The following is a 288,358-nucleotide window of genomic DNA, read 5'->3' as shown; positions in this document are numbered from 1 at the left end:
AGAGGCAGTGTCCTTAACCATTTGAGTAACCTGGTTCATATACTGTATGAAAATAATGGCTGGTTTGATTTTGGTGTAATTCATTGTATGAACCCAGCCACTGGGCTTTGTAAAACCATGGTTTGCAGCTTAGCACATTGTGTGGATTCAGTCAACTGTGCTGCATTCAATCTACCATGATAAATAAATATAGCTTAAGAGTAATCTGTGAACAATGGAGGTTTATTTAATAAATATGATTAAAGAAACTACAGGTTGCATAGTGTGTCAACCTAATCAATGTAAGCTAAGTCCTATTTGTGTATGGATTGTAAGTCACCATGAATACCAACACTCACTTTCTGCACCACCTGTTATAACTTGGTGGTAACCTACTGAATTCAGATGTAATTGAGTTTGAAGGAAAATGTAGCTTTCAGCAAAACCTTTTTTAAATGACCTTCTTATAATGGGAGAGAGGCATGGTGATCTGGTACAGCTCTTGCTTGTACAAAAGCAGCAGTAGCAGCTGATGAGAAAATAGGGGTCTGACAGAGCATTTTCTTTGTGCAGGAAGACCTACACTACAAGAAACATGCAAAATTGTTCTCTTCTTTGTTTGATGTCCCTGAATTGTCTCTCCTCTTTTAGCTGTAACACTTGGGGAATTATCACCACTAAGACCAGATGATTTAACAATAGCCAATAATTCTCCCAGTAGATACATATCAGTTTTATAAAGCCATTTTTTTCAAGATGGAGAAAAATAATAATTGTTATTGTATCTGTTATATCTGAATGGAGGAGCTAATAGACTGAACAATTATTCAGTTTTACTGCTTAATCATTAAAAAAATCTGTTCAGTTCTGTTTAAATTGAGTGGGAGACAAACTTCAGAGTGAATGTCAGGGTTTCATCTGGGGAAAAAAAATCAATCTTGAGAGAAAGAAGGGAGTGGGATGGGTGATACAATGGAATACACACACACACACAATGCATGTGATAATTACAGGCTAATTTATTCCTGGAAAGGAAAAGAATTAAACACTATGATAAATATTGCTGTCCAATTATTTAGCCAGTATTTTTTTTTTTTTTTTTTTTGGTAACTCTGAATAGTTCAGAAATTCAGAAATTAAAATCAAGCTTCAAAAACAGAAAAGACTTCAAATTCAAATTCTACTTTTCTACCCCTTGGCAGACTGGACTCATGTCACAATAAGATATTGTTGGTTCAACCATGATTTGCTAGCTAGATGAATGGATTTGCACTATACACCAAGTGATAAACTATCATATAGAAAGCACAGTGGCTGGGCTCACTTAGACAAAATCAAGGAAGCCACATCATGGTTTATACCAGGCTTGAGATTGCATTTGCTTCATTGCTCTCTCTTACTTAGAGGAAAGGCTTAATGTTTGCATATTACTCTTCTGTGAGGGATCCAGGAACATAATAACAATTGCAAACAATGAAAACTGGCACAATAGAGCAGGTCACATTTATAATCACCTCTGCTCATCTGTATGCCCAGTGTCCTCTTAATATTTATTTATTTATTTATGCATACTTATATTCATATTTACATAACATTGACATTCTGCCATTTACATTCAAGGCAGTTTGAGACTGACATGGAGCACAATTATTTAAGTCTGCAATCTGAAAAGCTCTACAACAAGTGTTACAGTATGAACTGAGAAGATCCAGAGATCCAAGTGGTTATATGGGCTTAGTTTCCTTTAGCAGAAGATGACTGAAGACATATAAAATCCTCTAGTAGTTGATTATATTTCCACATATAGAGGTTGGTTTGCCTGTTTACATTACTTGTAAACTGCTCTAATTGCTAAGAGTCTAGGCAATGTACAGCAAAGCAAGAATAGACATAAAGGAGACAAGACAATTAATCAGACACCCCAGATAAGCACTCCCAATCAGTTCAGCTGCAGGACCTGAAAACATGTTGGGCAGTGCCCTGAGAGGGCTACATCCCCACTGCTACCCAGCTATGTCTCAGTATACACACTAGGTCTGGGTGTTTGTCCAACAAAATTTCATAGATAGATATGGTCTCATTCCACACAGACCTGGCATTAACAAGCAACAGTGGAAATGAACAATTTGTCCATCTGGGTTCAGGACCGGGGCATCTGGCAGAGGGATATACATCCATATGTGCCCCCCCCCCCCCCACTTTCCAACTAATACTGGAACTAATTAACTGACAACAAGTTTGGGCACCATTTTAAAAAAAGAGGTCAGCTGAACGGAAAAGCTAAATAGTCCCAACTCTGACTGCATTCACATAACATGCTAAGCTGAAATCAACCAACCAACCACATGATGACTTAGCATTATGCACGAACCAGACTTGCATGTTCATACTAAAGAATCACTTGAAATAAGGAAGAGTTGCTGCTGGAAGACACTGACCCTTCCCAACCCCCTTGAAAAGTGACATGAAAAATGAAGAATGAAAAGTGACACAAAAAGTGACATGAAAAGTACAGCAGCAAGTCTTTGCCTTTCTGACATTTAGGTTGATATTGCTCCTGAGAAAGGGGAATTGTCATGCCCGATGGTGCTGAGCTGCAATTCACTGAAAAAAAAAGGATTAGTAGCTTCCAAACACAATGCAGTAAGCACTTTAGTTATCTGGGTGGATTCCCCCCCTCCAGTTGCTTCCCCTCCAAGGAAACATACATAGCAGTCCCTCCTCCAGTTTTCTCCACAGCAATAATCCTCAGATAGAGTGGCTGTTCTAAGTCACCTATTGAACTTCCATAGATGAAAGCAGTCTTCACCTTGGGTTCCGTGGTGCACATCAAGATTAGCTGTATGAAGGTGAAAAAGTCAAATCCAAGGGCCCCTTCGGCTTGATGCAAGTAATTGAAAAGTTCTCTGGAGCTTGGCTACAGATGAGGATGCATTACTGTGCTTCTGGGGGGGGGGGGGGGGCAGCGTGCCAGAAAGCAACGTCTCAGCACTTACCCATGGCAGTTAACTTTTAATTAAAAGGGAATGAGACATATTAATGATCAGTTAACCATTTTCAATTTCCATGCCCACGAGAGAATTAACATGTACAGGAAAATCCTCCACCATTATTTCTTTAAATTTCAAAAGGATGAAGCTAAAAGTACACCCTTTCTCCAGCTATCTGCAGTTGACACTTGGAGAAGTCAAGGCAGAGAACAAGTTTCATTCAATGTCTCTCTCTCTATGTGTTGGTTTTGTTTTTTTTTTTAATCCATTCAATTGTGTCTGATTCTCAGAGACTGCTTGGGCAGTCCCTGTAGTTTTCTTGGCAAGGTTTTTCAGAAGTGGTTTGCCCTTTGCCTCCTTCCTAGGGCTGAGAGAGACTGGCCCAAGGTCACCCAGCTGGCTTCATGCCTAAGGCAGGACTAGAACTCCCGGTCTCCCAGTTTCTGTCCTGATGCCTTAACCACTACACCAAACTGGTTTGTATGTCTTGTTTGTTTAGTCGTTAAGTCGTGTCCGACTCTTCGTGACCCCATGAACCATATTGCGCCAGGCCTTCCTGTCCTTCACTGCCTCCCTGAGTTTGCTCAGTTTCATGCTCATTGCTTCAGTGATGCTATCTAACCATCTCATCCTCTGCCGTCCTCTTCTCCTTTTGCCTTCAATCTTTCCCAGCATCAGGGTCTTCTCCAAAGAGATCTCTCTTCGCATTAGGTGACCAAAATATCTGAGCTTGAGCTTCATTATCGATCCTTCCAATGAGCAATCAGGGTTGATTTCCTTTAAGATTGACTGGTTTGACCTCCTAGCAGTCCAGGGGACTCTCAAGAGTCTTCTCCAGCACCACAGTTCAAAGGCATCAATTCTTCGGCGCTCGGCCTTTTTTATGGTCCAGCTCTCACAGCCATACATTACTACTGGAAAAACCATAGCTTTGACTATGCGGATCTTTGTCGGCAAGGTGACGTCTCTGCTTTTTAATATGCTATCTAGGCTTGCCATAGCTTTCCTCCCAAGGAGCAAGCGTCTTTTAATTTCATGGCTGCTGTCTCCATCTGCAGTGATCTTGGAGCCCAAATAAATGAAGTCTGTTACTGCTTCCATTTCTACCCCTTCTATTTGCCAGGAATTGATGGGTCCAGATGCCATGATCTTAGTTTTTTAATGTTGAGTTTCAAGCCAGCTTTTGCACTCTCCTCTTTCACCCTCATCAAGAGGCTCTTTAGTTCTTCTTCACTTTCTGCCATTAGGGTGGTATCGTCCGCATATCTGAGGTTGTTGATGATTCTCCCTGCAATCTTAATTCCGGCTTGTGATTCTTCCAGCCTGGCATTTCTCATGATGTACTCTGCATATAGGTTAAATAAGCAGGGTGACAGTATACAGCCTTGTCGTACACCTTTCCCTATTTTGAACCAATCGGTTGTTCCATGACCGGTTCTAACTGTTGCTTCTTGGCCCGCATACAGATTTCTCAGGAGACAGGTAAGGTGGTCTGGTACTCCCATCTCTTTAAGAATTTGCCACAGTTTGTTGTGATCCACACAATCAAAGGCTTTTGCATAGTCAATGAAGCAGAAGTAGATATTTTTCTGGAACTCTCGTGCTTTCTCCATGATCCAGCGAATGTTGGCGATTTGATCTCTAGTTCCTCTGCCTCTTCGAAACCCAGCTTGTACATCCGGTAGTTCTCGGTTCATGTATTGCTGAAGCCTAGCTTGTAGGATTTTGAGCATAACCTTGCTAGCATGTGAATGTCTTGTTTAGCATTGTGGAATTCTAAAACAAAGCTTCTTGTAACAAGTAAAAGAACTGTCTTCCACATTATCAAAAATAGGCGTTGAGAAAATATAATTCTTCATTTGATAATCATTAAGGTAAGATCTATGTGAATACAGGGCCTATATACCCATACCTAATTACTATATAAAATCTCCAAGTGAGAGAGCTGTGTGAGATAGCTGTCTCGCTTCTAATGGGATGGTAGGCTGGTGGCTAAGTAACATTTGAACTGGAGTCAGAACTTGTGAATCAAGTGACAAACACTGAGAACCGACATATGTTGCCATGCCTCGTCCATATACAGTTCCCATTCTTTACCTATATGGAGTCAGAAGATTTTGTGGACAGAAAGTGCAAACAATGTGCTCCAGATGTATTATTTAAGAACTTTAAAAAAACAGAGTCTAAGCTATCATGCTTTGTTTGGCTGTGTGTATCATTTGTTCATATACTGCAGGTTCCACCTACATGCTTTGATTTTAGATGTCATGCTGTACAAATGCAGGGCTGCTGTGCTTCAGATAAAGCAGCATTCATGCCTGGATTTGTCTACTCATGATGCCAGTCAGACTGTAGCATGCTGAAAGCTACATCTTCAGATATCTGCAACTGAGGCAAAGTTGAACAGAAAGCAGCAACAGTTATCTTAACCCTGGAATGCTAAAACCTGGGCACCTAGTTTCTAAATATATTCTGAATTGATATGAACTTATCCACTTCATAATATGACTTTATATTCACAAGGAGAGAATAATTTAACAACATTTGATACACAAGGAAAAGTTTTCAACAGATTGAAGGTGAGAAGTATACATTTCATTATTAACATTTATCTTTCTATTTTGTTATACAAATGAACTTAGCACATTTTTAAAATAAATGCATTTTCCAAAATAGTCTTGCAGAATGCTTAGCAGCATAGTCCTATGCAGGTCAACTAAAAAATAAATAGTATTGAGTTGAATGGAATACAGAAAAAAATGTGACTGCAATTTAAGTCTTTATGTATAGCTGTCTGCTGTGAATTTTAAAAAATATCCTTTTTTCACATAGTTTCTTAGGAATTTCTATAAATGTGCTCAATATGAGGATGAGATATAAAAGCCTTTCTGCACTAGTGATTTACTGTGGCCCCAGGAGCTTCAATATGCTCGTCCTCTCCCTCAAATTGCACATCATCTGCATGACAAAACTCCCTAAGTAAGGTCATACCTAACCTATAAACATGAGGAACTGGTAATAAAGCCTTCATTTGCACCATTATTCTCTTTTCCTAGAAGGTGTCCTTCTGAGTGAGGTCCAATGAAGTCATTTTTTTCAGAGATATTTTTTCCACACATCTATCTCCACAACTTTGAAATGTCTTCCACTTCATTTCCATCCTTTGTGCCAGTGTTTCTCAACCTTGGGAACTTTAAGATGCGTGGACCAACTCCCAGCCATCCTTTGAAAAAAACTTGGGATGTGAGTAAGGAGAATAAATGTATCTACATAGTCATCCCTCTCTCCACATAAAATTAGTTTCCTCCCCATTCCACCTTCAATCTGTTTATTTGCTATAAACATAATATCAACTCTGCTGTCAGAGTAAACAGGATGAAGGAGAGAGAGAGAAGAAGCGAGTGCATAGTTCTTGGAATCCAGCTCAATATTTTAGAATCAATCTTTGAAAGCAGTGGAAGTAGAGGTAGAATAACACTTGTGTAGAGCCTTTCCAGAAGAGCTTTACTGGGATTCAGCAACTGGTCCAAATGAAATATAGGAACCTGCAATTCAAAATATTAATTATTACACAAATCAATCACCTCTTGCTCCTTAAACTGCTACAGCAAAGCCTGAATTGTGTTTGCAGAATGTGCTGTAGGAATAAAAGTATCATTAGGTGGCTTCTACTCTGAATGTAAGCATTTTGCAGCTGAATAGATTTTTTGAAAATAGGAAAAAATATAATATTTTCTTACACTAAACCAACTCCTTTTAGCTAGGAAAAAGTGTTTCCCATTCCCATAAAGTGTAATGCCCACAAGTGACACCTCCCTCCACAACTTTAAGCAATTCGATGTTTGCGGGAGACAGTGCTCTCCTCCTCCTATCCATTTTCCTTCATTCCCCCCTTCTCAGTGGATACCCTGGTATTCTGTGCCTTTGCTGTTTTCAACTTTAGACTTACCTGAAAAGATTCACAATCTATATGACTTTCATATATTTATATTCTGTATCTAGAAATATTTTGTAAATCCAGGATCTCAGGTGTTTTTGAGGCCACTGAGAGAATTAGAATTTCTTTTAATTCACAGATGTAGACTTTAGTATGCCTAGAGAGTATTCCAAGTACATCAAAAAGCACTCTTTTACATTTGGATGTCCTTGTTTTGTTTCTTAAATTAGGTATTCAATGACTCTAGTTTACTATTAGATGGCATAACAGACTGGAACACAGCAAATTGAGTGTGTTGTCCATTCTCTTTCATGATCACCATTCTGCCATCTGCATGCAAATAAACAAAGCAGGGAAATGTGGGTTTTGCTGAATAAATACTAATTTCCCTCAATGTCATGCAGACACTGTTTAATTCAGCAATAGTTTTAGTAAGACTTTCCCAATGGAGAGGCAATGTACACACTGCAAAACAAGATCACACAGATTTGAAAGCCAAGAATTGGATGCAAATCATCCAGTATCAGGATGTCTCCCAATATTTTAACTATTTTTGTTAATTACTTTAAAGCACACATGAGGATGCTGATTCTTTTTGAAGTAATGGGGGTGGAAATTGAAATCTTTTCCTACACACTATTTTTCTGATCTAAATCTCCTCACTGGGAGATAGACTCAGAATATAGCATAATAAAACAATTCTTATGTTCTTTTTCCTCTGAGGACTAACTGTAACTTTGTAGATGTGGGAGTTTGGATTCACAACATGTTAATGAAGGTAGTTAACAACCTATTACTCCAAGCAAAATTTCAGTTACTTGGAAGTAGGTGATTCTGGTTCTATTTTTTTTTTTAATTTAAATTTTATTTTGCAAATATATATGGCCACCCATCTCACATAACATGACTATGAATGGCATACAAACCCAGCAACAATTAAAACAACATAACCAATCTTAAAACACTGAACATAAATCAAAATGAAAAAGCCAAGTTCACTGGAGAATAACAGTCACCTTACTACATGGGATCCCCAAGGTTGCTGTAAAAACCACGTTTTAAAGGTTTTCCAGAAGGGTTGCAAGGATGGGACCAACCTCACCTATACCTTTGTTGTATATGTTTAATCCCATTAAAGCAGCAATGTTGAAAGGAACACCCAAAGATAGACATGGAATCATGAAAGGAGTCACTGAGTTGAAGCCTCCGTGACAGATAGTATTCTTTGCTAATCTGAAAGATTGTTGATGGGTGTTCAAACTACGGTAACTACGGGAAAATAGCTCTAGCAAATAAGAAATACTAAGAAGTGCAAATGTTCATTAAGGACAAATGTCCTTGACTTGATTACTTTGGACTCCAGAGATAGGTTTGTAAGTTCAGATATCCAGGACTAGGAGAACAATAAAAGAAGCAAAAAGAGATGCAGTTGAATTAAAAAAAAAATACTGCAAGCTTATTAGTAGACGCCGTCTTGAGATATTATTATCATCATCATCATCATCATCATCATCTTCCACATACCTGAAAAAATTGATGTGGCCATTGATGACAAACTGCTGTAAAGAATGTAGACAGGTATTGTCATTATTAATAGAAGCTCTATGCCAAAATCCACTGAAGTAAGTAGAAAGAACTCCAGTTGTACAAAAGGCTTTGATGGCAAAGTATTTTATTCATTGGTACAATTCTTGCTAAGTTTCTTAATAAACTGAGGATGTTATGCTGCACTGTGTAGCACTCCAATGAGACTGAACTGAAATTTCAGTCCTTTGGATTCTGGATTCAAGTTGGGAGATCCATCTTTAAAGACGTTCAGTTTATGCAAAGGTTTATTGTGTGAAAATATTTATACATCATGTATATATCCAAATGCTATATGTGCAGACTTTTGAGTCTGAGTAGGATTCAATTGCAAGAAAAGCCCTGGAAACTAGTAAATATTAGATGTATTATGGTATATCCTTGCACATGCACACACAAATACACACACACATACACACACACATACACAAGCATATGTTTACAGTATTAACTTTCTAAAGATCCTTGCTGTTGATCAAGTTTCTAGAGGGAACTTAAATATGCAGAAATTGTACAATAAGATTTTAAGTCAACATTTTCAGGGGGAGAAAGGATATTGTGAAGTAATGTTTTGAGATCCACTGAATCTGTAACAATTCTGCACATGAATGCAAGGCAGTACAAATTTTTGTTAGAAAGTATCCAATTCCTTGCACGGAATCTTCTTATCAGTGTATAAACCCATGATCCCTGATTCTCAAGAGAAATTGAAAGATGCACTATCCGTCAAAAGGTAAAAAAATACGTTATAGAAATTATTAGAGCAAAGTGGAGCCATATGATTTGAATCACATTTTTAGAGATGTTCACCATTAGGTTAGTTGAATTACTAAGTATTACTTTGAAATGAAATTAAACTGCATTATCTATAATTGATTTGGTGCCATATCAAAATATGTTTTCAGGAATACAGAGTCAGGTCAACTTTTTCTGACATGAAGATTTGATTGGTAAAAAGTTGCTCCTTGCAAAGATTTTGCTGAGAAGTTATATTTAACTAAAACCTTGTGCACAGATCCATGACAATTTATCTCTCAAGGGTTTATGATTATGGCCAATTCTTAATTTAGAATGGTTATCAAGCAAACATTCATTGAGATACTGATTTATTTGGATATTGATGTCCAAAAATACACAATGAGTTTTGTTTTGTTTTAGTCCCCTAACTTCACTGCAATGAGCAAAGACAGGAAATTATATGTTGTTTCCATATGTATAGTGTGTGTGTGAGTGTGTGTACAAGAGTGTGTGTCCATATATATATATAGGTGTGTGCATTACAAATTATGTAATTTCCTATGGAGAAATGAAATCACAAACATAATATTGTATTTGTACTGATGAAATGCATGTTACTTTCCTTCATGGCTTTCACTTCACCATCATGAATTTTCAGCCTTTGGAATGAGGTTAATCTTTAAACTGCAGTCACAATACACTGAAACTCTTTGTATATGGAATCGGTGGTAATTAATATTCAAACTGCATGTGTTTTGCAAAACGTCTTGGTACTCAAATGTTACTGAAACTGCACACTTCATCATTGTTCAAAATTCCCTGTATTGCCCAATCACTTCATTTATATTTGAAATGAGGTATGAATAGAGGCTCTGTCCCATAAAATGTGCCATTATATTATACTATCAATATTGTGAGCAGCAATCAGCAGCAAGTTTGAAATTATATGTTAGTTAGTTTAGTGGCCCACTCAAGTTCAAGATGCTTTCAGCTGTCAAGAAAAAAACTCGGTGGAAAGCTATAAGCTATTTTTAAGTATGTGTGACTCAATGGATTCAGGTAACTTATTCTATGTGAAATTCAAAACTGAAAAGGAAAACGTGAGGAAAGTTTAGACAGGTCTGAAATCCTATATGTTTGCGTAACATTTGTTTCTAGAAACCTGAACCACAAGTTAAGTTTAGAATACTACTGGTTTTTCAGTATTTTGTAACAATAGAATAGAATAGAATAGAAATCTTTATTGTCATTGTACAACTTGTACAATGAAATTAATGCCACCCCAGTGCAGCTTTAAAAATATAAAAACCATAAAACACTATTTTGAACAAGGAAAATGAAAAAATAGTGCCAGAACATGAAGAGTATAAATACTCCTGCATGATTTGTGACCTATCAGCTGATTGGAGCCCATTAGATGACAGGTATCTCATCAAGGCTCATCTGAAACAACAGAAACAAGCTTTTGGTAAGGTTACCCAAAGGTTGTATTATAAAACTGATGGGTATACACTCTTGTGTGTGCACCAAACAGAAAACCGCAGCATTTTTGGTATCTCAGGAATGGTGAAACATATCATATATTTGATAAAATCAAACAAACTTGTTATATTATACCTGCATCATTTCTAGATTATAGATAATTTAGATTAATTTGGTTCATTGTAATGAATGTGTGTGGTGTGTGTTTATGTTTGTGTGTGTGTGCGTGTGCGCGTGCATGTATCTGTATCTGCATGTTTGTGTGTGTGTGTATACACACATATACATATACACACACACACACACTTTCTGCAGTTAGGAAGATATTTTTCTTTTTTTGTGTGTGTCTCTTATTGCTAGATAGCAATATTCACCACAATTTTGTGTGATATTTCACAACCACTGTAGCTCAAAATGAAAAAAGATCTTTCAAACCAGGAGGAAGTACACTCGAAATTTCCTGCCAAGACTGAATGAACATGAAGAAGTGACACTATCTATATTTTATGATGGTCACTCTAATATTTCTCTCACTTCAAAATTATACTAGTTCACCTATTGATTGGCAATGTAGGATCTTGAGATTTCAAGTGTCCTTTACAAGAAATATTTCAAACTCCATATAAAGCTTTGTGGTATAGGAACAATCATTAATGCAATAAATGTATGTGTTTGTTTAAAAAACATATATGACTGCCTATTCCAAGAACCACACTATTCTTTGTTTTTTCCTGGCTCTAGAAGTCTCTTCTGCATCTTCCATGGTCTTCTTGTATTTCCTCATTATCCCTCAAGTGTAACCTTTATTAAATGTTGAGGCAAGCATGCTTTTGGACATCCCAGAAAGAAGTGCTGCTTTGTTAAACACAAAGCTTGGTTCTGAGTACCTTTTTTCCTCACTTCTATTTTCAGTAATCACAATCTAGTGAAGCCATGTGGTAGTTAATAAAAATTCCTCCCTTTCCCCTTTTTGATTCAGATGTATGAGGTAAAGAGGTCCATATTCTTCCCTGTGTGGGGACAGATCATAAAGGAAGAAAAAATGCCTAACTCTCTTCTGCTACCTCTTGCCTTTATTTCAGTTTTCAATGTAATTCTTCCTCCTGTTCCTTTCTTTGAAGCCAAATAGCCACTGTTTATCATCCACAGACGACAGCCTCAGTCACGCACACCCTGTCTTGCTTCCATTTTGAGGAGAGCCTGTGCTAAGCATCATAAAATATATGTGCAGGGAAGTGGGGAAGACAGGAAGAAGGAGGTGATGAAATCACTTACATCATTTCTGGTTAGTTAACAAAAAATGAAAGCTAAGAATTTTACAAAGGTTAACCAGAGGTCCCTATAGAAATTACTTTTATGAAAAAACTAAATATTTGCATCTTTATATTTACAGACTGAATGAAGAATAAGATCTCAATGAGCAAGGCAGGGCAGTTTACCAAGCATAATTACATTATTCTAGTAAAGTAACTATTTTAGTCCTTTGCAGAAGAAACAATTTTGTATATGTTCAAAGAGCAGGAAAGTTACTGTGGTTTTAAAAGAGATTGAACAACTTTAATAAAGAAGATTCCAGTGCACAAAAGTGCCAAAATAAATGTGTTATTCTTTAAGATGACACAGACTTTCTAGCTTAGAAAGTGTTTAATTAGAAAGAAAATGGTGAAAATTAGGTACATTTTATTTGGGTAGTATAATCATGTAAAATGCATTTGTAATAATCATAGATACTTTATGCAAAGATTTTGAAAAAAATGACACATTTTTCAAGGAAAAAGTGGTTTGAGAAATGTCATTCAACTTATTGAAGGAGACATGCCCAATTAAATTTCAATAACTCCTACTTCCAACTATGCTCTTAAATGACAGGTGTATAACACAGAGAAAATCAGCATTACTGTATGTAAACTAAGTAATAAAAAATATAATTAAATGGACAATATACCTCAAAGCAATAGCAAGTGAAACCTGAGGGAGTTAAGTTGCTTGGCACAATAATATCTGAAATATTAATAGCAAAACTTTTGTGTTGACAATTTATCATTTTTTCTTTTGTAGAAATGTAAATTATTTAAAAAACATAAACTCTCATTTCATGATTATACTATCTATCTACCAGTCCAATTATGATTGCAGATGTTCAGTTCAATATAAAAGTTTTATTTTACTGCCCGCCTTAAGAGAAGATTCCAGTTTCAGTGGATGTTTAACAAAATAATCATTAAAAACATCTGTTCTGATTTGTTACAATTTTACTCAACATGGAATTCTATATGCAATTTCCCCTAATAAACATAGTTTATGTACATACTTATATGTGTAACAAAGCTTTCCAACATACATATTTCATATAAGTTTTCGCAAAATATATTGGAAATATATTGCTATATATATTTTCCTGCATAAGCATTTTAATTTAATTGTTTGGATGTAATTTCTTTTAAAAATTACCCAAATAGTTAACCCTTTAAAATGTAAATCACTCTAATTTATACTTTTTAATGCAAATTTCAGGTATATGCACTATTTTACATGCATCTTTTACAAACAAATGGTGCCATGTTTGTACTTTTTGACTGGAGAAGGATCAATACTATTGAATCTATTCAATGCCATGTCACAGTGGATTCCATTTCATTTAAGCTTTCCTACCTGCTCCCATAGAAATCCATGTTGGATTTATTTTAAATCTGAATTGTACATATCCTTGCATGTGTTCCTGTTGCCATGTCAGCACTATCTGATGTATGCAATCAGAAATATATTTGCTTTTTTAATATGCAATAAGATTATTAATCTTGAATCATAAGTGCTTACATTTTAAAAATAAAATTAATCATTGATCTCATGATTTAGAATATGACTGATATACAAAAAGAGATGTTTAATTAAACAAAATCTTATTTTGAATTAACAGATCAAAGGTGTTAGTGAAACTTGCACCATTTTACAGTAAAAATTTACAGTAAATTTTACAGTAGTCAGAAAATAAATATTCAAAGGGAAATTTGTTCTGTTTTTATTCTAAATTGCCATGGGGGGAAGGGGGACAGCAGTGGCTTCTTCACTAAAGTTCCTCAGAGATTATTACTTACTGATTCTGATTCTCAGGTAAAACATATGAAGAAACTGTAAGAAATGATATTGGTGTTTTGAGTGCTTTCCTATATTAGTGTCACATTTCTGATTTTGCGTGGATTAACTGGGTAAACAGTAGTTCTTGAAGGAAGTTCTTCAGTTTGAAGTCCATTGTTAGGCACCTAGTAGATTAAATAAATCACAATCTATTAACAAAGTATTTCTAAACTTTATCTACTCACTGTAAGTGGCAAAGTTTTAAAAATCAGAAGCTTGAGCAGGTAAACTGATAAAACCTTGGCTAAGTAATAATACATTGGTCCATACAATACTTGTTTTTGGCTTAATTTGAAGTTTGAATCCATCTATTCTAGCTTAATATTGTATATAAACCAGGCCAATAAATCTAACACACTCAGAGGAATTAACCCCAGAATCTACACACTTAGGACTGACTGTGTTTAAGTCTTATTGGAACCCAAATAAAAAGTATTTTGTAGCTAACATAGTCATGACTAACTGTAGCTTGATCAGAGTCCAATAAATTAAGTGACCAAATGTCTTTCTTTCAGTAATATGACTCCTGAAAGGTGATAATAGAGTTATCATTCTTCAACTGATTTGTTTGCCACATAAAATGACTGTTCTATATTCATGAGTTGGCATTTACCATGGGATCAAATGTTTATCTCTTGCCAAATAATTTTCAAAAGTAGGTACTATATGTTCAGTAATAATAAGGGGGTCATGTGAGAGAGAAGTACACTTTTTTGCATGTAGAATTTTAGGCTTCCTATTTTATTGCTACTAGAAAAATATTAAATAAAATACCAGTGGAAATTAAGATCAATGCTTGGAAAATGACCAAAAATCACAGTGGAAAATTTAGTAAAAACTGTCATCCTATCTTAAAACTATTTCTATATCACTCTAATTTCTTCATATACATTATATTAATCAGCTGATAGTGGATTTGATTGATTGCATTATGGTGCAATTTTTTTATTTAATACATTTATATTTCATCTGTATAGGAATCTACATGCTTCCTAAATGGATTCACATTTTGGTGATCTGAAAATTTTATCAAGAAGCCCATCACAGTTGTCCATTTTTGTATGCTTTGCTATACACTTGATATACAACATGAATTATTAACTAAAGACACATGCGCTCTCTATCTTTGACCTCTTCTCACTGACACACAGCAGAGATCAGGATGCAAGACACTGGGACAACTGAGGCGGTTGGTAGGCTATCATGAAGGTCAGCTGGAAGACAAGAGAAAGCATTTTCCTTGGCTTCTAGAAGGCAGTGTGGCCCAGGGAATGGATATGAGTAAGTTGAGACTGCAGGAAATATCTTGAGAGGTTATAGCCCTTTTTACATGTAGTTGTCTGGCTTCTAAGGTAAGTAGGTATGAACTGCCAACTTATTCTTTTACTTGCAAGTCTCAGAACGTTGGCCATGAAGAAAAAGTCAACTCTATGACGTATGTTATAATCTCAGAAAGATTTTCCCAGTTACCTTTGATGAAGAACTCACATATGGATCTTGCTTTGTGTTATAAAAGTTTTGTTTAACTGGGAAGGAAGTGTGATCTCCTGCAAAACAGAAGATAACATACAGGATAATGGTGCTAATGAGTACCCAAAATGGCAGGAACTATACATTGTTTCAGAAAGCAAAAAACAGATGAAAATTTCCTGAAAAAAGAACAGATAGCTTATCATGAAACAAAATAATCTGTACATAGATTCAGTTGATATTTTCTTAAAATGCTAGTAAGAAACTGAAAAAAATTTTTTTAAATGACTCATACCTGTCAATATCACAATGTTTTCTGTGAATCAATAAAGGTGACAACATTTTGTATTTTATTATGCTTAGGGGAGAAATGATAAAAAGGTGGTAATATATCTGGAAGCCATAACTCATCTGTTTTCTGGGCAGGGAGCAACTGGGTGTGAAAAGATCATTATTACTGGAGAAAATTAGAAGCTGAGGAAAAAGCAGTTTAGCTTGAGGAACAGTATCTTTTTCAGCTGCTCTTCCCTCTCATCTTCTTGGAATGACAAGAAACCTATGTGGAACCCAGAACCAAATAAGAATAAGACAAGATTCCAAATTTAGACATAAACCAGTTAGAAAATAACTCAGGATTCATACACTAAATTCTAGTTACAGTTTCCAATGGTGGTTTGTTCCTTGAAAAACAATGATTTTTCCACTGGAATAGTTCAGCCATTAAAACAAATTGGGCAAAACAAATCTTGGCTTAGTGTTGTGTGGCCATAGAAGAAACTGCTAGAACCAAGCAATTAAAATTACTCAGCTTGCATGCAACTCTCATCGCATTCATGCATACCCAGCAAAATGTATAAAATGAAACCTGTATAGGTATGTCTGCAGGCCCTTTGATCATACAACCCAGCATCCACTCCTTTTTCAAGATACTGGCATGTACTATGGGTTTGTCAGTCCAGATTATATTCTAGATGGGGAACCTGATACAAACTTGAAGCTGGCTTCTGTGCTTCTCTCTGCATAAGACCTGGATCCTGGGGCCACGTCCTGATTGATATATATTCTCAATTAGTTTCCTCTGCAACAAATTTGGCTGGAAATATCCTTTTAAAGAGAATATTAATCATTAGTTTTAATCAGTCTAGTCATGGAAATGAAATTTCCATGAAACTTCTTCAGGAAGTAATTCAGAGACTTCACCTGTTTGCTACTCGTTAAAATATACTGTAAAAAAACAGGACGCATATCTTCATTTTATTTTAACTTCTCAAGTCACTCTATTAAAGATTTCACTGTTCTAGGGTTATTATATCTGCATTGTAAAAATCCATGCCTGCTAGACGGCAGGAAGGACATATATCAAAATGGCAGATACAAATGTGCAATTGAAGCACCAGCCCTTTTTATATGGGTGATGCATACAATGCACATTAAAGAGATGGGGCTTCAACTGCTGCATGCCTGCAATCTTGACATCTTTGTGCATGCACACACACACACACTTGGATCCCCTGATGGTAGCAAAGCTAGGAATAATATTAATATTTGCCTACTTTCTGACCATCAAAGTACAACAGGGCTGAATTTAAAATGCATATATGAGGTAAGTGCTACAGTATATGGAACATTTTTTTTCATTTAAAGGTTACTTACGTGCTATTTGGTCTTCACTGTAGCCATAGTTTTCCTTCCCACTGTGACTTACAGTCTCCAAATTTCTATCTCTTTCTTTCTTCCCTGAAATCTTTCTAGAAAATAAAAATGGCTGACATTGGCAACCAAATCATTTAAGACGTATGTATGAATAGAAGTTACTCTCCTCAGGCTTTGAACCTCACAGCTTATAGAACATTTTATTAGATATGTGATTAAACCAGCCAACACCACTGCTTGGTGGCTGTTACCAGTAATCTGGTGGGTGTGCATTATCCTTGGCCAGTGAATGACCACATGGGTCCTGGGTACTTATAGGACCATCTTCTCCACATAGAAGCGACCCATCCATCCCACCCAGTATGTGTACGTCCAGGAAATCTTTTCATGGCCTCCTAGTTTCGTGAAGGAGGCAGGGACTCATGGACCGGGGGGCCCCAGTGCTTTGCCATAGCCTCCTCCTAGAAGCTAGGATAGCTCCCTCCGGAAGAGAATTGTTCCAGAGGGCATTTGGGGACTCAGGAGCGGTTGTCATCTATCTTTCTATTTCCTGGCCATTATTCTAGTTCTTTTTTGTATTTTAATGCTACGTATAAGGGTGTAGTGCTTTATTTGGATTGAATGTATTTTATAAGTTTAGATTTGATGGATGTAAACTACCAGGAATCCATGCAGATTTTTGCAGTGTATAAATTCAACAAACAAACAAACAAACAAGCCATAGGGACAACTAGGAACTTGACACTTCTGTGAGATTAATGCTAAACCCTCTTGAAGCGTGTGTGATATTATGACACACATGGAAAAAGGACAACACTTGTGGAGCGACGCTGAAACATTGCTGACATCCTGATTTCCCCCCACCATTGCTCCTGCCTGCAGATGCCATTGCTCCCACAATTCCTTCTACCCTTTTCTTACCACACAAAATCTATTAGGAACAGAAAGATGGAAGAGTTGCACAATGTCTTTTGATTGGTGGTGCCAGGAGCTGGCTATCTGGAACCATGAATACCTCCATTTGGTCTAACTGAGCTGACTGTTGGCTTCATTTCCCATCTGCTTCCCTGAAATCTCTGAGTTAATCAGCTTTCAGTTTAAGTCCAACTTGTAAAAGTAATTCATCAGGATCTTTTGGTAAGGTTTATTTGCAGCACCAGACTTTTCAGAAAAAAAAGTTATTAATAAGCTAAGGAACAGTCTGATTCATCATTCTTACACTAATGTATTAGGATTAAGGCTGTTTTGCAGGAACACTTCATAGATCAGCTACTATAACAAAAGCACTATCAGGAATCTGGCAAGCAGAAATACATCACTGGGGTCTATTTTATATTGTTGTACCTCCTCTCCTGAATATTTACCGTGAGAAAAAGCATTCCAAGCTTTTAGATGTCTGTATTCTGCTGTAACAGAGAACTGTTTGAAATTCTTCCCTCCCAAGGAAAACCCCAATGGATTTGTTCCAATAAGCAATCACAGGTGCTTCTGTGAAATAAACCATTTACTTCAGATGCCAGCATTATTGGAGGCAAAACATTTGTTGGTTCTACAGCAGTGACTCCTTTCCCCCCTTTTCTGGAATGCTGGACTAAAGCCCTTATACTTAAGTAATTGTTCTAATTTGGAAGAGAACCCTTCTGAATTAGTGATTCCATGTTCTTGAGGTTGAGGTTTGTACAAAACAAATATTGGTCAATTTCAGACCTGACACATAGATCTGGCTTTGTTAAATAAAAGGTAGCAAAATTTTTTCCTTTCCTGGAAAAGATTAGCTTTATTGAAGTCTAAGGAAACAACCAGTGAATCTGCTAGAATGGGAGATGTATTTGTCAGGATTTTGCCAGGAGTTTAAAGAACTTTGTCTTTAAAAAAGTTGGCAGACATTTCAGGAAAGGCTTAGCTGAATTTGAGTTGTATAACTTTAGGGAGGTTACTGTGTCCCTCCCTCTAGAAATCTGATGGGGAATCAACCCACTTTGACCGTTGGAGTTACTACTGTGAACTTTCACCTAACGTCCAATGTTCATATTTGTAAATAAATGCAAATGTTACAAAATAGAACCACAAGTACATGCTGAAATCTCAGAAATACTGCCATTGGAAAACTATGGTGCATATCATAACATTTGTATTTTGCCAGAGCTATAAATAAGGAACTTAAACACCACCCATATCCAGCACCTGCAGTCAATCAACTGTAGCAGAAAAGTCTTTGCAAAACTAGATCTAGCTCAATGGTATCATCATTTAACAACTAATGATGCTACAGCAGATGTCCAGACTGTCATCACCCATCATGGGATATTCTGAAGTGAGTTTCTCCAATTTGGATTCTCTGTAACCCCTGTAATATTCCAATATTTCATAGAGATTCTACTACCTTCTGGAATCCTGGGTATTCTGCCACACTTTGATGATGCCCTGATTATGGGATCAACAGTGGAACTTCAGGACATTCTGCACCACTTTGACAAATCTGGTATTAATACCAACCAAGAGACATTCTTCAGAGTGAGTTGTCAGCCAGAATCATTGTTTTCAAATATAGCCTGCTACATTTACTGAAGAATTACTAGACCAAATTGGAGATGACACTGATCATTGTTCTTGGCCTTGAATGTCCATCAGTTCAAACTAAAGGCGTTTCCATGGAAGCGTTCTCCCTAACCACATAGACTAAGGGAGTAGGTATATTATGTATGCTGGGTGCAGGTTAGGCTTACTGCAACTCATCTAGTTATGAAAAAGCTTTAGAAGTTAGATAGGGTTTTTTCAGCAGTCTTAGCAGTTCATTCATGAAGTACAATTGTGTTGGGGTCTGTGTGTGTTACTGAAGTTCTTCCATTACAATACTCTATAAACACAGAGGGGTTTGGTTTTTTGATTTTTGTTTTAGTTTTTGCTTTTGTTCTTTGTTAATTTTTTAAAACTTTGTATTTTCACAGTTTTGTTTCAGTGAAAAAAAAACAATGAAAATTAAGGAAATTGTACTATTAACCATAATTCTGGGCTAAGCTTCTTCTTTCCTTTGAGGAAAAAAGAAAGGTTTCAATGCACATACTTTTAAAAATGAACAAAAACCGAAGACCTTAAAAATCTTCCACAAATGTGTTAAATATTCAGGAATATTATTTGTGGTGTCTTAATTAATAGCAATAAAAATCTCTTTCATTTTTAAATTTGGAAAGCCCAGAGCATTCTAACATAACATTTAGCTTGCATCTCTGCAAGTGATTAAAACTCATTTTGCTAATTTGGAAACAATTTGTTATCAAGCATTGCCTTTCAAGAGGTTGTTTTCAAAGTTCTTAGAAAAGTAGAAGAAGTAATCTAATTTGCCTGGCAGTTGCACTCTGTGAACCACCTCAACCTGTCTCAGTTTCAGATCTCTTTCTGTAGCAGACATCCTATACTAAGAGCCTGTGGAATAGAAGCACCAATGCAGTGAGCTATTTTGGTACACAGTGACCTCCTGTGGTATATGTTTCAAGTACTAAATATGAAAGCTTCTAAAAGGAAGGCTGGCTACAAAACAGATATTTTCTGAAGCCCTGCACTGAAGTTTCCATTTGGGGCATTTCTGGCCTGAACACTGTGTTCCTTTTCACCTTTTTTGAAGAGCGCAAAGTCTTAACTAGGATTATGTAAGGAACCATAGCTATCATCAAAAGTTTTATAATCAGCCAAATGAGGAGTGGTAATCCTTCAGCGATCAGAGGTTGCATTTACATTTTGGGTTGGGGATGAGAACCCCAAGATGCATACCATTTTGTGAGTTGTCCTATTAAAAGAGCTACCTACTTTATGGGGTTCCTGAAGCCATTTTATGTGGTCTCAGCATCTGCTTTGAGGTTGGAAACACATAGAAACTGTCATACAGGACCTCTTCATCATACAAAATAGTAAAATAAAACAGAATGGTTTGGAGACTTGGGAAGAAAGAAAATGACTGTTGTGTAACCAAGAATCTGTATTTAGTTCAACCAGGGAAGATGGGAGGGGTAGGCAGCAAACCCACAAACTGGTTTATAGAGTGTGCTGAGATTACCCAAAATCATATAAACCTCCTGTTTTAAATTTGTTTGATATATGCCTGGAGGCTGCATCAGCTTAAAGAAGCCGACAGAAGCTGGTCTATTCTAAACCTTAGGAGTCATCTGACCACATCAGCAGTAGAATGGTTGCTGATGCATGCAAGCTTATATGCATGGCAAAAATTTGTGTCAGGATAAGAGGCAAAACACTGTTTTAAAACTGGAACAGCTAAGGACAACTAAGTCTGTCTCAATTTGGTTAGTAACCAGGTGAAGGCAACATCATGAGAACAAAGCATGAAAAAGGTTGCTAAGGCATGTTTGTGCTGTAGTGAGAAAAGGTTTACAGACTCAAAGGATGGAGGGCCATCTGAGAGATCATACAGATTTTATTTCATTACAATTTAGTGACATTATCACTTTTCTATGTTTGCCTTTCTTTTGTTTGTATTAATGTCACTTATGATCTTAAGCAAATACAATATATGTTTTAGCACAAATAAGGGAACTAAAAGTGATAATCATCTTACCTTATCTCATTTTGATAGTTGGACTCTGGAAAAGTAAAAGGACAGGTTTTAGAATATAGCAAACAAGCATGGCAACTTACTAGGAAAGAAAAATCTAACTTTTTCATAATGCTGATTTGCTTTAAAAGAGAAGGTTGATCCAACATCCAATGAAATGTTTTGCAGACACAAGCATTCTTAATCATTTGAACAGAAATAGGTGTGTGCGTGTGTATGTGTGGACCTATACCCTCACTGAAATTAAAAAGAACAGTGTTACTGTGCAGGAACCAAGAACATTCCATTCATAAATCATGAATCTAGCATCAAATTATGAATTCTGTGAATTACTGACAAAAAATCTCCTCTCTAATGAATTGCAAACACGAGCTGCAATCTGACTCCCTCTGCACATGGAATGCAGGATTTGGAGGACTCAGTACCCTGCTATCTCTCCTTCTTCCCGTATACCTACTACTGCTACTCCAATTATTGCTGTAGATGCCAGACTGTGGTACAAGCTGACTCTTGACTTCAAGCCCAGCCGCTCAACTTTGGCTATCTGGAAGCTCACTCTTCCTCACTGGCAAGCCCTAATGATGCCCTTAGCAGAATTATGAGAGGCACAAAATATGAGATTGTGTGAAAGGACAGATCCCTGAAAACCTCACATTCAGCATTGCAGGAGAACCTCTGCTTGAAATGAATACAGTGGCCACATTGCAGGATTCCTAGCTCTTAATGGTGGTTTGTTTGTTTGTTTCTTCAGATTTTGTTCCTATGCCAGTGTAGTATACTAGCTAGAAGCTGAACTAGGACTGAGAAGGTTTAGTTTTCTTTCTGTCTTCAGTCATGGAAGCTTGGTATCTCTTAACTCAACCTATTTCACAGGGATGTTACTTTAGAGAAAAACTGAAGGACAGAATGTTATTGAGACTGCCTTGAACTGTTGGAGAAATGATGGGCTTTATATCAAATGAACAAGCAAAGAAATAACAAATCTGAAATAATTAATTCCAAATTTTTGAAGGTTTGACATGTAAACAATTACAGTGCATTATAAAGAGGCAAAGTGTATTGTTTTGTGAATGCTAATGTATTTTTTTTCTTTACAAGTTATTCATAGCCAGATTTTATCCTGCAGAAAAAATAATAGCAGAGAAACCATTTTTAATATATACAAGCGGGGATTCTGTTTCTGGCACAAAACTAACAGTTTTAGATTTGTCTATTATATTTAAAATTAAGGTTTAAGATGCAAAGCTAGTTCCAGAAGGCCCACATACCTTTCTTTCTTTTGCAGCAACATATAATAAGGAGAATAATAAGGATCAGAAGGAGTAAAAGAACAACTGACAATACAACCGCTAAAATTATAGTTCGGATTCGCCAATCTTCATTATCACATCCTACTAAATAAAAATTAAGAAATGTTAAACAGTACAATTAATGAGCATGAACATTTTAAAATGCTCTTATGGGTTTTAATGAGTTCCTATGAACTCATTCTTACTTATTTTAATTTTTAATTAGTAATGTTTCCTAGTAGAGATTTCTGGGAATCCCAGATTATTTATTTTACCAATTTATTTTCTTTTTTATTACTTTTATTTTTCTTATACCAGTTTCCAGTTATGATTTGTAGTGAACAAATTAATAATAACTCCTAGTTTTGGCATCCCAAGAAACTGAACTGCATAATGTAACAAAGGTCAGTGGGGCTGGACGAAGCATTTGGACACGCTTTGATTTTACAAGTGTTTGTTTGCAGCACGTCCATATGCCTGATTTCTCAGACTTAAGTACCAATGAATTCACTGAGGCTTCCCTCGTATAAATGCCTGCATAATTGCTGCTGAATCATTAAATGCACTCCCACCCATATTGCATAAAAGAACTGCAAAATATAATGTAACGCAGCATACAAGACCCGCCAAAGAATCCATTGACACTATTGGACATTATACACTGTAACTGTTTACGCAGCAAATCCTCAACTTTTCCAAGCTTTCCCCTTCCCCCTACTTTCATTTGAAGGGAGATGTTAGTGATGTTAGACTTTATTCTGCTTCTGCCATGGTTTAAATTATAAGTTTGGCCTCAAATATTTTATTTATTTTATTTGAAAGCAATGCATACCTGCATACCCAGAATATTTAATTCTCAGTGAAAGTAAAGCTGCTGTCTCATATGGGATTTAGGATAATCAGTCATATTTTTAAGCTAATGATTTATGGGAATGCTTTGGAACATTTCTCAAAAATTCAGTTGAGGTTTGTGCCAATTAAGTTCTTAGTGGATCGTGCAGACTTCAGGGTCTGATATGCAGCTTCAGATTCACTTTTCAGTAAAGAAATGCAAATAGACTAAGAACTAAGTTTGGAGTCAGATCCAAAGGGATATATTCAAGACTGAAAGCAATGGCAGAGATCTGAATTTTTCTTCCTCAAGGCTTCCTCTTATGGAAAGGCTTGTAAAGCTGCTGGCAGAAGTGAAGCCAAGACACTTTCATCCATTTGTTATTTTCTCCTACTGAACCATCATCACTATAGAGCTGATGCGGTGGGAGGGGGGGGGTGCCTTCAAATCAATGTTGATTCCTGGTGACTACCTGGACAGGTCCCTGCAGTTTTCTTGGCAAGATTTTCGGAAGTGGTTTGCCCTTGCCTCCTTCCTAGGGCTGAGAGACAGTGACTGGCCCAAAGTCACCCAGCTGGCTTCATGCCTCAGGCAGGACTAGAACTCATGGTCTCCCAGTTTCTGTCCTGATGCCTTAACCACTACACTAAACTGGCTCTCCTTCTTTCCTGTTCCTTTCCTGCAGGGTAGCAGGAGTTGAAGAAAGCAGGTAGAAAGAGTGAAGACACTTCCATTCTTCCATTTGTGGGAATACTCCAAAAGTGTTATTCTATTTAGAAGAACCTCCATAACACTGAATAATTCTGCAATCTATTTCAATCATCTTAGGCAGTACTTTTGAAAGTACAATTTGTAGAAGGTGCAGAATTTTAAATCCTTCTTTATACCCAAGCAACCATAGATTGTCTTGCCAGTCTACTATAAATCCTAGGGTGATCTATTTGTAGTTTGACCCAAACTTTCTGCAGTCATGGCCTGGATCCAGGAATGAATCTAGTACAAATGTTATATGCCCCACAAGGCAACACACAATTATACTTCTTGGGATTTTGATTTATCGGAGCTCAACTGTTGGAAAAAGTGGAGATGCGAAGGAGGTTTACTTGGTGGCTACTGCAATGTAATTTCAGCAGCAGGTCAATGACTATCTTTTTATTTTCTAAGACATTTAAAGCTATTCTGCGTTTTAATTTAAATTTGAACTATTTCCATTAAGTGGTGCTATGTTGCTCATACCTTTTATTGCTGTTTTATTATTTCAACAGTGTTAACTGCCTCAGAAGTATATTGAAATGTGGGATCAAAGTAGATTTGATGAACATATAATTTTGCAAAATGTAGATTGCCGAAGCAAACAAAGAAAGAAGGCAAATAATAATAACAAATATTCTTTTAATTGTTTTTATTCCCTTCCCCTACCCTTTGTTTCAGGTGTTGCTAAGCTGTGGATCTTGCCTTTCTTAAAATAAAAATCCCTTTCTTCCTGAAATTAAGCTGGACCAATATGGGCCAATTCCACTCATTAATGGATGTATTGACAAAGCTCAAATAGGCAAAGTGATAGTCCCTTACACGTATGTCAAGCTGCCTGCTCCCACCTCAATTTTTTTTTTTTAAGATACTCATATTTTTTATTAATTAAATGGAAGACTGGCATGCTATGCTTCATGGGTGCCTGCAGATGGGTGGCAGGAGAAGCACATGACAAAACATATTTTGCAATATCATGGGGCAAACTCCATCCCTTTTGTTCTTGCAACACATCATTGGATGCAAGTATGTAAGAGGCAACGTTTTTGTTGTGACATCACAGTTTATGTAATTGTGGCATCATTGTGACTAGCTGCAGATAACTCTTCTTGATTTACTCAATTTTGGCTTAATGTGATTTGCAAATTTTAATATTACTAATTAATTTTATGTATACTTCAGAACATTATATATTTTCAGCAAACTATAATTTTGAAAAACTTGGCTTAACAAATGTATAATTACAGTCATTAGCAAGGTTTGGATATATCCTGTCCCTTGGAAATAACTACATTTTATACTATCCATCATGGTATCCTCCTGCATAAATTTTCTAAGGTAGGTGCTTGGTGATTATTCTACTTAGATTTCGAAGGACAATTAACATTCTGCTTGCTGAATGATCCCATGGCAACTCTGCTTTGGCTCTCACAATATTCAGTTCTTATCTGTTTAAAACATGTGTATACCATTTCCCAGTCTTTTACCTTTTTATACTATTACATGATCAAGCCAGGTTTAAAGTGCTGGTCTTAACCAGCACAGCTCTTAGTGTGAGATCAGGCCGTGTCATAGATTGCAAAGTGTTTGTTTTTTTTAAAGAAACTGTAAGATCTTATTTCAAGGGCTTGTTCTATGTGAATAAGATAAGATGGGTGGTTACTAATGTCTGTTAATGGTAACCTACGGAATAGCTTGCCTAAAACTTTTTTTTTTTATGCTTTTTACAGTGGTAACTTTTTATCAGGCGTAAAAAGTTATGTTTGAACCTTGGGCTTTTGTCCTTTTTAGTGTGCATGTGTTTTCACGTGAGCTAATTCATCTTTCTCTGTTTTAAAAAAATGCTGCATCTATATTGTTTCTTGGGTTTAATTACTGTACATGATTTTTTAGTGTTTTATTTGTTTTGCTTGGGCTTGGCAAATCACCCAGAAAATGTGTTGATAGCAGCCATATCGATTTGATAAATAAATACTGACAGCATGTGAATTTTCTGCATTGGAGCTGACATGCCTCCATTTCAGCTTAATCATTAGAAAGACTGTATATTTTCCAGCCTTCATTATATACATGACTTTGGAACAAAACAGCCTGTCATTGAAAAATGAATAATCTTCCTCCGTACTCAGTTAAGCATGCCATCATTATGCTTAGTGGCATTTGCTGTTCTTCCATTTGGAGCTTCAGGACACAAAAGGGAGAGTCAAAAAGGTCAAGAGGGCAGCTTCAGCTCCACAGTCAAAGCTCTGTCCCTTAATTTACATGTGTCATACATGTGCCATGTGTAAAAAAGGGGTGGTGCTTCAGTTGTATTAGCCATCTTGACTTTTTGACACACACACACAAGCACACACTCTGTGGTCACTTCTGATTCTGAGTTGTGTCATGTAACTATGGCAAACTGAAAAATATACAAGACAATTTATCATCCCCCACAAAACCACTGTAATTATAAATATGGTTTATTTAGTAAACATGCCACTTTATTTCTTAAACCACATGTGGGGGGGAAATAATATTCTACCTGTTTGTTATGGTTTCTGAAGTGTATATTAGACAGAGCTGAGAAACTGAAACAGCTTGATGACTTTGGAGGGGAAAGAGACAGATAACAGAAACCAGATTGTTGCCTTTTCCCTGGTATGAAAGAGATTCTATATGGCAGTGTTGGCAACTTGAAGACCTGTAGACTTCAACTCCCAGAATTCCCCAGTTAGCAATTGTTTATGCTGAGGGCACTAGTACAACTGGAAGCAGTGGGCTTGGAGCCTTTTAGGAATGTAGAATTTAAGGAACTGGGTCAGACTATAGTAAGGTCACTGCATGTTGTATCAGATGTTACATTTGGGCTGTAAAGGTCACAGTAGGATTTACATTACTTTCCTAATCATTCCAATGTAACATTTCTGAGGATTTAGAACCTATAACCTTGCTTAGATTTGGGGCTGTTTTGCATTCTTTTGGCCAGGAGACCAGTGATCACTGTAGTTGCGCATGTCAATAAAAGATCCTTTGTTGCATCTATCTCCAAATGCTTTGGTTCTTTATTTAAAGGGAGAATTTTTTTCCCACAATACACACTATCCAAAAAGAAAAATGGTTCTTATTCCATGATGAAGAAACCTGGTGAAAAAAGTCTTTTAACTCTATAGTTAAAAGACAAAATGTAAATGAAACAATCTATTGGAGTGGCTTTTACTCTGAATAACACATTTCTCAACAAATTGTGGATAGTATTTAAAAACATGGGTCTAACAGCCTACCTTGTCTGCCTGCTGAAGAATTTGGCTGCTAGGAAGCAAGAGTTAGGAATATGAAGCAAATGGTTCAAAATTGGGAAAGGAGTGTGAGGCTGTATACTATCACCTTATTTATTTAACTTATATTTAACTTATATGAAGAATATATAATGAGAATGCTAGACTAGAAGAAACAAAAAGTGTACTTAAAATTATTGGGAGAAACTTCAGCAATCCTTGTTATGCTGATGATATTAGTCTGATGAATAGAAATGAGGAAGACTTATGGAATCTTTTTGTTGAAGGTGAAAGAGTACAAAAGCCAGTCTGTTGCTCAATCTTAAAGCAACTAACTTTGTGTCAGGTGGATAAGAAGTTGAGGTAGTACTAAAGTTTATTTTCCTCATTTTAAACATTCATGGGAACGGTAACCCTAACCATGAAATAGACTTCTGCTACTTGGGAGAAAAGACTGTGAGATTCAAACAAAATATTAATGCTCAGAGGCAACATCACACCAACAAAGGTAAATTTTGTATACATAATATTATCAAGACCATGGTTTTCCCAGTTGTAACATGACTGTGAAAGCTGGACAATCAGAAAAGCTGAATGAAGAAAAATGGATGCCTTTGAATTTTGGGCCTGGAAAAAATTACTGGACTATGAGAAGAATAAATGATTCAATACTTGAGGAAGTAAAACCAGACTGCTCAATTGAAATACCAGTACTGAAGCTAAAGTTTGGACATGTGGTGCAAGGGCAAGAGTCCTGAGAAGAGACCCCATTGCTTGGAAAAACTAAAGGCAACTGGAAAAGAGCTTGACAGAAGACAAGTCATGAGATACTGTCACTAATGACAAGCATGAAGAATGCAATGAAGCAAATAATCCTAGCAAATGACAGATAATCCTGACAAAGTGTTGTCCACTGCACCATGAAGAATCAGAAGTAACTGAATGGCAGCAACAATAACCACATACCTCTGTATAATATGGCACTGCAAGCCCATTTCCCTCAGACAGCTTCTTGAATGATATAACAAAAGCTGCCTAAAACAATAAGTGTCTATTACTTTTCATGAGAACATTTCCTCATGACTTCTATTTTCCAGTTAGACTAGTGTAAGAGTCTTTCTTATATCTTATTCAAAGGATGCCCCTGCACCATGATCAAAAATGAAGATGAAGGCTGCCATGGACAACCCCATACAAATAGACTTCTCTCTTCCCTTATCCTTTTTACCACTGAACTTTCCTTTGTATGGTGGCATTTTATTACTTTGACCCAAACCTGTTATTAGTATATATCGCCAAAATGGTAATGGGAGCATCTTCAAGATCAATCTATTGAATTGGTACCCTCCAGATGTTAGATAAAAATTTTCACCAACCCCAATTGTACCTATGCTGATTGGAGATGATGAGAATTATTGTCCCACAAATCTAGGAGGCAACAGGTTGGAGAAGACAATTCCAGGGTTAATTTCATAGCATACATAGACAAATTGAAGCATATCTGATGAAACTCATCAGAATCCACTAACCTGACAGCACTGAGTAAACCAAATTCTATACTTTTTATTGGTACATATTAGAGTGCTTTAAAAAAAATTATTTCGACAAACATGAATTGCACCGATAAGATACTCACTTATTGGGGAAGTTTCACCTATGTTCACAGTCACAGTTGCAGACTGAGGTTTAGAGAGTGCATCTATGGCAGCTAAGCAAGCCAAAGCATTATTGGTCTCTAGGGTCAGAGTTAAGATGCTCTCTTCATTGTATAAGCCATTCGATACCTGACTGTAGTTGGACACATACATGGAATGATCTAATAAATGGTTATCTCTCATCCAGGAAATGTGGGGAGCAGGAGACCATCCAAGGGCTTCACAGACTATTTCAATTGTTTGGTTCTTTTTCATTATGAAGTTGATATTTTTGATATTCAAAGATCCATTAACTGTTCAGGGAAAAAAATGATTTTCTTCATTCTTCTTACCATTTTATGGTCCCAAATTTAGCTTATTATTCTCAAATACATTGATGCATGGTAAAGCCAGATAAGAAAGCCCTCTTTTTTTTAAAAAAAAAAGTGGAATTTGATTTAATTTCAATATTGGAAAAAGTAACCCTAGAAGGACAGGATTGCTTTCTGATGCTTTAAAGTAAAGATGCTGTTTCCCATATTATTGTAATGATAATTATTGATGATTTCTTCTCATACAGATACATCCTTCCAGTCTATAGAACTGAAAAGTATAGTATATGGATTTTCTTTTTTTAGCACTTTTAAATAATTATCTTTTAAATTTATCAAAAATCTTATTAAGGTAAGATGGAAGCATTTTCAGAATATTTCAGAAATATTTTCTTTGGGGAGAATAGATGAGGCTTTCATACTGGAGATGTGTTCCCTAACTATGGATGGACAACTTGAAACCCATAGTGGATTTCCAAGGTCCCTTGCGAGCTAGCCACCTGTGTCTTCCATTTCTCCTCCACACTGCTCCATCATTCCCAGCAGCCAACCAATCAGCTCCTTGTCTAGCACGATATCAGTCTTTTGTTTTTCCCTCATATGATTTTGAACAGCCAATAATGTACATATATATGTTAAAAACAGAATATATGTTACAAATATGTGCTTCCATCCATAAGCCCTCCCTTAGTAACAAGTGTCAGTTTTCCTAGACTTCATGGCCTTTTGGCTCCCTTTTTTGATTTTTTCCTTCTATATCTATGTGTATATCATACATGCTAACTGTGAACAGGATACTATATCCACCAGAGTCAGTAGAGTTCACAGAATCTTATGCTACCTCTCCCCTCACCAAAATGTTGTGCTTAAAGATGGCACAAAATCTTTAGTTTTTACAAAAGAAAACACAGAAACAAATAGAAAATGTCCAATGTAAAATGATTAATGAACAATTTTTACAATAAGCCTATTATAATATTTATAAAAAATTTTTAAAAAATTAATTAAAAAAAATTATTAAAAAAACCCAAGCTATATGAATAATCATGGAAAGACATACTTACTTTGCACAGAAAGAAATGCACTTCTATTATCATCATTATACTGGATGCTACATCTGATTTGTCCAGAATCGTTCAGCTGAACATCATGGATCATCAGCTCTGAAGTAAACCCACTATCCGTGTTATAACCTTTCTGCGTGTATCGATTGTCTGTTACAATAGGGTCTCCAACACTCGGTACAGACAGCTTAGGATCTCCATTCAAAAGCCATATCAAAATTTTCCACCCATTCGATACTGTACAGTTAAATCGGGCCATAGAACCCACAACAACTGTTAAATTTTGGGGGCCTTCTATGATGGCATAGCCAAATCCATGATCTGTAAAGCAAAACAAACAGAAATTAAAACTATACCAACGCCAATGCCAGTAAAAGTGTTTCTACAGTAACCTATCTTGCATATAGGACTTGATAACATTTATGAAATGAAGGTATAATAGACTAAAGTGTGCATGAAAGGTAAAGCATAGTTACAGTCCTGTGTGAACAAAGAAGATGAAAGAGGGTTTGACTTGGTAATACATTGATGATAGAAACTGAAGCCGGATGATGTACATGAAATCTGAAGGGCTTTCTTGTCCATGTTAGTAACAAAAGCAAGCAATCATTTTGCATTATAAGTTTGCCCTGTGCTTCAAGATAATAAAATCTGGTTCTAGTATGATTAACTAAGGCTGAACTTTTATAGGGCAAAGTACATACTGCATAGTAATATGATGTCACTTGCATAAAAAAGGCAAAGTTATTTTGGTTCTGAAACCCTGGTGTTATTTTTTACAGACACACGCACACAAACATATACAGTATATGGTTTTGAAACAGTTTAATTTTAAGGAAAAATATTATTGGCAAAGGTATACATCAAAGTGTACTGTCTTATCTGCTAAGGTCTTCCCATCTTGGAAGCATTTTGCTGGCTGCTGCCAGGATATTTAGTTTACTTCTTCATATTCTTAGTTTTATTAAATACAAGGTTGGATGCGCCCTACCCATTATACTGTTTGATCCCACCTACAAACCAAATTGCAATGACCTTGATCCACCCTGCTGACCATAAGCAAGAGAAGGTATCAGGGTCATACACTTCCCCTTTGCTTTCATTCTTGTGTAGCTGGGATGAAATCAGATTTCATTCTGCTTTTAGATGCATCAAAGCTGCTTGTTACTTTCAGGGAAGTCATTTGTTTATTAATGGATTATAAACAAGCCACAATTATTTCTGAATATTCATTCAATAAAAATATCTTCAAAGGCAAGCATGGGATGCTACCACTTTATAGTTAAACAACATAGAAGCCTCCAAAGGAGGGGATTCTTCTACAGGGTCACTATGGGGTGGACATGCCATGTCCATAATTAGTTAATTTAAAACTAGGACCCATGTTTGTTCCCCTACTATGATCAGGATGATTCTGAGATGAAGTATAAAATCAGGGAGGCATCTATAGGAGAAAGTATTTTAATAATAAGTAAATACCCTCAACTGACTGGAGAAATTTGTGCCTTATAAAGAGAGAAAAATAGATATGACCACATATTAGCAAGGTGCTAACTGAGGGTACTTCCACACAATCTTTCTACTCCCCAATCTCTCTCAAAATACTTTGAAGCAACTCTGTGATCATCTCAGTTTCAGGGGACTTCAAAACACTGAGAACACAGTGAACTCGCACCAGTCAGTGCTGACCCTCCAGCTAAAGAATGTCATCAATCAATGGCCTAATCTGATATAAGCTACTGAAGAAATTCATTGTTCCAGAATGAAAGAGAAATAAAATAAATTCCTAGTATTCCCCCCACTTCTCCCAATGTTTTCAGTTAACAGCACATAAGTTTAGTCATTTGCCCCCCCCCAAAAAATCTATTGGTGGCTACAAAGACCCCATTTTTCTGTTGCATTTTAAAGCTTTTGCAAATTGTGCTAGGGAATTATTTTAATTTTTGGAAGCAGGCATTTTTCTTAATACCTCTAACCATCACTGCATACTGCTAGGTAGCTAGACAGGGCAGATGTATTTCAAACATCTGCAGACAAGTACCAGAAACAGGATATTGAAGCTCTATGTCGGTGGGAAGAAAGAGAAAGAATGATTGTTAGAGACCAGGAGCCAGAGATGGCATGCAGTAAGAGTTCCAACAAATGGGAAATGAGTCCACCCATATGCTCTGTACACTAGCAACATTGTTTCCCAAACCAGAAGTTGTCAACTCAGTGCCCGTTGTGAGACTGGATGAGTCTGCAGCTGCTTCAAAAGCTCTGAAGAGCTCTTTTAAACCTCCTGTTTATCCTTACAGAAGCCAAGATACTATAATATGAAAGGCTTCTCTTGAGCAAATTCATGTTCTTCTTTCAGGTCAGTGATCAGTTACCATAAAACATACCTGCTAATGTAAAGTTTTAAATGTAGAGTTGATAAATAAGAGAAGTGCATGTATCATAATAACCTGAGAACATAAGATAATGCTCCACCATTGGCTCAAATTCAGCATTTTAAAAAATACTTAAATATTTGAATGTTTTAAATTTATATTTTAAAATTTGTATATTTTAAAATTTCGTATTTACTTTTGGTGTCTATGACATCATACAAAATTACCCAATATTGTCAGCCATTCAAGGTAGACCACACTAGGAAACCAATGCCATGTAAGTCAGTACTATTTTTATTGTAAAGCTATATAACAGAGTCTTGCAAGTCTGAATGTGCTTCCCTCCTCCCTCCCTTTATCTTTGTGCGAACTAGGGAGGAACTTGTCTGAGACACTTACTCACATTACTTTCTTTTATCCAACTATTGTGTTATTAGTGGCTCTTCCTCCTGTCATTCAAGGCCATTCCTCCTTTCCTCTACAGTAATGTCCATTGTCCACTACTTGAAAGGGCTTTTGATCCATGCCAGTTTTAGCACTATCTTAATAATTCTTCTCACTTTGAAGGTATGGAGGGCATGGAGGAAGCTGAACTGTTATTTGAAACTCAAGGCACAACATAAAATTGTACCTTTAATGTGTCTCTTAGTGTCTGTGATGTTGGTGTTTCAATGTGCTATGGAATTACAGTAGATAATCAGGCCCAAATCAAAGATGTATTATGACAGGTATTATGAGAGGCCTTACTTTGTTCAGTCAATCAGGAGAGGCATATTCTGGGTCATGTCTGCTAAGGAGTGTCAGCTGTGGGGTCCAGGAGAAGAGCCTTTTCTGCTGTGGCATCTTCCCTCTGGAATATCATCCCTCTGGAGATTAGATTGGCCCATCCCTGGCCTTCCATAAGGCCTTGAAGACTTGGCTCTGTGCTTGAGATGCCAAGTATCTGACAGAGCCCATTTCTTGGTTGTGTTGAGTGACTGACTGATGTTTTTGTAATTTTTCGCAGCTGCTATGCACTTTATGGGGTTTTTTTCTTTTTGTATATGTGTTCATCATTTTTAATATTGTTAGCTGCCCAGAGTCGTGTATTTGAGATGGATGGCCATATAAATCTAATACATAAATACATAAAGGATATTACCTGTTAGGTAGACCATAAGACTGATAATCAGCCCAATCCATCCCTGAAGTCTATCCATTGATCAAGCTGTTCCCTTGAATCTGAAAAATGACAGCCATACAACACTGTATATTATAAATTTTATATTAGTAGCCACTTGAAGCTAACACATTAAAAAACAAAAGAAACAAAACAATATTCAAATATTCTGAACAAGAAAGTGGTACATATAAATAGAAAAATAATAAGCAGAGTATAAAGAAAAATACAGTAACTAGATGATGTACTTCATTTCTTTCCAGAATATCATGAGAGACTGAGCACAAAGTTGCATGCCTGGTCTCCTGTGTGAGATCAGTCCAAGTGCCTAAGAGGTCCAGAGTCCAGTTCTCCCAGTGGCCTTCTACATTCACAGAGGAAGACTGTAAATAGGATGTGAGCTCAATCAAATCCTCACATGACACAATAAAGAACAGAACTGCTGTGTGCATCTGTTCAGGAGAGTCAACCCACAAAGTCTTTGATATCGTTGTTAAACTAGAAAATATGGATTTTTCCAGAAGTTACATATCTGTAACCTAGCTGATAGTTAGCATTATAGGAGTTGTTATAAAAATGACAGTTCTTATTGTTTTAAAAATGAATCAGACTGCCATTCAGGATCTGGACGTGAGAGATCAAGGCTATCAGGGAGGAGGGGGTGCATTCCAGGAAGGGAAAGGAGACAAAAGACAGTTCGTAGGGGGAGCATGGGAAGTGAAAGAAGTTCAGGATAGCCACTCCCTAGAATCTCCCAGGGTATATCCTCTTGTTGCAGTAGTATAAATTTAGTCAGGCAAGATTCTGTCTATAAGATCTAAGCAAATAAAGGAAGGCTGGTGTGGGTCTTCCGGGCTGTGTGGCCGTGGTCTTGAAGTCTTGTTTCCTAACATTTTGCCAGCACCTGTGACTGGCATCTTCAGAGTGCAGGAGCACAGACAGGAGCAGTTCTCTCTGTGCCCAGGGTGAAGTGACCCTTCTGTGGGTATTTATAGAGATCTGGGGTGGGGGGGTTACTGAGTGGCTGCTTGTTTTGGAGTCAGCATCTGTGTGTATTTTCCTGGGGATTAGGCAGGGTTTTTCTTCTACTGAATTGTTAACGAGGGGCTGCTGGGGGTGATTAGCAAGTTCATTGTGTGAACTGTTCACATGTCCTGGTGGTTGAGCTGAGTTCGTTGACCTTTTGCAGGCTGTATTTTTCAGGATTGGTAGCCAGGTTTTGTTGATTTTTAGACTCTCCTCTTTTTTATTGAAACTGTGCTGGTGTTTGTGAATCTCAATGGCTTCCCGGTATAGCCTGGTATAGTGGCTGTTGGTGTTGTCCAGTATCTCTGTGTTTTCAAATAGGATTTTGTGTCCAGTGTGCTTGAGAGCATGTTCAGCTACTGCAGATTTTTCTGGTTGCTGTAGTCTGCAGTGTCTTTCGTGTTCTTTTATCCTGGTATGGATGCTGCGTTTTGTGGTCCCGATGTATACTTGTCCGCAACTGCATGGTATGCGGTATACTCCTGCAGCGGTGAGGGGAGCCCTTTTGTCTTTTGCTGATTTTAGCACTTCTTGTACTTTTCTGGTGGGTCTGAAGATTGTTTGGAAGTTGTGTTTTTCCATCAGTTTTCCCATGCGGTCTGTGACCCCTTTGATATAGGGCAGAAATACTTTGTTGGTGGGTGGCTGTTTTTCTTCTTCAGTCGCATGTTGCTTTCTTGGTTTGATGGCTCTTTTTATTTCATTCTTGGAGTAGCCATTCGCTTGTAGGACCCAATTAAGGTGGTTAAGTTCAGAGTTTAGGAATTGGGTTTCACAGATCCGATTGGCACGATCCATGAGGGTTTTGATAATGCCTCTTTTCTGACGTGGGTGGTGGTTGGAGTTTTTGTGTAGGTACCGGTCTGTGTGGGTGGGTTTTCTGTAGACTTTGTGTCCTAATTTGAGGTCTGGTTTGCGTATGACCAACGTGTCTAGAAATGGAATTTGGCCATCCACTTCTTTTCCATGGTGAATTGTATATTGGGGTGGATGCTGTTTAGGTGGTTCAGGAACTTCTGTAGGTCTTCTTCATCCTGACTCCAAATTGCGAAGGTGTCATCCACAAATCGGAACCAGACTGTTGGGGTAACAGGCGCGGTTTCTAAAGCCCGTTTTTCAAAATGTTCCATGTAGAAATTTGCTACGACTGGGCTCAGGGGGCTTCCCATGGCGACACCGTCCATCTGTTCATAGTACTCATTGTCCCATAGGAAGTAACTGGTTGTTAGGCAGTGCTGAAATAAGGCTGTGATGTCTTCTGGAAAGATCTGGAAAGATCTGGAAAGATCAACAAAACCTGGCTACCAATCCTGAAAAATACAGCCTGCAAAAGGTCAACGAACTCAGCTCAACCACCAGGACATGTGAACAGTTCACACAATGAACTTGCTAATCACCCCCAGCAGCCCCTCGTTAACAATTCAGTAGAAGAAAAAACCCTGCCTAATCCCCAGGAAAATACACACAGATGCTGACTCCAAAACAAGCAGCCACTCAGTAACCCAACACCCCCCCCCCAGATCTCTATAAATACCCACAGAAGGGTCACTTCACCCTGGGCACAGAGAGAACTGCTCCTGTCTGTGCTCCTGCACTCTGAAGATGCCAGTCACAGGTGCTGGCGAAATGTTAGGAAACAAGACTTCAAGACCATGGCCACACAGCCCAGAAGACCCACACCAGCCATCATATGCCGGCCGTGAAAGCCTTCGACAATACAAATGAAGGAACTTTACTCAACTGATCTGTTTCGCCATTGTTCTCAGGCTGGGCCTGACACTGGGTTTTTTAAAGTCTTAAATTTCATAAAATATTTTAAAGGACTGGCATATCAGTACACGAAGCAGACAGCATCATCTATTACACACCTGTTTATATGGAAGTCTCATTAGCTCTATCAGAAATACTGGTCACTTGAATGCTATTTTCGGGCTCTGATTCTAAGCAGCTGTTACAGCCTGAAAATGGCATTCAGATTATTAGTATTTTTGACAATCTGTGACAGAGGTGAATAGCAAAACAACTGAGTGTGGTGCTTGGAAGATCTCCTAAGATCTGTAAACACTACTTAGATAACTATTGGCAACCAATAATTATGTACAGGTGAATATGCAACCTGCAGATGAGAGACAAAGTGTTTTGGTCCAACTCCATGCCTGCTATTCTATACTGTATATAGAAATACTATTTTCTTTGTCCCTTTCCGAGCACACTAGGAAAACCTTTTGTAGGGGAACAATTTGTCAGAGTGTATTTACAGAGCTGTTCTATGGGCCAACAAAATAATCCTAGAACAATTACTCTAAATAATTTTGTTCATTAAATTAGGAGTCAGTAGAGTCAACCCAAACTGCCCAAAGTCACCCCACAGTGAGATGGGTGGTGACAAATTTGAAATATAAATAAATAAAAAATAAAAACCCCACTGAACACACAAAGATTTTCTTTGAGCAAACGTGCATAAAATTGTGGTGTGCATATGGCTTGCAAAAAAAAAAAAACCAATCTAATTGAACTAGATATCTTGCTTCTTTTAATTTTGATTTTTTAATTTCTGTTGGCTGAATATATAATTGGTGATCATAGATCTTTTCCCCAGGAAATACATTTTGACACCATTCATCCACATTTCATGTATTAATACAAAGAATTGTCTTACCTTTTTAGTTGAAGATCATTGTTTATAAAAGTTTGACTGTCTCTAACATCATGTTTGAAATCCTTTCCATACAAATAGCTGCACCAACAGATACACAATCAAATATTCTGAACAACTCTCAGTTTCTCTTCATAGTTTAACAGGAAGGTCCTAACAAAATATTTCAGCTTGTGGTTCCTGATTGTGTCCTGTATGACTGCTGCAGTCACCTTTTATCTCATTGTAAGATAAAGCCTGGGCCTGCAACCAATGTGTGCCTCTTGGTTTTTAATAATTAACAAGTATTGACAAAGTGTGAGATAAAATGCAGCAATGAAACTATTTCTAATGAAATCTCTTAAGCAGTTAAAGCAACAATGACACCTGTTGTCATAAGTAAGTAATATTCTGCTCTTGTTAGTAAGTAAAAAACTGAAACAGAATGATTGAGCTTTACTGTCTGGAATTTTCATGATTGCCATAAGATGCAGAACATTTCTTTTACAATATTTCTATGTGAAAACAAGCTCCAACTGCTGAATTGAATAGAAGAATCCCTGGTAGAAACAAGAAAGTGGTAATTTTGGTAGGAAAATGCAGCTTTCTTTAGTGTTGCTTTCCACAGTTTCAGAACCCTTCTATGTTATGTAATGCAAATGAGCAACAATATAGTATAAGTCTAAAATTATATTTGTGCACTCAAGAGCTCCCAGATCTGAGTTTCTAAAATCTAGGTGACCACTAGGTGGCAGGAAAAAGTTTCATTTTTCTATATCTCTGTGCTGCCACCCAGTGGTCATCGAGAGATTGGAGATTGGAGATTGGAATCTAGGAGCCGTAATATATTTAAAACATTTACCATCAAGTTATTCGGTAATTTATTCTAGGCCAGGTTTAAGTCTTCTTTTGTATCATGCTTCCTACACTCTTAGGTTATTATACAGTAACACGTTCTCCTCAAGTCCCTGTAGGCATACTTTAAGTCCATCTCATTACTTAGCCCTATTCTGCCTTAGCAACAAGGCTAAAAACTGGTATAATCCTCACAGATTTAATGTAGGACAACTAAATTAAGGCAATTGGTGGATTCTTCTGTACCACATACAGATGAAAAAAACTATTACCAATTAATTTCCCAAAGAGAGGAGGCAAGTTTTGACAAATGGCCAGAACAGCTGTCAAAGCCTAGTTCCCAAGTAAGAAAATGATACACATATACGTATACGTATACACACACATAGTAAATTTGTGCATTTCCCATCTTTTCAGGAATAATGTCCATTGCAGGATTCTATTACAGCAGGTCTTTCTCAATAGGACACTTGTCTATACATGTCCCTAGTTTGCAATTTAGGTGAAACATTTTCTGACTGGGCTTTTTTTTTTTTAATAAGCCTACCAGTGTTCCGTTTCATGTTTCTGCAAAGTATCCAATCAAAGGGCAGGTGGGAGTTGGCCTGTAAGAAAGTGAAGCAGAGCAGGCAAATCAGACAGCAATGCTGGATCTAACAGAAACAAGAAAACTCTACCTTTGAAAGTGAACCCAGAGGTCACATTTACAGTGGACGAGCAAAGGGTAACATTGCCAGTTCCTGGATGTTGGGCTGTATTGGCAAGCAAGCAATTTTTGGAGGTTCCTGATTTCTAGTTTGTTATATTATACTAATGTAGAAGCAAGAACTAATAAAAATAGAGAAAAAAATCCATCTCCCAGTCCCAAAAGAAAAAGTCAAGAGTTTTTAATAAACAAATGTGGATATAAATATTCACTACTGGCTACTTGTTATTAACTGTACAGCTTATTTTTCATAAATGAAACTCTGGTGGACTGTACTTTATATATTCTATTTCTACCTTGCCTTTTTCAATAATGCGTGCAGAAGGAGCTCCCATGACCTTAACACTCTTCCTTAGAGAATTAGTTCAGGTGGACTTGGGTTGTGTCCTTTTGGGTTGCATATTTCCCTGCATCAGAAATAATCTAGTGTTGTTCACTGGATTATTGAAAAGCTTGCTGACCATTTTAGTTGATTTTAGTAATGACATTGCTTTATGGGAATCTATTCTGACAGAACACCCAACACAAAAGCTTTAGGATGCAATTACTGTAATTGAAGTTAAGTCCATTTAACATCTTGTTTCAGGCTATGGAAGTTGTCAGCATCACTATAAAAGATGGATTTAAAATTGTCAGTAGGTCTGGCACCTATATGGTCCCATCTTCCCTATTGGTAACTTCAGCATACAAATTTCATGCTGGTACTGCAGTTGGTAACACATTGGCTTGGTATGAATTCTGCAAGTGTAACTGAATGTTTAAACCCCAAAGGATTACCCTCTGTGACAAGTTTTCTAAATCTTGTGATTGTTTTTTTTAATTTGCTCTACTTTAATTTGCTTGTTTGGAGTATCAGCTCCTTTTTTTTCCTTCCGAAATTACTAGATACATTTTTTATTTTCCTCTTGATAGACTGATTATTTTTTCTTCTTACAATAGCATTACGATCTTTAATGGGAACTAGCTAGATGTAATGAAGTCTCAAAGTTTAGATGATGCATACATCTTATTAATAGTGCTGTGTGCAGCTAAAAACAAATGGAAATGCAAGTTTGGATTAAGTGGAAAATAGTATTCTACAGTCTTCATACAATGCAACTTTAATCATATTTAAATAATTTAATCCCTGCTTTGGGATTGTTTTTAATGATAAAGCAGGATAGACATTTTATAAATAAACGAATAGTTGCATTTTAAAATTAATGCATTATTCATTTTCTAAAATAAGCACAGCATTGCATATGATGATCACTCATCTGTTGCCTAATCCTATTGTAGAAACTTTATGCTATTACTGGAACGATCTTGAAAAACTAAGCAAGATGAACCTGGTTAGCATTTGGATGGGAGACCCCCCCAAAAAAATACCTGAGTTGTATGCAAAACTGAGAAGTTAAAAAATCATCCCAAAAGAAGATAATGGCAAACCGCTTCCATATAGTTGTCAGTAAAACAGTGTTTGACATATCCATAACATCACTAAGAATTGAGTTTTACTCAAGGAAGATTTTATTTTTTTGACCATGCCCTCTGTGTATGTTTGTACATGCACTTTTACATATAGAATCACAATATTTATTTAATATGCAGCTTGTGAGTTGAACAAATAAATAACTAAATAAAAAGGATAAGGCTGCCCATACTAGGAAGAGAAAGTGTGAATAAATTACAGTAGATGTAACTTTAAAGACAGATTATAGAGAGATCCTTCTGGAATGAGTTACATTAACATTCATTGGAAGTTAAGAAGTATTAACATGCTTAAATTTAATAATGTGCTTGAAGATAAAGACCTAGAAGGAAAATAACAGTCTGACATTTGGACAGCATCACACAGTATAAATGAAGGTATACTGTACATCCTCTTAAGGGGAGCTTTGTTGGGTTTGGGGAAGAGAAACTTTGGGAAAATTGATTTGGTTTTGGCATTCCCGAGGATGCAGATTATGTATTGACTGTTAATTGACTGGGGGGAAAAAAGTAACCATCACATATAATTTTGGGGGGGAGGGGATTCATTGATTTTATCTCTCCTATTTCATCATAAAGCAGTAGCATCATATGAATGTGGGTTGGAACTTGGGAGTAGTAGTTGTGGGAGATTAGGCACAGCAGGTGAATTCAGGCTTTATGTTCCTTAAATTTTTTTGCTAGCTAATACCCCTGCTCTTGTTATGCTACAAAGCAATACTTGACCAGTGAAGCCATGTCAAAAGCATAACACTCTGTTTTGTCTCAGAAACATAAAACCCCCCATTCCATTTGCCCCATTCCCATATCTATCAGATTTTGCAGCTGAGCTAATACAAAAGGCTGAAGAAGTTGATATAAGATGCTGATGCAAATGAAGAAGTTGGGAAAAGAGGACAAGGTCATCCCATTTACAGAAATGTAGAGTAAAGAATCAATGGGAGCGATGAGCCAATAGGATGTTGAAGAAAAAAGATCCTGCACTTCACTGGGTCAGGCTATCCTGGTGCTTTCCGCTTTCCTCAGCATCCTTCTCTTACCTGCTCCTGTCTCTGTGAGATTAAGGAAGCATTAAAGAATTCTACAATAGATGGTATGACACGCTTAAATATGAAAGATTTTTAAAAGACTTCCTTTCCTTCCCCTTTCCACTCTCTACCCTTTTTTCCTTAGTTGGTAACAGCTTGTCAAACTTTTAATGTTTAATCCTCTAATCAATTATCAGACTTTATACTTAAGATTTTTAAAGATTTTTTTATCTCACCTTTGTTATTTTTATAAATGACTCAAAGTGGCGAACATACCTAAAACTCCTTCCTCTTCCCACTAGACCAAGCTGGCTCTTATACTTCAATTCTGTAACCAATTCTAAGCCATAAGAACAAGATCTGACCTTGTTTGTTTGTTTGTCTGACAAATCATCCACCAACATTATAGTACAGTAAACAGCAAACCTTGTATGGTTTTTCCTCATGCCATAGGTTGCAGTGGCAAATGCTCACCATACCTTACATCCCACAGGATTGCAAGTGAACAGGTTGCAGAACTTAGAGGAGCACTACTTGAACATTGTGGCTTGGCCATGTCAAATTGAGTGAAGTATATGAATAAGAAAGATAGTTTTAAAATATCTCAGGGCAGAATCTTAGTAAAGATAGCCTGGGAATTTTGGGGGGCAAGTTTAGTAGAGATACTTCTGTTAAAATCAACTTAAATATCTAGAAGTAAAATCTGGTAGAGATATTTCTGTGACACCTTAGAGCTGGATTTGGTAGAGATATTCCGAGTGAGTTTAACAAATACAGTGTCTGGAGGAGTTTCTGGGATGTTTGGAAGCCACATATGATAGAGATATTCCTAAGATATCTTAGGTCAATGTCCTAATCACATCTTAGGTTTGATAGAGACATCACAGAAGGGTGGGCCAGTTGATAGTCTTAGGCTATCAAAAGCAGGAAACTCAGAAGAGTGTACTTGGATACTGGGTTAATTGCTAGACCTCAGTCCAGGAAAAAAGTGAGTTGTGTGAAGGGAAGAAGAAAGTGTGCTGATACAACCCTTGCTTGAGCTAACACTCTTATGGTTTAAGTATTAATAACTATATAGAACTGTTTGCTCCCAAAAGGCTTGAGAAAATTGTATGCAAAAGCTTTACTCACAGTGAATGGAAGGTAAAGGTTTGTTTTTCAACATATTAATGTTTTTCTTGCAAGAACAGGAGACCTCAGTCTAGTGAACATCTGCTACTCAAGACCTCTGATTTTGACAAACAGATAAATGGATGGTTATGTAAATTTTAATTTTGAAGAAAGGTAGGTTAGTTCCAGAAATAAAGAGCACAACCACATCATATGAAAAAGCTACAAATTTTGATATACAAAGCAAAGATTTATTTGTAAGTTTTGCAGGAGTACATTTTAATAACGCAAAAACGTAGAACTTGACAAATATGTAATAGCAGTGCTTCTATGAAATATTGCTTGTGATCTTTTGAGCAATGTTTCTTGGCCATTGCAAAGCCAAAATTCTGGAACAGATGGTGGTTTGATGCAAAATACTAATTTTCATTTTCTGTATCACCTTATACAACTTCTGCATCAATTTGCTTTGTGCTAAAATGATGGTAACCTCTACTTCTGCTGATCCACTTGAATCAACAATATCTATCACAATCACATTGTTCTTCAGAAGCTTCAGTGAAAAAAAGTATCTTTTTACAGGGAAATGTCAAAATGCGTATAAAAGGGAAAACTTTTATGTGTACACAGTGATGGTGCTATTTAAATAAAGAACACTGTTTATAATCATTGTAGTAAATGAAACTATGTAACATGCAGAAAAATTGCAAAACTATAGACTCTTAAGCAGCTGGAGGTCCAAATGAACTCAGTGGGATTGATTTCTAAACAGACACTAACAGAACTGTGTTGCAAGTCAGTTACAGTATGCTTCTAATCAAGTTTGCCCAAGTTTACCTGCCAATGTAGTCCGGCACTCTACTTAGAAATCAGTCCCACTAACTTTAATAGAGTTTATTCATAAATAAGTGGGCACAGATCTGCAACAATAGATTTGTGAGTTCTGTAATAATGATGGTTAGAGTGCTTGTAATTAAGTATTTTTAGGACAAAAACTTGAAAGTTATTTTTTTTAAAATAAGGTAACTATTTCAAAAATATGTATATATTGTGCTTTTCTCTCATTGTATCTATATTTTAATCTCATTGCTTGAATAAATGCTGAGAAATTTATTGTTTACAGTAATATAAGCTTGGTCTAAATTTGTAAACTTCTTTGTTCATTTGGACATTTTTCATCCATAAATCTTTCTAGTGCATTCCAATAAATAAGGATTTGGTTAGGAGTGATATGATGGCTTGTAACAATTTTCCTGTAGTGGCAAGGAGAAAAAAAAATTTCGCTTGAAAAAAAGACAGGTTCTGTATGAAGTTTTTCAGGTTGGATTTTGAGTTTCTCAACACAGATACCTACAAACACATCTTCCAGCTTAATAACAGTGATCTGTTTTGAAACTATATAAACTTGACTAGCAACATCGGAGGAGAGAACATAACCAGTTCCTGAACAAAAGGGAGGGTAAAATTTCTCTGGATATTCCTCTTCACTTATATACCATTTTATGTCTGGATCCCTTATTGGTTTTTCACCCATTTTTACAGAACCTGTATATAACCGGGTAGTATTCTTTCGTTTCCAAAGAAGTTCTGTCAGATAATAGACATTCACAAACATATCAGAATCAGTTTTCATCACAAAAGTAGCTTGTGGACAGAATTTGTGAATCCATTCAAAGCCCATTAAAGTCTTTAAAGTTAAATTATTGTATGAATCCATAAAATTCTTTTGGATGATATCTTTATAATGTAAGCTTTCCATAGTCACATTAAATTGTCTATATGGCCAGAAATGATTTCCCAAGAGAAAAAATGTCACAATGAGTTTGTCAGCTATTACTCTTTCCTTTCCCCATGTTTTACGAATTATCATTCGGGCCTTTCTTTCACCAAGTTCTGATGATACCAATATTACTAGGAATGGAGGATTCTTACGGCAATCTATATCCGGCAATTCCAAAAAACTTTTCCTCATAATAAATGTGACAATGTAATTCAAGAGGATGATTGTGATCAAACAAGCCAGGACCAATAAAAGAAGATAAATAAGGAACTGTCTCTTGAAAGAAATCTGAAAAAGAAGAAAATTTACACACACACACATATAGATATATGATGCTATTAATTAATTAAAACCCCTTTAATTGCCACTCTTCAAAACCATTTTCTTAGGCTGGCTTACAGCACTAAAACCACAGTTAAATTAAAAAGAAAATGAAATGGTGAATAACATGCAAAGATAAACAATAAAAACATGGACTGTAGGTACAGATTGGTTAACAATTTCTATTGCAGTATGGTCATTTGAAATATAAACATATCAACATATTAACAGGATTATGAGAATAAAAATATATTTTCTGGGCAAAAAAAAAAGTAACAAAATATGGTGCTAGACACACATTACTGGAGAAATTTCAGAGAATGGGACAGGGGTAGGGATGAGGGACAGAGAAACCCCACTCCTGGGTAGCATGGGAAGGTACCTAGAAAAGAGCTTCTATGGGCAATTTTAGAGTACAGGTAGGAACGTATGTGAAAATACAAAATCTTATGTGTGGAAGATGTTTGAATGCATATGTGTAAGATACTGAGGTGCTTTTACATCTGTACCACAAATATAATGTGATAGGCTGGCTTTAAAAAAATGTATGGAAGGAAAAATAAGAAATGAGAGGCTCAGAAATGCAGTGAATAGGAGGAAAAAGAGTGAGAACGGAAAGGGTAACAGAATTAATAGTAGTTGGGGAAGACAGAGAAAAGTATAAACTAGAACTGAGAGTAAATGTCATATCACATATTGTATTATTGGTAGGGTAGGTAATATGGTATCTGCTGGCTGCAATGAACCATCAAACACTTTACCTGTTGGTGGCTGATTGGTTTTTAATAAAAATAATAAATAGAAAGCTGCTGGCATTCTACAAAAGAAAAGGCCATATTTCACGCAAGCATGATATTTTGCAGCAATGACTCTGCACCACCTGGACTATAGAAGCATCCAAGGGAGACTAATTTGACTTCTGATAAATGGATATTTTGTAACTTGCCTTGCTCACCTTGGCAACCATTTTGTGAATAGGTCTCATACGGCAGCCATTTTATGATAGCATTTACTATACACTCTCACTTCCCATTTGGACTATTGCAACTTGCTCTATATGGGGCTGGCACCGAAGACCATCTGGAAACTTTACCTGGTCCAGAATACAGCTACTTATGTAGTGATGGGAGTTCCAAAGTTCTACTTCAAGAGCTGCACTAGTTATTAGTCAGCTTCCAAGTGCAATTCAAGGTGCTGGCTGTCATCTTTAAAGCCCTATATGGCTCCTCTGCTGTAATGTATTTGCCTATATGCATGTGTGTATTTAATTTGTTTAAAAAATAAATTAAAAAAAAAAAGCCTATATGGCTCAGGACATGGAGATCTATGGGATCATCCAGTTCCAGTGGCTTCTGCCTGTCATATAAGATCAAACAGAATAGGCTCACTCCAGGTCCCTTCCCTTAGGGACTGCCATCTACAGGGCCCAAGGAATGGAATCTTTTCTATTGCAGCCCCACTTCTTTGGAATAGCTTACTGCCCAAGATCAGACTTGCCTCTACCTTGTTGTGTTTTAGGATACTTGTTAAAACCTGGCTTTTTAAGAAAGCCCTAAAAGGTGTTCTAGTATAATCCAGGTTTTGTTGAATGCTTTTGTTCTCAATGGCCTTAGTTTCTTTCTTATCAATGTTTATTGTTTTTCTTTTGTACCCCAGGTTGTTATTTTATTATATCACGTTTGTATTTTAACATTTTTACTGTAAGAAGGAAATGTAAGCTACTCTTGAGTCCTGCTAGATTCGAGCAGCACATAAGCATATTAAATACTGTAAATCAATACATTCTGTATGGTTCGTTGACCTCAAAAAGTTGCTTATCCCAATAGTGAGAGCTGTATTCAGACTTAATTCCTGTCAAGTGTAGAGTAAAACAATTGAAGTGAAAGGGCTTTTAAGCTGGGGCTGTATTTAAATGTGTGTACTCTGGTTATGTTTGTATACAACTGTATGATCTTAGATTATCTACTCACAGCAATTATCAGATTCAGAGGAGGAATATTTTTCATATCTATGAGAAAGGAAAAAACCATACCTGCAAGAATCCCTATTAATGTCACCCTTCCCACCCTGAAACTATCTGCATATTTAAAACTTGCACCTTAAATGCAAATATGAATTCCTCATCAACCTCCTTGATAAACAGTTGTAAAAATGCACTGAAGAAACTGAAGTTTTCTTCAGTTTTAGTAGTTTTCAGTTGTATCTTCAGCCATATCTGGTTGACAAGATACAACTGGCTTTAAAATGAAACCAACTACCCCAAAAAGAAAAAAAAATCAGAAAGGAATATGCTTGTGAACATTGAAACAAAATAGACTATTTTTATAGTTTTATCATCTCTGATATAGGAGATGCTGGCCACAATTGCAAAAAGCACTCCTGCTTTCCCTTGTGGCTGTCTGCAAATAAATCCCATATAAAATTCTCCAAGGAGATTGGCTCCATAACACATCTTTTCCATCAGGCCTAGTTACAACAGGCCCCACCTCTGACACCCACCAAGCCCTTCACCTCCACCCGTGGCCCACCCTTCCTTCTCAGAACCCGTCCCTCCACTTTAATGCTTTGCTAGTTGACTTTCAGATAGTGAAACACCCACTTTCTTTGTAGCCACTTGAAGCCTCTTCAGGGCAGAGGCAGCCATCTTCCTTCTCACCCAGGAAGAGTCTCCTGATGGGAAACCTGAGCCTAAAGGGGATGGTAGAAGCCTGGGTCAGCCCAAAACTGTAACAATTTCCCCAAGTCAGGGCACAGTAATGTTCTTGTTTTTTAAAGAGCGTTAACAGAATAAGGAGGGAAAAAGAAGGTCAAATATCATGAGTGGGCAAAAATATTCTTACTGAATGTCAAAGAAAAATAAATCTTTATACGGTATCTCAGCTGTTCATTCACAAATCTGTTTAAAATATGGCCAACTTATACTATGTAGGCCTTGCACAGCGCCTAATTTCAGACAATTTTAGCACTTTGGCTTATAGTAATACAATATATTTAGGACTTACAAGAGTGTTGAATACTTAAAAGACAAAAAACACTTTTGGACCATGTTAAATTAACGTCTTCTCTAACCTGCTACCTTCCACCCTAGTCAGCAGTTACAGACTTTTCCACTATTATTCCCCCAAAGCTGGCAGTTTACATCAGAATCATATACATATTTACTCAAAAATAAATGCTGTATGTTTCAGAGAACTTGCTATCAGATAACTGGGAACAGGATTGGAGCAGAATCAAAAAAAGCCAAAATTGAGCCCTGACTGGGTGATCAAAGCCCCACCCGTTTTTTGCTTGTGTTGCCTGCAGCACATGTAAAAAAGGGGCTGGGTTTCTATCAAAAAGTCATGGCCACCATCTTGACTTTTTTGACCCCCATTCTCTCATGAAAGCCCATAAATAGGATTATAGCCCTAACATCATAATAAGGTTCATAGATACAAACACTTTATATTTGATCCATTCAACATACAGTAAAGACTCCCTTGACCTGAAGTCAGTTTCTGATAACTTCATCGATACATATATGTAGGTTTTTGGTTTTTTGTAATAGTAGTTTGCCATTGTCTTCTGAGATGTTTCTTTAATTTTCTTAATCTACAGACCAGGTAATTTCATGGTATTCTCCCCTTCAAATAATTTCTAAGTCCGATCCTACTGAATATCACATCACAGATCGTCCCCGGTTAACAATGGTAATTGGGGCTGTAAAGCATATTGTCATATGACCACATCGCGATGGCAATCCCAGCTGTCCCCGTTGCCATCATTAAGCAAGAATCACGGGTCGTTAAGGAAGGACCTCCTTGCAACTTCCTGCTGGCTCCCAACAAAGTCAATGGTGTTGTGTCTGGGGGGGGGGGGGGTTGTGTGTGTGTGTGTGTGTGTGTGTGTTTCTAGTTTATTTAAGCATTTTATTTATTTAAAACTGGTACAAAGCTAATACTGTACAGGTTTTGATTAAAAACTAATTTGGGAAGATTGTAATTAATAAAACTGTAAGAAATTATGGGTTGAATGGTATGTCTTTCTGTTCACTGGTTTGGTTTTGGTAGCCCCTCCTACTGCTACCATGCAATCTGCTTATTTGAAACTAATTTGCATTGGACCAAAACATTATCACACTTAGTTTACATTTTTAATATACATTTAGTTCTATTTTTATTGCTATAATTTGTAGCTATAAATTGCCCCCCCAAAAAAAGAAGAAAAAATACTACACAGGCATACCTTGTTTTATCATGCTTCGCTTTATTGCACTTCACAGATACTGCATTTTTTTTACAAATTGAAAGTTTGTGGCAAACCTGTGTCAAGCAAGACTATCAGATGATGATTAGTATTTTTTAGCAATAAAGTATTTTTTAATTAAGATATGTACATTGTTTTTTAGACATAATGCCGTTACATACTTAATAGACTACAGTATAGTGAAAACATAACTTTTATATGCACTGGGAAACAAAAAAATTGTGTGACTCACTTTATTGCGATATTCGCTTTATTGTGGTAATCTGGAACTGAACCTGCAATATCTCCAAGGTATGCCTGTACCTATAATCTTGTTTCTTGTTTTTCATTTTTCGTTTTTCGATTCTTTTTTTTGTTTTGTTTCTTTTCATTTCTTTTTGGGAGGGGGAATATATAGAGAGGCCCAAACAAAAATGAAGTGCATGCTTTCTTTTAAACAACTTGGAATGGTTGTTCTTAGAAAAATATAAATTTGTTGATTTATATATTTCAAACTGTTTAGCTCAGATTAATATTGATAAACTTCATGGGGAAGAATAAATAAAAAAAACACTTCTAGACTAATGTATACTCAAAGAAGGATTCTTTTGCAAATTTCTCTTTTAATAGATGATAAATTATTAAGAGAGCTTTTATGGGTTTCCTCCATCTAAATGGAGACTTCCCTATGAAGATGCAGGCTTTAATTTTCCAGCTTTCAACTCTACCACTGTGCTTATCTTTTGACTTCTGTTTTATTGTGGCATCCAAGTGATATGTTTCAAAAACTATTATGGGCACAGCTATAAAGTTATTACCTGATCATTCCAATATCTTGGCTGGATTTTCCTTCTTCTTTCATCCAAACTTCAGTTGTTTTTCCAACATTAAAGAGTGAAAGCATATTTGGAAGATTGGGGGATGGAAATTTAACTTCAAACTCTGTTCACATGAAAAACTAACACCTTGGGATAAACCTAATTTAAAAATCACTGGTAAAATTTTTGGCAAAGTGTGGGAACAGAAAATTACATTAATCCCTAAACCAGCTTATCATTAATTACTCCTTGAAAATATTTGCTGTATTACAAGAATAATTTGAATTTTCTAAAACCTCTTAATGGCAACATATTCTTTTGACTTCCTAGTTTGGATGTGGCTTGTATCACTTTTTGTATTGGAAAGTGTTTTGGAAGAATTTGAACTTACTGTTTATTTCTATAGCTGAAGAGAGGGAGATACTGATAATCCGCAAATTTGAAATATCTTATTTTAACAAATCAATGTTCTTGTGTTTAAAAAAGTGTTAAATGTATTTCCTGAAATGAGACTGATTCATTAAAATATTGTTTTTCACATTTATTGGACATCTGAGAGGGCTAGATGTCAACTTTCTTTATGCTAGAGATATATATTTGAGGAAACTCTAATATATACTGTACAATTTGAGCATATCTATCTATCTATCTATCTATCTATCTATCTATCTATCTATCTATCTATCTATCTATCTGTCATTGGTCTAATGTTCACATTATTCTTAGTATGAGTTGGAGATGAGAAATAAGAATTAAAGATGATAACATAATGTTGAATTATATACTAAAAATTTGAAATTCACTGATTTCTGAAAATCTTTGGACGTATTGAGCTCAAAGAATAGCTAAAAAGATAATTTTGTTTGGTTGGAAAGAAATTACTACTCCAGGCCTAAAATCCTAGATTGAAGAAATGTGCTCACTCCAAGCCTTTGAATTGTCTCCCTCAATTTAATGGAAAGACTGACCAGTATGCTTCCTTATCTATCTATCTATCTATCTATCTATCTATCTATCTATCTATCTATCTATCTATCTGTCTGTCTGTCTGTCTGTCTGTCTGTCTGTCTGTCTGTCTGTCTGTCTGTCTGTCTGTCTGTCTGTCTGTCTGTCAAATTTATATGGTTGCCTGTCTCACACGAAGTGACTCTGGGTCACATACAATAAAACCAACAGCTAAAAACATTCTACAAAACCAGTTAAAAACAACTCAAACAATAAACACAGATAATTCAGTGGTTCCTGGGGATTTTCCATCTCTAACCTTGGATGGGACAGCACTTCTCCATGCAAGAGTGATGTCAGTCTAGAGGTCTTCTTGGACTCACAGCTGCTCCTTGAAGAGCAGGTGGCATCTGTGGCCAGAAGGCTTTTGCTCAGCTCTATCTACTGCATCAGTTATGCCCCTTTCTGGATCGAGAAGCCTTCAGACAGTCACTCATGCCTGAGTCACCTCACAGCTCAATTACTGCAATGCAATCTATATGGGGCTGCCCTTGAAGACCACTTGGAAGATCCAACTGGTCCAGAATGCAGAGGTGCAGGCAGTGATGGGCATGCCTCAGTATGACCACATGACACCTCTCCTTCATAAGCTGAACCAGTTACTGGTGTGTTCCAGGTGCAATTCAAGGTACTGGTTATTACCTACATAGGATACAGCCAGGTTACTTGAGGAATCTCCTATCTCCCATGGTTTCTCCCATGGTTTCTGCCTACCTTGGTATGGGGGGACAGTTGATGTGCTCTGGGTCCTTTTGATTAAACAGTGCCATCTTATGTGACCCAGAAAGTGTGCCTTTTCTGTCGTGGGATCTGTCCTTTGGAATGAGGTCTGCTTTGAGAGTGGCTGTAATACTTTGCTTGTATGTATGTGTGTGTGTCTTCGAGTCAGTGTTGACTCCTGGTGACTGCCTGGAAAAGTCCCTGCAGTTTTCTTGGCAAGATTTCAAAAGTGGTTTGCCCTTGCCTCCTTCCTAGGGCTGAGAGAGGATGACTGGCCCAAGGTCACCCAGCTGGCTTCTTGCCTAAGGCAGGACTAGAACTCACAGTCTCCTAGTTTCTAGCCTATGCCTTAACCACTACACCAAACTGGCTCTCTTTTCTACTTTGCCTAAGGGCATGACTTTGGGGCAGAATCCAACAAATTACAAAGGAATTTACTATCTAGAGGGTACTTTTTGTCTGCTGTACAACAGTACCAGACATGATAGTCAATAATGAGAACTATTATTAAAAAAGAAATCTATGTCTGATATTTGCAATAAAGTAATCTGCACTTTACATTTAATCATATAGCCACAAGGTTCACTGAGGTTATTTTTTAGTTATAGAGTTGAAATTAAACCTATGATAGATTTTAGTTGAGTAAAGAATATCTCCAGTAAGCTTGATAAAAGTGATACTTCCCTCCCCATTTCTGTTTCAGGATGTATCCCGCACAAGGTCATTTTCCTTGTGTTTATTATCACTACCCTACTTAAAGAATTGATTAACCCTGCAGTTAATAGGACATATCTTTTTCATTACATTATATATGATTTAACATTAGTAATCCATGTTATTAAGTGCCCATGTCATTTATTTTATGTAGGTAAAAACACCAGAAAAGTTAGAGAGTTGATGAACATTTATGGAATAATATCAGACATAAGAATACAAAAGTCCCATTAGCTATAGCAGCAAGGTACCATTTTGGATTTTTCTTCTGGGGCTTTAGAACACAAACGTACAGACGAGGTGCTCCTTTGTAACTGCATACAAACTAGATGGACTGTAAGATTAAAATCTTTGCCCCCTAAAAATCTCAGTGAGAGTCTTCGTTTCACTTCTTTATTGTAATAAATTTGTCATTCTGTGCTTTTGTGAATAGAGTGTTATTGAGTCTTAAATTATGCGTTCATTTTCAGTATTTCATGTTTGGTGTTCAAGTTTTTAAGTACACTATTATTTACAGAATTAAGGCTTTGAATGTTCTTAAACATGCAAGTTTCTAATAAACATGCATGTGCTCCACCTGTCCCCCCCCCCATAATTAATGGACTTTTTAAACTATAATTAAAAGTTGGAGTATAGTCATACTTTGAATGTCATCTTTACAGGAACCACTGAACTATCTTTTTTGATTATTGGTTTTTCTTAATGATTAATTTTAGCAAGTGAAATGTACTTTTTAACTTTAGCCCAGAGTTGTGTGTTTGCATACTTTGTGCAATTGGGAACAATGGTACAAAAGTTTAGTTGTGATATGTATTATTGCTTTTTATTTTTTTAAAGTATAATTCATTGTTCTCTGCCCACTGACATATTTTGGCATAATTTTATTTTAATTTGTTAATATTTTTTTTCTTTTCTTAATAGCTTCTAACATTTTACCATATATTCCTTTGAATTATTCTTTACAGTATTCCATGTATTTAGGTACAGACCACACTGTTTCACAATGGTTAATACTGTATACTATTTATGTGGGTTTTATTGTATTTGTAGTTAGAATTTTGATGTATGAATTATAAATATGTCATTTCTATCATTTATAATCTCCTGAAAAAGATATTTTCCTTGAAACATACTAGGATGGAGATGTAGTAATAAAGCATAATTACTTTCTTTCTTTTAATTAAAAAAATCTTAAAAATAAAATTAGATTGAGGCATCTGCTGTCACTCCCTGCCCTAGGCACCATATTTAAGACCCAGGTACATCATTAGTGGTTTTCAAGAATTTTATAATGAGGCTGAGAATGCTATAAAAAACATAGCATTAATGTAAATGGTTGGATGTCAAAAGGAACATGCAATACAAAGCATTAATTGAATGCTCAAGGAAAAAAAATAAGCAGCCCAAAGTAACACACAGAAACATCCAGCAATAGAAAAAGCATTTTATTTAATATAATACCTTGAACATTACAGCTTCTATGTTTACATAATAGAATGTATGTTTTTCAAAAACAATGTGATATCAGCTTCTGACATTAATATTTGCAAATGATGTTTTTATTTGTATAAACATTATAAATATAGCCCTTCTACTCAAACTGTTAGTTTACTTTACATATCCAAAAATTTTATGGCTAGTCAATCCTTGTGCTCTTAGAATACAGTTACCTGTTGTTAAAATTAAAGTTTCTTCTTCATGAGTTCTTAGAAATATGACCTAGATGCCTGCAACAAGGTATGGTCAAGAGCCACATCAAACCTTTTAAAATATAGAGCTTCTTAAAATATTTATTACATTTCCCACTAACATGGAGGCTTTGGACTTTAGTTCCTATAAATCAGCATTGACTCTGGATGGCACCAGGCTGGTGAAAACTTTGTGGCTGCCTTGAACTTTTTAAATCAAATCAGCTTGAAAGCCAATGCTGAAACATGTTAATAGCAACTACTTACATGTCTGAGAATGTTCAAGGCCATTCTGATCCACATAAACTTCCTTCTTTGTTTCAGTAAACAGACTGGCCCACTTAAACAAAGAAATATTTTGTACATTGGATTTCTTTGCAGATATCTGCACTCTAATTCTATCCAAGTGCCATTTGGAAGTAAGTTTGGTGGAAGTTACAAGTATGTAATTTTCAGCCATGCATTTTGTTTTGTTTTAATAAACTAGACATTACAGTACTTCATTGGATGAAAATTGAAAAGAAATTGAATGTTTGCCAGTTAACAATGTAATTTATTTAGCATCTCATTGGAATCAACAGAAACGTTCAATTATGTGCAATGACTGGAGAACTTTAGCATCTGAATTCTAAATGCACTGTTTCAATTGTCCCAGGTGGCTGGGACATTTTTTAAAAAATTAAAATTCTCTTTGCTTTTACTTATGTTTCTCCATATTCATTTATTTATTCAAAAGATTTATATGGCCACCCATCTCATGAAACACAATCCTGAGCAGCTCACAATGACGACAATAATAATAATTTAAAAAAAACACAGTGAAACCAAAAATCTGGTACCTCAACCAACATTCTCTGATATATCCAATGATACAATCCCTGGGCTCCAACCTCACCCTCCCCCAATCTTTGGGGGAAGAATGGGCTTCCCTCCTCTTCTCATCTCCCAGCAGCAGCCTGGGCTACCTTTTCCTACTGGAACATTTTCTCCCATCCTCCACAGGAGTCTGATGATATGTGGGGGGTGAGGGCAGACTGAAGGGGAAAGAAGTATCTTCCCCTTCCTGATTCTGCTAATAGAAACTTCCATCACTGGAAAACTGCATTGGATTTCACCCTTAACTTAGAATGGTTACCCGGTTAATAAGTTCAAATATTATTTATATAAAATAAATATTAAATTAAATTTTAAAACAAACTACAAATGCAGTTAACATAAATGAGAATTTTACAGCATCCTGGATTTGTGTTAACATTAGTAGTAACAGTGGTGAAAAAAGTTTCTTTTCCAGTGCTTGATAAAAACAACAACAAAATGTTGATAAATGAAAAAGGATAATGTTATTAGGGGAAATGAAATTTTCAATCTGCAACCTTAAAGGCACATTTAAGATAATAATGTTATGCAATTTAATTAGGGAGTAAGCCCATTAAATACAACAAGACTTAGTTCTTACACAGGATTGGTGTGTAAAACAGTATTGCAAGAACCCTTTAGCTAAATCAGTGTTTCCCAGCTACAACAACTTTAAGATGTGTGGACTTCAATTCCCCAAATTCCCCAGCCAGCAGAGCCATTGCTAAGTATTCTGGGAATTAAAAGTCCATACATTCTACATTTGCAGACACTGGGAAACATTGAGCTAAATGAACTTAGAAACTTCTAAGGAAAGATCTGAGTATTTAAGATTTTTGCCTTTTGCTGGCCTAGCTGAAGATTATTTTGACAGTTTCCCCACCAGCACCATCTGCCCCCAGTTCAGTAGGGCTTCAGCCACCGGGGCATTTTTCATCCATTGATCTCTCCAGTGCATTCCAATAGATCAGCAGCTCATGAGGTCTCACAAAATGGCTTGTCACAATTTTCTTAAAGCGGCAAGGTGAAAATTCAAGCCCTTCAGGGAAGAAGGTTTGCTTGGAATTGAGATTTTCCAGTTTAATATTGAGTTCAGCAAGGCACAAGCCTATGAACACATCCTCCAGCTTAACAAAGGGGATATTGTCAGAAATGTTATACACCAGACTAGCAACATCAGTTGAGAAAACATAGCCAGTCCCTGAACAAAAAGGAGGATATGTATTTCTTGGATATTCATTTTTACTCACATACCACTTACTGGACATTTGCCGTATTGGATGCTCATTTAGTTTTAAAAAGCCAGTGAAGAATCTGGTATTCTGGTTTCTTTTTAGAAGGAGTTCAGTCAGGTAATAAGTATTAACAAACACATCTGAGTCTGTTTTCATTACAAAGCTAGACTGTGGGCAGAATTTGTGAATCCATTCAATGCCCATCATAGTCTTTAGTGTTAAATTATAATAGGCATCTATAAAATTCTTCTGGATAATATCTCCATATTTCAGACTCTCATTAATCACAGCAACCTGGGCTTCAGGATTCAAGGTAGTTCCCAAAAGAAAATAGGTTACAATTAGTTTGTTCGCTATTATTTTTTTTTTGCCCCAGGTCTTGCGGATCACTACCCGAACCTTTAATTGTGTAGGAGAGGAAGTTACAAGAGCGACCAGAAATGGAGGGTTCTGACTGCAATCCAAATGAGGTAGCAACAAAAAATGTCCGCTGTCTCGTTTTAAAAATATGTCCTCACTTTTTGTCTGACAGAAGAGGCATATTCCAACTGAAGTCCACTTGATCAAAAAACATAACCCAGCAAAGACCAGTGCTGTTGTCAAAAAAATCTTCTTTCTGAGTCTCTTGGAAGCCATCTAGGAAAAAAAGAAAAGAAAAAAGATTCCATGGAAAAGATTAATCCCTTTTATTGACATAAAAGAAGGATGAGAGAAGCTGATGCTGAGCTACAATTCCATATACAACCAGGCAGGTAACCAACAATGAAGGATGCTGAGAACTATATGTTTAGGAACTCCAGGAACTGGAGACTCACTGATTATCATCCTTGCGTTAGATCCCTCAGTGAATAAGAATGTGTGTCTTCTTTATATGAACCATTTTTTTTCCCTGCAGGGTTGGGTGTAAAGTAAACTGAGGACTGATTTCAGCAAATATGGAGCAACAAGCAAAGAATTTACACAGGAGCAAATTGGAGGAAAAACAAACATGCCCTACGAAGAAAAGAGATGGTGCTACATAAGCAAAAGAAATAAAAGAAACTCTAAATGGGACAAGCAGATACAGTGCTTGAATATTCAGACCTTCAATGTCAACCTTATAAAAAAAAACAATTTCTGTTTCTTATTAGTTGCCTGGGCCATGATATTCTATATCAGCTTTAGCTTCTGGATGTTCTTCAAGGGCAGCTTCATGTAGAGTACATTACAGTAATCCAACCAAGACATGAGTGAGTAAGGTCTCCCTATCCAACCCAAAAATAGTTGCAATGGCACACCACTATTCCATGACCACTGTGCCTGAAAATCAAATGGTATTTCCGAGATTAGAGGAAGCATGATTTTGAGTAACAGTTTTGTTGTTTTGTGGAACATATTCAGGAGAGGCCAATAGTTTCATACTCTTCTAGGTGGTTTCATATGCATCTGGTTAGTCACTATAGAAATTAAGAATGCAAAGCTAGAAAGGCCTTTGGTTTGAGCCAGCAAGACTTTTATTGAGAACTAATAAGGTTGTTAGGATCATGGGCTTCCACCAAGAAATGCAAGGGGGACCTTTGTCATCTCCTGGATGAACCATACATCCTAGGTTCCCTGCTTTATTTTTTTTCTTTATTTTTTTAGCTAGTTTCTTAGTCCTTCTAGAAGAAGAGATATAAAGCAAAATATAGTCACTCTTCTGTCAATTTGTAAAGAAAAGCCTGTTTCATTTCTGCATTTTTTGTCAATGAATGAAAACTCCTAACAGTGCCTGACATACTGTCTGAAGCATGTTTTTCCCCATCCCATTTTTTTGGTAAGAAGTGTTTGTTGCTTCCTAAAAATCAAGTTCAGAAATTCAGGGTTTTAGTATACATAGTTGCGACTGGACAGTAGTCGGTCTAAAAGACTTTTTTTTTTACCCTGAGTTTCTAAATGTTGTACAAAATTAAACTGCCAGTAAATGCCATTACTGTTACATACATGTTGCAAAAAGCAAATACTTGAAAGCCTGTAAATTCTGCCAACTGTGCAAGGGGAATCCAGTACTGATATTCCTATTTGCATTGTAGACCAGTATTTGCTATCCATTTTTCTACTGTATTGTGCTTTTAGGGAAAATATAGTATGGGAGGGGTACTGAAGTTGATTGCAATAGAAATGCAATTTATTAAGGACTATGGGCTTCTAGCATATGTATATACAACATTAAGTGAAAGAAAAACTTGCCATATTTCATCTCCTGGGTGGAACTTCTCTTCTCTCTTAGAGCAATGCTGGTACCAATTTTGTACTTGGTTGTTCAAAACTTAGTGTTTAAAATATGTGCTACAGACTTTTCTTACCTTGAATGGTTGTTTGAATGTACTGATGAGAATGAATGTTTGTCTTCCAAGTCAGCATCTGAGAAAATCCAGACCAAGAAATTATTTGAATGAACGCCAGATATAATTCTATTCTTATAACAGAAGAAATGCATACTTTCTTATTGTGAATTTACATACTCTTCAAACACATTAGTGGAGGTGCTTTTTATGTTTTTCCCTGCATCTTTTTGTTTGTTTGTTGTTTTTGTCTTTGTTTATCTATAAAGCAAAACTGGCTAGATAAACATTTTTATTAGATTTTCATTTTTGGTTTGCTTGTTCATCTTTCCCATCCTGTAATTCTATACAAGAGTTTTCAGCTGGATATAGGGAAATAAGAGAAATGTGTTTGGTTCACACTGTACAGTAATGCAAACTTCTCTGATTTGTACTTCCCAAAACTACATACAAACAGAACACAGTTTTGGTCTAAAATCTACAATTTTCTGAATCATGTGATGCAGTTTGCAATTCAAAAAACACATACAATAATATATGTTAAGAAAAACTGCATACAAAAAATCTTACTATAATAAAACACCTAAAAAATATAGCAGGAAAAATATATTTATTAGGAGAAAGTGTGTGCTAAAATTGGATAAAGTTTTTGGTCCAGATCTTCTTTAATATCAGACTGGTAAAGAAATAGCCTAATACTTAACAATTTAAAAGAGAGAGAAGCTTAGCAAAATTGATACTGACAGATTCATTCATTCCTATTTGAGGAACAAAGAAGTAATTACAACTCTTCAGACTATATTGCACTCTAAATTGCCGCCTAATACTTTGCCCAAAGCCAAATTAGACCCACACATTTTTTGCTACGTAAAAAGCAGTCCAGAAAGCCTGAGGAAGTTTAGGACAGTGGAACTTTGGGGACAGATAATTTTTGTTGCTTTTGTCCTGATCTCAAAGAATCAAATCTTGAAAGCTCCTATTTGTGGTTTAAGAGAAGATCCCTTTGGTGCAGCTTCAGAAAGCAATTTCCATAAAGATAACGGCAAGAAGAGAAATAATTAAATATTCTATCTACCTTGGTTGCTCAGAATTGTCTGATTTTTTTTTATGTGCCTCTTAATTAAATTCATCCCATTAGTATCATGTATACTTTGACCTTTTTTGTTCTACTTTGCGGTATACTAGGCCTGCCAAATTTGTGATTCATCAAACCAAATTCATCCCCTAGCCATGATGTGTGATCTTGCCAGATGTTTGACAACTGGTCCATCTAGTTGTCACTAAGGAAACAAAAATCAAATGCACAGATATAAGATAGAGATACCTGTCTTTGTAATACTATTTGGAGAGGCCTCTTGAATAATTGAATATACTTTATGCTACCTTGGTTAGCTTCATCACACTTTAAGAAAGATTCAGGGAAACTGGGTCAGGTTCACAGAAGGGCAAGAGTGATGAACAGGGGATGAGAAACCAAGCCTAGTGAACCAAAATTGAAGAAGGAGGTTTAACCTTGAGGGAAGACTGAATGGGTATGATAGCCTTCTTCAAATACCTGAAGCTGAAAGAATGGCACACAGAATGCCAAGACCTGTTCCCAATTCTTCCAGGCTGCAAGAAATAAAATAATCAACTAAAGTTTTAGGAAGGCAAATTCCAATTGAATGTTTTAAAGATTAGCTTAACAATGGAACTAATTACCCAGAGAGGTGGTGGGTTTCTCTTCACTGGATTTATTTATTTATTTATCAAATTTATATGGCCGCCCATCTCATGCAAGGTGACTCTGATCAGCGCATATGATTCAAGCAGATATTAGCCATCAGTTAGGCATTCTTTAATTTGGATTCCTACACTGAGTACAAATTGGACATGATGGCATAAATGGCACCTTCCAATTTTATGATTCTTAGAATATTAAATGTGGGAGACCATTAGGTCATATGAAATCCCCATAATCTGATATAAAATATATGGAAAATATTGATTGCTCTCATGTGTTTGAGATACATCAATGTTCTGAAATCTGCAGCACTTGCAGCCTACACATTACTAGTTCATAAATCATGGAAGGCCCTCTCCGGTGGTGCCAGTTACATGCCAATTTCACTTAATAACACTTCAAGGACTCAGACTTCAATTTGGCAAAAAAATGGCCAAAGTTTCATCCATCCATTGACCCACAGAGAGTGAGTTTCATAAGGCATTCATAGAGATAGAGAGAGGTAGCTATTTTTGCATATCTAATTCCTTCTTGACTTTATTTATTAATGTGTATACTGCTGAATCAACTTGGGGTATTGAACCTGGGGTCCTATATGCTAACTTGGAGATATGTGTTGCAAGTGTAGTGTCTTTAGGAAAGCCTTACTGTAACCTGCTAGTAGAAGATAGTGATAAGAACACTGCCTGGATGTATCTATTAAGTCACCCAGAGTCAAACTTGACATGAGTGCGTCATTACTTCCCCACCTAAACTGGTTCCTTCCTGATCTCCTGGACTCTAATCCCAACTGTTGCTAAACAGCCTGGTTCTTCTGAACGGGGCTTATGTGGGCACCAAGACATCAGATGGGCACCAGGATAGTGAAGGCAGCAACACCTGATTCCGGCAAAATTAATTTCTTTATATATATTTAACAAATCTTATGTCTCTATAACTCTAGAGGGGAATTGATCAGAAGCACCTTACCTGACATAGAGTCGATTTGGTTACTGGTACTATGTTGTTTTTTGATCATCCAGGTGCTTATCCAGAACTCAAACTCTACCACACTGTTCACACATACACATTGTTCACACATACTCATTCACTAAGCATCAGACTGAATTCTTGATTATATTTTGCTAAGCACTATATCTGTCAGAAGAATGTATATATGACAAAAACATTACAAAGATTATTCAGGACAAGAATACACCCACTTCCCTTTTTTCTTAACATTTACAAATATCTTAGATGTTTCTATTCCGTTTGTTTAGTACAATTAGCTGAAATTCAGCAAACCATTTCTAAATCTATGCCCTTCCTGAGCAAAAAAGCAACCATAGTTGATTCACTCAGAAAAACGTGGTGAAGGTAGGATTAATATGCACCCAGGAACACTAAAACCTTAGCCTTTCTTCAGTTTATTGCAGGAGATTCTGCTCCTTTCTTACTAGGTAATTAGGAACATGCCCATTGAGCAGGATCAACTCTGATCAGAAAATGTGAGAAGCGATGCATGGGGGAGGAGAGCTCTTCAGATTCAGGTATTTCTTAGGAAGACAGAAGAAGACAAAGCCCTTGTGCCTTTGTATAACTTACAGAAGAGAGAATGTTTCCCAGGCTCAGCTTTTCTGAACTCTCCAATAATAATCCAGAAACTGCAGCATTCTATGGACAAAAAATGCTCTCCTCTCCTGCATGGTTCATTACTCGTTTTCCCATTTTCAATTAGAGCGTTTCAGCCGTTTCTTCTGAAGAAAGCTGATATACTAATTCCTTTTTTTTTTTTTTTCAGCAAATAAAAAAAAAAGGTCTGTGTGCATCAGGTTTGCTTGGAATCAAAGCATGATTCAGCTTTCTACATTCGTGAAAATAGAAGAGCTCAGATCACTTACTTTGAAATATTCCACCGCCCCCAAAAACACAACCCGGGCAGGCAGGCACCGATTGGAGCAAATTCCCGAGGTTCCTTCCCTTCCCCTTCTGCAATGCGCCCCCCAATCCCAGCCCCGGTTCCTCTAGTTACGTTGCATAAAATCTCTTGTGAGTAGTCTTGGATCTTTCCTCGAACAAAAAACAAACAAACAAAAAAACAAAAAACAAAACCCAGAAAATCACGTCTCTGGCATTCAGTTCCTGGAGCTCCTGGTGCCATCCCGGGGGCCAATTCCGTCAGGAACAGCCCTCTAAAGCTGAATGGATTCGGAAGGATAAATAAGGTCCGTCCAGACAATGAAATCGACGCTATGAATCCCGCGCAGTCTCTCGCCCCAGGTAGCAGCTCCTGCCATCGCAATGTCTGATCGGCAGCCAAGGGGAGTTAGGAACTGTCTACAAATATTCTCACTTCATATCCAAGAAAAAGAGAGAGGGAGATTAAGCCAACCCACCTTTAGCTATTACCAGGCAATATTTCATGATTCGAGAGGCTTCTCAAATTGCGATGCCTTCCTTTCAATTCCCCAGCGGATGCATTCGGTATTAACCTTCTCTGTGCCTTCATCTTTCCTTGAGAGCATCTTGTCTAGAAGTCGAGATTACAGAAAATAGGCATCGGGTTACTTTGTAAACCACTTTTTGTGCATCTTCTTACCTCATCTGCAATCTTAATGACTTCCCTCTGGCAATATACTAAATCACAACCCCATCGACCACCTTTTAAAGGACGCAGCCCATGAGGTCATCATTTATGACTAACTGAGCCATAAATAAAACGAGGAAAATTTGAGCTTCTGTTGACAGTTGTCTAGGCAAGAATCATAAGAGGGACATTTTGAGCAAAGAAAAATGCTTGATCACAGCAAATGTAACTTATTTCAAAGGAGGCTGAGACATTTTTAAAACTCCTGAATATTGAATCTTGTTTAGTGGGAAACAAATTGCAATTCCCTCCCCCCTGAACCAACCCACAAACAAGGCATGTTCTAAAATCCTGAGTTTGGTTCCTGGATGAATAAAAGGTTGTTTTTTGGGGTGGGGAACTCCTGGTCACTATAACTGAATTAGGGGATAGCAGATTAACTAGTGTCCATAGAACAAGGAGTCCCATAGAAGAAATGCCCATCAAGACTTTAGATTGGTCAGTTTAAGTTGGCCTTCCAGGGGCTTTTTTGGGGAGGGGGGGAGACCTGTATATGAGAAAGTTTGTATTTGCTGATTCTTCAGAGGGCAACTCATATTAATTTTACTGGAGCAGAAGAAATACAAGTCATGAACTCTAAATCAGCATCATCAGTTATGCCAATTACAACTTGTCCTGTTTCTCTTATGTAGTCTTCTAGAACCAAATGGATTCTTTAGTCAAGATACCACCACCACCACCCCCCATAGGCCCACACTAGGTATGGCTGAGCTTCACAATAATGCCATATGCTTACACATACAGAGGGTGATCTAGATTTAATGTCTAGGTTAACAGCCAGCATGGTGCAGTAATAAGGAGTTCACAAGGGGGAAGGAGAAGAGGTCCAAGTCCCCATCCAACAATGCAAAGTTCTCTGGGTATCTCTGTGCCAGTTACTGTAATTTCTCTCATCCTAGCCCACCTCACTGAATTCTTGTGAGGATAAAATGAGAGGATTCTCTCTCTCCCCCCCCCCCCCCCGTCCCCCCAGACCATTACCTTTGGCTCCTAGAGGAATGGTGGAGAGAGAGAGGGAGGGGGAGAGAGAGAGAGAGAGAGAGAGAGAGAGAGAGAGAGAGAGAAAATTACATCATGTGTGAAAATACCCTACAGCAGTAATGAAAATACTTCTCCAGGAGACACAGAGCACTGCTCTTACAGTACTATATTTGAAGAAATATTCATGTAAAGCATTTCTTTTTCTTTTCTTTTTTTGCTTTCACTTTAATCTCTTACATCCACAAGTCAGCATATTTCTGTGCATCATAGATTCGACAGCAAAATTCCAGTAACAAGAAACATGGGATAAAAGGATGGTAGGGAGATGTGAGGCTTGCTTCTAATGCAAGTAGATTTACTTACTTTAATTTACTTTACTTTTACTGTGCCCTTTTGCAAACCACTGACGTTGAGTGGAAGCATCTACCACGCCAATTTTATTTAAGCTAACCTATAGGAGTTGGGAAGGAGCCAGTGTAGTCCTTGGAACAAACCAGCCCTGATTCAAGAGGCATCAGTTTAGCAGAGGACTGCATGATGATAAGTCTTTCCATGAAGTCAGGCTGATAAAACTTCTGAAGAAGTTTTGTCCAGAGAACCTCATTTCTTGCAAACAGCCTGTATCTCATGGCTTATATTGGTCAGGAGATAATAATTTCTTTTTGCTTTCTTTTTTTCTGAGAACTACAGTTGGAATTGCATAAACAATTTGCTTCAGTTCTATCACTTCAACAAAATGGGAGCAGTTTATAATTTTGCAAGAATGCAGTCCAAGTTCACCGAGTTCACAGGTTTTCCATTCTATTGCCGGGAATGTGCATTTTCCAGCATTTGGATAGCAACATTTTTTTCCGCCCAGAGTCCCCCACTGGGGGAAGATGGGTGGGGATAAGTTTGATAAATAAATAAATAAATAAATAAATAAATAAATAAAAATAAAACATTTTTTTCTTGCAATATTTCATGTCCTAGTCATTATTGTTTTACGTTGCCCATTCTCCAGTGTAGGTATCAACCCCCCCCACCTGTCAATTTGCAAGCCTATTTTTGGAGGCTATGTGCTCCTTCTCTAGACTGGGCTAAACTTTTGTTCATTTAAGAAAACGAAAACAGCAGTTTACTTCCCAATTCTTTTGAAGCAAAGAAGTCGACAAACCTTTGTTACACATAATTTCCATTACTAATGGGAAACGTGGCAAGCTAAAGCATCAAGAATTTCCATAAGTAAGAGAGGGATGAACCCACAGAGATTTGAGGATTCATAAGGAATTTAGTCCTAATAAAGAGGTTTAGCTCTAGCCAAATAGATTTCATTGTTAGGATGCAAAGTTAACTGAAATAGCACAGAAGAGATAAATGGTCACTATGCTTATGTGGGTGCAAAGGGGCAGTTCAGGTGTAGTGGAACTGCACACCAGGCTGTTAAACAGCCGTGGTAGATAATGGGGGAAACCCTATAACAGATTACTATAGAAATGCCACTATTATGGTATAGATTGGCAAAGGTAAACTTTTGGGGGATTTTCCACTTCCAAATATGGATTAGCCAATGCAATTGCACCATTTGAAGTCCCTCCTGTGAAACTATTATATAAGCTTGCTTGTATGTATATTCAGGATCTTTCACTTGGGAACGTTAACGTATCCTTGCGAGTCTGACCAAGACTCTGGAGACTCTTAATCAAGTCTTGGAGACTTTTAATCCATGTACTGACAGTAGAGGAATGGACCTGAACCTCACCACCCAGGTGGCAGAGAAGGGAGAAGGGCAGTGGGGGGTTTCTTGAGGTATTTCTCCAACACATTTTAATGCTGACTAAAAGCGTGGGGCTGATTGTTCACCAAAATACATAAAAGGGAGTCTTATTATATTTGCAGTTATTTCAGTCCACTTTGTTTTGTCTCTGCTTGGGTAGATAGACCAGCTGGATTCCAAAGCACTAAATATATTAAGGGCTTGCTCTTTGCAGCATATCAGAATTCCGATATAATTCATTTTTAGTTCAAATTGAAAACCAAATTAAAGGCAATTGAAATAGGGGTCCTTGGGGACACTAAGAAAAATGTCAACAGGTGTACCAATCCCTTTGGATACAGTGTTGCCCCTGTCTAATACAGATACATACATATGAAAGAACAAGTGAATCTGACTAGGAACGTGACCTCAGGCTTGAGCCTATACTATAGAGCTAGGAGTACTGAAGGGGGACGCGGTGGCGCAGCGGCTTAATGACACTGAAAGTTGCCGGCTAGAAATGGCTGACGCTTCGGCGGTTCGAGTCCAGCCTTCGCGCTAAACAGGGTGAGCTCCTGTTTCCTCCCAGCTCCTGTCAACCCAACAGGTCGAAAACGCACGTGAGTAGATAAATGGGGACTCTCACTCCGGTGGGAGGAAAAATGCTGGCGGCGCCTTGCACGGGAGATGGGAGCAGTTGCCGGTAAGCGCGAAACCACGCTCACCCGAAAAAAAAAAGGGCACGAAGCAACGGAAACCCTGCCTCCTGTGCTCGCCAGCTGGGCTCTGCTCTAGAAAGGAGGCTCTGGCAAACCACTTCCGAAAACAATTGCCTTGAAAACTGCAAAGGACTCATCCAAAGCAGTCACTTCAGAGTCAGTAACGACTGAGCGCAGACAAAAAAAAAAAAAAAAAAGGAGTACTGAGGTGCTTGTACTTCTCTGCCCATATTGCATTGATGGACTGTCCAGTGGTAATGTTTAGGGTGACCTGCTCTCAATTTGGGTGATGTGGGTGGGAAGGCCTGCCCACAGGCCTCTGTGGCCTTTTGGCCTATAAGTCATGTTTGCTGAAGTCTTAACTCTTCAGGGATGGAGTCTAAAGTGGTGACAGGAACAAAGTCTTGCAATATTATCTGGGACTCCTTTCAGCCTGTGGACTCCAATGAAGTGGAGAAGCCACTTTTTCACATCAGCACCTAGAAAGCAAGACTGCCAAAAGCACAGCTTGAACAGATGGAAGATCCACAAGAATGGGTGGAAAAATAAACAGTCAATGGCCGGTTAGTACTTATTTGATGGCAATCCTGCTAGACAATTGACTGAATACTTGTAGAGCTTTATGGTGCTCATAAACTGAAACCATATACAATAGAATTTAGAAACAAAGAATCAGAATTTTTCCTTTGGTGATTCTATACATTTGGGATTTAGTGTTTTAAAATAATATAATTGAAAAGCCTTAAATAATATGGTGGAAAATGGAAAGTTTACTGGGTTGACTTAAGCTGATAAGGGAAGGCCTACGGGAAATGCATCCGTGACATGAAAAAAGGGCCAGGCTCAGTCTTTTCCCAGTAGGACTGATAATGTCTCTCACGCAGAATTTTGAAAATTCTCACCAGTTTGTCCACATCAGTTTTTTAATTGGGGGGGGGGGGGGAATCTGAAAAACATATTTTTAAAAAAGAGATAATGTCCTATCTTTCTTTGTAATTTCCACTATCTGAAACTTAGGATATATGGTAAGTTTGGTCAAGGATTCTGTATACTTCATCAAAGTTTTCTATTTGATATTGACAGCTCTGAGTTTTAGAAGTTGTGGTTTTCTGCCTCATTCCAAATTCTAGTACTTTATTTGCCATCTGTTTTACACTGCCTATGTTTATTTAGCGTTACTGTAAGTTTGGTTCCAGAGACTTTAGTAATTCAACCTGTTTCCTTTCATAATAATTATTTAGTTTTGTTTGCAATCTCTTGTATCACTGCCAGAATTTCTTTTGTGTTTATCAGAGGTGTTTTTAAGAGAATTATTAGGCTTTTGTTCTTCTCTATTAAGCACAACTTTCTAGATCTGTTGTGTCCAAAATATCATCTTAACCTTCAGTTTTTGGATAGGCACATCTTTGTCAATACTTTCTTGTTTGTCTTCTTTCCGCTTGGAAATTGTTCATTTTCCACAATTTTTAATAGAGCAGCATGTAGATATAGGTTTTTGGTCATTCTGTTACACCATGCAGGTAACATTAGTAGCAAGGATTTACTCTGTAGAAGTCCCAGTCTCTCTATAAATGCAGAGTTGTATATAGCATAGCAACTCATTTCACACTTTCTGTGTGGGTCAAGGTTAATATTCATATGTCTTCTCCCTGCTGTATATATTCTGTGTGCATTCAGAGAAAAATTATAGAGAGGGTTCTTGACCTTTTCTTGAGAATTACAATGAGGCTAGATATCAACATGCAATATTTAAATAAATAAAAAAATATGAAAATGTGAAGGCTTCACAAAAAAAAAAATATTAAGGAACCTGATGATAAACAGTGAATATGAGAAGCTGCCTCAAACCACTGTCTTCCCCACTGGTAATGTAGGAGGAACACAGGCATATGCCTTAGATGAGTCAGATCACTGTTCCATCCAGAAAACACTGTTAAGAACGAGCAGCTCTTCCAGCAGAAGTTTTTCAAGCCCTGTTAGAGTGATGGCTGGATGGATCTAAAAGTCAAAGGTGGCCTTGGGATCTCAAGTTCCCACTCTTAACTTAGATTGTTAAACAGGAATAAAGGAACCCTGGTTTCAAATTTCACTTCAAATTCTGAATAAATAAAATTGATAACAGTATAACCACCAGAGGTGTCCTAAAATATCTTGCATAGAAAATAAGATAAAATCTCCTTTATCAAGCTCAACTCTTGGTCACTTCATAGGTATGTTCATGTAGTTTTCTTGGCAACAATATCAAAGTGATTTGGCAAAGCCTTTTTCCAGGATTTTGGAATGCATTCTGGTACTCAGTATCATAGAGATGTTGAAGAAGGATCTCTTTTGCTACTTTCCCTTCTAAACTGAGTAGTTGAGATGAGCAGAGTCCTATTGTTTACAGCTGTCAGCCAAAAGTTAGGAAAGAGTTAGTTCATCTAAAGTGCAAAGGTCCATGAGTTCAATTCCCAGTAGAGGGCTTGAACCCCATAAAATAACATCTAGCTACCCACATCTGAGGAATGATCCCTGCAAAATGAAATTGGTCAAGTGGGGCTTTCCAGTGTTTCATTACTTTGGAGGTAGGTAGGTAACCAAAACAGAGGCAACAGTGGCAGGACAGGAGTCAGGAAAGTGGACTGCAGATTTTAAGTTGGTAAAGTTTCCTGCTGATTCAAGGATGAGTAGATAGCAGTTCAATTCAGGAGTGGGGAAAAGTCCTCTGAGGAGTTCATGAGCAACATATCCACCACCAAATTGTTCTGAAAGTGTTTTGAGGTACAGAAAGAAATCTGTGTGTCATGGACAAGAGCAATAGAATAATAAGTAATTTCAGTGACTCTTACTTAGATTAAATAATGCATGTTTTGTTCGTAACAAAGATACAACATTTTTTGATATCCTGATTATGCCTTAGAATGATTGATCAGGGGGCCAACCTCAGGAGAAGTTTCTTGGACCTATATCTACATAGAACCCATAATTTGTTGGAAGGTGAAATTGTTGCTGAACTGATTGGAAACAATGACAATTCTTCTACTCAGTTCAACATGAACACAAGTAAAAAGTTCCAAAAAGCTTTAATATAATCACATTGGACTTTAGAACTGTGGAAATTCTTTGAGATTGTCAACCAAAGATTTTTGATTGAATACAATAGTTATGGGAGAGTTATTACTATGAATTACTAATCGATTAAAGCAATCAATTATTTCTATATAATTCCAGATTTTGCAATGGAGATATGTAAAAAGTAGGATTCCACCAAGGATGTATAGCGAGATAGGTTTTTAACTGTTTTCCTGAGTTAGGATGAGTAACAAAGTAGGATTTATTGTAATTAAATGAGGACAACAAAAAACTCTAACCAAGTCTCTGCAAACTGGCAAAATTGGCATTAAATAGCAAATGAGGTTCACCATAAATAAGTATAAAATAATACAAACTGGATTTTTGGTGTAAAGAACCATGTTTGAACTGGAACATTTTACTGGGAAAAATATTTTGGGATTATGATAGGTAACACAGTGAATATGTTAAGTCAGTATGTAACAACTGCAAATAGTGAACTTCATGTGACAAATACAGTAATAGGAAAGCAATTGGAAAATAAAACTGCCAGTATTGGTGCAGCTGTGTTTAAATGCCATGTACCAACATCTCAAGAAGGAAAAAAAGTGTTTAAAGGTTTGGTCAAAATGATCTAAAAAGTTAAAATCAATGCAGATTGATTTAGATCAAACAGCAAGGATCAAAAGTCTTAAGCAACTGAATCTGAGCTTCCTTGGATCTTTGGTAAATAATCATCCAGGGATGTAGACAGAGTATTGTCCTCACAAATTTCAAACAGGTTTTCTTCAGGGGCATTCTTAAAGACAACCAATTCCAGTTTTGCAGCTACTTGGAGAGGAAGAAAATGGTTCTGCTTAAGGTCAGATGTAAGGTCTCAGTAACTTGCTGGACTAAATAAAATACAGGTAGTCCTTGAGTTATGACAGTTCATTCAGCAACTGTTTGAAGTTATGATGGTGCTGAATGAAGGGACTTATGACTGGTCCTCAAAGTTCTGGCTGTTGCAGTGCCCCCATGGTCACATGAACAAAATTCTCCCTGGCAACAGCTCGCACTTGCGACCAGTTGCAGTGTCCTAGTCACATGATCACCTTCTGTGCCTTTTCCTGCTGGCTTCCCCCAAGGAAAGTCAATGGGAAGCCAGCAAAGAAGGTCACAAGTCACTTGGGTAAGTCTCTCCACACAGCCTTTCTTCACCTGCATGCACCACTCTCTCCTTCCCCCTTCACACACACACACCCCGCGCCGTTTCCACAGCCTCCCTGCAATTGCATGCACACCATGCTGTCATCACCTAGCCTTTCTGAGCTCATGCCACACCAAGTACCCCCTTACTCACTTGTGGCCTGTGGCAGGCCTCCTGGGGCCTCCCCCACACCCCTGTAGCACCCCCACACTCCTTACTTAATGACCTTCGTGTCTTAGATTATGACAACAACCGGTACTGCCTGGATTGCTATTGCTAAGTGATGCAGTCATGTGACATCATGCTTTATGACTACATCACTTAGCGATGGCAATCCTGGTCCCAATCACACTCATAACTCAAGGACTACCTGTATTCCCATGAGAATTGAAATTTCTATTTCTGTTCCCACCACCCTTTGATTTGATTGATTTATTCTAGCTTTTTATTTCATTCTTTGATTCTTTTCTAAAACAAATAACATCTGATTTCTTCCTAGACTGTCATATCTTCACTTGCATCAGAATAAGACTCTTCAGGATTTTCTTCATGATTGGTCTACAAGGTTTGTGCTTGCTTCTAATTTTGTGTACAACTGAACACTTAACTGAACACCCCTTAGCTTTCTTAAGTTATTCAAGGTACAAATTGGAATACTGAATATTTGGGAAAATAATGCACCTTAAGTAGGGTTCAGATTTCTTTGTCTAGTGAGACTGCATAAATGTCACAGCTCCTTACTGAATTGTGTCTTGTGAAGATGGCTTAGCTCCTACTCCTCTGTGCTCACCATTGCCTTTAAATGAATAAAGTTGTATTTTGAAGACTGTGTACTCTAGACACGGTACCATACCAAAATGTAAGCCCTTATGGAATCATTTTTAAAAGAGGGGGTGAAACAATAACAAGGATACTACTTTTGGAACTACAGTGGCTTCAGCATGCAATTTTTGGAACTACATTGGTGAATGCTCCTGTTGAAGCAGGATTCTCAAAAATGCCACACAACATGACCAAAGTAGTTCTTTAGATCTTGTCTATACTTAATATCTTTGAAAGCTATGCATTTACCTTTCTCCAGTTCCTGTTCACGCATCTAGCCACATGGCTTTAATCATTCAAATAGCAAGCATGCTAACAGTAACCTCACAGCAAGGTTATTTTGCTCTTCCTTCATTTATTATGTCATGATAAACTTATTTCACTGAAGTTACAAAACATTGATGAATATGGGGATAAAGGAGCCTGGACATAGATTTCAAAAAAAGAAGAAAGCGCACTGTTACTATTATACTATTGAGACAATTCTATTTCTAAAAGAGTCTTCCCCCAGCTTGGCGCTCTCCTCACATCTTGGGAATAGAATTCCAGAATTCTGTAGTTGGGAATTTTAGGAAGTTCATTCCCAACATTCTGAAGGCATGAGGGTGAGGAAGAAGGTTCACATATGTATTTGCTTTCCTCTTTTGTGTACTCCAGCAACATGGGCATTCTTTTATTTTTAAAAACCCACATAGCTTATAAAAGGCATAGTCACTGAAGTAACAACAGAATATTTGAGCTTATTATAGTTTTCAAATGGTTATATTCTTAAACTTCCTCGAAGCGTGAATAAATGTACTGCTTCCCATTAGAAAGAATTCCCTTAATATTTTTCTTCCATAATATCTTAATATTTTTTCTTTGTCATTTGAAATAAATAGAAACACAGACAGATGGATAGAAAAGTTGTTTTTTTTAAGTACACTGAGATTTCTAGCAGCTTTTACATGATACAAAGGCACTGGGGGAGGGGATAAATAAATAACACAAGGTGTAGTCATTACAGGTAATGGGGTTGCTGATTAAACCTTCACTCAAAAAAAGGCTAGTACACATCCCTCCAAAAGGAGACTAGTCTAGAAGCTGGTGGGTGGGTGGGTGGTGGATTTCAAGTTTAATAGGTAAAATCCTAACACTGTGTCTCTAGCAGAGGTGGAAACCTATAGGCCTCCAGATGTTGAAGAACTACAATTCCCAGAAGCCCCAGCCAGCATGGCTAGTGACAGCTATAGTTCAGCAACTTCGGGGCAGCCACAGTTCCTGCACCTTAATTTATATAAGCAATCCTACAGCAATTTCAATGTTCCTTCACATTTTCAGCAATTTATGTAGCTAATTATAGGGAGTGTACAGATGTTAGAACAGTTGTGCTGATCCATCTCCTGCTATAAACAGCAGCAGTTCTGATTATTTTCACCCAAATAGGATTCTTCTGCTTGGGAAGTTATACATTGTGGGTGCGTCCTGAGGACTACAATGACTCCCAATGGCTAAAAGAGAAACTACATGTAGAATTAATTACAGTATGTTGCTGCTGTGCTTCTTTTCACTTATTCTCAAGTCAGCAGGCAAGATCAAGATAAGTAGTGCAGCACACAGGTTAAGGAGGGTTACATCTTCCTTTTTCACTGCTTCATTTTCAACTTCCTCTCTCCCATATCACTTCCAAATTACAAAAGCTCAGTTCAGATAGAACCACTATATGGGAAATAATATTTCTGACCCTTTTCTCTCTCATTCCCAATTAACCTTCATCCAAAGGAGCACCCCAAGTACTTTGTAAAGAGTTGTGATGAGTCTTAAAGATTTAACTAGGCTCGCCTAATTTGATCCTTGCAATAACCTTGTGAGAAAATCCTAGCCTGAGAGATAGGCTTAACAGGAACTCAAACCTGAGTCTCCCTGGTCTAATTCCAACACTTTAACCACCACCCTGCTGGAGCAAGTGGCAATGCCATGGTGACCTGGGCTGATCTTAGAAGGCAAGGGGGTTGGTCCTAGCTAGCACCTGAGCAGCTACATAAGGCGATTTCAGAGGATAGGCCAGACTGGAAAGTTGAAAAACCTTCCTGGAAGAAAGCAGTGGTAAATTATATCCATAGCACCATCAAGAAAACGATATAGGTGCAGTCAGCAGGAGATAAGCTCAACTTAAAGGTCTCTTTAGCTATGACACTATGCTGATTAATAGCGTATTACTAAAAGTGACAAGAGCCTATGGCTGTCCAGCATACTTTCTATTTTGATCCTCCCTGTGCCCCATCTGCTGTGACTAAAGTCATTAAATTGCAAAAATCAAATGAGATATTTGATTGCTTTTCCTATGCACACCCTTATTGTAATCACATCATGCTTTTGGGGGGGGGGGCATAGTTGCAGTTAATTTCTTTATGGTGATTTTATTAGTTTATTTGCCAGTGGGTAAGAGTTCTCCATTAACCTCCACAGCTTCCCACAAAGCACAACAAGGATTGCAAGAGAATAGGTTAGAAGATTTTGCCCTCCATCAATTTTCTTCAGATATTTTTGGCCTTATATAATGTTTCATTAGCAGAAGGGAAACCTAATATTTCAACTTATTCATTTACATTGATACAGTGACTAGTATCTTTTGAAAAGGCCTGTCTCTATTAAAAATGGAATTATGACAAGAAAATGTAAATTAGTGTAAAACTGGCACAAAAATAGAGGGGGGAAGGGGAGATTACCACAAAGAACTTTTTGTAATGAAAGAAATAATACATAATTTTTAGCTTTCTAATTTTATCACTTAGGTTGACAAATTAATGCTTGTATGGCACAAGCAGGCAGTTGGCATGAAATGTGTTTATTTCAATTGCTGTACATTATAAGACTACTTTAGGGATAAGCAGGTTTTGGCACATACATTGAGAGCTTCCTTGGAGGTTTCCAGTTCAGAATGGCCTGGCCATCACTTCCGAACATTGCTAGTGTGGACCTGTCAGGACACCAATATGGAGTCTAAACCAATCCCTGCCCCTCTCCTAAAATCAGTCTCATAATGCTTGTTGATCATCAAGATCTGAAGCCCCACTGGACTCAAAGGCAGAATAGCACAAATAATTGTACACACACAACACAACATTTATATAGAAAGTTCACATGTGGAGCTGCTTATTGTCTCAAATCCTATCTGTGCTGATATCTGGAGTTGCATAGAAAGGCAGCAGTGTGTTCGTGGAGGGAAAGTGATTGTTTTCCTCTTCACTCTGCAGTGATGCCATCAGTTCCCAGTTCCTGCAGTGAAAATACATTCAAAAGATTACACAGAACAACACGATTCACAGATATTATTTAGAATGTGTTGTGCCTAATTGTTGCTCCTTTGCTCTTTTCAATGTATGATTCCAGTTTAAGCAACAAGCCATGTTTTTGTTAGCGATAAGCTCCAACTGGAAGCCATACTTTGACAATGTGAATTCTGACCTTTTAAACTATGATTTGTTATCCTGGTTTATCCTTGGTTTCTTTTTGTGCTCTACCTAAGCTTGTTAGCAATCCACAAAGATGTAAAGAAATAGTTGTGAAAAGGCTGTCCTCTTGTGCTAAATTGAACTCTCTCGCTTTTTCCACAAACTCCCAGTTTTCCTTTTCAATAGTATTTTTCTCAATAGTACTTTCAATAATATTTAAACAAACCATAATGATGTTTTCATATATAGCTAAATTGTAATCCATGATTTAAAAATCACAGTAACTGGGTTCCTGTATTAAGCCAAAATCACATTAAGCCAAAATCAAGTATAGCACCATTTGTGAACTAAGCATTATGTATGGCTTAATTATTAAAAATCAAATGCCAAGAAATACAGTATCTCCCATTTTTAATTTGGAAAAAAAATTTCTTTAAGTGGTTATATTAGAATAACAATGATGGCAATTATTCAGATTGTACATGTATTTTTGTTTGTTTTAAATAAAAAAAACTAGAGTAATTAGGGAATCACAGTAACAGGAATCAGTTATCAGCATATTTACCTGAAACATCTTTTGAAGAAAAAAATAGCAAACAAATGTACTAAGATTCCTCCTCTTCTTCTTCCTCTTCTCCCTTCTCCTCCTCTTCCTCCTGTGCTTCTTTTACTTCCTTTTTTTACACAAAATAATGGAAGAACAGTCAAACAATAGAACTAAAAGAAGCAGCTATTAGTTCTAAAAATAGAACTAAAAGAAGCAGCTATTAAATCAGATGTGCATATTTCCCCACGGAAGGAAAAAAAGGAGGCCTATGCTGCAATGCAAAATTCATACTGATTTTAAAAGTAATCATCTCCACTCTTCTTGACATCCCTCATATAAATTGGCTTCTAATTCTGACATAAGTTGTGTCTAAGAAGGAATCTCTTCATCTGAAGACAACATATACTATCTGCAATTATAATACATGGCTAGCAAATTACATTTTGATAACTTAATCTTTAAGAAAAATGCTTTGTGTATTTTTATGAATGTTAAGTTTCTTTACATAAGCACATACAGAGATAAGTCATCACTTCTACCGATTAAATGAGAACACAAAGATTTCTTATTAGTACAAAAAGTCAACCAAGTTATTATTCAACAGTAGTCTATACATACACATATGTACACTTAAGTACAAACAATTATTTATAATAAGCCCTTTGACTTGCATGTCTTACTGTTTAACGAAGCAATCATTATATCACAAGAAATCTCACTGGAATATGGTTGTGTTTACTTTTTTGGTATGGTGGAGGAGCATCTCATTATATTTCAGATAATGTGTTTTCGGATTAAGGGGTTACTGCTTATATAGTTTCCAAGCAGTACATGTTCATAATCTCTCTCTGCCTTTGCGTCTAACTCCTTCGATTGTTACTTCAGACAGATTGCTTTCCATTAGTCTTTTCCATGAGTTGGGCTAGCACATGGTAGACCCCAAAGTCAACTGCAATGCTGGAAACCTTAAGCCCTTAAGCCAAATATTCATGCATAGAAATGCTCCTATCCCTATTTTCATTTGCAATATCAGGAAAGATATATGAATATTCTCTTAGGGAGTCTCTCTTAGGCAGCCACAGATCACAATGGACCACAGAAGTCTCAACTTTACATGCCACTTGTGCAGCCAGACTCGAAGGAGCTGTAATAGGAAGCCTGTCCCTGCAGCTTTTCCACCCTCGAGCCACAGTGAGATCGTCAGACACAACACTCTTCAAGAGGCATTTATAAAGCAAGGGGCTCATGCATCTCAGGGCTTGCTTCCTAGCATTGGCAAAGCACAAGGGGGAAGCTGAATGAAACACTACCAGGAGCTATGAGAGGATGGCCATTCTTCAGAAACTAAAAGGAGCCTGAATAGAGTCATCTGGACCAAGAGGCACACAAGCTGAGCTCCAGAACACATTGGCGCAAGTCATCTGCATAGAACTATAATTGAACTGTAACTGTAAACTTAACATTGGTTGCCTAATCACCCACAGATATTCACAAGTCTGTGGATTCCTTACCTCTGACCAGGATAGGACCCTAGGTTTGTGTACATGCCTAAGTTCAACATGCTTATTAATGTGTAGCTCATAGCTTAAAAGCAAGTAATTGGACTAGGACAGTAGTAGGAGAATGAATTCTTTGTGGTCAAGGATGACGAGATTTGAATGCAAATGTTGCTTATTAGATTTCAGCCCTAACAGTTATATCCCCAAAGCTAACTTGGAAGAAAAAATAGTTGTCCAGACATATTTTAAATATATTTATAAGCAATGAACACAGTGGAAAAATGTGTGTGAAATAAGACATTCAAACTTGTTACTATACTTCTGTTGCTGGCTGTTCTTTATCTTCTTTCTGCAACAGAACATTAAAGACTATTCTTAAAAGAGATTTTAAAAGAAAGCCAAAAAATGACAACAATACTATCATTAAGATAAATCAGTGTTATTCTCATTACCACAGTGAAAACCATTAGCATCACCTGTATTTATTGACTCTCCAATTGCATAGCATGGGATGGGTTGCTGGCTACAGAATTCAGCATTCTGTGAACATTAGATTTAAAAAAACAACAACAACAAAAGTTTGTTGGAAAGACAGGTTTGAAAATCAACCATCTAGTGGAGAGGATATCAGAAGGTATGAGGACAGGTCCTTATCCTTCTCCACTGCTTGTTGGAAGATATTAATATATGAAAGAAGTTCAAACATTTATTCCACCTGCATGTAGAGGTTACAGAAGTTGGGTTATATTGGCACAGCTTTGGTTAACCGGGTGTCAAATATTGCCAATTCTGGCCCTTCTATTTCTTCTTGCTTTGTTCTGCTTCTTCTATGCTGGATTCCACTACTACTCCTGGGGAAGAGGATCAAGGGCAGCAGGTCTTCTGTTGTTTATTTACTTGCCCAGCTTTCCATAAGGGTTTAGAGAGGTGTGCTGGTAGGGACTAGCATGTGAAAGAGGCAAGAAGAACAGCAACCGTGTTGGTATTTGCAGTGCAACTCTGCCAAGCCAATTCTTGACGACAGTCCTGCTAAATGTCATGTAATGTTTAATTCTGGTTAAAGCTGGAAATGAATTTAAACATAAGGAAAGAAGGGACAGACGGTGTGTAATTCATTTTAAAAATGTTATTCCTGCAGCAGTGCTGAGAACACTATTGTTTTGGTTTCGACATCCTCCTTGCACTGCAACCAATTCCAACTTGGAATTGCAGATAAAAGGGCTTATTTTTGTTCTTCCAGAAAGAAGAGTTACTCATCAGCCCTCATCAGTTATTTGCCTGGACGTATGAGGCTTGAAATGATGTAGGGAATGGGACTGCATGTGCTGCTTTCATTCCTTATTCTTCCCAACCTTCATATATTCAGCTGCGAGGTCTGAATAAGAGATATACAAGTATTTGCTTGACCATCAATGCAAGGCTCTGCACAATTCATGCTAATCCTTATTTGGATTCCTAGTAGTGTGGAGAGCTGTATGTGCAAGGCAAAGCAGGTACAGTTTCATATCGTATCTCCCAGCTGCATGTGTGGAGGTCACGAACAGCAAAGTTCAGGACTACCCTTGATTTTGGGGGGGAGGGCTGAGGGACACTAGGTGAATGGGACCCCATCACAACTGTGGATGAAGTAAGCTTCTTTTTAACAATGGTACACCTATTTTAGGGCTTACACTTCAAAACTGCAGGACATTATGCTGTCAGTTTTTAGCAAATATGTTCAAAGAGGATTCCAAGGGCCACAAAAAGGTGAGTTTGGTGCACATACAACCTGAGGGCTGTCTCAAATTCTCATGCATTCAGGTGAATCCAAACAAGGGTACCTAACTGTGGTTTGGTAGCAATGAAAATTGGGCAAAATTATGTTTTTTTTTTTTCATTTTCTGAGGTGTTTAGAAAGAAGATATGACATTACCTCTAGCCATGAACTGATATCCTTTTCTAAATGTATAGAAAAGTTCCAATGCGTGGGGTCTTTGTATAATAGCTTATGCAGTCAAAGTAACACCACCCCTGCAGAACCACCAGGTATCAGCAGTTTTAGGGGAAACCCAACGTTTGGAGAGTATCTATTTAGGAAAAAGGGGAGCTGAACCACCAAAATCAGTCTGTGGTCCATGAGTATGGAATGCTGAGTAGCATCGGGGGGGGGGGCGCAAATCAGTGGGGAGAGGATATGGAAGGGGACAGGCTGAATTCTGCAGCAACCACTTTGTTGTAGGTCACATTTCTTCATTCAAAGACTCCATTCTTGCACAAAACGTAGAGAAGTAAAATTGAATGAGAAAAATTTTGAATAAAACTGGCAAGAGAAAGAAAATAACCTGTTCTTCAGTAGCCTCAGCCTTGGCCTCAGCCTCATCTTCTGCTTGTATCTCATTTTCTTCAGTAACTGAAGATTTTTCAGTCTCCTGGCAACATGAGTAACGTTAGAGAGTTAGAGAAAGAGATTAAATAAGCAAGGAATTGCTCAATTCTTAAACATATCTAACAAGTCTTATGGAACTGACTCAGTGATGAGGATTATCATGATTTTAAATAATCTGATTTGGTTAATTGAATTTTTAAAGGCATAGTTGAGTGATACCTGCCCTAACCTTCTGAGCTTGCATACTCTTTTGTGTTATATTGGTTAGACACACATTCATAGATTAATATGGCTATTTTTTTATTCAATCAGGCATGCTATTTCAAGTTTAAAATGGTTAGGCCTGCAAGGACATATTTTTCTCTCCACAGAATGGGAGCACATTATATTTCAAGCAGCATTCTGACTCACCCTGAAGAGCTGTCATGCTCAAACAGAAGCCTTATGCATGTCTTACTCATGCATAGGCCACACACATATACTGGAAGATCTGGGAGCATGCTCTTGACCCACCCTTGATATTGCACTCATGAACTAGCTGTGTTTCCTAACCAACCACGCTGAGCATGAAAGCCTGAGTAGGAAATTCTACTTGTGAGTTGGATCTCCACACAATCTGAACATCCAATTGGAGGTATCTGACCTGCCTAGAACTGCTCATCAGTAGAACTTCTTATTCAAAGCTCTGTGCTTGATCTGAGAAGTTTAGAACACCACCCCACTTCTGCAATACACATAAGCATCCTATACCTTGGCATGCACAATAGGAGAGTTTCACTGGCAATCCAGATTCTCTTGCATCTTTGCGGCCACAGTGGCCTTTTGTAGATAACAGGCAGCTAAAACCTATTATTTAAGAACTCTGTTTTTTCTCTTGAAACTAAATTCAACACAGACGTGTGCATGCATACACACACAGAGATTTAAATGATTCTTGCTATATAGAAAAGAAATGTATTGCCTCTGCAATTTTGTGCTCTTCTCCAGAAATATCCCCATTTGGCACAGTCGGTACCTCCTCTGTAATCCTCCCTTCCTGTGCAAAGGGATACAAATGATATTTGAGATCTTCTCGAAACTATGTACAAGCAAGTGAGCCAGGCAGTTTCGTGGCCTGAAACACTGCAGTGATAGACTCAGCATACATAGTTATACTCTTAGGCCTTAAAAAAATGCAGCAGGAACCAGGACAGTCACTGGTTCTCTCACCCACTCCTTTCCTGTTTATTGTCTGACTCCCTGGAATACACAGCATCCAAAGGAATAGAAGGCATAGAATAACTTAGAGAAAGCACTGAAGTATTACCTCATCCTTCACTGATAGGTAATGAGCTTTTTTGGTTATGATAACCCTTATAGAGACTGCATTGGACAGAATTAGGCTATTGCCTCAGGCAACAGATGCTAAAAACAGAGTGGCTGGATTCATGCATTGCACTAAGCTATGAATAATGGTTTACAAACCACAATGGTTCAGTTTACACATCACCCTAATCCAAACCCAAACAGGCTACATTATTGCTTAGTGCAATATGTGAACCCAGCCAGTCCATGGATGCGGTTTTTATTTTTTTTTTTGTGGCGGGGGGGTGGTCAAGGCCAGTCCCTCACCTTTGAATGGAAATGGGGATATTGACTTTGGACCAACTGATAGATGATGAAGATGAATTTTTAACATACTCTGTGTTAAGAATAAATATCATCTATCAGATGCAACCCAATGGCAATATTTACAGCTACAACATTTATCAGCATTGTTTGGACCAGCAGCATTTTCAGCTTCTGAGATGCCTGAGATATTAGAACAACTTGTTCAACCCTTTAAAACTACAAAACCTACTATTAGTATGTATAGGTATTTGTTATCAATAAATCAATTTGATATGCAGATGTTAAGGGATGAGTGGAATAAAGAATTAGAGGTCTCTGTATTGTGTAGACAATGGGAGAGTGTCTTAACTTCTATAGCAAGAGTGTCAATAGACCTTAAACTGGGACTTATACAACAAAAAATAATAATTTAGTATTTATTGGACTCCACTATGTCTGTATAGAAAAAAGATTGTCAAAAACAACATTTTGTTGGAGATGTAAAAAGGACAATGCCTCTTTAAAACATATGTCTTTACAATGTTCTATACTTACTAAGTTTTGGGAGAAAGTAGTGGACCTTATAAGTTTATACTTTCAGAGGATAATATTCTCTTGAATTATATACTATGGCTAAAAGACTGATATTGCAGCATTGGAAAGATAAATATATGGCCCCATTTATTCAATGGATTGAAGACCTGATTGCACTTGCCAGTTATGAGTGGACTGTCTAGACGTAGACTTTATATGGACAAGTACAGTGAAATATGGGACTCATTTATACAAAATACAGTAGGTTAAAAAGAAAACTTCATAGTCACATAAACCTATTAGAAATATATATGTACTTGAATAATATTTGCATTAGATAAGCATATATAGAATTGTAATTGTCTATTGTTATAATGACATTAACACTTTTTTCTCTTTGTTGTATTTCACTTTTTTGTTAAAGCACTTTTTATATGCTTTTTTCCTCTTTTTGTAATTAAAAATTTAAATAAATACATAAATACATAAATAGGCCAGTCCCTCATCTCTTCCCATCTTTTGAAAGACTGCGAGTATGTTGCAGTCTACCTGTGCCCCTTGTTGTTGTTGTTTAGTCGTTAAGTCGTGTCCGACTCTTCGTGACCCCATGAACCATATTGCGCCAGGCCTTCCTGTCCTTCACTGCCTCCCTGAGTTTGCTCAGTTTCATGCTCATTGCTTCAATGATGCTATCTAACCATCTCATCCTCTGCCGTCCTCTTCTCCTTTTGCCTTCAATCTTTCCCAGCATCAGGGTCTTCTCCAAAGAGATCTCTCTTCGCATTAGGTGACCAAAGTATCTGAGCTTGAGCTTCATTATCAGTCCTTCCAATGAACAATCAAGGTTAATTTCCTTTAAGATTGACTGGTTTGACCTCCTAGCAGTCCAGGGGACTCTCAAGAGTCTTCTCCAGCACCACAGTTCAAAGGCATCAATTCTTCGGCGCTCGGCCTTTTTTATGGTCCAGCTCTCACAGCCATACATTACTACTGGAAAAACCATAGCTTTCACTATGCGGATCTTTGTTGGCAAGGTGACGTCTCTGCTTTTTAATATGCTGTCTAGGTTTGCCATAGCTTTCCTCCCAAGGAGCAAGCGTCTTTTAATTTCATGGCTGCAGTCTCCGTCTGCGGTGATCTTGGAGCCCAAATAAATGAAGTCTGTTACTGCTTCCATTTCTACCCCTTCTATTTTCCAGGAATTGATGGGTCCAGATGCCATGATCTTAGTTTTTTTAATGTTGAGTTTCAAGCCAGCTTTTGCACTCTCCTCTTTCACCCTCATCAAGAGGCTCTTTAGTTCTTCTTCACTTTCTGCCATTAGGGTGGTATCATCTGCATATCTGAGGTTGTTGATGATTCTCCCTGCAATCTTGATTCCAGCTTGTGATTCTTCCAGCCTGGCATTTCTCATGATGTACTCTGCATATAGGTTAAATAAGCAGGGTGACAGTATACAGCCTTGTCGTACACCTTTCCCTATTTTGAACCAATCAGTTGTTCCATGACCGGTTCTGACTGTTGCTTCTTGGCCCGCATACAGATTTCTCAGGAGACAGGTAAGGTGGTCTGGTACCCCCATCTCTTTAAGAATTTGCCACAGTTTGTTGTGATCCACACAATCAAAGGCTTTTGCATAGTCAATGAAGCAGAAGTAGATATTTTTCTGGAACTCTCGTGCTTTCTCCATTATCCAGCGAATGTTGGCGATTTGATCTCTAGTTCCTCTGCCTCTTCGAAACCCAGCTTGTACATCCGGTAGTTCTCGGTTCATGTATTGCTGAAGCCTAGCTTGTAGGATTTTGAGCATAACCTTGCTAGCATGTGAAATGAGTGCAATTGTGCGATAGTTTGAGCATTCTTTGGCATTGCCCTTCTTTGGAATTGGAACGTAAACTGACCTTTTCCAATCCCGTGGCCACTGTTGCGTTTTCCAAACTTGCTGGCATATTGAGTGCAGCACTTTAACACCATCATCTTTTAGTATTTTAAATAACTCAGCTGGAATACTGTCATCTCCACTAGCTTTGTTGTTAGCAATGCTTCCTAAGGCCCACTTGACTTCACTCTCTAGGATGTCTGGCTCAAGGTCAGTGATCACACCAGCGTGGACATCAGGGACATTAAGATCTTTCTTGTATAGTCCTTCTGTGTATTCTTGCCACCTCTTCTTAATCTCTTCTGCTTCTGTTAGGTCCCTGCCTTTTTTGTCCTTTATCATGCCCATCTTTGCACTAAACGTTCCTTTCATATCTCCAATTTTCTTGTAGAGATCTCTAGTCTTCCCCATTCTATTGTTTTCTTCAATTTCTTTGCATTGTTCATTTAAGAAGGCCTTCTTATCTCTCCTTGCTATTCTCTGGAAATCTGCATTCAGTTGCTTATATCTTTCCCTTTCACCCTTGCTTTTCGCATTCCTTCTTTCCACAGCTATTTGTAAAGCCTCATCAGACAGCCATTTTGCTTTCTTGCATTTCCTTTCTTTGGGATGGTTTTAGTTGCTGCCTCCTGTACAATGTTACGGACCTCCGTCCATAGTTCTTCAGGCGCTCTGTCTACCAAATCTAATCCTCTAAATCTATTCATCACCTTCACTGTGTACTCACAAGGAATATGATCTAAGTCATACCTGAGTGGTCTAGTGGTTTTCCCTACATTCTTCAATTTAAGCCTAAATTTTGCAGTAAGAAGCTCATGATCTGAGCCACAGTCAGCTCCTGGTCTTGTTTTTGCTGTCTGTATAGAGCTTCTCCATCTTTGGCTGCAAAGTATATAATCAATCTGGTTTCGGTATTGACCATCTGGTGATGTCCATGTGTAGAGTCGTCTCTTGTGTTGTTGGAAAAGAGTGTTTGCTATGACTAGCTTGTTCTCTTGACAGAACTCTATTAGCCTTTGCCCTGCTTCATTTTGTACTCCAAGGCCAAACTTGCCTGTTATTCCGATTACTCCTTGACTTCCTACTTTAGCATTCCAATCCCCTATGATGAAAAGGACATCTTTTTGGTGCTAGTTCTAGAAGGTGTTGTAGGTCTTCATAGAAGCGGTCAACTTCAGCTTCTTCAGCATCAGTGGTTGGGGCATAGACTTGGATGACTGTGATATTGAATGGTTTGCCTTGGATACGCACTGAGATCATTCTGTCGTTTTTGAGGTTGTACCCCATTACTGCCTTTCCCACTCTCTTATTCACTATGAGTGCAACTCCATTTCTTCTAAGGGTTTCTTGCCCACAGTAGTAGATATAATGGTCACCCGAATTAAATTCACCCATTCCCGTCCATTTCAGTTCGCTGATTCCCAAGATGTCGATGTTCAGTCTTGTCATCTCATGTTTGACCACATCCAGCTTGCCTTGGTTCATAGATCTTACATTCCAGGTACCTATACAATATTGTTCTTTACAGCATCGGACCTTCTTTTCGCTTCCAGATACATCCACAGCTGAACGTCCTTTCGGCTTTGGCCCAGCCGCTTCACTCTTTCTGGAGCTACTTGGAATTGCCCTCTGCTCTTCCCCAGTAGCATATTGGACACCTTCCGACCTGAGGGGCTCATCTTCCGGCGTCATATCTTTTAGCCTTTTAACATTGTTCATGGGGTTTTCTTGGCAAGGATACTGGAGTGGGTTGCCATTTCCTTCTCCAGTGGACCACATTTTGTCAGAACTCTCTGTCATGACCTGTCCGTCTTGGGTGGCCCTGCACGGTATAGCTCATGGCTTCACTGAGTTACGCAAGCCCCTTCGCCACGACAAGGCAGTGATCCATGAAGGGGCCTGTGCCCCTTAAACTAAACTAATCTCAGTGGATGATTTGTCCCATGAGTAGCACTGAAATATAATGCTGTATTGCAACTTCTCGTGTAGAATGTACATTTGTATAGAAAAAATGCCATCATAACCCTGCTGGTAAAACATCTTGAGTTGGCACATCATTTTTAAAAGGAATACTATATTGCAATACTGTATCTCCACTTTTGACCAGGCAGAGAAATTTGAAGTCCAGATTAGTGCAGAAACCTACACACATTAGGATTAAGAGGGAACCTAAATTAGCATTAATCAAACTGAATACTGGTGCTGGATACAGGCTTTTGAGAGACAAGCTGCATTTTTACATGAAAAACACTTTCTTTTTCAAAAGTAGGAGAGTAATTTGTCCTGTGCAGAATTTAAGTATTTGTTTGGAGGTTGAGTCATGGCAACTGGACTTCTTTTCTTTTTGGATTGATAGCTTGTCAGTCTAGAAAGTTGGTTGGGGGGACCCCATAAATGTTTTCCAGGGTGTTTCTCAATGACATGATGGGCTTGTTGAAGGGACAATAGGAGAGTGATTAGTAGTGTCATTGGGATGTGGATGTCTTACTCCTAATCCCTCACTCATCCCCAAGTGGGTTGTTAAGTGCTGCCTCCCTGGTGATCTTGTGAAGTGGTCTTAATCTTCCTGGGAACTGATGAAAGAGCAGCATGAAAAATGGGAGACAAGTTGTGTCTGAGGCCTCCACCTCTACTGAGGGAAGGATTTTCCACTTTGGCATAAATGGATTCCTTTACTCCTCTCTCAAACCACCTATTCACATTTTGGACAGAGATCCAAATTCCACCTGGATGACAGAGAATCTTCATCAACTTAAGTATTTGTTATAACTGCATGAGTATTTATTAAAAAATGACCGATCTATTTTCAATAGTAAAGACTTATGCATTCTTATGATTCCTGCTTCTTTTGATTTAAAGGAAAAGTAGTCTTGTTTTCCCTTTAATTTATTCATCCCCCTTATTATGACATAGAAGTGTAGAATTGCACCTGTGTGATTTAATAGTCCTTAAGAAAGGATCCTGACAGCAGAAATGTCAGTCTATCCTTGCAGGACACCCAGCTGTCCCATATAATCACTGTGTTTCAAATTACACAATGCATTATAAGGGCGGAGAGGAAATTCTCAGGAAGACATTGCTTTTTAACTTAGCACTCCAGTGTGGTGATGTAAGATTACCAAGAAATATAGCACATTCCAACCAGCAATTCTCTTCTCTTCTCTTCCCCCTTCAGACATCCTGCAACATGTGTCAGTGCTACTTTCCTTTAAAGTACTGGGAGAGAGGGAGCAGTCTGTTATGGAAAGGGACAATTATTTGGCTTTTCATGAATTTCTTGATATTTTTCTAGCTTCTTGATCTTAATTTACAGTCTCAGCCTTCATACCTGTTGATCATTCAATTTAGGGTTCAACAATATCGGAAGGACTTATAGGGTGCTTACACCTGGTCTAATGGTTACATTTTAAAAGAGAGAGACCTGCGAGATGTCGGGCTCACTGGGCTATGCAGTGGTTCTCACGGGTTCTCAGTGGTTCTCACCTACCTCAGACTGCAGCTTCAATTTTTTGAAAACAGCATAGCAATTTTACAAGACAAATCAAAAGAAAAGTAAGATCCATAAGATAAATTCATACCATTGAGCCTGGTGGAGGAGCAAGTCCTAGGAATGAATAAATATAATTTTCTTCTTTTGCACAGAAAAATGAATCAAAATCCTAAAAAGGAAACAAAAATGCATAAATATGGTCTTAGCGTTTCAAATTAAGCCAATCCAATAAAGAGAAATAACTATGAAGCAAGATTGTGAGGTGTCACCTGTTGATTATCCATCCAACTGACATACAGTATTAGCATTCAGTACTATAACTCAGCTCATGGTTTTTGAGGAACAATTTTACTTCCTTCAGGCAGTGGTGGGCACTCCTGATCCACAAACAGTTTTTTTTAACATCCTGGGAACCAATTGCTACAAAATTGTAGCAGAATTTTCCACCAACTCAATTACGAAAGATATATTTCATAGATATAAATATATATACACGTACATACACACACACACACAAACACAAACCCCCACACATACACATACTTACCTCTTAACATTAATCCCCCTCCCCAAACTGGGAAAATTCCAGCCCTGCCCTCACTGGAGATGTGTATAGATAGCATCACTGCTAACTTCGCTGAAGGTCACCAAAAATATAATAATTTTAAAAAGCCCTCCAGGTTAGTTATTTTTCAGCCAAGGAACTGGAGAAAGTGAAATGGCAGAGAGGCTAATGACTGGTTACCTTTCTAAAAGCTCACTGCAGTATCCCAATCCTAGAGTAACAGTTTTCCTGCTATCACTGAAAATGAATGTCTCAGAGAAACAGGAACTGAGAATACAAGAGAGAAGATAATTTAGAAGAGACCTATTTCTAGTCTCAGAATAGGTCTCCATAAGAAAAGAAGAGATCCTCTTACTGTGCAATTTGATCATTATAGATAGCTGGATTTGTGATAGTAGTTTCTAGGTACCATCTTCTGATGCTCCGGTATTAGGCATTAATATGACTTTGAGAATTTCCTTCATCTGATTGTGTGAAATGTGTGAAGATTCACATTTTTAATTTGGATAAACAGCCTTATCAAAATGCAAAGCCATGTGTTTCAACAGAATAGAGCACTGGGATCCCCCTGCATATTTTAAAGTCTTTGTTTTTAAATCTGGACATTGTAATACCCATTTGAGCTGCTGGTATATTGCATTTCCAAATCAATGCAGCCCCTCTGAAATGTGTGCAAGTTAAAAATTTGAGGTAGTTACATAGAAAACACTCTATGTCACTATCTTTTGTTACTGATAGAAGACACAAGTGCAATCAATCTAGTACCCTCTAGATCTTTTGAATTGCATCTCCCATCTTCTTCAGTGAGAATGTGATCTAAGGATGATGGGAATAATGGTTGAACCTTAGAATAATGGTTTCAGTTGAAAGCATATACAAGAAATCACTTCTTTCACAATAGTGGCTTCTTGCTTTGCAAACCATTTTTGTCTGCCTCAGTTCTCTTCTCAAGCACACATTCCACAGAAAGCAGATACTCTTTATGTTTTGGGCTATCTTGGCTCCATTACATGGAAATGCTATATCATGCTAGTGATAACATCCTAGTGAGAATAAAGTGCTGTTGTTTTTAATCATCTGGAACGGCCCTAGATATTTAGCTGTGCTATGTCAACTGCTTGGTGCCCAAAATAACATCTTAAAGAGTCACAGATACTGTATATATCTAATTTGCTGGCTATGCGGATATTCTATAGCAGCTGTTCTTATATACAATAATTATATAGCTGTTCCCAAGGGTTATACTGGTTGAAGATTATGGGAGTGGAAATAATATTCAGTATATGGAGAGCTACAAGGTTGAAGGCTGTACATTATTTTAACTGTTGCTTAAATTAGGGCCACAAAAAATCAGACAGCAACTAGTTGATACCAGAGAAATACAATTATGTTTCAGTGCTGCCACCAAATGTTCATCTGGAGTTTTGCAGCCCATATCTGGTAGCCCTAAAACAAAGGGAATATTTCAGAGTATTGTTTCTGTATATGCACCTTCCTTAAAGTGCCATCTTCTGCTTGCCTATTGAGAAATGAATCTCAGTGTGTTCAGTGGGATTTATTCCATGGTAAATTTGCTTAGATTGCAGCAATAATTTTTTACAGGTATCTATAACATTGAATTAGAAAACTACTGAGAGAGGCTTAACTAACTAATTTCTTAACTAAGGATTCATACCAATAGATGATAATCTTAAGCAAATATACTCAGAAGCATGCTGTACTAAATTCAGTAAAATTTACACCTAGGTTTATTTATATCCCACCTTTTCTCTGAAAGTTCAAAGTGATGGACATGAGAGTTCTTCCATAATTTTATTCCCCACAAGTGTCCAATCCCTATCGTACTCTAGTCTCCCCATGATGCCCATAATAATATTTACAGTAACCAGTGTGCCATCATTCAGTCTGTACCATAAGGTAATCCAATTATGCCATCCACAGAAAATTAACTTGAATCTAACCATTATGCTCATTTTTAACACTAAATTTGTGGAAGTTTAACCCTAACCTTCCCATGATGCCCATAACAATATTTATGCTAACCACTGTCCTAGCATTCAATGTCTACCATTAGATCAACTTAATACTTACTCTACCCATAAAAAATTACCCTGAATCCAACCGTCAGGCTCATTTTTAGTACTGATTTCATGGCAGCTTAATCCTAACCCTAATTTGCCCACGATGCCATTAATAATATTTCAATAACCATTTTCCTAGCATTCAGTGTCTACCATAAGATTAATCTTACTTATTCTATCCATAGAAAATCACCTGGAATCCAACTGTCATCCTTATTTTTAGCATAGATTTCATGGAAGCTTAACCCTAATTCTAACCCTAACTCTAACCAAACTATGATTCCCATAATAATGTTTACTTTAAATATTGTCCCAACATTCAATCTCTACCATGAGATGAACCTAATACTTCCTGTAGCAATAAAAAAAAATCAACCTGAATCCAGCTGTCATGCTCTTTTTTAGTATAGATTTCAAAGAAGGTTAATACTAACCTTATTCACACCCTAATCTCTCTGTGATACCTGAATAATATTTAAAATAACTAGGGTTCTAATATTCAATCCATACTGTAAGATGAAGCTAACCCTTGTTCTATACATAAAGAATCATGTGACTCTAAGGTCATGATTATATTTAGCATAGATTTCCAGGAAGCACAAGCCTAAAACTGACCTTACCCTAACAACCATGAAAATACTGGCCAGAACCCTGAAGGTATTCTAAACCTAATACAACACTTTCCATAAAGATATCACCTTGATTCTAACCACAATACTTAGCTTTAGCATACATTTCAAGGAAGCTTCACCTCAAATCTAACCTCCTCATTATTATACTAACCATTGTCCCAGCATTAAATCTATACTGTTAGATTAAGCTTACACTTACTCTAGTGGGGGAAAAAAACGTTATGTTTAATTGTTACATTCATTTTTAGCATAGATTTTAAGGAAGATTAACCCAAACTCTAATCTTATCCTAGCAATACTGTAATGAGTGTACTTCACAGAAACCTTGGGCGAGCACTAAAATGGAATGTATTATAATCTGAAGACTAACACTTTCCATAAAATTCACCCTGATATTTGTCATGCTTATGTTTAGCAGTCAATCTCTAATATGAAATGAACCTAACACTTACTCTATCCATAAAATATCACCTGATTGAAACTATCATACTTATTTTTAGCATGGACTGGTGGGAATGTGGCTGTGCAGATATGAATGGACAATCTGGGTAAGCTTTCAAAGTACTTCCCAACATTTTCAGAGAAAGTGGCTAACTCAGAATGTCAACCTGCTTTGTGAAACACCTCAAATGCTTTGCACAGCCCTATTTCTTTTCCTCTATGAACTTGCTTAATTTGTATTGTTCATGAGTAAGATGACATTTATAAGAGGAACAATAGCATTCTCACCAGGATTTACTTTAGAGTCCATGTATTATCATTATTCAATAAACTACATTAGCTGTGTTCACACAGCATGTTTAACCATTATTAATTAAATCATGGTTTATTCAATCAATCCAGTTTTCTGAATTTATATGACACCCTGAACCATAAACTAGCCACATAGACTGCATTTGCACAACACAATAGGCTAAAATGTTGTTTCCGCTTTTATTCTGTTGAATTTTTAGAACTGGATCAGTCATGAGAAACCTGAAATAATGTAAAACTGATCTTTTTAGGAATAGTTGAGGTCCAGAATCTGAAATTTATCTATTTACAAGGAACTTTAGACATAGCATGTCTGGACTGTCCCTGAAGATCAGATTATGCAATCTAGAAAGAACCTTAATCAGTAATTAAGATCTACTCCTTCCTCTGTAGGAAAGAAGAAATTAAAGGCTATTCCTCAATAAGAACAAAAAGCAAAGAGAAGGCTTTCAATTAACATGCAAAATGATATTTTATGACCAGAACATACTTGTGAATACAGGTAGTCCCAGTTTAAGAATGAGTTCCGTTCCCAAGATCTGCCCTTAAGTCAAATTTGTATGTAGGCCAGAACAATATTATTGTATAATACTGTATAAGTAGTATTGTGTAATTAACTTGAACCATTGTGTATTTCACTCAAATCATGGTGTATTTAACTCGAATTCTGCTACAATAGGCTCCTTAACTATGGGTCGTCCGTAAATCAGACATTCTTAACCCGGGGACTACTTGTAAATAGACTAGAATGGAGTGGAAAGCCTTCCTTTTGGGGGAAGATGGTTATAGGCTATATTGCTGCCAGCCAAAACCAAGAATAGACAGATCGCAAACAGTGAAACTTATTTTCTCTTCCATGTTCATCCATCCATCTTTCCCCATTCCCTCTCATGCCATAGCCTTCTTCCTCCCAGCAGTTCAACAGGGAATCTACTGGGCAGCAAATTCACCATGTGTAAAAAAGTGGTTTTTGCCTGCCCTGGAATTAATAGGGGCTGGGTAAGGAAGGTTTGCAAATTTAATTATAAATTACTACATGCTCATTTTAGCATACTCTCATTCTATGAAACTATATGACAGTATATGAGAGAGTTCTGTGAACTCTCATTCTATGAAGATCCAGTTTGGTGTACTGTAATGCTTAAGGCATCAGGCTAGAAACTGGGAGACCCTGGGTTCTAGTCCCACCTTAGATACAAAGCCAGCTGGGTGACTCTGAGCCAGTCACTCTCTCTCAGCCCTAGGAAGGAGGCAAAGGCAAACCACTTCTGAAAAACCTTGCCAAGAAAACTGCAGGGATTAGTCCAGGCAGTCGCCAGAAGTCAACACTGACTCAAAGGTGCGCGCGCGCACACACACACTCTATGAAATTCTTTTTCAGCAGTGCATAGGTGGCAATCCCACTCTGGCAGTGCCATGTTTTTATTGTGGACTTTTTTGGAGCAGTCATGAGTTTGTGAGTAAGAACACAAGATCTTGTTCAGTTCACTTCTAAAATATATAAGTTTATAGAAATGTTTCTATACTGTTTTTCAACTCATTACAGAGAGTTATTATCTCACATGCCTGAAATGTCTTTTGGGAATCAAATCCAAAGCACTGCATGACTTCCTTTGGAAGGATAGGGCTAAACTGGCTGTAGATGGCAGAACTAAGAAAGACTGTGTATTTAATCCTTAAGTGTGTGGGATGCAAAAAAGGACTTCCACATACAAATTTAATGGAGAATCAGGTATGGGAGAAAAATTAAACTTTCAGTCATCCTGGTCCCAAATCATTTAGGATGTTATGGAATTCAGGAAAACAATTAAACCTGGTTGTTCCAGAAAGCCTTCAGAGTGAAATGTAGATGGCTCCTCTGCAGGTGGTGCTTGTTTTGGAGAGAGAGAGTTTTCATTGTACATCAAATGGTTCATTTTTTAATATATTGTTTAACCTTTGTTAGGAAGGTAGAGCATTCGCTGCTAGAGTTAGCTGTGATTGAAGCAGCCTGTGTGTCAAACTGAAATACATACACACCAAGCACACTGAACTGGGCTGAAAAGAAACTGAAAGCCACAACAAGATGAACTAAACCAGAGAACAAAGCACTCCGTTACAGGAATCTAGAAAGCAATACTGCAACTGTATTTTGCTGTAGCCAGTTTCTAGACAGCACTGAATAATCTAAACTAGGCACATGGGTAACTACAGGCAAACCCCCTTCCTCCTGTAAAATCCTCTGATGCATCAGCATAAAGGCGCCTGAGCTGCAGTAATCACTCAATCAGCCAGAAGCAACAGAAAGTCAAAGAGCAATCCTGAGCTATAAACCTTATCCTTCAAGGGGAGTTTGACCTGCCTGCACTAAAGCTTAGAGCCTAAAAAATCCTGAGAGAATTGGAACCAGCTGGCAAGGAACTTTTGGTTACTTACACGAGGGGTAATTTCTTTTAACTCCTGCTCACTCAACTGTGTATCTGCTCCAATTCTCTCTCTGCTTGCTCAGGCTGCCTACAGATTGCTGAATGCTATCTTGAGAATGCAGATCTCAGCTTCATGTAAATTGTTACAATTAAACAATTCCCTCAAATCTTTCCTTTGTTCTTATTAAAATAAGAATCCTTCTTTTCCTCATGACTCCAGTGCATAGTCCTCATTTAGTGACCACCTCATTTAGCAACCATTTGCAGTTAGGATAATAAAAAAGTAACTTTGTGGCCAATCCTTGCATTTACAACCTACACAGATCTGTAAAGCAAAGGAAAGCTGAAGTAAGATCATAAGCACAGTTGTGGTTTCACTTAGCAACTGCTTCACTTAACAACCAAGTTACTGGTACCAGGTGTGGTCACTAACAAGGGCTACCTGTATTGGGTTTCTTACCTAGCACCATGTGCTTCAAAACAGTTTGGGCCTAGGAGCTCTGGGAAAAAGAGCCATCTGTTTAAAAGTTTCTTTCTGGGAAAGGAGATTTTTTGTTTTATCCTGTCGAGATTACAGATGAGGAGGCATTGCCCTAATTGAGAACAGCAGGTGGCAGCATGTAGTTACTTGCGCAGGTGGAGCTGTTTCTACCTGGGGTAATAGCTTGGATCACAGGGAGAGGGTGGAAACCCCAGGATTGCTGTGGGCATTTGTACAGACAATACTATTCTATTTGTTTCTGGATTGTCTCTTCTACTGACAGTACCACTGTCTTGTTTAGCTTAAGTTTGTTAGTTTGCAAAACAAGCCCATAATTACATCTCAACAATGCTCAGAACCTTCACAGTTTGCCTGCAATCAGTTGGAAAGGAAAAGCGGGAGAGCCGTGGGTCTTATTAGCATATTGGTAGCACTCAACCTCAAAGCCCTCAGTCATTTTTCCAAGTAATGTAGAAAAGGATTATAGTCATGAAAAGCAGCAGTAGGGAATTTCATGCCCGTGGATACCACTGTGCCTGTGGACTCCTCTCTTGCCAGACATCCCAATTTAACTTTCTGATTATTTTAGTTTTAAAAATGGGAAGCTGACAAAGCAAAGCATCGCTCCTAGCACAACTTCATTACACAATTATTTCAAGTATCATGTGAATTCTTAAAAAATAAAATTGGTGGGAGGCTGCAGTAAAATGTTATATTTGGAAATATGCCCATATGCTCTGCAAAGAACAACAAAAGACAATATCAAGAATATCCTGGGATGAGAACAAGTATGATAGGTGCGACAGTGACCATAATGGAAGGTTAAAAAAGTGAAAATGATTGTGACTGCATAATTGAAAGCCCATCTCTCTGTATGTATGAGATGGGGCTTTGACCACGCAGACACAATTTCTATTTTGACTTTTTTTTTTTTGAACCTGCCCTCCATGGATGCCTCTGGATGTGTAGCAACCTCACTTTTACTTTTGATAAATTGGTGTTTTGTGATTGTCCACACTGTAGAAGAGTATGAAGATGGCCTTGAAGAAGGTATTCAACAGTTGTTATGTAAACATCTTATCAGCCTAGCCCTGATAGGGAGGGATGAGTGGAAAGAAATTTAAGATTGCCATGCTGTTGTCCTAGGAAACTTCTGAGTTCATGGACCTAGCGTGCCACGCCCAATTAAACACACAAGGTGGAAATCTCTTTAATAACTTTATTCTGCAGAGTAAAGGGCACTTGCAAATTAGTTTCCAAGGCAAGCACTGCACTCCATGCAAATCATCAGGTTTTTAAACAGCTACAGTCAGATAATCATTACATCATAGGTTCATGAAAGTTTATTGGTATACACAGTTAAAACACTCCTAAAAAGGTGGATACTAATACCCAGAGGGTGGGCACTGGTTGTTGCTAAGGGAAATATGAGCTGACCTTATCTAAGTTACAAGAGCTTCCCGCTGCATTCCATTCTCCAAGAGCTTTTACTTCTCTCTCTAGCTGATACTGGGCACAATATACAAGGGGAAGGCAATTCGAACACAGTTTGCAACTTAATGATCTGCTCAGCAACTAGTGAAGGACAATTCTGGGGCCATAGGTAATGTTCTGCTGTCTTCTTCAAATTAACCCTAAAAGTCACCATTCCATCACTGCCTTGATTTCTTTTGTATGAAAGTGGGGAGAGAGAATCTGTCAGGTTTTCAAGATTCTGTTATTACAGCCTGCAACAACAGAGTTCTAGTAGTCCTTGTGGAGCCTGTTTCCGGGTGTGGCCTACCTCAAGGCTGACACTGGCATGGTAACCATCTTATGAATAGCAAGCCCCCTCTAGGACAACTATTTCATGAGACCACCATGAACCCTCTGGTCAATAAAAGTACCTCTCCAGCTTTCTATGTCCATACATCTAGCAGCTGATTCTCAAAACTATGTACCATACTTTTTGTATGGTCTTTCCCTTTTAGCATCTTCCTGCTTTGTAGTGGTGGTGGGGGCTTAAATTAATTTGGACCAAGAAATCTTTTTTTCACAAACTTTATGAAGCATATATGTACATCTTCTAAAACACATTACCCCTTAACCACATTATTATTTTTTCCTTACCCCACAATACTGTTCCTCATTGAATATCTGGGGAGGGAGAGGGATTCCATTCTGCGGCTTCTTTTCACCTGGAACATTTTCTCTCATCCATTTCCGGTTGTCTTCATCACAGGCTATGTCCATTTCCTTAAAATCAATTTTGTTGGCCTCTAAAAAGCCTACTACTTCTTGTTGCTTTTTTTTAATCTGGTCAGATAAGAGAGAGAAAATGAATTGGTTATTTTCATGTTTCAATTTAATGGAGACATAACATGCACAATCCTTTATTCAAACTATAGCTGCGGTTGAGTGTTTCAAATAGGAACTCAAAAAAGAAAAACTACTAGCTGAGGGCAGAGCAGATGCTAATATGAGGAAGTAAGAGTGACTGTTAAAAATGGACGATACTGGTGCAAAGCAAGCACAAGCATGATTAAATATAATAAAGTCTCACTGAATTTAAGCTTATTGCCAATTTCTGTTTAGAACTGTACTATTACTTGGTAAGTCTACAGCAGGTAGCATCATCTAGCCAACCTTGGCTGATCTCAGAAAAACTAAGCAAGATTAGACATGATCAGTACTCATGTAGGAGACTGCCAGGATGATGCTAAGTTCTGACTGAGTTCTGACTAAGCTGGTACTACCACTGATGGTTTATTTTTTTCCTAATGGTCTCCAACATCGAATTTGCCTTTCAAAGTAGGTAAACATTGGGTCAATGCTTTAATTGGCTTCCCACAATAACTGGATCTCAAAATTTAAATACATATCTGTGAGACAAGAAAAGATCTTAAATTTAAGTATTTTAGTCTCAAATCATTAAGCTGTTTGTATGTAGCTACAGCTGGGCATAGAACTAAGCATTTTTTTAAACACAATACTGCAAAACAGCAAAAGGTAACTGAAAATTGCTGTCATTAGACGACAAGCCCTAAATGGGCAGGAAGCAATGACCAAGGTCTTTAACATTACCCAGAGAAAATAGAGGCACAGACAGCTACATTGCTGGATGTGGAAGAGGCAGGAATGACAGCTGAGAGATGGACTGGTTAGCAGGGATATGAGGCATGCTCAGCATTTCATCCATATTAACTCTTCAGGCAGCACCCATTTTTCAAAAAGCTAAATAGGATATTAATTGCATTAACCAAACAAATCTACATGTTTTTGGTAGGTAAATGGACTATTGCAATGTGATCTACATGGGGCTACCCTTCAAAAGTATCCGGAAGCTGCAGCTGGTGCAGAATGCCGTGGCACGAGCAGTTATGGGTACCCTTAGGGCTGCAAATGTAACACCTCTCCTGCATGAGCTGCACTGGGTACCAGTTTGCTTCCAGGTCCAATTCAAGGTGTTGGTTATGACCTTTAAAGCCCCTCATGGCATGGCCCAGGTTATCTGAGGAACCACCTCATCCTGGTTATATCAGTCCATCCCACCCAGTCCAGCAGGAAGAGCATGTTAAGAAGCCCATTGGCAAAAGAATTTCAACTGGCAGGGTCTAGGAGGAGAGCCTTTTCTACCATTGCCCCTGCCCTGTGGAATATCCTGCCCCCTGAGGTTAAGACCTGGCTCTGCCAACTAGCATGGGGATCCAATGGGGGCTTCCAGCACTGGGGGTGTCTGGTGACTTGAGGATGCTCTCTCCATCTTTTAACTTTGTTTTGTAAGGTTTTTTTTTTTTTTTTACTGTTTTTATAGTTTTTATTTGTGAGTCACCTAGAGTCACCTATATGGGTGTGTGTGTGTGTGTGTGTGTATAAATTTGATTTATAAATAAACTAAAATAAATAACAGCTGCATGGAAGTCAGAAACCTGTTTATGATAGTAGTAAAAACATTTTTTGATTTTTGTTGTTTGTCTGGCCCTGACCTGACAGAAATCTAATCTCTTCAGTATGTCATTTGAGGGTTTTCTGTAAGTGTCCTGTTTTTAATTGTAAAATCAACGATATGATCTGCAGCCTCCTTGGCTTCCCACCCATCCCAGGTTCTCCTGGTGGAAAAAGGTTTTTTTGTGAATCTGCCCAGAAAAGAGCTTACACATTCTTTGATAAATTGATTGCAGTCATTGGCATTGTGCAAATGTATGATGGAGCTATACTTTAACCATACATACACAAATTATGCCTAGCAACATGCACTTCATTCCAAAACTGTGTCAGTTTTCTTGCCGATTCTATAGTAATATAAATGGCATGATCAATTGTGTTGAATAATATCTCAAAGATAGTTATAACTTGGGACTCCATTGTGTGAAATAATTGTTTTCCTCCAAAATGATGTGTGAAGCAGAAAATCCATGATGGGTGGAACCAAATACAAAGTTGCTTCTTAATGTATTAATTTTTGTGTTATTGCTATTCTTCAGTGAATCTTATCACTAAGATTCACTATTATTAATCTCCATTACTGTTATTTTTATTGGGAATCTCTGGTGAGTTTCAAAGAAAATTGAATGTTCTCCATAGCAGATTTTGAAAACCATTGTTCTGTAAGAAAGAAGATCACAAGTGGAGTAAAGCTACCTCCTCAGGAGGCAGATATTGATGGAAAAACTAGTAACTCCAGCTGTTCCATCTGATCCCCAACATCATTATTCTCTCTTGGAGATAGAATTGTATGTGCCTTAGAATGGATGGTCTTGGAAATGACCAGAATGGAGGCAACTTTAGATTTAAACTGAATTGGTGACTGTAATCTGGTGGAAGATATAAGTATTATAGAACCAATAGAAAAAGTAATCACAATGGTCTTACATTTAGTGCATGTGTAAGTGGGAAACTACCAGCAGGGTCTAACCCAGTCGCGTTTAATTACAAAAGGGGAGACTTCTTAAAAATGAGGAGACTAATGGAAAAGACACTGAAAGGAAAAGTAAAAAAGGCTAAATATTTCCATAATACTTGAGATTATTTAAAATCACAATAATTGAGCATTAGCTGGAATATATTCCACGATATAAAAAAGAGTCAGCCAAATGCAGGAAGAGGCCAGCATGGCTCTCTAGTAATGTCTAGGAAGCTGCACATACACCGGCAGAAAAACTGTTAAGGTGATAATAAGGAATGCAAAAAACAAACAACAAAACAAAAGAATTTGAGGAATGTAGGATAAAAAGAATTAAGGAGAACAATAAAAATTTATTTAAATATAGTTGAAGCAGAAAACCATCTAGGGAAGCACTTGGGCTATTAGGTGACAAAGAAGTGAAAGAGATGCTGAAGAATATGAAGATATAGAGAAGACATAGGACCTGAGCCTGCACTGACTTTCTCAAGGAGGACATCAGAACGAGTAAAACAAATTGAGGTAATAAGAGAAGTTATTTTAGGACTTCTTCAGAAACTGCACAGTAACAGTCACTGGGTCCCAGTGGTGACTACACAAGAGTTCTTGAAAAACTCAAATGTGAAATTGCTGGCATTTTGGTAAAAATATGTAACTTGTCACTCAAATCAGGCTCATTACTGTAACCAATGTGGCACCAATTTTTAAAAAGTGGTCCAGTGAAGCTCCAGGATATTACAGACTGGTCATCTTAATTCAAATTGCAAAAACAGTCATCAAAGAAAAAAATCACTAAGCATATAGAGGTACAAGCATCGCTGAAAAAAATCAGCATGGAATCTGCAAAGGTAAATCATGCCTCACAAAACTTCTAGAATTTTTGGAAGTGCCAACAGGCACATGGATGGAGGTAAACCTGTTGAGTTGTATATTAGACTGTCAAAAAGTCTTTGACAATGTTCACCATCAAATGCTCCAGCATAAACATAGCAGTCATGGAATAAGATATATGGCAACTGTGAAAAAAGCAAATTCCGTGCTAGGGATGAGAAGGAAAAGGACTGAAAATAAAAAGTGCCAACATTATAATGCCCTCATACAAATTTATGGTAAGTCCAGATCTGAAATACTTATATAGTTCTGGTCACTATGTTTGATAAAGGATATAACAGAGTTGGAAAAGCATTGAAAAGGGTAACCAAAATGATCAGAGGACTTGAACATCTCCTTGTAAGAAAACAGTAGAATTTTTGGGACTCTTTTGTTCTGGAAAAAAAAAGGGTGATCAGGAGGACACGAACAAAGTGCATAAAATCATGCATGGCATGACAGAATTGGCCAGAGAGAAGTTTGCTCCCTTTCTCAAAACGCTAGGACCAGTGATCACCCAATGAAACTGATCTGAAGATTTAAAACAGGCTAAATAAATAAATTGACTTCTTTCATATAACACGTAACCTGTGCAATTCATTATCATAAGATATGGTGATGGCCACTACTTGGATGGCTTTAAAAGGCTTTAAAATTTAAAACAGATTCATGGAGGACAAGTCTATCAAAGACTATCTTGAAAGCTCAATCTTACTTCTGTGTTGAGAGACAATATGCCTCCAAATACCAGTTAGACAGAGGAACAATGGCAGGAGAGCGGTATGTCTCCACCTCCGGCTTATGAGCAACCTAAAGGCATCTGATTGGCCACGGTGAGAAACAAAATGCTGGACTAAAATAAGTCTTGGCCTGATTTACCACGGTTCTTGTCAAGCTCTTCCCAATGAGAACCAAAGCCTCACAGGCACTGATTCAAGAACACATTTTGGAGAAACCAGTTTAATTGAAATAATTAATGAAGAAATCCAGCAACTGCAGAGTGTAAGATGCAAGCCATATACATAGCAGAACTAAAGTTCAAATCCCATGTCTCTCTCTCCCAATCCAGCCCTCACAACTATTCCTTTGTTCTTATATCACATCAACTGTCCTTCCCAAAGCCAGTCTGCTGCTTTCAGGTGTGAGGGGAAATTCTATCCCATTGCCAGCGCCAAAGTAAAGTTCAACTTTTAGTCCAAATGATTTCTAGGATTACTAGAATATAGAATGCTTTGCAAGCTACTTCTTGCAAGTAGAATTTACTTGATTATGTGGGATGTGGTCAGGATATGCAGCTGATCTTACAATATCAGGTAGGTCAAAAGAACAGAGAGAAAATGCCTCTATATTGTTGTTCCTGTGGAAGATAAAGTCACCAATTCTTGGAATGTGTATGTGTAATTTTCCTGTCACAGAATAATTTGTTGGCACAACAGGCAGAGAGTTGTTTTTAGCCACCCTGGTCAGCACCCACTTAACAATGTTCATTTATAAGGACATGGAGGAATGTCCCACATTTACAGGGCTTAAACATGTTTGTTTTGCAGTAATTTTTCCTGATGATTTCTAAGAGCAGAGCACACATCAGGAATGAGGATCACAGGGTATTGATCATAGCCTCCACATTTGTCCTCTACTTCTTTGGTGTTGTCTCCTTCAGTGGTTTTGTATATTTGGACTCAATGGGAGTGTGCAACCAAATTGGAATAAGTAAGAAAGAGATGAGTCTCCTGAGAAGGGGAGCTCAATTAAGGGCACCTTTCCCCTGTTCTCTAACCCCAGAACTGGCACTGGTACTGGATGCAAGCAGTTTCAAAGTAGCAACTGGAAATTATAAGTAATAATGAATAAATAAAACAGCAGGAGGGAAATAAAACAACAACATTAGCCTGTGAACAAACTCCAAAGGCAAATGCTCAGGTAAATAAAAAATATTAATATGTCTGCAGTATTGCATTTATAGTGCAATCTTATCCATGTCTACTTAAAAGTTAATCCCAGGAAAGTCAGTGTGTCATACTTCCAGGTATTTACAAATGCAACCTGAAAGAAACACATGCACTTCACCACAAGACAAGACTCAAATCCAGTCCTTAATCCTAATCAAGCCTTCTATACATTTCTTACGTCTTTCTTTTATAAATCTAGCTCAGAAGCTGTCCTGAGTATCAGGCAGATTTTAAATCAACCCAAAATGCTGACAGTATATCCAACAGAAAAAAAAATCAACAAGCCCAAATCCTAAGTAATAAAGTAGCATTCATTTATTGTAAATTAATCTGAAGACTCAGCACAGAGATTTAGCAGTAATCAAGTCTCTAGTGGCATGGCTAAGCCTATTAGATGAAAGACTGGAGATTTCAAACCTCCTTTTCCCCTGGCACCCTCCCCTTAACTCCAGGGTTCCACATCTTGTGTTACTTTCTGGCAATTTCAAAGGACAAAAAGAGAGGGAGAGGGGGAGGGGGAGGGGGAGAGAGAGAGAGAATGAGAATGAAAATGAAAATGAAATAAATTCTACTGGGCCATCTTGTAGCCTTGCGGTTTTGTGGAGTGTGACTAGGGAAATCAGCCCGTCCTTTTCTTTTTCCATTGTGGAGAGGTAGACCAATCTCACTGAGATAAACAGAATAAAACTGGATTTAAAAGAGAAAAAAGTGTACAAATTTCTTCGTAGCTTTAAAGAGTTACGTGTAAAGCAAAAGAGTTAACAATACAGAGGTGTTCAAAATACAACAGTAATTGAAAACAGTTATCAACAGAAAAATCTATTGAAGGTTCTGGGTAGATTACAAGATCCTACTTATCTGTTACTAATATAGAAGCAACCTCAGTGTAAAGAGGTGCCAATTTGCATAAAGCATACAAGGATAGAGCTTGTATAAGAGACAATAATCACTGGTGACAATGAATAAGAATACTTTCAGTCAAAGTCAAAGTCATCTTATGCAATATTTCTAGCTCAACATTTTTTACCTATTCATTCAAAAGCCACTGTTTTTCCTGAAACATATTTCCCTCTAACTTAGTTCTTCCTGGACTCCCTTCCAGATCCTTGAGGATTCCAGTCAGTTAATCCTGAGGTTACTGGGAGTGGAAGGTTCCCCTTCTCAGCCTCTGTTCCCAATTTCTGCCTTTGTTTTAAAAAGACAAACTGTTTTATTCCTCAACAGAAAGGGAGCAGGTTGGTTAAACTGACTCTGTATACAACTCAGGACATGCAACTGTCCCTCACGCAGTTGGAGATTTCATGCCTGAGATGAGTGAAAGTTGACTGAAACTCAGACATGTCTGGTTGCCAGTGAATGATGAGTGGGAGCTCGCTGGCCCATTTACCAAAGGTCATGTTCCTAAAGCAAGTATCTTTCCACTGAAAAGGACTGACAGTAGGCAAGAAGCCTGAAATGCATAAAAAACAGTTTAATGGAAACTGGAAACAAAGCCCAGAAAAGACAGTCAAAGCTTTTCACATTAACTATTCTTCAGGACAGTCTGTATGTATGAGGTGGAGGTGAGATTGTCAGTTGAAGGTACAATGGCAGCCGTACACTTGGGAATTTGGGGAAGAGAGGCAGCCCTTTGAGTACATGAATGGTGAATGGGTGGAAATTTTAAGACAGCCAAAAAGAGATTGGGAGAATGCTAAAAGCAAAAGCTACAGGTGTGAAGAACAATAGCAAGAATAATCAAAGAGGATGGCTATTTCTTAACTGCACTTTTCAGGGGAGGGGTCAGTGAGCACAAGCAGGTACATTTCTTAATCAGTTAAGCTTATGGTTTATTCTAGTTTTCCTACTAGAGTGCAGGAAAGCATACTGTATGTATGTTGGGAATGCCTTGTGCAGGAAAGGAGGTATATTTCTTCCATCCCCAGTCACGACTTCAGGGACACGGACAGCTGCCTTACACCAGGTCAGATCTTTGGTCCATCTAATCCAGATTTATCAATATGCAGAGGCAGTTGCTGTCCAGACTGCAAGAAGCATTTCTTGCAGGCCTACCTTAAGGCACCTGGGATTGAACCTGGACCTTTTAAAATGCAAGTCATGTTCCTTAGCACTGAATTTGAGTTCACCACATGGGTACACATGAGAACTTATTTCTGTTCATCGTTGCAATAGGATGTGCTATGTGGGGAGGAGACATGTTCATTCTGTGACCCAGAAGAGCAGACCTAGGCTTCCCTTTCTCATTTGCTACATTCCACGTAAAAACAGAAGCAACTAAACAAAAGAAACAAACGAGGCATTATATGTCAATAAGCAATAACAAGTGGTTTGGTGTGAAAGCTCAGTAAATTTACAGAATATTATATATACAAATTTCACTTCTTGATTGCTGCCTCAGATGCTTGGATAGTGCCAGGAAGAAAGATAATAGGTAAATATTTAAAATTAACTTGTAGTTGAAGCTGTTCCAGAGAGACTGCTCACTGAATTACCTTGGCTGCAGATTTGGTCTTCACAACAAATTGTTTCATTGTACAATGAGTGAGGTATCTAGAATTAAGTTTTGTATCAGCAGGACTATTAATACCGTCACTGTAAAGTTGATGTGAGTCTTTGCTGTTTTTCATAGCCCCAAATCAATCTGTTCTTCATATGTAATGACAAATAGTTATTGATGGTAATTATATTATGGCTTCAGTTGTAGCTCTGCATGGGAAATTATTCTTTTTTACTTTTTGAATTATGAGCTCAAACTCAAAAATAGCCAGTTTTATCTTTTACCTTAGTCTGAAGGAATCCAGTGCTTTTCTAACATAAACAGTAAAAAATGTGGCATATTATTATTTCATCAAATTTCTACTGAATAACAATCAAAGTAAAGCCAAAGAGCTCAGACTAGAGTAAGCTAATGATATGGTGAACTGAGAACATGAAGCAAAATAGAGTTTCATAGGATTATAGAATTGGACAAGTCATCTGGTTCAACCCTCTCCCCAAAGGCTCGGATGAAGCTATAGTATATCATCTAGATCATGGTGTGCTTCAGAAAGAGAAGGAAACCTCTACAGAAATACACTGGCAAAGCACGTGGCTTTTCTGTTTTCTTTCAGACTGCTGTGAAACAAGATATTCTCTGAACAACAAACAAAATTGTTGAGGAATGTTAATATTTTGGAAAAAAAGACACTGACAATACTTATACCCATACTTATATACCAGAACCCCATTTCTTGCTTCATTTATATGTGCAGCCTGTTTCTGACACATATTTGTGGTCTAGAATGTTATCCTTAATTTCTCTGGTTGGGATTATTTTTAGGTTCATCATCTGTATTCCACAGATGAAAGCATTGTGCCCATAGGATTTCTAGGTTAGTTCGTATTTTATCATCAGAAAAAAAAAATATTGGTATCTGCAAATGTGGTTAAAACATGTATTCAAAATATATAACCAACCAATGCAAGGAAAAGGACTCTACATCCAATTTGATCAAGGATTTTCAGAGATGACAATTCTTCAATGTTTGTACATGTGTATTTTTATATTCTCTTTATTCTTATCCCAAAATATTTTGTGAGGAGGGAGGAGATCTGTTATTTTAAACCTATCATTCCTTTTCAAGTTAAGCAAAACTAATAATGCTGAGAAGAACAGCCTTAGTGTGTTACAACTATCAATATGCTAAGTTTGAGCATGGCATTCCAGGGTAATATCCCTGTTCGGATATGAATTTTACTTGATGAGCCTAATAAACATCTAATCTTCAACCTAGATTAAATTAATTGCCTAAAAAGACTGCTGGCTTAAGTGCTTCCTGAAAATGACATGGCACGATACAAATAAATGAGTATTATCCATTACTGAATCCAGTTGTCCTCTATCAATCAGAATAGGAACATTATTTTGCACATATTTTTCCAGCCTCCCATAAATATACTCCAAATACAAAAAAATCTTCCATAAATATTTTTGAATAACAACAACAGACGCTTGTTCCTATTACAAAAAAAGATTGGTAGAAATAAATTATTTGCCCAGCAGCCACTGATTTATAGAGTTAGCAACATTAGCGCAGAGTAAGCATTAAGATGTAGGACTATAAATACAAATAATTGCATCATTCTCAGCATAATCATTTATCCATCCTGTAAATTAAAATGTGATATAACTTTAAAACTCTACACATCTTAAAGCAGGTATACATAATAAAATGGTTAATTTCTGAACTGATTTTATATGCTTTGATTTTTTTAAAAAAATTCAAATAAAATGGATTATTAATGTAACAAATATGCTTCCTGCATGGATTAGTCTACAAGCTAGTACTCTGACATTTTACACATTGGGTTTATTCCCAGAACACACTTAACTGGGTCAATTAGGGGATTAGTGTGCCATTGGAAAACAAAAAGGGATCAACTGAACCAGTCAACATATGCTCAAAGGTGTTAGATTTAGCTCAGACAAACCCAAACTTACACAGATTTATCTAATTCCACCTAATCAGCAATGTCATGGAATATCTAAATCCGGTAAATTAATCCATTATGCCTACCAAGTCATCCAAGAAAAAGAGTGCAAGGGAAAAAGAGTCTTAGAAAGCAAACCTCTCCCGTGGAGAACATGCTATCAATGCCTCCCAAGCCATAGGTATGGCAGTGGCCAAGCCATAATTAGTGTCACTTACATGGTCAATTGAGTGAGGGATTAGTGATCTAGTAAAGTCTTGTCAGTATCTCTTGATGCAAGAGCTCAAGAGATACCACACACTACCTGAGAAAGGGGCAGTGACCTCTATATTCCCAAAATGGTGACTTCTGAGTCACTTGGTGTGATTTTGTGCTGCAAAAACTACTGGTAAGGAGATTGAAAGGGTTACATGTTACAGTAAGCTATGATATATTTTAACAATGATTTATTAAAGAATCCATATGTCTTAGACATAAGCACTAAACAATAGTTTATAGACCACTGTGGTTCCGAATCCAGCAAAAGTTTGACTTTACAATGTAACTATATGCCTATAATTTGTTACTGTTGTAGGCAATTATGGTTTCTCTGGCTAGTGTAAGATATAAAATGAGATCATACATTTGAGAAGGCTTTAGCTTAACCAGATGAAGGGTGTAGGTCAATTTCTCTGCTATGGCAATGTGCCAGACATTTTGGTACTAGAGGTCCAATGTAATAGTTTTATCTTTTGAATGTTTAGCTATGGATATTCTAGCGGCAGTCAACAAAAATACCACTAATTCTTTAGAACAAATATTTGCAGTACATAAAATATATGCAGCACAGCAAGTTGTGCACATATATTAATTCTCTGATTTAAAATTTTGCAAACACCTTAGACCATGGTGTTTGGAAAAACATGGAAACATGATCAACAAAAGTGCAAATATGTACTCTTTTCCCTGGTTTCAATTTCCATTTATTCCATGTTTGGTTCTTAATCTGTTGTTGGAAATCCCAAGCCATTTTCAAACCAGTTAGAGGCTTGCATGTTTGTTTTATAATATTATATAATTTAGGGATGAATCATCCTTTAGGTAAATCTGAAAGATTCAATACCACTGCTTCAAAGTTTGTCAAAGATCTGTTTGCTTGAGCTTTTATTTCTAAATTTTGCCCAGATTTTAAAACTAGCACTCCAAGAAGCACTGTCATCAGCTTTAAACATTTGAACAGTGACTGGAAGGAATAAAGAGTTTTTAATATCCCAGAGGTATTTTCCAACCTTATGATTCTATGAATCTAAGTCTTGTAAATCAATATTAGCAGGCTGAGTCTGAAGTTATGTAACTCAGCTGAAAGATACACTGACTGACAATATGGAGAGTTGCAGTCTCAATATATCTGGAAGACTCCAGGTTAAAGCAGGGTTACCATATGCTCAGATTTTTATTACCCATATTAACAGACTTTATTTCAAGACAATAATAGGGGTCAGTATATTAATTGATCTAAATAGTGGTGGCATGTCTAAGCATCACTAAGTAAGTTTAGATCAATTAATATATTCAGCTTTCATACATTTGTATATGAGAAAAAGCAAGAGTCCTAAAGAGAGAGAAAAATCTTTCTTTCTAATTAGATGACACTCATCAATTCAAAATCAAGCATCTTTAAAAAATATTCCTTACATACAACAGAATGCCTCTTAAAAAGGCACTGGATCCCTGTTGTTTCAATAAGACTTTACGTACATTGGCCATAATTACAATATGCCAACTGATTATTCAGGGGTATCTTTTGAATAACTACAAGTCATTTAATGTAATTGGTTAATCAGCTAAACAATGCAACCCTGTTTTTTTCCCCCCTTGATACCTTTGAGTCAGTATTAACTCCCCGCGACTGCCTGGACTAGTCCCTGCAGTTTTCTTGGCAAGATTTTCAGAAGTGGTTTACCATTGCATCCTTCCCAGGGCTGAGAGAGAATGACTGGCCCAAGATCACCCAGCTGGCTTTTTGCCTAAGGCAGGACTAGAACTCACAGTCTCCTGGTTTCTAGCCTGATGCCTTAACCACTACACCAAATTGCTATTGAGATTATAGCTTTGGTATAATTGTAGGAAAGCAGATTGATGAGGTAATACAAAGTCAATTTTACACTTTTTATAGCATTAGTTACCCCAACTTTTATCAGGGCCATCTTTTTAGTCTATTAAAAATTATACTGTTCAGTCTTATTTGTGTTTATTCAGAAGCAAATCCTATTGAATTTAATGGGCTGTAATTTCAGATCAGCAGGTATAGGACCATATCTTGGATTCTGTTACAGTGATAATTACTATCAGTGTTGGGGGATAAGGCAATGGAGTCTACCTTTTATGGGGTAATCATATCAAGGGGAATAAGAACCCAACTTTACCTTTTTAAAAAATATATATTATTTTATTTTTATTTTATTCGATTTTATTAAAAACACAATTGAAAAAGAAAAATAGAGAAAAATAATAATAAACAAGCAATAGTAAATAGAAAAGAAATTTGCAAGCACTGTAAAATTGAATTAAAAGTTCAGTTAACAGTTAACAAAATGTTAATTTTGTTCTACATATTTCAGCATCTTATATTTTTTAAAACTAGATTATTATTAAAATCAAGTTAGTGCAATTATGAAGAAAAATAATCAGTCTTGATATGAATAAAAACAAAGGTTACAGTAACCTCTGTCTCAGCTAAAAAATGTACCTTTCTTTAGCAAATCAAATAAAGACCTAAGTATTAGGCTGTTATGTTAGAACATACTTCAGATGTAATTTGAAATCAGAATGTGGAGTTACGATCCAAAAAAAGTTTCCATATTGAGTTAAACTCTGTATTGGATTTGTTTTTCAAATACAAAGTTATTTTGGACATTGAAACATACTCCCACAAATTAATTTGCCATTTTTGTACCGAGGGAATTATGTGATTTTCAACAGGAATCATAAAGTGTCCTCCCAGCTGTTACCATATATGAGGCTAATTTGGTATACTTTGTGGAAATATGTGGTTGAATAATATTTAACAAGAAAATAGTAGGCTAGAAGGAGAATTCAGCTTTTAGAATTTGTTTCATTCTATTACAAATCATTATGCAGAATTGTTGGGCTTCACAACAATGTATGGAAAATGTTTTCCATATTTTCTATATATGGAAAAATGAACTGACCTGATCAGTGGATTTCCAACCATTTTTAGAGAATTAATTGCCTCTTTTGGCAATCAGTAGTGGAGTAACATACCATCGATAAAACTTTTTACACCAGTTTTCTCTGAGTGTAATGTTCAATGTACGTGTAACATTTTGCTTCCACTGAAACTTCCATTGTTCCACATCAATTGGCCTGTTAAAATTCTGCATCTCTAAAAACACCATGAAATACAGACAACTTTCTCACAGACCTCTGGGGCTACTTGCTGGACATCAGGCTAGAGAGAACCAGCAGCCAAACTTCTTTGATCTAACCCTTGCCAGCCATTCTCCTCTGGAAGCTTCTTGAGGTTGCTCATGACAGCCAGCGAGCAATGAAATTACAGAGTTATGTGTAAGCTGCAGCCAGTTTGTTTAGACATGTCACTGTGACTGATTGCTCAGCCAAGGCTGTAATCTGAGCTCATGTGGGAACTGGATATAAAAGGAAACAGTTCATTCCCAGTTCCCACCTTCCCTTTGCCTACCCTTTCCTCACTTCAGCAAACATAATGGTTCTGACCACTGAGAACAGATACCACCAAGATACAGAATATAAAGATAGGAAAGCTTAAAATAACCTTTAAAGAAATCAAAGATAATATGTGTTTAATTGGAGAAGGGAACCCTCATAATATGTCCACTGCATATTTCTCTGGTAAGAGAAGGGTGCTTTCTCCACTACTGTAATCATGCTAGATTGTTATTCTCTTCCAGTCATGTAATTGGCGTACTTTACACAGCCTTTACAAAGTTTGCTAAAAATAAAACACTAATACACTGTGCATTTTTCATCTGTGTGAAATAAATATTTTAGTATTTTCTCTATATGTTGAATCAATTAATTTGTGGCACAAGGATTGGCAAGCTAGAAAGAAAAAAAATTAATCTGATTCTGTGGGCATTAGCCTCGGTTGCAACAACGGACTGACAAGGCTGTACCCTTGGGGAATTTCAAAGTGCATATATACTTTGGGGGCACGTCTTTTGCCACGGGCTCAGAGTGCGGAGCAGCATCACGCCCCTTTCTTAAACAGCAAGCAAGCAAGCCACTGGCTTCTGAAGACTCTTCTGCGGGGAAGCATAAATCACATGCATATACTTACCGCCGTCGACCCCGAGGACGTTGCCACAAACACTTTGATCACCATTTTGACAACAGCACCAGAGAGACTTGACGCCGGAACCAGCGCGGCTGGCGAGTCCAGTGCGCGCAAAAAAGCTAAGGGTTACCGGCCCTGCAGCAGCTTGGCAAGCAGAGAGAATCCCCAGGGCATATCCACTTCTCCTCAGTCCAGCTGGTCCCTCGTCCTTCCCCCAGCCCCAGTTCATTGGCTCTCGGGTATTTCGAGAACAGATGAACGTAGAGACGATTGGTTTGTGAGAGTATCTGTTGCGGAGGGAATTCACCTGCTTGTCACTTTAGATTGACCGGTTGGCGGCCCTTAAAAGGCCAGGGACTTGCAATGCACCAATCATTGCAGGTTGCCGGGGGAGGGGTGGGGGGAAGAAAAGGGCGCCCGAAGGGAGGAGGGGGAATCTGTTTCTTCAAGGGTTCGTAAGGCAAAAACTGGTCTTGACAGCTTTTTCATAAATCAGCTAGGGATTCAATGATCTTCCTTACTCTTCTAGTCAGAATAAAATGCTCGAGGCTGTAAAATCCTGAAAGACAAGTTCTATGTTGCCTTAAAAAAAAATTAAAGGAAAATACGAGTTTCAAGTCCTTCACTCCAGTTCCAAATTCCCTTTGTTTTTTAAAATGGCTTGTAAAGAATATAGATGCCTTCAAATTCTACAGAGGACTCACACTTTTTAGAATCGATGATTCTTTTAGGAATCAATCACTCTGAGATCAAAGAAAGGATGACTGCTCTTTCTTTGCTTGGTACAGTTGAAATAGTAGAAGAAAAAGAATAGACAAAGTGGGTGGAGAAGATCAAAGACATTACTGGAATTCTTGGAGAGGTAACAATAGTCATTAAGGTCAGGACAGCAAGTATTGCCCATACTGTCAGCAAGAGTCAAACCCCATTTGATGGCACCTAATTATGGCCCTCCTGATGTGAAGACACTCCAGCAAATCTTCCTTAAGCATGTGTCCACCTGCCCTCACCTGTATCTTCAGGTCAGCCAGAGGCCAAAGTGCCCCATGTATGGGCTTAGGTGTTCTGCTACTGAAGTGTTTTCACAGTTGCCCGATCACATCTTGAGTCGTTCCATGCAGACAAAGTGGGTTGCATTGATGCAAGTGGGGGAGGCACCTGCAATAATGTGTTCGGAGTCAGCAATCTAGTGGCTTCTACTGGCTTTGTCAATATGGTCCTGGCCTGCCGCCTTCTCTGGTCCCTGACCACTGCCCTTGTTGCTCATTCTTGTTTTGCCAGTGTGGGAAACTTAATCATGGTGTCATTCTCCTTTTTTTTTACAATGATATTTTGGATGAGCAGTTGATGGATTGACCACTTGACTCTATAGGTAGTATAGACCACAGAATGTTCAGAAAGCATTACAAAAGAATTCTAAAAAGCAGTCAGCATACCAGTTGGTGATAGTCTTGTATGAGGTAGCTAATGATAGCCAGGACTTGGAATCCAACTGCTGAATCCATTCCTTACAGGTAGTCCTTGGTTAATGACAGCAATTGGGACTGGAATTTCCATCGCTAAGCAACGTAGTTGTAAAGTGCAATGTCACATGACTACACTGCTTATCAATGGCAGTTCCAGGTACCATCATTAAGTGAATCTTGCGTTGCCATTAAGTGTGATGTCACACGGCTGCCATTTGCGACCTGCTGCTGGCTTCCCCCTTGACTCTGCTTGTCGGAAGCTGGCAATGAAAGTCACAAATGGCGATCATGTGACTGTGGCATGCTGCCACATCATAAGTGCAAGCCAGGCACCAAGCACCTGGATCACAATTATGTGACCACGGGGTCGCTTTGACAGCTGCAATTAAGAGGACTGGTCATAAGTACCACTCATTCATAGTAAGTTCAACGGTCACTGAATGAGTGGTCCTTAAGTGAGGACCACCTGTATTCTGATACATGCTCTGGCTGTACAATCAACAGTGCATATACTTCCTCCAGGCATGTGGCATAGTGTGCACAGTAGGGACAGCCAAATTTAGGGTGGGGTTTTGCTAGCTCAGGCACAGGATGACAGCAAGGTTATCTGATTGTGTGGATTTGGCCTATACTGGTAAACAAAACTGAAACATGGTAAAACAAATGAGAACAGCCACTGAGATGCATTGCTTCTTTTCAAATAGCCACAAGAATATAACATTTAAGAATGATCATGGAAACTCATTATGAACTGCACACACTCTGCCTTTTATGGACTGCCCACAAGTGGCCAACCAAAAGAATTGCCTTTCAATAGCCAGTGGAATGCAAGGAGTCGGGATTCATTCTGCACTCTGCTCGACTACATTCTGAATAAAAAGCATGTTAACAAACCTTTTTCAGAAGGGCCATTTGAAATGAGAGTTTGAGAGTTCATCTGAGAGGTGAAATGGATTCTGCATCTTCTGAATGGCCACACATTACTTTCTCTTTTTCTAAAAACAAAATGTGAGTAGCAGCTCTCAGTTAAAGATATGTTTTCTGTAGAGATGTCAGTAGGGAAAAAATGCAAAGACTAACCAGTAACATCCCTCCTTGGCAACCATAAGTAGACATAAAGGTCAGGCTGCTGTGTATATCAAACTGAGATGAAATCTGGGTGATTTGGAGTCCTAGATGTAAAGGGCAGGAAAAGGAAGGAATGCAGCAAAGAGAAAAAGAGTCATCTTGCTTTTCTGGAGTTCAGCAGCCAAATAAAATTGCTTTCTATTAAATATTCATTGTGTTTTAATTATGATGAAATGACACATTCCTCTAACTACAACTAGGTAAAGCAGCAAATTTGGTTTCACTTTTTGCTAGTAGCATATTACCAGATTTTAAAGTACAGTAATGTTCATCCAACATCATTCACATAAAAACCTTTTCGTTTCTCCGTTTTCTGTTCACTAAGGTTGTGTTTTTCTTAAAGACAGGATGGAAATGGGAGATTTTCCTATTGCTTGCTTACTATACCCTGTTTGGGAAAAACCAAGTGCAATTTAAAACTATATCAGCCTCCTCCAACTTTCCATTTGAAGTTTGTAACTAAATGCAGGTTTAAAGCTTAAGCATTAGCCAATGCCTTCCTAAGAATATTGACACTTTTGGTGCTGGAGAAGACTCCTGAGAATACCATGGTCAGCCAAGAAAACAAACCAGTCAAACAAATCAGCCCAGAGTTCTCGCTCAAGGCACCAGTGACCAGACTCAAATTATGCTACTTTGCGTACACGTTATGCGAAGACCCAGCTCTCTGGAAAAGGCTCTAATGCTGGGAAAGGTGGAAGGAAAGAGAAGAGGAGAACCACCAGCAGCAAGGTGGATGGACTCAGTTACAGAGGCGATGGGTACACCGTTGGAAGATGTGAAGGTCCAGGTTAGGAACAGATCTTCATGGAGAAAATCTATCTATGTGGTCGCTAAGGATCAGTAATGATTTGATGGCATGTAATCAGTCAAAAATCCTTTCTTCTTCTAGTTTACCACCTTGGCAAATGAACAATTCTGAAAAATGTGAAGGCTGGCACTTTATTTTGTGGTCCCAGACTGGTCAATTAAAGCTGTTGCCTTAACATGCATTTTAAACTTCTTTCTAACCCACAGCTTTAGAACTCCAATCCTCCACAAATTTACCCCAGAGCAAATTTCATTCTACTCAGTGGAACTTACACCAGAGTAGGCATGCAAATATTACATACTCCTTTGGCCTGCCTGATAGGATAGGCATTTACCCTGTGTGAGATGTAGTATTTTTTTAAGTACTCTAAAAACGGTGGGTTTAATTTTGATTGCTTTTTTATTAAATCAGGGAAAAGAGCTTGTCCTCTTTGCATAGCTCCTGAGTAAGGAGCATTATCTTGGCAGAAAACCATAGTTTACTGAATGACTGTTGCGAGGAGTGTGAAGGAAATTGGGGATGATGGAATCTGAAAACGGCTCCTTAACTTCTACCACCTTACCTTTTCATTCTATTCAGTATTGTCCTACAAGTCCCATGATGCTCAGAGAAGAAGTTCTCCAGTTGCCATAGTAGCAAAGATCTGAAAACAACTTCTTCCGCCAATGCAGCCCAAGGAACCAGGTAACATGAATAGACAGACCACGGGTAGAAACCTCTGCCTGGGCATCGGGGGAAGGGAAGTTTAAATCCTGGGCGCTTAGCGGGCGTTTCGATTTCTGTGCTCTAGGCAATCAAAGAGTCCTTGGCTCTGGTTGTGGGTAAGCAAAGATAACAAAAGTTAAAGGGAAGCGAAAACACGTGGAAGATAAAGGCATGGTTGAAGAGCTCCTCCTAGGGACAGGGAAAATTGAGCAGTCTGCCTTTCCTTTCTAAGTTGAATTATTTTGTCAACTTCTGTTATATCCCACTGCCAGTCAGAAAAGTAGGCATTCATACCCTTGTAGCATTACATATGGACATAATTGCATGGCTCGCTGAAACCGTGGGATGGTAATAATACATTTTCCTATGTCACATATATTTAATTAAATGACTAAAGAAGTGAAATCAGAAATACCCCAAAATGTTAAGGTTTATAAATATTGTACATCGGCTGGGGTACAAGAAAGGGAAAATTAGAAACTAATATTTATAATGCTTTTCTTATATATATATATGTGTGTGCGTCTGTATTTTTAAATAACAGTGGAGACTTTGCCACTTAGCTCAAACACTCAGATCTTTTCCTATATTGCTAAAATAATTTAATGTACTTTGATTTTTATGGTTAATTTCTCATCAATGATATACTGAGCACTAACTGCACAATCTCTGCATAATTTTTTTCTTTTTTCTTTTCTCCTTTCACTTGTTTGTTCATTCTTTTTTTTTTCTTCTTCTAAAAATTATATACATGTTAAAACTATATATATATATTTTAAAAAGGATGTTGGGCTCAAGAGCTTCCTTCCAACTACTTTAATCATTTATCTTTCTCATAATTTCCTTGATCATATTTTTTATTTGCAAGTGAGTTTATTTCAGTAATAGGGATTGAGCTATCCTTCTGTTTCATTTTCACACACACACTATCCTTTTTCATTTTTAAATTTTTCCCTGCTGCTGTATTTGTACCTGCCTTTTGTTCCTGCTTTTGTTATCCAGTATCACTTTACAATACTTTTTCTCTCTCCTGCCACTATCTTTCCCTTAAAGCCAGCTGTATATGTATTTACGATACCTTTGTATCATAAAACTTTTCTCCCTTAAATTCTACTGAGAATTGAGTTTGATGGGATTATTCCAAGGATAACAGGATGGGGAAACCAATCTCTTTGAACTCAGTGGTGCTTATTTTGAAAAGATGAATAGGACTATAAGTGTTCCACTCAAATTCTGACAGTTAAGACTGCTAAACCAAGGTGCCCACTGCATCTGGAAGTTTTTCAAAACCATGAAACATACATTGTGACATCACAATGCAAGCTCCACCTTTTATATGTGCCTCTGTGCAATGTGATGATGCAGATATAAAAGGGGCAGAATTTACATTGCAACACATATCTAATCATTTGCCCTCCTGCCACATACTCCGCAGATACTCATGCTGTCACTTTCATTGCTTCCAGATAGAGCAGGATGCAATAAATGTGATTTTGAGCTGTATATAGCCTCCCAGAATCTTTTTTGCACTTCTGCAACACCACCCCTTCCCCAGAAAGAAAGAAAGATGAAGAAAGAAAAATAGGGTCTTTGTTTTTCATTTCTGGAGTGGGGGTTAGGGGACAAAATAGGTGCTTATAAGCCTTGTAGGTGCTTAAGGAACGATCCTTAAAACTGAAATTCCTCTGAAAAATAGGCCCTACCCATTTTTGGAGTGCTACTCTTGTTTGTTTGTTCAGTATAGCCATACGCAAAACAGTTCAGCTCTCAAATTGAAAGAAGTCAAACACACCTGAAATAAGAGGTTCTAAGTAGGTAGGGCTAACCAAAAGGCATTGCGCACCTATTTTAACTCTTTCTTCCTTAACACATTTTTTGTGGTAAAAACAAAACAAACGAAAAGAAAAGAAAAGAGAAACAGGATAGGTTACAAGTGGAAGATAACCCCATCTACTGTAGTTCACTTATGAGGCAGGATAATTGTACAATAAAATGGTACAATAAAACTGTAAAACGATGTAGAAACTCATATTCCAAATTAACTGTAGTTAAAGGTAAGCATGTTTTAGGAACACTTTATACTAAGGCAAACCATTGCTCCACTCATCCCAGTATTTTCAACTGTGATTGGTTCATACATTGCACTAACTAACCATAGGTTTGTTGACCAAGCCACAATTGGAGTTTACACAATATGCTAAGCCATAAATCCAGATTGCAGTGGCTAGATTCACATGTTATGCTAATTCACAACCCAGCAAACCACATTATGCTGTATTGTGCAATGTTTGTCCCTAATTAACAGGCTTTCCAAGGTTTCAGCCTTTCTTAGAAGTGATGGAAATTCAGTATGGGGTATTGCTTACATGCACATTATAAATGGTACCATTGAGTTCAGTTTATTTTTAAAATGTGTAGAAATAAGGGCAATTCTGAATTTTGGAGGATTTCTGAACTAGCAAGGAATAGCACTACTTTTTGAACTTCATTTACCCAGGAAAATATTTTCTCTCTATAATTTTTTCTATAAATAGCTGGGTGTGAGAAATAATGTTCCATGTCAGTTCAAGTATTCTATAAAATGTAATACTATTATTTTAGTCTTTTTAGATCCTTGAACGAACTCAGAGCTCTGGAGGCATTGCAATCTGTGAATGAGAATGCTAAGAAAATAATATATTAATAGACATTATCAGCTCTTCAGAAATGAATAATATAATGCAAGGGGCAGAAGTTGTGATCTTTTTTGGTGGAGAATCAGAACAAACAACTTTTAAAGCTATAGGATGAAGCCTTAAGTAAGTGGTGACATAATACATTGTTTTTATATCTGACTACAGTGCCATTTTCTTTGGGTAATTTAAAATATAATTGACAGTCTTCCTGCCATTAGTGGGAGTGATGGCTTCTGATGACATATTCCTTCATTACACAGTCCAAGAGGATAATACATGTGGACAGTATAGAAAAAGTAGAAGTCCAAGTGATTCTCCTGGTAGGTTTAGTAAGAGCACCAAAACCAGTAAAGTTAATAACTGTAGCAAATGTTCCAGCCAGTGTGGAAGTGTTCAACCTAACTATTCCAATGACTTTCATGATAATGCTTCAAGAAGGGCTATCAGTGGGAGCAGCAACAGCATTTCTTCAGAACAGAACAACTGTGGAAGTTCTCAAAACTATTATTATGAAGATTTTCACACAGATTCCTCCGAAACCTCCACAAGCAACAGTGGTAGCAGCTGCATCATCCCGTTGCAACAGCAATCAGAAAGTAAAGGGCAGAACTTACCAGAGAAAAAAAATGAAAATGATCTCCAAGCAAAAGGTAAGAAGACAATTGGTCATACAGATCAGTACTACATTAGTTGTGGTTGGCATATTACGACTGAAATAATGACAGCTAAGCCTTTGCTGAAAACCAAGCAGTTGTGCTATTACTACATTTTTGCTGAAGTACCCTAATGCTTCTATACTATAGAAAGAATAATGTATTTTTTGGAAGCCACATGAATGTTGTTAAAAATATTTAAACTGTATGTAGTTTGTTGACCTCCAGATATATTAATGTACTACTTTCACCACCCTCAGTCAACAGCTCCTCCCGTTAGATAATGCGGGTCGTAGTGCAGCTGACCTAGAGGGAGTAGCTTGGGAAAAATGGTGTAGTTCATCAGTTATCATGGCCATACAGATGTCAGTGTCACATGATATTAATAAATAAACTAAGGGACAGAGGGAAAGGCGTAGGCTCCAAAGTAAAGAAAGACATGGCAAATTTGAGCAGTCACTTACTCTTCCATTCCTTTTGAGCCCATTACTGTTACTTGCTGATAAACCTATCTTATCAGTATTTGGATATGGTATATATTCTGCTTGTATAAATTTTTCATTTCTAATTTATAAGCTTGATAACTCTGGTATATACAAAACAGAAAGAAAAGTTTCAATGACTTCTGAACTAAAATCAGTGCAGATATGCCAAACTATATTTTGCATCAACCCTCAAAAGATCTGCTTAAGAAATACTAAATATCAAATGGAATGCAGTAGATTAATGTAATTAGCTATGGTTGAAATCTAAATAAGTGGGAATTTTGGTTTCTTTCTTTCACAAAAAAAGTTCTGTTAAATAAGAAAGTAATAAAGTATACAACATATTGTATTTTGATTCTGGAATACCATTAAGGAAAAAGGATAGGTAGTATGCTTTATCTATTATCTTTTGGGAAGGCCATTTCTAGGTTTCTTTCTCTTTTTCTTCCTGTTGTTCATCTCACAATAAAATAATCATCATGCTTCTGTATTTCTATCTTTATCCAGGAACTCTTTCTATTCATTGCTTTTATTATTTTGATTGTATGATATCACCACTTTTGCCTCCTATTCCCCCACCACACTTGTAAAATCATGATCCATATAAAAGTTTGTTAACACATCTGGAATTCTTGATAGACTTGGCATGTATCATATTCTCAGGCAGCTTTGGCCTCTTTATGAATACTGAACAGTCTTCAGTGCACATCTGAGAGTGAACACTTTAACATAATTCTGGGATATAGTGGGAAATTAACATGTTGGTCCTTGCTCCCTTCATTGTATTCTGGCGGCTCCCAGTTTAATTTCTCCCACTGTTCTCATTACTATATAGGAAGTTGTAAGAAATTAGATGCCAGCCCCCAGAATCAAAGTGGAGATTATGACAATATAACCATATAAGCTGGCAAGAGAAGGCTATTGATAAGGGGATCTATCATCACTTACGCTGCTGTAAGCTTCCTCAAGCCAGTCAGTGGCTGTGGCTTTCCACTCTTATAGATAAGAAAATACACAAATATACATTTAGATAACTTGAATGTATGAGTGGATGAGAATAATACATATATCTTTAATGAAGAGGAAATATTGTCTTATTAAATGTGTATCTTATTCTAAAGATTCTATACCTCTTGAATTATTTATATCTCACATAATTTTGTATTGACTGAATACAATGCCTATGAATTAAGAAACTTTCTCATAATCTCCACTTCTGTTGAAAAAAATTGTAATACTACACACACGTATATAAACGTTTTAATACTCCACCTCAAACACACATCCCAAGGCTGGTTATCATATCACACTAGGTTAAAGTGGAGTTAGTTTATAGTGCGGTATGTTCTGGAAACGTAGCCATTGTCTTAGTATGTTATGTGAATATAGCAATGAATGTTTTACTAAGTTGGGTTTCCAGTTAGTATCCTGAAAGCTCAGGTATGATTTTCACAATAGGTGGATCAACTAATAGCTGCATCAGAGATTGACTCAAGAAAATATATTAAAGGAAGTGTACCTATATGGTGAATACACGTTTGAGCATCTGGCTCTGAGGTTTATGTAAAATTATGTGATTCTTTGTCCAGTCTTATATGCCATCTTGACTTATTTTTTTTAATGTAGGAGGTAAAACATTGCCTAAAAAGAAACAGCAGCAGAAGACCACATTTGCTACTGACCATATTATCAATTCTCAGAAGAACAATAACATAGCTCGCCGTTTATTGTCAGCAAGAGCCCATAAAATTAAAGAGTTGAAAAATGAAGTGGCTGTTCTGCAGAGTAAATTGGAAGCATCTAATATGGAAAATCAAATCTTGAAGCGCCTTCAGTATCGACATTTGAAAGCAATCAGTAAATATGAAAATGCAGAGACTAACCTCCCTGATCTTTTGGCCAAGCAGTGTGGTGAAGTGCAGACTCTGAGAGCACTTCTCAGGAAATCTCAAGAACAAGAGCGTAATGCATCCAGGAAGCTGAGGGAAGTTGAGACACAACTGTTAAAAACAAAGGACACCTTGCAGGCATTGCAAAAACTTTCTGAAGACAAGAATCTTGCAGAGAGAGGAGAACTCAAGCGTAGATTAACATCACTTGCCCAAAGAATGGAAGCTGGTGATAAGAGAATCCAGGTAATGTGCAGTGTACATTGCTTAGAACAGGGTTCCTCAACCTTGGCGACTTGAAGATGTGTTGCTGAGGTTGAAGAACCCTGCTTTGTTGGATTTTACATCTTTGGGAGTTTGTTATTTGCTGGGAGGGATGATAATTTGAAATGTCACTCGTAGAATACTTCTTTCCAAGGTTTACCAATAAGACATAATTATGATAGGCAGTGATCAGTCTAGGTTTAATTTTCTAACACACACTAGCTTGTCCAGCTGGGGAATTATTTGATCTTTTCCCAAGGACTTCTTCCTTCAACCCAGCTCTAGGAAAATTGAAATAATCTTTCTGTGTAAAGCCAGCTATACAGCTCTTTATAAACCTTGCGTCAGTCCTGAAACACAAAAGGAAGCTGCACAACTGTGCAATGAGGAAGGTTTAGTGATAAATTTCCTTAATCAATGAAACCAAATCTCTAGATATAAAAAAGACATTATTGGTAAAAAGGAATGTAGGAAAACCAAGGGAATATTATAATTACACATGTGGAATTCTAGATTAAAATCAGTATGTGCAGCTGAGCTAAGTTAATTACTTATGAATCTTATTTTCAGCATATTATCAGAGTTCATTGTGGAAAAATATCACTTCGGTCTTTTGATTGGATATTGTTGTACAGGCCTTCTTGCTCCTCCTACTTCCTTTCATTTTTGCACATTAAGCTCAGTTGTATAAAAAACTGAGATTTTTGGTAAGAATGACACTTGCTTTAGCTAGTCAGATGAAATGCTCCATCTCTGATGTCATGAGTCTAACCAGCAAATTGAAAACTTTTAATGGCTGAACCTACCTTCCTAACAACCTTTGTTTGAATGATAAAAGCATGTGACTAGTTTTTGCCAGTCATGTCATTGAATTAAACATGTTAAGAGACACAGATTTTTCACAGAAATAAAAAGATAAATTCCATTTATTGTGGTCTCTCAGCATGTGGTCAACTTATCACTTATGTTAGGGGACTTGTTCCATACTAAAACCTAGGACTTTGTCACTTAGTGAAAACCAACAAAGAAATGGTTTGAAATGGAGAGATAAGTTGGACACATTTCACTTTGAACAAGTTCTCCATGGCATCATGCTGAATGTGATGAATATGTATATACAGGTAGTTCTTGCTTAGTGACCACAATTGGGACCAGCAACTCTCTCACTAAGTGACTTGGCTGCTAAGGAAAACATCACATGATCATGACGGACTTAGGACGTCACTTTCTTTGGGTCATTAAGTGAGGCATAATGTGACTATGACTTGTGATTTTACTGCTGCTTTCTCCGTTGACTCTTCTTTTTGGAAACGGGTTGTAAAGTGCACAAATGGCGATCATGTGATCATGGGGATTCTGCAGTGGTCATAAATGTGAGGACTGGTCGTAAAGTTACTTCTTCAGTGCTGTTGTAATTTCGAACATTTGCTAAACAGGGCGGTTGTTAAGTGAGGTTTGCCTGTATATATATGTACACACACAAACACATGAATGTATTATACACACACACACATACACAGAGAGAGAGAGAGAGAGAGAGAATATGCACATTCACACACACACTGAGGTGATCTTCCGACAGAAGTGCTTCCAGAATTAGTTGATGATTACTTTCAGTAATGTTGTAACTTTGAAAAGTCACTAAACAGGGCAGTTGTTAAGTGAGGTCTGTCTGTATACACACATGAATACACACACACACAGAATACACACACACATACCTATTTCTTTTCTCTTTAATCTGCATAACAGATTCTGAGTATCCTATGACATTATTTTTGATTACACAGATTATTTGCTACATTTTTCTTCCACAAGATTGTTGACTCCCATTTCAAAAATTATCTGTGTTGTAACTGAGATTGAGGATTTTCATTTTTTCAGAAACATTTATAAAATTTCAGTTGCCTGTTACAGCACCTCTGATTTCTAATTTAATATTGTATGGTTGTAAATGTTAATAAATTGGATGGTTTATTTCTAATATGTTTAGGGTCTAGAAAAGCAGCTGTTGTTGAACAATACTTCCTTTAGTCATCAATTAGCAGTTGAGAAGAAAAAGACAATTGAAGCTCGGTCAATCACCACAAATTTGCAAATGGAAATCAAGTTGCTGAACCAAAAAATTAAGGTATTTAAGCTTAAATTAAATTTCTCTTACTACAGAAGGCATCCAGTGTGCTCTTCAATACATGCTTATTTGAGGTAAGCCCATTTTGTTCTGTGGGACTTACTTCCAGCCAGATAACAATATATATATAAGATTGCAGAAATGTATTAATTTATGTAGACCTTTTGCACATTACAATTTGTAGGAAAAGATGTTACTTGAAAAGAGTGCTCCAGCATGAAAATAATATGCTTTTTAATCATGTTAATTAAGGCCTGAAACTGATAGCAAATTGAAAAGCAGTTTATATTAATATTGTAATTATAGTATATATTTAATGTGCTTTGTTAATTTCATAACTATTTTGTATCAAAATATTTGGAAGGACCTTCATGGTCAAATTTAGTTAATGGTTTATGGTTTGTAAAAATAAACAAAAACCTCCTCAGTCTAAAACTTTTCTCCTAGAGAACATTATTCATTCACCTGCAATCGTATACCGTAAAACAGTTGCTGTTAGACTTGTGGCATAGAATGAAACTCATACAAACTGAAATTCAAAATTTGGATTTTAAATATGAAATTTAGCCTTCGTGCTCAAAATCTGAAAGCTTCTGATTGTTTAGGGAAGATTATTGGCATTATGAGGTTGTTTTTTTTTAAGCTGACAAGTATTGCATAGAATAAGGTACCAAGTTAGGTATTTATTTATAAATAGTTTATAAATATCAATTATATTGGCTGTTTCAACTGTTGGCCTTCATAATATAGATAATTTGAAGCATACTGCTATCATAACACATAATACAGTTACAAAGAAAATCAACACACTTTTAGAATTCAAGAAGTTTGTAAAAAACAGTGCATTTTTTACTCATCTGCTTGAAATGTTGAATGGAATTGGGGTAGTATATGGGAACTTAGGAAGCTGTTGACATGGATTCATTTAGAATAATTTTATTGGCACTGACTGGCAGAGGCTCTCCAGTATGTGGGGAAAGACCTTTTCCATGCCAGATTGAATGGGTAACGCTTGCATGGAAAGCCCTGAATAAAGTCCTTTTCTGTGGAAGAGATTTCACAGTATGGATATGTCCACAAATAATTGCAACGATCATAATCAAAATGAAAAACCTAGTAAATAACCTGATGAACCTAGGTTATTAAAGCCTAGTAAATAGTGACAAACCCAGGTTATTAAATAGACCTAGTAACCTAATAAATCTAGGTTCTTAAATGACCTAATGAATGAAACATTAAATACATGTATAGCACTATATTTCAGGTACTATAGCTGAGCTAAATCAACTTTTGCTTTGGATGTTAAATTTCTGATAATATTGAACATTTCTTCCAAAATCTGTGCAAATCATCAGTCTTGTCAAAGCTATTTTGTTGGGAGCTCCTTTGAAGCCACAGAATTTTAGGTAAGCTGTGGAAAGATTTGCTTAAGAGCTTGCTGAAAATGATTTCTCAGCTGAAAAAAATCCCGAAAACTTCACAGCTCCAGCAAAGAAAGGCCATTTATCCTTCAGAATCTTTAGAAAAGGAAGCATTTGGCCAAATGTGTAAGCAAATATTCAAAGTACAGATGAATAAAATGAGATACTGGGGAAGTCACATAGTAAATTAAGTTATGTAATACAATAAATTGAGTATCAACAAATTTAATAATGCATTTTTTCAGGAAAAAGAACGAGAACTGGGCATAAGAAATATTTATGCATACCGGATGCTTAAAGGTCAGCCAGAGAAAGGTGATTCACGTTCTTCCCCAAAAGGTAGCACAGAATTTGTCTGATACTTTAATGTGAAATAAGAAATGTGATAATTCTTTAACTTGTCAAGAAAGTATTACAAATCCTTGCTTTATTTTCTTTTTTAAAATGGCAGTACTGTCTTTTGTGAGCTTGTTATTTACTAATCGTCACTGCTGATTGAACAGGCTCATCCTCACTTTGATTCTCTTTGGAAGTGAGAGATGAAGGGGAAAAGAAGTTAATTTTATGCATATTTACTGAGAAGTCCCACTAAATTAAAAAATCCTTTGATACAGGATTTGTGTGTGTATGTATGGTATACAGATCATAGTGCAATCATATCTAGGTATAATCTGATTTATATTTTGATGACTTCTAGATCCTTTTAATTTTGGATATAAGCCGGGCTGTGGAACTGAAACTGCTTCATTCCCCCCTGCCATGGTGCCATTGTACAAATGAGTTAAATTATGTACTTTGAAGCAGAGCAGTATGAGGCAAATTATGTAATTGGTTTCTTTTCCATTATGATGTCATGTTCTACATAATGACACTAGTTCCCCCTTCCTCCTGCCAAGACTGTGCATATTTTAACATAGCCTTGACCACTTTGCCTGCATTCTGGCCTCTGTCCATTCACAAAGGATTATGTACAGCTTGTAGCCATCAAAAAGTTTCCTACCTCTGTCTTACAGGATGAACTTCAGTATAAACATGAAGCTGAAGCATATTCAGATGTGTAGTCTTGACTCTGCCTATTTTCCAGCATGCTACCCTCAGTAGGGCAAGGGGTGGCCCATAGATAGAAAAAGATGGTTCACTCATGCTTCACTACATTTTCAGCTATTAGAGAATTGTCATCAACATAGTGCAGATTATTGCTGTTTCTTCCTCTAAATTTAAAACAGCACTCATTTTTTTCCCCAATCCAGCCTCCCTCATATTCATTCAGCATATAGATTGAATGAATAAGGAGAGCGTATACAGCCTTGTCTCACTCCTTTGCTGACTTCCGTATTTTTTGGTGAAATACAGGAGTGGTTTACCACTGCCTTGTCCCATGCAGTATGAAAGGATGCTTTCTCCATTGCCATTGAAGTGATTGTCCATCTCCAACATCTTCCTATAATGCTGCTGCTGCCTGATATAGGTGCCTGCTTGGTTTAGCTGGGCAGCTGGGATGATCTTCATGCTAAAACTTCTAGTCTGATGCCTTAGTCACAAGCCCAAACTGGCTCTCCATTTGCATTAATAACCAATAAAATGCAATAAAAGCTATATGATAGAATAAGAATTAAATCACTTAAGACAGGTAAGTAAAATATCACTTGCCTATCACTAATCTCAGTCATGAATGTATCATGTTCATTTTTCTATCTTCATAGATGTTAATGTCAGCAAATCAATACAAGTAAATATTAGTCTAGAAGCCACGACTCTTCGGAAGCCTGAGCCTGAAAGAAGGGCAGTAACCTTCAGAGAGGTATGGGACAGCTGAATAATACCTTTATAGTTCTTAACTTCTGCTCATTTGTAAGTTGTTTCTGCTGATACTGCTTTCTTCTTATAACATGCACCTTATAGTAATAATTTTTGGGTTTTTTCCAGTCAGTTTAGAACTATGTTGTAAACATAACATTGTTACTGAAAAGGTTTTGTTTCATAAACCTGGAGGCTAAGGAGGAAATTTGAAATTCACTTACTGTATGAGGAAGAAAACCTAGGGATAGTTAAGAAAATGCTCTAATAAGAACTGGTTAAGACAAGGGGCAATATATTGGTTGTGATAATATTTTATACTGATCCATGGTTTATTTTAACTATGGTTTGTTGAAGAAATAATGGCGGGTTCACCCCAACATGCTTAGACAAAGCCAACCATAAAAAAAGTTGGAGTGCACATGATCCCAAGTCTAAACAATTCTTGAAGCAATGCTATTTCCGATCTGCTTGCATGCCCATTGTAGATCAGAGAAGGTTCTGGTGCGGCTGCCTTGTTTTGAGGGGGTGGGAGTGGGGGCTGGCAGTCCTGGAATTCCCTATGGAACATCATTCTCCCTGAGGTGAGATTGGCCCCGGCTCTTTTAACTTCTGGAAAGCCCTTAAAGCTTGGTTTTGTCAGTAGGCTTGGGGATCCTATAGAAATAGGGAGCTGGGGAAATGGTTATACTGTATGAAGGATGTTGAAATTTCCCATAGTTTTGATTATATTTATCATTTTTAATTGTTTTAATGGTTTTTAATGGTTTTCTTTTAATGGTTTCATTTGAATTTTGTCCACTGCCCAGAGCCACATACATGAGATGGGCAGCTATATACACGTGTTAAATAAATGAATAAAACATTCCTGCAGTATTCTTTCTCTCCCTCCTGGCTTGTCTTAGGTCCATATGGGGCTTGTTGTATTGGGAATGGTTGTCTTCTTCATGGTTGCTTTTTTCTCTCTTTACAGTTTTGTGTTTCTTTTGAACAAGGTCTTTAGGACTTTGTTTATGAAGGCAGCCAGAGTGATATATTAGTTAAAATGCTGAATGTGACAAGGGAATTCTAGGTTCAAGTCCCTCTTCACTCACAGTACCTTGGGCAACTTTGCATTAGTACCTATCGATCAAATAACATGGGGTTTCTATTGTAAAGAAAAATTGGAGGGAGTGTGGACGTCTTGGAAGAAAAGTGAGATATAAAGCTAACAAATAAATAAAATAAAGCCCTTATTTATTTAAAAGTGTTTTCCTAACTTTGATTATAATTCAAATCTATGTTAATACAACATTGGGAAAGTTTAGATAGATACTTTATTAGATTGAGTAAAACTGAATAAAGGATGACAACTACAAATAAGTCTGCAATTGATATGGGAGTGAGGCTATTAATGGAAAATGTAACGAGTCTTTGCCACTTAGACATGTAAAAGGTAAAATGCACTTATAGGTTTGTTTTTTTCTGTGACTTTTTAGGAATTGAGAACCAATATAGGTGCAGAAGATTTATGTGAAGTGCATAAAAAGATTGAACAAGAAACAGAAGTTCATCTGATTGAAAAATTACCAGAGCAAAAAATTTCAAATAGGACATGCACAGGTAAAACCATAAATGACTATAAATATTGAACCAATAAAATCACAGGACATACTTTTTGCTTAAGCATTCACATGTAGTGGCATGTTATATGATGCTTTATTCCATCTGCTCTATGTTATTGTATATAATGTCTGTTCTTCTGAATAGAGAAATTGGCATATTTCCTGGACAGATTATTTAAATTGAGGTGCCAGTTTAAATAATTTGTAAACTAGATAGAATAATATGCTTTTGTTACTATTGTTTTGTCTAACAAATATGTACATATTCCTAAAATAGTTACTATTGAAATAACAATTTTTTTTGCAGAATTACAAAAGGAAGAGATTTGCCCAAGGGTAGAAAAAAGTATCAAATACGAAAATATAGAAAGACAGAAGAACAGGAGAAAAGGCCAAGGGCTAGACTTATTGAAAGAAGAGTTTGAGAAATTAAGGACAGAACCATCATTTCTTTCTGCCCATCATGTTCAGCCAAAAGAAAACAATTTGGAAGAAGTTGCAGCTGAAAAACAAGAAAATGAAGAAAATAGAGAGTCAAAAGAAGCTGTTTGTGACAAATTAACAATGGTAAATCAAAGATATAAAACACCATCTAAATTTAAAAAACAGTATGTATTTACAGAGGCCATTGAAAATCTGCATCAGGGATACCCCTCAACAGGCCCCTTATCCAACACAAACGTAACATGCAGTAGCAGACAGAGGAACCAGCATCAGGGTGAAGTAGCTGAGTTTAAGACAGAAGATTCAATCAGTACTTATGAGCCATCATTTGGCAAAGTTCCCAAGGCAAGACAAAAGGACACCCCTTCAACTCATGGTGATGACTACATTCCTAACATACCTATGGAAAAGAAAAACACTCTGATGGAAGAACTCTTTGGTCCAAGCTGCATCTTAAATAACAGTCATCCAAACTCTAATTTAAACATGGAGGGTAAGGAAAAAAAAACTTTGCAGAGTAAAAAACCCTATGATGAGATTTCATACACAAATGATGGCTTGCAGTGTGGTGATTCCAATCAAGCCCATATAAATGTTTTTCAGAAAATTGCCTTCTTGGACAATCTTAATTGATTGTTTCATTTTTTTTCATCCCATACACAGTATTTTTAACTATTGAAAAAATGTATTATATAAGCTACATTCTTCATTAAGTATATTTATTGATTCTAACAAAGTATAAATGTCACATATTTCTGTCTAGCTATAACACAATATATATTTTAATATTCCTCTACATAAAATGTGTGGTATCACATTATATCTAGTAATGAAACATGCTTAATAGGGATCCAAGAAAAAATTATTTGCAAATGTAAAGTAAGACTTGATGTAGTTCCTCTTCCTCACTCCATTTCAGAAAGTCTTTTAAAATAATTAACATGTGTCTAGTTAAAGTCAGGAAAATTATTTATGATGTTTGGATGATATTGCTGATACATGGAGTGGGTCGGTTTGTGTGTGTTGTTTTTTGGTAATCTAATATGGATTTATTTAAAGGCCACCAAAATGATTTTTGAAGCCATATTTTAAAATAGCCACAGCTTATAGCTGAAAGCATGGGTGTAGATATTAGAGCTCCCATTTACCCCCAAAGTTAGTAAACTGCACTGGCAACTTCATCTATCCTACATGCATGGTAATTTCTATAGCTATTGTAATTTGCATATTTTTCCTAATGTAATTGCCTCCCAAATTCTATAGGGAACACTCAAAATAGTACTTTAGCACTCTTCTCCTAAAGGCAACTCAAACACTAAATGATCAACTACCAACAATGTTGTTCTCATTATTTCCCATCATAGAGCAGTGCAAAATGCAGCATCTAGTACAAAAAGGAATCAAGACAAGAAAGAAGTCAAGCAAGATTTTTTAAAACTGCAACATGTTAATATTCGTAAGCAAACACATCTAAAACTTGCAGACAGCAATAAGAAATTGTAAATTTTCTGCTTGAATAGAAGCAACTAAAGTAGCAGAACTCTAATTTGCCTGCAGCGGGAGTAGCTGAGCAGATTGTTGGCAAACTAGGTCTGCCACTTAATCGCTCTGCTCTAATGCTTTTTTCCTCTGGGAAAAAAGGCTTGCTATACATAGCACTATCTTGTTTCCTTGAATCAGTCTTTTAGAACTAGGACATTTTTGTTTTCAATCTTTCTCTAAGGCACAGGATAGAAAGGCAGAGTTAATTATTCTGTAGCTTGGCTATGGGTCTAACTTACTACAGCTCAGCATTCCTCAGCCAGGGCCCTTCCTCATTCCCAGCCAGTATGAGAATGATTGAATGATAGAATCAGATGAATCTGGAGGATGCTATGCTGTAGACTGCTGTTCTAGCTGCATGGTGAACAGACTTTCTGGTTTGCTCAAACCATAACAGTAAGGAAAACAGCACAAGCATTCCTTAAAGTTGCTTGCAAGGTGAAGAGAAGTATAGGTTGGTAGGAGCAAACAGAACAAGTGGATACCTCTTTCAAATGTAAGAGTCCACGCTCAAAACTTGTACAGTGTTTGATATGGTGTTCAGAACTCCATTTCATGAACTTTTTATATATTGTATATATACACATTAAATTTTGAAAAAAATCATTTTATTACACTCACCAATTTCCACCTCTGAATGACATTTCCCTGAAGCCTTTCTTTTCCATCTAAATGTGAAGTGCCCAAGCTATGATTCATAAAAGATTAGGCAGAACATTCTAATTTAACATATAATTTTAAGCCATATCCAAGGACAGAGCTTCTGCCTCTCACCCTTCTTTATTCCTTATGTGCTATTTTTGTACTTCAACTGAAGTCCCTTTAGTTACTTTTTAAAAGAATTATAGTATTTTTCTATTGCTCTTCCTCCCCAATGAAGAGGTGAAAGTTTAGAAAATAAAAATTCTAAGCATCTACAGCCCAGAACTTTATGCATTCACCTATCCAGGGGGAAAAGAAAAGGCAAAAAAATAAACTGGGGTGGTAGACAGCATCCTAATTGGCAGCAAAGATTAACCTCACTGATTTACACGGTGGATCACAATCACTGTGGCATTCATTTTGTGAATGGATATTCCGTCTTAAATATGAAAGTTGCCCATTGAGACAAAGGGTTGTTCTTCCACTATGCATCAACTGTCCTCCTGAAAGAATACTGAGAGCAAAAGGAAGCAGGTGAAAAAGATCATGATCTCCTTGATCACTACTGTCCATACTCACTCCTTAGGCAACATGCCATCATCTTCCCTTCTATCAGTTCTGTTGGTTTTTAGACATGTTACCTTAAACCATCTTGGACATAAGCAGACTATAAATGACAGTAATAAATAAATGACAGAGGTGGGAATTGTGACTGTGTCATTATTTGCTAATCAGAGTATGAAACCATTGTTTGATCCTTGTTTCAGATGTTGGTCTAATTTAATAGGGATGAAGGGCATTATTTTGATACACAATTTTATATTCTATATATACACAATTTTATATTTTTTATATATATATATATATATACACACATATGCTTCACATAATGTATAACCATACCTGTAACAGTGCACTCTATTTTATTTCTAAAGGGTTAACTTGCTTTTGTTTTGTAAAGAGCACTGGTTTCTTCCCCCCCATCTTTTTGCTGAATGCCCGATTGTCTTCGAATAAGCAATTAGCCGAGTACAAGCTGTTTGTTGTACCAAGCTTTTTGCAACAGTTGTGAGGCCCCACATTCTAGAAAAAGATAAGAAGAATCTGGTATGCCATTCCCTTGGTAACCAGAAGAAAAAGTTACATTTAAGTTTACCTTCCTAAGAACCACCTTTCACTTGCTCAGACCGTCCCAAAAATCCCTTGTATGGGTATGAGGGGATGTACTATCTGATTACAGATTTAAATGTCTATAAAGCCTCTGATGTTTGTTTTGTTAGGTGTGATTCCATCAACATCTCTTGTTAATGTGTTGATTGGGGTCACCCAGCTGTGTCTTGATCAAAATACATCTGCTATTCATCAGAAGTCTCATCTCAAGTCTTCTTATTGGCTTTTTATTGAAACTTGGGAAATAAAAGTGCCATACAGGGAAATGTAGCCAAACAGATCAGAGTGGAAGAACAAAAGCTAGCAAAGGGAACTTATACAGCCTGATGTTATTCAGAGTTTAGTTACAACTGAATAGAAGAATTATGTACAAATTGTTATTTATCATTATATATGTTAACAGAGAATAACCAGTATTCACACATTTAAACCTCCCTCAGACTGAGTACAATATCTATTGACTACATGGCATCTGTATTTTTCTTAGCAACAATATGGAAGTGGTTTGTCATTGCCTTCTTCCAGGACTTTTTTTTGGACATCCCAGGCTTGTCTACAATCTTGGGATTTGTTGATGTTCTCATTCAAGAACTATCTATGACTGACCCTGCTCAGCTTGAGATCAGCCAGTCAGCTGGGGGCTGCCACATGTTTAGTGATACTCAAAATGCAAAATGAAGAAAAGTGTGGATAAGATAACACACCCAAGAATATGCATTATAAACTTAAAATTTTTGAAATAAGCCTTTTATACTCTTAAGTGGAAAAAAATTCTTAAATATGTTTGTTTTCATTTTTTGTATTTATTATTTTAAGTACTCTTGCTTTCCTGAAATGATTTTGACTATTTTTCTTTTTCTTTTGCAAACTGTGTTCCTCTGAGAGGAAGAACAGATGAGAATAATAGAAATAAAAAATATAAAGTCAAGCACAGTAACATTTCATATTCAATATATATCCTACACATCATCTAAGAATGGAAGGAAATTATTGCATTATAAGAAGCACAACTCATTGGTTGTAATAGAAGTTGTATTTAAATAATCTAATATTCAGCCTATGAAGTAAACAAGAATTAAGGAGTTGCACATTCACAAATATTGTTAATTCCATAAAACTGAAGAGAATTTTTAAATAATTGTTTTATTATTTTAACTTAAAAGCTGCATCCTTCTAGTCTTTCACATTCTTGATGATATTTATCTCCTGTCATAGCAGCATACTGGAAAAAAAAAACCCCGACAGAGTTCAAAATTGCTGAAAGTGAGACTTGTTTCTTTCTCAGCTGAATGGGTGAAGCAAAATGGCAACAACTTTGTTGCAAACCACCAACCAACATGTAATTCCAACACCACCTAAAAAAATAAAGAGGTATGCTGTAAATCATTAGTATCAGTAGCTCAATCATATGTATTTAATATGTATAAGAAATATGTTTCCATAGCAAAACTGAATAAAGTAGCTCAAAATTAAAAAAGAAATCTGCCCTTGAGAGTTTAAGAGAAAGTAAGCATTGACTCAGATGATCATATAGAACAAGTAAAATGTAAAATCTAGAGATTTTACGCACACGGGACATAACCCAGAATTATCTGCTTTACTGTAATTTTCATTAAAGTGAATGGGAATTGTTCAACAAACTGCTTTTAGCATATCAACTTTTCATTTTAAAGGGATATATAACTTGTCCCCAGTGAGAAGTATTCAAGGTGCTTTAAGGAACAAACCAAATATATTATGATTAATAGGTGAAATACATTCCTAATACTAAATATTTAGCCACAATCTAACTCCTTAATATGCAGTTTCCCCTTAAATACTTGAACTATGATAGCTCTAACTAGTGGACATGCTCTCGGACATAGAAAACTGTCCTAGAATCAGAACACTGATTTATTTAGCCCCATATTGTTTATAATGACAGACAGAAGATCATTAGGATTTGGAAGATTTCCAGCTCTATGAAAAATGAATTAATCCTGAAAAACCTGTATGTTTCTGTCTGCTAAGTATATATTTATAGGATATAGATCCAGGGACACAGAGTATAGGCCAAAGTTTTTGAAGAGAATGCACTTAATGTATCTAAAATCAAAAAAGAAATATGTATTAGATTCATACAGAAGACCAGGAAGTATTTTACACGCAATAGCCTTACCTGCCACTCCTGTTGGAAAAGCTACTAAACGTTCTAAAGGGGCTAGCCATTTGCTTGGGAGCACAGTAACTGGTTCAGAGTAATATTTCCAAATTAGCGAGATCATTAGGGCAGCCTGAAATAAAATTTATTATTCAGATATGCATGAAAAGTCCAAACAAGGACCATTGTAGTTTTATTACAGTAACTGTATAAATATTTCTGAAGCTTATTGCGTTCTACATAATATTAACGATATAATTTATTGATGTCACTTTGTGAAAATGACATCTGCATGAATCCAGGTCCCCTTGCTTCATATGAGATAACTTTTCCTTCAAGAAACATCAGAAACACTATTATTCCCTGGCTCATTCTAGATCATCCCTGCATTTCAAGAAAAGGGACTGAGGCATTCTTTCCCAACCTCATCAAGGTACACAGCACTGAACCCAACGTTTTATGATTAGTTTCTCAAAAAAGAAGCAGGAGAAAGGAAAAATACTATGGCTTAATTCCCAAATCTGTCTTCAGAATTGCAATTATTTTAAACAAATGATTGTATGAAACAGTACCGTTCATATAGAAAACTAACACTAACAAGGAGACAGACATCTGGGGAAAAGTTCTAATCTTATTTTCTATGTAGAGTTATTTTTATTACTAATTTATAGTTTTAAGCTACTGCATAAGGTATTTATTTTTACGTTATCTTTATATGATTCAAGTTTACTTACTTGTAAAATGTAGAACACAATATTTATTACCCACTTTATTTTGGCTAGTTGAGCAGTTCGTGTTTTCACTGTTAATAGAAAACAATAATAATCTGTATGATTTATATAAACAGAAGGGATACTTTCATGACAAATCTTATTACTCATTCCAATTTACTCAGAGGATTTTGTTCAATAGAAATATCTTTAGCATTGATTTTATATATTTTTCTTTACTTTTTTTCAAGCAAACAAAATGAAACCACAAATCCCAAAAAGAACATAGAATACTACATATATAAGAAAGCCAAACTTGAATATTGTTATTAAAACATTTCCACAAATTCAACAGTTATAGCAACATCACATGAAAATCAGATTCTTTCAAAAAAATATGTTGAATCTTGATAAGCTGTACTGAAGAACGTGACATGTGAAATAAATTGGATCTTTGTGTGTGTATGTGTGCATGCATGCATGTATGTATATGTGTGTGGTATATGTGTATACACACACACACAAAGAAACATACACAGACAATACTTGTGAGAAAATCCTCTAAGCAATTCCAATTAATTGAATGGAACGTTGCTGCTGGCTTTTTAAAAATAAAGTCTACCATTAATTTGAATAAATTGAAAGTGCACATATAAATTTTATTTCCTTTAAAAAGCTGAAGTGTTCACATGATATGAGCCAGCATATAGCTTAATCCACATGCAAAATGCATTTTGATATAGCCACATTTTGTTTTTTAGTTAAGAAGTTATAAGAGTAGCAACATCTTTGGAAAAAGCTGGCAAAAAAATGGACTGATAATATGCAAATATAATTAACAAATCTGTACCATGAGTCTTAAGCTTATCAGTCATTTTATTAATTTTCCTTTCCAGTCTAGCATATCTGGCAAATTCATCCATCATACTAATGGTAGAAAGTTCTTGCTTCATGTTCTGGATTTCAGATCGCATTTCTGATTCCTGCTCAGCATCCTTTTGTAGAAACCTAGATATCTGATAAAGAGAAGAGGAAGTCTAAAAGGCTATTTAGTCTCATTTCACTATTTTAAATGAATGTCTAAAGTACAGTTAATACATAAAAAATAACCACAACATTAATAAATGAACCTTTTAGTTATTTTCCTAAATATTCTAAACTACAGTATGGGTATGGGCACTGAAGCATGGTTCAAAGCAGAAGCCTTTTAATGTTCAAAGCAATTTTTCCTAGAAAGATCTTTACTACCATGACTAACCTGTTGCCAAGTCTTATTACCTAATTGTTAGACTGATAAGTCTTTGCCTCAACAAACAACATAAAGCACTAGAGGGATATAGCCAGACTTTCATTGTATAAAATATAAAGTAGATTATGTCTTCCTTGGTAATCAATCCATCTGCCTTCCAATAAAATAAAGGAAATAAATTATTAAATCCCAGGCCAGTCTAGGTCACATGGGTACAACTCCAGATACATTTGACACCACTCTTATTTGACAACTGCATCTTCATGAAATTCCTTGCAAACATGTCGTATTCATACATTATCTTTCCAGATATATATCTTTTCATAATGTGAAGAGCCACATTTGTGACTGGCAACCTTATTATAGAGTACCTTCATTACTGTAAATTATAATCCTCAGCTCTCTTTGGTACACTCCTTACAAATACAATACAATATACAATACAAAATACTTTAATGACCAAGTATAAAATATATACAAGGAATTTGTCTTCGGTGACGAACAGCAAGATCAACGGTGCATTTGGATAGCAACAGAAAAATAATAAACAGTAACAATAACACTACACAGTAAAATAACTTTTTCAAAGGGAGAAGCCACTGTCCAGCACATATCAAGTCATGTAGTATTTAACAGAGCAATGGCACAAGTGAAAAAACTATTCCGATGTCTAGATGTTTTAACATATGGTGCTCTGTACTCTCTGCTGTGGTATCAGTACAAATGTATTCATCTCTGGCACATATATATTCATCTCCTTTTAAACCTTTGCACAAACCTTCCAAGCAATCACTGAAAAAGCTTAATTATTTTCATTCCAAGTCTGAAATCTCATGTGTACACTTTCAATTCTTTAAATGCCCTAAACAGTAAAAATAAAAAGTTAAGATCCATTTGTTATCATTCCAAAGGACAGGGCATAGAACAACAGATTATCTAGTCCAGGGGTTCCTAAACTGTTTGCCATCACACCTCCCTTTAGTGTAATCTTAATGTACACACCTCTCCTAAAAATCCAAACACACAATGAATACAAATTAACAATGAAAACAATACAATGAAACTTTGGGAAAGGTGAATTTATTGTAGCAATGTTACTAAAAGGTTCTTCACACCTTCCCTGGACCCTGTCTGCACTTCCCCAAGGGAGATATATCTCACAGTTCAGAAAACCCTGATCTAGACCCTTTTTAGTCAGGCTTTAGGCCTGGATATGGGGCTACAATCCCACTGGTTGCTCTTATCAATTACCTTTGGTGGGGCCAAGATAGGGAGAATATGATTCTTCTAGTCCTGCTGACCTATCAAAGGGTCTTCAGTAGCATCAATCACTGCTGCAGTTAAGCCAAGGTGGTGAGTTTGTGCACGATTACTCAGGAATCACAACTCATGAACCTGGAGTTTTATGATGTCTAAATTTATTATTCTGAGGTAACTTAATTTTGGGTGCATTCAGCTTTTTACTGTGTGCACATGTACACACGCACATCTTAGAAGGAACAGAGATTGTAGAATGAGGACTATTTGGAAACTTCATCTGGTTCAGCATGCAGTGGCTGTTATCCCTGTGAAGTAGTCCAGACAAGAAACACAACTAGGAGTACTAGTTCTATTTTTATTGTAAGGCTACATTAACAGAATCTTGCAAGTCTGAAAGTACCCCTCCCTTCCTTCACTTTTACTCTCCCAAAAACTAGGGAGGGTCCCTTCTGAGATGCTTTTGCCAACTCTCTAGTTTCAAATTTTATCAGACCTCTGTCTAGGCTGTAGCTCTTTCTCCTATCTCCTATGGTCATTCCCACATACCATTACATCGGCCTGGGTACTTATGGGCATATCAAGGTTCACCTATGTAACACCTATACTACAGGAGCTGCACTGGCTGCCAGATGGCATCTCGGCATAATTCAAGGTGCTGATTACCACCTTAAAGCTAGCATGCATTACTGTCAAATCTCTTTAACAGCTTATAATTTAGAAAGTAAGATTTTCAAAGATTCTGAGGAAACAGGTTTATTGCTATGAGCATGCGGTTAGGTACAAAATCTTGAAAATTGGCTATGTGTCCCTTGACCCTCATTTGTCATATGAGAATATTAACACAGGGCTTCCCATTTGCTTCTAATCTTTTTTCTTATGGAGTTTTAACTTAATGGAGAAGATGCTAATTAATATCACAAGAATATTCTTCTTGGTCTGCGATATTTGGAAACATTTGTTTTTATTTCCAAAGTTAGAATTTCATCACACTCAACTATCTGTAAGACCACCTCCTCCAAGTTGAATCAGCCCATCTGGACAAATCTGGGAGAGAAGGCTTGCTGAGGGACCACTTATATTTTCAAAGAGCTATTTACATGGTTCTTCAGGAAAGCGCTCAAGAAGAACAGAAAATATGCTATCCCCAAATGCTGGTACATCAGGTAGCTTGTTATTGCTTTTCCATCAGTTTTAATCATATTGTGTAAAATATCCTGTAAGCCACCTGGAGCCATTGGTAATGAAGTTGCATATAAACTGAAATGGCAATAAATAAAAGTTAAAGGAAGGCAGATTCAAAGTAAATGTTAAGAAAACAACTTCCTAATACTTACAGAAATGTGGAGAATCTGTGGAGCTAGTTATCTAGAGTTCATGGGCTCCCTTTTGCCATTTTGTTTTTGACAAAAACAGAGGCTAGACAATCTAGCTTTGGGGAATGCCTTAATTCAATTCTTACAGGAGGATGGATTCTACAGCAAAACCAGTTTCTTCAAACTACTATACGAACATTTTAAAGTACTTGAAATAATTACTCTGTGTTAACACTAGGATCCAATGGATATTTCCTTGTGAATTGTACACAAAATCAGTGTATCTTCTTCTAATGTTCTCTACATCAGTCCCAACTACATATGTGCAGGGGCTAGAGCTCTGTGTGGCCGTACAAACTGGCAATTCTTGGATTTGCAGCAGGACACCAGGCTGGGAAGTGCTACCACACTAAATGTAAGGACTAATAAACCTGGGGGAGGGGGAAGGAACCTTAGAATATGTTCCGTCTCGTGCATCCTCCCTGCAGGAGGCAACTCAATAGTTTCCCTTCTACCGAGAAATAAAAGGCTAAATCCGGGTGCATCGGATGCGGTCGCTATGGAAACCCAGGGGAGCGATGTCACTTACAATGGAAGAGCAGGAGGGCAAGAGGATTTTGAGGAGGTTGCATAAGAACACGGAGCTCAGTACGAGGAGCCATGCGCCTCCATCCGTCGTCATATGTTTCGGCTCTACACGTAGTTCAGTCATGTCTCGGGTTAGAGATGTACGAAGGAGAAAGAGAAACGCTGCTCTCAGGCTAATTACGCGAACAAGCGAACAATTGAGGACGGCGCCCACTTGTCAAAAATGCGCAAGCGCGCATCTTCGCGGCGCGGCGACGTCTCACTCCTATTGTTGTAAACCTACTAACGTCTTACGCACGGGAACCGTCCAGGGACACTGCGCAGATGCCAGAGCCGTCTGTCACACTTCTACTGTGACGTATACGGGTGGGCTGAGCCCCGGCTAGATCCGCCCAGAAGGGGATCCGTGTCTCCGAAGAAGACCGAATTCAAAGGGACAAATCTAACCTCGCATACGGGGCTGACTGATGAGGTTTAAAAAGCTGTCCTACAAGTCAGGCGGCCAATAGGAATGAGCGCGCCCAGTCGAGGGAGGGCGGCGCTGAGGAGAGCGCGCGCACACCCACCCTTCCCTTCAATCCGGCTGGATCCTGTTGCAGTGCCGCTGGCGCTGCTGGGATGGGGTGGGGGTGTCAGGCAGGCAACAGACAGTCCGCGCGCAGCAGTGAGAGTCCGGCTCCCGTAGGCTGGAGTAAGAACTGGCAGTCGTCACCGCTCGGGCTGTAAGAACAAGCGCCCGCGCTGCCTGACGCTAAGGGCAAAACATAAAGCACAAGGAAAGCCGAGGGCAGCTTATTCAGCCATGCCGAAGAGAAAGGTTGGCGACGGGCGCGCGCACACATTAATGTGCGTCAAAGACGCACAGTCTCTTCTCTTTTTCATCCCGTTACCTCATCCTGCCGTTTCTTTATGATCGATATATCTTATTTAAAAAAAAATAAGACCAGCGGGTTCTTTTTAAATTTGGATTGTTTTCTGTGGCGACTTCGGCGTGAGGCCCAGTATTTCTGTGCTCATGGAAAGAGCCAAGAGGGGGGTGGGAGACGTGGCGATTATTACTGGCCGCGAGTTCGCCTCCCTTCGAAGTAGTTCGGCAGCCCTGATACCGTTCCGAGAGCCTCGCGCACGGTCCCGTCTCTAAATTTTACGTGGCCGTTGGTACCAGTCGGCCTCCGCTTAGGGATCCCGACACCGGCGGTGGGAAAGGGGCGTGCACGCCGTGACGTCACAGCTCCTCCTGGAGTGGGTTCAGTTTGTTCTTCCGCGCATGCGATGTCACCCGCCGCGTTTTTTAATACGATTAACTGTTTCATTGCAGGTGAACCCTACTGAAGAAGAGGTAAGTGTGTGTTGCTCGGCTGGGGTAGTAATAGAACAGGAGGGAAGGAGGTTATGTAGGCGGTACTGATCAGGCTATTAACTTCAGGTTTCTGTGGTTCTGTTTTGCACCAGCCAAAGAGGCGATCAGCACGACTATCGGCTGTGAGTAGAAATTTCAGTTGACTTACTACTGTAATTTGTAGAAAGAGGGAGGTATAATAAACACATTTTTTTTTCTTTCAGAAACCTGCCATCGCCAAAGTCGAGACAAAGCCAAAAAAGTCCACTTCAAAGGTAAGGATTTATTTTTTGTGGTGGTGGGAAGTAAGCTTATTCAGTTACCTGAGATCTGCTTTGGAAGCTGGCTGATGATTTAAAAATACACACTTTACCTATCACCATTTCTTTACCAGAAAGTTACCATCTGAGGGTGATTCGGCTTTGTAGAACTTTTCAAATTGTAAAACTATGTTCAACAGAAACTATCTTAGTAGTGCTATAGTATAGGCAGTGCTATAGTATAGGTAAGTAACTTATACGGGATAACTTTATTTGGGTAAATATCTTATGCTTTTTTTTTTTTTTACCACCAAATGGTTTAGAATTAGGGTTATCAATCAGTGGTTTACCTTTGTTGTCATAGCAAGGATATTACTCCAATTGATTATATCCACTGCAGGGAAAAACTTTTCAGGCATGAAATTTTAACACTAGTGATAGGCAAAAAAGGAACAAGAGCCCTTAATTAAAATTTGAATCATAAAATTCAGACTTTCCACTTCTAACTTTTTAATATTGAATCAGTTCCCATCTATAAAAATGCATTGATCATAGGGCTTAATATAAGGCTTTTTTTTAGACATTAAGATCTTGCCTAATGATAAGCTACAGGCCTAGGGTCAAATGTTTGAGAAGCGACTGCACCAACTTGACCTGGTGTTGGCGCCCCTAGGTCTTCTAGGGCTCTCCACATCTTGTCATGATCAACACAGTCGAAGGCTTTCTTGTAGTCAATAAAGCAGATGTAGATGTTCTTTTGATATTCTTGAGATTTTTCATGATCCAGCATAGATTTGCAATGTGGTCATGAGTGCCACAACCCCTTCTGAAGCCAGCTTGAACATCTGGTAATTCCCTTTTGATGGCACCAGATGTTGTATGATCTTAAGGAGAATCTTGCTAGTGTGAGGGCTGAGGGCAATTATGCGGTAATTGGATCAATCCTTGGAGTTGTCCTTTTTTGGCAATGGAATGAACACTGATTGTTTCCAATCTTGTGGCCATGTGTTTGTTTCCCAAATTTTCTGGCACGAGGCTGTGATGGTTGTGGGTGGTACAGGTCTCAGCAATTCTGCAGAGATGATATCAACACCTAGGGCCTTGTTGTTTGGCAGCTGGCTCATTGCCTACATGACTTCTTCCTGAAGGATGGCTGGTTCTATTTCTGCTACCCTTTCCTCATCATCCTGAGAAGGGTGGGCCTCTTTGTTGCTGACATATAGCTTTTCTTTATATTCTTGCCATCTCTTCTTAACACCTTGTTGGTCAGACAGTTCTTTCCCTTGGTTGTTTTTGATGATGCTTTTATGAGCAGTTAATCGTGTTTGAATCCTTTTGACTTGCCCAAATGCATTCCTGGTGTGGCCCTTCATGCAGTCCTCTTCTAGCTGCTTGCAACTCTGGTCCCAGTAAACTTGGTTGTTTTTCCTTGCTGCCCTTTGGAAATCTGCATTCAATCTACTTGCTTCCTCCCATTTGCCTGCCGCTTTGGCTGCTTTTTTTCGCTTGGCAATTCTGATGGTTTCATCTGAGAACCACTTCTGCTTTTTCTCTGGTTTCTTGTATGGTATGAGTTCAACTGCTGTTTCAGTGATGGTTGACTGAATTTCTTGCCACAGTTTGTCAGGCATCGTCTCAGCAGTGTCCAGCAGTTGAAACCTATTTTTCACCTCAGTTACATACGTGGAAGGGATTGTGATAATGTCAAACTTCTTTGGTGGTATTGTCTTTTTGATGTTGCATAATTTGGCTCTGATCTTAGCCACCAATGATTCACAATCTGAATTGCAGTTGGCACCCAGATATATCTTGACAGCAAGGACTGAATCGGACCATTGATGGTTGCATAGGATATAGTTGATCTGATTTCGGTGCAGTTTATTTGGTGAGGTTCAACTGTGTAAGCGACACTTGTGCTGTTTGAACCAGGTATTTATGATTCGAAAACGATTTTCATGGCAAAACTGAACCAAATGATTGCCTGCATCATTCCTCTTCCCAAGTCCAAAGCTGCCAGTGATGTCTGTTTGTGGTTGGCTGCCAACTTTTGTATTGAAATCACCCAGTATGTAAATGATGTGATTTGCTTCAGAGGTTTTTTTATGCTGGCATAGACACTCTTTATTTCAAGCTCTGTTGCATCAGTCATTGGGGTGTACACTTGGACAACTGTGATTTTGAGGGGCTTGGCACAGATTTGGATGGTCATAATGCGATCATTAACTGCGGAGAAGCTTTCCATTGCTTGGGTGACGGGGAGAAGCTTTCCATTGCTTCTTGCTTGTGATAAATGCCACTCTATTCATTTTCCTGGTGTCATGTACTGAGTAATAGATAGTGTATTTTTCAGACTGGAAATAGCTGTTGTCTGTCCAGCGTAGCTCACTGACACCAAGGAGGTTGATTTTCAGCCTGGTCATCTCCCGTTTGATGATATCCAATTCACCCTGGCTCATTCCTTGGACATTCCATGTTGCTATTCAATGTGTCTTTCTGCAGCGCAGACCCTTGCTTTCACCAATGGCTGCATCAGCAGCTGGGATTCCTGCTAGATTTGCCCAAGCATGTCATTAATGCCTTGACTACTCACTGCAGGTCCTTGCTCTTCCCCAGTAGCTTGTTGGGTAGCTTCTGACCTGGGGCTCCTATCATTGGGCACTATATCTGATTCATTTGAGAGCCTTTCCATAAAATTTACTTGGCGAGGTTTTTGCAAGGTAGGCTGCCAGGTCTTACCTCAACCCTCCCCATTTATCCAGGCTTGGGACCGGCATGCAAGTGCATGGCTGTGCTGGTTATGTATGTTGTAAGTGCATGTTCAGGGATTAGACGTATACAAACCTGTGCAGGGAATTTTTAAGTTACTTGTAATTTTTTTTCAAATGTTTAATATAGTGGAAATAAAAATCTATCTATTCTGAGAAATCAATTATTTAAAGTCTGTTTGCTGATTATCTACTCTGAATTACTAAAGGATAAATCTGAGGAAAAGAGAACTTCAACAAAAGGGAAAAAGGGACTGAAAGAGAAACAAACTGAAGATATTAATAAAGAAGAAATAAAGGATAACTTGCCTGCAGAAAATGGAGAAGCAAAAAGTGAGGAGGTAATTCTGGCAAGCATTAATAAATGTTCTCTGGCGTTCCTTTTAGTTCTTTTGTAGTCTGATTTTTAAAAATGATATGCTCATTTCACCTAAGAAAAGAATGATATATATATAGATATAGATATATATGCATCCTACCACACCTTTGCAGTCTGCTGTATGGATTTATGTGAGGACAGTTCAAAAATTTAAAGTGTCATAATACTTGTTTACTGGGTAAAGGATCAGCAGGAAAGAGGAAGAAGAGGCTTCAAAAGTTGGAGATGGCACTGGAGTTCAAACTTCTATTCTGGATTCAAAAAGTGGGGGCTTTTTCCAGGGTTTGGTATATTTGCCTTCTTTTTGTTGTCTCCTTTCCATCATATGTCTTTGATGGAAAAAAACAACTAGATTTGGCTTATTATTAATAATCCTAGTTAAGAGCATAGGGAACTAGACAGTTTTCAGCCTGGATATTCAGGCCATATAGATCAAATCATCAGATTTCAACCATGTATTGTTTTTATACTACATTTAATTTGAATATAATGAATATAATGAATTAATTCTCTAGTTTAATTATTCTTCACTAATTGATAGGTTTTCTTAATAATAGAATAGGGTTGCAGAAAATGGGAAATGTGATATAACTCGGACTGTAGTTCCAAGTTAAGGAACAAGATAATGTATAAATTTTCAAAATTCAAGAATGTATGCTCATTGTGCATGTTCACTGTTTGTGTTTCATAATTTATACCACATATTTTTCTCATGAGGATTGAACATGTTAATCTATAACGGCTGCACCAAAACAAAAATTTTAAACTGAGTGATTAAAATGATTTAATACATCTTGGCTCAAGGTATAAAATTTCTGTTGGACCTGTATATCAAATTTGACACATATATTTAAATTTTGACATATGCTTTTAAGTTTTAACTTGGAAATAAAATAAGTATTACTATTATTAAGTTTTCTCTTTTTTCAGGACCCAGTATCAGATACAGCAGGGGAAAAAGAAGAAAAATCTGAGTAACATCTTTATACAAAGTCTTTAATCAGTGGTTCTCTTACCACTGCCTTGTACAATCCAGAGGAATATTTTTATCAACTATTTTTAAATGCAAGTTTTTTAGTGGTTTTAGCAAACATATTTTTTACAATAGAATATCTTCCCCCTTATCTCTTTTAACATAATTGAGTGTAAATGCCTTGTTTTAATGAAATAAAAAATCATGCAATGGTTATCTGTTCTCTGTACAGCCGGTAATTTTAAGGAATGTTGGATGAAGGAGTATTTTCAAATCTTTATTACTTTACAGTGCAATCTTGTGGATTTCTATTTAGAGGCATGTCCCACTTAACTCAATAAGCATACATAGGATTGTAGGTTTAACATTCCACAAGCTCAGGGTGGGCAACTTACAATTTATCTTCTATGTAGGACTTCAGTTTTAAGGAATACAGGATTGCTTCTTTAAATTTCTATCTCTTAGTTGAAAACAATGCTTAAGTATATACCAGTAGAAAATAAGTTGCTTATTCCTTCTGTAGACTGAGGGATAGTTTGATAAACTATTAAGAGAAGCATTGACACAAGTAAAATGTTGACATTATGACAAGTAGGAAAAAAAATCACAATCCCCAATTTGTTAGCCATAGATTGATGCCTTGATGCTTAAACTTGAAAGTGAGATCATCTATTACAGAGTTATTTTTCATAGTACAGTTGTAGTTTATTTTTTCAACAGTTTTGTAATACATTGTGAAAGATTGGAGATCTGGGGGGGTAGTGTGTGATGTATAAATTTTCTGATTAACCAGATATGACTTCACATGGCAGTATTTGAGACACTGGTACTTTTCTAATTGAATGGTTTATCAAAGAAATTACGATAACTTGTGGTTTACATTCAATTATTGGAAGAAAAATCTGTATGCATAGTTAATGTCTGTGGTTCATCCTATGATCTAATAAAATATTGGTATTAATATTTTTACAGTTTCAACTTGACTCTAAATCAGCTTTTATGTAACAGTTTCCAACATTGTTATGTCTTGTTTTAATACAATAATTGGAAAGTTAAGTGATAAGTTATTTTTTCTACAAGTCAGTTAATTGCTACCATTAAAGTTTGCTTCTGTTAATGTGAGATCATAAATGCTTGCTGCTGCTACTTTTAGTAGTGTTTGTAGTGAATCATCATATTGATGATTTTGACTTTTGCAATCTAGCAAGAGGAGTGGTGGTGAAAGATCTATTCTCAGTTACAGGAATAGAGTCTCCAAAAAAGCTTTAACTCCCATGAGAAGACCAGGGCAAAGAGCTCATCCTCTGCCCTGGGAGAAGTCATCAGTCCTGGTTCTGCTTTGACAATTAAACAAAAACGAAAGAAGTGGTATTCGTATTCCATTTTTCTTTACTTCTCTCCACAGTCATTACCTTTAGATAGTTGTAGACGTGTTCTGTTTGATTATTATTAGCTTACCAAAATAATCCATTTGAAATATATATATATATTTAAATCAGTCTCATTGGCTATTCATGAGGAATTGGTATATAGTTCTCTAAAGCATAAATCTGTAGGTGATGAAAAATCTCCCTGGATACAAAATAAGTGGGGTGTCAGAGGATCAACACACTCATCTTTCGGTAAGATACTGATTATTCGGTAAGATACTGATTATTGAATCAGTATCTTATAAAATACATTAGTTAGTTTTAATTTAATCTATTGGTTTATGTTGGTAGAACAATGAAAACACAAAAGGGATGAAAGCTAGGTGTTGGTAGTTGGGGAGGGATCATTCCCCAGGCCCCTCCTTTGTGAGGTGCTGCAGGGTTCTATTCTCTCTCCTCTCCTTTTCAACATCTACATGAAACCACTGGGTGAGGTCATCCTCTGATTTGGGGTTTGGGATCATCAATACGTTGATGATACCCAATTATATTTTTCAACTCTGGGCCGGTCAAGTGAGGCTGTTGAGGTTCTGTCCCAGTGTCTAGAGGTTGTGTGGGTTTGAATGGGGAGGAACTATCTCTGATTCAATCCTATGAAGACCGAGTGGCTGTGGGTGTCTAGTCTCCCCAGATCTGGGGATATTCTATCTTTGACCTTGGATGGAGTGGCATTTCTATCCAAGGTCAAGGGGTTGGCATGCTCCAGCTTCCTTTGATTAAAGAATGTCATCTATCAGAGCTCTGGAAGTGCACCTTCTCTGTAGCAGCACCTGCCCTCTGGTATGAGGTTCCCACCAACATTTAAATGACCCCCACCCTACTGGTGTTTCAAAAGACCTCTCTGACTCAATCCTACCAAGACTAAGTGGCTGTGGGTGTTTGGACTGCCTAGATTTGGGGATATTCCAACTTTAACCTTGGATCGGGTTGTACTTATTCAAGGATGGTATGCAATTTGGAGGTCTTCCTGGACTGATAGCTCCTGCTCAATGAGCAGGTGGCAGCTGTGGCCAGGAAGGCTTTTGCCCAGCTTCATCTGGTGCACCAGTTGTACCCTTTCCTAGATTGGGGGGGCCTTTCAGGCAGTCACTCATGCCCTGATCACCTCACAGCTTGACTACTGCAACACACTCTACATGGGACTGCCCTTGAAGGCCACCCCGAAGCTTCAGCTGGTCCAGAATGCAGCAGCATGAGCAGTGATGGCATGCCTTGATATGTCCATGTAACACCTGTGCTTTGCAAACTGCACTGGTTGCCAGTTTGCTTCCAGGTGTGATTCAAGCTGCTGGTCACTACCTATAAAGTCCTACATGGCATAGGGCCTGGTTACTTGAGGGACCACCTGTCTCCCATAGCATCTGCCTGACCAGTTTGAACTGGCAGGATTGGCGTGCTCCAGGCTCCATCAATTAAACAATGCTACCTATCGGGACCCCAGAAACATGCCTTCTCTGTAGCAGGTCTGTAAACCTTTGGAATGAGGTTCCCCCCAAAATTCAAACAGCTCCCACCCTACTGGGATTTTGAAAAGACTTAAAGACCTGGCTCTTCGTCCAGGCCTTTGGAGATTGATGTCCCTTTCTTTCTGTTTCCCTGTGCCATCATTGTCCCTTTGTCTTGTGCTGTTTTTATGTTTTCTGTGTTCTTTGTTTTTTAAATGTTTTAACAACTGTAAACTGCCCAGAGTTGCTGGGAGTTGAGCTGCAAATACATTTAATAAATTATTGTTGATTGCACAGTCAGCAAGATGTTTAGACTGGATTTGGCATTTTTATCCACCTTTTGAGTCTTTCCCAAGGACCTGGGATAGGCAGATTTTGTTGTTTGATGGTATTAAAGGTATCGTCGCAGGATGTAAGCTGTTCCAAGTAAAGCTGCCTTTTGCAATTGACTGATGGTGAGTTTGTCAATGCCGATGGTTTTCAGGTGGTGCTCCGGATGTTTTGGGATTGCTCCCAAGGCACCTATTACTATTGCTGCTATCTTTCTTTTTTTGGTACTATCTCTGCTTTCTTTTCTTCTTTAAAAAAAAGTTTTTGCTATCTTTGCTTTTATTTCTCCTCATTTCTCATTTCTCCTCATTTCTCATTTCTTCAAAATAAGTATAATTAACTTGGTGGACTTGGTGGAACATGTGGAGGATAACAGTGCAATAAACAGCACTGTAAACCACTTTACATGTTATTTAGAAGTTAATTCCTTATTTAACTGTTTAAAAAGGAATCAAATTAGCTTTTAAAGAACATAATGGGTTGTTAAGTGGTTTCCTTAATATTACAGTTCAGGTTTACTTTGTTAAAGTATGCTCTTTGCTTATACTACAAAAAGACTCCAAGTACCTTAGATTTTTCATTAGTCTGTCAATCTTTGCTTTTGCTGAAATTAAATATAATCTTGTCACTCTGATAGATGGAGATGTTCTTATGTTTGCATTTGGAGTTTTCCTCAGACCTGTCCTTCTATCCATACTTCCCAAATCCCTCTCTCCTTAGGTCCCCCTTTCATCCTTTCATCCAGAATATAAAATAGGAGGAGGTGCCTTGCATTTTTTAAAAAAAATTTATCTCGCCTTTATTATTTTTATAAATAACTCAAGGCAGTGAACATACCTAATACTCCTTCCTTCTCCTATTTTCCCCACAACAACCCTGTGAGTTGAGTTGTGCTGAGAGACAGTGACTGGCCCAAAGTCACCCAGCCATTTTTCATGCCTAAGGTGGGACTAGAACTCATAGTCTCCTGTTTCTAGCCTGGTGCCTTAACCACTAGACCAAACTGGCTTTGAATGATGATCTAATGCCAGTCATTGCAAGACTATTTTGGAATAGGATCAGTGATAGTAAGAAAATGTAGAATTTTAATCCTGATGCCTAAATGCACTTTGGTAAAATAGCTTTTCATAGCTCTGTCAATTTTACTGGAAAGCAGAGGGCATAAAAAAAAATCTGTACAAGTTTAAAATATGAAATCTCCTCCCAGATCAATATAGTGTTATAAAAAGGTGGAGAAATGCAAGATGTGCTTTGTTTAGGATAAATATTCATAGCTAAAAATAAAATTAAATGTGAATTTAATTTTACTTGATTTAAATTTGTAATATGTGGCTAAGTCATAGAATGTTGAACTAAATATTCTTAAGGAAAATAGCTTTTACATGTCCTTATTTGCATTCTTCCACTTCTGTCTGGAGAAAGCATTTTTGTCCTATTGGATAAATCTCCATTTTCACCCTGTGGAATTGTCCAGCATTGACTAAGAGACACGATTTGTAATGAGTCAAACTTTATTATATATGACTTCTGGAGCCTGAAGACTCCAATGTCAGTCACTCATCTTGTTAGTAATGCTGCAGTACTGGTAGTCCCATCTGTAAATATCCACTCAATGCTGCTTTATGCATCTTACTAAAAGAGAGCATGTGAATATTTTAAGGCTGTTGCATGTTTTACAGTTGGACATTACACTTATTGCCACATGAAGCTTGTCTTATTGTAGTACAGAGCATGCCACTCTTATCCAGTTTAATATTTTATGGCAGAAGGTAGAGCAAGGAAACAGACTAATGAAATATAGTTAACATTACTCAATGGTAACTCTGTAAAAGTGCAGATTTCACCAGCTCAGAAGAATCCAGTCCATTTAAGATAAAAGGATCCCTGAATGAAATTATTTTTGCACCTGTCAAGACTTAAGTGTATTTTACAATTCTTTCCTTTATCAAGTTTTATAATCCAGAACAGTAAAAGTATTGCAGGAGTCAAGTTTAGGGAGTTATGGGCTCTGAAAAAAAAGTGGTTTAAAACTCTTGATCTGAGGTGGGCAGATTTTGCTTATTATCTAGCTCCAAATAAATACACATTATACTATGTTTACTAGTAACAAAATCGTCATTCACTTACTGCTCTTCACCCCTTTGCTCTTTCAAATTGGTGGGTCTCAAATCAGCTGTACAGAATTTTGAATTTGAAGTGTTTGTAATCTTGAAAAAATAGAATATATAAAGGTGCAGTAACAACAATTCTGTTTGAGAGTATGCCCCTGAATTTGAATAAACCCAGAATGATTTGGCTTCAAATAATTCTCAAACACCATTTTAAAGTGGAAATTGTTCTTTATCTGAAACAGTTTAAAGTGATCATAAATGGCCTTTCCTTATAATCGTAAAAGAATTAATTAATGGTAACAAGTTGCACTTATATCGATCCCTATTTTGAAAAAAAAAAAATCGCTATACCAGACTCTCAATCTCGCGTAACTGGAGGCTGTAATCTATGGCAGGTTTTCTTGGGATTATACTGTTAATATTCAGTGCAGCTCATTTTGTCATAAACCAGTTTATTAGAAATGAGAGAGAACTTGAATAAGCGTTGTACTTTTGAGGGTGATACTTAGTTGAACGTTAATATTTCATCAAAGCAGTTCCCACATCGCTGGAAATAAATCCCCGAGTAGCAAAGCTTGCTTCCAAATAAATACGTTTTCAATACGTATTTTAAAAAGTTTAAATGCGTTTTAAAACCACTCCCCTGAGCCACAATAAAAGCTTCCATCTCCTGTGCGTTTTACGATTCGCCACGGTCTCTCCTCCCTTCCTCTCCGAAGTGGTTTACAGTAGAACTAATTGCATCTCCTTCCGCGTTTAGCCCACACACGTTTTTTATTCTCAGTTTGCCCCTTGTGAAAGGTGGATCATCCCTCTACACGGTGTAAGCGAAGAAAAGCCAATCAACCACGGGTAGGATTGTGTCTTTCTAAGGCAACGTTTCCATTTGTCGCAGAATAGATGGACTACTTTTCTCTGCTCCCCCTTGCTATTCCCGTCAGCCTTCTCCGCCTCTCCTTGGCCCGCTGACGTCAGAGTCGTGTGAGGTTTCTCGGCAGTAATGGCAGCAGCGGGGCTGGAAGAGATGAATCTGAAACGCAGCGGCTAGGGTGACGCGCACAGGAAAGCGCGCGCGTGCCCGCCGGATCGCTGTCCCTCCTCAGATATACATACACATAAGAGCGGAGGGGGAGGGGAACGTTGGCAGGATTATGTCGAGCCAGGCCTGGGCCGCCGCGCCAGCCAGAACCCTGAATCCTAATCTCGTTCTGGCAACAGCGGCCGCTACGGAAATGGCCGAGTTCTCGAAGGCCTCCAATTCTGCCTTGGCCCCTGGCGGTCTCTCTCTGTCGCTGATTGAATCAGGTAAAACAAAAAGTGAGCGCCGCCGCTAAAGGGAATGGGGAATCTGCGAGGTGGACGAGACCAACCTCTCAGCTCCCTGCGCCTCCGACGCCGCCATCTTATTCGTGATCCTGATTATGAATTACAGTCACCTAAGGGGATCTCCCACCCCCTCCCCTCTCTCACCCTCCCCCAACTGAGCTCAGCTCTGGATTCATCTCTCTCCTCTCTCTCTCTCTCTCTCTCTCTCTCGCAGAACTGTATTTTCTCATAGCTCGCTTCTTGAGCGCTGGGCCTTGTAGAAAAGCAGCAGAGGTGAGTTCTGAATTAGTGCTCTACTTCTCCGCTACCCGCAATAAGTCTTCAGAGTGCCCCTCTCGCTTTGGCCAGCAGCCGCGCTTTTTGATTTTAAAATATGTGGTTCTTCCTTCCCCTACAGGTGCTGGTGCGAGAACTGGAACAGTACCAGGTCTGCTTGACTTGTTTTAAAATTTTACTTTTCTTTTGTGACACTCAATTTTACTCAGTTCTTGATTTTATTTAGAGACATGTATTTTTCAAGAGTGAAGTGGTAGGTCATCAGTGCAAGCATCCATAATAGCTTTAACTTACGTCTTTTCCTTGTCCCCCTTTTTCCCCCTTCAACTTTAGTTGCTTCCTAAACGGTTGGATTGGGAAGGAAAGGAGCATTGCAGAAGTTATGAAGACCTGGTGAGATATAGTTAGTTAAGAAAACTATGAAAGTCCATTTATTAAGATAATCATATTTACGCTATTAATCATTCTACTTACTGTGAAGTGTTAATTATTTTGCTAGACAACAAAAGCTATAAATGGGACTGCAAACAGATGATGTTGTCATCACAAAGGAGGTGGGGTTTGTGGGAGTGTGTCACACAGAGGATGAGTTGTGAAAATGTATCAACGGTGATGCTTTTGCTTCCCTTTCTTTCAGAATGAGAACTGGAAAAGAGGCTTTTCTTTCTGATTTGTTCTGAAATTTCTTAAATAATTTTAGTTTAACAAGGATTTTTAATGTTACTGGTTACCTTAGATTTCTTAGCTTTTGAAGATAAAGGTTTTATTTTCACTCGAAGCCTGGATCATTCAGTATTTTGTTGGTATTGAAGAAGTTGAGGATTCAGGATGACTTCAGAGATCCTTTGTTTTAAAGAAGTGCTGTTTAGCAGTCTTGCTGAATGTCATTGTTGTACGTCTCCCAGAGTCTCTTTGTGAGAGGGTGGCTATATAAATGTGGCATATAAATAAATAAAAATAAATAAATAAAATCTCTGCATGGATTTTAAGACTTTGAGGGAGAAAGGGATGCTTAGTGAGTTGATTGGAAGCTGAGGCCCTTATCGTTCTCTATCTCTCAATTTTTCTCCTCCAGTTGATACACAATTTAAATATTAAATGCTTGTACACAGAGTTGTATGTTCTCTTGTGAAATGCATGTTTTAAAAGCAAATGCCACTGATTGTATTGAGCACTCCTTTATTTTATTGAGGCTTGTATAGCTATTGTGTCCTGGGGTTTAGCACTAGTTTCATTTATTTTTTGTAGTTATGAGACTTTTGAAATAATGAGACCTTAATTAAAAATATTAGAATTTAAAGATGTTTCATCTTTATAGGATTTCCAGTATAAAATACAGTACATAAAATTGAACTGCCAAACTACAATAATTTATGATTAGAAATATATATATATGACATTAGCGAGATTTACCATTTGGTTCCATGCATTTAACCTCAGAAATAAATAATTGTGCTAAATTAAAGTAATGTAGTAGATTTTAATCCTGAACTTTCTTGTTATATCTCCCTCTGGCAATATTATAGTATATTAAAGTTTCAGGAATAATAAATGCAGTAGTCAGTTTGTTTTATCAAAAGATTCTCAGGAGACTAGGTATTTCCCACTTAAAATTGCTTCAAAACCAGATCAATTTACTTAACTATTCATTTTGATATGAAAAGCAAAATAAAGTGCACATCTTTAAGATGTTATGTTGTACCACTGATATTTAAATAGTAAGGCCAGATAGGAAAACATGTTCATATGAAGTTAAAATTAATAAATTGAAAGGTTTTAGAAAATAAAATAGTTTTGGTCAGAAAGGTATTGAAGTAAGCTGTGGCAGAGGTTTAATAGATAGAGTGCCACAGCAAAGAAAGTCTTCTGACCTGCTGGTAAGTGCCCTTGAAGAAATATCCTCTGGGATGTCTTCAGAGTTCAGAGTTAGGGCAAGTGTTCTGTGTATGATTATCAGGGGTATAATTGGTCTTGATTTTATGTAGGTATGGTAGTGAAAAGCAGTGACTATTGGTTTCTGGTATTACATTACCATTGTGTATTCTGAGTATTTCTGATAGAAGGCAACTAACCATGTAATTAATTTGAAGTTATTATTCTATTTAATTATAGCCAAACCAATTTAAAATACCTTTTGGGGGGGGTTGTGGAATAATGTAAATAGCAGTGAAATGGCAGTGCTCTTTTAACAGGTGGAAATATTTAGTATCAAGTGTTTCCAATAAGGGAGGGATAAATATTATTGTTTCTAAAATATTTAGATTATATAAACAATATTTTATTAATTAAGTTATATTAACTTTAGGTTTTAATCTTATTTGCATGTTAGGTATTATGTAACAAACATGTGGCTCCAGATCATTTGTTGCAAATTTGCAAGCGAATTGGCCCTATACTGGATAAAGAAATTCCACCCAGCATTCCAAGAGTGAATTCGTTGTTGGGTGCTGGGAGGCAGTCCCTGCTGCGTACAGCAAAAGGTATATTCATTTTTTTTTATATTGACGCTTCATTAAATTCTAGTCAAATATGTCTGAATTTAGTATATGCAAAAGTGCACATCTCAATTTTCCAAATTAGGATGAATGTCCTTACCCATTTAATGAAAACTGTCAGCACTAAGTTTGAATATACTCTGTTCTTCTTTAGGCACAGTTGTTGTTCAATTGTTAAGTCGTGTCCAACTCTTCGTGACCCCATGAACCACAGTGCGCCAGGCCTTCCTGTCCTTCAGTACATTTCATTATATTGCTTTATGACATTTTCTGGTATTGAAGCATAGAAAAAGTGACAGAAACTTTATATGTATATGTATGCATACAGAGTTCTCTAAATTGTTGTGATGGTTATAGTGCTTTTTGCTAAATAATTTGTGGTTATTTTTAATATATACAGTGGCCTTAGCTTTTACCAAACTGTAAAGACATTCCATATAGACTTTTTCACAGTTTCTTAACTGCTTCTCTCCCTCCCTTACTAATTCATGCAGGTGTTCCTTATCTCAAGTTTGACAGCTTCACTCCTTTAGACAGCTTTGGTACTTTGTCTTCTTGGGCTAGCTTTTAGCCTAGAGAGAAGAATGGAAAGAGGGTAAAATAACTTTTTTTCAGAGCTTCTTGGAATTTTAGCACCTTTATCAAGCTGTCCTTGCTGACATCTGGACTGCCTTTCCAAATGCTGTGGTATTTTCTACCAGCCTCTCCATGCATCACCTGCCTTTTAGATCATCTTTGCTTCTTCTTGGTCCTCAGCTATAGTATGTTCAGTCTACGCAGCCCAGGGACAACAGCAGAAATGTCCAATGTGCACCAATAACCTCCATTGGCTAACATGTTTGCCCTTTTATGTATTTTCATCAAAAGGCAGATGCATCTGCTCTCAGATGTCTTAATTAGGGAGGAAGCCTGTAGGTGTCTATGTGGCAGTATCCTGGTGCTGACAAGAAAGAAAAAACAACCCTTAACCTTGAGACCATTTTGCAACATCTCATTCTGCCATACTAGGACTTCTTCATAAAACCTTACATTCCTAATTACACATTCCTCTTGATTTATGTACCATGAAATAAATCAGTAGTAGTAGTTGAATGCCTTCTAAGGCCCAGTAAAGTGTGACTTTTAACCATGGTTAGATTGAAAACAAGTACCACATTCATGTGCGAACATTTTCTATAAGGAACTCTTGTTGCCTGGCTTGGTTAGATTTTAACCAACATTAATCACTTGAATATCTCTTTATGCAGAATTAAAAGCTATTCATGAGAAGAACCAGCAGAAAGAATATACAAAAGTAGTATTATGTATGCATCAAACTTAAAAGAAAATTGAACATATTAGTATAGTGGCTGTTTCCATGTAATATTCTTCTACCTCTCTTGAATCTCTTATCTAAAAGTTGTCCTGTTTCCTGATTTGTATCAGATTACATTTGAATCAATGTATTTAAATCAATCATTTAAAACTTCTCAGAGAAAAATTAGTTTTAAATCAAATTGTACATGAGGATGTATTTTTATGCTCCTAATGGATTAATATAGTTGTTAAATCAAGTTAATGTATAGCTAAACAAAACCTTGGTGGTATTTTATAAGATAATGCTTCTTTCCATTGTTGTTGCTGTACCTATTGTAAAAATCCTGTCTTTCCGCAGCCTCTTTTACCCAGAAAGGTGACGTAGCTGTCAGTCCCAAAGTTCCCTTTCATCTCATCTCCACATGCATGTTTGTCTCCTTAAATGCAGTTAAGGGCTGACAGAGTTGTTTTCTTACAATGGAAAATGCTTATGTTTAGCAGAGTAAATATAATTTAAAAATTTAGGAGACACAGCATTAAAAGACAGGATGAGATTACTAGAGTGGATCTTAGTAGTAAACAGGATAGCATATCCTGAAATTGAGTTAAATCTTATAAAGATCTGCATAGTAAACAGGATAGCATATCCTGAAATTGAGTTAAATCTTATAAAGATCTGCATAGTAAACAGGATAGCATATCCTGAAATTGAGTTAAATCTTGTAAAGATCTGCATAGTAAACAGGATAGCACATCCTGAAATTGAGTTAAATCTTGTAAAGATCTGCAGTCTCAGTATAAGCTCTTGACAAAAGTATGAGGCATAATTATAATGGTTACTGTAAAAATATTTTTCCCATGAGCCTAGCAATCTTTTAGTCATTGTAGTTCTGATAGAGGCTATTAATTCAAATGTGACAATACTGTGTTAAGTAGGCCTTTTTTTAAAGGAACATTGAGTTTGAAATACTTTTAAAATTTAGTTTGTGTGTTACACACATTTTTAAATTCACAAAATCCTGATATGGCATATAGAATGTTTTACACATAAAAAGGTATATTACTGCAAAGCACTGAAGACATTCTTGAGCTGAGTTTATCTCTTTGGTGACTGCACTTAGCAGTTTTCTTAGGATAATGTAAATGTTTGACATTACATTCTTTCAGTATATTTTTTTATATCCTGGTTCAGCATAGAGTCCTGCTGTTTCCTAGTGTTACTTTATGTATAACTGAAATATACTTTTGCAGATTGCAAACATGCAAATTGGAAAGGCTCAGGTATTGCTGCCCTTCACAGAGGAAGACCACCTGAAATACCTATTAACTGTGGCAGACAACCAAGTCTAGGTAAGTGGATTTTTTGGTTAATATCATACTATACTCACACTGTTTTTCTCCTTCTGCTAAAAAAAAAAAGCATGTTGTTTATTTCATTCAAATGTGTTACTAAATTATGCAATTATAATGACTAGATACCAAAATATCAAGATATCAAAGAGCCAGTTTGATCTAGTGATTAAGGCACCAGGCTAGAAAGCAGGAGACTTTAAGTTCTAGTCCTGCCTTAGGCATGAAAGCCGGCTGGGTGACTTTGGGCCAGTCACTCTCTCTCAGCCCAACTTACTTCACAGGGTCGTTGTTGTGGGGAAAGGAGGAGGAAGGAGCATTAGGTATGTTTACCACCTTGAGTTATTTATAAAATAATAAAGGCGGGATAAAAAAGTAAAAAAATATTAAACACGTATACTTGATATGAAGAATTTTAAGTTAAAAATTAACTAGAAACTTACAGAAAGCTGCATGTTGTGTCCTTCCACATTTTCTGTTAGCTTCCCAGTTACTTCTTGCTCTGAAACCTGAACCCAACACTAGCAAAATTGTGTACTTCACTTTGCTCACACAATTAACCCCTCCACCTTTAAAACAAACACACTTCAACCTTAGAGTAGTATAGCCATTAGGAAGGAGAGAAAGTAGCTGCCAAACTTTCAAGAATAGCCTTTGCCCAATTAAAGAACTAATTAATAATTGCTTTGACTGGATTTCTGCCTAAGCAGCTTTTTGAGAGAGAGGCCGCTGCTCAATGGCTATGTGTATGCTTATATGTAGGAGATTTGTTCATGGAATTCAAATTAAAATGAGACACAATGCCACTCAGAATAAACAGTTTCAAGCTAGATAGATGAAGATGCAACCTGTTAAAAAGCAACTTTTTTCTGTATTAGTTCTTGCAGTATAAATAACTACTGATTATTAATCCTAAATATAACATTACAATTAGTGTGATTACCTTTTTCTTTTTTTAAAAAGTTACATACCCTTATTTTTTTTTCCTATTTTAGTGGAATTAAATTATGCGAAACAGTTGACCGGATGTACCCGATACAGTTGTTCATTCCCAGGAAATATGTACCAGCATATAAAGATGCATAGACGGATTCTTGGTCATCTTTCTGCAGTTTATTGTGTGGCATTTGATAGGACTGGACATAGGATATTCACTGTGAGTTTATTTATTTGATAGATTTATATGATTGCCTGATTGACATGCAATTCTGGATGACTAACAATAAATACAATAAAATAATTATTAAAACCAATCAAAAACATACATATGTGCACGTCGCAAAATTCAGTAATTGCCACTTGGTGGAAAAGCTGGGTCTTTAGTGTTTTATGAAAGGCCAGCAAAGTCAGTACCATCCAAATCTTGGGGGTGGGTGGGGGGGTGAGTATGGTTTTCTATAGAGAAAACATACTTCCTCGATCCTGTTAGATGGCATTGTTTAATAGAGGGGACCTAGAGCATGCCCACCCTATCAGACCTCACGGGACAAGCAGAGATAATTGGAAACAAGTGGAGATAAGTTTGTTGTTAAAGTTGTATGTTCTGGAATTTTATAGAATATAGGGGAAAATGAACTGTAATCACTCATATTAACATTAACACTTAGTAATTGTTATTATTCAAATTCTGCTCTAAATTGGATTTAGTATTTAATTTAGTACAGACTCTGGTGAAACTTAACTTTCCTGGTAAAGTGACTTAAGAAAATATGGTGTAAAAGTCTAGAAGGCTTCAGTGAAACAGGAAGTATGCCAGGTATCATCAGAGTTTGTATTGATGGAGTTCCAAGGTACTGGATACTGGGATAGGAAGAAAGCATCCATAATCATCTTGATTGAAATCCAAATCTGCCAAATCCTTTTAGAGCAGAGCCACTCATTTTCATTAATACAGTGGAATCTTGATTTAAATGTGCTTCCATTTAATGGACTTTGGTACAGTGGACCAAATTTGAATTTAGGCTTCATCTCTGAAATAGTGGATGACTCCATTGTTTTTGAAGTCTGTCCAGACAATTTATGCAATTTCCATCAATGAATATAATTTATTTAATTATGTAATGGATGCATCTATGTCAACATGCATGATTTCTGTAATTTTGTTAATACAAATTACAAAAACATCAGTTTTGTAATTTTGTTAATTGCTACAATTATGCAATTTCAGACATTCAGCCTTAACAGACATCTTTTCCTGAAATGATCCATTAAACTGAGGTTTTACTGTATACATTGTACCTAAAATGAGAAGTAAATAACATTGCATGACAGTTCTTTATGTACATTCTCAGAACCTAAACTATCTGACAGGCGTAAAACCCAAAACATAATTGTTTAACTTCACCAAGTCCTCTTTAAAATACAATTTGCTGTATTCATTTTATAACCCATTATGAAATTGATAATTAGTTTTTATGGCTGTAAAACAGAAGTAGATGTGTATGTGAAGAGACATATTGTGGCAGAAGCAAGCTTCTTTTAGAAAGTGCTTTTGTTTTACATTAAAGTTCTCTAAGAAATTAAGATAAGGCAGGGCTAAGGAAAGACTAGCCCTAAGAATAATTGTAAAAAATGAAAAATATATTATCAGGATAGATGTACCAAATTAAATACCAATTAATGACAATATATTGATCCATTAGTTACACCTTTTGTCTATTTATTTGGTATATCAGCATAGTAAACAAATTGTAATCAGGTAGAAACTATTATATAGTGATTGTCAGTTAAGTTTACATTTTGAGCTATGCCATGAAAAATTTATTACCTCATTTACATAAAGCTAAACCATAAACTGTGATGTGCAAACCACAGTGGAGTATTCACAGAGGTATTGAACTGAAATTGAAGAGACCATATTACAGCTTAGCACAATGTGTGTGCCAAATCAGTAGGTGTTCCTTTGTATCTGTTACTCAGATGTGTTTTCTTATTTCAAGATAGTCTGATGGAGAATATATTATATATGTTATATTAAACTGCATTTGAGAATAAATCTATATATTGTCCTTTATGTTTAATTTTTAATTATTTTAAAACCACAATGACACATTTAAATTGAAAGGATGATTAGATGTTAAGTAACTGCTTTCTTTTTATTCAGGGATCCGATGACTGCTTGGTAAAAATTTGGTCCACACACAATGGTCGGCTATTAGCTACCCTAAGAGGCCATTCAGCAGAGATCTCTGATATGGCTGTGAACTTTGAGAACACAATGATCGCTGCTGGTAGTTGCGATAAAATTATCAGAGTTTGGTGTCTCAGAACATGTGCCCCAATTGCTGTTCTGCAAGGACACACAGGATCAATTACGTCTTTGCAAGTAAATTCTTAATTTTGTTAAATATGATTGTTAATGCACGTTGAAAAGCTATTTTTAAAACTGCATTTTAAAGTACATTTTGGGATCTTTATGTGTGTTTCTGAATCTGAAATTACCAAAAGTTCCAATTGTGTAATTGTGACTGTGAAGATGATGTGAATTTTCTTTGTTGTTGCTTGTTTAATTTCATTGAAATCATTATATTTGCAAATTTGTAAAAATATTTATTATGCTTATAGACCACCAAATACATTGAAACAAATGTCAGTTTGGAACATCAGAATAGAACTATTGGCTGACATTTGTGCTGAACATTACTTTTTTGCATAACCTACTCAAAATAAAGATTAATCTGCGTATTGAAAATACAAATGATGAAATTCTTCATTGGGTAAACAGGCTTTCTACCCTCCTCCTGCATCTCTACTATACCTTGTGATCTCTCAGATCTGCTCCAGAATATTCAATTCTCTTGAATAGATTTTGAGAGTCTTCGTAGGATGAGAGGGAAACCATTGCCTGCTCACCAAGCTAAGTTGATAGAAACGATTGTATGCTTAGAAAGTAAGCATTGATTTCACCTTTGGACAGGAACATGCTGCATAGTTACTGGAAAAATGGAACAGCTATGTATAGGCTGTCATTAAGTTAGAACTCTAAATTTGTGGGCTCAGTGGTATTGTTATGTTTTTGCTATCTAGTGTATATAACTGGTGTGGTCACAGTTGCAGCTTTGTATGTTTGCAGTAGAAATAGCATACTGCCAGTTGTATAAAGGAGCTCTCTGCAGTGTGCTTCATACAGTGCTCTCCATTGTGAAGCTTATATTGATCTACTAGAATTTGGTATTCTCTGAATGATGAGTATCAACTTCCTGGTTTTTTAGGAAAAAAAGTAGTTGTTTTATAATAGTGTAGTCAGTTTCATTTAATCACACTATAGAATGATATTTCGTAGTATATAAGTTCAATGATTGGATTCATACAATATATTAAGCTGTGATTTGTTGAACAAGAGAGTCTGCATATCAAAATGCTAAACAATAACTTATGATTCATGAACTGTAATGGCTGGATTAATATATAATACTAAACCAAAATTAGCCATATTATGACAGTTGCACAGTGTGTGAGCCTAGACAATTGTATATATTCATACTGCATGTATGTAGATGTGGTTTTTTGTACATCATGTTTGCTATAGTGTGTTATTAAATGATCACTTGGTGCTATTTTTTTATTTTTGTCTTCGAATGTTTTTAATGATGGAGTATGCAAACTAAATTTAATTAAAAAATTAAAAATGGAAACTTGTACACTGACAAAAATGCTGAAATTTGCTGTCCTATTTATTTAAAACACACATTATGATTGTGGTTTTTTAATTTACAGTTCAGCCCATTAGTGAAAGGTTCAATGCGATATATGGCATCCACAGGTGTAGATGGAACAGTGTGCTTTTGGCAGTGGGATACCACATCTATGAAATTCAAGTATGTATCTATCTATACGGTATTACTAATTAATTTCTGTGATATACAGCATTTTCGGTTTGTCAAATTTACTTTTATGTTTGAATAAGAAAATAAATACTGTACAATTTTCATTACAGTTTATGAAAAGCAGGTAGAGAACCTTACTGTTGCAAAAGTAATTAAAGAAAAGCTAATTTCTTTGTAGTATGTAGATGTCTGAATACATTGGAAATAGGCATTTACTTTTATGAGCTGTTTAAATTTAAGATTTCCATAGAATTCATGGTGCTACATATATACAAGTAACTCTTGTTGTCTTTGAAGTAACAGGCCATTGAAATTCATAGAAAAACCAAGACCTGGGGTTCAAATGCTTTGTTCTTCTTTTAGTGTTGGTAAGTACATGAACCACTGAAGCAGAATGTGTTTGTGCTAGTCATTTTTATAGTTATCCAGCCTCAAAGAATTCTGTTCAAAGAATGTATTGTTTTCTGTGTTCGGTTTAGGTGCTACTTTTCCTAGTGTTGTAATTAAATCCTTTGAACTCAGTAGATCTTCTGTGTAGGTATATGCAAAATTGGACTGCAAATAGTCCAGATCATCTTAGACTGATTGATAGTTTTTCACTAAATAATTTAAAAAACATTTCCAGATATGTACAAATGGATTAGATAACAGTTCAAGACAGCATAAGAGGATCTATTAGAATCAGTAGGACAGATAAGTTAATGAACCCACCAATTTCTATGAGAAATAAATGCAGCCAACTTAACTTTGGTTCCAGTCCATAATTTGCATTTGTTTCCTTTCATTGTTTTAAGCAATTACTTATTTCTTTAGGTGGAATGTTTTTAGCAACTGGGAGTACTGACCATGTTATCAGAATATATTATTTTGGTTCTGAAACCCCTGAAAAAATTGCAGAACTGGAGAGCCATGCTGTAAGTAATATAATATTAAATTCTGCCATAAATTCACATTTTAATATAAAGAAAAAATTTACTACTGCTTAAAGTCTAATTGAGGAAAACATTTTATTTTACAATCTTGGTTGAAGTAGTTGGTATAATTAGATGTAGAACAAGTAGGATTTCTTTATTCCTTGTAAAGAAGTTTGTAATCATGCAGTCATGATCATAATGTTCATGCTCACAGGATGCTGAATTGTATCAAAAGACTGCTCTTAGGTTCATAACACCTGGTTATATACGGACACTAATTCAGTTTTTCCTATATATGGACAATCTTCAGTTGTCATCACCGTAATCTTTAGAATGCCTTTTCTTTGTTTTCATTAAATAAAAGTAAGACTATTTACAGTTTTTAACACATGCCACTTGCATGTTATTTTAACATGTGTTTTCTGTTTCAGGACAAAGTTGACAGTATTCAGTTTTCAAATAGAGATGATAGGTATGTTTATAAAGAAAATGCTTAATTTAATGTTGTTTTGTTAAACAAACTATGTCAAAGTAAACTAGCGTTGTTTTAACATTCACAGAAGGTAAATGTTCTCTATGGATTTCTTTTAGAACAGAAAATAGCATATAGATGAACTTCCATGATTTGTAAAGGAATTAGGCCAGAAAAATGCTAGATGTGCATATATAAATGTCTCACAATTGAATTATCAGCATTTATTGACTATCACAATGGAATAATTTTTGGTTTGGGAGGAGCCACCTTCTTGGAAATCAGAAGGTTATTCATTTGTGGTAGTAAGATCTCATATCAAAGAAACCTATCAACTGTTATTACTTAAAGTAGACTGTTGGTGCAATAGTATATATTTTAATAGTACCAAACCATACAAGTGAATGTGTATGGTTAGGGAGGAAAATAGATGAAAAAATGGGGAGAATAAGCCATAGTACATACGCTACAATTTGTACTCATGAGTTGCAAAAATGTGTGGCCTGTGTGTGTGTGCTCCTCCACAATGGCAGTCATAGCACAGCCTAGCTTAGAAGATACTTAGTTTAATATAGAAGAAAGTACAGGAGTGAGATGCCTATGTGCTTGGGCCTTACATAGCAAGCTTATTGTACTTTAATGTGGGGGTGGGGGTGGGGGGGGAGAGAAGTATTTTTTTTTTGTCCCTGTGTTACAGGTTGTCCTCAACTTACAATCATTCGTTTAGTGACTGTTCAAAGTTACGATGGCGCTGAAAAAGTAACTTATGACTGGTCCTTGCACTTATGACTATTGCAGCATTCACGTCATCAGAATTTGGGTGCTTGGCAAGGAGCATGCATTTACCACAGTTGCAGTGTCCCAAGGTCATGTGATCACCATTTGCGATCTTCCAAGGGGGCTTCTGACAAGCAACATCAGTGAGGAAAGGCAGATTCACTTAATGACCATGTGTTTGCTTAATGACCATGGCAAAAAGGTCAAAATTGGGCGTGACTCTCTCAACCTCATCGCTTAGCGACAGAAGTTCTGGTCTCAATTGTGGTTGTAAGTTGAGGACTACCTGTATTTCAGAGTTGCAGCTGCCAACTTGGGAACAAGATGGAGATAAAGATGTTGAGAGAGAAACAATGGCTCAGGGGAATATTTATTTATTTATTTATTAAATCACATTTATATGGCCGCCCATCTCATAAGAAACAATTTTGGGCAGCGTACAACAATCAGTACCATTACAGTGAATGAGAATACCTAAAGTTTAGCTACAGACTTTCAGTACTTATCCTGCAGTGGTCCTACCCCTCACTTTTGCTCACCTCCTGGACTGACGTGTCATTGCTGAATTCTCCATCATGCTAAGCCCAGTGATGACTTAAGTGTAATAAGTGAACCCAGTCTACAAAAGGTTTCATCTTGGATATTTTTTTGCCCTTTAGGTATTCGAGCAACAGACTTCTTTGGAGCTTTCTTCCATTTCCTAAATATCTACTCTCTTCTGATGCAGGAATATGTAGATGTGGGTTGAGAGCATTTGTTATAATAAATATTGTTGGCAGGCCTGTACTGTAGGGTTTGGTGGGCAGTAAATGTCTATATCACAAAAGATTATTTTTATGCTCATAGGAAACATTTAAATATCACTGGAGGCCAACTTTTGTGGGATATATTGCTCTGGTTATATTTTATATATGCAATATGCATGATTCAGCATTTCTGAAAGATGCTATTTAAAATTTGAACCATTGATTTCTATTTTGTATGTCACATAGTATCTTTTAAACTTATGTCAAGGTTCATAAGTGGCAGCAGAGATGGAACAGCCCGAATCTGGCAATTTCAGCAAGCAGAGTGGAAGAGCATTTTGCTGGATATGGCTGACAAATTACCAAGGTAGGCATACCTTATTTGTGAATGGTATTAGCAATAAATGACTTTGAAAATGGATGTATTTGTTATTTGTTATTGTTATTTGGAAGAACCTTCTAAATACTTAGGAGAAATTAAGAAAAAAATAATTTAATTAAAGAGAAAATTAATTAACAATTATTTAATTAATTAAGAAAATAGTTAAGGAGAAATTAATTAAAAAAGACTTGTGTATAGTTTGGTAGAAGAGTTAAGGCCATTTTACTTTAAAATAATCCTGGGTTTATATAGTCAGGTATTTGTAAAAAAGTTTGGTTTCCCCTTTTCTGTACAGATATTCCCAGTATAGACTGACTTCTGTATTAACATTTTAACATTTATTTATCACATTTATAGCCATCCCAATTGTACACTGACTCTTAGTAGCTCACAACATAAAAGAAAAATAAAACATTTTTTATAAAATAAAACAATCAACATAGACAGACTTGTTTGGTCAGCTCCCAAATGCCCTCCAGAAAAGCTCCAATTTAAGAAACTTCCAGGAGGTGACCATAGTTGGGACCAAGTACAGTTCTGGTGGGAGACCATTCTGGAGGGCTGGGCCAACAACAGAAAAACAATGCTTTGGGTCTTGATCCCCCTGACCTGAGAATGGGAGGCAATCAGCTGCTTCTCCCAGCATGAATGAAAAGGCATAATTGAAGTAAATGCAGAATACTGCATTTAAAGTTTGGATTGGTTTTTGTTTTCATATTAATTGTTCTAGGTTTAACCTTTATTAGATAAATGGATTAGATTGTTTTGTTCTGTTTCATAGTATTAAATCAATTCATTCAATGCAGTGATTTGTGTTCCGAGGAGGATAAATTTATGAAACCCAAAGTGACCATGATAGCTTGGAGTCGAAATGATAATGTAGTGGTTACTGCTGTGAACAATCATCTGCTCAAAGTGTGGAATTCTTATTCTGGGGAGCTTCTACATGATCTCACAGTAAGTAAAAAAAGCTGTTTTCTATAATATTTCTTCAGAATAAATATTACTAGAAATGTTTTCTTAAAATGTGATATATTCATAACACACTGAGTGTTAATGGGTTGTTGAACAAAATATGTTTATAATAAAGGATCTTCTATATGCTTTTATATTTTCAGTATTTAAGCATTTTTTCTAAAAGGTGAAAGGAACATGAATGTAATTAAGTGGTTAGTAACCAGTTAATGGCACTAGAGATGATAGTACCAAATGGAAGTTAGGCACTACCCTTTCTTTAAAGAAGTCAGGAAAAAAAAAAAAAGATACAGCTCTAATGAGCAAAGTAACACAATACGTACTTGAAGGTAGAGAAAGCCAATATTTGGACAACTTGGAGCCTTTTATTAATTATATTATGCTATAATATATAATGGAGCAAAATCTCAGTAATCAATATGTTGCAGAAAGATAGGGTTTTCAGGATCTTTTTGAATATTGAATTTGGATAAATGGATGAATAATAAAGACAAATGTAACATATTATTTTTTAATTCACTATGAATTGGTTATTAAGAGAAGACAGGTATATAAACATTTAATGTCTTCAATAACAATTTGTTATTATAATGTCAAATGTTAGGATTTCATGCCTGTGTTCATTTTGTACTTTGTAAAATTAAAAATCCAGTGGTTTAGTGGAAAATTAGAAAATATTAATACATTAGATATCTATTAGCAATTTAACCACTAGTCATAAAAGTCCAGTTTTCTCCATGACTAATACATTAATTTCTATTCAAAAAGGGGCATGCAGATGAAGTGTTTGTTTTGGAGCCCCATCCATTTGATTCCAGGATTATGTTGTCTGCAGGCCATGACGGCAGTATCTTTATCTGGGATATAGAAAAAGGCATTCAAATGAAACATTATTTTAATATGGTAAATATTATTTCTAAAAATATTGTTTTAGTAATGCATGCATTTTTTACTTTTACCTTCAGCTTTATTCCTGCTTAAATAAATATGTATTAGAACCACCAGACAGCTGATGTAATCTAGGAAGGAGATTAGAAAGATAGGGAAAAAAAATTCTATTAAAAAAAGTTAAATCTTACAATTCACTTTGGCCGTCCAATTTTCCAGTAATATTTCTAAGTGCATATCAAATTTAAAGTATTAAGATGTCCATAAAATCACAATTTTCTAGATTTGCAACGAAGAATTATTAAGAAAGTTAAATTTTGTCGTTGTAGACTGAGGAGCCAAAAGCCATTTTTCTTGGAGATAATTTGCAAAGGGTATATGCCAGTACAGGTTGAGGTTAGAATTCAAATTTCCTCTCCCTTTTCTTCTTTATCAGAGGGTTGCTGTAAGAGAGAAATTACTGTTCTTGCTAGTGGTATGATCATATTTAAAAGGTTTTGAAATTAGGCTAAGATGAAATTTAAGCCTAAGGCAACAGGTGTCCTGGCTCTGCTTTAATGGAACACCATGTTTGAAGAAGGATAGTGGCTCTGTTGTGAAACATACAGTTTGCATGTAAAAGAACGGTATGTTTAGATGCATCTCTTTATATTGGTTGTTTTTCAATTTCAAGGGTTTTTCAATTTTCAAGGGTGAAGCAGGAAGCAGGGTTCTCTTCATACAGCTTAAACTAGTGGTTCAGAGACCTCCTAGCTTCTTGGCACTCATAACTTAACCATGTATAACATGCAATTATGTTATCTGACTATAGTGGAGTGTGGCACAATTAAAAAGCTGAAATAGCCTAATTGAGTAAATAATTACAATTAGCCAATAAGATATCATCCGACTTGCCATCCACTATTGCTAAATAAAGTGACTTGACTGATTCCTTTTTTACTAATCGTAGCTGCTTGCTGAGATGTACATTTTGCACTAATGGGGCAGAGGTCATCAGTTACAGAGGGGAAAGAGCTCATCTGAAAAGCTATAAGCAGTTCTAGAAAGTTTTTGTTTTTATTTTGATTTAGATTGAAGGACAAGGACATGGTGCTGTGTTTGACTGCAAGTTTTCATCAGATGGACAGCATTTTACCTGTACAGATTCTCATGGACACCTCTTGATTTTTGGGTTTGGTTGTAACAAACCATATGAAAAGGTATTCTTTCAGCTTTAGTTGTTTTTAGCTGTTAAAAAATGTATGATGTACAAATCTCACCAATCTTGTCATGTATTCATTTATTTCATGTGCTTAATGTAGTTGGAATGGAACTATAACTCTCTCTGAACCAGGTTTCAGTCAGCAAAAGCTTTGGTAATTTGGTAAATTGGTAATTTGGTGAAGATAGAGCTCAGTCCGTAGAGAGATTGAGAACTGAAGGTCATATTGTCTTTCTTTTAAAAAAAAAAATGTGGGTACATTGCTGTAAGTAGTTGCCTTCTCCAGTCCCAAAAGATGGGCTTTCTTTTGTTACCAAATTATAGAAATTGTATGTGATAGTTGCTAAACTATTAATCCTTTGTGTTACTATTTAAATTTTAAAATTTAATTTATAAAAAGTAGCAAATTCACCAGTTTCCCTTGAGTAAAACATAGACAACAATTCAGTTATATTTTGGGTAAACGCTGATTAAACATTTCTAAATCCTACATGCCCAGTCTTGTGTTGCAAAACAAAATGATTATCCTGAGAGTCTCAAATATTTTCCTTAAGAGTGGAGAAAAAATTAAATCGGAATTTTGCTAGTAGTAAAATATTGCCCTTCTTGGAGACCAGTTTAAGAGAAAATAGAGAAGCATCCTCTGCAAAAGGAGTAATTTTAAAAAGTATTGTTGAATGAGGGATTATGCTAGATCAAAATAAGACGTATGACAACAATTTGCCCCTTAGGCAACCAATGGCTGAAATTCATATTCCTCATAAGATAAATTGTAGCTTTCCTGAAGTTTACTTTTTTGTTGTCACTGTAACATTTGCACCTAGCTTATTTCTTCGAAGTTAATTATATATAAGCTTCATTGTTTTCTAGATTCCTGATCAGATGTTCTTCCACACTGACTATCGACCACTGATTCGAGATTCTAACAATTATGTCCTAGACGAGCAGACACAACAGGCACCCCACCTCATGCCTCCTCCATTCTTGGTAGATGTAGATGGAAATCCCCACCCAACAAAATATCAGCGATTGGTACCAGGAAGAGAGAATTGTGCAGATGAGCATCTGATTCCTCAGCTGGGATATATAGCAACAAGTATGAAAGGAAATTTTTAAATCTATGACAAAAATCTTATTTTTGGGATTGATAAAACTTAAAAACATCATGTAAATGCATAGTTTTGAAATTGTACTTGTATTAGATTCAGATTGTAGTTGTACTAGTATATTCAGACTATAATGTATTAATGCTTTCACTGGATTAGGGCCAGTTAATGTAATCATTGGTTTGGGTCCAGGGTTAATCTTTACTCATGCTGTGAGAGCATAAAATAAGAGACTTTATTAGTTGGTGTAAGCCATGGTCTTCAAATGCACAGGATTTAACAAAGCACTTACGATTTTGCACTTGTGTTTGGATACTTCAGGTAGGAAGATCTCTACATTCTCTTTTGCCTTATCCAGCTCTGCAAATCTGCCTTAGTTCTCCCAATCACCATTACAGGTTTTGGAAGGGAAAGCTCTCTTTTTGAATCCCTCATTTCTTTCTAAGTTGGAATCTATACTTTATTTCTAAAGTTTTTACAAAGATATCTTCAAACTTCTGTGGACAGTATCATTCCATTTACATAGAATGTTGTTTTTCCTGTGATGCTTACGTCAGCACAGATGATACCAGTATTCTTTTAGTGAGACAGTCTTGGAATTTTCAACAAAGAAGCTGTTATTCCACATCCTGATGTTTATTTTGTATCCTCAAAATGAAATTAGTTTTCCCCAGAATTCAGAGCTCCTTCATACACCCAGGGGTGTGCAAAATCTTTTATTTTTAAGTTTCAAGTGTGAAACTGAAATGTGCCATTTTAAATGGACAGACTGTTATTTGAAGATTCCAGTGGTGATCCAAGGTTGAAACTGAGTATGCAAAGCAGCCATTGAAGCTGTGAGATGGGACATTTCACAAAATTTCAAGTTGAAACATTTTGCACAACCTACATCCATCATTCTGTCTCATTTGCTGGAGGTGTAGCTGAGGCTTTAAATTTTTGCATAAGAAAATACATCCCAAAATAACATTCAGTTCTCGCTTTCTCTTGTTCCATCAAAATTCATTCAAATTTGTTGAGTGGCGATTTGATCTGACTTTCACATTAAAAACTGACATTTCTCCCATAGCTGTGTCTTTGGAAGAAGGGTCTTAAAACAATGTTTTTACCTTTTTGAGTATCACCATCTGCCTTTGTAGTAAGATTTACTTGGTTACGTCTTGATAAAAATACTCTTCTTAAAGGATTTTCATTTAAACAAGGGGGCAACTTTATTCATTTTGCTTTGTAGCAAAATGGCTGTTTCATGATTCTCCATATTCTCCATAGTAGCCACTTTGTGAGAACGCTAATTGCAAAAAGTCAAGATTCTAGATATATCCATAGGCAACAGAAAGTTTTTGACTACTGGCCTACCTTCTGGTGCACTTTTTCAGTGGATACTTTTTGCCTAATTCTTGAAGAGGACATTTTTCTAAGTTTGCTCAATATAAAGCTTTCTTATGGAAAGAAGAATGAAGAAGCCTCAAAAGCTTTATACATTGAAAAGTGGTCATGTGATTTCTGATTTTCTTAGGGGTAGGGGAAAGTAACATTGAGTGATTACCTCCAATAGTAAACAAGAAGAACTTTCGGAATAAATATCTGAATGAAGTGATAGGAGAATTGCGGCCCAAAGATACTTCTAAAGTACAGCTGTTAAGATCCATTATAATTAGCTATACTGGTTGAGGCTACAGGGAATTGTATATCTTCAGATATTATATTATCATCCTCATCTAATAATTTAATTTCTGATGGTTTTGCAAGACTTTACTGGCATGTGCACATGCATATGCATACATATCCCATCTTCTTTTCTGTTAAATTCTTATACATATTGTATTTATCAGCATATAACACGCACAGGCGTATAACACGCACCTTAATTTTAAGAAGGAAGTTTGAGTAAAAAAACTTAAATAACGTGGAAGCAAAATAAAGGGGGCTCTGAACTTTTTGTTTATTAATATTTATACCACTTATAAGGTAAACACGTAATATGAAAGAAAAAGGACCTCTTTGAATGAAAAAACTTAGATATAAGTTTTACAAAAATTTTAATCAGGAACTCCAGGAGACCATGCAGAATCAATCTAGCAAGATTTATTAGCTACAGCCCCTTAACAAGAATCTTCCCAGAATGAAACCAGTTCCCAGGCTCAGCCAGTTCACACCGATGGAATTTCTTAGGGAGGTGCCAGTCTCCTCCGCTTATCTCTTCCTCACTCCTCTGGAGATGAGAGCACATTCTTTACTCCCCTCCCACCATTCCAGTCCATCACAGAATCACTGTTATCTTGGAAACCATGAAACTCTTTGTCTTCACTGCTATCTTCAAAATCAAACTGAACCCTTCTGCTTTCACTGCTACTGTCTTCATAAATCAGTTCGTATGCCGCCTCTGTTTGTAGTCTTTAGTAACATCACCCGCGTGGTTGGTACTCAGTGTGTCAGAGCAAAGCACTGGCGCTTTGCTCTGGTTCATTACTACACACCAGAACGCTGCAAAGAGAGGAGGGAAGCTCGTGGTACTTTAGTGACATCACCAGCTTGTAGTAATGAGTTAGAGCAAAGCGCCGGTGCTTTGCTCTGACACACTGAGTGCCAGACCACGTGGGTGATGTTACTAAAGACTGCAAGCAGAGGAGGCATGTTTTAAGTGCCATCAATTGGAGGGGGAGGTGGGAAGCATGCGGTTGCAGCCCCAGTTACAGCCCCGGCTCAAATGAAGACTCCACTCTCTCAGCCCTGCCGCTTGAGGTGAGAAGCCTCAGGGCTTATACAGGGGCTTATACATAGGCGTATAACACGCATATCGGTGTATAACACACAGCTAGGATTTCAGCCCCAGATTTTAAGAAAAAAGTGCGTGTTATACACTGATAAATGCAGTATTTAAACTGCTTTTTTGAAGTTAGATTTTTAAAAGCAAGGGTTTTGTAAAGATGCGTTTTTGCAAGACAGAGAAAAAATTATGAGGTGCATGTTACAAGAATTTTGGATCCTGGCCATAGCTGCTAACCTCTTTCCCTTATTCATCTCTGTTTGGTTTGCATGCTGGCAAGAGTGTAGTTCTTGGCAGGGTCTCCATGCTAGTAAAGTCAGAAAGAGAGGATCCTGTAAAGCTAAGAGGGTAACGGTAGGCACAAGGAAAGCCAAACCACCTAGGGGAAGTAACCCCTAAATTAAATTAAATTAAATTAAATTAAATTAAATTAAATTAAATTAAATTAAATTAATAGTATTAATATTTAAATAAATTAATATTTATTAATAATAGAAGAATATTATTTTTTCTATATTTAATTAAGTAAATATAGAAGAAAGCAAACTACTTTTTATTGTGCCAAAAAGAAAAAAAAACTTGTGTAACTGGAACATTTCATTAGACAAGTTTGGATGTCAATTGATGAGATACCCAGGTTAGAAGGCAGTAGTTTAGTTATTGAGGAAAAACACTGAACTTTTACAGTTAGCCCTGGATTGGTGACATGGCCAGAACTCAGGTTTTGCACATACAGTTGCAACAGGGAAAATGAAAAGTGTGAACCAAGGAAAACTAGATTGTCATTGTTGAAATGAAGCATGTTAAGTAGGGTTTTAGAAGAAAATGAACGTAGTTGGACAGGAATGGATACTAATATTATTCAGGGCAAGAACATTACTAAGCATGTACTCAGCTAGAATCCAATGATGACAGGATAGTATCTTTCAGAATTTGTAACTATGTAGTGATTATCAGCATTTGTTATATATGTGCCTACTATTGATTCAATGAGGGAAGACCCTGAGGAATTACATAGCAAATTGCAAGAAGTGTTAAACGGAACAAGAACAAAATGTAGTACTACTAACAGGTAATATTACTAAAAAATGGAGGAATCTAGAATCATGGAAGATTTTGGATTGGGTAAATATAGTTATGCAGAAGATAAGTATTATTATATTTATCTATTAGCTTAATTAGCACAGTTTTGCATAGTCAAGGAATACCTTCAGGTCTGGCAGAATTGCTGACCGTTTCTTTTGAGAAATTTGGGAGAATGGGCGAAATACCAGATGACTGGAAGATAGTAGATGCTTTCTGTCTTTACAAAGTAGAAAAAGGAGGATCCAGGAAATTAGAAACTAGTTAGTCTGATATCAATATCTGGGAAGTTTTTAAAGCAGTTCATAATAAACCTATGTGATTATTAAGTGTTAATGTTAACAAGAACAGGTCTTCTCATGCTAATGTTACTTCAGTTTGATTGGGCAGTTTCCTTAATAGATTATGAGAATGCTGTGGATGAAATATATGATGTGTTTAAGGAGCAGCTGGACAGCCAGTTGTTCGGGATGTTTTAATTTGAATTTCTATATTGAGTAGGTGATTGAGCTTCACAGTTCTGTGAAAAAGAATTCACCTCCTTTCAGATTTTTTGAATTTTTGTGTACCTTTGGATCTGAATATTATTAGAATGTTGTGTGATTCTAATATATAAAGGAAGTGGAGTCAGAGTGAACAAATAGTATCAAAATTTGGTGCTTGTTCAGAAAATCCAAAAGGGGTGAATACTTTTCCCAGAAGTATAAATGGCCCCTTTCAACTACAAGGGTCTGTAATACTGTTGGCTGGTTTTATTGAGAATGGGACTGACATTTAAATAATTGTTCTTCATACTGAAATAAACATTTGCTTTTAAATTTTGCAAGGTGATGGAGAGGTTGTAGAGCAAGTAATAGGACAACAGACTGCTGAACAGGATGAACAGAGTCTGGAGCCCAGCATACTTGATGGCATGATTAGACAGTTACAGCAATTGCAAGATCGAAGAACTGGCATAGACCAGGATACTGTTTCAGCTAGTCCACAGTATGGACAAGGAACACCTAGAAGAGGTCGGTACTTCATTGAAGTTTAGAATAAAGTATTAACTTCTGCCATTTACTAGTATCTTGAATATTTATTTCTGTTAACCACCAATCTTTTGTATGCTGCAATAATCTTAAGATATTCCTGGTGGTTGATATATTTAGGGGAGGTATATTACATTTGACTGGAGACAGTCCACAACTTTCTTAAACAGTTTCTCTTGGCTTCTCTGGGAACAGGTTTGTTGGATTCACTATACAATGTATTTCTCTTTGCCTTCTGATATTTGGGTTTATTTATTATTTTAAACACTTTCTAATAATTTTTATCCTAAAATGTTAAGATTAATTTTCTTTTAAATTTTCTTCAGTGGACTGATTTTACAAACTCTTCTCTTGAGACCTTATTATTTCCTAATTCAAATAATTGGGTTACATATTAATTCATGCTATATTTTGTCGTATCATTTATAAAGTTTATGTTTGTACCTATTGCAGTAGTTAATCATTTTTATATGGTATTTTGTGGTGTTCTTTTACTCACTGCTTGTATTTTATATTTTGCTTTTGTACTGTTCTTTAGATGTTTTATTTACATGGTCTTTATGAATTTATTTTTTGATGTATTTGTTATTTACACGCTAAATTCATTATTTAAATATATTTTATTTCCAACTGTCGTCTTGGTATATCTACTGATCTTTCCACAACTAAAAAATACATTTCAAGCAGTGCTTTACACTTCTTGGAATTTTTTTAAAAAAAATTCTTAAATCCTTTTCCTTGAATTGTTTAAGCTCTGGCTATTTTCCAAAGACTCAGCCTAATGCTAAGATAATTATAATATGGGGGAAAGACATAGTGCAAGTTAAAAAGCCGTCCATGTGAAAGTGTCTTTTAGACTTGAGTTCACAGTTCTTAATTATCTCCAAATGTTCAGGTACTATTACTTGCTCAGTTGGAAAAAGATTAGCGGTGTAGCAATCCTAATTAATACATATAAAATGTAATCCATATTGCTTTGCTTAGATTAGGCACTGCATAGTCCTGAGGGTTAAATTACCCAGAACAATTGTTGGTGTATAGTAATAGGTATATTATTCAGCAGGAGATACTAAAATTTTTGTTCCAAAAATGTATATTCACTTATACTTCATGAATCTTTTTAAAGATTTCCGCAGGCTAAGCTCAGATATTCAGTCACCTCCTAATATTGGTCTGAGACGTAGCGGTCAAGTTGAGGGTGTTCGTCAGATGCACCAGAATGCTCCAAGAAGTCAGATTGCTACAGAGAGAGATCTTCAAGCTTGGAGACGGAGAGTAGTTGTTCCAGAAATAACATCCAGTATATTTAGGTGAGCACACCTATTAACCTAAAAACCTGTTGAAACTAATTTTGAGTATTTGTTCATTTACTTCATTTTAGATTGTAACCACAGGCAGGTATAACAATACTGTTCAACTTCTTAGGCTTTATACATCTCTCGGGTTGATTTAGATATCATTTCCTAAAGACATTTTTGTATTATTATAAGGACATACTTTCTGGTCTTTGCTTTCTGTTGGTTCTTTTTCAATAAAAGAAAAAAGCAGTTTTTATGGTGCTCTAGATTGAAAAGTTCTGGACTTGGATTTTCTTTTATCTTCTTTTTTTAATCAGATAAACTATGAATGTGGCTAAAATAAGCATTAATTGAAGAACCATTATTTTGGTAAAAGATGAAACTAATTCGTAGTTGTTAGTCCTCCAACAGATACATGTTAGTGATAAATAGTAGTATTAACTACTTTCATATTTGAGTTTTTTTCTGACAAATTTTCAAAATAATGTGTTAGAAATCAGGAAGAATATAGGATTGCAAAAGGAGAAGAAGAAAAGTGGCTGTATACAATAGAGCAGAAAAGGAAGTTGTTTCAATCCTCAGAAAAGGTAAGAAATGCCTGATTTTTTAAATGCATAATTACAAATATAATTTAAAAAGCCTAACGTTGCGTGTGGAAGTATGGCAGAGAAATCATAATCATTTCTCAAAAATCCAGAGAAATCCATCTCCTTGTATATTATTTGCTTGGCTTCTTTAAGTAATGTTAAATGATATAGAATTGCAGCTAATAGGTTTAAATAAAATTATTATGAATTTAAGAACACATGCCCCAGGCAATACTTTACTGAACCAGCTTAAACCATAAAGATGGCAAATAGCATGGATATCGGCTTTTCCAGTAGTTAAGTCCTTTTTGAAGACAAGTGTCCAAAGGTTGTCTACTTTCTGACTAAATTGAATCTATTATTTCAGTGACGCTTATTTCAGTCCCTGATTTTGTTTTTCAAAATGTCATTAATTCAGAGTGACTCCGAAGATTCATTGATGCAGTCTAAGAGAAGGCTTTATAGACGTAAATATGCATCATATCGATCAAGGAACAACATTGAACAATCTGATTCTTCCAGTGAAGATGTGGGTGATTGTTTTGGATTTGTTACACAGGTAAGCATTTTTAGTTTACCTTAATAATTCATATTACCAAAAATTTTGACTTCGATTTCTAAAAGTCCAGGCTATTACATTTAAAGATAGGATAGACTATTCAACCATACATTTTGCTGTATTGGACTATATAACCACTTCATAATAGTACATCATAGTTATTATATATCCCTTTATATAAACTGATAAATTTGTGGGAGATGTATTCCAATTGAAAACTAATTTTAGATGTGCTAAATTCAAATATGTCGAAAGTTGTAGACTAGTAGAGGCATACTTGATTGTGATGCTATTTCATAATATTGTCTTCTTGGTGTATCTCAGCAGCAGTTGGACTTAACTTAAAGTGTCATTCTGGTCACCAGGCAATGGACCCAGCAGGAAAAGGTTAAGTCCCCCTCTTTCAGTCAGAAGGCAGAGCTAAGACTTCTGCATCCTGTAGAGGTAACCACTCCCAACTCAACTGCCCATTGACTTCAGCTAGAATAGCCATTTTTAAAATTTTTATCATCTGTCCACCACTAACATTTAAGCATGACGTAGAAGATGAATTAACTGATGCCATACATTTGTATCCCATATATAATATAATTCTGCACCCTCTAGAAATCCCTTGGATGGGACTATCAGGTCTGTCTTCCAATGATGCAGATGGCAAGATGTGATAAGTGCAAGTGTTTGTTCTTGATCCCCCAAAATGAAGCCCATAGGGAACGGATATATTTATTATAATGTCCTGGTGAGCCAGCTTTTTATAACACCCTCTGCAATGTCAGGTGCTCAGAAGCAGCCTTTGCGGAAATGAATGTATCAGTTTTGTAATGCTTGATGAAGGCATATGCTTCAGAACAAGTTTTGTTTGCTCTTTTAGAGCAACTCTTGCTGCTGAGTGAGCTGTGATACCTGAAGATACTTGTAAACATCTGCAAAATATATAGCTTACTCTAAATCCTTACTCTAGGTTGATTGGAATTTGAGCAGAAATTAGGTAAAACTATATCCTGACTCCTGTGATACCTAGAATTAGCTTTTGGCGGAAAACAAAGGTCAGGTCTCCAACCACCCTATCTGAATGAAAAATACACTGATGCTTTCTAATTGATACAAGTTCCTAGTTCCCCATCTCTTTTGGATGATGTAACTGTCACTAAAAAGGCAGTCTTAACAGTAAAGACAAATCCCAACAAAAGCAATGAATAACAGGAGGGGAAATTATTCTAGCCCCTCTAAGAAAATGTTTGACATAAGGGTTTGCTGAAACTGGATGTTCCTTCTAATCCTCAAGTATGTATCCAAAAGCAGCTTTCTGTCTTTGCAGCATGTTGGCCTTCAGACCACTTTCCAGACATATGTGAAGAAAGGCTAGGAGCTGAGGAACACTTACCTCCCTTTAATATAATTTCTCCTGCACCAGTGAAGAGAAGCACTGCACATCAACTGATATGTGCAAATCATTCTTGGAGGCCTAAGATGGTCTCTACTGCAGCACTCTAGCTGCTTCCCATTCCAGGCACAGAGATAAAGCCATCTGGTTTGGATGCGGGATGGGTCTCTGGCTCAAGATTTGGTCATACTGGAAGATGCTATGGTTCTTGTCAGCCCCACCAGGTAGACCACACCAAGAAATCAACCTCAGTATAAGGTTGGTTAGTCCTCGACTTACGACCACAACTGGGACCAGAATTTCCATCACTAAGCGATGCGGTCATAAAGCAAGATGTCATGTGACCACATCACTTAACGACCGCAATCCCGGGAATCCCCTTTGTCGTTAAGCAAACTTCACTGGTTGTTAGCTGAGAACCCACCCCAATCAAAGCCATTCCAAGCTATGGTGCCATTCCTCCCAGCCCCGAGCCTCAGTAAGGTAAGGGGCTGTCCCCACTCCCTTCCACCCACCTATCTCCCCTTCTGTCTCTGCCCTTTTGGCAGCCCTGCATCCTACCTTGCGGGTTGGCAAGCAGCCCCAGAACCACGTGGGTTGTCACACTGCAGCTCAGGGGCTTCTTGTGCACTGCAGCTCTGGCACTGCAAGAAGCCTCTGAGCCACAGCACAGTACAAAGCCTCAACTGCCCCTGGAGGCTTCAGCCGCCCGGCAAGTCCCAGCAAGTTGTAGCGTGTGGGAAGCCCCAGCAAGCATTTGTTCGTCCAGCTGCCTTCTCTCCCAGTTCCCCGCACCTACTTTTCGCCTTTTATGCCCAACTGCCATGGCTGAAGCAGAAGCGCCTTGCTGCCTTCAGAAAGCTGGGCTGTTTTTGGGACACAGCACAACTGTCTGGGAGGGAGCGAGATAGGTGGGTAGTGGGAGTTGAAGTGCCCCTGCGGTCATAAGTGTGGGTAGGCTGCCGAGCACCCAGATTTTGATCATGTGACCACAGGGGCACTGCAACGGCTGTAAGTTCAGGGACCAGTCATAAGTCCATTTTTTCAGCACCATCGTAACTTTGAATGATCAATGAACAAATGGTTGTAAGTCAAGGACTACCTGTAATAACAAAATCTTGCAAGTTTGATTGTGCTGTATCACTTATAGTTCAATGGATTAGGGAGATGTCTGTCATTTCTAAACATTATCTGAATGTTCTGGACTTAAAAAATGCTTTAACCTCTTTAGTCTAGGTAACGGAGCCTGCATATATTTGACAAGGTCATCTTCCTTACTCTCTACATTTATACTAATATTAATTACAGAGTTTTATGGGCCGAAAAAGAGGAGTGATCAAGATCACTTCGTGGCTAGCATTCTCATCTTGCACATCATCCTTGCTAAAATTGAGACAAATGGGAACACATACAGCAGACCCTGTGGTCGAGGCGCTTTCAGAGCACTGGTGAAACTGAGAGAAGAACCTAATCACTTTCCTGTTCTCCCTCACTGCAAAATGTGGGTCTTCCCACCTATCCATAATTTTCTGAAACATCCCTAGAGTCAGCATTCATTCTGCTTGAGAAATTATCTGTTTAACCAGTCTGCAGACAGAATTTGGGTCCACTTCATATATTGCACCAATAAGGCAAGGCACCTCTAATTGGAGCCTCTGACTCCCCTCTCCCTCTCCCTCTCCCCTTGACTGTCTAGGTACACTTTTATGGAAACATTGTCTGTTAGCAGTGTGGTGGTTGTATTAGGGACTGGCAGTCATACTTCCCTCATCTTCAGTTGATTGATGGGAAGCCTTGATTCCTGTCTGGACCATGTCCTCTAACCCAAGATGAGTGTCCAAGGAACTGAGTTCCCCATTCCATAAGGCTGATACCTGTGGTGATTTGGTCCTTGCAGACTTTTCTTAGGAGCATTTCCTTGAGACAGATTGGTTGACACCAACCACCATCATAGGCAGCTGACCATCATTTTCAGGTCAGTTAGTACCAAGCCCACCTTTAAGGCAAGCTGCTCCTGAAAATACAGCAGAAACCACTAGCATGGAGTCTCGAGCTGCAATGATCATGTGTTGTAATTTTGCCAAGACTGTGAGAAACCACTTCCTTGATGCCAGGATTTTCTGAATTGCAGTCTGTATCTTTATACTGAGTTCTTGAGACAGAAATATCTTATTTTTGAGTGTCTGTTATTCCCCCAAAATGCAACATCAGCCTGGTTTATAATGAAACCATGTTTGTGTAAGTACTGGAGGGGATGAGCCTGTTGTTCATGTCTGTAAATACAAGAAAAGAAGTAAGTGCATGTATCCAATGAGTGTAACTAGTATCTCAGGAAACTGTTGGGGCTGAGGCAAGGCTATAAGGGAGAACCTTGAATTGAAATAGTTTATTACCATAAGTAAACCTGAGAAACTTGTGCTGTGATCTGATGGGAATGTGAAGATTTGTATCATTAGACAGAAGTATTGATGCCAGGAAATTGTTGGAAAGAACAGTCTCTGCTATAGATGTCAGTATCTCCATTTTTAATGTCTGATGAATGTGTTCCGGCTTTGAAATTCAAAACAGCCTTCCACATCCTGTTTTTCTTTGGGACCATGAATAACATCAAGAACAGACCAGTAAATGTTTCTTGTTAAGGTTGCTTAAATGCTGAGTAGATGACAGATAGTCTCCCATATCCTATAATGTACTTCTGATTTCCTCCACGTCAGCAATGGAAGAAACCTGTCCGTAAGAATACACCTGAACTTCAGTGTATATCCTCTTTGATTAAATTGAAAGGGAAGCAGAAAAGTTTTCTCAACTGTACCACTATCTTAACTATCATCAAGCCCATTTGTTTGTTTGTAATTTCAATTTCTTAGGCCACTTGTTCATGAATAACTGTTCAACCTTGGAGGAACTGTGCTTTCTTATCATGGTGCCTTTCCTCTTACATTTCCTCCATTAAGAATGTAATCTCAAATAATCCAAATAAGTGGAATCAAGAGAAAGTAAAAGCTGTTTGTACCTTGAATTCCTACAGCAGCAAAAAACTCTTCTCTAAATATAGCTCCACCCTATTCATCAGTACCAAGCTTTGTGCTTCCCAGAGAAGCCAGACCCTGATGTTCAGAAGTCTTTGTCTCATTAGCCTTGTGTCTCTGTCTTAGGCATGGGTGACAGGATATCAGTGTCATCTCTGAGGGATTCCACCACTATAATGTATGCCTGCAGTGGTTAGTGTAGAATGCCTATCAGTCTTTTTTTTTTTTTAATGAGAGAAAAGAACAGTCCAAACAAATGCCATGTTTTATCCATTACAGAGGACTAGGGAGTTAACCAGAAAGGCTACTATAATTGGTCTTAGTTGAGTCTTGATCTACCCCCCATGTCTCTGGTCTGCATCTTAGTTGAGCAGCAGATGACTCCCAAGGGACACTTAACAGTGTGTCCACACGATGATCCTGTTGTCCATGTCTATAAAAGCAAAGCTGTTCTCATGGCTATTCTAGCACCCAGTTAACTACCACAATTCTGAGTAGGATCTCTGGTGAGCAAAGTGGTGAGAGAAACAGACTTAGCCTGGTGGAATAGGGAGAAGCAAGGAAGGAAAATCACCAGGTCCTAATAAGCCTCCTGAAGCTGTTCCTGCTTCCCCCTTTTAGATGTTAGATTTGTTATCTCCTCTTTCCTATTCACAGTTTTTTGCTAAAAATAGATGCAGATTATTGCTTGTCAGCTCAGATGCAGCTAAAGGGATAAGAGAAGCGATAATCTGTATTATTTGAACTGCCTCCATGGGATAAATCTTAATCCTGTCTTCTAATTTGAAAAGGTAGAGTTAACCCTTTTCTGTTAGCTCTATCCTCAGTGACCAAAAATATAGTTTTATGTTACCTGTACTTTTGTTTCTGATCTTAAGACAAATTCTGATTAAATTAGGAAACAATTCCTAATCCTAAGAACAGTTTGACACTGAAATAAATTACTTAAGGAGATGATAGTCTCCCTTTCATTAAGTGTATTCAACAGAAGCTTTAATTTGAATTCCTGCATTGAGCAGGGTTTAATTTGAGGGCCTAAAAGGTCACTCCCAATTTTTTTCAGTTATTCTGAATTATTTAAAAACGAACGTTCTGTGCATATTCTATTTGAACCATATATAGAATAGAAAGATTTTTATGTTATGACTTGTATACATTTCGTGTTTTTCAGTAGGCCTAATATGTAAGGTGTTCAGCATGGCAAGAGATGCTAGCAAAAGGATTGATAAGTCATATTCTACTTTAATTAGTAAATGATAAATAGTGGTGATAAATAGGAGCAATGTAATGAAGAATGTCATCTTTAAATTGGAATATAGTTTAGGATTCATAAACTATTTGTTAATCTAGGAAGCAGAAGAAAGTGATGGATTGAGTTTGTCTACCCATGAAGAAGAGTGGAAGAGTGACAAGAAAACCAACAGTAATAGTTCCAGGTAAAATCACTGTCAAGCATATATATGTCATATGTTTGAACCTAGGCAATGTTGCATTTTAATTTCTGTAGTGACCTTTTGTAGTGACCTTTTGAAAAAGAATAATTTTGAATTTAGATAGATGATGTATCAGCTCTGTCATTACAAAAAATGCTGCTGTTCGCATGGCTTGCTGCTGATATCTGGAATTTAGATTAGGGTAAGCAGGCTAGTGTCCTCCAAATGTTTTGTCTACAGATTAATAATCCTATCCAGCTCTTTGGAATGGTAGTTTAAAATATTTGAAGGGTACTAGTTCATCTATCCTTTTCAATTGGGTGTTTGTATGAGTGTATATACTGTATATAAAATATATATAATTATTAACTTGTAACAAAATTAATGAAATCAGCTCGGTAGCTCCAAGCTGATTTGTTTCTGTAGTGTCATAATGGAAAATACAAGGTGTCCTTCTCAGCCTTCAGTATGCAAAGTATACCTAAAATTACTGCAAAGCTGTGTTTATTAATATCACCTTTAGAAAGTTCAACATTGTGGCTTGCTCACTACTAATTCCATATATGTAACTATACAAAGTACTAGTAGATATTATAGATAGATATTATAACAACTTTCTGTTTAAAAAGTCCCAGAATTTAGGTTTAGCTTAAACAACTAATCTTTGAATGGCAGACAACAGAATTTAAAATATTAGTCCAATTACAGATCATTTTAAACTACAGTAGAAATATTTTGGTTTTCAACTTGCACTGTATAATGTTGTTCTCTAGCAGTGATTCCTCAAGCCAGTATTCTGACTGGATTGCTGATGCTGGAATTAATTTACAACCTCCCGTAAGAATGTCTCGACGTAAAACTATTAGATATTGTAGTTCTTCTGAAGATGAAATATCGATAGAAAAAATTTCTCCACCCAAAAGAAGGAGGAAAAGACGGAAAAAATATAAACCGAAAAAACATGAGGTATTGAATTTTATATATACTTTTATATACTTTTAAAAGTAAAACTGTACTTTTAGGGATACAGTTAATTGAGATTTGACTTTTTTCACTATTTAGTCAACTCTTAATATCTTAAATTGTTCTCAGCTTAACTAGTGAATAAATAACTCTGCAGAAAGTATTTATTGCAACTAATCTGAGGGTATTAATCCATACAGACAAACAGTATACATCTGCAAATGAAATGCCTTTAAACAATTAACTTAGGGAATTTAAATAGCTAATAATTATATATCTTCATGCATTCAAAATATTCCAGTCATGTTATCTAGGTTTAATTTTTATAGCAGCTACAACTAGTCCTCACTTACTGACCATAATTGGGCAACTCTGTTGCTAAGTCTTGCAATCATAAAGTGAAACATCACATGACTGTGCCCGACTTATGGCCTCAGTTCTGGCTGTGGTGGTTAAGCGAATCACTGCAGGTTGTTAAGCATGATGTCACATGGCCACAACTTGCGACTTTCTGCTAGCTTCCCCATTGATTTTGCTTATCAGAAGCTGGCTGTGAAGGTCACAAATGGCGATCATGTGACTGCTGGAAGCTGCGACCATTGTAAATGCATGTGTTGCCAACTGCCTGAATCGCAATCACATGGCTGCAGGCATGCTGTGATCACTGCAAGTTTGAGGACCAGTCATAAGTCTCGTAACCTCGATTGCTGAATGGGTGGTCAGTAAGCGAGGACTACTGTACATAAGATTAATCACTATTAGTTTCAATATTATAGATGGGGAGATTGAAGATAAGAAGGGGCTTCCCTAAACCTGTGTAGACTTTATTACAGTTCATGACAGAAGTAATATTTCAGCCAGGAACTTACTGATTCAAACTATTCTGTTATACCAGTGCTGTGAATTTTGTATTTGAAACACACACACACACACACACACACACGATACATACTGGTGTTGCTATACATATACTAGAGATTGCATTTGGTAGTTAATGTTTCAGCTTGAATTCCTTTATATTTCTTTATCCATATTAGCTAAAACATTCTTATCACAGGCCAATATGTGCATATTTTGCATAAATTACTTAGAGTGTATGTTGTTTTAAGGAAGAACACAATGTGTAAAAACTTATCTCCTGTTATAAATATTATTGCTAAATTTGCACACATTATTAAAATAAAATTTGTAGTTCCAATTCATAGGAGCACTAATTGTGTTAAGTGCCTAATTGTGTCAAGATAGTTTAGATCAAACATTATTTTACTCAATTGATCATTGTAACCTTGGGAAAATTAGCTGTCTTCTGCTATAAATATGCTGTAAATCAACGGCTTATATGCAGTCATGATGCTATTTTGAGTAATTTTTATAACAATGCATAAATAAATGCTTCCCAACAGTCAGCAGACCAAGCATTGTTGTCTGATTTTCATCCTCCTGACTGGATAACTAACATCAGACTCCGAAGATCTCCTTTTGTCCCACAAATGGGTGATGAGGTGAGAAATTGTATTACCTGATATGTTTCTTTTAACGTAGGATAGTTGAACTTGGCTCTGTAACTTGAGTTTGTCCATAAGTGACAAGCTATAGTGTAGTAGTGTACTCTTGTTACCTTATAGAATTTCTTGTGCTTTAAAGCCACAAAAGGGACTGCAAACTGAATTTACAACCATTTTTAAAAATATAAAACTGGGATTGGTTAACTTGTGATTCAAATTTGAATGCAGTCTCTTTTTTTATATGGTAATGAGCTACTGGAAATAAAAAAACTCTCAAGTTGGAATGTAAATGTCAAATGGATCAATTCTAACTCATGGAAATTCCTTTTATATGCTGATCAAAAGTTGGCACTTCATTTATGAACTAAAACTGTGAAAATGCTGATATATACTATAGATAGTAAATGTATTTTAACTACCAGTTGGTGGTCTTCAGTAGCCTAATAACCATTTGTATGTATACATATGGGAGAAGAAGCCATAACTGTCAAATAAAATGAAACAAAATTCAACAGTGGCATCACCCAAAAATTAAATAAAAATGAATAGTTGAAATAGACATTGAGGTACTAGAAGTCTGAAAAATAACAAAACACTGTAAGTTCACTGATTTGGGAATAAAAATCATACCATGTCAAGAGAAAAAACATTATGCAATAAAAATCAGTACATACTGACAATCTTGGGGGGGAAAAGTAAAAGAAAATCTGAATCTGAAATAATTTTAAAATTCTTATAGTAATTTACTAACTCATCTAGGCTACTAAAAGCTCCACTACGAAGTGTGTGCATAAAACAAGAAAAAATGCTTTGTTTTCAGGTCAGAACAAACCAGCTCCATTCAAAATGCTTGACTGGAAAGTTTCACACATCCTGTTTTCTTTTTTTTTCTAATATTACAATTTTATTAGAGTTTGCAGTTACAAAGATAAGATAATACAAACTAAAAATATATAAAAGAATGAAAAAAGGAGATAGAAAGTGCAGAAAATATAAAGAAAAATGGAAAAGAAAGAAAAAATAATATAATTAAAAATATACAAAGAAATTACTTCCCCCTTCATCACATGTACAAGCAGTTTCAATAACTCATCACCTTCTCTAAGAATATAACAAAAGATCTCTTCTCCCCTTATCTCTTACGTATAAACAAATTCTTAAAGCCTTGTTCAGTCCTAGTCAGCAAAAGTCCGTTAAGGGTTACAAGAAAACAACATATATATTTTCAGCTTAATCAAATAAATCAACTTTATATTCCTTCCCTTTAACACAGTAACTTATCACTTTCTTTAAAAGTACAATAAAAAAAATCTCTTTTTCCAAATCTTTAAAGCCTTGTCATTTGGTCCTAGTCAGCAAAAATCCATTACGGGTTACCAGAAACAACAACATATATATTTTAAACTTGATCAAATAAACCAACTTTATATTCCTTCCCTTTGCTTTTAACAATCTTGATCTTTAATCCCTTTAAATAATGTCCCAGAACTTGATTTCTTTTCATTTTCTTTGTCTCTTCTTAGAAAATCCTTCAAAACTTTAGCAAGTCTCTTTTGTAACTCCAAAATAGGAAAATAATATGAGTTGCTGTTCTGATTTGCTATTTGTGTATCCCTCTTAATCATTAAGACATCAGCCAGTTTCATTTGTATATCCAGTATAACATCTTTTTCTACAACGTTCTTATGACTTGTCATTTTTTAATCCACATTTGAGTCAGCCTCAGTCTCAGTCCTGTCCAGTAAAACTTGTTCCTCTTCTATAACCTCTTTTAAATCCAGTTTACCTATGGTAGCAGACAGTCTTAAGATTAACTTCTGAGTCCACTGTTCCCAAATATTCTTGAATTCATCCAAAATTAAAGTACTTTGCTCCATTCTATATTAGTAAGTCAAATTTAAGGGTTCTCCTTTAATTATACTCTTTAGTTCTTTCTGGTTCCCTCTAGTGTCCAGTCTTCAAAATACCATCTTACCATGTTTTTTTTTCTAAACAACATTTTCCCACAGGAAGATATTTTATAATTAATTTCAAAATTATTTCAAATCCCTCTGGACCCTTAATCTGTTTATAATTTTCTAAAATCAAGATTCTCATCACCCTTTTGCCCTTCCACCTCCCCCAATTTTTTTTTCTAAAGTCCTTAATCTTGCACTTAAAACTTCTTTCTCCATGGATCTACTTCTAGATCTTCTCAGTTGTGGGCTTCAGTAATAGTTCATCTGAAAACCATTTTAGATCCAACAGTTAGGTTTGTCTACATCCATAGAAATTGCAGCAAGACATCAGAAAATGTTTCATTTTTGAGATACGCTGATGGGTATACCTGAATCCTTGCCCTCTTTTTAGATCCTTCTTCTGGCTATCCAGTATGAGTTTCTTCATAACCAACATGAAATCATGTTCTTATTACCACTTGTTTCCTCATAGTAGTTACAGACACAATTCTGTTCAGCTGGTAAGTCCACTGTAAATGGGGACAACTATATTACTGATTAGAGATCTTAAGTTATCAGGTTTTGAACTAAAAAAAAAAAAGATTTTAGTAATCCACAGTATACCCTTACTGCTCCTGCCTCTGAGAAAGCATTGATACCCTAAATTCCCCACTGGCAGAGGAGACTCCTATATATTCTGCCCTCCCTCTAAATTTATGTCTGTCTGTATTAAAAAAAAAATGGGGACTGCAGCTATAAAACGTTACCTGAGAGGCCCTGTCCTGTTTACCATATGTATCTGGGGGCATTAGGAGATGTTGGTGACATCTGCACATTGGGTGAAGCAGGTGAGTCCCTACTGTGTAGGAAAGGCCTGCAAGTAGCTCAGTGTCAAGCAGTATGGGGTTTTATAGATCAAAAATGGTGCTTTGAATTGTAGCTGGAAACCTGTTGGTAACCAGTGCAGTGACCGCAGAACATATATTATGGTGATTTTGATCCACTGATATGTGCACTACTGCATGTTGTACAAGTTCTACAAGTGGAAATTTATACATAGATATATTTAAGCATTTCCTTTCTCACACATACCTATGTATAAATTTAGTTTACCCAGAACACATAAAAGCAGAGTGTCTCTATATAACTTTGTGAATGCTCTTATACAGAAAGTTAAATGCTAGAAGGAAGCACCCCAGAAGGCTTTGAACAAATTGAATATAGCATGGCAAAAATTATTTTATAGTGTTAGAAGTTCCCATTGTAAAGCAATTATAGCATCAGTTTTCTAGATCTGAGCACTAGTTTGGGGGCTCAGGAGCTTCTCTTCTGTTGCTAGCACCAGTAATGTTGCTAGCAAAATCTTACATGTTGAATGAAGGTGGGATGAGTAAAGTTTGGGAGGGGGGGGTTGGATAAAGAGAATATAATGGTATTCTCTTCATTTGGAGTACATTTGGAGGAGTGTCTATTTTGAAGGCTGATTTCATAAATCATGTCATCATGGATTAGAGAGAGTATGATTCAGAATCTCCCTTCCTCCCTCCCTCCCTCTCTAACTAAAAGTATAGCATCAAATTCCAAGAGTACTTCACAAGTTTTAGAGTACAGAGACCAAGGTTATGGGTGCTCTGAATATTCCCTGTCCCAAGGAATAGGATTTATGCCTTGCCTGCAGTTCTACTTATAAGTACTGAAAAAGTCAGTGTAAACAACTGTACTGTTAGTATCTATTTATTTGTTACTGGACATTGATATCAGAAATTATACAGTTATACAAGTTTTTCAGTTTTCCTACCAGTCATTCAGGAAGGAAGGAAGGCAGGCAGGCAGGCAGGAAGTTATTTTCTCCCCCGCCCATCTCCCCCCAATGGGGGATTCTGGGCGGCTCACACAAAACATTAAAACCATGAATACATATAAATACATAAAACATAAAATTTAAAAACATTACTAAAAAAGAAGAGAGTCCAAGAAGATGAAGGATCTGGGGCTGAAGATAGCAGGCCTCTATGGGGCTACCCATCCCCATGCTTGAAGTATTCTCTCCCCATCCCAGGCCAAGTGGCAGAACCAGGTCTTCAAAGCCCTCTGGAAGGCCAAGAGTGAGGGGGCCAATCTCACCTCCGGAGGCAGAATATTCCAAAGAGCAGGGCCTACTGGAGAGAAAGCCTGCCTTCTGGACCCCGCTAATCTGAGTTCTTTTACTGAGGGGGTCCGAAGCATGCTGTCTCTGTGTGATCGGGTGGGACGAGTTGAAATCATGGGGAAGAGGCGGTCCCTTAGGTAACCTGGTCCCATGCCCTGAAGGGCTTTAAAGGTGATAACCAACACCTTGAATTGGACCTGGAAACAAACTGGTACCCAGTGCAGTTACATGGGCCCTTCTTGGGGCTCCAAAAATAGCCCTCACGGCTTCATTCTGGACCAGCAGTAGCTTCCAGATACTCTTCAAGGGTAGCCCCATGTAGAGCGCATTGCAGTAGTCTATCTGGGAGATAAGGGCATGAGTGACTGTTCGAAGGGCATCCCGATCCAGGAAAAGGTGTAACTGATGCACAACCCGAAGTTGTGCAAAGGCCCTCCTTGCCACGGCTGCCATCTGCTCTTCAAGCAGGAGCCTTGAGTCTAGGAGGACCCCCAGATTACGCACTGGGTCTGTCTGGGGCAGTGCTACCCCATCCAGCACTAAAGATGACAAAGTCCCGGATACAGAGGAGCCATTAATCCACAGCCACTCCATTTTACCAGGGTTCAGTTAAAGCATGTTGTTCCCCATCCAGACCCTTACAGCCTCCAGGCACCGTGAAAGGGCGGTCACGGCATCACTTACCTCACCTGGGATGGAAATGTATAATTGCGTATCATCAGCTTACTGATGATGGGACCTCTCGCTCCCTATCACCACCGATTGGAATTGGTCCTGAAGAAAGGAGGTGAACCAGCACAAGACCATGCCACCCACCCCCAATTCCCTGAGTCATCCCAACAGGATACCGTGGTCGACGGTATCGAAAGCTGCTGAGAGGTCAAGGAAAGCAAGGATGGTCGCACTTCCACCATCCCGCTCCCACCAGAGATCATCCATAAGTGTGACCAATGCCGTTTCCGTTCTGTAACGGGGCCTGAAACCTGACTGGAAAGGGTCCAGATAATCCGTTTCCTCCAGAACCCTTTGCAGCTGTGATGACACCACTTTCTCAACCGCCTTCCCCAAAAAGGGGAGGTGGGAGACTGGACAGAAATTGTCCAGTTCGGAAGGATCCAGGGAGGGTTTCTTGAGGGGGTGCACCAACGCCTCTTTAAAGGCAGCTGGAAACACTCCCTCCTGCAAGGATGTATTAACCATCGCCTGGATCCAACCACATGTCACCTCCCGAGCTGCTTTCATCAGCCAGGAGGGGCATGGGTCAAGATAGCAAGTGGTGGCCTTCACAGTCCCCAGGATCCTGTCCATTTCCTCAGGAACAACAGGATCAAACTGTTCCCAGATAACTGGGTAAGAACAATCCCCTGGTATCTCCCCAGACCCTGCCCCACACTCAGAGTCTAACTTGGAACGAATCTGAGTGACTTTGTCCTGCAGATGCTTCGAAAATTCCTCCACACGGCCCTGCAAATGAACCCCCATATCCCCTTACCTTACCAAGGAGGGACCTAGTGATTCTGACCAGGACCACCAGGCGGCATTCTGCAGATGCGATAAGAGTAGAGAAGTATTGGTGCTTCACTGCTCTTATCACCACAGTGTAGGCCTTGATAGCAGCTCTAACCTGTGTTCGGCCGGATTTGGTCTTTGTCTTCCTCCAGTGATGCTCTAGACGTTTCTTGACCCTCTTCAGCACCCTCGACTCCTCCGTAAACCACGGGGAGTGTTGGGGCCGATGTGGCAAGAGAGGTCGCATAGGCGCGATCCTGTCCACGGCCCTGGCTGTCTCCCTATTCCAGGCAGCAGCCAAAGCCTCTGCTGGACCGTGCAGCAGATCCACAGGAATACTCCCCAGCTCCCTCTGAAACCCTGATGGGTCCATCGGGCACAGGGGGTGGACCAATCGCATGGGTTCTGCCTCCCTGCGGAGGGGGGTGGCATAGGAGAAACTCAGGGTCACCAGGATGTGATCTGACCATGACAACAGGGAAAGCTGTAAATCTCCCCTCAGATCACTTTCGACAAGAAGACCAAATCTGGCATATGGCCACTGTCTCGGGTTGGGTCCTGCACAATTTGAAACAGGCCCATGGCTGCCATGGTAGCCATGAACGCCTGAGCCACCTCCGAGGACTGTCCCAGGGATGGCAGGTTGAAGTCCCCCAGAACCATAAGCCTGGGGAACTCCACCACCACCCCCGAGATGGCCTCCAGCAGCTCAGGCAGGGAGGCTGCCACGCAGCAGGGAGGCTGGTACAGTAGTAGCACTCCCGACTGTTCACTGGAATCCAACCTAAAGAACAGTGTCTCATAGCCAGAAACCTGTGGAGCAATGCCCCTGAAGGCCAACAGAGATTCCCAGATGACAACAGCCACCCCTCCTCCCCTGCCCTGGCATCTCGGCTGGTACCACATGGTGGACCCAGCTGGGTGCATTTCTGAGAGGGGCACCCCCCCTCAGGCCCCAGCCAGGTCTCAGTAATACATCCCAGGTCTGCCCGCTCCTCGGTGTTCAAGTCACATATGAAGGGGGCCTTGTTAACTGACCTGGCATTAAGCAGCAGCAGCAGCTGAAGACCAGGGCCTGGGAATGAGCCAGGAGGGCTGTAACATGCCACCGGTAACACACACTGAGGGTGTCTTCCCTGAAGATGGCCTGCCTTCCAGCTCCTGCCATATCGTCCCCTACCTGTCACCACCTTAATAGTGTAGCCCACTGCATAGCCTCTGGGGGATCCGGGCCCAAATGCCTCCAATCCTGGACCTCTGGGGTCCCTAATCAGGAGCAAGGGTTCCTCCTTTCAACCAATCATCCTAGTACCCAGACGTTCACAGGTGAGGGAGGGTTGCCCCGGCACACCAGCTCATGCTCTTGGCGCCACCAGGGCCCACCCCCCACCAAACCTTACCCCCCACCAAACTCCCTCACACCCTCTGCCTCCCTGCATGACCTCTCTCACTAGTCGGCAGGGTGGGCATCCCACTCACTCCCTCACACCTCCTGTCTCCCACCCAGAAGGTGGATCCTAGTATCCTCATGCACTCCCAAACTCCCTCCCAGATTCTCACTCCCTGTTGAAGCCTCCTCTCATCTACCATTTTTCTATTTGGAGCCAGAACATGAGCTCTCAGTTGTAGAATTTCTGATTTCAATTTCCGTACAAATACTATCATCTGAATTTATAAATGATACGTTAGCCAGATCTCTAAGATTTTCTGTATTTAGCAATGAGACAGAAATCAACTGTATCGCTCTTTCATTTTCAAAGTAAATTCACCATTACACAGGGAATGGAAAGTCATCTTTTTCTAATTCTGTCCAACATTTTCTCATTTCCCAGAAAGAACATGGCGCAGATTGGATGTATGTCAGTAACATTTACATTCGGCATTATCAGACCATTTACGAAAAGAGTAACTTTTTGGCTCCTTTCATCCAGCCTCTGTAGAGTCTAAAATGTCAAGCATATTTATATATAGCCTGCATATTTTGGGTTTATGAGCATTAGAAGCTGTCTAAACCAGTGGGCCTTGTGTCTCATTCAGTGAGGGCAACCTCAGTTTCAGCACCGTTTTTACTATTTTCAAAAATTTATAGGTCAGCCATTTAGTCATCTTTCATTTTATCAAGTTTTATGTGAGTTGGATGTATGTGCCTCTAACAAGGCTGCCTTTGGCAGATGAGATCTACAGCATGTAGCTTTTCATTCGATTTGGCTCAAAAATGGGGGCGGGGAAAAGGTTTATAGTTCTCAAGTGGAATGAATTACTCAAGTCTCTGAGGCAACCTATAATTAATGTAATCTATTGAGTGCCTGCTTTGTTAACATTAAACTGAGAAAGGAACATTGAAAACTGGCCATGAAGATTACTTCCTGTTTGATATGAAAAACACATCCACTCCCACCCTGGAAATGTTTGGGAAGGGAAAGTATCTTATTACAACACTTGTGTTGTACTTGCACAGATTTTTTTTTTTTCAATTCATTTATCTTCCTGCTTTTCTCATCTTGATTTATGGGCTACTCCATAGTTGAATTGGCTAAAGTTTTGCCATGGAAGGAACTGGAAGGAATGAGAAACCAAAGACTTAGATAGGATAAAGATTTGAGTCACTGCCTTTCTCGGCCATAGGGGGAGTTTATCTTATTGTGTAGCTGCCTTCACAGCAAATGAGAAGTAATTATCATGGTAAATATCCAGAGTTCCTGTCACAACTCATTCTACAGCGGTGGCATGCACATCCCCTGCTTTCTGTAAGGTGTAAGGTGCTACATGGATTACACTAAATATTTTAACTAAATGCTACAAGTTGGATATAATTTCCATTGCAAAAGTAGCATTTTGGAGAAGAAAGCTATAGCATGATCTTTCTCAATAGCATCAGCCGCTTTCCCCTATAGAATGGGTTTGTGCATTTTCCATCTCACATCAAACTGAGAATTAAACATTGAAATTTATTATGAAAATTCATTCTCCTTTGGTGTGACACAGTGTTCCCAACTCCACTGCTAATCAGTGAGTGGCATACTCATCTTGGCATTGTCAAGAAACTTAAATACACTTTTGCTTACGTTTGTGGTAGGCCCCATTACGGAAGGGATTCCTCTGTTTATTTTTCTTTGTTGTAATGGATTTCTCCAGTTTAAGTCCAATAGCTAAAACTCTGCAGAGAAAGAGGCCATATAATCCCTCTCCCTGGACAATAAGGAAAATTACCTATTTTCAGGATGCCAATCAGCTTCTTAAAGGGTTCAGAGTTCATCCTAATGTTTCAGTTAAATTAAGTATAGAATTGTTTTTCATTGTTTGACTTAAATTCTTCTTTACATTAGGTGATATATTTTCGACAAGGCCATGAAGCTTATATTGAAGCAGTAAGAAAGAACAATATTTATGAATTGAATCCTCACAAAGAACCTTGGAGAAAAATGGTCCTTCGGGTAAGACCAGTTTACCACTGGTTGTTCAGTGTTTCTATCAAACAGTTCTTTATTTTTTAATATATAGTACTGTCCAAAAGTTTTAGGCAGGTGTGAAAAAATGCTGTAAAGTAAGAATGCTTTCAAAAATATATATTGTAACAGTTTATGTTTATCAATTTACAAAATGCAAAGTGAGCGAACAGAAGAGAAATCTAAATCAAATCAATATTTGGTGTGACTACCCTTTGGCTTCAAACCAGCATCAGTTCTTACACTTGCACAAAGTCAGGGATCTTGTAGGATTAGAGTCAGGTGTATGATTAACCAATTATACCAAGCAGGTGCTAGTGATCATCAATTTCATATGTAGGTTGAAACACAGTCATTAACTGAAACAAAAGCTGTGTAGGAGTCTTAAAACTGGGTGAGGAACAGCCAAACTCTGCTACTAAGGTGAGGTTGTGGAAGACAGTTTCATGTCACAGGTCACACACGGTGGCAAGACTGAGCACAGCAACAAGACACAAGGGGGTTATACTGCATCAGCAAGGTCTCTCCCAGGCAAAAATTTCAAAGCAGACTGGGGTTTGAAGTTGTGCTGTTCAAGCTCTTTTGAAGAAGCACAAAGAAACGGGCAACGTTGAGGACCGTAGACGCAGTGGTCGGCCAAGGAAACTTAATGCAACAGATGAAAGACACATCATACTTACTTCCCTTCGACATTGGAAGATGTCCAGCTGTGCCATCAGCACAGAACTGGCAGAAACCAGTGGGACCCAGGTACACCCATCTACTGTCTGGAGAAGTCTGGCCAGAAGTGGTTTTCATGGAAGAGTTGTGGCCAAAAAGCCATACCTCTGTCGTGAAAACAAGGCTAAGCAACTCAACTATGCACAAAAACATAGGAACTGGGGTGCAGAAAAATGACAGCAGGTGCTCTGGATTGATGTCTCCAAATTTGAAATATTTGGCTGTAGCAGGAGGCAGTTTGTTTGCTGAAGGGCTGGAGAGCGGTACAATGATGAGTGTCTGCAAGCAACAGTGAAGCATGGTGGAGATTCCTTGCAGGTTTGGGGCTGCATTTCTGCAAAGTTGGAGATTTGGTCAGGATCGATGGTGTCCTCAATGCTGAGAAATACAGGCAGATACTTATCCATCATGCCATACCACCACGGAGGCATGTGATTGGCCCCAAATTTATTTTGCAGCAGGACAATGACCCCAAACATATAGCCAATGTCATTAAGAACTATCTTCAGCGTAAAGAAGAACAAGGAGTCCTGGAAGTGATGGTTTGGCCCCCACAGAGCTCTGATCTCAACATCATCGAGTCTGTCTAGGATTACATGAAGAGACAGAAGGATTTGAGGCAGCCTACATCCACAGGAGATCTGTGGTTAGTTCTCCAAGATGTTTGGAACAACCTACCTGCTGAGTTCCTTCAAAAACTGTGTGCAAGTGTACCTAGAAGAATTGATGCTGTTTTGAAGGCAAAGGGTGGTCACACCAAATATTGATTTGATTTGGATTTCTCTTCTGTTTGCTCACGTTGCATTTTGTAAATAGATAAACAAACGATTACAATATATATTTTTGAAAGCATTCTTACTTTACAGCATTTTTTCACACCTGTCTAAAACTTGCACAGTACTGTATTTCTTCAATAGAAGCATAGACAAAGAACAAAGCATTGGAATACAAGTTAAATAAACAGAATAAACCAGACAGACCAAAAAAAAAAAAAAGTAAAATCCAATAATTATGGCTATGTGAAAATTACTACTGTCAGTTTTTTAACAGCAAATTAAGCCTTGATCAAAAAGAATTATAGTGCCAGTAAAGAGCTATTTTAAAGGCTAAAAGTTGACACATTAACTCAAATCAACCTTTAGTCCTGGTACACAAGTCTCTTTCCAGAAATTCATGATAATTTGTTCAACAGTCCAAGCACAGTAGATCTAAAGTTTTACATAGATAATTCCAAATTTTTGGAATATTGTTTAGGAATACACTAACATCTTTATATATTAACTTATTTTCAAGAACCTGATTCACAATAATAAGATTATTCAACCAAAACAAGGCAGAGAAAGGGCAGGCTGTTATATATGGACTAACGTATCTTCAAATTTATTGTATCCCCAACATAAGGTATGCAGCTATCCTTTTTTGAACATCCATTGAAGGATCCAATTAACCTGAATTTTTTGTTAATTTTACAATCATAAGAAACTTAACATTTTTAAAAATCTCAGACCATTTTTTTAAAAATAGGAAAGACCAGTTCTTTATTCCAATTTTCATGAAAATTATTCATATTTATATTAATGTTTTAAATTTTTCATTAGAACTGAATTGTTGATTTAGCCTCTAAAAAAACAGTCTGTTTAAAATTGCAGTTTTTCAAGGCAATCAATGCATCTTTTCCGAGCAGAGAACAAATCTTTTGTCTGAATGCAGTCATTCTGCTGTTTTTGACAAATTATAATTTTTGTAAGCTTTCAGAAGATTTTAAAGTAACATTAACAGTTACTGATCAAAAGCAACAATTCCATTTTAGCCCATACTTTCCAGAAAATAAATTGCTTGTGATGTTTAAATAAAGATTATTCCAAAATATCGTTTTCTCACGGAACAGACTAAGCTTATTTCATGTTTAACTTTGGAAATTCTCTTGATAGATTTTGGAAATGCTGTGGTCATCCTTGAAGGAGTACATTTTTAGAACTCCAATTACATTGTGAAAATAGATTTGTGGAATGTTCTGGTATAAGAAAAATATTGTAGCTAAAATGTCAGCAGTGCATACTCCAAAGTTGTGAATTGATTGTATAGTACATCAGTACATAGATGTTGAAGGATGAGAGCGTAAATGAGGAGCTGTTGATTTCAAAGATGATTAAGATTCTATATTTAAGATTCCCAATCTAATAGCTTCAAAAATGGAAAGTGAAAAATGTGTGTTTATGTTAAATCTTAAGAACATAAAGGTAATGTTAACCTGCATGTTTAGTGAGCTTACGGATGACAGTGAATAAATTAAGGAGGCATTTAGCTTTGATCAAAAATAGATAAAGATGGGGTGTGTGTTGGATAATAAAGATGTGATTATAATGATAAACATAGAATATGTAAGTGCTAAATCTGAGACCAGACTCATCAGTCACCATAACAGGAACAGGTGTTAGCCACTCCTGCTGCCAAAAAACAGAAGGCTCTCAGCTTATTTTGTAGCACAGATACTAGGAAGAGTATTAAAACTTGCTTCTACAATAAATATGGTTTGTATATCACTTTGGTAATTGTCGGACTTCTTTAGCAGCTTTTCTAGTTCTTGCAATAAATATATCTTATCATAGAACTTGGCCTTAAATCACTGCCTGCAAGGCTTTTTGTTCAAGTATCAGAAGCCTGACATAGATCAGGATGCATAAGGACAATTCTGTGAAAACTAAGATCAAAATAGTGAAAATAGTTGTCTTTCCAGTGGTAATATATTGCTATGAAAGCTGGACATTGAGAAAGAGAAAGAAAGATAAAAGCTTTTGAATCACAGAATTGAAAAGAGTTATGAAGAGTACCATAAGCTGAAAAAGAACCAGTCAATCAGTCCTGGACCAAATAAAGGCTGACTGTTCCATTGAGGTTATAATGACTAAGCAGGTGTGCTTTGCACATGTGATAAAAGCAGATGATGGATTAGGAAGGGGGAAAAAACCATGCTTGGCAAGACTGAGGGGAAAAAAGTAGAGGAAGACAACAAATAAGATGGATGGATGAGATCAAAGTGATTACTGAAATGTTTTTGGAAGAGTTACAAGTTATTATTTATTTTATTAGTTATTATTAATGGCAAGTTAGGATGGTTTCCATTTATCCATGCAGTCACCAAAAGTTGATCCAGACCAAAGTTTTACTCTCCATTCCATAGTGTTCTTTTAAGTTTGCAGACCTGTCAAGTATGACTTAAGATTTCCCCTTTTATCATCAAGATATTTTCTTTAAATGGTTGGCTGTGACAAGAAAGAAGTGAGCTTGACAATAAAAACATAGGTCAAGAGAAGGATAAAGGCTTCATAGGCTACACCCTAGATTTTGGGTTTGATACAAGGAGATGATGTGATCACCAGGAGTTGACTGCAACTTGAGGGTGTATTTATAATTTTTGAATTCTTTCCATTCTATTTTTCACATTGTATTTCAGTCTTTTTATTTTGTTTAAAAAACAATATTTCAGTCTACTTTTAATATTTTTTTTCATTTATCCCTCTCACAAACCATTGTGTATTGGTATTTATTTCTTAAACTGTAAATAATTTTAAATAATAGAATGATACATGTGTGTGTTTTTCTTTTGTCCTAGAACCCAGGATTCACTTCACTCTCTCAGCCCCACATTTGTCATACTGATAGGAGTGAGCATGCATATATTAGTATGTAAGGCAATGTCACCATTAGACTGTGCTTGGAAGAATTAATTGTACATTTGAAATTTTGATAAGCTACCCCCATTTGAAGACTCTGAGGGGAATATAACAAAGCAAATTCATATAGACTAAAATATGTTAGAAAAGCTTGGTGGAGTAAGGTTGTACACATCTCAGTCAGATTATCCTGGCAAAGGATGGCTAGGATCATACAGCAGTGATTTTAGTAAATTGATGCTTCAGTCAAAAGTCAGTATAACTTCAGTGTAAACTTATTGCTATCAACTTTGGCAGATTTCACCCCCTCGGTAGTTGTCTAACTTCTCTACAAGTTGCACTGCATTCCATTTCTTTAAAAAATAAAAATGTGGTAGGCCTTGTTAGACATTTATATATTTCCCCTGCCAGAAGTTCTGGCTTTCCTGAATAAGGCTCCAGAAATGAAAACAAATTAGGGTAACACAAGGCAGTTTGGGCTGCTTTCCAAGCTGGGAATCTAGCTGGAGCGATACATGTAGTTCTTGCCCAACTCTAATATGTACTATATATGTAAGACTCCAGAGCCATTCAAGACTTAAAGAGAAACAACCTGTTCCAGTGACATGCACGTGCCCAGTCACTTGCCAAGTGGCTGGATGCCAGATATCGGCACACAGTTCATTTTTTGCACAGTATCCTAATGTACTGCAATATTTTGTTGTTGCTCATTTTTGCCTGACTAAGCTATCATTTACATGCTTTAACATAGAACATACGGCACTCAAATGTTGCTGAACTACAACTACCATCCTTCAGAGTTTCTTCCCCAGGCACGCTGAGAGTGTAGTTCAATGTGAATTGGAATGCCATAGGCTGCCTACCAGATAAAGAACTATAAGTAATTTATCTAATTGTTGTGCTAATACTAGCAAAACTCTTTATATGTGCATTTGTTAGGAACAAGAATTGGTAAAAATTGTTGGGATACGTTATGAAGTTGGACCTCCTACACTATGCTGTCTTAAACTTACTCTCATGGATCATGTTACAGGACAGCTTCAAGACAAATCATTTTCTCTCAAGTATGTATCATTTTCCTTACATTATTTTTAAAGTTGTATCCAGAGTTTTGGCCATTGCACATCTGACTAAAGTTTAATCATTCTAGATACCATGATATGCCAGATGTTATTGACTTCCTGGTGTTACGTCAGTTCTATGATGAAGCACGACAAAGGAACTGGCAACCTTGTAAGTTATTTTTGGTCGTCTATGGAATTAATCATCTTGAAAATCCTATTTAGTTATGTACAATCGCAAATAACTTTATTGTATATTTATTGTATATTCATTTTAAGTATTAAACTGAAATCTTTGGTCTTTTCTGCCTTTAAACATTGCCACTAACCAGATAGAGAAGTAGTGGGAGCATTAAGAGTGGATTATTAACTGAATCAAACAACTGGAGCTTCTGTTTGAGGATGTTTTCATAAAGTGTAGGAAACCTAAACACCTGAACCTAACAGAATTATTTTCTCTAAATAGAAAGTAATAATGTTTCTCAGGTTTCACTTTCTTATGTGTATAGTTATAGCAGCCATAATTTGCAGTATTAAACCTATCCAGTTTTCTTATGTTTAATAAGGAAATTAACTTGCTATGATTGTATTTAAAAAATCAGCCTGAAGTGTAGGACTGTAACTAGAACGATCATTGGCTATCTTGATTAGGGATGATGGAAATTGTGTCCAAAAACATCTGAGGACCTAATATTGGGCCTTCCTTAGCACGGTGTTTTCAGATGTTCTAGAATGGCTATAGAAACCTAGATTGTTAGAGAATGGGTTGGATAACATTTAATACAATATATTTGTGGGGCTTTTTTTTTTTCCTTACAGGTGATCGATTTCGTTCAATTATTGATGACGCTTGGTGGTTTGGAACTGTTTTGAGCCAAGAGCCATATCAGCCACAATATCCAGATAGCCCTTTTCAGTGTTACAGCGTTAAGTATGTGCATATTTGCTTAATGATGGTCAGATTGACAACTTTAAAAACAAAGCAGCATTTGTGTCACTTTAACTGCAGATTGTAACCTTATGAAGGCATATCAGTTTTTATAATGAAGAACTTGGGGGTGCCTTCAAGTCAGTGACTCCTTGACTCCTGGCGACTGCCTGGACAAGTCCCTGCAGTTTTCTTGGCAAGATTTTTTTTTTTTTTTTGGAAATGGTTTGCCATTGCCTCCTTCCTAGGGCTGAGAGAGAGTAACTGGCCCAAGATCACACATCTGGCTTTGTGCCTAAGACGGGGCTGGAACTCACAGTCTCCCGGTTTCTAGCCTCGTGCCTTAACCACTACACCAAACTGGCTTTCTTGGCCTTTTACCTTTTGCATATAGCCTAAATATTCACTCATAAAGCATAACAAATTATAGAAGTTTTTGAATATATTTAAAAAAAAAGAAAGAAAAAAGATGGCCAGATAAGATACACATAGGAATTCTGGTTTCTGTGGATGGATTATACAGACATTTGTAACCTTGACTTTAATCTTAAACGCTTACTTGAAAGTAAGCTTCATAGTTTCTTCTAATATAGTAGGGTTTATTTCTGACTACACATGTATAGACTGAGGTCCTAAATGGCCATTGTATCTCTAAAGAAACTCCTTGGCTTAGGTCTCCAAAATGTGATGCTGAAAAAGGTTAAATACATAATAGAAGTTAATGGAAAAATACAACCTTTGTTAGACCCAAACCAAAGTCATGTACATTGGGGTTGGGGAGCACTGAAGAATATGGGTTCTGTGGGAGAGGGGTAGAATTTATGCTTATATTAATGTAAATACCTATAACTCCTTTCAAGAATTCTGTTCCCACAAGAAAATATCCTACTGAGTACATACAAGATACGTAACAAAAATATAATTTCACATCTAGAATGTATTGTGATATTTTCTACACAGAAGTATCTTCATTGTTTCTTCTGGTTTGTTAACTAGATGGGACAATGGTGAAACTGAACGACTTAGCCCATGGGACATGGAACCAATTCCAGAGAATGGTAGGTTAATCTAATTTGTTCACATTTTTTCTTAGTTGTCACTTTATTTAGTTAATACTAGCAGTTAAGAACTGCTAGTAATACTTAAACAGTAGTTAGCTACTAAGGAGCTGCATTGGCACCGGTTAGCTTCCAGGTGCAGTTCAGAGTGCTGATTGTTACCTTTAAAACCCTACATGGTACAGGTCCTGATATCTCTGTGTCATCCTTCTCAAAGGTGAATCTGCCTGTCCAGTAAGATGTGGGCAAGAGGGCTTGTAGAGGCTTCCACCACTGAGGGAATGTCATCTTCAAAGACGCTGGGTTTTAACCTTCTTAGTGATTACACACACACACAACTCCACCCCTTATTAATATAAGCTGCTCAGAATCTCTGGCAGTGGATTAGCATATAAATTGTAATAATAAGCAAACGTCAGTGTGCATCTCTAAACTTGATGCTTGCCATCTATTTTCTTAAAGAATAAATTAGCATATTAGTAATATTTTTCACATTATTAGCTGCCTCATAGGAATAACTAATTTCATGACGTTGATTGATAAAGCCTTCACCATTGATTAAGTCTTCACTATTTGTTCTTAGAAATGTAAACAAGGTAAATGAAGCATATTAATGGCTTTTCCCATTATGTACTTGGCAGTAGCAACAGCACAATGCATGTATGCCTTTTGGTGTTCCTGAATAATGTCTTGCTAAGATGCATACAACTCTCTTGATCTTAAGTGATGTACTGAAAAATTTGAAGCATAATTTGCACATTGAAAAAAAATAACCTCACACATAGGTTGCTGAATGCATTATAAATAGCTGAATTCATAAAATATACTAAGTCACAGACCATGGTATATTGGGGTAAACAAAATAAGTCCATGATGACTGAATTTAAACAATATGTTGAACGTGGCTTCCTTGGTTTTTGCTTCAAAAAGCTGTTCTGGCATAATTAAGATATGTCAGCATGTATACTCAAAATCATTCCTTTTGCTTGCTTTTCTTTGGATAGGGAAAGTTAATAGGTATTTAAAGCTTGTTTTGTCTCGGAGGTCAAAAGCAGCTAGTGCAAAAAACTTGAAATGAAAAAGAATTTCTTTGCAGCTGTTGGAGCTGTTATATATTTAACAAAGAACATACTTAATTCTGTAAATACTTCCATTCCTAATCCTGAAGAAACTAATGTGGAAAATTCTGAACAGAAATATTTAGAAAGCAAAAAATGGAAATGATTTTGTTGCTAAAACACCGCTTAACTTCTGATATAAAAGCTTGGCATAAAAATGAATGTTACTAACCTTGCTACATTGTGTTTTTATTCTCCTTTCCACCTGTATTTTTTTTTAATTAGTTGATCAGCCTAAAGAACTGGGAGCGAGTGTTTCCGTTACTGCTGAAGAGATGGCAAAACTACTGTATAAACCTCAAAAAGGAGAATGGCAGGGGAAATTGCAGAGTGAAGAGTGTGAACGAATTATTTGTGGAATTGATCAGCTTTTGAGTCTTGGTAAGGTTTTAAACATTTGATAGCTGTGTTTTTATAAATGTAAAGGTGTGTATATAGTGTTTTAACATTAAGAGTTCAGTTGCTTGGATGTTGTAAGCAGTGCTCTGTCCAGATTTTGTAAAATAAACTCTTAATTTACTATTTACTATATGCTGTATTATTTGCTGACAATGCATTTAGTTGTTTCAACCAATTAAAACTATTATTTTGACAGATATTTCAGCAGCTTTTGCTGGTCCAGTTGATCTGAATACATATCCAAAGTACTGTACAGTAGTAGCTTATCCAACAGATCTTTGGACTATCAGGCAGAGACTGGAAAATCATTTCCACAGGTTAGTCTGATTTGGTACTAGAAACCAGTTAATAGAACTAGCTTATAAAATTCCTCTGAAGTTAAACCACAGATGATTGGTATTCTTTGCAGGGAGATGAGCATATATGGGATTTTCAGAGCTTAGGTACTTAAAAAGTGGTTACTATAAAAGAGAAACTTGCGTATTCCTAAAATGGTGAATATGGCCATTATCATAATACCAGAAGGCAAACTGGTGAAGTTGTTCCCTCTATCTCCTCAGTCTGCATTCTATTATATTTGTCTCTTTTCTAGTATTACATCATTCTAGTTTCCTCTTTATTTTTAAATCAAATGAATCTAGGGAAAAAAATTAAAGGCATTGTGCAGCAAGTCTGACTAGTTTGAGAGATGCTGGCACCTATTTCTACTGAGAAGCAACAAATACCCTGCCCACAAACTCTTGGAGGAGAAATTATAAATTTGAAAAATGCCCTCCATGAGATTTTGCAAACAGAACATCTCTTTTTTTAATATTTATTTATGACAGCTGCATTAAACATAACACACAGTTTTGCTGATTGGCTGCATAGCAAAATTATTGTTACCATATAGTACAGCGAGATAGAGGTATCTTTCTCCCCCTCACTCCAAGAGCAGGATTAGAGAAAGTTATGACGGGGATAATTCCTTTCTCAGTTTCAGTCCTGTCTTACCCAAGCCCATTAGCTCTGTTAAGGACTTCCTCAGTTTAGGCAGATCTCCACCTTTACCCTTTTTTCTTTCCTATTCTTTTACTCTTTACCAAATTCATTTATTTACTTTGTCTTCTGACAGGCCAGGACTAGGGCCGGCAATTCCACAGACAGGGGTTCACTGAATCTGGATGCATTGATGGATACAGATTATTGTTTGTGGGGATGGGGCTAGAGACCCTAAAATAAGTCACACCAGCCTCATTACCAATCCAGGGGTGAAAGTGTGTGTGTGTGTATGTGTATAAACAGTTATTTATATAACTGCCCAATTGCATGCAACTCAGGCCTACAGGATAAAAACAAATCATAACAATAACATCAAAAATAGAAACCACTAAGAAACAAACAAAAAAGACATAGTGCACATGAGGCAATTTCATACAACCCAAAATAACCAATATAATCAAGATGGCCACAACACTTCCTAACCTTAGGAAGAGCCTAGGGGAAGAGCTAGATTCTTAAGAGTCATCCGAAAGGCAGGCAGACTCAGGGCCAACCATGTCTTGGAGAGATTTGCTTACATGATGTAATAGTATTGCCTTTCCCATCATCCTAAAAATTCAGAGATAAATTAAGGGAGCTGGAGACTTTCAAATGGCAATGAATCTTATTCTGAATGGAAGAACTGTGGAGGGCTGTAATGGGGAAATCACTTATTGGGGTAGACAGGAATCCAATATAATTGATTTTTGTTTGCTCTCAGAAGTATTAAGCTACCCAGGTAGCAGTCATTTCTTACTAATTACAAAATTACTAAGAATCCCTTACATAAAAGGAGAAGATTCAGATACCTGAATAGAAGGTGCAGATGGTCAGGCAGGATAGCAGATGATTTGGCATACAGGTAGTCCTCACTTAACAACCATTTGTTCAACCGTTCAAAGTTATGACAGCGCTGAATGAATGGTAGTTATGCTGGGTCCTCAAAGTTATGGCCACTGGAGTGTAAGAGAGTACATTATTTTGCTAAAATATGGTCTTAAAAGGATTTTTTGTTTGTTTTTTCTTTTTATTTATTTAACAGTATTTAGATATTGTCCAGTTTTGTTAGGATCTTAGTAGTGTACAGTATAAGTAAGAATAAAATATTGATACTTTTTTGCTTAAAGATTTCCAGTTTTAGAGACTGCAAGTTTAACTGTTGATTTGCTAAAACGTAGGAGACTTTCTGCATTGATTTGGGAAGTAAGATGTATTGAAAGCAATGCTCGGACCTTCAATGAACCCAATAGCACTATTGCTAGGTCTGCTCGGAAAATCACAGATCAGCTCTTAGAATTTATTAGGTAAGTGTTATATCAATAGAACAGTAAAATGTGGGCTTGTTGTTTATAATGATATCAGATTTATTTGCTTTCTGTGTCCTTGTATGTATGAAATCCAATTAAACCTAGTTTACAGTAATACCGTTTACTGTAGCTCTCCATATATTTCTGGGTTTATTAAATTTGTTTCCACCATGTCCATATGCTAATTCATACATTGCCTTTTGGTCCCTCTCTTTTTGAGGGTCTTACCATCTCCGTCTAAGTGCAACTTCCTTTTTCTTCCCCTTCCTCTCAACACATTCACTCTTCCTTCATATATTGATTGATTGATTGATTGATTGATTGATTGATTGATTGAGTTTACATTCTGCTGCAATCTCACAATTCTCAGCAGTGTACAACATATGAAAGGAAAAAAAATCAAAACATCTACACTAAGATTAAAACACAAACAACACAGAGAATAAAAATAAAGAAATTTACAATCACATATACCATAACAATAACAATAAAAATCTCTACCATCAATCTCTGTAATCCCTTCCTGAACTCTACTATTTGAACACAGGTAGGGTAAAAAAATAGAATAGTGCACACATACATTAAACTTGTATCATAACCTGCACATCTATATAGACTTAGATTTATTTTACTTTGAAGTTTGAGTTGAGGGAAAAAACCTACTGTATATTTTAAAGGCAAATAGTTTTTCTATCTTACCAACTAAAACTAAAAGGAGAGAGAAATAATTCACAATGCTGTGCAGTGCAATTACCTATGCTTGAGGCTTAGAAACCAAAAGCGTTTTGCTGTTCTTGTTTGAATTTCCTTTATCAGTTGTGTGAATAAACTGAAAACTTTGGAATACTGTTTTGTATTGAATTTTGGTCAGATTGCCAGAACTTGTACACTTTGCATGGCTTAGCATATCTAACATTTTCTACAAATGATTCAGATTCTCAGCCAACAACGTGGCATCATCTATATAGAAAAAGACACAGACATTCACATCCTCAACAAATACACTTCTAACATCACTACAAGCAGTCCTTATACATTTATCATACATACTTTACTTTATCAGATAATTGCATCTTACCAGATTCAGCAACCAATCTTCAACTCCATACTTATGCAAAACATTTCATAATTTAAGTGTATTTACTCTATAATATCCTTTTTCTAAATCAATAAATGTACAATAAACATTATTTTCATATGCATGAAGCAAGTTACTTGCTTCTCTAGTAACACTATTTCTACCTGACACCTTTACCATTTTTCAACATTCTCACAACATTTATTACTTCTTTTTCATCAGTCTTTTTCCTTGGATAATAACATTTATGGCATCATTTGTGTTCCACTTTTTGGCATGTCTCTGTCATTCCCATACAAATCTCTTAGTATTTCCTTACTTCAGTTCATCCCAGATTATTTCATCAGTTTTTAATTTGATTCACTATAGGATTCTTGTTTATCCCTCTTCAACTACTTTCAGAACAGTATTTTATTTCCATCAAAATCACCCAGCATTTTCTCTTCCTCATTTAATTTTATCCATTCCTTGCGCTCTCTACCTTTTTTTACACCTACCTTTTTCTCTTTGTCACCATTTTATGTAACATTCTTTATATTCCTTTTTCCTCTGCAGGAATCATTTTATTATTCCACCAAGTATTCATATTCCTCATTAACATAACTCTATATTCCATACATTTCTGTTGTACTTTGAAACATAATTCTATGAATTTCTGATTTATTTCTAAAAGCCACCTGAAATGTTAATGTTCAGAAAAATAGATTTCAAACTTACATTACATAGAGTCAGCAGTCATGCTTTTGTGTCTAAAATAGCACTTATATTTTTCAGGAATCCAAATTGTACCAACATTTTTGAGTTGTGTACTGCAACAAATGAAGACAGCATTGCTGCTACTGAGTTGGTAATAAAGCTAGATTTGTATATTATTCGTATATTATGCAGTTAACTATTAATATTTCTGTTTCATTGCTATTTTATTAAGCCTTAATCTTCCCCATTTGTAATACTAATTTGGATTCAGTATAGTAAACTTATTGAGCAAAATGGTGTTCAGTACCTTAATACAAAATAAATTTATGTTGAATATGTCTGGTTGGCTTCCTAGGATGATGATTATGAGCCAAGGACATCTTCTAGGAAAGTAAGTCAGTTTTCTCTATCCATAAGTTCTTTATGAATGAGTAGTAATTTTGTATTATTTTTATTATTTTTAAGTAGATGGATATTGAATGTACTTCATTTGTTATAACTGCATTTTTAAATATCATCAAATATTTATGGATATTATACTTTTTTTTTTTAAGAGACAATCCTTGAAGGGAAAAAATGTTGCAAAACCAAGCTATGATGGAAATGGATGGAAGAAGCAATGTATGGAACTTGTTAATTTAATTTTCCAGTGTGAGGATTCTGAGCCATTTAGACAGCCTGTTGATTTGGAGCAGTATCCTGTAAGTATTTATTCTTCAATCTGTTACAGTAATATCATTCATGCCACATTTTAAAACATTCTCTTATCCATTGTACCTTCTTATTCAGAACAAGAAAGGTATTCACTTGAGATAGCTATTTATGGTGGATCAACCTGCGGGCACCATTGTTCAATTGTAGTGCAGCTAAAAGGAAGTATTTTATTTGCTAATTGGAAAAGTAAACAGAATGGCTACCATTCCATGGTGATGCACACTCCAAGTCTCCTTTTCCTTTTTGAATATGGTTCATTGCACAGCCATAATACATACACATCTATCTCTCCTGCAACCTATCACGATCTTGCCACTGCCCAAAAAGCAACTAAGTTACAGTTATTCTGATGACAAATGACTCCCTGATTTAAATAGGGCTGCTGAACCTTGAATTTAGTATTTCCTGTCTTCCCCACTGAGCCATGAAATAAGTACAGAAAGGGTACTTTAAAAAAAAAAAAAAAAAAGAACATCCTTTTGCCGTGCAGCAACACTATCCTTTCTGTGCTGTGAACTTCAAAGCTATGTTTTGGAAATAGAGATGGGCACTCTGAATATCTGCATTCCATGTTTGGTTCAAAATTTGTACTGAATCACAGAGTGCAGCCCTAATAAAAACAAATACTATAAGCATCAGAATAAAACCTGCTGAAAATGATTAAATTGACAGTTTCCAGCAAGTTAAAAATAATCTAATGTCTGAAGCATGAATTCCCCAAAACTGTTCTGGAGAAGCTTCAACACTTTGGTGGAAGGCCATTGTAGATAAGACAAGAGAAGCCTTGGTTGAAAGGGAGCTGAAGAATCTGAGTGCAGCTATCTGCTGCCCTTTTATAAGTTAAATGCACTTATGGGGCTATTGGACATAAAACAGGTCCTCTAATGAGGATCTCATTAGGCAAGCAGATTGGTATATGTAAAGGCTATATAAATGTATATTAATGAACAACATTCTGATCCATCTGAAATTAAAATGCTTGGAAATCTTTGTAAATATATGCAAGATGCTTCCCCCTCTCTCTCTCTTTTTCTTTCTTTGTCTCTGTTCTGGCCTTTGAGTCTTCAGAAAGAAATATAAGTGCTGTAGTTTTTGTCCTCTTTTTATCATCACAGCCAAGAGAAGAACTACACTTTTTGAAAACTGGATATTTATAGGCTAAAGAAGTATTTCTTTAGCTTGGCACTTATGCAATAGCCTTGCAAAGGAATGGTAATAAAAATGTAAATAGGAAAAAACATTATACTGGAGTAAGGTATAAGGTAACCTCACTAGGGTTTTAGAGTTTAATAAACAAGAATTGGTAATATATTCTCTGTATCTTAGGATGCCACTTCTTCAAATGCTATTTGAGATAATAGACATACTAATTTCAGTCTCAGACTTCATTCCAAGCTGCATATTCATATGGCTGTATCAGTTGTGCTTCTTTTTAGTGCTTAGAAAAATGCATATTAGAGTTACTTAGTCTGCATACTTCCTCTCTGTGTCTGTCTTGTCTATCTGTCTACAGGCTTTCACATCTGTATATGAGAAACTCCACCCCAGCCTTTTAATAATGGAGCCATTTGGTTATCTTTATTTAGGACTACAGAGAAATTATAGACACACCAATGGACTTAGGCACAATAAAGGAAACACTAGAAGCTGGAAACTATGATACTCCAATGGAACTGTGCAAAGATGTCAGACTAATATTTAGCAATGCTAAAGCATATACTCCAAACAAAAGGTCCAAGGTAACATTTCTATACTGTTTACCACACTAACCGAATCAGTATCGTTATCAACTGGGCAAAGGTTGGAAGGACAGGAAACGAAAATCATATTGGAAGATAATTGAAAGCATGAAGTCATTGAAAACCCTGTTATGAGAACTTAAAGAGCAGTTGATAAATAGACTTTGGAGTTTTACTTTAGAAACATATTTGGTTTAAAGGAGAATAAGTACAAAGACATTAGACAGTCCTTAATACATGCTTTGAATGCATAAGCAGCTTCTTTCAACTATGTAGCTAAATCTGTTTTAATTAAAATATCCTGGATAAGATTTTCAAATACTGCTCCATCCCATTATGTTCACTTTTCTGCAATTTATTAGGCAACATTAATTTTTTATGTTTAAATTGGTGCACATATTAATTATAACCACACTGAGAAATAGAATGCCAAAAATACATGAATAGCTTACCAGAGAAGCACTATATATACTTACGGATAAGCCGAGAACTTTATATGCCAAAATACACCCCAAAAATTGGGTTTGGCTTATCTGTGAGTATATATGGTAATACTTTTTTAAAGTACCCATATATCTCATATATACTTGTGGATAAGCCCATCCGCGGATAAGCCGACCCTTGAATTTTTAACCAAAATACGATGAAAAATGTGCTATCAGTGGATAAGCCACTTGTGAAAATTAAAACATACGACAATTTTTGAGGGTCGGCTTATTGCAGGCAGAACATTTTTCACAGTAATTTGGTTAAAAATGTGAGGGTTGGCTTTAAATTATTATTATTATCTGTGGATGGGTCCATCTAGTGATAACAGTAGCATATGGAAGAGGAGTATATGGTAAAGAGCATTACTTAAATGAAATTTTTTTAAAAAAGTGAAACTAAGAAAAATAATATAATAGATCTGAATGAAAGTGGACTGATTTGGGGGAATTATAGTGGGTGCATATGAAAATATGAATCCGTAGGTTGATGATGATTCCAGAAAATGGAATTTAAAAAAAAATCAGAGGTTAGTTTGGGGAAAAATCTTGGAATGTTCTGGGTGTGATTTAGAGGGAAATACTAAGTGACATGAATGGATGGTCAGGAATGGGATGAGAGATTACAGGAAAACGTGACAGGGTCATTTGAAGACTCAGAACAGTGACCATTTGATGTGTATCTACCTAGGAGAAGGTCTGTTTGTTTCAAATATGTGATTTAAACCTAAACCTTTTCATATGCACACATAGTAAAGGAATAAATACAGATTTAAAGTATAATTGATTTGATTGTTTATAATGAAGAGTAGAGAGAATTAGGAATGGATATAATGCTGACAAGAGGTTCTGAGTGTAGAGGATGTTGGGGGAAAAAAGGACATGGAGGAAAAGGAAAGAAGTGAAACAAACTAGAGTGAAAATTAAATGACTGCAGGAAGAGAAAGTGCATATCCTATATAAAAACTATTAGAAAATAGATTACTATTCCAAGAGGATGAATAGCAAGTGGGCATGAGGGAAGCGGATGTGAAACTGTAACAGAGTGAAAAGAATTCTATTATTCTACAGAAGTCCATGAAGTTATGCTAATGCAGGATATAAAAAAGATGCTTGGTGGAAAGTAGAAGTGAAAAAGCCTGTGGATGAGGAAAAGAAGTTTAAAAGAGAATTACTGCTGCAAAGAAAATGAGGAAGAGAAAATAAATTGTTTTTTAGTATGAATGTAGTCAAAGAGAACAGGGATTGGTTAAGGTAATGAGATAGAGAAAAACTGAGCAATTTTGATGGAAATAAATTGTTTTCAAATTGGGTGAAAAGTACTAAAAAAAACCAACCCTCTACCAGAATGAATAGAATTATAAATAAAAGTGAAAAGAATCAATTTAGTTATTTTTCTTATTCCTTTTCTTATTTCATACCTTTAATTTTTTTGGTTTACTATTTTTTATTCCTTTTCTTTGGTCTGTTGTTGCTTAGCTGAAAGGGAATAGTGTGATAGAGTTGTGTACTTGTTAGTTCATACTTTTTAAAAGAAAATTATTAATTTGTTAGTTATGTTAACTTTACAGTATATTAATTCAGTCTGCATTTCCTAATCTAGATATATAGTATGACACTGAGATTATCTGCGCTATTTGAGGAAAAAACTAGAAGAGTTCTCTCTGACTTTAGAACTGAGCAGAAGCACAATGAAAGAATATGGAGAAGTGAAAGATACAGGAGGAAGCTGCAAAGTCAGAATAAATATGTACAGCACTCTGCCAAAACATTGAGGTAAATTAACGGGGTGAATAATAAAATAGTATAAAAATATTTATATTAGCTAAAGGTGCAATCCTAAGCATACTGAGCTGGGAGTGAGTCCAGCTGAACTTATGAGGGTTATACAGCATGAGCAGATTTCATGTAAAGAGTTGTTGGTTGATTGAAGCAGCAGCATTTCCTTCTCTTGTTTAGCTTTAGCGCTATTTGAGCTCCATATTACTTTAGGAACATCTTGGCATTAGATGATCTGGTCCTTATTTAAGTAGTATTTAATAACTGCAGTAGCCGGCTGGGGTAAATTCTCATGTTCAGTTAGTTTTCTTCTACTTTTCAACTGTACTTCATCATATACTGTTTTCTGCTGCGTAAACATTTTATGAGAAAATGATATCCATGAATGCGTTAATAACACTTCTGTGGATGCTGGAATGGCATAAAGGAAAACCAGTTGTGGTCCAGTCATAACAAAAACATACAATCAGAACAGATACCTGGTCACAATGGTTGTTTACTTCTTCCATGTTTGTTAATTGTTTCTACTTTTTTGTTTTCCATAGTGAATATAAGCATCCAATAGTTAGAATCATAGAGTTAGAAGGACCTCTGAAGTAATTGAGTCCAACCCCCTACCCGTTTCAAAATTTGCTAAAATTAAATTATTTTCTTCTTTACCATTTTTCCCACAGAAATCTCATTAAACCATAATTGACCTCCAATCAGGTTCCTTAACTAATAACTAATTTTCCTTAGTCTTTCAACCTTAATATTCATAGTACAAATAGTGAAACTTCTTTTAAGAGTATTTTGTATTATGTTGCATCTTAAAAATATTTTATTAACTTTCATTGAGGCATTTTATTTTTATTCATTACATGTACATCCTAACTTTTGTCCAGGAGTTTAAGGCAACATACATAATACTTCCCCTCTAAATTTCCACCCCAGCAACAATCCTTTGATGTTGATTGGGCTGAGAGATCATGAGTGGCTCAAAATCACCTAGTAAATTGCATGGGTGAGTGAGGATGTACAGTGGGGCAAAAAAGTATTTAGTCAGCCACCAATTGTGCAAGTTCTCCCACTTAAAAAGATGAGAGAGGCCTGTAATTTTCATCATAGGTATACCTCAACTATGAGAGACAAAATGGGGGGGGGGAGAAATCCAGAAAATCACATTGTCTGATTTTTAAAGAATTTATTTGCAAATCATGGTGGAAAATAAGTATTTGGTCACCTACAAACAAGCAAGATGTCTGGGCTCTCACAGACCTGTAACTACTTCTTTAAGAGGCTCCTCTGTCCTCCACTCGTTACCTGTAGTAATGGCACCTGTTTGACCTTGTTACCAGTATAAAAGACACCTGTCCACAACCTCAAACAGTCACACTTCAAACTCTACTATGGCTGAGACCAAAGAGCTGTTGAAGGACACCAGAAACAAAATTGTAGACCTGCACTAGGCTGGGAAGACTGAATCTGCAATAGCCAAGCAGCTTGGTGTGAAGAAATCAACTGTGGGAGCAATAATTAGAAAATGGAAGACATATAAGACCACTGATAATCTCCCTTGATCTGGGGCTCCACGCAAGATCTCACCCTGTGGAGTCAAAATGATCACAAGAATGGTGAGCAAAAATCCCAGAACCACATGGGGGGACCTAGTGAATGACCTGCAGAGAGCTGGGACCAAAGTAACAAAGGCTACCATCAGTAACACACTATGCTGCCAGGGACTCAAATCCTGCAGTGCCAGATGTGTCCCCCTGCTTAAGCCAGTACATGTCTGGGCCTGTCTGAAGTTTGCTAGAGAGCATTTGGATGATCCAGAAGAGGATTGGGAGAATGTCATATGGTCAGATGAAACCAAAGTAAAACGTTTTGGTCTAAACTCAACTCGTTGTGTTTGGAGGAGAGAGAATGCTGAGTTGCATCCAAAGAACACCATACCTACTGTGAAGCATGGGGGTGGAAACATCATGCTTTGGGGCTGTTTTTCTGCAAAGGGACCAGGATGACTGATCCGTGTAAAGGAAAGAATGGGGCCATGTATCGTGAGATTTGGAGTGAACCCCTCCTTCCATCAGCAAGGGCATTGAAGATGAAACGTGGCTGGGTCTTTCAGCATGACAATGATCCCAAACACACCGCCCGGGCAACGAAGGAGTGGCTTCGTAAGAAGCATTTCAAGGTCCTGGAGTGGCCTAGCCAGTCTCCAGATCTCAACCCCATGGAAAACCTGTGGAGGGAGTTGAAAGTCCGTGTTGCCCAGCGACAGTCCAAAACATCACTGCTCTAGAGGAGATCTGCATGGAGGAATGGGCCAAAATACCAGCAACAGTGTGTGAAAACCTTGTGAAGACTTACAGAAAACATTTGACCTCTGTCATTGCCAACAAAGGATATATAACAAAGTATTGAGATGAACTTTTGATATTGACCAAATACTTATTTTCCACCATGATTTGCAAATAAATTCTTTAAAAATCAGACAATGTGATTTTCTGGATTTTTTCCCCATTTTGTCTCTCATAGTTTAGGTATACCTATGATGAAAATTACAGGCCTCTCTCATCTTTTTAAGTGGGAGAACTTGCACAATTGGTGGCTGACTAAATACTTTTTTGCCCCACTGTATACTTGCGTATCCCTATTCTTAGCCCAACAGCTTAACCACTACAGTATAATTAATTACAAAGGCATTTAGAAAATAAAGTGCATTAATCAAATACATATTGTTTTCATTTTGTATGTTAAGAAGTGCAAAACAGAAGCATTGTAAATCTCAGTCTGAGACCGAAGACTCTTCTAATCAAAATATCTCAGGCAGAAAATCCTGTGCTACAAGCTATAAAGGGAATACTACTAGTTGTACTCGTAGTATTGCTGGAATATCTTCTGACTCCACCTCTGCATCATATTTTGGATCAAATACACGGACCAGAAACACAGCAGTAGTGCGCAGTTGCACACTGTCATCAGGTAAGTGATCTGATTTAAACTTGCTTTAAGAAAAAACTAACTTTTGTTATTAAATTTGCTTCTGCTCTGCTTGGCTTTATGATGAGAGTAAGGAATTGGTGGGGCTCTTCACAGAGTTTTTTAAAAAAACCCATTGACACTGAGAAAAAATCCTTTATGCGCTTACACTTTTTAAAGGTTTTTTTGGTGGGGGGGTGCCTTCAAGTCATTGTTGACTCCTGGTGACTGCTTAGACCATTTTCTGCAGTTTTCTTGGCAAGGTTTTTCAGAAGTGGTTTGCCATTGCCTGCTTCCTAGGGCTACAAGAGAATGACCAGCCCAAGGTCACCCAGCTGGCTTTGTGCCTAAGGCAGGACAAGAACTCATGGTCTCCTGCTTTCTAGCCTGGTGCCTTAACCACTACACCAAACTAGCTCTCTTTTTAAAGGATTAGTATGGATTTTTTCCATGGATCTTCTCCAGTAGACATGTTTTCAGGGAAAAGTAAGTCTGGAGCAGTAATTGTCTGTTCTACTTGCCTCTTCCTTCCCCTACTGAGACAATGGATGTATTTCAAGCCAAATTGGGATTGCTGAGTGAACTCATTGTTATCCATGGACATTGGTTTCTAAATGTGGTAATTCAGTTTATAAATTTGTTAAAGTGTCTCTTATTTTCAGAGTTCTTTGTGCTTTCAAATTATCCCTTTGAAATCACACTGGACATAAAGCATATAGCAACAGGGTTCTGTTTTTAAACAAATGGAACTCAGTCTCAGATTCAGTTTTCATTGAGCGTCAGTCTTTGGGAATATCTATCCTTTAGAACATTTCTCTCATGGCACTTTACTTCCTGGTTCAAATAAAAGTGAATCCATAACTTCTTCCCCTTGTAGATACTCCACTGCATGGTCACACATGGTCCTTCATCTCTGGGGTTGATCTACACTATATGTTTTTATTTGGTTTTATCTGTGTGGCAGATAAGAAGTGCCTGGAGTTTTATATAAGGGCAGGTGCCCTCAGAGGTTTACTAAGGGATGACTTCACCCCTTTGTGTATTGATTTTCTTAGTTGTACTTGCCCTCCAGTACCACTGATCATTAATGTTCTCAGCCATGCATCCTAGTTACACGATGGTGGCCAAGATCTCTGGCTTTCTGTGCATATTTAACTATATTGATGGGATTTTCTTTTCCTTCCAGAGGGGGCAGAATTCATGGACAACAAAAAGTATGCCATTTGTGCATAGGGACCCTGTATCCAGAATCCAGAGTAATGTTCTTGCTGGCATTCCTGTAGAAGATTGTAGATGCAATAGAGGCACTGCAAAAGCCATTCACAGGAAAATCTTATGCTCTTAAGTGGCTCTTTTTTTCAGCCACATATTTCCCATTGCTTCATCTGTATATTATAACCGAAGTTCTTAACCCACTTTATCATACATTCTTTAACCTGTTCTTCCATTTCAAATTTCAACAAAAGTTTATACATTTTAGAAATTACATGTTCATCATCTGTACACAGTTGCACTTCAAATTCTGTCTTTCTTTGATCCAAACCATAAGTTTTTTTATCTATTTTAAATCTTTCTGATAGCTATAAATGGGAAAACCATTGACAACTATATCCTTCTGCCATTAGTTGCTCTCTTCATTTAATTTTATATTGCCTTTGATGATTCTCCAATACATTAACCATTTGTCTTTGCCTGTTGTTTCTCTTCTGTAAAATGCTTCTTGTGCTAAGACCATAAAGATGTTTTTGGGCACAGCTTGGATTTACATTTATAGTATTCCATATTCTCAATATGGTACATCTAATAAAGTGGATTTGAAAAACCACATAACTTTTAACTATATCATACCATAAGTATCCATGCCATCCAAACCTCAGGTCATGCCTTCTAACTCTTAAGTTTTTGTTTCTCAGCAACACTCAGTCTTTCATTCAAACAAAACAACAAGCTGCAAAAAAAAAAAAAAAAAAACAATTTCAAATCCAGTAAACCCAATCCTCCTCTTTCCTTTGTATCTTGTAAAACTTTGTATTTAACCCGTGATTTTTTCCCTTGCCAAATAAATTTAGATAAATCTTTTTGTCATTGGTTGAATAAGTACATCCATTGTCATAAAAGGTATTGTCTGAAACAAACATTATTTTTATCACAGAAATTCTCCCCAACAGTGACAGTTTTAATTTCTCCCATCTTAACATGTCCTTCTTAATTTTGTTCCATGTCTTAACATAATTATTTTGAAATAACATACTTGTGAATTATTTGTGAAATAACATTACTCATATTTGTCATAGTAATACCCAAGTATTATACTTTTTTCTCAATCTTAAAACCAGTTTTCTCCATCAGTTCTATGTGATCTTCTGTTTTCATATTTTTTGTTAACATCTTCATCTTCTGATTATTAATCTTAAAACTTTCTAGCATACCAAAGTCCTTTAATTTTCCCCTTAATGTTTTTACTCTAACGGATCCTCCAAAACTACCACCAGGTCATCAGCAAATACCCTTAACTTACAAGTTTCTTTTTTAAACTTTACTCCCACAATTTTCTTATCTTGTCTTATGTCTCTATTCAGTACCTTAAGAACTAAAACGAACAAGAGTGGAAACAGCAGCATCCTTGTCTTGCTCCTTTTTGAATCTCAATGTTTTGTTAATACTCCATTAGCAATTATTTGCGCTTTCTGTGAGGTATAAATCTATCTTACCCATTTAATAAAATTATTTCCAAAGTTCATATCTTCCAGAACTCTTAACAAGAAAATCCAGTTCAAATTACCAAAGACCTTCTCTGAACCTAAGAAGATCAATGCAGCTTGCTTTTCATTATGCTGCTCCAAATACTCCAAAATATTCAACACATTTCTAATATTATCTCGTAATTGTCTTTTAGGTAAAAACCCACAATGATCTTCATGAATAAAATCCTGTAAAATTATTTTCAGTCTTTCAGCCAAAATCATTGTAAACAACTTATTATTTAATAAAGATATCGGTGGATAATTTCTTGTTGTTAAAGTCAGGTCCTGGGCTCTTTAGATATTAATGCTATATTGGCCTCTTTCCAGCTGTCCCGAATCTTTCCATTCTATAAAATAATAATCATAATTTGTTGTGAAGGTTGTAAAGGTTTATCCTCAAAACATTTATAATAAGAGGCCAGCAGACCAACTGAATCAGGTGCTGTTCTTGCTTTTAATAGCATCACAAACTTCCCTTATTGATATACTGTAGGTCCATTCATAATTTGTCTCTGATTCTCTGTAATCTTCGGCGACTTCTGTTTATGTAAACTTTCATCCACTTTTTCCATGGAAATTTCTTGACCTTTATATAAGGTAGAATACTGGTGAAACACTTTTCACAAATTAGCATTATCTGTTATTACATTATTTCCTTCTTGTGACTTTAGCATCACTTTCTTTTCTGTTCTTTTTTTTCACAACTTATATGCCAACCATTTCCCTGGTTTATTTGCAAATTCAAAATTTCTTTGTTTTGCATAATTCATCTTTATTTCATATTATCCTCATTTTCTTATTTTGTAAAATCCACCATTGCCTACTTTCCTTAATAATAAGCAGTCAACATTCCCACAAAAGTCTGGTCTGTTTGTCTGGTTAATTTTACTATTTTGAAAGGCACTTTTGTAAAAAAAAATATATATTATTATTCTGTTTTCTAAAATAACTGTCCCCTTTATCCATTTAAAACTTTCTTAAATCACAATCTTGTTCAATTTTTTGCTTTTAAGTCAAAATACTTCAAGATAGTGGTTCCCCCCCCCCCATTCTTAATTCCAAAAAGAAGGCGACTCACCAAGTATCTCTATTCTTCCGTACCAGTATGAAGATGTAAATTAATTATATCTGAAAGTGTTTAAGAAAGTGAGGCTTTTGTGGGTCCATACGGGCTGCATAGCGGTTTTGAGTGTGATGGTAATCCCTCAGGTCCTACTTTAACCCACAATTGACTGCAAGAAGCTCAGTTCTGCAGTCCCCTTGCAAGGAGCAGCTATCCAGAGCACAAGTGGGCAATCTCTCGATCTCTCCTTCTCCAGAGAAAATTTCGTTGGCCAGAACTTGCTGCCTGGCTGCCAATCTTCACTGAAGTGCTGTCCCTGCTCATAGAGACACTTGCAGGGATGTCTAACCAACCATAGGTCCTCACCTGGAAGCCATAACCTTCCCTTCTTGAGGTGCCTGTGTGTGGATAATTGTTTAGCACTGACTTTGGAGAGGTGAATCTGAAAACTAAAGCGTCAATGTATTCCCAGGACTGGAACTATAGCAGTGTTATTCTATTTGCAGAGTAAACACATATCAAATAATCGTGGAAGTATTGCCATTTTCTAATGTGACCATTATACTTCCATAAAATTTAATATTTTGCATTTATTTAGTACCCTACTGTCTTTAAATTATGGGAAAATAAATCACAATACCAAATGGTCAAATTGTTTCTAATCTACCAATTTTTAATAAAATGTAGGAAAAACAACCACCTCTACTGGCTTGAATGTTTGGTGTGTTTAAGACTGATAATTTTATTTTTTTAAATGTTACAACTTTATCAACATGCTCTTATTTTGCTAAAGTTGATAGATACATGTCCTATGTATTTAATTGAAATATTTCTATACTGAGTCCTAATTTATCAGGAAAATTATCCTGTGTTTCATATATAAGTAACCAAAAAGCAAATAAGTTCCAAGTATTTCTAAAATGGTTTTTGGGGAAGTGGGGATCTAGTTAATTTAGAGTCTTTTAAATCTATAGTTAACATTACCGTATTTTTCCGACAATAAGACACCCCCATGTACAAGATGACCCCCACTTTTCCAACCCAAAATTAAGAAATCAATATTTTAAAGATAGTGCAGAATACATTTTTATTTAGTAATTAGTTAACATTTACCTGATACACTCAGTGGGAGGAGGTCCAAACCGTCTCTCTGCAGCTCTATTTCCAGGCTCTTTTGCATAACTGATTACATTCAAGCACGAGTGAAACTGCCGATAGCTTGTCTCTGCAAACAGCCTTCCTTTAATTGGTTTGTTCAGCATCAGCTGACATCAGTTACATCAGGCTCGTGATTGGAGGAAATCTGTTTGGGAGACAAGCTATTTCACTCGTGATGGGAGGCTAGCAATAAGAGGAAGCCTCTCTGCAGAAACAAAGTATGGACAGTTTTGCAACCGCACGATTCTCGGCTGACTTCCTTGAATAAGACGCCCTTCAATTTTTAGGGTAAGGATTTTAGAAAAAAGTATCGTCTTATAGTTGGAAAAATACGGTAATTATTTACGTTTGACAGATATTAACCTTAGATTTTATACAGCTCACTTATGCAGCAATCCTTGTTCTTAAACAGTTGGATTTTTTTGTGTGTGCAGGATTTGATGTCATTTTTTTTTCTTATTATTCTATATTGTTCTAAATCTTTTCTGAAGAGGTCCCCAAATCTTTACATGCAGAGAGTGGAGTACTAAGGGTTGTTCTATTGTCAGGATATATTCAGTACAATCCAGCATACTTTAAAATGAAAAACTATTTAAACACTGACTGCCCCTTCTTACTGTGTAAAAGTAAAGGGGAGAAGTACTTAAAAGTCTTATATCATTTAATTCTTCCAGAAAGTGAGCTAGAAAATTCAACAACTGCTTCATCTTCAAGTAGTTCAGAGGAGAGCAAAGAGAGTTCTACAGCTCTGTCATCTCCAATATTACACAATGGAACATCTGGGGAAAAACGAAGTAACTTCAGGATTACTAGAAGTAGAGTGTATCAGCAAAAACAAATTGGTAAATATCTATCTATATACTACTAAAACTCTAAATTGCTTAAAACTTTTGCACAGTACTGTAGATATATATATATTTTTAAAATTGCCCCAATCTCAGGTGGACTGGGGGAATTATAGGAAAGTACATCTTAATTAATGCAACCTTGTACTTGTGGGCATGAAGTCATTTTGAATGTTTTATTGGATGCCATATAATATGAGATAGATCTTATTAAAGGAGAGTTCCTGGTGATAAATTGGACTTCAGATAGTTAGATTTAGAGCTAATAAGGCCAATACTTTCAACTGGCATCTGAAAACTAAATAGAGGTCTATTAATAAAACATGTTAGTGCATACATAGATACCCATCACACTACTCCCTTTTAGATTAAGGGATGTTATACAAAATACAGGAGAAGAGTATGTAGTAGTAAGCAAAAGAAATTAAAGGCAGGAAATTAGTGAAAAGACAAGCTCTGAAGGCTGCTCCTTCCCTCTTTGGACTGGGTCTTTAGGATGGTTCCATATAGCTCCTTCCTCCAGTCTGTTGTTCTTTAGCCCACCAGTGGCCCTTTTTAAGGTATCAATCAGCTGGTATGTCATTGCCAAAAATTGCTTTCATATGCTACTTTTCTTCTCCCCTTCACCTCAATCCCCATCCCTCAAACTGTTGCCAATGGGAAAGCCACTACTTCTGCCTGGAAGGCAGTACTTAAGACTGAAGGGAGGGATTTATTTCTATGAGACAGGTAGAAGTCTTAAGCCCTGCATTTTAGCTAGAAGTGAAATTAAGCCTTCTTGCTGGTAACCAGAAAGGTACTTCATAGTAAGTCCAACTGCTGGTCTAGCTTACATTAGTAGCATTCACTGTATCTCTCCATATCTTTCTAGCTTTCCAGCCATGCTTACTTTTACCATATCAATGCATCACATTCATTTTTACTCTTTATTCTTTAAAGCTTTTCACCTCTTTATGTGAATTTCATCAACTGCCTCTAACAACAACTTTCTCACTCTTCCTTTTTTTCTCAGCCCATTCACCTTTCATTTATTTATTTTGCAAAGTAATTAAATGCAAATTTGAAATCTTTATCTGCATGTATTCCGTCAATAAAATGTAACGGTGGCAAAATATTCCTCCAAATGTATTATAAAAGATTACAGAACCAACACCTACATTTACTAAAAGAAGGCCAGAACCCCAAAGCTTTGCATGGCTTAGAGTTTAGGAATAGGCAAAATTATGTTTTAAAACATTTCGCGTGTGTGTGTGTGTGTGCATTTATTTATTTATTTATTTATTTATTTACACGTCCAGCTTCGCAAGAGGATGCAGATAGCCAAAGGACTACTAGGAAAAGGATATGGCAGAGAAAAACTGATATTTCAAATGAGCTTTATGAAACTTTGAGAAATAGATGTAGTAGGCACAGAAAAATACCGCGTAGAAGTGCTACTGTGGCAGCCAATAAATTAAGAATGATGAGTGATGTAGAAGAAGAGCTCTTCAGCTCAGAAAGTGGTGGCACCAGAAGCAAAAATAGAAAGCTACCTCATCGCAATGCTTCTGCTGCAGCCAGAAAGTTGTTATTAAATGATTCTGAGGAAGAAAGTTCCATGCATTCTGAAAGTGACAAAGAATTGGAAGAACAATCTGACAGAAGAAAAGCTTCTGAAACTGAATCTGTTGCTGCTAAAAAAAGGCATATTAGTGAATCTGAAAGTGGAAATTCAAATTCTGAGATGCAAAATACACCAAAGAGGTACCCTGCTAAAGATTGTAAAAAGCTATTGAGAACTGCTTGCCGTGTATCTCCCAAAATGAATCCCAGCCCAGAGTGTTCAGAAGATGACTCCAAAAGCTGTATGTCAGATGATGAGGACGTTCAGAAAGCTGTTCACCCGTTGTCTTCATACAAAAATAATGCCAGGAACAATTCCGAGACAGATTCTGAGCAAGAAGAATGCCATGTTTTACCAAAACAGACTTTTACAAAGACATCAGTTCGCTTCAGGAAAGCTAAAATATTAAGTGACTCAGAAGAAGGAGTGGAGTCAGGGAGGGATGATGGGACTCCTTCTTTTTCAAAGATCAGTGTCTTTTCTGAGGCTTCAAAACTTGCCCAAAATAGCTCATCTAATTTAGAATCTGGAACCGATAGCAGTCCCTCAACAAAAAGATGGAAAAGGAAAGGCATCAGGAAAGGTGATGTATTTTAAAATATATGAAGTATTAGGACAATGTTGTAATTTTATGCATGCTCCATAGTTTTCTTCTGGTGTCATTTAGCACAACAAACTATTCTAGATCCAGTGATTTATGTGCAATTTATACACTCTAATTCATCTCAGGAATACAACCTTAGTTAGTTGCACCAAACAAGTATATGTAATATATCGATCTAGATGTGCATATTTTTTAAAAATAATTTTAAGCAGTAGACAGTTACTGGTACAGGGTTAGGGTTAGTCTAATTCTGACTTTATTCCTTAGTTCTTCACCCCATAAAAGGAAGGAAGAGATTGATCCAGTTGCCACTACCGAATTTGAAGGAAGGCTTGAGGATAACAGCAGGAAGATCAAATGTGTGCTGAGCATCATTTGTGGGAAAGTCGGTGTAACTCAGTGTAGTGCAAGAAGTAACTGAGGGGATTGGGCTGGAAGCAATTACTGAAGTGTAGGAAAGCCAAGAAATTGGGCTAAGGTGGAAATTGACAGGTTAGAAGATGTATCTGTAACATATATAAGATATATCTTGTGTATATGTTACAAAGGATTGTATGTATCTGAGAAAGAACATTGTTGAATCAGCTTGGAAAAATGATTCTGAAAGAAAGAAAAACAAGTAATTGGTGTGAGTAGAACTTGCTTAAAAGAAATATGCAATGAAAAAATTTAGAGGGAGAATCTTAACTGAGAGGGAATATACAGTGTCTTAGAAGTGCCAGGGGTAGGCTCAAACTCTAGCATCCTTATATCCGTTACTTTTTTTTAAGCTTCAACAGTTTTTCTTCCTATGACTCTCATTGACAGCCATTTTGTGATGCTGTCAGTGAGCCTTTCTTCAAAGTGCAATGCTCAAAACCCCAACCTTGATTGATTATCCTCAATCAAGGATAAATATCTAGTACTCAGTGCTTTGAGCTATTGCAATGTCATCATACATCTTGTTAGCTCTTGCAGTCAGGTAATGAAACTTTCTGGGGTGGATATTAATGATGAATAAATTCTGCCTTAGCTACAAGGATGTCTATTTACCTTAACTATGTTCAACTTGAATTATTTACAGTTGTTAGATCTATAAATATAATTATTTTAAGAGAATTAGCTTGTCAATTTTAATGCTTTTATATTTTGCGTTTTTTTAACATAATCATTTTGTATGTCTTTATAGACTCTGTTGTTGAAGAAAATGGGCTTAGCAAATCTACCAGAAAAAGACCACATGAAAGTGATTGTCAGATAGGAGTTTGTAAGACACGATACATCTCTCGAAAATTGCCCCACAGAAGTGCTACTGTGACTGTTAATAAATTAAAACTTATGAGCGATGAGGAAGATTTTGCCAATGCAGAAACTACTAGAGCCTACAGTAACAAAAATAGAAAACTGAACTGTCACAGTGTTGTTTCTGCAACTAGAAAGCAATTAGATAATTCAGCAGATGGAAGCCAACAGTCTGGTGAAGCAAAAAGGAAACAATACAGCAGGAGAAAGTGTACTCAGTCTTCCTCAGCTGCCAGGATATATAGTAGTGACTCTGAAATCAGTTCAGATTCTGAAAGTGCTGAAAGAAAAAAATGGCATATTAAAAAAGCCAGTAGGCACAAACCTAGAACTGCATATGAAAATAGTATAAATCCCATTCTGGAGAAAAGCCAACTGTCAAAGGATAGAAATCTTGATAAACATCCTGTATTTGCACATAATACTATATCCAGTTCTGAATCTGAAGCAGATTCTGAATTAGATCAGTACAGTGGGAATATTAAAAAACAGAACATCTTTCAGAAGACTGTAGACTCTTCCAGAAAAGCAAAAAATGAATCTGAGATACAGCATAAAGGAAATGGAACAGATTCTCTGCCAAATAGCAAGGAATCTTCAAAAAACGTAACATCTAAAGCCACAGTAGACTCCAGTTGCCCTTCTGATTTGGAAATTGAATCTTATTCCAATGCAAGCAACTACAGTGATGTCACACCACAACACAAGAAAAAGAAAGAAAAAACAGATGACACTAGGAAAGGTAATTTTTCTAATACTGATGTACTTTTCTCTGATAGTGTCCAAAGGAATTCTCATTCTCTCTCTCTCCCTCTCTCCCTCTCTCTCTCTCTCATTCCTGATATTAAGGATTGAATTCAAGAGATGTACAATTTATCTATTTTTGAAAAGGCAATTTTATCTGAAAATTAAAAAATAATGCAGTGTGTTTCCTTTGGTACAGATTTCATGATACTTTACAATAATAGAACATCCTCCTCTCTTTAACCTAGACATTTTTAAATATTGTTTAATATTTAACTCGTATGCTATAGGTTTAGTTAACATGTTGTAATTTCTTACCTTCTCTTCAGTTCATTGTTGCTTTTGTATGTTGGGGTTTGTGCTTCTTTTAATTTTTTTGTTTTGTTTTGTTAAAATTAACATTATTTAAATTTATTGGCTGCTAAACTCCAGTGGACTTATTTATTTAAAATAAATAATTGCAAAAAATAATAGTGTTAACCAAAAAAGATAGCAAGTAAGAAGCTTTGTGCAATGCAAAATGCACATAAGATTTTCACATACAAAGTTATGAATTAGGGAGAACAAAAAACTGCAAAGGAAGCTGAAGAAAATTTAAAGTGTCTGTTGTATTAAGATTATTGATGAATACTTGCAATCCCAAAAGTCACTCAGAAGATTAGCATCAAAAATATCTTAATGATAGTTGAATTTTGTAACTTCACTGTAGTTTTTAGTATAATGTAGCGTGTCTGCACAGTCGATGGGAGGAATCAAGCCAAGCTATTAGGCAGAGTATACAAGCACAGTGTTGTGAACAGTAAATCAACATTTATACCAATTTTGGACTGATTATGATTAAAATTTTATCATTTGTCTTAATTTCTTTTGGAAATGCAATATTTAATCTATGAATTCTTTCTTCTACAGAATCAGTTTCTCAAGAGATGAACCAAAGTCCAATAGTACTCAGGAACAGAAAAACTTACAAAAGTTGTGCAGAGTTGAATAGCGTGGCAGTGAATATTAAAACTCTTAATGGAAAGAAAATTCCACGTCGAAGTGCTGCTGTGGCTGCAAGCAAAATAAAACTTATTAGTGATGCAAGGGAAGAACTCTCAAGCTCAGAAGTTGGATACTGTAGAAGAAAGAACAGAATACTTCCACTCCGCAGTGCCTCTGTTGCAGCTAGAAAAGTACTGGATGATTCACTGTCACTCTCAGATAGTGGAACAGAACTGAAGGAATGTAACATAAAGGGGAAAAACAATCAGACCTGTTCTTATTCAACTAGGCAATCTAGTAAAGAACTAAAAGCAAAATATTTAGGTGCTGAAAAAGAAAGTGTATTAAAACAAAAGAGCAGTCACAGCAGTGGCTCAAGACAAGATTCTATCAAAACTGTATGTAAAGTATATCCTAAAAGAAAACAAATTGCGGTAAAGCGTTCCGATGAAGAATCCTCCAGCAGTGTTACATCTGAGGAGCAAAAAAGTTCAAGTCAGGATAATGTAACAAGCAACTCTGCTGCAGACTCTGAACTAGAAAAGGAATATAATTTTAGAAGTAGGAGGAACACCAGACACAATATAGAAAGAAAGAAGAATGCTCTGTCAAAGAGTAGACAACTAGGCATTCCAGAGAGCTCAAAATCTGAACCTGATGGAAGTTCCCATTTTTCTTCTGATTCAGAAAGTCAAACTCAAGAGTCCAAAACCATTAATAATGGAAGCATAAAAACAGATAAAAGGAAGAGGAAAGCCACTCCAACAAATAAAAAGTTAAATAATGGCTTTTCTGAATCTTCCAGAATACCTCAGAGAAGGAAACGGCCAAAACTGAATGAAGAGAATGATTCTGATGAATTGCATTACACAAAATACAAACGAGTAAATCGACGTTCCAAAATCAGAACTAGAAATAGGGGCAGGCGAACTGTAAGGTATGCAGATGATGAAGATGATTGTGAAACATGAAGATCTAGCCCACTTTCCTTTTATTAGTGATACTAGAGTTATAGACATATGTTGGAACTTCTCTTCCTCTAATTCAGGGAATATATTTATATTTTTCTATGAAAAAGTTAAATGTGGAGGCTTTCTTTTGATAATATGACTTGCACTTGCCTGTCTGTGCACATATGCCAAAATGTGCCTCATTATGAAGGCAGAACTTTTGTCTTTAATGATATTTTGTTTGTTAATGTAGTAAGTGACGGGAGGGGATAAACATTAGATAACAGCTTTAATGCTGTTTGTTTAAATAGCATGGTGCTGCAGGCTGAGACTACCTATGTCATACTATATTAGTGTGTTCAGAACCAGATGAATCTATTGCGGTGTTTAATATTTCATTGATCAGTAATAAATAGAATTAACTAGTATATATTGTAAACAACTCTTAAGTAGTTACTAATTTTAAAGAACAAAAATGTGATAAATGGCTACCAAACATTATAGCAACTTGTAAAAATGAGCAGTGCTATTGATTTTGAAGGAGAAACAGCTTGAACTGATTGGTGATAAAGAAAATGCTTATTGATTTTATAAATATATGGATTAAAATTTGCTGTCATATATACCTTTTAATATATGGCACCCATGCTGTAAATTTGAGACCATTAGGATACAGGTGATAACTTTCTTTTTGTAAAAAATTGTGCTTTGTGCTTTTTCTTTAAAATGATTAAAGCTTCTGTGCTTTAGAGTACTAATATTTAAGGTGTTATTGGTAAAGATCAATGCCTGCTAGAGTTCTTCAAATTTAATTATTTATAATTCAGACTGTTGGTGCACTTAAACCACTCCACCTCTTGATTTAACAAAATAAAGCACCTTCATGTTGGTGGTGTTTAAGTTGACACTGTTGAAATAATAAAATAATTTCATTTTGTTGTAGCATAGAAAAAATGGGAAATACATGATGCTATGTAACTGTATACATAATGAGATGTAAGTGACTTCCTTTACAAAAGTACCATTACATCTTGGCTTTTTTTCTATAGAAGAGTATAGTCTTTAAGCCACCTCTTTATGAGGATGTTCTGTTGTTAGATATGTTCATTCATAGAACACTAGTTTTATTTTTCTCTTCAGGCCTCTTGAAATTTTATTTTGAGAACTATTTATTCAGGGTTATGTATGTAATATTTTTTATGAAACAAAACCCTGAATGTTGGTTTTGTCTTCCACTTTTTTGATTTCTCAAAATAAAATTATCCTGATAATATGTTTGTCTATTAAAACAAATTCTAGTAATCAGAGTTCTTTATTTTTGTATGTTAAGTTTAAAATGTGCGTTAGAGAAAAATTGCACATTTCTGAATTTAAAGTGAAGATGAATGTAGTAGATTTGTTTATTTAGGAACTTTTGAAAGTGTAATTTTGTTTCTGAAGTAAAAAATAATGAAATGATAAAGGGAAATCCCAAAGTCCAATAATTGATCTGAAGTGCACTGCTCGTAAAATGCACTTTTATTTGCAATTTTGGAATAATCATGAATTTTAATTGCTTGTGTTCTATATATATTATAACAAACTAATACAGCGTTAAATAGTTTCACACAAAAATATTTAAGGTATTAGAATGGATACTGAATTTGCCCAATGACATACAATAAATGGAATGTTCTCAAATGACATCATTATTGTAGTAATGGCTGCAAATTACCTTGAAAAATCAGAGGAGCAGGAGTTCTTTTGTTGTCTCTTTGTGAACATTAGAAGACTAGTCCATGGTGCAATAACTTTAGTTGAATACTAGGTTTTGGTTGAATATTTTACTTTCTTTTTCACAGCAGGTGATACATTACTGCCATCTAGCAGTTAAAGGAGGCGAATGATATTTGCTTTTCATGTTCAGATTTTTAAAAGTTTTTTTTAAAAAATACTATCCATAGTTTATCTAGATAATGCTCAAAACACTTATGATTGGAAGAAGGCAATTATTTAAGCCTTAGATTAAAAGGTGACCTTTGGTTGGGAATTCTTGAGTTGCAGCTTAGTATACCTGGAAGGCATAAGATTGCAGATAGCTATTTTGCAGCAAATAACACTTGTAATAGTTATTCTTAGTGGCACCACCACTGTTTTCTCCCCCTTCTTGATTTAGTGTAATTTAGAGAAAGAAAAAAATTGGGGAAAGAGAAGGAAAAAAAATAGCAGATGGTTACAAGTGCAAGTATGTTGGGGTAGAAGCTTGGTGCTGCAACTATTTATCTTTGCGGAAGAGGGAGAATTCATCTGGTATCCACCATAAATCCAGTTGGTATGAGGGGGAGGATCCACACAACCTGTGCTTATTAGAATGTCAAAAAGCAACCCCCCCCCCAATTATAATGTCTATAATGGAGTCCTCTGCTATATAGCATAAAGGCATGGGGTGCAGAGGATTTAGCCTTTCCTTCCCTACTTGGGAAACAGGCCAGTTGAGATTAAGAAAAATCAAACTTTATTTTTTTAAAAAAGGAAAGATAAAATGTAAAAGTCCCTTTTAATGTTGGATATTAAAGTGCAAACAATTATGAGAGAATATAAACTACAGAGTTGCCCAAATCATGACCATTTAGTTAAAAGTCCAAAAGAAAATCCATTGCTCTGGTCTGACCACAAGATGGTGTGGGTCTGCTATAAGTAAAAAAAATTCTCTGAGAATCTCCAGATACATACTGGAGAGAATGAGTTCAGAATATTAGAAATCACAAGTGGATTCTAAGGAATAAAAGTGCATTTGAACTCAGCCTGAAATAAAAATAATGGTTGTGGAGTTGGACACCCAAGTTCATAAGTTACACAGAAAAAGAAAGGAGATGTGTAGCACAACAAAAATCAAAATCCTAACACAAATTATTAGCTAAATTATTTACCAATTTCTACAGTAATAGAATTTCCAAAGCAAAAGTTTCTCTACTTCATTTACTACAGTTTTCTGAACATTTCAAAATTAAAGGCTGTGGGGTATGATGGTAGTTTTGTGCTTTTCCCAACCTCAGAACACACATTTATTTACCTACCTACTTAGTTTGTACACTGCTTTGACTCCCAGCAACTCTGGGCGGTTCACAAACTAAAAAAAAAGAAATAATAAAAAGAAACAAAATTAATAAAGACAAAAAGAACAAAAGATGGCAAAACTGGGCAACAAGAGACATACCCACATGACTCAGAAGGGGCTTCAGTCACCCCAACCAAAGACTGGGTGAAGATCCAGTACTTCAACTGAGTTTGTCCAAATTCTCCTCTTGTATTTCAAAGGGCTAACTCTTTTCCAGCAGAGGCAGGATAGATATACGGCTGATATATGTATTGTGACTGGACTGCAGTCCAAGAAGCATTGGCAAGCAAACTACATTGAAAAAGCACACAAATTCAGACTGCCCTGTCTTCTGGGAGTACCTGTAAGGTATATAGTCATATTAAGATAATACTACATATTAATACACAGAACATGCAAACAAAACGCATAAATTACGTTGGTCTTATTCTTCCAGGTTTGATCTGAGGGGTACTGCATTTGGGCACAAGCATCTTGTAGTAGCTGGCTAACTCCAAGAACAATTGCATCTTTTCTTTGTAGGCTTCCAAAGTGGAATGATCCCATGGCCCAGGCAATGTCTCACATAGACTACCTGATAGACTAGTTTTGCATTTCGCAGCTTAATAATGGATCCATGTCCCTGTAAACTGCTGAGTAGCCCATTTACCAAGCTTTGAAAGATTCCACAAGCACTCTGAAGACAAATGGGAACACATTAAATTCAACCCATTGTGTGTGATTAACACTGACTTCTCTTTATCTTGTTCTATCCTAACCCATGCACACATGCAATTAGCCTTTAGTTACTTCCAGTGTGGAAATGCCCTTGATTCCCTTCAGCTGCTCCAGCATGTGAGACGTGCGGAATTGTTTTCCTACTTAGTCCTCTCTGGTCTACACAAATGGATTTCACCCTCTATTGGCATCCCTTTTTACACACAAAATCCATTCTATGTAGATGCCCAATGAGTGGAAGCCATAACTATCCCTATTTTTAAAAATTTATCACTCAACCAATTTATTAAATGTAAGAGTAAATTATATGCCAGGCATCTCTGTGTAAAGCTAATGGGTTGGAAGAATCAAGAGAAAATTCCAGTGGTAGAACAAGGTGACTTCAGGCCAGAATTCCCAATTTCTGATCAGGGCATCACATTCTAACATCTAGCCAAAAAATATCACCCCTGTAGAATTCTCTACTACTACTATTTATTTGAAACCCACTTTTGTTTCAATCCCCTGTGACCTACTATAGCTGTCATCTCTATCAATGGGTATTAAGACTAATTGTACTATTTAATTAGGACATCTTTATGTAAGGCAAATATTTGTTCACTAAAAAGGTGGAATTAGGGACCAGAACAAGTGGAGAGGCCCAAGTACTCTTAGAAGGTTGGTTTATCCCCAACATTTGTATCTTCTTTGATTTGACAAATAACACTTGATATGCTGACTTATTCTTACCTATGTCTATAGCATGAATGGCCTGATTGGAAATTCCTGCTTATACCTTGAATTGTTCATAATCTGGCATAACAGCACAGCACACTCCTAAGTGTCATGGTAGGAGCCTACAGAACATTTTTTACTCTGCAGTGATAACAAATTCCCAAATAAATATTAGCAACTCACATGCTCTCTAGCAGATCCCCAGTGATTCACCACTAATTCCCTGAAGCAATAGGGTTTGAGGGTGTTCGCATGGCACAATACAAGTTGAACTTGCTTCCTGGAAATTTTGACATTCAACTGGTCCACCATCTTTCTAATATGGTAAGAACCTTTCCGGGCTGCTTAAGTCTTGGTGTTCCCCTATCTGAGGATCTGATTTCTCAGCTTGAAGATGTGTCTGCTGGCATGCAAGTCATACAAGTTTGGTATCTTTTCTGCTTGGGTCTCAGATTTTGCGGGGCAAGGGACCAAGTCTCAGGATATTCTGTACCTGCTTTACAAAGTTCAAGATACTTGCTCCAAAAGACTTTCCCTCCCACTAATCAGCTCAGTGGCCCTCTGACATTCCTCCCGTGTACAGGTTTGAAAAGGAATTTTCCCCATGTTAGGGAGTAGCACCACCTTGTATGCAGATAAGACCTGTAGCAATATCAAGTCCTAATTGTCGACATGTTCTTTAAAAAGCGTTCTAATCACGGCACCCATGTTCCACTGAATTTCTTCACTGAGCCATTTGTTTGGTGGTGGTAGGGGGCTTATCTGACTTGTTCTATACCATGAGCAGCCCCTTTTCCATCACCCTGACAAGAAAATAGGCACTGCATTTGTCAGGATCTTCAGCAGCCACTTTATCCTGGCAAAACAAGGCCTGACTTACTCCTAGTATCAGTTCAGGTTAGAGGTACTGCCTTAGGTCACATCATGGCATAGTCCACAAGGATGAATATATATTAATATATATCCCCACCCACCGACTCACCCGACTCAGTATCTTGGGTTGGGTTAGATAGAGCCCAGGAGGTACAGTATATTCTCTCAAATGGTGTTTCGAGGACAAGCAAGGGCTGCAATGGTTCCTTCACTTTGCCCTTGCTGTTCCCTACTGTCTGGCAATTACCACTGGATTTTGCGTACTCAGTCCCAGTGCAGTAAAAATTTTGCCTTACCCTTTCTTTGGTTGAATCCACACTCTTGTGTCCATTGGAGTGGTCATGTGTCAAGTGTAAGATGTACCTATAAGACTTGCTGGATTATTGTATGTAGCTTTGCACCCCTCCTTGTATTCTTGTGGGAGATACTCCTGACACAATAGTCCTTACCTTTCATAAACCTGAAGGTCTTGTAGGAGGAATGGTTGTAGTGCTTTACCTCCCCTTAGATCCAGGCTCTGGACTATCTCTTCTCTTTTCAGTGCCTCTGCATTGCTACTGAGAACTGTTCCTGGCAAGTCTGCAGATCCTCTTCTTTCCAGAGGGTCTACTTCTGTGCTGTCTAGCTGTCTAACAAAAATCCAAACTTATAAGGGATGGAAAAGCAAAATGAAAACTAATATTAGTTATATATCTGAACTGTGGAATGAAAAACTGGAATTACCAATTTTGGAGAAACAATGGGTCCAGGTGTTAAGAAATGCAAAATGTATTTCTTACAATTTAAAAAATTAATTCAGCAAATATTATTTCATATTTATTGGACACCTTAAAGAAGATTTAAAAAGTGTTGGACTTTAGATTTTTTTTTTGTGCTGATATTGCAAGAAATTCAAAGGCTCTTTAACTTATATGAGCTGGTTCTACCTTCCGTATCTTTTTAAGAATATAAAAACACCTATAGCAATGGGTTTTGTTGACATTCAGATTCACAATGTGTTTAATTGCCACGTTGTATTAAATCAGGCAAAGAAAATGCTGTAGACAACAGAGCACTCAATGGATGAAAGGAGTTAATTGTATAAAATGCACCATAAACATCTCTTGCTTCATCCTGCACACTTAAAGAAGAGGAGAGTGTTTAGAATGCACAGCGCAGCAAAAGATTCCCACCCAGTTTGAGAGATTCCAAGATTGCAGTCACACTTCAACGAGAACCAAAGCTGGATTGGCAACATCTTACCCATTGATCTATAGGGGAGCACCCTGATACTTTGCAAAGAGAGCTGCTTGGGCCAGGGGCATGCAACGGAGCCCTTGGATGAGTCCCAAAATACCTTACCTTGGAGTAGAATTTATAGGTTGATCATACTAAGTGTATTTAACCCCAAACCATCTTTCTTGCTTAGAATCCCTGTTTACAAGGTATAATTACCTATCTAAAACAGCCAGATTCTATGATGGCCATTTACTGTTTGTGTTGATTGTGCTTACTACCAGTCTTCCCAGAAGCAGCCATTTCCCCTTCCCATTGATGGGATTTAAGTTGACTTACAAGTGAACTTTTAATCCTAAATGACATAATAAAAATCATTATTTGTGTGAAAACTGTCTGGACAATTTCCTCACACTACACAACAGTAAAAAACAAATTGTCTTGTGAAAATGAATGACGATACTAATATTAAGAATATAGTAAGGTATTCCTTGATCTTGAATGTTTTAAATACAGTTAAGCATCAATAGAGGCAGCTTTACAAAATCACTTCCTCTTGGAAGACTGATATGAAATGGAATGATTTTCCAGGCCCATTTTAAAAAACCACCTTTCATATTTAAACCGCAGGAAAAAAAAATAAGTCTCATTCTTTCATCACATGTGGCCGTCAGATAGTTGCAGTGTGAGGATGATGGTTTTAATTTCTTATTTGTGTTACCAAAAAAAAAATGAAGTTGTAACACACTGTACTAATACTTCCTCCTCTATGATATCTTTATGGCCTTAAAATAACTGGAGGTAGAGAAGCTGCATCTATAGCATACATGAAATGAAATTGTGTCTCTATCTGTGTGATGTATGGATGGCTATATATATTGTAATAATACTGTAAAACAGAATCACTTTAAATAGACTTTTACATTTATATAAGATTATTCATTTGCTCATTAGCTTATATCTCAGCTTTTCTTTTTAATGGCTTGTATTCAGATTTCTTTATTATAGGATAGCTTTATAGGATAAATTGATAAGGAATGAATATTCATATATCTACTTTCAGCTAAAGTGATATCATATGATACAGTATATTTGAATTTACTCTCCCTGTAGCTCAGAAAAACATTTTTTTCTCAGTTTGCCTTCTGTGGGCCAGATGAGATATTCAAACATTAAAAAAAAAAAGGTTAACCCTTTATTTAAGTTGTTTCCACAGTTACTTGCAAAACCAGTTATCCAAAATGTTTGACAGGGAATAGAAATTGTATATTTGTTTGGAAATCAGCATTTCATCAAGAACCATACACCATGATCTTGAGAGTCATTGTTTGTTTGTTTGTTTGTTTGTTTGTTTGTTTGCTTATTGTATCAATTTATATAGCCACTGATCTTGGAATCATGATTCTGGGCAGCTAACATAGGAGTAAAACCCAACAAAACATAATAACAATAAACAACAATGATAAAATAACAATACAATGGCACCTGAGGGCAATCAACTCAATCACATAACCACAGTCATGCCAAAGAAAAATACAATGATGGGCTCACCCAGTCTACAGGTCCCATGTCCTCAGGGAACATTTAGATCTTCAAGGATTTACAAAATGCCAGCAAGGTTGGAGCCAAATGGATCTTGGAGGGTATGATGTTCCAAACAGCAGGTGTTGCAACAGAGAAATCCCGTTTTCTGTGTCTCACTGAATAGCACTGCTTAATAGATGAAACCTGGAGCATGTCCACTGTGCTGGATTTAATAGATGTTAAACAGGAGTGGGGAGAAAACAGAACCCTGAGGGACTGCATAAAGAAGGAGTCTGGGCTCAGATCTCTGCTGTCCTATCAATTCTGACTGATACTGGCTCTGGAGAAAGAAGGAGAACCATCACAACACCATTTCCCCACTCCCAACCTTCTGAGCTGGCTCAGAAGAATACTATGATCGATGACATTGAAAACCACTAAGAGATAAAGGAGAGTGAAGATGGACACATCATTTCTATCTTACCCTACCGGAGGTCATCCACAGGTGTAATCAATGCCATTTTGATCCTATACCGAAGATGAAACCTCTTCCCTTCAGGATTCTCTGAAGCTGCAGACAGGGCAAAAATTGTCCAACACAGTTGGGTTCACTGGTGGTTTCTTCAGGAGAGGGCAGACTACTGGCTCGTTAAGCATTGGTAGGATTGTCCCCTTCCCCAAGGATGAATTCACCACTGCCTGGACCTAGCCACACATTGATTTCTAGGAGGCCTTAGCCAACCAAGAGGGACGTGGATCTAATACACAGGTGGCCAAGCTCACACTGTTTGGAGTGGAAGTCTCTGTGCTGAACAAATGCCATCAACAATAAGAATGAGGGGAAACTATTTGCAATTTTACTCAATACATTCTTGGCAAAATAAGCTTTACAATAATTAAAAGAAAGAAAGAAAGAAAAATCTCTCCTACCTCCCCATGAACGAGAAGAGAAATAAGAAATCCCTGTCCTGCCTAGAGATGACTTGCTCAGAATTGCTCATCCTGGTTGTCCATTCTTGTTGATACAAACCTATACTGAAGCTATGTTTGAAATCCTGTGGGTAGTTCTGCTCTCTCCATTTTAGAACAGATATGCTACAGCAGAAAAGTCCAAAATAAGGGAAATTAGAATGATCAGAAACTCATCTTAAAGGAGACCCTACTATATTTCACTTTTTTTTTTTTTGGAAACCCACAACATTTCTCCACCCAAAAAGCAAAGAATGGCATGATGTGCTGAAGTACACAAGATTTTCTATTGCAAATATTGGGACTGTGACAACTTTTGGATAACAAACACAAGAGGGCAATGTTGCTTAAGATACTGTATGTGGGGTTTTTTTGTTGTTGTTTTTTCACAACTCGCTGCTAGAAAATCCACTCAACAATCCATTTTGTATTTTTGCTCCTGTTTAGTAATTTCTTTCAGGCAGCAGCAACAGATAGTAAATTTGAGTATGCACCTGCAAATAATTTATAAATTGTGTAAACCATATGGACAATTTTTTAAAAATTTGTCTGCATTTTTGTTTCATTTTGAATTGTATCTGGGAGCTAATTTATAAAGATGTTCCACTGAACTTATTTAATCTTGTGAGGTCTTTGTCATTCCATCAAGTATAAAACTTGGTCAAAGGGGCACACATGTTTTGAAATTTTATTAAGATATTTGTGTATTTGCACACTGTTTTTAAATACAAAAATACAGAATATAATTTTGATTAATATTTTTATCCTATTTTTCTAGCATTAGCTAACAAGATAATTAAAACCAGAAATAATCAGCCTGGCTCTTGATTGTGCCAACAGTACAAACTGCTAGGTGTGCTTCTGTCAGTTTTCACAGTGTTCTTTTTCATATACTTTTTGGAAAATCATATCATTCATTGTGTCTTTTGAAACAGAAAACAGTGTCTTCTGTGCCTTGATCTTTCTGGTATACTTTGGATCAGTCTTCCCCGATCTGAGAATCCTTCAGCTGCATGGACTTCAACTCTTAGACTTCCCCAGGACACACTTAGAGAGCATCAAACTTTACTAAAAACTTCCCACGCACTTCTTGCTTTTGTCCCTCCCTGTGCAATTTATAGATCCTGGGTGGGTGGCACATACATTTTGGGACAATATTCTCAAAGAATTATGCCAGTCCTTCACAACTATTGCTTCACCAGACAATGAAGACTTCACATTTCCCACCATCTTTCCAGACTGGCTTCTCTTGATGTCAGTGTTACTAGAGTAAAATTGTTTCTCCAATTAAGATCACCAGAGAACTTTTTAATAGTGATGGCAGGTATGGGCAAAAGACACAGGTACATTTTTGGAACATTTTTGGAACACTTCTTGGAGCAGCATTCTGGGCCATCGTGTAATGCTTAAAGACTAAAACAAGGGAAATCAGGAATATTTTCCTTCCTTTTCCAGAGATCCTCCCTAACCAGTATTGCATGCTGACTATTTGCTGCTAATATTGAGTGAGTGCGGGTCATGCAACTGCCCATGAACAGGGGTTGGGAAACAAGGGAAATAGTTAACTTTGAGCATGTCACTTTGTTTTTCAGGGCCCTCATATGGAAACAGTGTGCTGTTTGCTCTCTTTCAGTAGCTTTGAATAAAGATGCTTTCAGACATGATAGCTAAATTGAAATATAATATTTGTCCTTCTCTTTATGGATTGCCAGGTTCAATCCTAGAGCATTCAGTTACAACATTGGTTGAGATGGATCAATTTTCTGTCTCAGTGTAAGGCAGTTCCTCCCTTCCTTTGTCCCCCCCCATCCCTGCCCCCCCTCCCCTGGCAATTAAAGGAAAATGTGTTAACTGGAATATGTGTGAAGTGAACAGGTGGTTTGCCAGTCCCCAAGATCATCTTTGCTAATACTCAACGGTTACCTGCTTTTGCCAGTTTCAGTGCATTGGTTTGCTGCTATTTTATTACGTTCCTGTCTTCAGGTTAACTATTTCAGTTCTTCATCAGGGCTATTGATCAGTCATTATGCTCTTGACCTGCCCCAGTTTTAGAAAACTGCAATATCTGTTACTTGCATCTACTGTACCGTTTTTCAAATAGTGACTGACTTCCCCATATGGCTTCCAGATGGAAACATGCTGGTTTTGTTAGCCACCTTCGAAGCAGCCTGTCAGCCAGGTCCCTTCTCAGAAACAAATAAATTGTCTAGTGTCTACTGCATTTCCTTTCAGGCTGCACTCTCCACTTTAAACTTGGCTGTGTTTCAGAGCAATCAAAATCCAATCAGCCATTGTGCTAACTCCATATGTTATATTTCCAGACTACACTATGCAGAGGAAGCTGAAAAAATATTAATCTTAAACTGTATTCAGGGTGATGTGCTGAAGATCCCTTTGCATGTTTTCCATCTGAACAGAAGCCATTGATCAGGTCGTGGGTTTTGTGGCATAAAAGTTGTGAGCCAAATATTGCAAGTATGTCATGAGAAGTAAGGCACACTCTAAAGTGAATTGAGTCAAATATAAATTGCAGCTTGCTGGGCATGGCAGAGAAGATAATTCCCAGGGATGAACATCAATAATTGGAAGTTATTAGGATCAAAATCTTCCTCCAAACCAAAACAGGTAACTGGCATCTTCCTGATTTGTTTGGCTCACTTGCTTTCATTGGGAGATTGAGTTAACTGATAACTCGTTAATAAATTATTATATTCCATCTGTTCTAATTTACAGTTCACTGTAAACTCCAACTGTGGCACTGAGCCAAGTCTTAATATTAATTGACTTCCTTAGATATATGAATGGCTGCAGTAAGCTGGTAATTACTGAACAGATTGGAAGGCTCTAGAGTTAATTGGCTCCATGTCTACTTTAAAATATATTGGTCCAGCAGGATTTTTTGTGTCTCTTAGTTCTTAGAGTATACCTTCTGTTTCAATAACTTTGTTTTTCCTGTGTAAAACCTTTAAAAGTCCATGTATCTGACTATTTTTATGGCCCTGCAATTGGTCGATGCCAAAGAAGAGTGCAGCATTGTCTTTACTGAATAAAGCTTACATGGATATACCTCTGCTTTGGTCAGATGGCAAAAGAGTGCTCAACTTCAAATAATTTCTTTAAAAATGTTAAATAAAGTATTATCTGAAAATGGTCTTAGCAGTGAGAAAAGCTTTACCCACTCATCAACCAATACGGGTCTGTGACCTTACTAAACTATATTTCACATACTGTAGTTCATAAAATCACCACTAATTACATCCAAGACGTTTTGTAACATATAACATATTTTGTAACATATTAGGGCCAATAAAAATAATATGATTATAAAGGTAGTTATGTTTCAGCAGAAAATGAGTCATACATTCAAAAATTGCTGTATTCTGTTCCCTGGTTGCCTAGGAACTTAAAGGTTCGGGTTGGTTTGTTTGTGGCTTGATACTGTCTATAGTTTTACATTCAGAATAAACATCCACCCCTATGAAAACTTATCTCTGGCTTAAAACAGCTTGGGCAAATTGAAACTTACCCCAGTGTTTTTAAGTGGTTCTCTGTACTCTCACAGCAGCAGTGTGGAAAGTAAATTACTGTGGAAAAGAGAGAGCTGTTAGAATAGACTGCATATGAAACAAGACTTGGCTTTTCATTGCCATACAAAATAAAGTAAAATAGAATGCAAAACAATATACAATAAAGTGAACTCTGGGTAAACCATGAATTATTATTATAGTAATTGATGTTAGCAATCTATTCCATCTCAGCACCTCAATAAAGCACCTCAGTTGCTGTTTTTGATTCCTCTACATACAGTATAGTGGGTATATTTATACATTTTGCAGTACGTATGCAAAAAGATAACCTCTGTTTAATCAGTTTCCTTTCAGGTGGACATATCTGGTCTGCCTTTACTCAGCAGTGATCTGAATTTGTCCCTCATTCCCCAAACTCCCACCTCCTGGTCACAGTCCAGAAAATGCAACAAGCTTTGCCTGCCATGCAGGACGATTGATCTTTCCCTTCCAAACACCAACCTGCTGCCCCGCACCATATGGGAAACAGTCACTGAAATGAAGACCGATATATTAGAAGTTTTGTGGACGAGTTCTTGGGTGGCATCAAAAGGAACTCTCTAGATTGATCTGATGTGGAAGCATGCCTCACTGTTGACCTGGAAGTAAATTTTGATGAAACAAACTTGTTTCTTACACCATAAAATAGGCACAACTAAAACAATTTTTTTTTTTAATGTCAGATCTCATCCCAAATAAAGAGTTGAAAAAGCTTACCACTACCTATTTATATAACGCAGGTCACTTCATGTCATTGATCCATTTTCTTCACTTTATTAACCTGCCTGCTATAGATCTACCTCATTCAGCCAGAAGGTCTAGTGTAATCATCAGCCACACGAAGGTTTCCACCTCTGTTTAAAATCATATGTGATCTCACAAATTAAAAAAGTGTTCAGTACCTAAATCTGATGGCAGATCTTACTACTGTAGAAGATTTTCCCGCCAGTATTACCAATTTCCTTTCTTTTTGGCAGTTTCTTGAGGTGGAGGATCATCACAAAGGGAAGCTAGTTTAACTTTTTAGATTTTAAATTGGTTTGATTGACTATTCCTGTTTGGCTATGATCAATCTAGGATCCATCATTCTGTCTCAGTAGCAGTTTTTCTTTGTCACCAAAGACATCAGGCTGAAGCCAGATGTGGTTATATCACATCCTGACACCATGAGATTCATTACATGATCCTGGATTGGTTAAGTCAGTTTACAAAAGAGAATAAAGCTGAAGCCAAGGAAAAAATATGCTGCTATATTAGAAGTGGATTGGAAAAAACAATGGCAACAACAAACGGAGAAGTAGCCAATATATCAATACTAGCGCTTGGGGGAGGAATATGTCCCTCCCCAAAATAGTAACTGCTCCAGAAATGTAAAGAAACCAAGATTCAGTTTCTTGATGAATAAAGTTGCCTCAAGAAAAATTATCAGCTGTTCAAGGTCCCCTTGGTGGATTTGGTTCATCGAAGGGTAGCTAGAATCAGACCTTCTCAATGTTGACCCCCCACTCATGGACCTATCCACCAGGGCTGCCTTTTAGAAAACATGCCTGTTCGCATAGACATTTCTCAGGTAGCGACTACAAACTGCACAACCAGACTGCCTTTTAGAGTGCTTTTGAAAAAGGAACTTTGTTTTAATACTTGCATTTTTATTGTATCATTCAGGACTGGTGACTTATTGTTGATTGCTTTATTGTTTTTATTGAATATTCTTACTTTGTACACTGTGTAGATGTCTTTGGGAGAAGCATCTACACTAATAATGACAGGACATCCTCACATTTAGGTTTATCCAGCCCAGAAGTGGAAAAGGGCAATGCTGTACTTGCCAGGGGCCACTGAAACCCCCTGGAGGAAACAGCCACCAATAGAAATGGGGTCATGAGAAATTATTTGTCTATTTTCATGAGTATGCATAGCTGAAGTGCCTTGTTACACCAGCAGGTCTTCCAGCTAACAATTTATTTCCAAAATAAAATATGTTTTTTAGTGTCTAGCAGTGAACGCAGTGTGAAAGATATACATGGAAAAGGTATAATAAGATGTGAAGCAACAGAATGGCAGTATATGTTAGCTCACCATACATAATTGGGCTAAATGGTGAGAAACATTAAAGCTCATCTGAAATAACTGTATTTCTTTTTAAATTATGATATGGGTTTAATACTATTAGCTACTGTACTGTATATCTTAGAAACTAGAGACATTACATCATGGTACATTGGCTTGGTCTGTAGCTGTAAATCCAGCAGAGTACCCCAAAGAAATAGCATTGGTTGACAGGAGCCTGGCAGTCTTAACACTGGCAATAAATAAGTTGGCAAGAGATGTTGGGGTGCCTTTGCCAATTGTCCTGGCTGTGTGTACTTCAGTTCAAGCCAAATCCTGCTCTGCGTGACAGGGAAAAGGATCAATGGAGCTTCACTCTGCTGTGTGCTGAGGAAAATGCTGATGTGATGTCTACGAAGTATAAAGTGTACAGTTTATTCCAATAAACCACACCATTCATACACCCAGATTAATCAGCATGAGAGTCTCTGTACAAGGTCTGGATTTCCAAACATGTGCTTGGATTGCTGTATCCTAATCTGACCAATTATGGATGCATAGTCTTATTTGGTGTGGCCTAAATATACAGCAGTTCTCTCCAACCTGATGCTCTCCAGATGTGTTGGACTACAGCTCCCAGAACTCCCAGCCAGTTTCCTTGAGGCTGTCTGAATGTTCTCTACTGAATGTTGCAAACTCTTTTGAGTGGAAAGTTAACATGTCAGGAAAATTTGGGCTAGAATATCTGACATACTGTACTTATTTACTAAAAGCAGAAAACATTACATCAGACGTTCATATATACAAACCACTATCTTCATTATCAAACAAACAAACATTGGAAGAGGCTCTCAAACACTAGTCAACAGACCTAAATTCAGCTCTTTTTTGCTCTTCCCCCCTCCCCTTCTCTCCCTTGGAAGTGTAGTGACATTTGTTACTTCATATCCTTCATTTAAACATCACCAGGGACCTACCAAGCATACCATTAACAGTTGAAATAATTTGTGCAGTGCACTGAAATGCTAATATGCCTTCAGTAATAGCAGGAATGACTTTACTGTCAAAACATAAAAATACAAGCTGGGAAGATGCCAAGAAGCACCTCTATTGCTCACTTACTCCTGGAACAGCATTTGTCAGCTAAGGATCTGAGTGGGCATATTATTGTCAGATCTATTTGGTATTATGTAGTAGAATTTTAATATCTTCACTGAGTATGAATATCATTCGGTAACTTAATCTGTCTGAATCTTGAAGCAGAAATCTAACATTTGAATATTTAAATATTTAAAGAAAAGTAAAAATCCAGGGTTTTCCAAACAATGAGTGAGTGAATTTGGGATAGGTAGCTGGATGGAGTTTGAGGCATATGGTGCTAAATACCTCAAGAATTTTCCAAGTATTATCTTATTGCTAGAAACAGTTTTCATACTCTAAAGTACATTGCTAATAGTAAATGGGTTACTGCAGCTCAGCCTTGCATGAATAGATTTGCAACTCTGCATACAACAGCAATGTATTCCAAGTTATGGGAAATCCTATGCAAGCAATATCCTCTTACCTTTCTCCTCTCTCTTGTCTGGCTTCTTAGTCGCTAGCCTTGGCAGCAGAGATCAATAGAAATCGAAACACAACAATTCACCAAGCAGCATTGACAGACTGGTAACTGCCTGGTAACTTAGGAATTTAGGGCATCATGGTTCATTTTTGCAGATAAAGAGGTATTCTTACTGTCCACCATATACACAGAGAAAGTCAGCTAATTATTGCTTATTGATGAGTATCATTTCATGTTTCATACCAATGGTCAGCCCTCTGAAGAAGATGGGTATTGAAATCCGACATATTGAGACAGTGGCATATATCACAACAATAAAAGGCTTGTAATTGTGGCATTACCTTCCTCTCTTAAGAACCTTGATCCTCAATGATGAAATGCCTAAACACTTGGCAGGAAAGAGGCATGGAAATTAGGCAGCCTGATTATTTGTCATATACAATTTCTGTTTACCAAAGAGAGTTAAAATTATACCTCTAGTGCCTTTAGAGCAGTTTCCATCAAGACGAGTGAAAAATAACAGTTGAAACAGGCAACTGGAAACAATCAGCATGCTTGCAACCCACATGGGCAGTTGCAGAAAAGAATGCTCTATGTTCACAACAGTTTTAGCTTAGCTACATTGTCTTCTAAACTTGGCCTAGAAAATGTTTCCCTAGACATGCTTCATATACTCTACTACTGTTGTTTGACTATCCTTATGTCATCTTGGGGAGAACATAGCAGAGTAGATCCATTAAATTCAGACTAGAGCAAATGTTTTTGAAAATATCTGATTTTAGGAGGAGGCAAGGGAGTGTTAAGCTTTTCCCCTAGGATGCATTTCCTAGTCATGCTTTGTTCTTAAGAAGGGGCAAGGTCTTCCAAGCAACTGAAGGTTATATGCACCTTTAATGCTTTATATGTAAAAAGCAGGATATAAATTGAAATAATAATAATTCTTAAACAATAATTTAAGAATAAAGATGAGCATGGAATGTGGATGTGAATGTTGATATCCCAGACAAATGCTGTTAACATCAGAAAAATGTAGAGATATATCCATGTCACTCTCGTTACTACTGTATATCATTAGCTTTCACAAAATCAGTAACTTACAGATGAAAATGTACTTTTTTGCAATGGTAGATATTTGGTGTGATATAAATAATGTCATATATGATATCACATAATTTAATAACATCAGCAAAGAAAAAGATCCTGGAAAAACAGTTTTTCCCAAATGATTTTGCAATCCTGGATGTCATTTGGATTTCAGTGACAAGGGAAATTACTGAAGAGCTTCAGTAAAATATATTTGGGTTGGATGATAGGGAAGAATTAAGAAACCTCTGTGCTAAATCTTTTGCAGATGGTAGACAGCTTAATTATTGTGGTAAACCTCTCTCATATTTTTGGAAAACTTTGGGTGTAATAATAAAAATTACTGAAATTGACAAAAAGAGGCTTCAAATTATACAATGACACATGGACTCTGCAGAATTACAACAGAGCTGCATGGACTTCAAGGGTTTAATACGAATACTTTTCTCTTCCCTCTCCATTTTGTTCCTCCTTATCTGACCTATTTGAATAGCTCAACAGTTTGGCATATATTACTTATACTAGAAAGTGATGGAAGCATGAAATTAAGCAAGATAATTAAAATAGGTAAATAAGCCTATAATATTGCCCTACACTAAATTTCTCCTTAGAAAATGTGATGTTAGTCACACCTGCACATAGTAACTAGAGAAAACACTTTGGGGTAGGTTTAGCCTAACATAAAACTTACTAGGAGAAGCATGGCACACAGAAGATCTCTCATAATATCATCTTTGTATGCTGAATCATGCTGTAAAGTTGGGGTCACCACAAAGTATTCCTTTGTATTATTAATATATTTTAATGAGTGGCTGAACATACAAAGCATTTAAAAACTTGAACTTACCGCCCTCTCACAAGAAATCCAGTATAATAAGAAGGGTGTCAATGAATCTCCAATCACTTCGTAAGAAGGTTTCATTACATTTCAGGAAATCATGGAACTGTGGAAAGGTAGAATCATAGATTTGGAAGGAGACATTTGGATTATGAAGCTCAACCCCCTGCACAGTGCAGGAATTCAATTAAAATCATCCCAGAGAAATATCTTGTTTACCCTTTGCTTGAATACATCCAGGGATAGTGTGCCCACCCCTGCCTTGACTCTTTCTCTGAATTTGCCTAATGAAAACTATCCCTGGAGAAAATCTTGTTGCTTCACCAAGGAAATACAGTGGTGCCTATCTATTTCCCATGTGGTATCATGAATCAGTCCTTTGCCATGGGAATTCTTCTTGGTGGATCTCTTAAATCACATATGGTTTGTCAGGAAGCAGACTGGGAAACTGGACTATGGTTTTGTAAGATGAGAAATTTGAAGTTCTTCTCTGAGTTACTTCTTTTATTTTGGAGTGCTCCCTCTCTGTCCACATTATTAACCTGAGTTTCTTTTATTCTCCTCTTGCAAAAAAAGCTATGAAGAGTCCTTTGATGGCTTCTTAAGGACTAATAGATTTATTGTGGCACCTCTGGCTAAGACAGACTTCTCCAACCTTGCTCCCTGCAGCTGTCAAACCATAATTCAAATTCCATAGCAGGTTTATTATTTATTCTGGAAATAAATGATAGCTTTTGGTCATGTGATTCATCTAAATAAGATCAAGTACTGTTCTATATAAATAAGTCTAAAGCCTGGTTTGTGTCAGTGTAATTACAACAGCTACTTTCATAAGCTAATCTGTCCTACTATGCTGTCTGGCCATTATAATTGGGTTAGAAAAAAATCCTAGAGTGAATAGAAATAATAATATTCATGCATTTAGCTTAATTGTCAGTATGGAATGATTGTCAAAGCTAATCTTCTGCAATTTTTGCTATTTAAGGACCAAGCAACATGATTTCCAATCTTATAATACCATTTGATCCATTAGTTTAGTTATACTGCATAACTCATCCCAGCCCAAAGACTAGAGACCCTGAAGAGTACAAAAAGCTCCATTAGAATATTCCCTTAAAGCAGTCAGCTAGACTAAATTGTAGTAAGTCCAGCCCCAACTCTGCTGCTGACTTAACTAAACCCCAAAAGTGGAAAAAAACTTGCAACCGTTCCAAAAGACTTAGTTGGGATTTCTACATCTGAACATAGATGAGTCATCCAAGGGCACTTCCACAGCCTTTCCCAATCCTTTAGAAAGCAATTTCTGACTGGCCTGCAATCTTCTTTATTTCTGCAAGCCTCAAACCATTGAGAACGCCCAGAAACATCCATCCAGCTGATCAACAGACTAAAACAGGGTTCCTCAACCTTGGCAACTTTAAGACAGGTGGACTTCAACTCCCAGAATTCCCCAGCCAGCAAGGCTGGCTGGGGAATTCTGGGAGTTGAAGTCCACCCATCTTAGAGTTGCCAAGGTTGAGGAACCCTGGACTAAAAGAATATCATTCAGTCAATACCATGCCCTGAGCCACTGCTGATACTGGAGCAAAAAACAAAACCAAAACCCAAACAAACAAGCCCCATCCACTTAAAACAGACATAAAATAAACTGCTACTGCAGTCACCCATATTTTCAGTACATGTTTTGAGCATGTGTCTGGTCATTAGCATTCACATACACAATGGAGTAGTTACTTTAAGGGGCTTCCTGGCTGCAAAAATGCTATTTTTCCTGCATTAAAAGCTTCTTGCCAACTGTCATGATGATAGCATATCAACGTTTTGCAGGTAGGTACTTTTCCATGTCGCTGCAATGGTTCGAGTGGAAGAAAGGGTCAGCAGCCCTCAAAATAACAACTACAGGTAGATAACAGAGAATGGATACAGAAGCTCTGTGTGATGATGGTAGAGGAGATAATGGTTACTCTGAGTTTAGGTGGTAGCATGAGACAAAAAATACAAAAATGTTTCATTACTACAAGGGGAAAAATCAACTTTATTCCAATTTCAAATAAAGCAGAAATAAGCTAACTTAGCATCTGAAACCTGTCCTGAAGTTCGGCAGATTCCAAACTGCTTCTGGAGTGCTGGAAAACCTTTCTTCACGCAGCTAGCATTCCATTCTTCATTCTTAAGGGTCTTTCATTCACTGTAGCATCCTGTATGTTCTGGACACGGTCATCATCATATACTGTAACTGTAGTTTAGTTGGGCTGCTCTCCAGCTTTAGGCTCAGTGCAACTGATGTTCTGCAGTACCACTAGATGGTGGCTGTACTCTGTATTACTGAATGTATTACATTCTGGCTCAATTTGCTTCAACTTTTCATTCTATACTATGTATCTCAGCACCAAATAAACAGATATACTGTGTATATGTCAACACAAATATACAGGCATTAAAGTAGTGTCTAGTACTAAAACTATTGCATTGATGTATAGATTTACTGTGCATTCAGGAATGGCAGTAAGCTACAATTCCTGTGACAACTGTCTAGGGTGGATGCAGAATGAGAGATGTGATATAGCATCACTTTATTTTCATAGAAATTCTTGTACTAGATGTTCTGCCCAGTGGACACATTTCCTAGCAACAAGTACATGCACTCATGGATCAACATACACACACCCTGATTTTCTCTTCCTCCTTGTAATTTTTTTAATGCAAATTTTATTTCTGCTGCCTCGTGTATTGCACTACAAATGAAGGAAATAAATTTCTCTAAAATGTTATTAAAGAAACATGGTAATGTCATGAGCTTATGCCTAATTGTTTCCACTGTAATACAGTGTTTACTAAACAACATCCCTGCTGGGAGTGATGACTAAGCAGCACACCCACTGTGAAGATAACAGTCCTACTTATTGTATTGTCAAAGGCTTTCATGGCCGGAATACGATGGCTGATGTGGGTCTTCCGGGCTGTGTGGCCATGTTCTGGAAGTTTTGGTTCCTAATGTTTCGCCAGCACCTGTGACCGGCATCTTCAGAGGACAGGAGCACAGACAGGAGCGGTTCTCAGGGGCACAGAGAGAACTGCTCCTGTCTGTGCTCCTGTCCTCTGAAGATGCCGGTCACAGATGCTGGCAAAACGTTAGGAACCAAAACTTCCAGAACACGGCCACACAGCCCGGAAGACCCACATCAGCCAGTCCTACTTATTGATCAGGGACACTGAAATAACAAGAGCTTTGCTCAACACTACAAGTAGATGGAAGGATGGATGGATGGATGGATGGATGGATGGATGGATAGATAGATAGATAGATAGATAGATAGATAGATAGATAGATAGATAGATAGAAAAATAGATTCTATTATGATCAGAAACACTCAAAACCATATATATTTTATAAATAATATAGTAATTATTAGCACATAGCAAATATAAATTCATATACGTCTTTTTGACCTACTGCATAGTTGGCAGATGATGGCCATGTCCATGGCCCTAGTGGCCTCTCGCCCTTATTAAGTAACCCCCAGATCTCTTGAAAATCTGCCACTAAAGTTCAGAGGCAAATTATACAAATGCAATTTTCTATTTTTTTTTAACTGATACAATTTAAAATGGTATTAGTTAAAAAAAATAGAAAATTGCATTTTCTATCAGTCCTGTTCAATCCTGTTTAAACTGTATGTTTCAATGAATCCCTAAGTGAAGAGGAATTTACACCTCTTCTACAATGTACAGAATTAAGTACAACTTTCTGGAAATTGGAATGTATATTTCAGCAAGACAGTGATCTAAAACATACTTCCAAATCAACCATCAAGTATTTATAGAAACAAAGATAAAGATTTTGAAATGGCCTTCACAGTGCCCAGATCTGAATATTATTAAAAATTTGAGGGAAAATCTGAAACATGCAGTTTCACGCAAGGAGGCCTAAGAATGTTTCTGAGCTAAGGCTCTATAAAGAAGAGTGGGGAAAAAGTTCCAAAAACAGGAAGAGAAATACTCCTGACTGACTACAAGAAACATTTGGAAATTCTTTTTTCTGCCAAAGGAGGTTTTGCAAAGTACTAACTAAAAGAGTGCTCAAACTTTAGCACCTGTTAAATTCACTATTTCCTGAATGGAGAATCAACCACATATAAATAGCAAGTACACATTCAAATTTGCGGAAAGGTGTGTTTAACTTTGTGCCATGTGAAAGTTATGTCTGCTTCTGTTCACATAGGGATTCAACATAGAATTTGACTAGGAGTAACTGAATATTTGCATGTAGTTGCCCATAAGCAATGGAAATCTATGGTGCCTTCTGTAAGCTTAACAAATCTATTTTACTACAGAAAAGATCTTGAATTCAATACTGTGTGTGTGTGTGTGTGTGTGTGTGTGTTTAAAGGGAGACAATGTGGTTGTGCCCCTCTAGTCACTGCCATGCCTTCTATGATCATTGGGGGCCACCTGTTGGAAAAATAGCATCTAATTCTCCATTATTCCGTAGGTATCACTATTTCTTAATTTCAGCTCAGTGCTTACAAAATGAAAAGCTGTAAAAATTAGCAATCTTGTAAAACTGTACATTAGATAAAGAAGATAAATAATTGTTTAAAATACTGAATTAAGTGCAGAAAACATTAAAATAATACATTTGATTACATTCTAGAATTTATTTGTGAAAGAAAATTCTACTTCCAAAGGGATGCTTGTGAATTGCAAGTGACCTGTTTCACTTTCACTTCCACTTCAGTGGAAAGTGATAAAATTCTAGCTGCTTCTTCCTCAGTGCTGTTAATGCCTTTATATGGCACTGAAATGTGTGGTTTCTTTGAAATTTGCTCCTATCTTTAGAACTGTATTTAAATTGTATAGTATTTGTGACACACATAGAAATGACATGAATAATTCCATAATCTGTAAACACTGGAAAGTCCCTTTGCTCCACCTCTGATACATTTCTTGTCATTGAAAATATTCTTTTGCTAAGGCATAATCAGAATACTATAGAGCATGTAAACACTTGATCCAGCACAGATACAACATGCTAAAGCCATACGTCCTTTGAAAAACTAACTGAAGGTATTTTGGAATATTTGACTTTAGTACACAAATGTGAAATTGCTGTAGGAGACATTCAGTTATGTATTTATTTGAAAGAATAATATCTTTCCATTTAGGGCATATTGTTCTCATAAGACCTAATTATGTGTACATTAATCTAAAATTAGCAGTAGCTAAAAAGCTTCTAGCACAATAGGCCAACTTATATTGATTGGAATAAACATAATGCTAGAGGGTTCTTAAAAAACAGCAGTGACCAAGCCTTCTTTGGCTACTGAGAGGGCCCCAGCCCTGGGCCATTTCTAATAGTGTTTCCTAGGTAGCCCTTCCATTGCAGGGAAAGGAACTCCATCCAACTTGCAAATTGCAAAAAGCTGTTTAGAGAAAATGTGACAGCACCACTCCAGCAGCCATTCCCTTGCTTCATGCGCTATGACTGCATGAGGGTCACTAGCACCTTTTAGACACGGTCTATGATAGCACAAATAACAAATGACACAACAGTCTTCCATGATTGCAAGCAGTGGTTTTCTTCGTAATTTTTTTTTTAAATCCTAATCAGCTGATTAAAATACTCTTTCAGCTCTCTTTTAAAATATCTTCATCTAACCTTTTCAAAAATGACAACATCGGCAATGACCAAAACTTGGTCTTCTGCCCTAAAAAAATGCCTTCATCTTTTGTTGATATAAACTTTAGATAAATAATTTGAAACTATGATACTGAGATGTACACTTCCTCTGAACATTAAAAAATACCCCCTTAGTATTATGATTTCCCAGATTTAAGAGAACTGTTCAAACTTCTTTGGGAATCCTTGCCCTAATCCATATGGGCTTGGGGAAGGATGGTACCCCCATTTTAAGGGAAATTGTGATTGCATCATAATTTCAAAGGATTATCTGGATCTTAAAAAGCACATGGAGCTCAGTTGAAAGTTTTCTTATGAAAAAGTCACTGAATTTCAGTTGAGTTCAGTGAATTGCCTTAACTATTAAAATTGTTTATCTTTAATGGAAGTCTTTTAAAAATATGTGCTTGTATCACTCTAGGGCCTTCATCTCATCACAGTACAATACTGTTGTTTTGGTGAGAATTTGGGTCAATATATCAATGCTACAAGATGTGAAGGATTAGCAACCTGTGGTTGGTTAGGCTTACGGTTTCTCTTTTTAAACAATTGTGAAATGAAAACTGATCACAAAATTCAAAGGATAATTATGGCATGTTAATCTGGAAAATCTGATTTAGAAATGTGAGCAAACAAAATTCTCTCCTTCCCTTTGTAAGACTGGGATGAACAAATGATACAAGTGAGCAGCATATATGCAAACATGAAAACTCATGTTACTGAGCTACTGCAATTTATGAGAGGAATACATTTAGAAAACTGAACAAATCTCAAAAGACTGTGAGTCCCCTAGTAACTAGGCTGAAGCAGTGCAACCCACAAAGCAGTCACAGTACTTCAAATTCTTCTTAAATAATTGCTTTTTATCTTCAGTATGAGTTTAGCTCATTAACATGAAGGCATGATTTTAAATAATCAGCTGTTAATGATTGTTAATTAGCACATGATTTCTCTAACTATGACCAGAAACATCTATTTCCTCTTTCTCTCTTGCTTAATATCCAGTCTGAAGAACAGCATTAAGAACTGTAACAGCATGCTTCTGACTTTCGTTCGGCAGCCTACTAAAGGTATTTCCCTATTATTATTTGTGAGGTTTTCTAATTGCAAATCCATATTTTTTATTTTTAAAACATTTGCATTGTTAACCAATGCAAACGTTGATGTAAAGCACTATACATAATTACCAGGCAGACAAATTCTCCTTCATTTTTTTTCCTACCAGTTTTTACTCAGTTTGATGTGTAAAAAGTATTTGCTTTAGATATTATTTCAAAGCAAAAGAGAATTTCAGAGGAATTCTCAGGGGTGGACTGTGGTTCTCGCACAATTTAATTACGAAATGGCTGAGGAGGCTGTGTGAAGGTCTGGCTTTCTTTGAACCAATGTCTCTTTCCACTAGCCTGCAGCCTGCCTGGCTTCCCACACTTCAATTAAATCCCAAGAGAAGATATCATGAGGGAACTCCCCACTGCACCCTTTCCCACCCCCACAGCCCACACACACACTATGATTTTTCAATAGTGGTGCTGCTCTCATTGCTGTGACGGGGACCTCCTTTTGAGATGCGTACTGGAGAATTTCTTTGAAAATCTTGGAGAACTCAAACACGTACCAATTGTTTGGTCCAGAAATGCAGAGGAGAATTTTGAAAGGCTGTCTTCTGTCTGTAGCATGAACACTGCTTTAACCAAGTGTTTTCAAGAAGCACAGATGTCTGGAGGAAAACTACTCCAGAATCGGGGGCGGGGGGGGGAACAAACCATAAGTCTGAATAATAATGCATGTGATCAATGCAAGCCAAGTCAAAATAACATTTAAATGCTTATTAAGACCACTGCTTTACAATTACCTGCTCATAATATTGTCAGTATCATTCTTTAGTATCCAGGCTGAAACTTCCCATGTTCCATTCAGGCCAAAGACTGGATGGTACTTCTTGAAAGTCTGAGGAAAATCACCCCAGGTTTTGTTTTTTTTTTTGAGTCACATGGGTAGCCTTAGGGGAAGGCTCAATTTAAAGACTGCTTTAAATCAGACTTCTTGGCTCATTACTCAAAGATCACTGAAGTTTGGAGGAAAGCTGGAATAAAAATGATTTTGTAGTATCTACAGCCATAAACCTGGAACACAGTTAAAGTGGGCTTCTCTGCACATTCTGTTTTTTTTTTTTTAATTGCCACAACTATAATTTGTATTTTGTTGGATACCCTAAAAGCCCTTTTACCAGAAGTAATCCATACAAGGGTGGCCTAGCTCATCTCCATATGAAGACAGGATGTATTTACATGTGTGAGTCATGCTACTCTTCGTAAATGTTGAAAGAAGGCTGAAGGAATGCTTTCTTGTTGGCTTTACACAGCAGGGAAGATTATTCAGCTGGTAAGAAAAATATATTCAAGTTGCAATTTTGTAGAAATTGACTTGGAAGTAAGTCTCCTTGCATAAAGTTTCCCTGCAACTTTATTTTATTTAAAGTGTATCTTGTCTTTTTATTGAAGAAAGTGCTCTGTGTGGCTTGCCATTATTCAAAAATTACAATAACAGCACAGTACAACTAAAAAGCAGAATATAGCAGGTATAAAAGCCTATAATTGAAAAAAGCCTGGATATAATCTAGGTCTAATATAGCATTCCTCAACCTGGTGGTTTTCTGTGTTGGAATGGTAATCCCCCAAATACCAGTGGTCAAGGCCAAGGCCACCTAAATGTTCTGAGAATTTGTCATCCCAACGGATCCAGAGGGCACCAGAATGGGCACGGCTATGCTACACGTACTGAACCAAGCATGCGCAGGAATAAGAAGGTGCCTCACATATGCATCACATATGGAATTCTTCCTGAACTTGTGCTCAATGGTGTAGTGAAAGAGTGCTGTATGTTATCTCTCCCTAATAAAAGCAAAACTCTGTAATGCTTTTGTTTAATGTATCATAGCAATACATGTACATCCAAGAAGTTAAGAATTAAACATCTGAACTATGGCTATGCTTCTAAATACCCTTTTTTTATACCAATTTGTATATCTGGTGACTGTTCCTACTATTGTTCTTTTTCCTAGTTTGTGAAGGATTGGAGAGTTGAAATTTGGGGGTCCAGGAGAAAACTGAAGTTAAAAGATGACAGGACAGATTCTACATAGGACTATTTGGTATATGCTTTCAGAAAAAAACACAGCACTGGTATATACTCCTCCTCCTGGCAGTTTACCAAATGCCAGTAAATTATGACTTATTTCTGTATATTCAACCTTGGGAATTTACAGCAAAAACTGAAATTTCATCTTCCATGGGAGCCATTGACAGAATGATTGAGCAAAAGCAGGATAAACATTATGTTTTCCAACTTGCTTTGGGGGACTGAAGAGACAGATTTTTCTTTTTAAATACTTTCAAATGAGTATTGCTTTCCGAACTGACTGGATTGAACTTGGAAAAAATTGTCCTATTGCCTTCAAAAGGTGAAGAGAACAAAATTAAAGAGTTGCTCACATTGAAGCAACTTGAAATTGACATTAATATACTGCATTTATTCAAATGGGATGGTGACAGAATCTGGACCTAGTGAGGAACTGTATATTGCAGCACTAGAATAGAATAGAATAGAATAGAATAGAATAGAATAGAATAGAATAGAATAGAATAGAATAGAATAGAATAGAATAGAATAGAATAGAATAGTTGTGTCACATACTGACAATGTGATTGCTTACAATGGATTGTTTCAAGACAGGTTTGTTTTTCAGTTTGCACTAAGAATCACTTGCAGTTGCAGTTCTCAGGTGCTGATTGTGCACATGTGACTATTCTCAAGGAACGCTTGTGAAATAATTCACAATCCAGAGAGCTTGCTGTAGAGAGGAATTGAAAACCAAGGACACTTTTCCAGCAGCTTTTGATCAGTTCATCAATCAAAATCACATAGGAGAATATTTAAGGGACATACCAAGTTTACAAGTCCACTGAAGAATTGAGAAGTGGCAGATTTGGAGCAGTAAAATTGGAAACTTTTATTTTTAAACAGCAATGACAGGCCATTTGGGTTTCTTATTTCAGAGGACTCTGGTCTTGATGGTATTTTCAAATACTTCCTAGTGTTTCTGTGGAGTAATTTATTACAGCCCAGCCCTGAAACCTCTTTCTTGCTTTAATGCCAGTTCTTTGGCCTAGAATGACTGAGTGTATAACTTTCTTGAGGTCAAGGTGTGCATTCATCCTTTGCACTGTGTGTACTCCAGCATGGGTGGGACCAAGACAAAGAAAGGGGCCAGTGCAATTTTTTTAAAAGGTTAATTTAATTCAATCAATTCAACTGAAATCAAGTTAATATGGTTACATAAGATAACTCCTAATGTATTTAATAATTATTGCCTTGTGTAATATTAAGAAATATACTTCAGTTGTAATTTTGGAGCAATTTGTGGGGCTACATTCTAGACTTTGCATGCTGTATCATTTATTTATTTGATTTGATTTATATATTCTATAAATAATGTAGAACTGTGATCTTAGCACTTGTGGGGAGCATTTTCTTGACCATTCTAGCCCAACCCCAAAGGATTCCCCTGGATGCATCCTAATGCCCCGACATAGACAATTGCAGGATGAAAATCAACACAAAAAGCTTTCTATGCATGTAGGTTCTCCCAGAAGCTGAAACCTACAGTACATGGTCAGAATTGTAGAATATACAGTATGATGGAATCTTAAATGGGAAGACTTGGATTTCAACTTGAGAGAAGAAATGACATCCTGGAGGTTTAAGCCTTACTCAACCCTAGTAGACCTCAGAGATTGATCTTTTTCATACATCTGATTGGCTAATGATGGGCTTGTGCTTGCAGTGTTCTGTGATTTGGAGATATTCTCCTACAGAAACCTTGTTTAGTCACTTTTACACAATAAGAGTCTCCTGGGAAAGGGAAAATACCCACTCCCCAAACAGTGGAGTCGCCACTTTTCAGTTAATATACAGCCATTATATGATTTCATTTAGAACAAAACTTCAGGATGACTCTGCCTCTGATTTAAAGCAGAGAGATTTAAACTTTGTGTATTAAAAAAATCAGTTGTATAATTCAATCACACAAGCCAAAGGAATATTGGAAAAGGAATGTTATATAATAGAAGTATTATTTCTGGAGAGCAGTTATTAATATTAAATATTAAATGATACCCGAATGTCTATTTTTTGTAAATGCACTCTTTGAAAAACACAATTGAACATGATATATACACATTTAAAACCTAATGTTATTACTGGCTTTTGTACAGCTGGTTGGCCCTAGATAAAGCAGTACTGTGTATATTAGAAATGGGAAGTTCTGCTTTGTAATCTGAACTTAATGCATTCATGCAAGTGACTCGAACAAGGCATTTCTTCATGGCTGGAACCATTAATGGCTTTCTCAAAACAAGCCATGAAGTCAGTTGTGTTGTGTTTGTTCATTGATGTTTTATTATTTCTTTAGCTACGTATTTTGTTCCATAAAAGGGTTATTCAAAGCTCACCTTTATTTTTAATTAATTGCAGACCCTTTGGAAAGCTGGCTTTGTGGGTGCTGGAGACATTCCAGCCTGGTTTCCATTTAGCCTTTGGATGAAGCTAAGCATGCTGTGATATCCTGCCAGCACAGGGCTGTATATGAGTTGAGTCGCTTAGTAGATGCTCACAACAGAATTACAGTTGCTAATATAAGGGTGTTTTAACAATATTGTTAGTAATTGCCAGCAAGGAACTACAGGGTTATTACACTCCCTACTTGTGATTTAGTAATCTCAAATAGATTAATGCTTTGTAAAAAAAACTGTATGTGAAATTGGGGAAAGATACATACATTTGTAGAGACAAGTTTTCCATTGAAAATATAATTGATATTTTTTTCCCCAGAAGTTGGGCATCCACAAACTTTGCATATTTTTATTGTTCTTTTAAGCTATACCTTGCAACAAATTGGCATAGTGTGAAAGTGCAATACCAGGACTAGCCCAACCAATTTGATCAGAGAGAAACTGCTACTGATCTCACATTTTTGGGAGGACCAGAAGGGTGAGGGCGGCAGAAGTGAGGAAGCACTGCTCTTTCATGGAGCAGCCTCCAGGCTGACATCAGGCTAGGACCCCCCTTGCTGACATTTCAGAAACTTTTAAAGACAGAGTTGTTCTGGAGAGCCTTCTCCTGTTTTGATCAAGCTATCTGTATTTTCCATTTTTATCACTTGCAGTTTTTGTTGGGGCAGGGTTGTTTTATTGTTTTATAACTGTGTTGATGTTTTATGTGGTTTTACACCTTAGGTAAGCTGCCAAGAGTCTCTGGATTGTGTCAGGGTAGAAATCTGGACAATAAATAAATAAAATAAATAAATTGAAAGATGTTGCAGATGCATGATCTAGGCTGCCAAAATAATGAAATTCTAGAAGCTTTCTAGCTTATGGGATCTCTCTTCTCTGCTAATCAAGGCACTCTGGAATAATAATTCATAATTATTAAACCATTCTTTTTTATACATAAAAAGATGTGATATAATCTTATCATTATCAATAAATGCTGTTGTGTATGCAATCCTGCTCTAGCTGGCCAAATTGTGAAGCTGACTTCTCTATTCAATTTGCACAGCTGCAAATTGTATGCTTATTCTGCTAATGCTTTTCTTTATATTTTGTATTAAAAGTGTAATGCTCACAACAGGATATCCTGGTTGCAACTTCACATTTGCAGATCTAGCCAGTTTTAAGACTTCAAGGTTGGATTACATTTTGTTTGCACTGCCCTTGAAGACAACTAAGGAAACTTCAATAAATGCAAAATGCAGTGATCCATATAACGGCAGGTGAGCCTCACTACAGCAGTACTACGCCAAAAGCTCAGTAGTACAAGAGCTACATTAGTCACCAGTATGCTTCTGGGCGCAATTCAAGATGCTAGTCACTGCCTATAAAGCTCTCCATGACATAGAGTACATATGGGACCACCTTCTATGGCAGAAATCTACCCATCCCATTTGATCCACCCATGAGGAGATCCTTTGCATTCCTGTTGGACAACAATTCAAGGTCAGAGGAGGTGGACCCAGAGCAGGCCTTTTTAATAGCTGCCCCATCACTGTGCAAGATATTGCTACTTGAAATCTATAGGCCCCTCCCACTTCTCTCTTTTCACAGAGTAAGACAGGGCTCTTTAGGAGAGCATTTTCAAGTGAGAGCTGCAGTGTGGATTGTTTTTCATCCTCATTTATGGGTTCGCTATTTCTTGCTTTATACATTATTGCTATATTTATGATTATTTATTAGGATGATCATATATTTACTTATTATTGTTCTTCTATAGAATCTCTGAAGCTCAGTTGGATATGTTAGGCAATAAATAAGTTGCACAGTTTAGAAACAGAGTATGAAATAGTGAGCAAAAGGAATTAGAGACTGGGGATAAGAGAAAAGGAATTTTACTAAGGGTGCGTCTATATATCCTGCTTGTCCCAGTGTGGAGAATGGCCCACTTACCAATTCTGGAGGACAGGAATGCATGATGTCATCCTCAGCCCACCTTGCCACAAAGGCAATCTCTGCCTTTCCTTTCTTCCTTTGCATCAACAGCCCTGCTCCCTACCTTTGCCAGCGCAAGTGTGCTGGGTGGCCTGCCTGCTGCACTTCATTTTGTTGTAGGCAAAGCTGTGTGTGCTCCGTTCTGTACTGGGCATGGCCCCTTCCCTCTAGTCACTGGTTGCTGCCCTCATGGCCATTTTGCCTGGGATGCTGGACCAGTGAAGAGGTGCTTTTGTGTGTTTTTCTTTTTCTGGTGTTTTCCTAAGAAAAAAAGAAAGTTCCATTGTTAAACCAGTAAAATGATGGACCTTTCTTTTTCTTTTTCTTTAACCAGTCCACTGGTGAATTTGTGAAACATTGACCTTTCCTTTTTTTCTTTTCTTTTAAAATTTATCCCAGGCAAATGCCATAAAATCAGGCAAATGGCAGAAGGAGAAGAGGCTGGGGGTGGCAGATGAGAGGGAAAGGAAGGCTGGAAGAAGAGGAAGGAGCAGGGAAGGGAAGGTTCCAGTGTTTGTGCATGAGAAGATGCAATAGTTCAGGCAAGGACAGCGAGGAAACAAGGAAACCCCAAACCTATTCCTGAAAAACATAAAGAAGAGAGGGAAAACCCAATTCCACTCCTTTCTCTCCTAGCATGGATGAGCTTCCTAGTTCTCTTGGACAAGAATCCAGTAATGTTTATGGCTAGTTGAAGTTCTTCTAACAGGGCTTGCAAAGAGAAGTGCTGGAGAAATGGTGACTTGCAGAGAGCATGAATGGGGAAATGGTGGGATTTTCCCCCACTGGTCCATCAGTGTACTAGAGAAATGCTCATAGTAAGCAAGCAACTCCTGTATTGAGCAGGAATTGGATTAGATGACTTCTGAGATGCCTATTAACTGTATGATTTTATGCTTGCATGAGGGCACACACAAATAGAAACCAAGTGTTCTCAAAGACATATTCATGGAAAGGAAAATAACTGAAGCTGACTTTCCTGGCATTGAGGTATGTGGGTACAGAAGGAGAATCTCATGGTAACCACTATCCTGATAGACCATCAGGCCAGCATCATTGCCAAAGCTTGACATCTAGACAGCAATTTCTTAAGCTGGCTTCATTTCCAGACAGTATCAACATGATACTGCTGTTGAGAATTGCCCTAAATCTAGTTTATATTCACTACATTTCACCATACCTTTCTATGTTAGCAAACCATCCTTGCCTCTACTACCTACACATAAATTCATATACTGCCTTTTGTTCTTTAAACTTCTCAACTGTCCTTTTTTTGAAGGATCTCAGCTCCATCCACTGCATCTTCCTTTTTTTTTTTTTAAATATTTTTTTATTTTTACAACAAACACAAAACATACATGAACAAACAAAAACATAAAAAGGCATAAAAAAAGCATCTTCCATTTTATACCGTATGTCAACCAGTTACCAACTCGTTGGTGCCCCTTTCATAATCTTAAATTCTCATATCATCTATTCAAAATATACTTGTATACTTATCAATTAACAATTATTAATCATTCATAGCTAATCTATAGAATCATTTATTACAAGAAATTTTAACTTTCAATAGGATTAGTAATAGATTTTCATCTATCGATTATATGTGTATATATATAATAATTAATATCAAATTTCTATTATAAAATTTCCTAATCCATTACATTACTATATTTTCTCAGTGTCATATAAAATTACTTATCTTCTTACTCTAATTTCAAATCTCAATTTAACTCATCTCTGCACATTCCATAATTTTCAGTAACTTCCTCCTGCATAAGTACTTTTTAATTTTTCCAATTCTTAAAAGTTACAGTTCTAACCAGTATCAGTTACAATATCAGTTACAGTTCTAACCGGGTTACAGTTCTAACCAGATTCTTCACTACATGTTTCAACAAAAATGTCTCTAGTTTAAAATCTATATGTTACTATATTCAACCATGTATAAATTTTAGTCTAATCTCTTGAAACATTTACAATCAAATACAATTTTTAACTATATATCTCGGATTTATACTTTATTCCAGCGCTTGCATAATTTTGAGTTCACCCTTTTCATTCAATATCCCAAAATATCTAGCTGTTTATTCCTTTTTCTATATTATTGGATAAAAGAAAGCAATAATAAATGTCCTTTCAAACATTCTGCTTTTTGAAGCTTCTGTCAGTTCCATCATTGTTGTATTCCCCTCGTTTTTTCTTTAAACATCTGAAGTAGTTTCTTTCAATATTGTTTTACTTCTTCTTTTTGTGCATTCTCTTAGTACGATTTTCCATTATAATCTTGTATAATCTTTTTCTCACCCTCAGTGCCAAGAACAAGTCTGTCCCTCTTCATTTATCAGTTGATTAACCCTTTTAATTCTCAGTTTATAGGCCTCACAATAATTCTGTTTAATGTTTCTGATTTCTTGTACTATTTCTTCCTTTTCCGTTGATCCCGTTTTATGTTTAATTAAGTCCATTTTAGCTTTAATATCTTTTTTTCTTTTTTTTTGCGGGAATTTCTGCAGCTCTTCTTCCAGTTTTTTATAGTCATCCTCAATAGTTTAAAGATCTTTTTCTGCATTGTGTTTCTCGTATAATTTATTATCTTGATAAACCTTTATTGAGTCAAAGGATTCTTTATCTTTGTTCTTGCCAAAAATAAGAAGAAAAAAAAAAAAAAGCAAGAGGAGAAAAAAAAAAGAAAAAAAAAGAAGAGGAGGGAAAAGACTAAGTCTCTTTAAAAAAAATCCAACTGAGGGGGGAATGGAGAGCAAAGCAGAGCTTCTAGCAGAAAGAAGAACTACTGCCACTAATCAGGGCTCTTGTGACTAGCTCAAACTTTCCATCTTGATATTTTCAAAATCGCTTTCAACTCCACTTTCTTGTTTATAGTTACGGATGGCACCTGTATAAACATGCACATCCCACTATCTTTTTAGAAAGCACAGGGTCCTTGAGCATGCGTCACAATGAAAGGAAAAAAGCACTATGTCGAGCCTCTAGATGGCAGTGCAACTTTCTTTCATTTACTTTCTCTTAACTCCACTTTCCCCATTTCAAAATCAAAAAGTATAAATTTCTTATAACAATAAAGAAATCTTAGTCAAAAAAAAGGCTTAAAATAAAGAGTTATTGAGTATTAAAAAGAAAAAGCCAATCCAGTTAAAAATATATTTTTTTAAGAGAAAAACATCTTGCCAATTCCACTAAAAAGGGAAAGTTGAAAAAAAAAAAAATTCCCCCCCCTTTTTTTATAAGGCTCAATCTCGCCGCTTAATCCACTTTTCTTCACTTTTAAAAATCTCTTTAAGTTACTTAAGGTGTTCTCTAAGAATAGTTGAATAGTAAAAGTCCATCTCACCCAGTTGACACCCCTCTCTTCCTTCTTCCTTTGGAGCTGTCCCGGCTTTCGCAGCCATTTTGGCTGGCTCTCCTCCGCCGGCTTCAAGAGCTTCTCCCGGGATCAATCTGGGATTTGCGGCGTCCCTGAGATCCACGGGACGCGCCCTTTGCGATCGCCATCTCTACGGGACGGCTTAGGTCCACCGGGACCGTCCGGGGGAGGAGATATCGGCTGCGATCCTGGGAGCCCAGGATCGCCCGCTGTATCGCCGCGACGCCAGCTCCGCCCTCTCCACTGCATCTTCCTTGATCTCTCCCTTCTTTTCAATTCATTCACTCTTTTTTCATATATCCGTTCTGCTGTTCACTCATAATTCATTTTCTTCATGTGACCAAACCACCTCAATGTACTTCTTTCATAATGGCGACTCACTTTGTATTCATTCATCACCCCATTCATTCATTCTTGACCCACTCATCTCTTTTTGTTTTAACACAGACATTTCTTAAGTGCCTCACTGAATTCACATACCCAACTTTCATTTCCATATAAGAAAATGGGCAGAAGCACGCTCATATACAGTACATTTTCCCTTTTTTTGAGGGGAAATGTATATAAGCATACTTTACAACAGATAAGCAGTTTGATATAGTGGTTAAAGGCATCAGGCCAAAAACCTGGAGACTGTGAGTTCTAGTCCTGCCTTAGGCACGAAGGCAGCTGGATGACTTTGGGTGAGTCACTCTCTCTCAGGCCTAGGAAACAGGCAAATCACTTTTGAAATCTTGCCAAGAAAACTGAAGGGACTTGTCCAGGCAATTGCCAGGAGCCAATGCTGACTTGAAGGTACAAGCAAACAAATACTTTACAAAAGACCAGATACTACTTTTCTGCCACTACTTTGCACATAGTTTCTCATCTTTAGAAAACATTCTACCATGGTCTACAAATTCATCTGATTGCTCTGTCTTTTGCCATGGACTCTATGTATAACTTGCAATTGCTCACACAATTTCTCCTGTCAAACACAACCACCTTGGTCTTCAGTACATTAATTTTAAGATAACAGTTCCTCACTGCATCATATAATCTATCTGACATTTGCTGCAAATCATTTAGGTTCTAAGTCAACATGGCACCAGCTACATACCAAAGTACATACATCCCATCCCTGATCAGCATATCTCTAACATCGCCACAGGCATTCCATATGCATTTGTCCATAAATACAATTACAATTAACAACCAAGGGGACATCACATAACCTTGTCTTATTTTCTGCTCCATGATAAACCATTAGCTAAGTATTCCATTTATTTTTATGCATGCTTTACTTCCATCATATACCACTATTATTGCATTCAGCAACTAAGCTTCAACTCTATATTTGCACAGACTATTCCATTATTCAGTCTTATTTACATAATTATATTCTTTCTCTAAATCCACACAGTTCTATGGCCATGTGTAACATAATTCCTTTCACTTACTTCTAAGTAGTTTCCACATCTGCCCTCTTTACATCTATTTTCTATTTATTGTGTTGGGAGATGAATTATCTTCTAACCCTTTTTCATGGAGGACTTTTATTTCTTACTGCTATCAGATTACTTTTACACTAATTGTTTCACTTCTTTCTTTTTCTTCCATGTTGATTTTTCCCAAGATTCACTTTTACACAACCAAAAAATGAGCTATCCCTCACTTAGAACCTTTTATCACTCAAGTCTCTTTCAGTACTTGTCTCACTCCATCATAAGCAATGAAATAATATCTTTAGATTTATATCAGCAGCATTCCCTGCTGGTGGAAAGCACATGGTACTGTCATTTGGGGCACATTTTGGCCTGACTGCTACAAGTATAACCAAAGCCCAATTTTACCCCAAATATGCTCATGCTATTCTATGCAAGCTAGGATACTTAATCTGAAGACTATTTTGCAAGCTACAGTCCTGTTGCCCACATCCCACCATCTAGGAAGTACATGCAGTAGGCTGACACTCTCAGGATACTAGAAGAATTAGATAGCTAAAAGAGGAGGGATTGGAAAGGCAGAGATCTATAATCAAAAGGTTGAAAGAACATCCAGCATCCCAGACACTACCAACAATACAAGAATGGTTGTTAAAACTGATGGATATGGCAGAAAATGATAAACTGACTTGCTTATTAAAAGAAAACTCAAACAACTACTACCTTAAAGAATGGAAACCATTGATGGACTATTTGCAAAAGGCAGGTGGGGTGAAGCTTACATGGGGATTTGAAGATTAGATTATAAATGTAATGGGATATGTTTAGACAAAGAATTATTCCTATTTAATGTATTAAAAACTAGCACTTATGATAGCCTTATTATTTCTAAGCCCAGAGAGAGATTGGAAGTTATCTATTTTTCTTATCTTTTTTTTCTTTTACTTTACCTCACTTTTTCTTTTCCTTTTCTTTATATTTTGTATTTAAAATTTTCTTTTTCATTTCTAACTTTTAAATATGTATCTTTAAAATCTTAATAAAATATTATAGAAAGAACATCCAGCACACTATTAGAAAAATCTGGAGATGACTCATGTTTTATACTACTCATATGATTTTCACATTTTGAAATTTCAAAATGTAGACATGATCAGTCTGAAATATGAGTCAGTCATGAACTCATGACTTGTTTGTATGTTGTTTAATAGCTTTACCTTATAAAATGCTAGGATGAGGAAAAGCTTCCCTGTGTGACCCTGGAAGGCTTATGAACACTGTCTCTCTTTTAGTATCTTATACTAGCCCAGCCCACGTGAAAGCGGAATGCATCACTGCCCCCCAAATTTGAATGCTGCCCTAGCATTCATGTGAAATATGAAGCTTCTTGGCCAGTGAGAATGGTCGGTGATTACCTAAGTTTGGAGAAATGCCTGATCCCCTGCAGCAATATTTAAATGTCTTTGCCTTAGCCTGGTAATGTTCAAATCATATATTATATTGATATTCTTTAAAAGTATCTCATAGAATTTTTTTAGCATGTAGGGCAATCTTCATTCTGGTTCCCTCAAGTTGTTTGACTACAGCTTCCATCATCCACAGCCAGCTCGGTAGAGGCAGTAAAGATCACAGTCCAGTACATTTGGAAGGCACCAAACTGAGAGGTTCAGGATACTTTTTCTTTGTTTATCTTCAAATGACTGTGCTGCTGCTTCATCCCCAAGGGTTTAAGGGTAATATATGTAAAAGTCTTTTAAACAGAACCTAACAATAACTTCTTAAAGAAGACAAGACATGCATACAAGCATACCCAACACATTCTTCCATTCTGGGCAGAAACACTGAAAAGGAATATGAAAGAGTAAGCCAAAGAAATTGAAGGCATGATATTAGGAAAGAAAATGAAACAGATCTCAAATTAGTTCATACCAACACCATTCACTATGTTTCTCCTGACTTATTAACTCCTTCTTTCATATACTGTAACGAAGTGGGTGGAAGCGGGCTCATATGCACAGCCTTTAAAACTCTTTTGACAAAGATTCAGACTACATGTTACTTTTTAACTTTCTGCCAGGATCTGCACATCTTCAAATTTCTCCATCCATTTCCCATTCTTTAGTAGACATTCAACCAAAGTGCACAAAGCAACCTACCTGCTCTAGTTTTTGCTTTTCTATTTATAAATACAAATCCAAAATAGCAATATCTATCTAGAATTCATTCAAATTATTATTTTTATATTAAAAACCCTGAATATCTAGTACCAACCATATGACCCCTGAAATGAGGCCCACAGACCCTCCCTTGGTGACTGTTAGATTCTCTGTCCCTTCTCAATTGCTAAATGTTCTTTTAATTAAAAAAGAGAAAGCAAGTATGATGCAAATCAAAGCACCAAAATAGCTTTAATTCCAAGAATACTTATGGGCCCCAGATGGCCCCATAAACTTTCTTAGAAAATAAAAATGATGGGCAGTTGCATCCCAGAGCTTTATTTGGAAGTGTGTCCGCTTTTGACATAAAGTAACAAATATACAGTCAGGTCCAGAAATATTGGGACATCGACACAATTCTAACATCTTTGGCTCTATACACCACCACAATGGATTTGGAATGAAACAAACACAATGTGCCTGAACTGCAGACTGTCAGCTTTAATTTGAGGGTATGTACATCCAACTCAGGTGAACGGTGTAGGAATTACAACAGTTTGCATATGTGGCTCCCACTTGGTAAGGGACCAAAAGTAATGGGACAGAATAACAATCATACATCAAACTTTCCCTTTTTAATACTTGGTTGCAAATCCGTTGCAGTCAATCACAGCCTGAAGTCTGGAACGCATAGACATCACCAGACGCTGGGTTTCATCCCTGGTGATGCTCTGCCAGGCCTCTACTGCAACTGTCTTCAGTTACTGCTTGTTCTTGGGGCATTTTCCCTTCAGTTTTGTCTTCAGCAAGTGAAATGCATGCTCAATGGGATTCAGGTCAGGTGACTGACTTGGCCATTGCATAACATTCCACTTCTGTCCCTTCAAAAACTCTTTGGTTGCTTTTGCAGTATGCTTTGGGTCATTGTCCATCTGTACTGTGAAGTGCCGTCCAATGGGTTCTGCAGCATTTGGCTGAATGTGAGCAGATAATATTGCCCGAAACACTGCAGAATTCATCCTGCTGCTTTTGTCAGCAGTCACATCATCAATAAATACAAGAGAACCAGTTCCATTGGCAGCCATACATGCCCACGCCATGACACTACCACCACCATGCTTCACTGATGAGGTGGTATGCTTAGGATCATGAGCAGTTCCTTTCCTTCTCCATACTCTTCTCTTCCCATCACTCTGGTACAAGTTGATCTTGGTCTCATCTGTCCATAGGATGTTGTTCCAGAACTGTGAAGGCTTTTTTAGATGTCGTTTGGCAAACTCTAATCTGGCCTTCCTGTTTTTGAGGCTCACCAATGGTTTACATCTTGTGGTGAACCCTCTGTATTCACTCTGGTGAAGTCTTCTTTTGATTGTTGACTTTGACACACATACACCTACCTCCTGGGGAGTGTTCTTGATCTGGCCAACTGTTGTGAAGGGTGTTTTCTTCACCAGGGAAAGGATTCTTTGGTCATCCACCACAGTTGTTTTCCGTTGTCTCCCGGGTCTTTGGGTGTTGCTGAGCTCACCGGTGCGTTCCTTCTTTTTGAAAATGTTCCAAACAGTTGTTTTGGCCACGCCTAATGTTCTTGCTATCTCTCTGATGGGTTTGTTTTGTTTCTTCGGCCTAATGATGGCTTGCTTCACTGATAGTGACATCCTTTGGATCTCATCTTGAGAGTTGACAGCAACAGATTCCAAATGCAAATAGCACACTTGAAATGAACTCTGGGCCTTTTATCTGCACATTGTAATTGGGGTATTGAGGGAATATCACACGCCTGGCCATGGAACAGATGAGAAGCCAATTGTCCCATTACTTTTGGTCCCTTAACAAGTGGGAGGCACATATGCAAACTGTTGTAATTCCTACACCGTTCACCTGAGTTGGATGTACATACCCTCAAATTAAAGCTGACAGTCTGCAGTTAATGCACATTGTGTTTGTTTCATTCCAAATCCATTGTGGTGGTGTATAGAGCCAAAGATGTTAGAATTGTGTTGATGTCCCAATATTTCTGGACCTGACTGTAAGTAGGGGGCATTGGTGTGTGTGTATGTGTGGAGCAGGGTGGAGTGGGTGGCAGGTAGATTAAATGGCCCTTTGTAACTGTTTATGTCCTTTATGGCAGCTGTTCTGTGAATCAGCAAGGCATTTTGTGAGAGTGCCCTACAACATGCTCTCAAAATGCCAATGTCTCAAATGCCCAGCTACATGGTTAGGCTCCTGCTATGGTACTCCTTTTTACTGTCATATGAGTATAATTTTGCACGTTCATCACATATTCGGAAAGCATGTGGAGTAGGAACCTAGATCGTAGCAACAAGTGTCTTCCCAAAAGATGGAACCATTCAGCCAATTTATGAATTAGCCATTAACTCTCTGTGCCATCATTCAAACATTGCTCCCCTCCTCTTGGATCACTAGGAATGTTTTCCTCTTCTCCAACTCAGTCTGGTTTGAACCCCAGTAAAAAATAAAAGTAGGCAGCTGCGTGATGCATATGACATACTGTTTAGCTCTTAGAATGAAGCTAGGAGTATAAGCAGGACTTCCCAGCCTGCACTGCAGCTCCCCATAATTTCCACTCAGCAAGGCGAGTTGTGTCCTTGCTATGAATAGCAATGGTTGGTTCTTGATCCTCTAATCAATGGATAAGGTCAGAAGGTACAAATCTCCAAGCTCTGCAGTCCCAGAGTGACTGTCAGTAGGAGCTCCTTCTCTGGTATAGAGAATGAAACAGACTCCTGCAGGCTTCTCTAGATGACGTGAACTGTACTTCTCTTATCAGATGCAAATATTATTCAGTGATCTGAACAGCAAAGGTAAACTCTGTTTAGCAGCTGGCAGGTGACCTTGTTTTGTGCCACTGAGGGGTGCAGGGACACTGAGGGACACAGTAACATACCTGGAGGGTTATGAGGGGTTTACTTAAAACAGGTGCTTTAAAGCTACCTGAGGTTTAACACAGTTATTTTAAGTCTTATTTTGTCCCTTAAAAACTCAGAATTGTCGTAACTCTTCCATATTCTGCTGGATTTTAATGGTCCAATTCTAGTTGATTCTGGGGGCCACAGTGATGGAATTCAGTTGCCTTTTCTAGCCCTAGGAGAAATCTGTGCCTCCCACTCAGTTTATGTGGTTGTTTTAAGAATAAATGAAACAGAGTCTGTAATTCTTTTCAGAAATAACAACACAACAATAACAAAAACCTGGTGAATAATGCTGGCTCAACAAAACTAGCTATATACAGGTAGTTCTTGACTTACAACCACAATTGGAACCAGAACTTTCATCACTAAGTGATGCAGCTGTTAAGTGAGTTGCACCTGATTTTATGACCTTTTTTGTGGCGATCATTAAGTGAATCACTGTGGTTGTTAAGTAAATCCAGCTTCCCTCATTGACTTTATTTGTCAGATGCTCCCTGGGAAGGTTGCAGATGGCAATCACATGACTCTGGGATGCTGCAACCAATGTAAATACATGCCAGTTGCCAAGTGCCCAAATTTTGATCATGTGACCGCGGGGACGCTGCGACAGTCATAAGTGTGAGGATCAGTCATAAGTCACTTTTTCCAGCACTGTTGTAACTTTGGTTGTTAAACGAATGGTAGTAAGTTAAGGATTGCCTGTACAGGTAGTCCTCACTTAATGACTGTTTAATTATGGTTTGAAGTTACAATGGCCTTGGAAAAAGTGTTTTACAATCTGTACTTGCACTTATGACCATTGCAAACTGTCACACCACCTCCCATGGTCATGTGATTACAATTTGCAACTTTTTTTTACAACAGTCGTTAAGCAAATCATGTGGTTGTTAAGCGAATTCCAACAAAAAACGTCCATTGGGGAAGCTGGATTCAGTTAACAACCATGTGATATGGTTAATGACCACATGATTCACTTAATGGCCACAGTGGTTCACTTAACGACCATCAATAAAATGGTCATCAAATCAGTCCAGTCACATGGTGAGTCACTTAATGACCACCCGCTTAACAACCAATTTTCTGGTCCCTATTGTGGTTGTTAAGCAAGGACTATCTGTAATGCAGATCTCTTGAGCAGAACTTAAGTTGTGCACACATACATGCATATACACACACATATACAAGTCTGTAATACTGTTCTAAATACTACTTTATTTAACCACAGGCAAAGGAAAGCTGGAGCCAAGAGAAATTCCTCATTAGCAAAAAAAAAAAAGCCCTTGCTGTCTTTGAGAAAATAATTTCCTCCGAAAGCAAATGAGTCACTGAAGATAATCTGCAGCTGCACGTAAGAGGCACTTGTGTGAAATCAACTTCACATGACATGCAAAGTTTCTCTGAATTTGTTTACCAGTCATTGCTGATGAAATCATACATTATCTTTGAATGTTGGCTCCATGCTCTATTAATAGCTCCTTTCCTCCTGCCTGACATGTAGTTGGCGGTTCCAGCTGCCTTTGTGGTGATCAGGGCTACTGTCACATAAACCTATGGCTGTACAGCCACTGACCCAAGGGGACCCCTTCCTATCCAATGTTTGAGAAGCAGCGTTGATGAACAAAGTGGGTAGAAGACAATGAACGCTCACTTTTAAGGCAGATTCTCTTCATCTCAAACAGCATCAGAGTAACCGGACCCTTGACCAAAAAGGATTATATTGATTCAAGGACTACTTTTTCAACTGTATGGGACCTTCAGCTTTATGGGCAATAGCTTGCTCAAGCAATTACTAAAATCTTAATGGAAGTCCTACTAGTAGAGCAAATGATTCTCTGCCACTCAAGACACGGCAAGGAAAAATGAAGTTTTAGCTATCCGCCCCAACTGCCTGACTTTTCCAGTCCAGGTGTTTCTGTCTGACCAGAAACAGAAATAATTTAAATGAGCAGTAAGGAAAATTCTCCACATGTCAAAGTGCCTTCTACTCTTTGTCCTGTGTAGAATACAGCGTGAGGTATGTTGAGGGTTGTATCATTCCATTATGTGATGGAAAGCTGGGAGCTGATGGGTTCAGCTTCTGCCCGTGTGTCTGTGAAGGAAAGTGCACACAGAAGCACACTTGGTGCTGTCAGCCTGGCGGATGGCTCCCCCTCTCCTCGTTCTTGGAAAAAAAAAATAACTTAAAAGAACAAGCCCTTAAAAAGGGGCTGACATATCTGCTAAGCTCTGCCTCTTGACATCGAGTCAGGCTTATCAGCATAAAAGGTGGTTCCAATTTCATCGTTAAGGCTGCTATTGACCAATATGATTGATTTATAAGATCCTTTCTCCAGCTTGATTATAGGTGCTATTTTTAATCTGGTGTGAGGAAAAAGAATGAAGTATCAGAGAAGAATAATCAGACTTTAAAATGCCTGCTGTTAAGATGAAAATGAGCAACACCAACAAAAAAAAAATATTTATTGCCAAGAACAAATTATTTAGAAGGGTAAAGCCTGTTATTATTTTATTATTGTTTGTAGATTTATGTATTGTGGTTTTGTATTTTCTTTATTAGGTTTTGTTGATTTTTTTTTCCTTTGGCAACCAGAGTCACCTTGGTTGAGTTGGGCGGCCATATAAATATAACTGTTTTAAATAAAGATAAATAAATGAAATTGATTACAATAATTACAAATCAGTCAGCTTAATGAAGAAAATAGAAACAATTAAATTGTACTGTAGCAAGTTCCAAGTCAGATTATACAAAATAGAGAATGGATTGCACTGCACATGAAGGCAGGGTTGATCTGGAGATCAGTTCTTAGCCAGCTCCAGATTCTGCTGCACAAGTCAGATGGGAGAATATACAGACCGGAAGCATGGCTTACAGGAAAGCTCTGGTTTGGCCTCAAGACCTTACCCCCACTTTTGGATCTATCATCTCTTCAGAGAGAGACAGAGACCCTGTGAGTGGCCCTCCTGGAAAAGCCTGTTATGCAGTGAGGCTCCCATGATGCAAAAGTGTTTCTGTCTTGAAGCAGAGCTGCAGAAATATCTGCTTCTGCCTCAGTAGTGGGGCCATCAATCTCTGTCTAGGAGCAAAAAAGGGATTATGCTATCAGAGGCAGAACTGGCCACAGTGGCAGTTTTTTGGGGAGTGGGCGGGTAGAATTTCAGGGTGTCCAACTCCACATGTATCTTTTGGAAGGAGCACAATCCCCCTGTCCAGATTTAGAGATATCGTATCAGACAGAAAGAGCAAGTACAATCCTATCATGTTCCTGATTTCATTCCCTTTCTAAATTATTTTTCTATACATGTGAATGCAATTAAGGTAAAGGGATTGGGAAAAAATAGAGATGGAATAGACTCACACCTACTCTTTTAGAGACCCTCCCCATATATAAGAAAGGCTGGAGCCACAGGCAGCACTGGGTATTCTCCAGACAGTAAAATACCTTGAGCCAGTCCTGATCTGGTAAATTCAAGTCATGTACTTTCAATTACACATGTTACATTTCAACCTGCATCCAGTAAAGAGTATATTATAAAATGACTGGATAAATCCACAGTGTGACATTACTAGCAATTTGCTGAATCAACTTACTTTCCAAAATAAAAACTTTGCATTGCTTTTGGGGAGATTTGGGGAAATTCTGGTAAGCATGTAAAGCACTCCTACATGATAAATATACGTAACAACTTGCTTGGGATGTTTCTTTGACTCTGGGGCAGGGTTGAGTTTTTCTTGTCTATTGTTTGTTAAACAGGAAAAAAAGGAGGTGTTTGCTTAGTTTGAGATAGGGAAAGCTAAACAGGTTTTGAGCCTGAATAACATCTAAATTGTTTGAATTTAAAAGGAATTAAAGAGTATCCTTACATAAGCCAACAGAACTCTTATAAAGATAAAAGGCAATGATCTAGTAAAGTATAGCCAGCTCATATTCCCCAACGTGGAGATCTATGCTCTGCTGTAGACAAGCATCTATTATTTACATTGGCATTAGGGATGTTTGTGTGTCTGAATGAGGGAAGGAGGGAGAGAGGAATGTTAGACAAGATTGCTCAATCGAATGTTATGAGAAAGTTAACTGGAAATGGGAATTTGTTTTTGTGCCACCTTGATTAAGGGATCCTTGGAGAGAAGAACTTCCCCATTCCAGCCCTCATCTCCCTTGTGTAACTACATAGTGTACAAACCAATCCTTATTTAGCCATCTGGGAAATGTTTTCTTTTGAAGTCTTCCTCTATTCAGACATGGCTGCTTTTAGTTTTGTGTGTGAGAGAAAGGTAGCCTCAGCTAGACTGGTATCACCTATTTATTTATTTTACTGGCTCATTTGCTGTTTTACTTGTTATCAATGGGGTGTGTGTGTGTGTGTGTGTGTGTGTGTTTATGCACGCACACACACATATATACTTACATACGCCTAAATAGAGAGCAAGTTTGGTGTAGTGGTTAAGGCATCAAGCTAGAAACCAGGAGACTCTGGATTCTAGTCCTGCTTTAGGCACACAGACAGCTGGGTGACCTTGGGCCAGTTACTGTCTCTCAGCCCTAGGAAGGAAGCAGTGGTAAACCATCTCTGAAACTTTGCCAAGAAAACTGCAGAGACTAGTCCAGGCAGTCACTAGGAGTCAACACTGACTTGAAGGCTATCTCTCTCTCTCTCTCCCTAAATAAGAATAAATTAACATTAAAGAAGTATAGTAAAAAAACCTGTTCCTTTTGCTCTCATTTTTCCTATCATCATCATCATCATCATCATCATCATCATCATCTCACTGAGCTGCAGCTTTAACAGCAACTTGGTGGTAGTGTTGGACAGAATAGTAGGGACTTTATTTGAGTCTTCATGCCCTTGCATTATACAGTATTGTAGACAGGAAAGTCTTGCCATCAACTATTGTAAAACAAACATAATAGTATTCACATCACTATAAAACAAACCAAGGCTTTTAAACATCTAGGAATTAACTTTTCAATCGTCTGTTGCCTGGAGCTTTTAATAATCTTTCAATCCAATATTTGGTTTCATTTCGGAGGTGAAACTATGTGTCCTCAACACTTATCTTCACAGCGACTGGAACACAGACGCAACTGTGGGGGTGCTCTGGGCAGAAGCCTTTGAAAAGCCTTTGAAAAGCTGTCTGTTTCCCCAGGCCTTGGGTTAGGATGGATGCCAAGCCCCCCTAGAACTCTATTTGATCAAGTATCTTTTTTTGGGGGGGGGTATCATATTCTATTGTTTACTATTTAATGCTGCAAGTCAACCTGAGTTTTATGGAGTTGGACAGCCTCTAAATCCATAAATAAATAAGATCATTCACTCCAGACAATAACATAATTAAAGTCTTACATGTGCCATACCAGCTAGCCTTTTCTCTGGTAATACTTTGCCATCTCCCTTGGTAGAAGAGAAATATAACAACATCCAACCCAACATTCATTATATTCCTGCCATTGGGAAATGCTGAGTCTGTTACCCATGTTTATTGCACTGCCATTTTGTAAAGCTTGGCTGTCAGACTAAATTATTCTGGCAGTTTTGAAGTTTAGGAAACTTGCCTCCTTTTGGTTGATGTATCTGCAGAAATAGCTAGTAAGATACCCAGGTTTGTGCAGTTGCCACTGCTCTTAGGAGACTAAAGATTTAGACTGCCTATTAAATATTAAATAGAGATTCATATTTATCTCTTCCATCTTATGGATAAGATTAGTCTTTTTATATCCTTGTGAACTTTTAATTGTTATTACTCTTTGCATCATTTCTTTCTTTGGTATATGTATACTTCTGTGATGGCTGGTCTTTGACCATAAATAAAATCTAAACTAAACTTGAAAGCCCCACAGTCTGAATAAAGAGGCCTGTAAGGTCGATTCAGTCTGCAGATGTCAACCCTTCAAGGTAGTCCAGACAAGAAGCATACCAAGGAGTACTAGCTCTATCTTTATTATAAGGTAAGATTAACAGAATCTTGCAAGACTGAAAGTATCCCTCCCCTCCTTTCCTTTTACTATCCAGAAAACTAGGGAGGGTCCCTTCTGAAATGCTTCCCACATTCCCCCTACCCCCGCCTCTGCTGCTGAGATATCTTTTACATGCTGGTTGTCCAGTCTGTGGTTCTCCCTCCTGACTCCCAAGGTCATTCCCACAGACTAGGACAGCAGACCAAACATACTCTACTTCTGCTTAAAAAATAGACACCTCTGTAAGGAGATCCATAACTTTTTGTGCATGAGTTACTTAGTTTTTTTTACCATGTGCATGAAGGCTAATCTTCTTTTGACAAAGTCACATTGTGAAAATAATTACAAACAATTGGGACAAATCACCATAAATTCACAGCGGGGGCTGTGGGTGGGTCAGTGGAGGCTGAGGGTGGATGCTGTGGAGTACGAGATCCCTGTGACACTGAGAGCCATATGTGAGCTATGGACACACTTGAAATAACAGAATTTGTCTATGTTCTTTGCTTTGTTGCTGACCTGAAAGTGAACTGTCTTCAACAACAGAAATTCAAAGAGAGATAGTCTGAAATTGCTGACTACAATTTATTAGCAAGAATATTCTATCTGAGAAACACAAACCACATTTAGAGAAAATGCAAAAACTGTGAAATTGGCATAACAAAACAAGGAAGATTTCCTTATCATGTATTACATCTGTTGTGGATTGCTACTGATGTGGTATATATTTCTGATTTGCAAACCAAATGCCACTTACATTTCCTGGTATTTCATTGAATGATTGATTGATTGATTGATTGATTAGTAAGGTATTACAAAACTATGACTGTATGATTACTGTAACAAACTAATGTGTCTCCTGATAATGCTGATTTCTTAAATTCTTGAAATATTCTTTAACCTTAATAGTTCAAAATGAAAAGGCTAAAACAGGGATTCATGCCGCATTACAAAGCCACTCTTTCTTTGCCACACATGCTGCTTCCTGTGATAAAGCAAGAAGGAAGTTATGCCATCATCAAGCCTGTGACTTCAGATGGTTAACCCACTGGAATACTGTACTCCATGTGAAGAGGGGGAGGGAATCCCAGCTGCTGTCCTCACCCCCAGTTGCGTGTGCACAGAGCTTGCAGATGCATAAAAATGCTCTGCTTGTGTGCTTTCTTTAAGTAATCAGGCTCCATTCATTCTTAGGGAAGTGGATTAGGTGTACAGAGCCTATACGCACCATCTGTGTATACATAGACTTTGTGCACACAACACTAATCTAAATGTAGAGGGCAGAAGCAGGAAGAATGGGCCCAATCCAGCTCCCGTATTTGAATATCCTTAAACTTGATCCATCTGAAAAGGATTAGAGTTAAGCCTTTTGATTTCTGTCCAAATGATTTCTGTGATAACTTACTTGTATCTTGAACTTATAAATATCTAACCATGGGTCTCATTTTGTTCTGAACAGTTTATTTTAGTGGATGTAGTTGCTTTTAAAGATGCACCTATTGTTCAAGTCCAGCAAAGGACCTATGATAGGTTAAAATTAATTTCTCTTACTTCCACATGATGAGAGACAGAGGAAAAATATTTTTTTTCCTCCTTGCTTTCCTTTAGCTGAAGATAAAAACATTTTGTTGGGGACAGTAGAAGCATTTTAATCTTCCTTTTATATGTAGGGACTTTTCTCCATTATTATAAACAGGTGGGTCACATACAAGGAAACCAAGGTAATAAATCAGTATATATGTCAGGACATTCTAGGATGGGGAAGTGAACAGTCAGCATTTTAAAAGACTCTGTAAGGGAAGAAAGTGCACTTGTGTGTGCAAAAATGTAAAGTTCATAAGGCAAAACCATACATTAAACCAATACAAAATGGACACATTGTGCTATGCATGTTTATAAGTACTGTAACCATCCTTATGTTGATATCTACTCCTGTGAAGCAGATCCAACAGTGATCATTGCTCAATAAATTTGCTGTTTACCTGTTGGCTGCTTCTACTCATTGTGTGCAGAATCTTTATTCCACAATATATAGTGTAACATCCAATCCAGGTGTAAGGATACATTCAGTGGATTAATAATTATCATTCAATCTTGAAATTCAATCTTGAAATCTTGAAAAAAAAAGTGGGCCCTGTACATATGAGAAAAACGCTAGGAAGAAAAAAAAAATCAAACTTGAAATAAATCCTCTTCTAAGACTCAGGTTTCTAATAAATTCAGAGAAGACATGTTATACTAAGATAATGTGGTAAATATAGATAATTGTGTAGGAGGTACCAGATTCTGTTTCAAAAGAATGGGAACATATTCCCAAATCATTCAGCCAGATGGTTGACTTCTGTTTATCACTGAGAGGAGGAAGATAGGATTCCAGTCCCACCGAATACTGTAGTACTAAAGGTGTTTAACCCTATTTTGCAAAGGTTCCTAATTTAACCTGGCACCAAGCAAAAAATGTTGCATCTCTTTTCTTCTGCTAGCTATTGAGTCTGCTGCTGTAGCTTTGTCATCAAAGGAGAATTCTAACTCCACATTGCTGCCTACTGGCTTAGTAGTACATCTAAAGCATCTAAATACAGTGGATTAACCAAAGTTAAACATCCAAAATTCCAGGAGAAAACACCTTTGACAATTGAAAACCTCAGTCTGAATGATAGAATGGTCTTTACTACTGTGGGCTGCAAGAAAGGATTATTTATTAATACTTTGTAATGAAATTCCTCTGAATTTGAAAATTAACTAAAGCTTTTTTAGTTGTATGCATTGTTTAAAGCCACAGAGATAATTAAAATTCCCCCTTTACTTTAGAATATATTTTCTATCCTTCCATTGCAGTTTTAGCACATCATTGTCCTTGATGTGTAGACTAGATCTAAGTCACAGTGGCTATAAATTCCATCTATTTATCCAGAAGCAGACATGTTTGCAAATAAGCAAACATAACGTACTTCCAGATCTATGCAGGTAGCATACTGAGTTCTTAGATAGATGAGAAACAAGCAAGAAAAGAGACTGACATACCAGAAAAAAGCATACCAAGATATGTCTTGCCATTTGCTCTTACTAGATATTTTGGAGTGGGAAGTGATATCTAGGACAGAACAATCTATTTGAGCTTTCTTCTTGTTCACATATGAAATTAGAAAATAGATTATGGAATGTATCTGAAATTCCATATAGAACTTCACTATGTTCTATATAACATCACCGTGACTCTTGACAATTTATATTACAATATTTGGTTTCCTATCTGCAAAATGGGAAAGTTCTATGGGAGTTCTTTGTTCCCCAGGATTATTTTAAATGTAAAAGTAAATGCAATGAAAATTGTAAAAGCACTTATATTTTAGAAATGTTGCATTAATGTTCATTAATAATTTGATTACTTGCCCTTAGCTGTACATCTCTTTTTGAGGGTCTGTATGCATTGTGACCGCAAAATATGTTTAAGAGCCCCAACAATTCATAAATGAAGTTTGGTAGAACTGATAATCATTAACATGGAGATTGCAAACAGAATATTAGGTAAAAATTCATTATCCAAACATTATTTCAAATGCCCCAGAATGGGCAGGACACTATCTGCAAAAGACGGCGTAGAATAAAACATTGCAAGGTTAAGTGCTGCTGTTTGTATTTCATCCACTACTCCAGCCCCAACCCCCCTCTGTTTTCTGTAAGTAGCCAGCATTCCAGGAACACCAAACATTTTTGGTTTGTATTTGCAAACATTATCTGCTGATGCCTCTTGTTTGTGCATGGAAGGTATCATGGGCTATAAAACTCACAACTTGAATATCTGAAATAAAGGAAAGTATGACTAAATTAAACATACAAGATTAGTGACTATTCCAGAGAACCTATATCTTTCAATGGAATTCTAACCTTTCTTTTAGTTTGACTTCATAAAACAAGGTTATCATTATTTTGTGAATTATTAACTAGCTCAGATTTAAGCAGCTGGTATTTGGAAATCTATTTATCCTGAGCTAGCAGTTTAGTTTATTTCCTATAATCCTTTATTCTGAAAGGGGAAAGAGATGAAATCTAATCTTGAAAATTGCATAAAGTTCAAAGATCTACTAGACCATTTTTCAGCGTTTTTAGTTTTAGAATTCTCTATCACTGGTCTAGAAATTTGGAAACCCGTAGATACATTTCTGTCTGATGTATAAGTACTTTCATTCTTGTGACAGAATGGTTGCATGTCAGATGATTTAAATATATTTTTCCTACATGAAAGACTGACCTACTTACTTACCTGTTTCTATACCTCCCAAACTCACTACTCAGGGCAGCTGACAGACAAACATTAAATAGACATAAAGTTCCAAAGCCAGCCACAATTGCACAATGCTTCCTCCTGCTAAGCTCATTGAACTCAATGGTTGTGGGGTATCAAAGAATGTAAGGAAGGAAGCATTAATTCTTCCCTCCCAGTTGCAGGACCATGGAAATTTTCTGCTTTTCCATGAAAAGTAAGTTCAGAAAAACTGTTATATAGATATAATGGAAGCATTTTTTTTTTCAGTTTAATTGTCATACTGGGGTGATTATCAAGGAAGTTCAAAGGGAGGATATGGTTATTTCTTCCCTTTTAAATTGCCCCCTTCTCTTTTCAAAGGAACTGTGATTTGACTGAGAAAGTAAATCTGGCTCTTGTTTTAAGTGTCCCTAGTTTCAGGCTCTCAACAGCTATGGCCCATTGCAGCTAAATATATGTGCTGATTACATTGTACATCCCAGATAAACAAACGTATCAATGTTACATCAGACACTTTCTGCCTTCATGAAGATTATGTAAAGACATATCATAAACTTCAATAAAGCTGCAAGTCTCTATATATTTATCTGGATATAAATCATACTGAACGTACTGGAACTTCATTTACTATATGTAGAAACATAACTTAAAAAGACCTTTTTCAAGTTTCATGCAGTATATGATCAACCTTAGATATGAGCAGTTGCTTTAAAATCTGGCTTATACTTTACTTTATCTGCCACATGAAACAGTAATCATGGAAGGCAGAAGAAGGCAGAGATACCCGCATTCTAGCTATGCATTTATAGTCCACCTACAGATAGTAATTAAAAATAAACTAAAAGAGAGCTTTTTTAACACAGAGTTTCCAATGGTTTGGAAAATTTCACCAAATTTCATCTTAGAAGAATTTCAGTCTCACAGATCAATTTCCAATAAATGGTACAAAAAGTGGAAAGTGTTATTTTTCAGCAAGAAATGCTTTGGGGATAGACCCATCAAAACCACTCTAGTGGTTTGATTTTCAAAATAAATTCCATAAAAAAAAAGAAAATCTATGAAAAACATTTCATTTTTTCCCCAAGGGGATGTGGGAGCTTTAACATCTTAACCACATGCCATTTTTCAGCCAAAGCATACTGAAAGTTGGATATTTGTGTGACTGCATTCATGTGCTTTACGGTTTTCCTTTTTCAAGCATGCATGAGAATATAAATGTGTCCGCATGCCTGTTGTGGTAAATGGGCCACAGATAATAAGGGCAGTAACTCTATATGTGTTTAGTCATATGAATGTCAATATATTTGCAGCAGCAATTTAAATCTATGGCTGACATATTGTACCAGAAGGCAGTCAGATAGCTTATGAAAGTGGGTGGAACGTACCAACTAAGCATATATAGTACGTGTATCTGAAGCCATGAATTATCAGGAGGTGTTTTGTATATCCCAGTTACTTGAGGTCAATGATCAACCAGCCTTCTACAATGCCTCCTTTTTTGGGCTTATACAATATTGCTCATAGAAATAATTACAGGTGGAACTATTGGAAGTACTAAGGCATAATCTAATCTTGCATAGCCTAGAAAAACAGCATCCAGTTCTTTGAGGGTAGAAAATGTAGGACATTATTTACTTCAAAACTCAGACTATGGAACAACTGGAATTTTCTGTCCTGGCTATAGCAAATTGAATGCCCCCCCCCCAAAAAACAGCCCCATGTCCTTGCAATATTTGCAAAAGACTTGTGATGTGTTTTCATTTCATCTGGTGTGATGCCAAGTTGTGGAGAACACTGCAAAGACAGAGCGTAGACTCACACATTCCACTAAGCCATAATGGGTTTGGTTTGGTTTTGGCTTCATGTTATGTGAACTCAGCCATTTAACATTTAACCTTATGTATAAACTCAAGGAAAGTGTGGTTTATTCAAAGGTTTAGCTAAATCACCCATAGCTTAGTGCAATGTGACTGTTAAATTATCACAAAGCTGGTTTATGACAGAAGTAGAGACAGAGACATCCATGGGAGATGGGCTGGGGGGGGAGAGGGGTGTCAAAAAAGTTGGTGGCTTTGACTATGTGATTGAAGCCCCTCTTCTGTGTTGCCTGCACATGACACATGTAAAAAATGGGGCAGGGCTTCAATTGTGTAGATGATGACCTTTTTAACGCCTCCCCACAACCCCACCGACAACCCTGACAAGCTAAATCAGTTTTCCCCACTCTCGAGACAGGAGAATATAATCATATAGGGTACGAGAAGAGGAGAAGGATGATAACAAAGATGCTGCTTTAAATATGCTGGTACTTAACATTTATATTAAGCATTAAGTAAAACAGGATTGGCAACATGACAGGTCTTGAGCCAAGGAAATGTAGTGATTAAATTGTTGGACTATGACTGGACAAGCCCAGGTTCAGCCCTCTGTGAGTCATGAAAGTTTACTGGATGACCTTGGGCAGGCATTCTCTCTCAGTTCAGCCTAGTAACAAGTTTTTTGTGGAAAAAAGGCTGTACAAGACAGTGTTAATGTACCTCCTTGAGCTCCTAGTGGAAAAATGAGGGGGAAAAAACCCCCTAAATCAATAAGAAAACACAGACATTATTTGATTGGTCAAGAGCTTGTGGAATCCTTGCCCTGGGGGCAGAAATACTTGTTTTATGGATCTGGAAATCACAATGGTTCATTTCAATGGGACCTGAATGCATGTAACTTTTTCTGCTTTGTACCACATCTTCTCACTCTAGAACTTTGTTCTGAAGCTGGAAACCCCTTCATACAATCTTACAATCTTACAATACAATAGGATCTTGCAAGAGCTTAATGCATCTTTTAAAATACCCATGGAACCGCTAGTTTGGACTATAGGCCTGTGATCCAGTTCATAGTGACATATGTGCTGGTATCCTATTCCAGTCAATGTGGCACATCCTGCACATGCAATGTGATGAACTGACATCCATGTTTCTTGATTCTTCTTGAATTCTTGAAGAACACCAAAAAAATCAGCTCACTTACTGCATGACAAAATAAAATATTAATTATACAATATAGTTAGTATAGTTTAAAAAGCTGATTTCATTCAATTAATTGCTTTTGGAGATGTCCTCTCAAGCCATAGTTTCTTATAAATGTTGGCCATCGTTCAAAGTTCAAGTTGAAGCAAATAAAAATAAAGTCAAATCTCTTGTCTCAAGGCTTGTTCTAAACCTGGACAAGCTGACAGTATTTTCTTTATTGGGATAGAAAATTCCAAGGATTAGACAAAGCTTTTGCCTTCATAAACCTATAAGATTGTAAAGTTCCACAAGCTCTGTTAATTGTGCTACAATGAACTAATACTATTAGTTCTCTGGAAGTATTTTTGTTCCTTTGTTAAGGAAGAAAACTTGAATATTAGCTTGCCTTTTAAAAGTGCTTTTCTTATAGAGAGTGAAATGAAAAATTCAATGTGAGATGAACACTTTCAAGTTAAAACTATGAGGACATGCAACACACACACAAAGAGTAAGGAATTTGTCCAGGTGTAACAATTTCCTTATCTCCTTTCTACTCCTGGCTTCCTGCAATGGCTGCAGCTTTTAGGACAGTGTCGGAACCATGCATGTGTTAAAGTCAAATGAAGTTTTGATCCTTATTGCCCTTTCATAGTCTGTTAAAAATAAGTTTGTTGATTTTGCTCTCTTGTTTTTGTAAATGAAACCTGCACAAGGAGATAAGAACTCGGAAGAAGAAGAAAAGAAGTTATATAGGAAATCTTTAAAGAAATACTTCTACATGCATACACACAAAAGCTGAACCATCTTTTAAAACTGGTATACTCTAATAAGAGGAACATCCTAAGCCAAGTTTATTTTGCTGAGCAAAGAAAGAAAAGGGGAGAAAGACATCTTAATGCTGCTTTTTAAAAATCCTGTATGCTGCTTGTTGGACCAAGTGGGATATAGACTGTAGTAAATAGTAATTTCTCACTTTTTGTCATCCTCACTGATACTTCTTTTCTTCATTCTTTCTAATTTCTAACCTGACTTTCAACAGGTTTCCTAGATGGCTATCATAAGACCTAATGATCGACAGTATTTGTAGTATTACATTGAAATGGCATTGCACATTCAGCAAACTGGGACCTATCACCTTTTCCATTTTCACACTCCCCTGCAAAGTGGAAAGAGGGGATCCACACATGTCTTTCTGGAGGGACATGTGCACTTTTCTATTTCTAGAAATCATGGTTTTCCTTCAAGACAGCAAAACTGTTTTGCATACATCATGATGAAATGCAATAACAGAAAGGTATCCATTGACCCATTGTTTCCCTTTCTACAATATGTCCAAAGTGGCATTAAGCTACCAACAGAGGTGATACAAGCTGGTAAAATTTGGCACTAAAGCTAAGGATAATTGCAGCCTTCCAGCAAAAGAAATCAATCAGAATTATATACTGCATTGTAAGGAATGCAATTAACATACACCACCACCAAATAAAGATAATAGAGTGGGTGGAAGAATGTTAATTCAATGCTTTTGCATTTACGTAAATGTTACAGAAACAGGACTATAGTTATGCCATGATGTAATGGAGGCATAGCCTAATTTGTTTTAAAATCAGTGAAGAAAAGAACTAACTTCATATATGAAGCAAAACTATAAAGTATAGTTATCTTGTAACATTCACTAATGCTTTCATTGAAAATAGAAGTGATTTAAAACTGATCTGCTTTTCCTGTATGTGCTTGATATGTGTTCTTTTCTGCTGTCTTTGACCAATTTCACATGTACTTCTTAAAGGGCTTCTAAACTGTTAACATGTATGTGTGAATGACAGAAATGAGCTTTGCCCGATTTTAAAACTGATTGGTGAAGGGTGGATTTACAGTCCCTTTCCAGATTTCCTGTGATTGCTGTTCCAGCTATGTCTGTCAGTGTTTCATCTCAAACCCATTTTCCGATCTTCCATCTATTTCTCTTCCTAGAATTGCACTGATCTGGGGACAATGCATTTTAACTTTTTTCCTCACTTCTGGAAGTGGGCTATTTGATCACCAAAAATAGCATGGCTGGTGTATATGGTTTCTCCTCCTATTCCATTTCCATAAGCACTAATTGCACCATCATTACTTTTGCTGCCTTGGATCAGATCTGGCCAGCCTTTAGATTAATGCTTTTCAAACTTGGCAACTTTAAGATGTGTGGACTTCAACTCCCAGAATTCCCTAGCTAGTATGCTGGCTAGGGAATTCTGGGAGTTGAAGTCCACACATCTTAAAGTTGCCAAGTTTGAAAAGCACTGTTTTAGATCTTCAGGGAAATGTTGGGAATGGGCAGGGGCAGTAGCAATTCCACTCATTCCTCCGAGTCCCTTTGGTCTGTCAGTTTTCACAAACTTCAGTGTAAATCACACCCCTCCAAATTGCTGGGAATAAAACAGGGTTATAAACCCAGGATGCTTTTTGAGGGCATGGCCTTTAGATCTCAGCATTACCTCAAAATGCAGAAAGCATGAAATGTGGGTGGTTGTTTCTAGGGTGCTTCTATTGCTCTACCATGCAGTAGCTCTGCATATGTGTGTTGTAAATAATATAACTGAAGGTTAATGCACAAAGTAATTAACAATTAAAAGACAGACAGAAGAGAAGTGTCTTGGCTGTTCTTTTAAAGGCAGAGAGACTGGAGCACAGAAACTACTCCCAATGCATTCCACACCAAGGAAACAGTCTTCTGAGTGCCAGAATAAATGGGTTTCTGGCAGCAGAGACATCCTATTCCTATTTTCTGGATTGCATTTTTTCTGCGAGGTCAGAATCTACATAGATGTCCTGTTTCCCATCTATTCCTTTAAGTGAAGAGCACATAGCTTGAGGACAGCATTTGGTTATAGTGGCATGCAATCAGCCATATTCCAAAAATATGGGTGGGGATAGAACAGTAAATTAAATTTAAATTAAATTAAATTTTAATTTAGTTTCAATACAATTGATGTGATTTAACAATTCCACACTTCTTTCACATTAAAAATAAGAGTACTGTACAACAATAAAGTTTTGGAGTAGTTCTGAGAGCCCCCAGATTAAAAAGACCTGCTTTAATAATATCCAAACAGCCAGGTTGTATGTGATCTGTAAATCCCTGACTGGCTCTATCAACAGTTAAGTTCTTATCTGTAATCTGGTATAAGTGAGAAGACCAGTTATCTGCACGCAATATGATAATGTCCCGTCTCCAATTGCACCTAAACATGGCACAGTCATGCATCAACAACTCTAGTTTCCTGCCTTGTCCCCACAACTTTGGACTTATCACTCCACGTACTATGAGTGAATGAGACTCAGTTGCCATTAGTTGCTATTGGATCACCAATATACAAGAAGTATTTTCCCCCTTTCGCTATTCCTATTACACCTTCAGCTCATGTAAGTCAGTATTGCTTTGTCACCCATAATCTTGGAGGTAAGGTCAGCTATCTGTTATGGTTGTGATGGGAGATGCATTTTGTGTGTTTCAGGCTCCCCTCAGGTCATTAGCAGCCACCTCCAACAACTGACCTTTCCATAGCACCTTGTTTTCTGAGTGCATTTCATGCCTATCACCCCTGCCCAACCCCATTTTGACTTCGACTTCTCTCCAAGCTTCCCAAAGGTAGGGAAAGAGGAGAGCTCTACTAGTCTATTTGGGAAAGAAGAGGGCATGCATGTGTCAGTCCTCTTAATTAACAGTATTCTGAAGTACAATGGTACCTCAGGTCATGAACGCTTCTGTTCATGACCAATTCGGGTCACGAACAGCACCGTTCGCAAAATTTTGCTTCCATTCGCGAACGCCGGATCAGGTGACGAACAGGATCCGCGGCCATTTTCCCTCCCGTGATGCGTGGTCGTGGCTTCCTGTAGGGAGGGGGACTCTCCCTCCAAGCAATAACTGCCTCCCCACCCACCTTCCTGTCCTCCACGCCAGAAGTCGCATCAAGCAAGGTTAGCTTTCTCTCTCTTTGTACTGTATTTTGTTTCATATTTTTGCGGTTTTAAAAAAAAAATACATATGGTTCAGAATGGATTAACCATAATTACATTGAACCTTATGGAAAAATTTGATTTGGGTCGCAACCAAAATCAGTTGGCGACCAAATTCGGAGGGGTCAGAACGGATTAACCGTATTTACATTGAACCTTATGGGAAAATTTGATTCGGGTCGCGACCAATTCAGGTCGCGACCAGAGTCGCGGAACGAATTAAGTTCGTGAACCGAGGTACCACTGTATATTTTTGCCCTGTTATGGATCAGTCCTGCTTTTCCTCAGTGCAGTGTCCAGAGAAAAATGAGAAATCATAAAGCGCCTTTGGATGTTTGTTTGCCAGTTTCCCTGGATCTTCAGGTTCAGGCATTTTCCTTCCTCCCCCTGAAGTATGAGAGGTCACAATCTAGCACCTTATCAGTTAAAGCTGTCCCATTTTTCAGGACCTAGCTAGTTATGCAATCATGGCAAGTCCTGCCTCTTTCCTTTCCATGACTATTTTGGTGTTGGTGTTTTCACATATATTTTTTGTTTCACATTTTTTAAACTTAGGAAATACCCAAATGGGATGTGGGAGCCAGACAAAGAAGCCTAGAAATGCTGAACTGAGACCCACCCCATTCCTGCCGCAGTGCCCTGAGTGATGGATGTTTGTCCCACTTGGCTGGTAATGTGCTGGAAGGGGATGGAGAAGGCCAACCCTCCTGGTGTATAATGGCTGGCACACTCACAGATCAGCACAGCTTCATTCCAGACAGACTCAGGCAGAAGCAACAGGCAAAATAAAGTACAGCCCATGTTAAGACACAATTGTTTTGTGCTGATTCAAGGATAGGTGGATAGCCCTTTAATTCGGCAGTGGGGAAACGCCCTCTGAATCCTTCTTAGGCCTCGATGTCTGAGTTCTGAGCACTATTAAACAAATGATGGGGAAGAGAATGCCTTCTGATGTGATGAAGATCTGCAAATACACTTTGAGCTTCAAGCACAGATTTGTATTTCCAAGGGCTATTGGAATAGTTTACATTTGTTTATTTTTGAAAAATCTGACCCTTATAATCTGAAAAAGTTTTGAATCATTCTTTGCCAATGGGTATTTTAAAAAGATGTAAGAAATGTATTATGAATGATGTTTTAATAACTTTTACCTCATAATCAACTATGCATGTTCCCCATCCATCTTGCCATTCTTGGTACATGCCTGTGGCTGATGATAATATGCCTGTGTCCAGTTTAAAATGTATGGGTGTAGCTTGTAACACAATAATGACATTTTTGAGTCATAAGAATAGTACCTCCATTATGGAAGTGTTTATTCATCTGGAATTTTAAACTAGAAGAACAAGTTGACTGCTAACTTTTTCTCTTATGTAGCCAAGATAATTGACAGTGTTTGTTGGGATGTGCAAGATGTCAGTCAATGGAGCACTTGTGCCAGAAACCTGCTATGGGGTGGAGCACAATGTGCATCATTTCCTAGTCTGATTTTGCTAATTCCAAGGGAACTGTTTATGTGTAGAGTATTTTTGCTAAGAAATTATAGCTCAATTTATTTTCAGAGTATTATTAAAAACACAATTAGATGCTTTCTACATTCTTTCTCCTGAACCAGGCATGGGTAGTGTGTGGCCCTCCAGATGTCTTAGAGTATAGGCTCCAATAAACTCCCATTCTGATTATATGACTGTAACTGATGGGAGTTGAGATCCATAACATCTGGAGAATGTTATGCTCCAAGCCAGCTAAGGAAGTAACCAAGAATATGAACAAAGAGAAATGAGACGCCATTAAAAATTATCAAGCAAGAACATCAGATTGTGAAAAGAGTGAGGGAACTCATGAGCAGTTGGCACAAGGAGTTGGCACAAGGACCCACATCAGTGGGTCAGTGGCTATTACTTTAATATAATTCCATTTTAATAAGAAATGCTATGACTCATTTTTTAATTTAAACTGTAAACAATCCTGACCAGCTCTTACAATAAGCATGCATGATCTTCACCATATAAAGTTATCAAACACTGTTAGTATTGCCCCAAAATGAAACCAAAACAAAATGCACCTGGTCCAAAGGGTCACAACTTACAGATGAAGGACAATATGGGTGCTATAGCAAGCATTTGAGGGAGCACCCCTATGGGAGAATCAGTTTGGGCAGTTCTCTCTCCTAATTTGCAGAAAATATTTAATATTTTTCTGTTTGAAGGACTGTCAGAGAGCAGTCCTTTAATTGAAAGTATTCTCTACAGCATTTGAAAGGCTGTCCAATCCAAATCTGACTAAAAGGTTAAGAAACTAAAAGGGAGAGCAGGGACCCTAGATTTGTTCATCAAAAAGCATCTGGACAGCGGTCTGAGCAGGTCAGGCAGGATTACAATCTTCTCCATTCAAATTAGATATGTTTATTGCCTACATTTCTGCCAACAGATGGTGCTAAAACAGTTGACAAAAATAAAAACAGCAATGGAATTCAATACACAATTATAATATAATGAAAATGTATTGAAAATACAATTAAAGATAACAAAACAATTAGAAATACCCTTCTGTAATTCAACAGCCAGAATTCTAGTTTTGCTTTCCAGCAAGAAAAGGGAGCTAATTGGAGTGGTTTTGGAAGGGAGTCCCAAAGCCTGTGAGCTGTCACTGAAAAGGTTCTCTGTTCTATTCCTGCCAACATACCCCTGATGGTGGTGGCATTGAAGAAGTATTTCACTTAAATGATATTCATTCTCTCTACCCTGCCATCTCTATCTAAAAAGTGACACATACAAATGTTACGCAGATCTATGTTTTATGATGTTGCATTTCCTCTTTTTGAGCAGTGTGTAAATGATCACCCTAGTCACAACTGTAGATCTTCTTGAACTTCACTGAGTTAAAAGTACCATAATCTAGACAGAATTAAGTATCTTAAACTCCACTGACTTTAGTAGGACTACACTGGACTGTACTTGTGCCAGTATCTTTAAGATACTTCTGATGTAAGTTATCCATCCAAGGGTCAGATCCAGATATAATAATTCTGTTTGTGACCAGGCAGATAGAGGGGATGCAGGTTCATGCGCTCATCACTAGCATCTGCTGAGTGTCTGATTATCATTAGTTGCATCAAGGAGATAAACAATTGGCTGCAGTAAGTGGCTGAACTGTGTACTTAACATTCTAAACATCAAAGCAAAGATGTTAAAATTGCCAGGCAGACAAGTATAACTTTTCTTCCGATTCCATTGTTGCTTTAACCTTGAACACTTTTTCTTTGAATCATTCCTGAGGCACCTGAACAGAGCTATTTACTGACTCAAGAAATAAAACTGAAAGGAAAGGTTTAAGAATGTTTTATGACACTTCCATAACTAGACACGGGACTATGGTTTGGAAAAAAAAGAAGTAAACTTTTGTTATATACTGGATTTTTTTTAAAAAAAAAAATCTGAGTAGTGTTTATAAAACACTGCAAGTTGCTGAACTGGCAAATACAAAGAAAAATAATGAACATGGATGGAAAAAGGAATGCTATGCTAGAGGTGCTCTTCTGCAAAATCCCTGGGGAAGCCACCCAATCATTTGCTCTCTCTTCCTCTTCCTCTGGCTCTAGCCTTCCCCAGTTTGCATTCCTTTACTATGTTGTGAAGCAATGCTATATTGGACACTTTTGGAAAATTAAAATGGTGAACTGACATTCTAGTGCAACCACAAATCCAGAATCAGAGAAAAGGAAAAACCATATTTGCCTCTTAACTGTGTGCTTTGGACTGCAGAAGCTTAAGTGTTCCTATATGGCATCCTTGTGCCATGAAGCTGAGCATATGAAATCCACACTAGTTGAGCAGTACCAATGACTGCTGATACAGTGATGGATCTGGTGAAGGATCCTCAGATTAGAGGAAGATCGACTCTTGTTGGTTGAGGGCTTGTTCAAAGATTTGTTCTGTATTGTGGCACACGTTTTG

General features: G+C 37.2%; 7 protein-coding genes across 15 annotated transcripts; 3 read left to right on the top strand and 4 right to left on the bottom strand.

Annotated features, from left to right (window-relative positions):
• Positions 1-12,373: 12,373 nt before the first annotated feature.
• On the bottom strand, positions 12,374-38,110 carry IGSF5 (immunoglobulin superfamily member 5). Of its 4 annotated transcripts, none has more exons than XM_015888031.2 (9): positions 37,907-38,110; positions 34,204-34,283; positions 30,691-31,011; positions 29,297-29,608; positions 22,801-22,926; positions 21,536-21,560; positions 16,969-17,063; positions 15,316-15,392; positions 12,374-13,970 (listed from the first exon to the last, which is right to left on the bottom strand). In XM_015888031.2, the coding sequence occupies exons 2-9, from the start codon at positions 34,259-34,261 to the stop codon at positions 13,875-13,877; spliced, it is 1,110 nt and encodes a 369-aa protein (XP_015743517.1). In that variant the 5' UTR covers positions 34,262-34,283; positions 37,907-38,110; the 3' UTR covers positions 12,374-13,874. The 4 variants fall into 4 exon arrangements, with proteins under 4 accessions (XP_015743517.1, XP_025022263.1, XP_015743518.1 ...); XM_025166495.1 differs by having other exon boundaries at positions 22,801-22,923; XM_015888032.2 differs by lacking the exon at positions 22,801-22,926.
• Positions 38,111-44,189: 6,079 nt separating this feature from the next.
• Positions 44,190-47,796, bottom strand: LOC103067383 (beta-1,3-galactosyltransferase 5-like). Its single transcript, XM_088144427.1, has 2 exons — positions 47,752-47,796; positions 44,190-45,119 (listed from the first exon to the last, which is right to left on the bottom strand). Exons 1-2 carry the CDS (start codon positions 47,794-47,796, stop codon positions 44,190-44,192), a joined length of 975 nt encoding a protein of 324 aa, XP_088000553.1.
• Positions 47,797-54,089: 6,293 nt separating this feature from the next.
• Positions 54,090-64,004, bottom strand: LOC103066131 (beta-1,3-galactosyltransferase 5-like). Of its 2 annotated transcripts, none has more exons than XM_007427974.3 (3): positions 62,813-64,004; positions 58,736-58,793; positions 54,090-57,047 (listed from the first exon to the last, which is right to left on the bottom strand). In XM_007427974.3, exon 3 carries the CDS (start codon positions 57,045-57,047, stop codon positions 56,091-56,093), a length of 957 nt encoding a protein of 318 aa, XP_007428036.1. In that variant the 5' UTR covers positions 58,736-58,793; positions 62,813-64,004; the 3' UTR covers positions 54,090-56,090. The 2 variants fall into 2 exon arrangements, with proteins under 2 accessions (XP_007428036.1, XP_007428035.1); XM_007427973.3 differs by lacking the exon at positions 62,813-64,004 and adding an exon at positions 62,318-62,792.
• An 8,640-nt stretch (positions 64,005-72,644) lies between these two features.
• Positions 72,645-138,772, bottom strand: GET1 (guided entry of tail-anchored proteins factor 1). 4 transcript variants are annotated; one of them, XM_088144693.1, is made up of 10 exons: positions 138,390-138,772; positions 134,829-134,994; positions 134,003-134,070; positions 95,925-96,110; positions 86,987-87,067; positions 80,367-80,441; positions 79,362-79,448; positions 77,360-77,389; positions 75,560-75,668; positions 72,645-74,818 (listed from the first exon to the last, which is right to left on the bottom strand). In XM_088144693.1, exons 1-9 carry the CDS (start codon positions 138,510-138,512, stop codon positions 75,600-75,602), a joined length of 885 nt encoding a protein of 294 aa, XP_088000819.1. In that variant the 5' UTR covers positions 138,513-138,772; the 3' UTR covers positions 72,645-74,818; positions 75,560-75,599. The 4 variants fall into 4 exon arrangements, with proteins under 4 accessions (XP_088000819.1, XP_088000817.1, XP_088000818.1 ...); XM_088144691.1 differs by lacking the exons at positions 134,003-134,070; positions 134,829-134,994; positions 138,390-138,772 and adding an exon at positions 110,305-110,560; XM_088144692.1 differs by lacking the exons at positions 80,367-80,441; positions 134,003-134,070; positions 134,829-134,994; positions 138,390-138,772 and adding an exon at positions 110,305-110,553.
• LCA5L (lebercilin LCA5 like) lies at positions 117,313-128,715 on the top strand. The gene is made up of 7 exons (XM_088144440.1): positions 117,313-117,736; positions 119,851-120,359; positions 122,371-122,508; positions 124,175-124,268; positions 125,633-125,730; positions 127,205-127,328; positions 127,638-128,715. The coding sequence occupies exons 1-7, from the start codon at positions 117,313-117,315 to the stop codon at positions 128,405-128,407; spliced, it is 2,157 nt and encodes a 718-aa protein (XP_088000566.1). The 3' UTR covers positions 128,408-128,715.
• A 244-nt stretch (positions 138,773-139,016) lies between the features above and the next one.
• HMGN1 (high mobility group nucleosome binding domain 1) lies at positions 139,017-145,082 on the top strand. The gene is made up of 6 exons (XM_007435207.4): positions 139,017-139,205; positions 139,707-139,727; positions 139,841-139,870; positions 139,952-140,002; positions 142,962-143,093; positions 144,062-145,082. The coding sequence occupies exons 1-6, from the start codon at positions 139,191-139,193 to the stop codon at positions 144,107-144,109; spliced, it is 297 nt and encodes a 98-aa protein (XP_007435269.1). The 5' UTR covers positions 139,017-139,190; the 3' UTR covers positions 144,110-145,082.
• Positions 145,083-150,385: 5,303 nt separating this feature from the next.
• Positions 150,386-226,600, top strand: BRWD1 (bromodomain and WD repeat domain containing 1). 2 transcript variants are annotated; one of them, XM_015889283.3, is made up of 42 exons: positions 150,386-150,725; positions 150,961-151,019; positions 151,144-151,173; positions 151,356-151,415; positions 153,352-153,502; positions 156,065-156,163; positions 157,159-157,319; positions 159,267-159,488; positions 160,880-160,980; positions 161,287-161,357; positions 161,803-161,903; positions 162,335-162,375; positions 164,167-164,265; positions 165,087-165,237; positions 166,024-166,158; positions 167,214-167,342; positions 168,215-168,440; positions 173,128-173,313; positions 174,458-174,641; positions 175,123-175,216; positions 175,635-175,775; positions 181,539-181,624; positions 182,398-182,587; positions 183,988-184,086; positions 193,011-193,118; positions 198,464-198,588; positions 198,675-198,757; positions 199,405-199,516; positions 200,510-200,571; positions 201,915-202,070; positions 202,285-202,405; positions 204,287-204,412; positions 206,268-206,340; positions 206,545-206,580; positions 206,744-206,890; positions 208,490-208,642; positions 210,731-210,903; positions 213,650-213,873; positions 219,510-219,677; positions 220,979-221,866; positions 223,056-223,910; positions 224,822-226,600. In XM_015889283.3, the coding sequence occupies exons 1-42, from the start codon at positions 150,572-150,574 to the stop codon at positions 225,865-225,867; spliced, it is 7,626 nt and encodes a 2,541-aa protein (XP_015744769.1). In that variant the 5' UTR covers positions 150,386-150,571; the 3' UTR covers positions 225,868-226,600. The 2 variants fall into 2 exon arrangements, with proteins under 2 accessions (XP_015744769.1, XP_007435270.1); XM_007435208.4 differs by having other exon boundaries at positions 182,395-182,587.
• The last annotated feature ends 61,758 nt before the right edge of the window (positions 226,601-288,358 follow it).

This window comes from Python bivittatus, unplaced genomic scaffold, assembly GCF_059951505.1.
Source record: "Python bivittatus isolate LINGU-HERP-01145 unplaced genomic scaffold, Pbiv_v1 ctg000350_np1212, whole genome shotgun sequence".
Taxonomy (NCBI): Eukaryota; Metazoa; Chordata; class Lepidosauria; order Squamata; family Pythonidae; genus Python; species Python bivittatus.
The sequence above is the reverse complement of the archived record's forward strand: the minus strand, read 5'-3'. Positions and strand labels throughout refer to the sequence as shown.

Coding starts and splice junctions, on each gene's coding strand:
- BRWD1 (XM_007435208.4), top strand. CDS start 150,572: ATGTCGAGCCAGGCCTGGGCCGCCGCGCCAGCCAGAACCCTGAATCCT. Junction 200,572..201,914: donor GGAACCAATTCCAGAGAATG/GTAGGTTAATCT, acceptor TTTTTTAATTAG/TTGATCAGCCTAAAGAACTG. Junction 206,341..206,544: donor GCATTGCTGCTACTGAGTTG/GTAATAAAGCTA, acceptor TTGGCTTCCTAG/GATGATGATTATGAGCCAAG.
- HMGN1 (XM_007435207.4), top strand. Junction 139,728..139,840: donor TGAACCCTACTGAAGAAGAG/GTAAGTGTGTGT, acceptor GTTTTGCACCAG/CCAAAGAGGCGATCAGCACG. Junction 140,003..142,961: donor CAAAAAAGTCCACTTCAAAG/GTAAGGATTTAT, acceptor GAATTACTAAAG/GATAAATCTGAGGAAAAGAG.
- LCA5L (XM_088144440.1), top strand. CDS start 117,313: ATGGCTTCTGATGACATATTCCTTCATTACACAGTCCAAGAGGATAAT. Junction 117,737..119,850: donor AAATGATCTCCAAGCAAAAG/GTAAGAAGACAA, acceptor TTTTTAATGTAG/GAGGTAAAACATTGCCTAAA. Junction 127,329..127,637: donor TTCAAATAGGACATGCACAG/GTAAAACCATAA, acceptor TTTTTTTTGCAG/AATTACAAAAGGAAGAGATT.
- IGSF5 (XM_015888031.2), bottom strand. CDS start 34,261: ATGGATAGACTTCAGGGATGGATTGGGCTGATTATCAGTCTTATGGTC. Junction 31,012..34,203: donor TCTTATGGTCTACCTAACAG/GTAATATCCTTT, acceptor TTTGCTTTACAG/ATCATGGATTTGGCTATGCC. Junction 22,927..29,296: donor AGGTGAAACTTCCCCAATAA/GTGAGTATCTTA, acceptor ATTTTTATTTAG/TAGGATGTGATAATGAAGAT.
- LOC103067383 (XM_088144427.1), bottom strand. CDS start 47,796: ATGGCTGCCTCTGCCCTGAAGAGGCTTCAAGTGGCTACAAAGAAA. Junction 45,120..47,751: donor TTCAAGTGGCTACAAAGAAA/GTGGGTGTTTCA, acceptor CTTCTTTTTCAG/ATTTCTTTCAAGAGACAGTT.
- LOC103066131 (XM_007427974.3), bottom strand. CDS start 57,047: ATGGCTTCCAAGAGACTCAGAAAGAAGATTTTTTTGACAACAGCACTG.
- GET1 (XM_088144693.1), bottom strand. CDS start 138,512: ATGACTGAACTACGTGTAGAGCCGAAACATATGACGACGGATGGAGGC. Junction 79,449..80,366: donor AAGAGCACAAAATTGCAGAG/GCAATACATTTC, acceptor TCATGTTGCCAG/GAGACTGAAAAATCTTCAGT. Junction 75,669..77,359: donor AAGAACAGCCAGCAACAGAA/GTATAGTAACAA, acceptor GTGTAAAAAAAG/GAAGTAAAAGAAGCACAGGA.